Raw genomic sequence first — 288,358 nt, 5'->3', positions numbered from 1 at the left:
GAGATTCCCAGCACAGACAAAGGTACCATAATAACACTCTACTACTTATCATGAATGCTACACATGCCATTTTTAATAAAAACCAATTGCTGGGTCTGCTCACATTTACCGCAACACGGGGATAAGGGGTTAGGTTGGTATATTCATCCCTTACTGTTGACAACTGCCTGCTATGTTCTTTGGCCGATGGAATGATAGCGTCTCAGGGAACTTTGATGGCACCAATTTGAATAGTTTTGAGAAACGTGTTTTGACTCCCCTGGGATGCTTGCTTTTTGAAAATAGGAGTAAACCGAATGTTGCTTCTATTAGGCCTTCTGATAAACTGTATCGTCCTTTCCAATCTTCCTTTAAAATGGCTCCGATAGGCAATAAGGATGCCATGCCTCCTTCTTACACTGTTAACCATAGCCCCGATTCAGTTTCCTTTTGCATACAGAGGAATGGAACTCAGTCAATGGGAAAATGTTTAGGTTGTGCCAACGTTGCAAATTTGACTGGAGAAAACAGACCTTTGTATGTAGGCGAACCTGTCTACTTTGCGGTAATGTAGCATTCCCATGGTTGCCCAGGGATTGGCAGGGAACCTGTTATTTAGGGATCCTGTTACCTGGGTTGTTTATAGCTAGTACAAAAGATGTTTCGAAGGCTCGTCCACGGCGGGATGAGAATGGTGATACCCCGGCACAAGCATTGGGAGACATAGCAAAATCAGTTGTGCCATTTTGGGGGCAGATAGCGAATTCAGAAGATATTAGAAAACTAGCGAGAGTACTGGAGAGAACCATCAACCGGACCACGGACATACTCTACAATATGACATTAGAACAAAAGGCGATAAGATTAGTAGCACTTCAAAATCGAATGGCATTAGATGTCATTCTAGCTGAGCGTGGTGGAGTATGCAAATTAGTGGGGTCCACTTGCTGTGTTTTCGTACCAGATTCCTCCCCAACTATCTTCAAGGCAATACAAAATCTGCACGTCCTTAGTTCCGAAGTGCATGTTCCCGAGGGAAACTGGGATCGAAGCGCTTGGTTCTGGGACTTCTTGCGGTCTTGGGGTTGGAAAGTGCTTTCGGTCTTATTGATTATTTTGGAAATGCTGTTGTTTCTTTGTTGTTGTATTCAGTGTCTGCCTCGTATGTGTTCGATACTAGGGGGATGTTGCGCACAAGCGATAGGTTCGATAGGACATAAAGTATATGCCGCAGATAAGACTTCCAAAGAATATGTATTGAAGGATATTTTGGCAAAAGACCTAATGGCAATAGATATTTCTGATAGTGATTCAGGGTGCATGGACAATGATGCATGGAGTTATTTGCAAGGAGATCTAAAGTAGTTTTTAGCACTTGGCATAGGCCAAAAGGAGGGTTTGTCGAAATAGAAAGTATATTATGCTTCCTATTGTAATAAATATATTTAATATTGGCCTACGCCAAGCTGCTCGAAAGTCGCTTGCGAAAGAAATCTGGGTTGCAAGGTCCTGACCTTAAATCTATGTAGGCCGCCATTTTAGGTAAAACCGCCATTTTAGGATTTGTTGTGTAAAAGTCACCCTGTGAGCTAAAATGGTGGACGATGTCATTGCAAAATACAATATGGCCGTCTTGACCTCTGTACATAGCTAATATGTAATTTGCCTGCAGGCCACTTGTTGAGGTCATGACCTGAGACCTCGTCCTTCGTTGACCTATGTGTAATAGGATTACTCATGCAATGAAAACTAATCCACGAACATATGTCGAGACAATATATTCGAATACTGAACAAAGAACATCTGTCTTATTACATTGTATTAATGCTTAAGAAGGCCTGCATGGAAAACTTTAGAATACACAGCTATTGCATACGCTTGTTGATACATGTATTAAAAGCAAACCAGTAATATGCGGTTATTTGAGACTTGGCACGAACCCTAGAATGGTGATATATTAAAAGGAATATTAACCCGAAGTGGGGCTGGGCATCGCGCCCACAAAATGTATAAAAAGCGAATGCATTCTAATGTACAGCGTCTCTCACTGAACACACTGAACCACGCTGGAGTTCGTTGTGTTGTACTGAGGACCGATAGCTATCTGACTTTGCACTGTTTTTGTAATTGAATTCAGTATAGAACAAAGTACTTTGTATGTTCCTTTGTAACCCGTGTTCGGTGTATTTCCGTTTTGGGTACTTAGCCTTGATATTCTTTTTCTGTTTTCACAGGTGGGCGCACAATTTTCTGTGAATTTTCAACATGCTGAAAATGTAGTACGTTGACAGGCATTGACACTATATACTCGACACATCTTACACCATAGGTGTACATAGAATCAGATGATTTTATTGACATCCTTTCAAATAAAATCAGATTGAGGCAACAGAACGGCCACCTACATGCGGCATTTGTTTTTTTGACATATGACGACGGTGTGCTCGCGAGGACACACAAGATATCATATATTTAGGCAGCCATCTTGAAAATAGAATGTTCCTGCTCGTTCATTGCAATGTTTGTGACTGGTAAGTCAATAAAAAACTATTGGACAGAAATGTGGATGCAAATTAGGCCTCCATAAACTATATCTATTTATTGTTTTAGATCTGTTATCTGGAACACTGCTCCAAACATTTGTACTACGCGCATCCTTAGCAAGTCTGAGGTAAGATGGCGCTTCTATGACCTAGACGCTTATAAGCCTTTGACTCTATCAGATTTACCCATTTTTTATCTATGTTTCATATATTTTAATAGATGAAAGAAATAATTTCACTACAAGGCTCTGCCAACCAGTGGCGTAACACAAAATGTGGGGGGCCCTCTGCCAGCCATGCTGAGGGAGGCCCCACCCAACTCAGCAACAATTCACAGGTCATGCCACACTGTGGGCTGGCCTAGATTATCACGCTTGTGCAATACGCACTAACGTGCTGCTGAAGGGGTATGCCGCACACTTCACTAGGAGAAAGATATAAATATGTGTTTAATGCAATATACAGCACATTTTCTGAGAAAAATTGGCTATAAAGCCAGAGTGTTTGCAATTGTTTTGTAGGGTAACACCAATCCAAAACATGCAAGTCAACAACAGTGCAGAGGAACATTAATGCTTTGCTATTAAAAAACCCATGCCACAATGAAAACATGTCCAACTTGCTGCACAATGTAGACCAGTGTAGAAACGTAATAACATTACGGTAAAGCATGCCAGGCCACATTTGGACATACCTAGACTGTTTGCACCAAAATGCCAGTCGAAGCAATAACACTCATCTAGAAGAGAGCACACATTAAAGCCTGCATCTCTGCAGCCTCTAACAATACGGCCAAACTCTTTAAAATCTGCAACGAACTGGTCAATCCTGTTGTGGTCTCTACCTCTCTTGTACCCTCCTCTGTACGGCTCTGGCCTCTCACTTCTCCGCTAAATCTCAGGACATCCTGTCCTCTATATCCTCTTCCTCTCCCTCTTCCTCTCTCGGCCTCCTTTGGCCATCTCTACCTCGCCACCTCCTTTTTCCTCTTTCTCCCTAACAACACCTGACAAGGTTTCTAGACAAGTCCAATCTATGAAAGTGTTGTCCAAACAGGTGCTCCCCTGCTCTTCCAGAACCATCAAGAACCATATTGAACCCCTCACTCCAGCCTTGGTTGATTTCTGTAATCACTCTTTCACCACTGGAACGTTCCCCTCTCCCCTTAAGCACTCCCTTGTGCACCCACTCCTCAAGAAGCCATCTGCCAATCCTACCTTCCTGGCAAACTATCACTCAATCTCCATCACCCCTTTTCTGGGCAAACTCTTGGAAAAGCTTGCCATCTCCCAGCTTACTCACCACACTAAATCTGCTGGTTGTCTCCATGACCATCAGTCTGGCTTCAGAGCTGCCAGAGGCACGGAAACTGCTCTCCAGAACACCTGTGAAGATCTGCTCTATAACCTTCATTCCAGCATTCCTTCTGTCCTCATTCTCCTTCTTTCCTCTGCTTTTGACATGTCAATCACGCCATCCTGATCAATCGATTCCGTGAAAACCTGGGCCTCATGGATCAGGCCCTGGAGTGGCTGACCTCCTTCCTCTTTGACTGCCCCTCCCAGGACCAAATTGGTCCCTTTCTCTCCGCCACCACTCTCTACCTGTGGCATTCCCCAGGGCTCTATCCTCTCACTCTGGTTTTTCAACCTCTACTTGGCCCCTTTGGCCCACCTGATCTCCCCCTTCTCCTCTAACTTTCAGTGTTATGTGGATGACTCAGCTTTCCTTCAGGCTCCTCTCAGGATCCTCTCCTCTCTCACTAATTCCTGACTGTCTATCCGCGATTCAGGATTGGTGTGCCTCCAACGATCTCTGCCTTTATGCCAGTAAGACGAGATCCTTCTCATTGGGACCCCTGTCCCTGCTTTCCCTTTCTCACTCTGGCCACCTGCCTTGGACACTCTTCCTTCACCGTCCTGCGAGTCAAAAAACCTTGGTGTCATCTTCAACTCCACTCTCTCTTTCTCTCCTCAAATCTCGGACATCCCACTACCAGCTGCTCCTCCTCAAAGGGACTTTTCCCTTTCACACTCTCCACCAGAAGCTCATTGTCTCCAGAGCCCTGGCTCTCTCTAGGCTGGACTACTGAAACAGCCTCTTTCTCAATCTGCCTTCCTCTACTCTCCGCCATCTGCAACTAATCCAGAATAGGACCACAAGATTTATTCTTGGCCTGAAGCCCAGAGATCGTATCTCTCTAGCTCTGAACTTTCTGGGGCTGGGGCCCGCACTACATCCAATGCTCCCTTCCAAAATACCTTCCTTCTCGAGCCCTTTGCTCAGCTACCTCCAACTCTCCAGGCAGGGAGTGGGGGTTAGATCTCTCTCCTCTGCAGGTACTTCCCTCTGGAATAGCCTCCCTGCCCCTCTTAAACTTAAGCCGGACCACCTGAAGTTTTGCAAGCAGCTCAAAACTTTCCTCTTCGCCTCTGCTTTCTCTTTCTCCCTCTCCTGCTGACCTACCTGTCTGTTGTACCGACTGGTTGCTTGGCTACCCTCAGAGTCTCACTGAGTCTAGGCTCTTTCTTGATCAGTCACCCTTGCACTGCCTCCAGGCCTACCACGCACTTAGGGCTGTAACTGAAACCCTGCAGTCCGTTGTTCTCCTTGCACTACCCAGATCAACGCTGCTCCAGCTGCACTTAGAGCATTGCTGCCCTGTTTTCCCCTCCCCTCTCCCTTGAACTTTCCCCCTCCCTTTTTCTTTGCACTTCTCGTTCTCGCACTTGCACAATCTAAATGACACAAGGCCTAGTAAGATTGTTTGTCTTGTCCTCCCTCTATCTTCCCTCCCTTGTCTTGTTGCGCCTAGAAACACTTTTGTACAGGCGCGTTATAAATGACTTGTATCATATCATATCATGTCATTTTATCACAGATGCCCAGAAAAATATACAATGCCGCAGTAAGAAATGGCTAGACGGGCAGCACACAAATGCAAATCTCGCCAGGTAATTAAACTTAGCAGGACTGCTTTATCAGAAATGCCCAGTTAAAAGAAAGTCATACCAAACTGAGGAATGACTAGACTGGCTGCACCAAAATGAATCTCTAGCCACTAATACCACATATCATGCCTGCTTAGACTGGACATGGACAACCATTATGATTTTTTGCACAATCCTGCCCCTCCACACATCCCCTCTCCCCCTCACCCCATACCCCAACCTCCATAATCAGCTCCTTGGCCCAGAATTACCTCCAAATCCCTCTTCCTTGTCCCAGAGTTTACATATGAGGCTCCTTGCCTCATAGATAAGTACTGAGATGAGGAAGAGTGGGACTAGGAGTATTGAATATTACAGGTAGCTAGGTCAGGCATTACTGCCATGTACCTCTACCTCATCCCAGTACTTGTGTCTGAGGCAGAGTGCATCATACACAAGTATTATCTCATACACAAGTACTGGGAAGAGGAAGAGTGGGACTAGGAGTAATGAAGATTACAGGTAGCTAAGTCAGGCATTACTGCCATGTACCTCTACCTCATCCCAGTACTTGTGTCTGAGGCAGAGTGCATCATACACAAGTACTGTCTCATACACAAGGACTGGGAAGCGGAAGAATAGGGCTAGGAGTAATGAAGATTACCAATAAGTAATCAAGGCATTAAACACAAGTAGTGGCACAACACTATTGAGTTGACTGGGCTTCAGCACCCCCGTCCCCTGAAATTTTGGGCTATGTCGACTTGACCTGGCTGACCTTTAGAGCAGTTGCCAGACAGAACAGGACACAGATGTTACACAACACCAGGGTTTCGCTGTTAACAGGGGCCCATCAATTACCAACGTAAAAGCATTTTACTGTTAGTAACTGCATTCAAATGCCACATTTTTTAGGCAATTTAAATCTTAATGTGGGTATAGTACTTGCATGCCAAGGGAGTGATTGGAAGGGTAGAGAGGGAACATGAGAAAGCTCATTCTCACAGCAGTCCATAAGTGGTTGCTTTCAGACTTAAAGGAGAGAGTTAACTGCTTGTAACATTGAAGCGGCACTAGAATAGGCTCATTAAAATGCATAAAGAAGATAGATGTCCCCACACGAATAAGTGTGCCCCCAACCTCCTGTGAAGTTAGTGCCTCTCCCAACATTTGAAAGGTTAGCCCCCCAAAATGTATGTTTTGTTGTGCCTCTGAATATAAGCACACACACCATTCACCATATACACACACTCACCAGCCATCCATACATTTAAGGCTTCACTATTTCACCATACAGGCACACACGGGCAGCCATCCAAACATTTAAGTGTGCACCCTTTCAACATACAGGCACACTCAGGCAGCCACCCGTACATTTAAGTGTGCACCCTTTCATCACATACTCACACAGGCACCAATCTATACTTTAAGTATGCACCCTTTCACCATATAGACACACCTAGTCAGTCACCCATACATTTAAGTGTACACCCTTTCACTGTACACGCACACACGCACACCCAGCCACCCATTCATTTGTGTACACCCTTTCACCATACACTCACACACGCACATGTCATGGGGTTGAGGGGAGCCATATTACTTCAAAAAGAAATTGTTTCTTTTTGAAGTCACTCTGACTTCATTAAGAAATTATTTCTGTGAAGGACCGAACCATTACGGAAATAATTTCTTTATGAAGGCAGAGTGAGTTCAAAAAGAAACAATTTATTTTTCAAGTCATAGGGCTCCCCCACCCCATGACATGGAGGCTTGCAGCCTAAGGTCTCCCATGTCATGGGGTGGGGGGAGCCCTCAGACTTCAAAAAGAAAGTTTCTTTTTTTAGTCACTCTGCCTTCATAAAGAAATGATTTCTAGTACAGAAAGTATTTCTTTATGAATGCAGAGTGAATTAAAAAAGAAATGTTTGTTTTTATTTTATTTTTTTGAAGAAAATAAATGTTGCATTTTTTTTCTCCAAGTGGGGCCCCCTTCCAGGACATGTGGAGGCAGGCCCCCTGTTAGGCCAGTGCTGCCAAAAGTGGATACCCCAACCACCAGAATTAACTCCTGCACATCAGATTAGTGCACTTACAGGATAATTGAGGTAGGCTCCTCGATTTTTAGCATCATGACTCTATAATGACTAGTATGAGTGGAACAATCACAAGCTATCTCATCTGATGTATCCTATAGAACTAAAGACGAGCAGCCACAGCTACATTCAGAGAACAGGTCGAGAGGATCTTTGTGATATCCAACATACAGATGCATAATCCCAAATAATCAAGCAAGGTGACATCCACATATAGTGTCTATATTGATTATTTTCATACACATGATTGATCAGATTCAAACCTGACATGAGTATTTAATTAAATTTTTAGATGAAATTGAAGCTTGAAGACTGAACAAACCTTGTAATTGTAATATTTTTTGCTCCTGATGAAGAGTTAGTAATTCCCAAAATCCATTGAGCTCTTTCAGCATATGTGTATTTTGACTTTTTGTTTGAACTATTTCTGTACAAACTTAAGAATAAATGTATATAATATACAAAATCTACTGAATGAATTTATATATACAACTAATGTAGAGACTCTGTTGTCTATATGACAGTAATTTTAATAGAAATCTATAACTCTTTGTAGAATTTTGAATGGCTATATTACCAGTTTCTGAGGTGTGCTGGGTACAGGAGTGTCCCCCAATTGAGGACACTTTATTTTTTTGTGATTGCAATTGTGGCAGAGCCGCATTTTCTTCCCCGCATCTGTGAATTTGTCAGAAGACTCTCTAATTCTTAGTACTAATTGATTAATGTTGTGCGTTCCATATGTCGTTCTATACTAGTAAAGAAAAAAGAAGACAATTAATGGGCATTTAAGTACTGGGCATTGACATAAAAGCAAAGTATAACTTACCTTTTCATTGCAGGTTGCCCACGTGGGGGTATCTCCACACAGAATTGCATTTTAGCCTCAAAGGTATTCTACCGGTGTTCTAAAGTAATTTGCCTCAATTTCTACACTTAGAGAAAAGCAGACAATTAATGGATATTTAAGGACTGGGCATTAACATAAAAGCAAAGTATAACTTACCTTGTTATTGCAGGTTGCCCAGGTGGGCGGATCTCCACACAGAATTGCATTTTACCCTGAAAAGCATTGTGCCAGTGTTCTAAAGTAATTTTCCCTCATTGGTACACTTGTGGTTTGAAGTTAAAACAGTGCTTAGTAATTTTAGTGCATTTTATGACATATACCGATTGGTGCATTATTAGTGAAGCTAAGAATAACTGTGGTGCCACATAGTACTGTACATACTGTGTTAACTGTTGAAGTAGAGCTTCCTGAGTACAAAGCATTTCTTATTTATGTGTATGTTCATCTAAACCTAATTTTATCTAATAAAAGAACTGTGTTAGCACATAACATAGTGGGCCTCATTACAAGTTTGCCGGTATTCCAGCGGTAAATCCGCCGGAATACTGGCTAATGGAATTGCTGTTACTGGCACTTGGTCTGCCAAAATTACTTGCGGATTATAAGTGTCAGTAAGAGTGTTAAATCCCCACTCCATGGAGTCCCATAAAGGCTGATTTATGCAAGTAGGGGTCCAGCTCTTAGCTGGAGGTAAATCCATTTACCCCTACCGACAAAGTTGCAGTTGGCGGGTCCAGTAAAAGTGCTGGAAAACCTTAATAGGACAAAACACCTGTTTGGGCTTGCTGTTGGTGCTCTTGTTCAGAAGAGAATTGACAGGCATTTCAGACTGCCATTGGGCAGGACAAAGACTGATATGTAGTGGAAAATTCTCTTCTGGCGAACTCGGAATGAGGCCCTGACAGTGTGTGGACATTCCATTGTGGGGGGCTTTGGGATTCACTGTACCTAAGAACCAGCCTGCATCACCTCCTTTGAGCCTCAGCCTTGATTGCTCCTCCATTGCTAACCTTTGAGACCCTTGGATGGCGTGCCTCTGTGCCTACACCCCAACCATATAATGGGTAGTACCACAGACACTCCCCTACGGTCTTTCCACTTATCCTCCCTTAGAAGTTGTCCTCCCCATAAAGGGTGCTTCCATCTAATATGTATTACTTGAAAATAGAATAATGTGTGCAGGGTTGAGCTATAAATGTTAAGTTAAGCGGGTAAGATAACTGTCTCAGTGTTTCGATCATATACGATACCGCATTGAATTGCACTGTATCAGCAAATAAACCTACATTTTTATACTCAGATTTACATTAACAAATTAATACAAAAAACCATGATTTATCCTGAAAACATGTATGCAAATGTATCATTTCAAATTGTGGCCACTTAACCATCCACGCATGTCCTGTTCTTTTTTACAGCAGAGATAGTATCGTGTAATGTTTAGAGGGGCGCAAGAGGCTACTTATCTGAAGCCCTGAAGTAGACCTTTTCTAAGGTCAAAACTTGTGTTGGCTATGGGCCTCATTACGACCCAGGCGGTAAGGGGTTAACGGCAGCGTTAACAGCGCCGACCCTTACCGCCTGAGTACGAGGTCCCTTAGCGCCATGGCGCTTTTAACACCTGCTTTTAGCAGGTGGTAAAATCCATGGCGCTAAGGGACCATGGAGTTAATTACGTCACCGTAATTTACGGTGGCGTAATTAACGCCTTCCCCACTCCCATTATACCCTATGGGGCAAAAATGGGAATGGGGAAGGGTAAATGGGGATTGGGGACTTACCGCCCCGCCAAGGTCGGAATGGGGCGGTAAGTCCGCCAACCACCATGGCGTAAACGTAGTTTACTCCATGGTGGTAAAGTCACGGCCCAGGCGGTAACTTACCGTCTGGGTCGTAATGAGGCCCTATATGTTTTAAATTCAGATTAAAGTTCAAATTACAGAATGATGTTTTGTGATGATTGGGCATTAGTTTGTTGAGAAGATTCTAGTCATATGATAAGCCTAACTGGGTTTGAAGATAAATACAATAGAACTAAGAACAATAGGGAGTTCAGGAATGCGTGGAGCATTGCTAAACCTTTGTAACAGCATATATAGGAAGTTTCCTTATAATACAGCATGGTGGTCATTTTAAACTGGGTGGAGCAGTAAAAAAGGCCTCAATGCAAGACAAATGCGTTTACGCCTGGCTTTACCACTCCTGTCCAATTCTGTCCTCTTCCAAGGCCGAGAAGGTGCAGAAGCAGAGGTTCCACCTGCGCCTTGCGTCACTCCTCCGTCACGAGGGAGAGCAGCATTTTACGCCTGCAGGAAATGTTCATGCAGCTGTGAATCAAATTGATTTCTTTGATATTCGGTAATGAACGGGGAGCTCCCATTCCATGAGAATCCATTACTAAACATCACCTGCAAAAAGGAATTCGCAGGCAGCATTTTGTTGGTATGGCAACTGGGAGAGCAATAGTAAACAGTAACAGCGATGTAGCCTTGTCTTACTCTTTACCTTTGCTCTCAAAAGCTGAAAAGGGCATGCCGGGACCCAAATAGCACAAGTACAAGCATTGGGGACCACCTGCGTGCAATTTGCATTTATTTTAAAATGACCCCCTATGTGTGATTTGAACCTGGAGATCATGTCTATGCTGGCATAGTGCACATACCTACTGGATACCGTGTCGCCAATCGATCGTTTTAAAGATTCTGCGTCCAGGGGTAAAAGATGCACTCTCTTACTTAGAGGAATCACATCTTTTGTCTAGACAGAATAAAGGACACCACTGCACTCTGTAGAATCTGTGCCTGAAAGTCTGCTTTTGTGTGCATCTTTTAAAGGAAGATGGGAACGATGCATATGATTTCAACCTCATTTGATTGAAAATGGGAACTGATCAACTGAGATCTCTATAATTAAAACAAGGTTTACAATTGCCACCAAGCCATACCCCATAATTCATAATTCTGTGAGCCTCCGAAGGACGTAGCTGTCTATGCCACAAAATGTGTCTTTCTCTTCTCCCTAGAGCGTATATATGACCCTTGTGTAAAACAGTTTTAGCCTTGGCACTCAGGACTCCAGGGAGATGGGCACTCAAAGGTTTCATTATATTATTTCAGTGGTTTCATTATATTATTTAAGTGTCCTGGTTGGCATGGAAACACTGGGGGCACTTCAGCTAAACTATTCAGACGTGTGCTCGCTAAGAGCCTACATGCATGACCATACAATGTGGAATTATGAAGGTAATTCTGTCTCCAAAAAGGGCTAATCTGCCAAGCAGATTCCTCTTTTCCATTGACTCCATACCAAAAGCATTGTGCACTTGTGCCCTGCCGCAACAGTAGCCTGATCCACCTCACCTGCTCTTCTCGTGGCACACAGCAGGGTCAAAAGTCACGAGATGCCCACTTGACAGCCACAGAGACAGCCAAGTCACTGCAACACAGAGGCAGCATTTAAGATACGCCCCCCTGTTCCCAAAACGATGATGATCATAAGTTGCTCATACTCTAAATAAAAGCTATGCCTATGTTTAGGCATAGTGCATGCTGCTACTCCACATTACAATTTATATCGCACATGTGTCAACCCCTGTGAGCTCCACTGTGGGAGGTGATGTGCATTCTGCGCACCTAAACAGCACCTTTAAACCTGGTGTGACACTGTTATATTTTTATAGAACCTTAATTGGACATTATTTTGGAACTGTTTTACTATTGCTGTTTGGGTTACTACTGGCTCGCATTCACACCCTTTCTGAGAGCATAGCCTTCCCTCGGCCCACGCTACCAAATTAAAGCAAAGGAGGTATGTATCTGAATTACGTTTATGATTGGAATCTCTGTTTTAACTTTATGATTGGAATCACTGTTACTTTGTAGAAGTGCATGACTGAGTAGGTGGTTTATCCACTATATTTTGCCACACTGGTGGTAGCCTTTGGGATTTGATACAGACTGTGCTCACAGCTTTGTTTTCAAAAATAAAAGTTTGTGCTGTTAACATTACAAATACTATAAGGGATTTTTGCTACCGTGGGCCTCGGCATGAACGCTGTGGAAACCTTCAAAGAAAGTGTTGTGCTAAAACTCTGTCAAGGGAGGGGACTCCCCAATAGCCGTAAAGTCAGTAAATCTAAACTGTTTATGAGCCTCCAGGATTTCGTGGATGCTATGGGGATGGAGAAGTTTTAGGGGGTCAGCAGCAGCCTGGAGCCCCCAGTGCAGGTGCTCCTTTTTCAGTGGGGTGTAGAAGTGGCAGAGAGCAGCGATGAAAAAAGTAATTCTCACTACAGCTTCAGGAGGGCAGTGAATGATGTCAGGGTTCTGTAAAGGTTTGCGATTTCTTCTAATACTCATGTCTCAGCCAGGTCCCATGGAAGTCTCTCTGGGGCAAGAAGATAGGAGGGTGGCCTAAGAAGAAGAGAAACCAAGGGATGAGAGACAGAAGTAGCTGGTCTGTGTAATGCTATACAAGCTTGCACTGGAGGAACAGAAGGAGGCCCACAAACAGACTTCCAGTGGAGAGGGAAGCGCTTCTAGTGGTGGCTCGCAAAGGAAAGCATAGGTGCCATATCCCCGAAAATGAGTCCAGCCATATGAGATGAGGAAGGATATTTCTGACTGGTTTGAAACACTGGAACTAGCTTTCCACCTGCAGAAAGTGGAAGAGGAGTTGTAGGGAGCAGCCCACAAGGCTGCTGTCATCGGGAAGTTCTACAAAACTAGTGTCTGAAGAGCTTTAGAGAGAAGTGGAGGGAAACAATTGAGGCATTTGCACATCAGTCCTTGAAGTATCTGAGTGGATGGATAACGGGTAACAAAGTTGACACTTCTGTGGGCAGGTATAATTTGGTTGCATGTGAAAATATCCTTAAAGATATTGAGACAGAGTTACAATAGAATCTAGTGGACAAGTGTATTGCAGACCGTAGGGAGCATGCAAAGGTGGCCGACAGGTAAGTGAGCACTCAAGTCCAGAAAGAGGCTCAGTCAACTACATCCAAACCAAGATGACAAGGCAACAGTAAAAAGCAACCAAAGGAGGATAAGGATCAAGGTCCATACCTTCCTGCTATGAAAGTTCCCCTAAAATGTAAGAGACAATTCCAGCCACATGTTTCATTTGCTCCAACAGAAAGGAGAAGTATGGGCACCCCTAGCAGTGGGGCACCCACATTTTCAGTCCCAAAGGGCTGCCGCGCATGTAGAGACTGGACACATGAGAAGGGAGATTGTGCCTTCAAAGGTAGACCTAAGCTGGCAGTAGTTATTGCTCCCCTCGTGGTGCAGGAAAGGATAGTCATTGTGGGAGTCATAGTTGATTAATGCACACTAGGCCATGGGCTGGTCAAGTGTTCTCTTGTATCTCTGAGTAGGAACGATTCTGGGTTTCCAACTGAGGTCCTGGTCCCCACTAATACTGAGATTGTTTTGGATCATGCATTCATAATTGGGAACAAAGTCCCATCACTATGTGACACTGCTGCAAGTATCCCTGCTGCTTTACAATGGTGGGTGCAGGAGAACCAGATCACTACTGGCCTGACAAGTTAGTTTTGGTGTTAGATGGCTTTGCTTGATGCCTACTGGCAAATTAGTAGTTTTGTCAGGGCGAGGAAACCTCTCAGCATTGCGTCGCTGTCAAGAATGCAATTCCAGTGGACTGTCCATTAGGGAATGACCTGTCTAACAAAGATATCATTGCAGCAGCCCTAGATCCAGGGCCAAGGAAGCAGAAGGGGAAGCAGCACTTCATGCTCCCAGGGGCTCCTCCAGCTAGAGATGGTGAGAGACTGGCACTGCCGGTACTGCACAGCACAGATTCAGAGTCCACAGAGGCACCTCCTCCTGCCTGAAGGTGCCCAGTAGCCATTGTGATACCTACTGATTTAATTGATTGATTTAAAACCTTGATTTTTCTTCTTTAATTTTGGAATTGTTGTACTATTGCTGTTTGAATTGCTGCTGGCTCCCATTCACAACACGTCTGGGAGTATAGCCTAGCTTTGGCCCACATTACCATACAATGGGAAGGAGGTAAATCTCTTAGCTGTGCTTGTTTTACCTTTGTGATTGGGATCACTATTGCTTTGTAGAAATGTGGGAGCTGCCACTACTCCTAGTCATTACTCCTCCTTGTTGTCCTGTGGGGTAGTAATAATTCGTCCCAGCGTCTTATGAAACAACCCTTGATTCACAAAAGAAGATTTAAAATAGCATCTACCAAAATATTTTCATGCAAAAATGCAACAGTAGGATTCTAGGAAAAAGGGTGTATGAGATTCACGGCATACTCAAGAATTCCATGAATGAGTGCACTTGCTTATCTATTTGAAAGTTGTATATAGAACACTATTGATGCATTTTGGTGTGCCCATTGCAAATGATGGCATCAGCTGTACATGTTTGGTTATAATTTACCATATAGTGACTATGGGCCTCATTACGAGTTCGGCGGTTACCCGCCGGTGCTACCAGCGGGTTGCTGCCAAACTCGTAACACTGTTCCGCCGCCTGATATCCTGGTGCCAGCGGGACATACAAGTCCGGGCAGCCCGGGTTGTCAGGAAGCAGAACGTGAAAGTCCTCATTGTCATGGAGTACTCCACGGGCATGGGGACACTGAAGCACCGGCTCTGTTCCTAACAGTGCCGGTGCTTCTGTGAAAAGCATGGCTGCAGAGGTCAGACCTGCTGGGAGCAACATGGCCTGCAGGCATACTTGTAGTCTGGCGATCCGGAAAGGGTGTCGGTACGCCGCTACCGGCACCCTTATTTCCGGAACCCGGGCTTGTAATGAGGCCCTATGTCATTCTAATCCCTTTGGATTTACCCATGCTTGTTCAAATTAAGTGAATTTTAAAAGCTCATTGAAGCATATTCCTCTGGGGAAGTTGGTGTGTGGCGTGTTGTTAGCCCTTTAAAGAAGTGGGCGCTAGCAGAAAACCCTCTTCTCTGGAGTCCACAGTTCGTGGATCTGAAATTATTGAAATAATGTTGTTAAAAGTGTTGGTGAGGGAAAATAGGGTTGTAGCTTACTGCCAGAAATGGTGACACCTGGAAGTAACATGTTGGATCTAATAGCATCAAGCAAGTACCGCCTCAAGGCTCTGGGCACCAAAATGGCACATTAGGCGGCAGAAGCCTTTCCAAACGAACGTTAGTTCGGGACACGTAGAAATTACTCGTAGGCTTAGAGACATCCTTTGATAGGAACTTTTGGCCCTGTGTACCACTTAAAATAGCAGCGACCCCTTAATAAACCACAATGCCCTCAAAGATGAATGATACGATGTTAAGTCAATAAGCACGTAATGTGCATTACACAGTATTATAATACTGTTAATATAAACATGTTGCAATGTGTACTACATGAGGCGATCAGTAGCTGCAAACGCTGGCAATGGCATTGCAAACAACATTAATTTCCAACACGTACAACGTGCTTTGTGTTCTTGGTTCATTTTAATGCTACCCAGAAAACACGTTTAAAATTTGCGTTGTTCAGTTTTTCTGTTTTTTTAAAGTGTTCAGGATGCTACCAAGTGGGTGGGTCTTCTTTAGCTTGTGGGCCTCGCTTGGGGCCAGCCGCGCTTAACATTTTGTCTCAAGGAAAGAACCATTGAAGGGGAAACAGACGCACAATAAAAACATCAATAAATAAATGAGTGAATTTCAATAAAGTGAGAAAAGTAAAACCATGTGGACAATACCCGTTTACAGAATAAGATTAGCCACACCCAATTACGTCACAGTTCAATACCCTTAGGTTTTTTTTTTCCTTTCAGTGCATATTTAGATACCTCCAATTCAATTGTCTTTGTTTCCACCTGTTCTCCCATGGATCTAATTGTGCATGCGCTCTGTGATGGACTAAAAAGTGCTGTTTAGCAAGAAACCAATCCCCTGTAGGTACAATCATTTCTAGCTAATCAGCTTTCACTGTTGTGACAACTGTCAGACAAACAAACAAAATAGTTACTTTCAACATACAATTGGCTGTTGGCGTAATAATGTGATGCTGCACATAGCCTGTGCCATTTAATTACTTGGGATGGTGTGTTAGAATGCGGCCTGTTGCAGACGTATGCAATTCCCAATCTGCCGTTCCTAGGGTAGAGGGGTAGTCAGGCTTAATTTGCTGTCGCGCTTTAGTTCTTGGCTAACAGTTCACCTTTAATCTCTATTTGCAGCAATGCTGGATAAGATCAACCGTTTAGGTGCTGCGATGCCAACAGTCTATTAATAGATGAGTTAAACATTAAAGGCATGCTATTTCACAATGATGGGTTTCACAATTTAAACAGACACGCCATTTTTCCAAGAACCTTTGATAACTGCGCATATATTCAAGCCAGATGGCTAAGAACCCAGTTTGAGTCGGTCTGTTATTCAGTGCACATGCGATGCTGCATACCACGATGCCTCACAATCACACTGCTCTTTAGATAGTTTTGCATGGGATTAAAAGCACATTTCTGGAATTTCCGGATGGAAATTCTCAAGGAATTTACTGAACATAAAGTGCAATATTTGGAAGCCAAATGATATGTGAATCTTCCTTTGTAGGAGATTGTAGGCTACCCTATCAAGAACTGCATGATGGAACATCCTCCAGTTGTGTTTTTATGGATATAATTTGGATATAATGTCCCAATGCCTAAAATGACCTTGTCTAAACAGAATAAAAACGATACATAAATCAGCATACGTACGTAAATTCAAATTCTCCTGTGTTCTCTAGGCTGACTTCTTGTATAGCCATTTTGACTTGTTTGGTTATTCTGTTTTCAAGGTCAATGATAGCCCACTCTCCCCTGTTCGGCTTGGAATGGAGGGGAGCAAGAGTACCGTTAAGTTCTGAGTGAATTCAGGCAGTATAGCGGGACACCTTTTGCCCATCATATTAAAGTCAAAAGTGTGCCCTCCTCAGAAGTGATGCCAACTGTAACCCCAAAGGTCCCACCATGGGTTATAGAGTGTTTGATGGTACGATACCTTAACCATAATGTGACTGGCTACATGCCCCGGAACTGTATGAGGCAGATATAACATGAGCTGTGTGCCCACTAACCATAGCATGCCCAAACACCTTTGGCACATAGGTAGTGATGCTTCTGGAGAGATGTGCAAGAAAATGAGCCCAAGTGCCAACCACCTGACCTCTGAGCCAAGTGATTCATGGTGAAGGGTAAGGTATATCCCTATTCTAATGATTTTCATAATCATTAACTACTTAGAGTTTTGCATGATGGAAGAATGGGTACCTCCACGTCCCCCTTCCCCATCCCAGTACTTACCTATGAGAATGGTGCGCCATCCCAGGAATCTTTTCCAAGCCTTTTTTCCTTACTGGTTCCAACCCTCCTAGGGAGAAATAACTTCCCTCTACCCATGATACCCCAGTTCTTTTGTTCCTGCCAGCTTTCAAACCTCTTCGTGTTGCGCGGCACACTTGAAGAAACTGCTGGCGACAGTCATCCTGGCATCCTCCTGCAGGCCTTGAGTGCTGTTGGGACTCGGGGATGCCTGCTGGGCTGTGGGGTCTGGTGGGGGTGAGCCAGAATCTGCTGGTTGCATGAATGGGAATCCGGAGGTTTTCCAGCTCCCATATGGCGTTCCCCCTGCCAAGGCTTCTGGGGTTTTCAGCTGTCCCGTGGTGAGTTCTGAGCCCGTTTCTGGGATAGATAAGTGTTGAGGTCATGATGAGCTGTCGCCCCAGGTTGCAGGGCTCTTCTGGGTCCGCCTTTACGTGGCTGCACAGGCCGGCCAATTGCAGTATGTACTCAATGTATTATTTTGCAGGGGTGGGCATGTTCTTGGGGGCAGCACTGTTGGGTACTTGCGTGCCCTTTCTTGGGCAGATGCAGCTGCTGCCCCCGTCCCTGGTCTCAGGGGCTCACGTCTGGTTGCTGTGATGCTGCTATTCCCTGTTGCTAGCGGGTTGGGTGTACATCTTATGTAGTGGTGCTGCCCCTCCCCCTTCCCTCTTGGCTCACACGCTTTGGCAGCGTTTGCCCACCCTGGGGGTGGCTCTGTTGCCTGCCGGGCTCCTTGTCCACCCATGGTGGGATTTGCAAGCTGCGGCCAGAATCAATTTTTGGCCCACCAATTCCATGCATTTGTTTGCAGGCGCGGGCGTGTTCATGGGGGCGGCACTGTTGGGTAGTCAGGGGGTCGCAGCTGGTTGCTGCAAAGGGGGTTGGGTGCGAGTCTTGGGGAGTGATGCTGCCGCTCCCCTTTCCCTCTCAGCTCACACGCTTTGGTGGTGATCGTTCACCCTAGCGGCAGCTCCGTTGGCCACTGTGCTCCCTGTCTGCCCGTGTGATGGCCTTTGCCCGCCGGGACCAGAATCAAGTTTTGCCCACCCAGGGGATGCCTGCCATTGGGGTTTGGCCCTCCCCATTTTCAGCACTGGTGCAGGCCTCTGGCCTTTATGAGCACCTGAACTTTGCGGTTGGTGTCTGCCTATTGTAGAACCTCCTTTGGGGTGAAGTGCAGTAATGTGGAGGATTGCCTTGGCGGCCTCTGGTTTGTGGATCAGGGCTAATTGGGGAAGTGCTCAGGTTGATGACTGTATGCTGGGCTAGGGTCTTCTGCCACCTCAGCGTGGCTCGACACAATGATGGGTTGTTGCAGCACCTGCTTTTGATCTGGGTCCTTGAGGGTCATGGAGGTTATTTCTGGAAGTTTTTATGGAGATCTTCTAATGAGAGGGGGCCTCATTACGACCCAGGCGGTAAGGGGTTTACGGCAGCGTAAACAGCGCCGACCCTTACCGCCTGAGTACGAGGTCCCTTAGCGCCATGGAGCTTTTAACACCTTAGGTGTTAAAATCCATGGCGCTAAGGGACCATGGAGTTAATTACGCCACCGTAATTTACGGTGGCGTAATTAACGCCTTCCCCACTCCCATTATGCCCTATGGGGCAAAAATGGGAATGGGGAAGGGTAAATGGGGATTGGGGACTTACCGCCCCGCCAAGGTCGGAATGGGGCGGTAAGTCCGCCAACCACCATGGCGTAAACGTAGTTTACGCCATGGTGGTAAAGTCACGGCCCAGGCGGTAACTTACCGCCTGGGTCGTAATGAGGCCCAGGGTGTTTTTGCTTCTCTCACTTTCACAGTGGATTCCTCAGTGTCTGATAGCTCGCCTCTCTCCTCTCTAGCGGGAGGCATAAAGCTGCTCCATTACATTCTAGGACGGGGTGAGAGATCACACACAAAGTCCTTTGATATGCTCCTACACAAAAACAGAATGCAACTTTTAATGTTAGGTCAACAAAGTCTTTGACCCTGGGTTATTTATTAAACATTCCAATTTTTTGTAGGTAAAAACCAATACCAAACAGGACACTGTGTAGCTTTCAAATTTGTAGTACAGATGTGTACCATCCAATCAAATAACAAGGATAAAACAAATACAAGACATGTTTCTTTCATATTCTATGACATATTTACAACAAAACATGTGTCCTCCAGAACGTTGTGCATTACTAGAGTACAGAAAAACAGTGTGACACTGAACACTGAAAATTAAAAAAGGAAGTTGCCTCTTTTTGTTCTAAACAAAAAGTAACACTTTAGTATCATATCCCATCCATAATTAACTACACTGGCTACATATGAAGTTGCAGCCCCAGTCTTCAATATAGTATGTGCAACATAACCCCCCACCTCTTAGCATGCTGGGACCTTTCCTGACCACCCCAATATTTCCTGCTTTTGGTAATATGAGCTTAAGGCCCTTTAGGAACGTGCATATGTAATGGATGGGATCACACAGAATAACTCCAAATCCAAATAACCAAACCAACTCAGGAAGATAGCAAAGTACTGTTTTATTAACAATTATCTAAAATAGGGAGTTTACACCAAACATCAACTGACGTATGCTCAGGTTCTCTCAGCGATCTTCACACAAATCAATGTTTTTATTTCAAAAATACGTCAGAGGTGACTTCATACTATGTGGCAATAATGAAAAACATACCAAGGGTCGGGATTGGCTTAAGAGGAACATCTAAACTACTTTCTATAGGAAATAGGATTGTGATTGGCTGCCCACTATCAGGTAGACAACATATGCCTACCTCTAAAATATGTCATCTACAAAAACATTTCTCATTGATTTTTAAACTATAAGATCCTTCATTATATAGACCACTACAATTGGTTGGCATGCATGCGCCAGGTATGGAACATTCGGTTTACTAAGCAGCATGTAAGCCCAGACCCAGGTGCAAGGAGATGGGGCATGGAACTACCTCCCCAACCAACTAGCCCAGCATCTCTCATCGCCCAAGCCTTCTGCCATGAAGATTGTCTTTGAACTTGGCCTTGCAAAGTACCCTTGTCTTTCAGAATACATGGGAGTGAGAGAACTCCTATCATGTTCTGGGACTCCAAGTTCGAACTTTATTTTCATCCTTGGCTCACATGACAGCAGACCATGATTAGGTTCATTTTGCAGGTTTTAAATGCTCTAAATTAATTAAACTTGACACTCTTTGGATTCTTTCTTTGTACCTTAACAAGGGATGACTCATTGTTCGCATGTTGTCTCCTTTCCAGAATAGATAGCTGACCTTGGCTGCTTCAGTCTTGTCTCCAGGCCAGACAACCTTGCCATGCAGCTCCATGATTCAGAGTATTCTTGCTGCAACACAGTCTCCCTTCCTGCTTCATGGGTCTTGGCTTACGAAATTCATGATACCAATGTCCAGCTTCTATACAATGGCGGCTTCGCCAGCACTCTATTTATTACGTATAGCCAGCTTCTATGATAACTTAGTCTACCTTGCGTTTCAGCATCTCTACAATTATTGAATGGATGATTTTCTTCAGTACTCAGTGCATATGTAATCTCCTTTTTCTTATTTAAAAGTTCACTTGATTCTTTTCTTCATCATCAGTCTCTTCAGGATCTATGCATCTTCTTTAGCCAGTATCACGGAACGTTGTACTTACTCTTTTGTGATGTCACTGGCTTCTTTTCTCTGCTCATTCTCATATTCCTTCAGGGAGTTCCTCCCTCAAGTTGTCATCCCTTTGGGGATACATTCGGTAGGGTTGTCTTAATGGGTATCTTTTCTCAAACACACGCTGCGGTATTGGCACAACTGCAGATGTCAAACATGGCATGATCTCAGGTCTCCATTATGTGGGAGGAAAGTGGGCAGGGTATCCTGCAGAGACATGCAGCAGCTCCTCTACAAATACCTTAACTAACAAATCATAATCATCTTCTTGGGGAACAACTTGACAGCCATCTCTCACACTAATGCCTATATGGGCATACTCCTCTGCTGAACAACCCCATCTCGTCCCCCCACCATGTGCGCAATGTACCCACTGCTCCACCCAATCACTCCAACTTGGTGGAGGACGCAAAACAGCTTCAGTCTGCTTTCCAATATGGGATGAAATGCTAGTTATTGTGGCCTTGGACAGTCATCATGGCAGAGCAACATCATAATAGCAATTGACAGGAACAGAAAAGAAAAAGAAAAAAGACAAAAATAGGCAGCACAAATTTTACAGCAAGGCTCATCCAAGATGGTATCCAAGAAAACAAAGACTCAAACTACAAATCATTGGTAATTCTTGCCTCATTCTCCATGATTCTAAGCTTGTGCAAGGCAGAGATAGTCTGTGTTAATGTACCATTCTCTGTGTTGTTTGGAGGCACAAATGTGCAGCAGGACCAAGTTTTCTGCACACACTCCATCCTCCATTGCTGTTAGGAGGTGGAGTATGTACTGGTTCTGCAAAGTCATTAGCCTCAGTGCCTGCAACTCTTCTCTAATGGCACCAAATGCTTACTCAAATGTGTTGACAAATAACAAACGTTTGTACCTGGTCACCTGGAACCATTTGGCATTTGCCGCTGATTGGACGCCAGGTGCCAGAATGAATGCAAATAAACTCTTGTATGGTTAGACAATCAGAATTAATTGGGAATGTCCAGTAAAGCTTTGGATGAGGCCACTGAGAGGTCATTAGATCACCTACTACTTAGCAATTGTTCTGGATTTTAGTTGAAACAAAGTCTTTGGTTTGACCATATAAATTGAGGAAAGGGACGCAAGGGGCACAGGGGACAGAGGGGGCACAGATGTAACTTTGGGCATTGGACAGGCCAAAACTATATGTTCCTCAGGCATGACGAGAACTGGCATGTAAAGGGTAGAGAAATTGCATACAACTCCCTAGGCTGAAAGCAACTGTATGCATTCATTCCACAGGTGCAGACGTTATCTAGAAGGGCAGCAGTACCTCCAGCAAGATCAGCAACGTGAAGCATGTGGCTGCAGTTCCCATTGTGTCTGTATAACATGTTATTCTGGCTCCTTGAGCCACGTCAGATGTTGAAAGTACCTTCTACAAACATTGCTGCATTCTTTGTTTATTCGTGCCACCCCTTCTTCTGAGAATCCCCTCATTCCTCCAGATCTGTAACTCTTCACCCTGTGCTCCCATCGATTTTTAGAATAATGGCCCTTCCAGAGTCAATTGGGCTCTTTGAACACACCGTATGTTTTTCTGCTCTGCACGATAGGCAACTGGACAGTCTTCAGTGGTACAATCATTGGTACAATTGATGCTGTAATTGACTGCCCTTTGAACTGCCCTTGAACCCTGTACAAGGCTAGTTGCACTAGACATAGTGCATCTGCTACCTCTAACTGACTCTGGATAAACAACCTAGGGATGGCAGAAGCATGTGCGGTGGGAGAGCAGTTATAGCAATATTTTACAGGTCTCTCTCTCCCCATCTTCCTCATATGGCTATGCCATATGTTATCTGCTGCAAAACCATGTGCATTTGTTGTGGGATCTAGTTACTCATCCCCATTATCCAGAAATTCACTATTAACATTTATTTTTTCGCTTGACATTTTCTCTTCGAATTCCAGAAAAATAGACAAATTTAAACGTTCTGTATTTACATGATGACACAAGGACCATAACAACCATAAAGAACATTCATTTTCACACAATTTACAAGTTTAGACATTTCTATTCTAAACAAAAATATTTTCTGGATATTCGTTTGCACCCCCTTTGCACTGGAATGAATGGTGAGTGCTTAGGGTGTACTTGACTTTATGCGTACTCCTGCTCCTGTGCCAGTAGCGGGTGTCGGTATCTCTTCGGGTACCACTGAGATGATCCCAATTCTTGTTGCCATCCACCTTCACAGCAGTCAGACATGAGTAGATAACTTGGTGAGGCCCATGAAAATGCTGTTCATTCCAGCGTCGCACAAATGTGCAGACAAAGATAAAATCTCCCGGGAGCAGCTGTGGCTTGCATTGATCATCAGTAGCCTTTTCTGTTTTCTCCTGTTGTCTGTTGGTGAGACTACACAACCTGTGAGATATAATCTTAACACTTTTTGTTAAAGCCCTAAGGAACTCCCTAAACCCCTCTCCTAGGACCTCTGCAGTCTTGTGTGCATCTGATGCCTTGCATGCAGGTGAGAGAGGTTTGTGTAACCTACGCCCCATCACCATTTCATGAGGCCTTACGTGATGCTCTTTTCCTGGTTGAGTTCTCAAATAAAACAAGGCAATTGGAGGGCAGTGGTGCCAAGAATGTTTCAATTCATTACATAATTTGGCTAAAAAGGCCTTAAGGACCCCATTGAGCCTGTCTACAATTCCATTGAGCTGCAGCTGGTAAACTGAGCACAACCTTTGCTTGATTCCTAAAAGCGAAGTAATTTCTGCGAACAAGGCATTAAAGAAGTGGGTTCCATTATCGGATTTTAGGACTGCACAAATTCCCCACTGCGGAAACACCTCTCTCACCAGAAATCTCACTGCTTATTTAGCATCAGGATGTATGCAGGGACAACAAAACACTGGGGGAATGGACAAGCCACCACGTTCAAATATCTGAAGTTACTTCACCTCATAATCATGTCCACAAAGTCAATGTGAAGCGCCTTGAATGAGCCAGAAGGCCTCGTCAAGACCCCCTTTACTGACCTCATGGTATTTACAGGTTTGAATTTCTTACACATTACACAATTCTCTATGAATCTAATTACATTTTCTTGGAGGTTAGGGATAAACCATTCCTCATGGAGTTCTGCTTCGATTTGTCAATGAGAAGTACTCGACGGGTAGTGTAGTTGTTCTAGAGTCAAAAGAAGCTGCTCTACAGGCATTACTAGCTTCCCTGTCACCTCCTATCACCAGAGCAAATCTGTGGGTGAGTGAGCACACACTCTCTTCTTCCAGAACTCCTTTTCTTCTCTAGGGGCTTTCCCTTGCATTTCTATGATATGACTCACTGGAACTGCAATGTATGTTGCTGGTAACTGTACCTGCTGGGACATGGTTTGCATTTTCCTGAGGAATGTATAAATAGTAAACATGCTGCTTCCTTCGCCGACTTCATTCCGGGGAGCTGTTGGATTAGTACCTTAAGTATGCAATTTAACTTACCTTATTTTTGTGTACAAAGTTAATGCTTCATTAGTCAGGAACGCAATGCAGCATACTGAGCAGGGGACCCATCGGACCTCCTAAACCCTCTTCTCTTCCATCTTGAAAACCAGGAATGTAGAGTGTTGGTGACATACTCGGAGCCAGAATCAACATTTACTGTCTTCCTCTTACTCATTTCTAGCACCTCTATAAGTGCCACTAGTTCTGCCCCTTGCACGGAGTAATGCAAAGGCAATCATCTCTTCAGTCCGACCCGGTATTCCCCATCCACAAGGCCCATAACAGCTGCACCTGTATGTCTTTCACCAGTGTCCTCATTTATGGTTGAAGTCCCATCAACAAGAAGCACCTCACCCCCTCCAGGGCATCCTCTTTAACATTCATTCTTTCTTGCTCTTCTCCTTCATAAGTGGCACAATCATGAACAGTGTCCTCAGGTTACACATTGATTCAGCTACAAAGGTCACGGGATTGACTAGGTGAGAGCACACAAGATGTATCGATGCATTTGATAAAATTACCTCATATCCTGAAACTCATTGGGTTGTCAATGTTGACTTGGATTTCTTCAAAATCGTAAAGACCACATGCTCTCTCTACATACGTTGTCACAGGGCAATCAGAAGTAATGGTTGAAGTATTTTGGATTTCAAAAGCTGCTGCTGATAGGGTTTGCTCACAATCGAACTCTCGCTGCATTACTGAGCCTAATAGTCTGATGTAGTACGCTAAACGTTATGGCCCAGCCATGTTTGTGCTGTCAGGACTGCTGTCATCACCTGCCCATTTGAATGTGAAAACAAATAAAATGGTTTCTCATATTTCTGGGTCACCATGACCAGAGCATTGCTGATCGCAGCCTTGAGTTCCCGGAAGAAAGTCCCCATTTTCTCAGACCACTTTATCAGAACCTTTCACTTTCTGTACTTCCTTACGCCCATGCAGTAAGGGCCTCATGTAATCAGCGTCATAACAAATCCATGATCTACAGTAGTTACAGAGCCCCAAAAAATTGCTGCATCTGTTTTACTGTGAATGATTGAGGCTTATGCTGAACTGTGGTGGCGTTACCTTCAATCCCGCAGGTGATGTTATTTGCCCAAAATATACAACCTCTATCTGACAGTACTGCAATTTTTCTTTGTCCACTTTGTAGCCCTTCTCCATGAGCAGGGTGATGTGTGTAATTGAGTGTCCTCGACACTGCTCCTCTGAAATGCTATCGACTATTAAATCATTCACGTATTGAACTATGGAACTGGACACATGTAGATTCCCAAAATCTGCTTGAACCACCCTGTTAAAGACACTCTGGAATTCGCAGTACCCATTGGGCAACCTTGTGTGATTGAATCTCTGACCACAATAAGTAAACACTGTAGGCTACTGAGAATAGGTGTGTAAGGGAACAGAGAAAAATCTTTTTTTCAAATCATTCACTGTGAAGTGGGTTAACCCAGTAGGGATATTACAGAGAATGGTGACAGGATTCAGTACTACTAGAAATACTGCCTCACCAATATTATTGAGGGGGTGCAAATCCTTGACCATCCTCCAACTGGACCCCTTTGCTTTCTTCACACGGCAGTTGGCTGTGTTATGAGGGTACACAGAAAGTTGTATTATGCCCTGCTTCAACAATGCCATAATGGTTGCGTAAACCCCTTTGTCTGCCTTCCTAGATATGGAGTACTGCTTAGCCTGTGGTAATATCGCACCAGGTTTCAATTCTTTTTGTACTTGCCCAACACTCGTTAGCCACCCCATATCATGAGGATTGCAGGTCCACAAATGTATTTTTAATGATGAGCATGGTCTGTGGTACTTCCCTTTGCTCTATCACTATCTAGCAAGCCACCCCAATCTCAAAGACCATCTCTAGTGTGACTTCTGTGTCTTCGAACGATTGCTCGTCGGACACATATCTTAGCCATAAGGTTGGATCGATACACATAACAGTGTGCCACTTTCCGCCTCCCTCATCTGTGCATGAGAGAACCACCCTGTTCTTCTTGATCACTACCGCCTCTAAAAGTATTGTAACTATAATGCCTGGTGTTACTTCCGGATGCTCATCAGACCAGAATAAATACTCTGTCAATACCCGCCATGTCTGATTGTTGATCCCAGGGACCGAACTTAACAAAACCATCACCCGATAAAGAAGCAATGCTGAATGTATAGGAACCCCCCTATTCACACCATTGCTACACTGTCACTACAGTATGCATTCAAATGCACTGCCTCTCTTACAAGATATAAACCTGGAGTCGAGAATACTATACCTTCCCCAGTGAAAGCAATCGACATCTGTAGCTTACTCAGGAGGTCAGTTCCCAAAAGATGTTCTGAGGTATCTGTACAATACAACAAAGGGGCAGATACATTTTGAGTACCTACCTTAATACAAAGATCTTAGTCTAAGAAACCGACAGAATAGCCCCAGAGAAACCCTGTGTATCCATTGGTTTGCCTGACAAGGGGAACTCACCTTCCTCAATGCAAGATTTCGTAGCCCCTCTGTTGATCATAAATGAGAACATTCGGTCACCTACCTGCACACCTCTGCAGGTTTCCTTTTACAGATCCATGACAATGGACAGGACTAGACACATTAGAGACCCCTGTAGGATGTCCTACTCCTGGTACATATTAGCTCCGGAGAGCAAAAAAGGACTCCCTCCAAAACCACTCGCTCCAGTGTAGTGCGTGACTGTTCCTTGGGATAAAGTATTCTTCTCCATTGTCTGCACTGATGCTTGTGTTTGCATGATCAGTGGCATCCAAAGGGTCTGTGCAGTCCCAGTTGCTAGGTTCTGCACAACCCGTGCCTGTTACGACTGCACAGAGCCTGGTGCATATGACAGGGTTGAGGATTGCATATGCTGAGCTCCTGTGTTCAAATATTGTGGCCTGTCATGACAGTTTCCATGACACGTCTCCCAACCTTCAACACGACCAACACTGAATCCCATAGAATCCTCCATAATTATTTCCCATTGGTCCATTAAACCGGGGACCTAAATACATAAACCAGTGTATCTAATCCCTGGTAGTATGCCTCATAGATATACTGGTTTATGTATTTAGGTTGTCATTGACCAATATTTCTTCCTCCTGTATATACTACATTAATGTGTCAATAGGAGTTGCGTACCTAGTCCACTGAATGACTAGAGACGAATTGTTACAATTTGATTGTGATTATTGTGTCACTTGCACTTTATTTTTACTAGGTTTTAACATCTGTATGTTTTTTATGATGTTTTTTAACAATTATTAATAAAAGTTGTATTTTGTGATAATCCTTGGTTGCTGCTGATTTACTGATTTACTTTTTCTCTACCTAGTGTTGTTGTATTTTGGGGACATTATTATACCTCGTTAATATATTGGGATTATGGGTGTTTATAGGTGCCTACAGCGACCTGGCAAAGGACGCTGAATGTATCTGGTGGGTACATTGATGTACTTCTTTAAATACAGGTGTCTACAGGGCCCTGGTACAGGACCCTGCATGTATCTGGTGGGTACATTGATATACCTCATTAATTTATATGGGGTTATGGGTGTTTATAGCTGCCTACAGGGACCTGGCACATTACCCTGCTTGTATCTGGTGGGGACATTGATATATGTTTTCAATGTATGGGGGATTATGTGTGTTTCTAGGTACCTGCAGGTACCTGACACAGGAACCTGCATGTATCTGCTGGGGACATTGATGTACCACTTTAATGTATGGGGGAGTATGGGTGTTTAATGGTGCCTACAGCGACCTGGCATGTGACCCTGCATGTATCTGGTGGGTACATTGATGTACCTCTTCAATATATGGGGGTAAAAGGGGTTTATATCTGACTTCAGGGACCAGGCACAGGAACATGCCTGTATCTGCTGTGGACATTGATATACCTATTTCTTGTATGGGGGATTATGGGTCTTTATAGGTGCCTACAAGGACCTGGCACAGGACCCTGCATTTATCTTGTCTGGAAATTGATACACCGCTTTAATGTATGGGGATTATGGGTGTTTATAGGTGCCTACAGGGGCCTGCCGCAGGACCCTGCATGTATCTGGTGGGTACATTGTCCCCCATATATGGGGGATCATGGGTCAAACCCCTGCACCCTTACTTCAATTGATTCTTTGTTACTTACTTTGATTGTTACATCTTCCTTATCCAGGCATTTCAGCAAACTTGCACTCTTTGCCCACTCTTTGAGACATTTTCTTCCTGGACCTTGTTCACTGCAGCCTTTGTTAATGTTAATGGCTTGCTTCCCACCACTCCATCTACCCTTTCTCCTTCGTGTATACTTTCCCAAACACCAACATCTGGGGGCATTCCCAGCAACCGGGTTCTTCACCTGTTTCCTTGGCGTTCCATTTGCATGGCCTTTGTTTCTCCTTCCTCTGGTCCATCAATTATATATCGTAATGCGTTAGTGTATTGCCAATAGTTGTCGAACATAGGCAATGTCCTAATGAAGCTATACTCGTACGTGTATGTTGCTTTTGATCTCCACCGTTGTGTTGCTATCTTCCCTTGGAATCTTCCACGCATTTGGAACAGTGCGAGATATAGGAGGCATTGCACCGTTGTTCCTGGTACTTCTATTGCTACGAAGGATCTGGAAGCGCTCATGCCATATGGGGATCAGTGAGTAGACATAGCAGCTGTCCCGTGTTGTGTCCATACTAATTTTTAACATGTGTTTGTACCGCATGTTGTTTGTTATGTGTGCCGTACCAGTGAGATATGTGTCAACCCCATTAACATCAGTACCGACACTACGCTTACCATTCCTTACCTTTCCGTCCATACTTGTCATACTGCCTAACAGTGCTCCTTGAGGCTTGGGTAGGGGGAATGTTAGTATTGGGGGTTGCAGAGACAAGCAGTGCTGAATAAAGCTGCCAAATGACAGCGGCTAGCAATCCAGTGGATGATATGAGCCACAAAGTTGTCAGAACCAGTTTTATTAACCTATCCATGAGTAAGTATATCTATACACTCCTTACCACCCTTGTCCACTTGTTTGATGAGTTGATAAAGTTGCCTGCATGAAAATCGCAATAAAAAGTGTTATTTAGGTTAGTATTTGTAAGTACTTAAGACCGATTTACTAAATAATCATTCAAGGCCCATGCAAATAATTCTTCCCAGATTTTTCTTATTGATCTATTTCTAAGTATGGGTAGGGAGTCGTGGGTATGTTTGTGCTACGTATTCTATAAATTCTATATAGTACACACGTGTTGGCCTTGGTTAGGAGTGTACGGGCCTTCGTATCTCATGAATATATTGGTGAGACAGTGCGTCAGGATGTTCGATGGAGGTAACATCTAAATCATCTAAATCAATTTTCCAACCTACTTCTAACATTTATTCATACACATTTACTTAGACGCAGAACCCTGCAAGTGCGGAAAAAAAGCGAATATGCTAAAACAGTGTTAACACAGTGGGCCTCATTACACGGTAGGTGGTAGCCATACCGCTGTTAGCGCCATGGCTACCCCCTTACCACATTCCGGGTCTGTGTTCCCGGAATAGGGACTTACCGGGTCATTACGACCTGGAGGACCCAGTAAATCCCCATTCCGGGAACCATTCCCCATTCCCAATGGGGAATGGGGAAGGAGCTAATAACGGTACCGAAATTTGCGGTACCGTTATTAGCTCTGAAGTCCCTTAGCGGGTCCCTTCCATAAGGGGAGGGACCCGCTAAGGGACCTCGTAGTAAGGCAGTAAGGGATTACCGGCACTCGTGCCCTTACCGGTGCCGGTAATCCCTTACCACCTACCGTGCAATGAGGCCCAGTGTATTCCTAATGGGTGTGTGCATGCTATATTGGCATGTTTACATCAAAGCATCATACATTTTCCGGTGGGTAGTTCTTATGCAATTCTGTATTGTTTAATAAATGATATTCAAGATATTCAAGTTATTAATTCAATTAAAGGGATCAAGTGCTTGTGAGGGTCTAGTCAGTGGGTGGTGGGCATGCTCTTGCTCTGTGCTCATGGAATTTTCTACCTTTGATGTAATCGCTAGTGGGGCACTGTTACTATCTTGTGTGTTGATCGTTGCTGTAGCTTTGTCCCTGTCGCCGGTGATCTGGAGTGAGGTTGATGCGTGATAGTTTTATGTCTTGGAGGTGATTCCAGACTGTCTTGCCTTCTAGTTTGATGGCCTTATCTACAACTGCCTCAACTACATAAGGTCCTATAAACATGGGTGAATTCCATTTGCGTAGGAAATTTCGGAGCAGCACTTGATCTCCCTTTTTAATTGGCCACTCTGTAGTGGGCCCTTGGGTGTAGTCTGTGTCTTGTATCTCGTTCTCCGACCTCCCTTGTGTCCATTGGATCTGTCGAGAAATAAAAGAAGCGCTAGACACAAGTGAATTAACATATCAGTACATTTCATTGCCGAAAACTTCAACAGTCCTCTCTCAATCCTGAATGGCCCTTGTGGGTTGGGCTAATGGAAGGTGCATTTGGCATCCAGTCACCACCTTGTGGGTTGTGAGGTGGTGATCTGACCCAGGTGCATTCCGCAGCTCAAACCAAGCCAGGGGTAGGCAGTGAAGCCAGTTTTTCTTAGTACTTTGCTGTGTTTTGGCTATGCACTTCTTAGGCGTTTGCAGACACCGTTGGCCTGCAGGTGATATGCACATGAGAATTTTTGCTTACTCCTTAGCAATGTAGTATTGTGTTGGAAGAGTTAATTTGCAAAATGGGGACCGTTGTCAGACCGAAGAACTCTGCAGACACCCCATCTTGGGAACACCTCTCTAACCAGGAACTTGGCCACCTTTAGGGCGTTCCCGTGCAAACACGGCCCTACTTCTATCCACTTTGAAAAGGGGCATACCACCACAATCATGTAGCGGTAGCCTTAGCATACGTTTATCATATCGACATAGTCGATGTGGCGTTGCTGAAATGGGCCTTCGGGCCGGGGTAAAACTCCTTTGATCACCTTAAGTGTGTGGCCTGCAGTAAACTGTTGGCAGGTGAGACAATTACTGATAAAATCTGAAACATGGGCATTTAATTCAGGGCAGAACCATGATTCCCTAATGCGTGCCGCAATTACCTCTTTTCCTGTGTGTGCAGGATGGTATAGGCGTGTTAAGGCTATTTCTAATAATGCAAGAGGCATAACTACTTTCCCTGCATTGTTTTGTCACCACAGGGCATCTGCAGGGGACATTGAGCACCCTCTTTTTAGCCAAAGTTTCTTTTCAGTCATTGGGGCGGCTGCCTGCAGCTCCATTACCTGTGCCTGTGGTAGGTGGTGTAACCTTCTTTCATTAGCATCTGTCTTGCCCCTCCCCTCTCTTTTTGGTTTTCTTGGAAGTGCTGTACTTCCCCAAAATAGGAGGCGTGCTGTGCATCGAAGTCTGCTACTTAATTTCCTTTTGAAATTGGGTCTTCCCCATTAGTATGTGCTTGGCACTTCGCTAATGCGAACTCTGTTGGGTATGTTACATCCTCTATTAGTTCCCGTAGGAGGAGAGCGTGCTGTACTGGTGTGCCATCTGCCCGTCTGAACCCTCTTCTCAACCATCGTGCTAAACCAGAATGTGCTGTTGAGGTCACGTAGGCACTATCTGAATAGATAGTGACCCGTTTCCCTTCACTCTCTCTAAGGGCTAATATCAGGGCCACTAGTTCTGCTGCTTGGGCCGAATATTGGGGAGGCAGTTTAACGCATTTTACTGATTCGCTTGTCCAGTCCTGTTATTCTTACCACTTCCGCCCCTGTTCTTCTCACCCCATCACCTGGGTCAATTGTTGATGACCCGTCAATGTACAGTACATCTCCCCCCTCAAGTGCATCTTCCTCTACTTTGGGTGTTTCTGAGTAGTATTCGATATCTTTTGTACAATCATGGACATATTTATCTTCTTCAACATCTTCTGCCAAGAAGTGGCTGGGTTGCCATTCTTGCACCTCACTATTTTTAGTTCTGGTCGTGAGTGGATAATTTCGTACCCTGTTGCTCTCTGCGTTGTCAGTGTGCTTTTTGGCTTGTGCAGAATTGAGAAGAGCGCGTGCTCTACATAAAGCATTATGAAACATCCCATAATTATTGATGGCTGCTGCAGCTTTCACTGTAGAAAAAGCATCAAGTGTTGTTTGCAAGGAAAATGCCCTGTCATTACTGGGTCTAACTGCCCGCTGTAGAATGCAATTGGTTTGTGGCCCATGCTTGTTTTTTGTGTGAGTACTGCTTTCATTACCACCCCATCAGAGTGTGAGAATAGAAAAATCTCCTTCTTATAGTCAGGGGTACCCAGGACTGGTGCTGTTGAATTGGCTTCCTTTAATTCATTGTATGCATCCGTCATTTCCTGTGTCCACCCCAGCGTGTTCTCTCCCCTTTGGGCTTCCCTGCGGCTGTGGGCAGCGGTCCTGTCTATGTGCTGTAGTCAAACACCCATGCTCTACAACAGTTGTAAAGACTGAGGAATTGTTGTAATTCTCATACTGTCTGTGGATGTGCTGTGTTTAGTATTGTCTGTGCCCTATGTGGCGCTATGAGTCTGCCCTTTTGAGATATCATATTGGCCTATGTACAGAACCTCCTCCTGACAGTATTGCAATTTTGCCTTGTCTACCTTGTATCCTTTCTCTGCTAGTACAGTGAGCATTTTAACTGAGTCCTTCCTGCACTCAGCTTCCGTGCTGCTGCAGATGAGGATGTAATCCACATATTGTAGGATCGTACTCTCTGTCTTGATGTTCCCTAGATCCATCTGGATCACCCTGTTGAAAATGGACGGTGACTCGCAGTACCCTTGTGGCAGTCTTGTGTATTTCCATTTTGTATATACATGAAGCTAGTTAAGTCTTGGGAATCTGGGTGCAGTGGTATTGAGAAAAAGGCGTTTTTGAGGTCAATCACGGTGAACCATGTAGCCTCGGCTGGAATGCCGCAGAGAATTGTGGCCAGGTTATCCGCTACTGGGTACTCTGCTTCCACAATGTGGTTGAGGGGTCTCAAATCTTGTATAAAATGCCTTAAACCCCTGTTTGCCTTGTGGACGGGGTACACCGCTGTATTGCAAGGGGATTCTGATGGGACCAGGATGCCTCTTTCAATGAGGTTGCTTATTGTCTCATAAATGCACTCATCTGCTTCCTTCGACAGTGGGTATTGTCTAACCCTGGGCAGGATTGCTCCTTTCTTTAGTTTTATCTTCACCCCCCCTATGCCTTTAATGCACCCTACATCATAGGGACTTGTTGTCCATAGTGAAGTTAATACTTTTGCTAAGTCCTCCTCGCAGAATGGGGGTGATGCTGGGAGGGGTGCTGCAATGTCATTGCCATTTTCTGGGCCACCTCTCTGAATGTTAACCGTAGCTAAACGTACACACCCATACCCAACATCACCTCACTTGTTCCCTTTTCTTGTGAGAAAAGTTCCTTATCGGATACTTGAGTTAATCTACACCCTTCTGCTAGTGCTATTACTGCCCTCCATGCCTTTCCTTCATCATCCAGAGCCTGTAATGCAATCCAATCTTCCCGTGCCCCTATGCCTTCAATATCTATCGATACAAACGTTCCTTCTTTCTCATCTGTGGGCGTCTCTGGCCTGAAAAGGTACTCACCTGGTCTTCTCCACATTTTCCCTGCTATTCCTGGTAGCCATGCCAATGCCATGTCTATCTCGTACTGAAATACTTCTGGGTCTACAGGCTCCCCCCTATGAAAGCTTTTTCCACAGTATGCCTGGAGTATTTGCCTTGCCGTGAGCATGTGTATGCCTGGTGTGGAGCACACTATACCCTTGTCAGTGAAGGATATGGTCATGTTCAGTCTACTCATTATGTCGTGGCCCAAGATGTTTTCAGGCGTGTGTTTTGAGTAAAGTAAGGGTAGTGATAAGTCATGATCTCCTATAGATAAGGGGCTGTTATCAGTAAATGGAACCACTTCTCGAGCCACAGAAAATCCTTGCATGTTCATGGCATCCCCTGACAATGTGTATCTCCCCTCCCGCATGCATGACCTGGTTGCCCCTGTGTCGACCAGGAAGGAAAAAGTTTTGTCACCTATCGCCACCTTTATGCAAGGTTCCTCCGCAGGGTTAGATGTTACCGACAGGATGGGACACAACAAGGCAGTCTGTGGGTTGTCTTATTGCGGGTATAGGGAGTGTCTGTTGCCAGTGTAAGGGTAGTGTCTCATTGTTGTTACCCCTACCACTTTTGTCACTGGCACAACTGCTGTTGTGTCCATTGTCTTTTGTAGGTCATCTTGTAATTGTGTCAGTTGTTGTGCCGTCTGTGTGCTTTGTTGTTGTTGCTGCTCTAGTGCTTGCTGTTGTGGTTGTAATATCCCTGATGCTGTTTGGTGTTGTGCCGGTGGCTGGGGTATGCCTTGCTGTTGCACTGTGGGTGGTTGTCCTGCCTGTTGATAATACCCATTCTGGCCCCTTTGGTAGCCTTGTTGCCCTTGTTCACCCCACCCTTGTTGTGCTGCTCTGTAACTGCACGTGCAGGAAATGTGACCTACTAGTCCGCACGTCCAGCATTGGGGCGTTTCTCATGCCTGCCATGGAAATCCTCCTCCTCTCTCCCCTTGTCCTTGCAATCCCTGTTCTGGGTAGCCCCGAAACCCTCCTCTGGGGTGGTGTGTTTGTGGGCCAAAGCCCCACCCCCTTATATACCCTCCCCTTCCTCTAAAATGTTGCTGGTAACCACCCATACCCATGTATTCGCCACTCCCCATTGGTGGTTGGTACTGCTGGGACGTGTTATATTGTGGCAGCTGCTATGGCAGTTGTTGTTGGAGTTGTGGTTGGTGTTGGGACACTGCTATCTGAGTTGGTGGTGCAGAGCTGGTTATTACTGCTCGCTCTAAGGCATATTTTGAAAACTTCTTCTGCACTAATTTAACTTTGTCCGCTTTTCTATCCTCCACCTTCTGTTTCATCTTTTTCTGCCATAATCTACAATGGTGTACTATTGTTAGTAGTATTTCTGACCATGCCTTGGCCTCCATTCCCACTAATTTATCCAGTTGTCTCTGGACAGTTTCTGGCAACCCTTGTATTAGGATGTGGTAGAAGATAGCTATTGTTTTGTCCCATGGCTCTCGAGTTTCAAGGCACCAAAGCTCTTGAATGTAGTTGACCGGATCTTCATCGTCACGCATCTTGTGTGACATAATTTCCCCTATGTCTGAAGTGTCGGGTTCTGTGTCCTTAGTGCTTGCCATACCACATGCCTGCAATTCTCAAATGGGGACCCATCATGTGCTGTGGTTCGTATTGCTACCCCTGGGAACCCTGCCCTCTTCCAGATGTCATATACTGCGTCACTCACTATTGATACTAGCAGCCCTTTCACGTCCCCTACTGCCAGCCTGTGCCCCGCTGTCTGCTTTTCCATTTCATATATCCATTTCCCTGCCCCTCCACTGAGTGATGGCAACTTATTCTTAACATTCTCCCTGTCTGCGTGCTTCCACGGTATATATTGAGGCCTGGTTCCCCCTCTCTCTAATAATGGCATCTGTGAATAGTCAGCCCTTTCTTCCGGTAACCGTCTATACTGCTGCATCTGGCTAGGTACTCTCATCTTCCATGTCTGCTCCAATGCCTGTGATGTCTATATTGGGTGATCCATGTGGGGCATCCCGTGGTCCCGTGTGGCTGCCCTGCTGACATGTGTGTCCCGTGTTGTGTGCTACCATTGCCGCACCTCTTCTTCCCCCGGGGAGATCTCAGAGCCTATTCATGTAGGGTGTGTGCAGTGCTACTGCTACTGCTGTGCCCTCAGTAGTTTGTCAATGTGCTGTCCTCCACTGTTTTCATCTTGAGTTCTATATTCCCATGACATTCCTGTGCCTGTCTGTGTAATGTAAAGCTTGCTTAGCCCTTCCTTCCCTATATCCTTGCTATCTTCGTATTCCTCACTACAGAATCCGTCTGAGAATGTCAATTTACGTGGGAGTGGGTAACGCACCGTTACTCTTTCGAGATCAATATTTGTAAAATTGGCAGCGTTTGTTTCTACGCTTCCTGTTCCGATCTGTGGTACGGATTCTATCTGGTGCACCCTGGCCGTTCCCATGCTACTCCCTGTGTGTCCCTTTGGTACCTGCCGGAGCTGTTGCTCTTCCCTTTCTGCCTCGTCTGCCCTTACCCAATCTAGTTCTTCCATTATTTCTTTGTGTACCTTTCGTAGCGCTTCTTCATCTTCGTCTCTCTGATTCTGTGCTCCCCCTGCCATGGCTAACCTTAGCTCCTTCAGCCTGCTTTCCTCATACATTCCAAAAATAACTTCTGTCTCCAGAATGTCACTTCTCATTCAGCCTCAACCCTTTCCTTTTCTGGTACTCTACACGCCTTTGCTTCCGTACTCACCTTGCTCCTTCCTCCCATCGTTGCCCTCTCTATCATCTCTCTCCGCTCCTTCTCCATTAATTCCTCACATTCCGCCTTCTTCTGTCCTTCTAGTTCTAGCTGTACTTCCCGTTCCTTCTGTTATAGTTGTTTCACTAACGCGTTCCTCTTCTCCTTCAACTCTGCGATCCTTGCATCTAGCTTTGCCTTCTCCTCCCGTAACTGCTCCTCTTTCATGTTGTTCATCGGCTTGCCTCTGCATCCTTTCCCCAACTCCAATTCCTCTATTGCTTTTGTTGCCCCTTCTGTTTCTCCCGTGGTGGTCTCTTGTAATTTCAATAGTACTTGTGCCACTATCCATTCATCTGGGCCTATCCCTGTGAATTCGCTCTTTGCCTGCCTCAGCCCTCCATCATCCGCATTTGGGCTACCTACCTCTGCCCGTGGGAGGTGTGCGTTCAGGGCGTACAAGGGTGGTTTGTATGTGGGGTTGGAGTAGCCCTCGGCTGCAGTTAATTCTCGTGGCTCTGTAGCTTCCTTTTAGCTCTACAATTGGGTATAATCCCTGTTCCTCCTCCTCATCCGCATCATCCGAGACAATGCTGGGAGGTGCAGGTGGTGGAGCACATGAGTCCCCTACCTCTTCCTTTACCTCCTGTATGCTCAACATCCCAGGCTAATAGCCCTGGAACATTTGCCACAGCTCAAATATTTCCATGCGGTTTGCTAATTTCTTCCCCTTGTATGTATTATGTAGGTAAGTGAGTAGTGACTGCAGTACATCCTTCGAGAAACTGCTGTTAGGCAGCCATGATACCGTTACTTTCCCATCCGTAACCTTAGTCCATTCTATGCTGTGTTTTACAATTTGGTCTCTATAAGTAGGTAGTGTCTTACAAATGTGTTGGATTGGGGTCAGTACCGTCCTGTGTGCCCAGTATGGTGTTCCTCCCCCGCCGCACGGTACATCATTATTTGTTACTTGTAGTTTTTACCTGACCTCAAATTGAGGGGTTTGACTTTCTGCTGTCAGGACAATGGTAGAAAATGTGTTGGTTATGCAGTTCAACGTTCAATTAGTGATATGGTATTAGTGATACGTGCAGTCCTTAACAGCCACATACTTCCAGCGAGGTATCCCGTCTTTAAGGAGCTGCTGTGAATTTGGCACCCTCCCCCAAAGTCTATGGCCCCCTGCAGCCTTATACCTTGCGCGGAATATCCCGCCTCCACGGGTGTTACCGCCTCCTGGCATGTCCCTTCAATGTGTCCGGCCCTCTGTGACCGTTCACCAGTGTGGCATACTCTGGTACCGCCCCACATTTACTAGGCTGTCGCCGCTCAGTGCGCTCTTTGATCACGTGCCAGTGCTGTTCGTGCATAGCTGCTAACTCACCTATTCTGTAGTTCAGCGCCGAGTTGCGAGCCCCGCGCCCGCTGATCACATATGCAATGGCCAATGGGTGACGTCACCAAGCTAACTCTTCACAATCAACAATTTGTGCATGGATTATACGCAGACCCCCTGCCGTTATAATTCCTCAAATGAAAATCCACAATCCCCACAATTGTCTTCCCACCTCCCCTGGAGTGGAGTATACGTCCTCAATCAACTGTAACTTGTAATTGAACTGCACCTGTCGTGTCGCCTGACATGTGATATGCTTCCTACCATGGAAACTTAGCCAGTCAATTACCTTCTGCAATCTTAAAATAGCCACAGCTACCTTGTACAGGAATCCGACATCTATTCGCTGTGCTAAAGCGCCAAATTAAATAGTTACCAACCTACAACGTCGATTCATAGGAAAACCACGCCCCTACACATGTGTTCACTGTCCAGATCTATCGGCGCAACAATCCTTCTGTGCCATGGGGGCCCACTGTCCTTCCCCTAAAACGCTCACCAGCACAAGGAACCTCCACTCCATTCCCTGTATTCATACATGCGCCAACCACTGCCTCGGTACCGAACGTTGTGACAATGTTATACCACCCTAGTTACGCATCCTCCCCCCACCCGCACAATAGATTGTTGCTAGTTGTGTGGATGGACTAAACTTACTTTTAGGCGCACGTTTGTCGGCGTTGCTCGGCTGCTGGCTCCCCTCCCACTTGGCTCATCCCGCCTATTCTGGACCGTGTGTGGAAACTCGCCAACCGCGGCGGGATGATTTTGAAGTCGGCTCCAGATGGCCAATCTCCAGTTGCGCTGTCTGGTAGTGTCGCAATTTCGAGAGGTTTCTGCAGTCCTACAAGGTCCAACGGTGGAGGGGGCCGCACCTTGCCAAGCTGACGTCACAAATGATCTCGGTGGGGTCTCAGGAGCTCATCTCAGCAGTGCCTCCAACTTGTTAGGGTAATTTCTGGGGTCGGTAGAGCTATACCTAGTGTCCCCAGACCTCCAGCTAGCAGAAGGCCCTAACTCCTTCCAATGTCCCAAAGAAGTCGAGGTCCACACAAGGAGCAAAGGGTTACTGCTTTTTTATTATAGCAAACGAGCAGGGATAACATACATGGAACAAAATCCAGTCCAAGCACATCTCATTGATTTTTGGGCTCGCAGGCCCGTTTTGCATCATTGTGACATCACATTTAGCATCACTTACCAATATCCATCCCTGAACCTAACACCACTCTGGGTTGCCTCCCAGAGTGTTAGGTCAAGTATAGGGACATATAGGGTGCATGGTTATTGGTGGCCACGGTGTCGGGTTGTGTGCTTGGATCGTCCCTAAAAATTGTTACCTAAGGAATGTTACATTAGAACCCCTGATGATTGGCTGGAGATTCCGGCTGCCAGCCCCTATCCCCCAGCATCCTCATTGGTCAGGCCGTGGGCCCCCAAACCTGGGACCGCCGTTGATCCCAGCCCGCAAGACACCTGCTCTCATACAATGTGTATCAACAAGGTGTGACTATGTGACAGTGTGTAACAATGGGGTTTTTGCTAATGCCTTGAGAGCGGGCCAGTCCCAGCGCATGTAGATGGATTGTTGCAAATATTTCGCAAGGCTTAGTCCCAGACGTGAGACGGCTGCATCTTCCCAGCTTCCAGGCCTTGGCATCAGGTCAGGTTGGCCGGATCACGTGTGAGGAGACCGCTGGTGAGGCAGAATTACTTCGATTTGATTTGTATTTTAGCTTGTGGTATTCTCTTCTGTAACTGGGCTCATCGTGGCACAGTGGGTGAGGAATGTCACTTGCACCATCGTGGCCTTGACGGTGGCAGTCCCTGCCAGGGCTATTCTGCTTGTTCAACAGCTTGCAGCGTCGGGATCTCTGCGAGATGAGTTTAGTGTGCTGGATTGGTCTGAGGCCTACTTCATCTCCAGTTATACTTTCTGCATAATTGTTCGTAGGTTAAATGCATGTAATGGGTAGTTGGGCCCCTTGAGTGCTACTGTTCATCCATACGGTTAATAGCGGGTAGCATTTTCAAGCCTATAAACAAGCTTTTCTGGCGTCTTGCATTTCTGTGGTGCGGTAACAAGCCAATATGGAAAACAACAAACGTGCAGACAGTATGTGTGTTGCTGTCCTCTAGCTCATAGAACTGTACGCGTATGCTCTTTTTGTGGGTTGGTGTGTGAGTGTCCGGATTGTGCAGACTGCACATGTGCTTCCTGTTTAACGCAGCTATGTCGTCATGAAGTCTCTAGCGACCTGCACCATGGTTTGCAGGAAGGTCAATCGATTTTGTCCAAATAATCGTCTCCAGGTCGGTCTTGGTTATCGTTGCTTGAGTTGGATAGAGCTCGTACCATTGTGGGATTATATGGTCGGATTGCTAGAAGCCGTTCGTGATGTGATCTTAGGCTGGGAGCGGTACAGTCTTGTATGGTCGATAGTTATTCTGTCTGGAGTGCTTCTTTCGGGCGGAAGCTCCATCAGGAGGGAAGGGACATTCAGATTTTTCCTCTTCATAACATTTGCATACTAATCCAAGTTTAATTCAAACAGGCCCACATGAGGATTGGCTGCAGAGTCTAACAAAGGAGACGGGAAACCCACAAAACTCTTTCATATGCACCGTGTCAACCTGATGCCAACTCCCGCCTTCAGTATCGATTGACAAGAAAATGCCATGTCTGGGACTGCGTGTTTACATTAGTCATCCCGGCAGGGAAACCCCATTCAGAACATAGGAGTATGTGGTTTGACGGAGACGGAAGTTCTGGTCTCTCTGCAGCTTCAAGGGAGACCTTCCACTTTAATCAGAAACCCTAGAAAGATCCATTAACCAGAGAGACCCGTTGATCCACAACAGGCAGGAAGATGGGTGGGGCTTAGTATTACATGTGTTCACCCCTTCACCTTTTCTGTTGCAAAGCACTCTAGTTATGACCTCACGCATACAGGAGACTGTTGGTGGGGACCCAGGATTGGTTCATTAAGGTAGGCTTAGCATACACCAATCACTGTGGCACATTTGGCTTTAAAAGAGGGCTGAGTCCCTCTTTTGGGAGATCATCTGAAGACTTTGCAAGGAGTAGCAAGAAGAACTCCTCATTGGACCCTGGCCGAAGGTACAGCCTGCCTTACATCTTCCGCCAGTGAAGGAAGCAAGATGCCTCCCCTAAACATCTCCCAGGTAACAGAGGGAGCTACAGAATCCAGGGGACCCTCTGCAGCTCCAGAACCGGTACCCAGCCAGAACACAGTGCGCCCTGCTAGGATCTGCAGCAAGCTTCAGTGCCGGAGAGTCCCTGAACCAAACCAAAGACAAGGCAGCCGACTGCAACACTCTCCTCGGCTTTGGGCCGTCCGCCTTGAACATGACACAAAGCCCAGTGAAGAAGCAAGGAGTGCATCGACAAGCATCCACAAGCCCCTCGAGCTACAAACGGCTACACCACTGACAGTTGTTAGGACGCAGTCGCTAAAGCCATCCAAGTTGCCTTGAACAGTGCTTCAGAAACGCAGGCCAGCACTGAGACGTTTTCTGACCCCAAGCTGCCCTGTAGGCCAGCCTGCAGCCATCCGTCCAGCTTCGCTCACTGAACTGCTTGCCGCCTGATACCCGCTGCTGTCTCCCGTCTTGAACTCTGTCGAAGAAGCTGCAAAGCGCCCTGAAACCGACTTGACCCTGTTGAGCACCAGGAACTCCTACAGCACAAGATACATTGTGGTTCTGTCCCCCTGGTCCTTTTCATCGAAGGACCTTAGTGACATTTTATGACCCTTTGCTCCCTTTGTGTTGAAACCAAGCATCCTTGAACTACTGTGATTCATTACTATACCGACTACCGTCCTGTCAGTATACAGAGTGCATTCCTTTTCCTTCTTTGAAACTGTCTGTCCTCTACATTCCTATACAGAGTGAGTTGTATTCTGTAGTGTGCTAGAACTGTCGTGTTGTGATAATAATAAATTAGATATTTGTATACAACCTTGACTGGAGAGTACCTTTTATAATAATTGTATTTACTCTGTGTTGCAACTAACCAACGATCCACAACCTTGCAGAGCTAAACCTGCCATCCGTCCATGTTACCAAAATTGGACAAGGAGGTTTATAATTTGCTTGTGTTTACAATCTGTTCGACTCCCTTCTAGTGTACTAGAGATGTGGGGCTGATTGATGGTTTAGAAACCGATATTCATCCCTGCACCACTGATGCCCCGGAAGTTGATTTGTCACACATAATCGCTGTGGTAATATTGAAATTAGAAAGTCTGCCTAAATAGCGTAACTGTTGTATGGTTGTTCTCAGAAGGTGTGCCCAATCAGCCCCACTGCGGTATAGTTGAATTAAGAAAGTGTGCCCAATAGCGTAACTGTAGTTTAGTTGCTTTTAGAAGTGTGCCTAATATTATTGCTGTGGTATAGTTGAACTAAGAGTGCGCCTAATTAGCCTCACTGCATCAAATTTGAATTTAGAACGTCTGCCTAAAAGCGTAACTGTAGCTTAGTTGCATTTAGAAGTGTGCCTAATAGCATCATTGTATTATAGTTGAATTAGAAAATGTACCTAATATCATCGCTGTAGTATAATTGGATTTAGAAGTGTGCCTAATATCATCGCTGTGGTAAAATTGAAATTAAAAAGTCTGCCTAAATAGCGTAACTGTCGTATAGTTGTTCTTAGGTGTGCCTAATCAGCCCCACTGTGGTATAGTTGAAATTAGAAAGTCTGCCTAAATAGCGTAACTCTGGTATAGTGGTTCTTAGAAGGTGTGCCTAATCACCCCCACTGAGGTATTGTCGAATTTAAAAATTCTGCCTAATAGCGTAACCGTGGTATAGTTGAATTTAGATAGTGTGCCTAATAGCATCACTGTGCTAAAGTTTAAATTTAGAAAGAATTTAGAAGTGTGCCTAATTAGCCTCACTGTACCAAGATTGAATTTAAAAAGTGTACCTAATAACATCACTATGGTATAACTGAATTATATAGTGTGCCTAATAGCTTCTCTGTGCCAAAGTTTGAATCCTGACATTACAACCAAGCCCCAACTCCGCACCAGCCCACCATGAGTCCATCCCACCCAGCGAAGTCCAGAGAAAGAGGCTCACTCTGGCATGCTACCTTCTCCCCCACTCCCCTCCCCCCACTTCCCTTCCCCTCCCACCCCAAATCATCCCACCCTCCATCACACTCTCAGCCCACTCCCTATCCAACTCGCCAGCCAAAGGAAGCCTCCCATCCCAAACCAGCCCACCCTCCACCACGCTCTCACCCAACCCCCTATACAAACATCAAGCCAGAGGAGCCCGATGGCGAGCCAACCATCCTAAGACCCCTGCTCCTCCCTTCCCCTCCACCCACCCGCCCGCACTCCCGGCCCCTCCTACGTACCGCCACCCACCCTTTCAGACGCACCTAGCCCCGTCACCATCCCCCTCCCCTCTCCCTGCAGCAACTCCCTCCAACACCCTCCACCGACCCCACACCTTCCCCTCCCTAAAAACTGTGCGTCTAACCCTGGCAAGAACAGTGGCGGCATCTCCATCACCCTACGACCCCCCCCACCCTCTCACACACACCAACTGCAAAAAAACCTGAACAAAATTAAACGGTCCTGGTCTCCTTCAATCTCTCACCACTCCTTGCCCCTCCTGTCTTGACCCGCCACCTCAAACTCTCATTCTCGAACATCACCACCCTCCTCCCCTTCCTCACCCTGGTTCAAACCCCTCTCCCTTGATTTTTCTCCAACCACAACTAGAACCCCTAACCCAAATCTGTCCTCCGGGGGGGGCGCTGTTGCGCACATCTAAGATGGCCGCCTAGGTTCAGAGCTCTGGCTTCTATAAATCCTTCAAGATACGCATCCTCTCTCAGGGCCACCCGCGGAACCAATGAAACGCGACGATCTGTGGCTTAAGGCTGTGGGCACATACTGGGAAAAATTGGGGCCGCTACACCGGACCGCGTTGAAGATACGCCGTCCTGAAGATCCTGCGGACGGAGGCTGGGACGTTGGCCGCCCGCGAGTTCTGGGCGATTTTCCCCTGGAGCCGCGGGGGGAGGGGCCGGATCGAGTCGTAGAAGCCGCGCTTTGGCTAATCTCCTGGATGTGATCGGAACATCGCTGCTGGCGGGTTGCCGCGACGCGGAGACCCAGGAGGGTACGGCTGATGTGAGGGTGCCACGTCGGTGGTGTATAGCGCCGCCGCGTACTGGGCGCGGCAAATGCGGTGGTCCCAGCCAACGGCCGCGGGGTGTGTAGACGGCCTCCATGCTACGCGGGCCACTGTGGGTCCGACTCCCGTGTCTGCGGGGCGGCTGCCCTTGGCTCCCCTGATATATCCTGCTGGTGGAGTGCCCCTTCACATGCGGACGGACGTAAAAACAAGTAAGAACAGGTGGGGCAATGCATGAGGAGGGTGGACACCCCGAGCAGGGTCTGCCGAGGAGAGGACTCTTTTTCCAGCTGCGGCCCTCCCTGGGCGATAACTCTTATTAGTGGAGGGGCATTCTTCTTGATCACACCTGTCCAGCACTCCAGAACCGACCTTTATACGTCTCTGCTGCACGATAACTGGGTCTAAGCACACTACCAATCCTATATAGAGACCGTACAATACATTGTGGCGGAGCGGACTGGAGGCGCTGGAAGACACAGACCACTTGAATCTACACATGGGCCGTTACAAGCAGAAGGGAGCACGCCCCAAGAAAACAGGCCCAATGGACTCCTTCGCCAGTTCCCAGCCCAGCGGGTCCGTGGCACCCCCGTCGCAGCAGGTGGACAGTCAGCCCGAGTTACCAATAGAGGAGAGGGTGGACCGAGTGATGGCTATGGTTCAGAACGGCTTCCTGGCGGTGAACACTAAATTGGATGACATAGGGGCAACAATCAGCTCCTTGAAGGCGAGGGTGGACAAGGAAAGCACACGTATTACTGAGGCCGAAGGCAGGATCGCTATCAATGAAGACTCGATACTACAACATGGGCGCGATATTGCCCAGTTGAAGGGGGACCTCTGGAAAACCCTTGACAAATGCGAGGATTTGGAATCCCGTTCTAGGAGGAACAATATCCGTCTGGTTGGGGTGGCTGAAACCTTTGGCAAAGGGTCTATGGAACGCCAGGTAGAGGCCCTTCTGAAGGAACTCCTGGGTCCCGACTCCTTCTTGGACCATTTCCTTGTGGAGCGAGCACACCGTACATCGGCGCCTCCGCCCAGGCCTGGAGCTCCACCTCGTACAATAATTGCCCGCCTTCTCAATTATAGGGACAGGGACGCTATCCTGCGGATATCCAGGGAAAAGGGTACTCTATTCCATGAAAACAACAGGATCCACATATACCCGGACTTTTCCACTAATGTGTAATCACTTAGAAGATCTTATGAGCCCGTCAAGAGACAACTGAGACTCCGCCAGGTCCCGTACTCCCTTGTCTTTCCAGCGAAAATGAGAATTCAACATGGAGACAGGGCTCATTTTTTTGAAAATCCAACCGAAACCATGCTGTACGTTGAAGCCTCCATCCCTCTACCGGCCCGGGAGCGGGCCGGGAACCAGAATCTGCTGCCCCGGGGCGCGGTTGAGCCCGATGACCCCGCGGGGTGATGTGTTTTTTTTTATGCCACACTGCTATAATGTTTTAAATTGAAGGCGGCAGGGTGTCCCTGACTGTTAATGTTTGTTGAAATGGAGCCGTGCTGACTTCCTGGGTCGGCGGCCATGTGAGTGCAGCTCACACCCCCAGGAGTGTTGCTAGGTTATGGCTTATGGGGTACATCGTCCAGTTGGGGTTGATGATGCGGCTGGGGGTTGGGGGTGGAATAGGGATACGGTGTTGCTGTGCGAAATGCCGGGCCTGTTGGAGGAGCCCATGTTCCGGGTGGTTATAACGGTTAAAATAGAGAGCGGTTTTGCAGCAGGATACTCATTCTCCCTGCGACAGGGGCGGGATTATGGACGTATGTCTAGTCGTAGGTACGACCATGACACAGGTTAATAAGGGCTTGAATGTTAAGCTCCTTTCCTGGAATATCCGCGGGTTAAATAACCCGATTAAGGCAAGGAAGATCACAGCATACATCACACGCCACAACCCTTATATTCTTTTTATGCAAGAGACACACGCGCTTGGGCAGGTCAATGCTAAACTTTTACAGAGGTGGGGGTCACACAGGTACTACACAGAATATTCGGCACAATCCAGAGGAGTGTTGACTCTCATACACCCCAAATTATGTTTTAAATATCAGTCCAGCAAAATAGACCCACAGGGTAGATACGTACTGGTGTGGGGGGAATTGGCGGGGCACCAAGTGATTCTGATTAATACTTATGGTCCCAATTTAGACGACCCACAGTTTTATTGCACAATAATGGATATGCTATCTTCATCTGGGGAGGCACAAATACTCTGGGGTGGCGATTTCAACAAGATATTGGACCAATTCCTGGATCGCTCATCGACTGTCCCCAGAACCCCCTCCAAGGCCGCACTGGTAGTAAAACAATTAATGGAACATATGGGTATGTTAGACGCATGGCGTGCATTACACCCAAGTGAGAAGAAATACACTTTTTACTCGTCGGTGCACGATTCTCATTCGCGCATTGACTATTGGATCATTAGCTAGTCCCTAGCTGGGGCAGTCTCCCGATGTGATATACATCCCTGCACCCTTTTGGATCACTCGCCGGTGTCGCTTGACATCAACTTTAGTGATGTCTCCCCCCCCCGGCGAGAAGATGGAGGATGCCCCCTGTAATCCTAAGAGACCGCAACATTTGTGAATCATTACATACAGAGATTGCAGAGTTTCTGGAACTAAACGAGGCGTTGGTTGCCACCTATGCTACTCTATGGGATGCATTTAAGGCCTGGGTCCGGGGAGCCATCCTGGGCAGGTCGACTGGTATGCTGAAGTCGGTACAAGAGGAGTTGGGGGTGGCTGAGACAAAAATTGACCTGTTACAGACTGAGTACAGCATCACACAGGATAAGGGAACCCTGTTGCAAATTCATACTACGCTAAAAGAATTCCACAAGTTGGCCCATAGAGAAGTTCTCTATATGGCTGCACCAGCCAAAGCCCGACGATATGGGGAAAGCAATAAGGCTTGGAAATTCCTGGCCAACATGCTTAGAACTGATAGGCACCATTACCCGATCCCGAGTATACAGACACCGACTGGAGTGACGGTAAACAGTGACCGAGACATTAATTCCGCATTCACTGAGTTCTACTCCTCTCTCTATTCCAACCACGATAAAAAAAACAAAGAGGACACGTTTCAATATTTAGATAATCCCGACCTTCCCACATTAACGGCCGAGACCCGGAATCGATGCAGGAAGCAATCATCACTGTCCTTTTGAAACCCCGCAGACCGACACAAGACATGGCGTCCTATAGAGCCCTGTCTTTAATCAACACTGACGCAAACATTTTCGCAAAAGTGCTGGCCGCCAGACTCCTGCCATATATGCCGATCCTGGTTCATCCTGACCAGGCCGGCTTTATACCAGCCCGATCCACGGCTCTCAACCTGAGACGCCTATTTAATGTTATGGCACAGATAGATCCAGATGCCAAGGCGGCCGTGGTCGCATTAGACGCCAAGAAGGCTTTTGAGGCCCGGGCATACCTCTTTCTGGTGCTGGAGCAGTTTGGTCTCGGCCAGTACTATATTAACTGTGTCCGACTACTATACACACAGCCGACAGCTAAGGTCCTGACTAACACCACTCTCTCTCCGTCATTCCACCTACACAGGGGGACTAGGCAGGGATGTCCCTTCTCGCCAATACTTTTCGCTCTGACCATTGAACCAATGGCAGAATTCATACGTCAGAACCACTCACACAGAGGTCTTAGGATGACCGGCCCCCCTCAGATAATATCGCTTTATGCGGACGACACTTTACTATATGTCCGTGATCCCAAAGAAAATGTGCAACCCATCATGTCGGACATACATGAATTCTCAGAATACTCGGGATATAGAATTAATGTACCAAAGTCCGAAATATTTCCCCTCACTGACGGCACGAGAGACCTAGTTGAAATAGAGGGATTTAGATCTGCCCCCACCAAGGTACGCTACCTAGGGATAATGGTTGCCAGAGATAAAAACCTGCTATATACGCATAATCATGGGGAACTGTTGTCAACCCTTTCGACCAAATTTCGGATGTGTGCTAGCCTTCCACTATCCCTGTATGGCAGAGTTGCGCTACTCAAAATGGTGGTCCTTCCCAAGCTCCTATATTACTTCAATAACACCCCAGTTTGGCCTGGTAAACCCTTCTTCTCGAAACTTAAATCACTCGCCTCCTCGTTTATCTGGAATGGGAAGACTGCCAGGATGGGTTGGGATAAGATGGTTGAGCCTTTTGTGCAGGGAGGCATCACGGCACCAGACTTCGAGCTCTATTACTTATGTGCTCAAGCTCAATTTGCAAAGAATTGGTTTGACCCTGAGGACAATATGTGGGGTTTGACCCCCCACATATTGATTGAAAAGCACTCTGTTCGCCCAAACGACATACGCTCAGTCCTTCTTAACCCAAGCTATGGGGACATATGCCCGTTCGATCCGGTATACACGACCAGTCATGCTTGGGCCAGAATTTACAAGAGAATAGGTCTGGAATCCCCCTGTGACCCGGAAGGCCCCCTATGGGACTTCTCCAGTATTTCCCTCACATTTGATTGTGCCCTCCAGCAATCCTGGAACCCTAACAAGCTTTTCACGCTGCACGACATGTTCCCAGATGGTGAGTTCTGTGACCTCACAGGCTTTATTGAGGTGGTGGGGAGGGGCCAGCTTAAACGCCTTCAATACTACAGGATGAGGGGTGCATTTTCGGCGAAGTGGCCAACATTTCCGCAAGAACCCCAGTCCCATGCATGCATCAGGTCAATAGTGTCTGTAGACAGCCATGGCAAGGGGGTTTCTATTCTATATTCATTGGTGCAGACCCATTCCCCATTGCGCAACACTATGAGAGAAGTCTAGGAGCGAGATTGGGCACTCAGATAGATGAGGTCCGCTGGGCCCGGTATTGTCAACTTACTCGATCAGTGTCCATGAATGCTGGGCTCCGGCTAATTCAGTTCAAAGTTTTAAACCAACTACACTATTCCCCTGCCAGATTGGCTACATTTGTGGAAAATTGCACAGGTGCCTGCCCCAAATATGACGCCCCTGATGCGGGGCCTTATCATATGTACTGGTCATGTCCGCTAATTGTGGAGTTCTGGAAGGAAGTCGCGAAGCTCCTTGAAGACATCACAGTGATTCCGGCGACTCTCTCCTCCCTGAAATACCTATTGGGCGATATAGGCAAGGTAAAGGAAACTACGAGGCGATTATTTAATATCTCCTGCATTATTGCCAAACGCTGTATTCTTAAATGTTGGAAGTCCTCCACCTCCCCAACTGGAGCCACTTTCTTAAAAGACCTTTGTATGGTAAATGACGATGAGGAACTATTTGTACTGTCGGTTCCGTCACCATGTCGCCCCAAAGATATTTGGTCATTGTTACGCTTTTACCTGTGCGACCTGGTCTCAGACTCTGATGCAACACACAGGTCCTCACCTTGATTTGTAATGTTTACTACTCTTGTACTGGTTGCTCTCATGCCCGAAACTATGGTATCTTCCTCTTCCCTTCCTCCTTTATTTTGAAAACTGTAAGATAGTTAAGCTATGCTTTGATATGTCTATGTTTTGTCGTGCTGCTGACATACTCTCTCAATAAAAATATGTTTAAAAAAAATCTGTCCTCCCATCCGAACAACCTCACAAACCAGGACAACCCCACCCTCCCCACACCCACCTCCACCACCGCCCACCTACTCTTCCCAACCACCTTCGATCAACCGCCTCTCTCACCCCCCAGACTCCACTCACTCGCCAGAACCCCCGTTCCCCGCCACCCCTCCTAGCAACTCACCCACTCCAAACCACCACCCCTACAACCTCTACAACATCCCCTCTACAGAAGTAAGATGCATCCTCTTTAATGCCCGATCTGAAGCAAAAAACAGACACAGCATCTTTGACCTCCTCGCCTCAGACAAACCAGACCTAGTATTTATCACCAAAACCTGGTTCTCCGATGACTTCGCCCCTATCGCCCACAAAGCCTTCCCCCCCAGACTACACCCTCATCCCACACAACCGACCCTCTAGAGGAGGATGAGTAGCTATTCTTTTCAAATCACACTTCACCTCAATCATCGACGGCCAGACAATCATCCCTTCCTGCGAATCGCTTCTCATCAAACTATCCCACCCCACAACATTTTCCCACAGCTTTCTAATCATCTACAGACCTCCTGGCTATGAGAGACAATTCTCAAGCAACCTCTGTGATTTGATAGCCACCATCCAATTAAACCATCCCACCCTCTCACTTCTAGGAGACTTCCATATCTGGCTAGACATCCCCACCAACCCTATGACCCACTCACTGGTCGACTGTCTAGATGCTCTTTATCTCCGCCTCCACATAAACAGCCCAACTCACTCTAAAGGACACACTCTTGATGCCATCTTTAGCTCCCATGACCAGATACATCTAAGCCCCCCACTCCTATCATCTGGTCTGATCGCTTCATTGTGCCTTTCAGTATTCGCTTGTCCACCTCCCTCCCCATACTCCAACCAGAACTCCCAAATCAATGCAAATGCTGGAAGAAGCTAAAAATCCTCCCGGACCTAGCCAACGCGCTCCTTCAATCTCCTCCCCATCAGCCCCACGCAATGATCGCTTAACCACCGACGCCTTTGACTCATGACTCAATATCTGTTTAATCCCACTCACCCCCACTTGCCAATCTTCTGCTCGCTGTGGCCCTTTTCCCAGATGGTTAACACCAGAACTGAAGACTACAAAACAACTGTATAAATCCCTCAAATGCAAATGGCGGAAAGATAAAACCAACCTAGTAGATCCACCCTGGCCCAGCACCTTTGCCACTGCAAAGCCGAAATCTGGAAAGCAAAACAAGTCCACTACAACTCTCGAATTCTCAACTGTGAAAACCCCAGCAAGGAATTCCACAAAATCAACTCTGAATTCACCAAACCAACCTGTACCAACACCCAATCGACCCCATCTCAGTCACTCTGCGACTCACTCTCTCTCCACTTCTACACCACTGCTCTCGAAAAAACAAATTCTCTAAACAACAAACTGGCCCTCATGTCCACAACACGTAATCCACCAACCTTACCTGTAACCCCGCCACCTGCCCCAGCAACTGCAACCCAACCCACCTTCGACTCATTCACACCAATATCGACAGACCAATTTCTCAAACTTCTCTCTGCCCGGAAACCATCCGGCTCCCCCCTAGACACCTGCCCCGCCGCAACCCTCAAAGAAATATTTGCATCTACCTGTGCAGGAGAACAGGCAAGAACCATCATAAATAACTCCCTCTCCTTCGGGAATTTTCCCCGACGCCTTCCAAACTGCTCATGTCAAGCCTCTTCTAAAAAAACATTCACTCGACCCTCTCGACCCTTAAAACTACCGTCCCATCTCAAACACCAGGTTCCTTTCCTAAACTCATCGATCGAACCACATACTCCCAGCTAAATGCCTTTGTCGAACCCAACAATCTCCTAGACCCTGCACAATCAGGCTTCAGACCTCGACATGGAACCAAAACCACTCTGACCTCGATCTGGGACGACCTCAAGATGACTGCAGACTCTGTGGGATGCGCTGAACTAATCCTTCAAGACCTATCCACCGTCTTTGATACAATCAACCACTCAGTCCTCCTCGACTGCCTCCACTACCTAAGAATCTGTGGAAACACAGTCAAGTGGATGGCATCCTTCCTCAACAATAGGAAACAAATAACCCTCCTCTCCTCCTACTATGCCGATGACACCCAATTAATCCTAAAACGCCTGAACTCAAACCCCAACTCTCAGCCCGACCTCGCTGCCTCCCTCCTTGACATCGATTGCTGCATGACCTCAAACCATCTCCTCTTAAACCCTACCAAAACTGAAATCATGGTGTGCTGCAATACAAGCTCCTCCCCCACCCTCTTCCTTGGCCATCATCCATGGGCATTCCACCCAACACCTCAACCACAGTAAAAAACCTTGGATGCACACTTGACTCCTTCTTCCGTCAAATCAACGTCCAAATCCTGCCATTATCACCTCAAAATTCGTACACGTATTTTTCTGTACCTCTCCTTCCCCAATAGACTCGCCGCTGTCCAATCTATTGCAATGTCAAGACTGGACTATGCCAACTCCCTCTACCTCGGGGTCCAAGCATACCACCTCATTAAACTACAGAGAGCACAAAACGCTGAGCCAAATTGCTTCTAGCACTTGGCCCAAGAGATCACACCTCTCCAGCTCTCAGAACTCTCCACTGGCTCCCAGTTGGACGAAGGGCGACTTTCAAAATGTTATGCATTTCCCACCGAGCAATGCATAAAACCTGACCCCTATACCTACAGGACAAGTAAAAACCCTACCACCCACCGCACACTCTAAGATCAAGCTCTGCCATCCTCCTAGTGATACCAAACACCAACTCAGTCAGGTTAGGAGGATCATCATTCTCAGCCTTGGCCCCCACTCTGTGGAACTCGCTTCCACCCCAGATTTGACTAACCAAAGACTACATGTCTTTCCGCAAACTACTAAAAATGTGGCTCTTCCCTTAACGAATCGACGCTTAGAACAAACGGAATAAATAGCCACAATAAACTGAAACACAAGTTTCCTGAACAAAGAAAACAAAGGGAGTCGATCAAACAGATAGAAAGACTAAAACAGATATTGTAACTAAAACGGATAGACTGAGTGGAATGAATAAAGTGGATCGAATGAAAGAAATGGATGGAACAGATGAAGCAGATGAAGCGGATGGAACAGATGAAGCGGATGGAACAGATGAAGCGGGTGGAACGGATGGAACGGATGGAACGGATGGAGTAGGTGGAACCGGATGGAACGGATGGAACCGGATGGAGTAGGTGGAACCGGATGGAGTAGGTGGAACCGGATGGAACGGATGGAGTAGGTGGAACCGGATGGAGTAGGTGGAACCGGATGGAACGGATGGAGTAGGTGGAACCAGATGGAGTAGGTGGAACTTGATGGAACGGATGGAGTAGGTGGAACCGGATGGAGTAGACGGAACCAGCTAGAACGGATGGTGAAGGTGGAACCGGATGGAGTAGGTGGAACCGGATGAAACGGATGGAACGGATGGAGTAGGTGGAACCGAATGGAGTAGGTGGAACCGGATGGAACGGATGGAACGGATGGAGTAGGTGGAACCGGATGGAATGAATGGAACGGATGGAGTAGGTGGAACCGGATGGAACAGATGGAACGGATGTAAGTGAATGGAACGGATGAAGCAGATGGAACAACTGCTTTGTAACTGTATCTCCTTGTATCCCCATGTTACCCTATCTATCCTGTCGATTTATATACATATGTACGCCCCTTGTCCTGCTATCGTGCCTGGCTGCAAGCGCTTCACTGATAAACCACCATATCACACTGCTACGCCTACTCTCTCCTACACACCATCATTCAACTAGAACACAGCTATGCTATGACACATTGGGCCTAGCTGTTCTCATACTAACATGACCCCATGAAACCCTCATCATCCTAATAAAACACAGCTATCTGAGCACATTCCGGATAGCTTAGGCGTCTCCTCAGGCCTAACACAGCCAGAACTCAGTCTAAGTGTCCACCCTCGAGACTGAACACATCCAACTGATTCCTCAGCATCACACCTATCGCTAAGAAGCAGCTATCATGCAACAACCACACCAGCTGCACACATATCCGGTGCACCCACGCACCATATGCCACTCTCTCTCTCTCCTGACTTGATCTCTGGTTCCCGAGGGCGTTCAACCTACCAGCGCTTTGAGGTCATACCAATGATACATAAGGCACTATATAAATGCCAAGTAACATAACATAACATTATGAGTGATGGAAACATGTTCTGTCAATTTACAGAAATCATATTTAATGTTATTACCAGTGAAAATTGTAAAATGTTGCACATTTTATATTAAAGGTTGGGAAATTGAGAGCATTTCTTCATTTGATTACCACGGCACAAGTTTTGCCTATAACATACTTTAGAATGCTCATCTACAAACCCTATGATCCACTCACTGGTCGACTGTCTAGATGCTCTTAATCTCGGACTCCACATAAACGGCCCAACTCACTCTAAAGGACACACTCTTGATGCCATCTGTAGCTCCCAAATATAAGCAGAACATAATGAAATGAAGGAACATGATTTATATATCATCATCAACAAAGTTTATTTCAGAGGCGTGGCCAGCGGCGTTGCAATGCAGACGTGAGCTCATTCGACTCCCATGACCGCCGCTCACATCCTGCTCATCCTTCCTGAATATTGACTCCTGCGGACGTAAAACAAGAAAAAATTGGCAGGGAATATCCTGAGGCACTAACGGGCGAAAAACAAAGAAGAAATTTGCCCGCTGGCAAAGCTTAAGGCATTTGAAAGTTGGAGAATTTTTCACGAGGGAGAATCAAGATGACTGCACGCAGTGGGTTTTAACAACAACAGCTCTGACATGTGAAGGTGACTCGCCGGTGAGACGAGGAGGAAGGCGAGACCTTCAAACATCTGGACTCCGGTCGTACAACACCTGGTGAACCAAGTGCTCCTGCCTGGAAGAACTAGTCGGGGCGACTGGGTCTCAGGCGATGTTTTCCTGATACGGATTGGGCAGCTGCAACAACATCACTGAGGACGCCATTACCGGTCCATGGGCTACGGCACAGGCTGAGAAATCAAAGCCACACACAGTCAAGGAGTCTCCCAATGACAAAAGTGACACAATCATTGGTACCGCTCTCTGATTCCGCGCCCGCTGAACGAAGCTTAAGGCTTAGGAAAATTGGCAAATTTCCCAAGAGGGAGAGTCAAGATGGCTGTGCGTAGTGGCTGTTAACAACAACAGCCATGATATCTGGCACGGCCCGCGTGACAGTGATCTGACCACCGGAGGGATGTCAAAGAAAGGGAGAGCCTTAAACATCCGGACTCCCGACGTGCAACACCCGGTGAGTGCTCCTGCCCGGGAAAACCATTCGGGGCGACCGGGTCTCAGGCAACTGCAACAACACCAGCGCGGCGTACCTGAGAACACCGATACTGGTCCAGGAGCTGTGGCGCAAGCTCAGGAATCCAAGCCATACACAGCTGGGGAATGTCCTGGTGTGAAAGCGACACAACCATTTGAACCGCTCTCTGATCGGGCGTCGGGAAAGACAACGGTGCGATTCACACCCAACCAACAAAATAACTGGACTGAAAGCTGCATGATCGGAGATCACTGGGGTAAGGAGCAAGAACAGGGGTGGGGAGAGAACAAAGCCTGTGGTACCCAGCACCAAAATAAACACTGTCTACCATAGCGAACCCTAAGAGCCCAACCGAGCGCAACTAAAACCCTGCGCCCACGGACATTACGAGAGGCACACACACGGTGGCTGACCGGGTGATACCTACAGACGACCCACCTGGTAAGGCATGTCGAGCAAAGTCCCATGTCATCTGTGCAGCGAGTAACAGTGTTGTCGTGGTGCTCTGAGCATTTGGTGCAATCTCGAGACCATCAGCTGACAATTAATTATCAGAGCTGTTGCATAAAGGTGTGGAACACAACAACGAAACGGGCAGCGAAGGATTGTGTGCCAACAAACACTATTGACCAACCTCACTCAGGAAAAGAATTCCCTGGAAATTAAAGATGCCGGAGATATTAAAAAGAGGCATTACCACAAAACAACATATATGCTCAGGATGCTAAAATGAGATCTGCAAGCGACTCATAAAACATGCACCCATGGATCAGAGGTCAGTGAGGAACACAGCATAGAACACAATGAAATTAAACGGTTTTCCTTGAGAGCACCTACGCTTGTTACGCCGTGAACCGCTCCAGAGAAGCTGAACATGCTTCCCCACTGGAAACCGATGGGCTCCGCAGAAAGTGCACAACCGTGAGCAAAGAGCTCTGACAAGCTTGATAGAACAAAACTAACATGGTACAAGCAATCGCAAACAGTACTAATAGAGAAGCAACCATCGCTACCAGGCCTAAGCTGGACTGATCCAGAGACTGAGGAGAGCTGGTTGCGGACATGGGTAAAGATAAGGCAAAAAGACAACCCATGAAAAACAAGATCGATCAATACACTACATCAATAATGCAAACACACGATAATCAAAAGCTCAGTAAACGCAACGTCGGAAGCAGAGTGCTCATTGTCCCTGAAAGATGTCATGGCTGCCATAGCAAATTCTCGTGCCTCCACGGAGCAAAAAATGGACGGCATAAGTATGGATGTGTCCCTCCTATGCCACGACTTACAAAAGCTGACCTCACGTACTAGAGAGGCAGAACATCGTATCTCGGGCGCCGAAGATGTAATACGTGAATTACAACGGCAGCTAACCAGTGTCACAGCCAAGCTGAAAACGATGGAAGAGAGACTGGACGAGGGGGAGGAAAGATCGAGGCGCAATAACATTAGAATACTCGGTCTACCAGAAAAGGCGGAGGGTCCGAGCATGGAACCTTTCCTCGAGCAATGGCTAACAGATCTTTTCGAACCAGAATCCTTCTCCAAATTCTTTTCAATAGAAAGAGCACATCGTATGCCAACCGGCAAGCCGGTGCCTGGTGCCCCCCCACGTACCATAATAGCCAAGCTCCTCAATCATAGGGACTGCGATGCACTGCTGCAAAGAGCACGCGCCAAAAGCACAATAACATTTAATGGCTCCAGAATAGCCTTCTTCCCGGATTACACGAGAGAGGTGCGGAAGGCCAGACAATCATTCAACCACCTCAAAAGGCAACTGCAAACCTTGAATGTTAAATATGGCCTGCTCTTCCCTGCCCAGCTCAAGATATATCACAAGGGCACCACTGTTCACTTCAAGGACCCCAAAGAGGCGTGGCGATGGGTCGAGCAACACATAGAAGGGAACTGGTCAGAGCTTCGCAACAATGCGACCGGGAATCCCCGACTTCCTCTGGAGAGGAGACCACCACTCCCACAACCTCCAGCACAGGAACTGCCTAGTAACAAGGGGGAAACACCCAGCATGAGCAAGCCGCTTCCCTCCTCCCTCACCGTAAGGAAGAAATTGAAAGAGGATCTACAGACCCGTTTGGGCAGCCAGGTATTTAGCTAACACTCGCAATATCCCAGCGTTGACAGCCAGGGACGCTGCCGGCCACCCTCAGCTAGGACTACGACATCCCAGACTACCCATTTGGGAAACATTAGGTTCTTAGGACACATCGAACTAGTTAAGGTTTAGTTGAACGGAAACTGTTCCTTCTTGACAGATTTCCTGTTGTTGTTTAGAGATAATTAATGGTAAGGTTGACGGTTGTCTGTTCTTAAAAACTGTCTTGATTTTTCGGGCGATTGATGCTTCAAGTTGTGTGGAGAATAGGGTGGGGGGAGCTGAGTTTTTATTTGTTGGCTAACACCGGGCCGAATAACTTTGGTAAACAAACCTTCCTAACGACAAGACATACCACGACGATGAACGCACAAAGTAGCCCCACGGGTCCCACTGCAAATGGATATAACAGGGCCTCCTTCATATGTTGAAACACACCATGGTACCAGGCATCCGACACATTGAGACACAATTTGCTTCTGCTCTAGATGGCATATAGTAGAAATGATACCAAGTCCATTAAGACCATGACCTGGAATGTAAATGGACTTGGCAGTGGCCTTAAGAGGCACCTGGTCCTTCAGTTGTTAAACTAACACACGCCGGATGCTGTATTTCTGACCGAAGCACACTTAGCAGGCACAAATTGTACTTTCTTTAAACGCACTAATTACCGTATAGCGATACATGCAGGATTCACCAAGGGCTCCTGTGGACTGCTTATTTTGATACATAAGAGACTTCCCTTCACCCTCTCGACCGTCACACAAGATACAGGAGGTAGATATGTATACATAACGGGAATGCTCTGGGAACACACCATCGCCGTGCTGGCTGCTTATGCACCACCAACCTTACTGACCTCTCTAACTAATGATATTACGCCCATAACCACTGGAGACTCCTCGGATCACATGATAATAGGAGGGGACTTTAATGAGGTTATGAACGCTGAACGTGATCGAACACACCTGCACACGAGGAACCCCGCCACGCACACCAAACTAGCTACTTTCACTGATGCGCTTGGACTGCATGATGTATGGAGAAACTTACATCCTGATAAAAGGGAATTCTCGTACGCCTCTGGAGCACATGCCTTGCTGCCGAGACTAGACTACTTCTTTCTCCCATCAGTGGACCTGCACCTAGCATGTGAAGCACACATGCTTCCTAGGGGTATCTCGGACCCCTCCCCTCTTATAATAGGGATTAAAACCAATAGACCTGTCCCCCTGCCCCTCTGGCAATTGAATAACAATTATTTGGGGTTCCCAGACCTCGTAGAACAAATCCAGAAGGCTACTAAAACCTATTTTGAATTAACCATGGGCTCAGTGGATAACAGCGTAGTATTTGGGAGGCTTATAAAACAGTGCTTAGAGGCGAAATTATCTCTTGGACCACGGTCCATAAAAAGGAGCACCTAAAAGCGATACACGAGGCCGAAGCACAAGTGCAAAGCACTGAAACAGCCCATCTAACCCTTGATCAACCAAATACGCACCAAGCACTGCAGCTAGTGCAAAAACAGTTGCAAAATATAGCTTCAGATAACGCCAAGCAGGCGTACAGAGAAATGCGCGCCAGAGTCTATGAGACCGGAGACAAAGCGGGAAAGATGTTGGCATGGCTGGAACGAAGGGATGAGGGTCTCAGACAAGTCAGGATGCTTAATAAAGAGGGTTCACAGCCACTGGTGGTGGATCGGGACATAGCGGAGGGTTTCGCAGCCTATTATGCTGATTTATATCAAACACCAACCTCCTCCATTGACATATCAATATTGGCGGAGATCAGCCTCCCTAGTCTCAAGACCAACCAACTAAACCAGTTAGAAAAAGATATCACAGAGGATGAGATAAGTGCAGCCATATCGGAACTCCAATCTGGCAAGACACCGGGACCAACTGGCTTCCCGGTCGAAGTGTGGAAGAAAATAGGCCGGAATGACATAACCCCACACCTGCTGAAATTGTACCAAGACTCACACACTCAAGGTTGCCTACCCTCACACCTTAGTAGTACCAAAACCGGACAAACCGCCAGATAAGTGCAGGTCGTACAGGCCCATCTCCCTCATAAATAGTGAGACCAAAATACTAGCAAAGGTACTGGCCAACCGACTAGAACAGGTCATATCTTCATTGATCCTTCCGGACCAATATGGCTTCATGCCGCAGAGATCCACTTGTATGAATCTCTATAGATTACACTCAGCACTAGAGAGAGCACCCATGATTCAAGGCCCCCTAGCCTTGCTTGCAATAGACTTTGAAAAAGCCTTTGTCTATTGGGAGGCAATCTGGGAAATAATGCACAGAATGGGCTTCGGTCCACAATTCATGAGCTGGGTTAAATTACTATATAAATCCCCGGAGGCAATGACGAGGGTGAACGTATCGAAGCCCTTTCAACTAGGGAATGTGACGAGACAGGGGTGCCCCCTATCAGCCATGATCTTTGTGACAGCGATCGAACCCCTTGCTGAACTACTCAGAGGCACAGGAACATGTAATGGCTTTCTCTGGTCGGACGGCTGGGAGGACAAAGTGTCCTTATATGCGGACGATCTGCTGATATACCTACAAGACCCAATAAGATCCTGCACCATCATGACACAGCTGCTGGAAAGATACGGGGCCTTCAGTGGTCTGTGTGTCAACTGGTCCAATGCCATACTATTTCCAGTAGGTCAGGCAGAGGGCGTTGTGCCAACTGACTGTCCCTACCGAGTGGAAAACAAACAATTTAAATACTTGGGCATAAAGATTACGAATAACCTCAGCGAATATATGTGCCAAAAAACCTACATCCCGTGTTGTTATGATTCACAGAAGACGTCCGACACTGGTGGTCCCTACCACTAACACAACTGGGTAGAGCAGCGCTCTTTAAAATGATGGCCCGGCCCCGATTCCTCTACATATTACAGAATGCTCCACTACACATTCCGCAAACTGAATTTCATAAAATTGAATGCACACTCAGGAAACTGTTGTGGTACGGGGGTCACCCACGCTCAGGTCTTACTACTCTTCAGAGGTCCATATGGTAAGGCGGAATTGGACTTTCCCGCCTACAGACGTATTATTGGGCTAGCCAGATGGCAGTTGTAAATGACAAACTACATGGGGATACGTCACTACCGCATAACAGGCCGATTGATTCTGGCATACTGGAGAAACCTATTATGAAATACCTTTACCGTGAGAAAACCCGGACCGATGCCCCAACCATGCAATCGCACATAACACGCATATGGGCTGAAGCACATAAATATGTAGTTTGGGAGAACACACCGACCCAGGCACAACCACTGTGGAACAATAAGAATCTTCCATGAGTGAATAGACTCCCCAATTGGCCCATGTGGCCTCGGCAAGGGATACTAAAAATAGGAGATGTGGTAAAGGAAGGAGACACACTCCCTTTTGCAGATCTAGCTTCTCGTTTCAATCTCCCCCCAACCAAACAGTACCATTACACGCAGTTGAAACACGCACTGCAGGCCCAACTCCCTGACCTGATTAACATGCCAGATATACCCCAATGGAACGTAACCTATTCCCAGAACACATCAAACACAAGATAACCTCGGTCCTGTACAGTGCCATAATCTCTTTTGCTACAACTGAGTTATTGGGTCTGAAGGCCAAATGGGAGAGGGATGCGGGGGTAATATTGCCAGAGGAATGGGTCTCCTCACTGATGTTTCCCCGAGAGATAGCCATCTCATCCAGACTCAGGCTGAAGATACTACATCGGATATATCACCCAAGAGTTGCGCTCTTTAGATGGGGCAAGATCTCTGACCCAGCCTGTATGCGATGCAAGAATGAGGAAGGCACCTTCTTCCACATCTTGTAGGAGTGCACTCACATCCAACAATATTGGCAGGCATGCTGCAACAAACTGTCGAGAGTTATGGGCAGAACGATCCCCAGAGATCCGAAGCTGCTACTCTTAGGAGGGGAGGATGAGGGTGAATCTACCGCCACTGCGCTGTTAAAAAGAAACATAGCGCAACTCTGGGGGTTAGAGGTGACACCGAGCTATGAACAATGGACCACAGACATGAATGTTTGTGCTGCAATGGAGCACAGAGTATATACCGCTCGAGGTTGTCCGGAGAAACCGCCAAGGGTATGGGGAAAATGGGAGGAGGCTCACTGATTTATTAACAGACTTGCTTAACCTGTGTGACCTGCGGTAAGGTACCGTGGAATCTATGTGTGATATGTCATTGTTCAAGGATGTAACTCACTGTTTCCAAAGACCCTTATTTTGTTAATGTATGATTTCGATAGTTAGTAGAGACAGATTGTGATTGACAACCTCTACATGTTGTTTGTCTATAATTTCGTCATAAAACAATAAAAAAATGTTTTATAAAAAAAGTTTGTTTCGGAACGATTTCCATAAAAACATACAATCATAAAACTGCAATCAATTACAATGCAAATACATACAAAAGCAACAATCGTTTATGAGATAAGGATATACTTGTAAATTTATGAGAGAAATGCCTCTGGATAATTAACTTCTCCAAGAATACAATTAATGTTCAAACCCTCAGAAATTTCAGACATATACACATCTAGTTAAGAAAGTGAAAATATATAATATAAGAATGAGTTTTAGAGCTGTTACCATTTTATCCCTTTCCACTAACGATGAATCATATTTGTCATCTGTTACTGATTTGAAAGACAGAGTGCTGGCCATCAAAGCAAGATTGTATTAATTGCCCCTGAAATGCAATACAGCCATTTATGCTCCCGACTCCCCTGTTCACTGTGGATGCAATGACATTTCTGTGGAATCAAATATGCATTTTCTATGCTATTTCGCTCTAGTATCGCAAACTAGAGAAACATTATCTGTTGCCACTTAGTCTTCTTCTATACTTTAGACAGCATAACACCGTTTATATTTTGATTTCACCCTTGGATGCCCGGTGTGGTGGTCCCTGGAGAGAATCTTGTTTGCTGCAATATACATTATAGATTATGAACAGGAATTGTGAGATGGGGCGAGTTGTACTGGTGTCAAAATGACATGATGTATTTTGTGTAATATATGTCATGTATGGGTTTTAGGATGATATATGTATTTTTCATGGTGTATTTTGTTTTGTGTTGCATTTTTGTCATTTCTGTGACACATTATCTTGTGTATTAGTTTGATGATGATATACGTATTTGACTGTTTTATCTTTCTGCTTGATGGCCTGTCAAGTAAACATACATTTACTGAATCTGCATGATCAATGCCCTGTAATATGTTTTTGAACACTACTTAGACATTATATATAGTTTTCCTTTGGAATACAAGCAATCAGTTTGTAGAAAAACTTAACACATTCATTTTCTGATCCTGCATACCCTAAGCAATCTATCCGTGTCTACTGGAACTTGTAGATCCTGATTGGTCAGCTAGAAGACCACACTGAACCTATAGTTCCCGTATTTGTTAATGGAAATTCCACAGAGTTGATTTGGTTCAAACCTTATATTTGATAAACTATTACATTTTATAGATGTAAAACAATATGATCACTAGATGCCTGTGATTTAAAGCAACAAACATCACCTTGACTCCAATATGTCCTATCTAATACATTTCACATGATTAACAGATTCAAATGTTTAGGATGGTTCTCTCTACCAATTTATGTTTTATAAGATGACTTTGGAGTGTACAATGCTAGAACAATCAATTGTTTTCAGCCAATTACCAAGATGATTTATTTTTCAAAAAGATGCATGCGCTTTAACGTTAACATTTATTACATCGAACATTTGTGTTGCAAATCAATGTTTATATTTCCAACAAAATTGTATTAAACATCAATGCGTGTTCTCAATATTTTAGATGTAGTCCAATGCGTGAGCAGTAGGGGTCCAAAATATTAGAGTGTCATGGATTTCAGGGTTGCAGCGTATTTATGAGCTGCCAGGGACTGTAGGAGAGCGAACATGCCAAGAACTTATTTCCTTTCGATTATTTCATGAACATAACCAGGGGCCATGGTACTACCCTGCAAGTTGGAATTGGTCCAACAGGATAATCGCTATTTTAAATGGTTAGCAGCAGCCAACACAACCATTGAAACAGGCCGTATCATCTCTGTGGCAACACATTTTCAATGATTCCAAGAAGAATTGCAGACAACTAAAAACCAAGGACATGATTAACACATTTATTCTGTGAACCTGTATGTATGCTTTGCATATGTTCTTTTAACGAAACCCTGAACTGTGAATCATTCAGGGAGCATGACAGATATGACAGGTGTGGAGGACCAACAGTGTGTGTTTTGCACCAGTAGGCAGACCGGTGTCCGGTCAAAGGATCGAATACAAAGGGTTGAATGGTCAAAGGATCGAAAACCAAAGGATCACATTTTTTTTTATTATATTTTTTTGGGGGGGGCTTTGTTTAGTGAAAAAAAGTGTTTTTTACCACAAAAACGGGGGTTGGGGTGGGGACCCCCCACCCCCAAAAAATAAAAAAATGTAAAAAAAATAAAATAGATCCTTTGGTTTTCGGTCCTTTGGTTGTCGATCCTTTGACCTACAACCGGCAGCCCCTTCTGCAAGTCCCATTTGTGCATTTGAAAACCTATAGATACAATGCATAGCACACTTACAATTCATTTAAGATAATTAGTATGACAGCATCATCTTACATACTTCCACTTCAGTGCCCTATATGTATATTATCAACCTTATTATGAAGTTGTTTTCAGTTTGCACTGTGCACAAATGTAATTTATTGGTGGCCTTCGTTTCCTTTCTCCACACATCTGGTAGTACCTATTGCGACAGGTGACCCGCATAATCTCTTTGTCTACCTGATGAGGGTCTTTGGAACAATGACTTGAGGAGCATAATATCTAGTCTTGCAAGTTGCAGTAATAGGATAGCAAGCTACTCATGTCTTCCTCAGTGTTGTGCTGTGTGAGTTCCACCAAAGTTGGACTGTATTGCTTCATATATCTGGCTATTTGTTTCTGTTTTGCATTCTCTTTTCTTCCAGTGTGAAGATAATCCAACTCATTAATCTTGCCATCAAGCCATTGCCTGGTCTTCCTGTTGTCAAATATTTTCACAAATGGGAGGCCATTACATATAGTAATGGAATTTAAGGTTACGCAGACTCTACCATCATAATAATTATTTTGCTTAGGACATTCTGCACTTACAATCCGAGACCATTCTGCATTGTGAAACTATACAGAAGGACAGAGTGTGTGGATAATATAATAATTTTCTGGTGAACAGTGCAGTAGATGCTATATTGGTCAGTTTGAGAATCCAGTAGTGTAACAGTTTTTTGTTTAACATTTGCCACAGCTAGAAACCAATCCAATCCTTGACCATATAAGGTCAAGTCTGTGTTAACTCTAAATGGCAATACATCATAATTTAAGAGTGATGCAGAATCTGTAAATTTCAAAACTGATGTGTGTCCTCCATTGGGCACAGTATGAACATAATTTGGTGGAACCACAAAACCACAAAACAAGACCTGGATATAACAGAATCCTTTACAATTTTTCATCAAGACACTTTCTATTACATTTTCTCCCAGCCAGACATTTGGCTTAATGTAAGATGTCCGCATTTCTTGTGTGCCTGTTTCTTTGGCCCGGGATTTTTCATCATAGAGCTGTTTATTGGGTTATCTATCTTTCTTTGTGTGCTTTGGTGCTTTGCAGATTGAATGGCATTCTGATTTTCTGTTTGCTGCAACGTAGCACTGTCAAAAGACATTGGAAGAAACGTTTGATCATCATTCTGCAGTGGTGATTTAGTAGGTGCTGCTGTGAGTCAGGTGCTGGCTCTATTTCATAGTCATAGTCTTGTTTTCTTGCCTTTTTCCAACCTGATTTCTCTTCCCATTGCTGATGGCGAAGTTGTTGTCTTAGTGCTGAGAGGTTGTAGCTGATCTTGTTTGGAATACAAAGTCCTGCTGCTTTTTGAATTGCAATTAAATAATAGCAAAACCCAGTACCTTTGCAGAAACAATGTGGCTTTGGAGACAACTCAACAAAATATACCTACATTTTAAATGGACTTTTCACAAGGAACACCTGCAACTGTGCATTAAGATAACCTACATTTTTTTCAATACAAAGGTTTGCTATTGAGGTCCGCATCATCATGTTTGTTGATTCTGCCTTAATGTGTAAAATAAGACTTGATCTTTCTGACTTAATTTTTCTAACAATTCCCTCTATTGGTATGTATGGTGGCAATTATGTGCATTTGTTGGCTGAGGTCTGCAACACTTTAAACATCTCCTACAAGGAAAACATCCCAAGGCCTGATTGAGTCCTCTGGAACTCGTACACATAGAAAGACTGCAAATGATAGAATGAAAGTAAAAGGCTGTACAATGATAGTTCTTTCCACTGGTGGTATATTTAAGTATTTTATTCATACTTTCACTAGCATTATTAGTTGAAGATTTCTCTTGGAATGCTGAAAACCTTTTTGTGTAAAACCTACTTGCATACTGGATTATTTCCTCATGCAAGTATTTTTCAAAATATTCCCTAAAAGGCTGCAAGCACATCATTTACAAATGTTCATATTGGTCATTGAATTCTTCTACACATACTGAATCGTCTAATTATTCTGCATGATCCTTTAAAACGGTTATGTTGTCTTTCCTTCCTCAAGCTGAATTCACCCACTGTTCAACATCTTTTCAAATGTGATTTCTACACAACACAAGTGAAATACTTGGTGCAGTGCTTTTAAAAGCATTAATTATTCCCTTCACGTGATCAATCACTATTGAAATATGTTGTTTATTTTTTAGGTTGAAGTAATTTACACATTCTCCAATGAAATGCTCATAGCCTTTTTAAAATTGTATTTCATGAATCAAAAGTGACACTGGAAAGATTGGGTTTCCTTCCAAAACCGTGTTTCTCATCACAAATGTGGATACATAGAAATTACCAAGATTAAAGGTCGTGTCATAAGAAATCATCTGTTCAGTTTTGTTGTCTTGTGTGGCCATATTTATTAATTCTTTTGCCAAGTTCATTGATTCCAATGACCATGCAAGCACCACAAGATCCGGATAAATTGTAAAATGTCTGACAAAATCAATTTGTTCTGCCAGTTGCATTCTGCTAAATATCTCATCCTTACTAATGTTCTGTGGGATATCTTTAGAATGCTTAATATTTTGTACCTGTTTCAAATTTCTTGGCTGATTTACTGCAGCTCTTGTGTCATCTCCTTTTGCAGAAGCCTTACTGTGAATTATAGAATATATTTTCCTTGGTGCTTGGGTGCACATTTGCCTGCATTCTCTTATCAGTGAGGGCACTGATGGTATGAAGGGTTGCCTTGATTTGGAATGTCCATGTCTGGTTGGATGATGGACAGTATGATCACCAAGATAATGTATGATTTTTATATGGTTCTTTGGTCAAGACAATTAGTGCCACACCTATAGAGATTTATGGTACCTTGAATTCACACAGTAGAATACAATGTAATGATATGCTATAGGTTTTAAACATACCCACATTAAGTAGTGATTAGTGTGCTCTTGCACTACAAGCAACCAAGTCCACTGACATCAGTTTCACACTATAATAACTCCATTATGAAAATAAGGCAAATCCGTTCCAGTTAGTGTATTACGTTTCCTATATGAAAGAATGCATGAGTACATTCACCTCAAGGTTAAGGTATCTACCAGATGACAGACTCCTTACAATGCCAATTGTGCTGTTTTATTTCAATGGCTTTACTTTCAGATTTATGTAATAACTGCACAACTGATAATACTATTTAAAAACATGTATTCAGCCACACCTGCTTTCTAACTGAAGAAACCCATTCTTTTCCTTTGCCATTTGGACCCTTCAATGCAAAATATCTGTGGATGAACATTCAAATAAATATTTCAGTCTTTTAAAAACAAAAGTACTAGAAAATCATAAGACTAATTCAAGAATTAGTAAAGGAAGTAACTGGTGATCATTTCATTGTTTCATCTACTCATGCATTGTCAAATATGATACTTTCTCACATTTCAGGAATTAGGAGTTAGCAATACCACCGATGTTCTGAAGATAATAGCTGAACATTGGCACATTTTCTCACTAACAAGTTGGTTATGTGTACATTGAACACTATTGAGAATCTCTACTTACACACTACTCATTTGTCACTTGGTACTAGCTTTCTATAGATTGCCATGTTTTAGTATCAAATAACTAACCATGACCTAATTAGGGTGATAGATCATTCACAACCTGTCCAAAACTGTATGAACAGTATGTCACTCTCCGTGTGACCCCTGCTCTGTGGGTGATATCCCGAACTAAGCAATTGTTAAATGCCAACGTTGGTGCAGAGCGCTTACAGGAGCGGGAGAGGTACTGTGGACCTCGATCAGAAATAATCTTATTGGGGAGTCCATCAAGGCATTTGAATGGTGTTAGGTATCTTGGCAGAGAGAAATATTTAGCATTTTCTTGAAGCTGTTAATCACCACCATGATACAAGTGAACCCACTGGAGCGAGGTAAGTCCATGATAAAATCTGTTGAAAATGTGTGCCAGGGGTACACAGGCAGAGCTGGTGGACATACTAATTAAAGGCTTTCTATGAGGCATCTTCGTCTGAGCGCACACAGGACATGATGTTACATGTAGTGAGGATGCATGTTCAGCGTGGTAAAGGGGTACGCTGCGGGAATGAGGAGTGGGCTATATGTGGGGTAAAGTTGCGTGCACGGCATTAGGAAATTTTGATAGAATAGAGCAGTAGGGTACGAGAGAATGTGTGCAGCAGGTAATGGTTTTTAGGAAATTGATGCGATATTAAAAGAAATTAGGTAACATGTAGCATACGCTGGCAGCAAGTATTTAACATAGTGCCCTGAAGTGGGTAGCACACAAATGAATTTTCAAAAGCCTTTTTCTGAAGGCCATAAGTTCATGGCAAGTTGGGGGTTTTGCAATTGCATAAGCACAGTCCCTAGAATTGCACAGCTGTTGAAGCTGGAGGGGGAAGTAGTATAAACCAGCTGTTCCCAGGAGAGCGTGCTGGAGCGAAGATGGCCTGCCGATACATTAAATGTCAGGAGGCTGAGTTGTGGGTGCCTGGGGAGAAATACTGTCTGTTTAATTAACTGAAATCTGGTGAAGTTTTCTGAGGGTGGCGGGGGACCAGCGGTTTCAAAATGCCCCTCAGCAAGTAGAACCTGGGAAGCCGGGAGGGAACCAATCAACAATCAGGCCTGAGGAGTTTTCAGTCGGCAACATAGATATGTATCGTTGCAGATGATAATTCAAAGTCCTGTGCTTACTAAGAAGCCATGAGAAAGTTTTGTTCTCACCGTCGTGATGATCAGGTATTTGGTGTGAACTGTTAGAAGCCGAAACAGTGACAGATTAATAAAGTAAATTGCACTGTCTGCCAACATTGTCTATAATTTGGCACAAGTTGGAGCGGGCGGCTTGGGGGAATTGGAGACATCACTGGGAAAGTTGTGGGTGGTGGAGCTAGAAGAGTAGGAACCAGACTGTGCATGTTATATGTTTATATAAGGGGTTGACACAGCCCCACCAATTAGCAGAGTGAGAAAAGTTTAGGAGTGATAACTTTCATATGCTAATGAAATTGATGTCTTCACTCATTTCATTTCCACAGGGCTCTGTGAAGTTTGCTTTCCCAGCTGCATCTGAGCCCATAATAAATTGCTTTATTTCTTGCAAGGTGTACGCTCCTTTTTTATTCATTTTGGATTCCTTTTGATATATCTGCCCTGGAGGACCCTTGATACATTTTTGGAGGCCTCGGTGAGATTACTCAGTCTCTCAGCTGATCTGGGGTATTCCATTTGCACTCCCGGAGGAGCGTGCAGCGGCGAGCGCAGACCAGTTCAAAGTACATACAACACAGAAGAGGGCCAGCAGACGCCGAGTTCGCAAGGGTCTTTCCTTCCTGGTCTCAGGTGCCTCCCGTGCTTGGAAGCGGTGGTGTAGGCCCAGAAGGAACTCAGAGAGGAGAGAACTTGAGGATCTGTAGGATACGTGAGTGTAGCTCTGCACGAACGTGCGCAGCAGTGGTGGATTGCCCACAACAGGAGGGAGAGATTTTAAACAGTGTTTAGAATGCACCCTTGGAGATGGGAGAGGACGATCGGCTGTAGTAGCAGTAGTCATCAGGCCACCCAGCCGATAGGGTGTGGGTGTGTGGCAGGCACACCTGGATAACAGCAGAAGAGTGCATAAAAGTTGGTGGACCTTGTTAGATGAAAGTTGCATGGAGTACAGGTGATTGGAGGGTTGTGTCACATATTTATGTATATAAAGGGAAAAGGGCTGGTGGGAAAATAGATGTGACGAGCACTCATATGGTTTGATGTCATTTTTGTGAGAAACTGTTCGGATTATAGTTATGTGGTTCGGGGAAAGCGGATGATCCTGGGAAGTTTTAACATGTAAATAGCTGCTGGTATTTAGGAACGGGTGAAGAGCAACTAGGCTTGAATTGAACTAGCATACAGCATAGTGACTAGGTTCTGCGCCTGTGGAGAGGGCCAGTAATATACTAACAGTGAGCAAGTGGTAGGGCTGCTGAGAAGGCGAGAGGGTGTGATAAGAGTGGTATGAGTTGGTGGGCCTGTGGAGAAGGACAGGGAAAGTGAAGGTGTTGGAAAGAACTCCCAGGTATGCCAGAGTCATACTGGAAGTCTGCAGACTTGGAGGGGCCAGCTCCCTCCCCAGAATACAAAGAGGACTCAGTCAATGGCAGTTTTAAACTGCACTTTATTACAGCCAAAACCAACAGGGGTCAATACAAGAACACAGAGAAATTCCAGCATGTCTCACAGTAAATAGCACGCAGGCCACTTTTGTCTGAAAAACACATCACTGCTCCATCCTTACTTGGGCCTCTCTCCAGAAACCTATCGCTGCGTGGGATTGGCCGTCTGGGGCATAATAACCTATATGGGTACATATATATGTTAATCTATTGGTTCTTCCATGTCAGGTGGCTGGCCTGTTCCTTCTCCAATTCACTAACTATAACATTGTTGCAGAGTTATCGACTTACTATTGGATCTTGCATGTTGCTACCCACAACTAGGGAACTAAACTGTGATTGGCTAGAGCTGACGTCCCCAGGCCTGGACTCAAAATGGTTCTCAGCTCACTGTGTACCTTTTCAAGGTGATGAGAATGACTATTTGGCTGTATTTTATCTTGAGTGCACCACCTTTGCCTTATTAGAATATTAAGCTGCTCGACGCAACACTTATTGCATACTTATTGCAGTCCATGTCTGGGATCGGCTCTCCATTCTCCCCACTTATCACTGTCCATTACCTCCTTCAGCTGCACCATGTGTTTGGAGACCACAAAGTTGAGCTCTGCAGTTCTGAATTATGAGATTTCTTCCCTTTTCTGCAGCTGGTCCCTTTGTGGTCTGAGGATTGAAATGTCATCCGTATCTATTGACCTTGACTGCCCACACGTCGTGCTCTCTGTCTAGCCTGAATCAGCTCATCCCTTGCTCAGAGGCCTGAAGCCTATTGTAATTTTCCTACACCTTATAATACGCTTTCTACATTGTCCACGCTATACTATATTCTCCATAGGTTAGTCACACTTGGCTCTTCCAGGTCCCACAGGTGCCCCTGCAGTTCCATAGGGTTAGTTTGCGTTAAGCTTTGCTCAGGATCTCTTGCGCCTTGGGGTTTCTGTGTTTCTGCCTTAGGTTAATAGCAAAAATAATAAAAGAATTGACAGAATGTATATGTATCTGTCCTCTAATTATAGAGCTGTATGCTCATGTTCTTCATGTATTCGAGTGTGTGTTTGTGTCCCGAAGTGCGGATGACATGTGTGCTTCATGTCGTGGTGTCTTTAACTACATCAGCAACATGGCTTCTTGGTGCTTTAGTCCAGGCTGTCCATATAGGTGTCTCTAAGCATGTCCTGTGGCTCTACATTCACACATAGATACATCTGTACCGCACATGGTCTGTATGGTTAGCTGAGAGGATACCTCTCAATGTATTTATCAATCATTGGTGCACTTCTTGGAATTCATCCGAAATAGAATGGGTGATTGCAGTGTTTTCTGGCCTTCCGTCTTGTCATGAACTTGATGGTAAGGGGGTGGCAGGATCCCGACTCCCTCTTCATTCCCCCATTTGGTCGACCTGTCAACCACATCCTTATATGACATTTCTTTTGCTCTTGGCTGCCATATCTTCGTTATTCCTCTGAGGTGTCCATAGTAGTTTGTATGATCATCGAACGGCCAGTTCATGTAACAGCTCACTCCTTCGGGGTTACACCACACCGACTTTTCTTCATAGTGTTTGCATAGTAATTTGCATCAAATGGGTTGTCCAACATCACATTGCGCAATTCTCTCCCTTATCTTGTTCCTTTCTGCCACAATCTCATCCTTTGCTCCTCCTATATTTACATCCATCAGGACCTGCATTCCAATGTCCTCCTCCGTCGTTTTCTTGCATCGAGCCATACAGATTTTTTCGCACACATTGAAATTGATGCTAGTATTGATGCGCCCATTATCACCTTTAGTCCCTCTGACAGCCATGACAGCATCCATGACCATATGCATGCTATCCAGCTCTGGTCCTTTCCTGTCCCCTTTGCTTATTCCTCCATTTTGGCATGCATCTGGGACAGTTGAAGCACCACTTCTGACAGGGTAGGTATTCACGTGCAACAGGAACTCCCAATGTTTGTGTAAACTCCTTCTTCCGTTGCTGTAAGCAGATCCAGAACGTATCTATTCTGGAGTGCCACCAACCTTACTGTTCGAAGCTCTTCTTTTAATGCATTGAACCCATTCACTGTGGAGTTTATTGTCACCATCAGCTTCCAGCTGGTAATCTGTAGCCATTTTGATTTTGTGTATACTTGTACTAATGGCATAAATGATGTGAAGAACATATATGTCCTGCAGAACATTCTGTGTTCTGCTGGGACTTCATCTAGCGCTGCCTCTGATGCTTCAGAGAAGTAATTTCCTCCACTTCTTACTCTGCTCAGTTCAGCTTGCTTCTTTGTCTTGGCTGTTGGTGCCCCTTCCACGAATCTCTTCTTCCTTTTGTTATTGTACATCTTTCGGAAACTCATCAAGCTTCACATCCTTGCGAGGCACAAGCAATGAAGGCATATTGAGGTGTACTAAGGAGAATACAACTCCCCAGTCGGGTGGCAGCTTCTTGTGTGCCTTAGATCCGCACGCCCAGCAATGGTTCATCAGTACTGCTGGACCTGCCTTCTTAGCTGTGTGTTTTTCAATGCTGCTACATCTGACATTCTCTCCAACTTCAATTTCACCATTGTTCTGATAACACAGTGCTGGTGTCTTCAGAGCTATTATCGGCATTGGAGCAGCTTCATTATCTACCCATGTCAGTAACCTTGCACTCGCCTCTCATTCTTTCATGCACTTGTCGTTTTCTTCTTTTACCTTGCTCATTGGTGATTGTGCTAGTGTCAGTGCTTTGCTCCCCACCGCTCCATCCTTCCATCCATCTTCAGTGTATACTTGACCATACACAAGTATCTGCGGTCTCTCCCAGCAGCCAGGTTCTCCTCCGGTCTCCTTCACTCTCGTCCAGGGACATAGCCATTCCTTCAGCGTGATAGTCTTTGTTTCTCCTTTGTAAGGCCCATCAGTCATGTACTGTATAGCTTCATCTAGCTGCCAATAATTGTTCATCATGTCTAATGTTTTTATGTAATTATCTAAATACACGAATGTTGCTCAGGACATCCACCTTAATGTTGCTGTCTTCCCTTGAAACCTTCCTCTAGTTGTCACCATCGAGAGATACATTAAGCATTGTGCTCTTGCTGCTGGTTTTTCATTTGCTATGAACGTTCTGGAGGCACTCATGGCATAGGAGTTTAATGATCAGACATAAAAGCTCTCCTTGGTGGTTTCCTTACCTACTTTTATCATGTGTTTGTACCACATGTTATTAGACACTTGAGTATTGTCGGTGATATACATGTCTATCCCGTTCATGTCTGTGTCAACATTGTGCTTACCTCTCCTTACCATGACTGCAGTGCTCTCCTGTCTGCCTGACATAGTCATTCAACCTGCTTGGGTTGGGGGAATGTTAGTGGAGGGCACAGCGGTAGCACTAGCAAGGCAGGTCATTTTCCAAAATACAAACACAATAACACCACTAGGAATAAGTAAGACCAACAGAACCATTACATTTTTTAATATGTCGTTCATTTTTACCTGTGCTGCCGATCCTCCTGCAGCCTGGAGATATAGTTGCCCACCTGAAATGCGCGAAGAAATGCGTTAGTGTTTTAGTATTGTAAGTAACTCTTAAGTCGCGCGGACCAAATGCGAAAACTTCTTCCCACACTTTTCTTACAGATGGGTCTCTCAGTGTGGCAAAGATAGGGGGATTGCTGTGCTCAAGTTGAGGGTATGTTTGGGCAAGTATTCTATAAAGGCAAGTTATTATACTCCAGGGTATCATGCTTGAAATGTACTGGGTCTTCTCACAGTATGGACAAATTGGTTTGAGAAAGTATCTAGGTGATGGGCATAGAGGGCAACATGAACAATCATCAACAATTACATTGGCTTACTCGTAGAAGGTAAGTAGAGAACAGAAGAACAAACAGGCAATGGGCCTCATTATAACTCTGGCGGTAGCCGTGCCTGTAAAAACGGCAGGCTGCCACCAGAGTTATTCTTTTTTTCCAGCCCCTGGAAATGGGGAATCACTGGGGCATCACAGCCCCGGCGGTCTCTGAAGACAGGTGCCAGAAAATGTTCCTCCGCATTCCCATTGAGTCCCATAGGAATCAATGGAATGGGGAGGACGGATGCACCTGCACTGTGTGCAATTGTGCCGGTGCATCCATCAAAGACTGCGGGCGGGTGCCGTACCGCCCACCAGGTCAGACATACGGGTGGGACAACACCCGCCTGCAGAACTCGGAATGTGCCAGTCCGGTAACAACGGTGCCGGTAGCTTACCGGCACTGTTGTTACAGTGACGGGCACACTCCTGAGGCCCAATGTATCCTCAATCCAAGTCAACGAGCAGTCTGGTTTCTACTTCTGCTACCCGCGAGTGAGTAACCATTGGGCATCCTCCACTCAGCTGCGTATGCCCAAAGTTTGTTTGTATTTCCTCCAGCTGCTGAACGTTGGCCATTTCAATCACATTGCCAGGTGAGGATGTTGCTTTGTAAGGCTTGATGTATGCCAGGCGGTTCCAAACTGACTTCCCCTCTAGTTTGACGGCACGGTTTGCCACCCGCTCAACGGTCTGTGGTCTGGTAAATCGGGGCTCATTCCAGTGCCATACAAAGTTCCTCAGAAGATCAATATCTCCTACATTCACAGGTTTTTTAAACCCAGAGTCTTATGGTGCGCTGTTGCAATTGCTCTCTGCGCTGGCTTCTGGTCCTCCCTGTGTCGCTGTATCTGGCGAGAGATAAAAGAGGCGCTAGCAATCAAAGAAGTAATGTCAAATAATCACAGTGTTGATGTGCTCTTGTGGGAGGAGACAGTGAGAGATGCATGCGCCGTCCTGTCACCATCTCATGGGGCGTTAAATGGTGGTCGGACCTGGGCTTATTGCACAATTCAAGCAAAGCGAGAGGCAACCAGTGAAGACAATTCTTTTTTGTGCTCTGCTGTGTTTTGGCTATGGAATCCTTCAGGCAGCCGTTCAGGCGTCCACACACTCCATTTGCTTGTGGCTGGTACACACAGGCACAGTTGTGTTGAATGATCAGCAGCGTGGTTATATGCTGGACGATCTCCTTTGCGAAGTGAGGGCCATTGTCAGACCGTAGGAATTCACACACGCCACATCTTTGGAACACTTCCCTGGATTTGGCAGCTCATAGAACATCAGAATGTGAACAGGGGCCTGCCTCAATCCACCGGGAGAATGGGCAAACAACCACTGTCATGTAGAGGTATCCTTGACACACTTGGATCATGTCCACATAATCTACATGTAAATGGTGGAACGGGCCCACTGGCCAAGGTATGGCTCCTCTCACAACTCTCATGGTATGCCCTGCTGTAAACTGTATGCACGTCAAGCAATTACTGACAAATTCAGCCATGTGTTCCGCCAAATTAGGACAATACCATGTTTCTCCAATGTGGGCAGCAATTACCTCTTTCCCTGTGTGTGTGGGATGGTGCAATTGTGTCAGTACAGTGTTCAGTAATACTAGTGGCGTAACCACTTTCCCTGTGGTATTCTGTTGCCATAGGACATCTGCTGGAGACATTGTACATCCCCTTTAAGCCCACAATTTCTTTTCCTCCCGGGGTGCAGCTCCCTGCAATTCCATAACCTGTGCCTCTGGCAATACATTGTACCCTTCCTTTAGCATTATATTTCTGGTGCACTCTCGAGCATGTGGAGCTGCTTCCATTTCAAACAGCTCCCCGAAATATGCTATGCATTTTGGATCTTCCCCTTTTTTGGGTGTGTTGACACTTCACTATTGCTATCCAAGCTTGTTAATTAATCACTTCAATCAGTCTGCCCAATAGAAGTGCACGTTGTACTGGTGTCCCATTTGCCCTCCATAATCCTCTTCTGAGCCATCGTGACAGTCCCGAGTGCACAGTGGACATCACATAGGCGGAGTCTGAATACACCTTCACCTCCTTGTCTCTTCTGTTCTCCAGTGCTAGTACTAGGGCCACTAGTTCTGCTGCTTGTGCTGAATAATAGGATGGTAATTGCGTATTGGCTAGTACCTCACACATCCCACCTTCCTTTAGTCTTATAACTGCACTTCCTGTATGCCTGACCCCATCTGTCTGGTCAATTGTTGAAGGTCCATCAATGTACAGCACGTTTCCCCCGTCAAGTTCATCCTCATCTACCTGGCGAGTGTCACTGAACGTCTTTATATTTTCTGTGCAGTCATGTGTATAGTCTCCTTCCTGTAGGACATCTGGTAGGAATATTTCTGGGTCCACAAGTCTGCACTTCACTACCTTCAGTGCTGCATTCAATCATATAACCTCATACCCTGATGCTCTTTGTGTTGCCAGTGTGCACTTTTGCTTTTGCAGTATCGAAAATAGGGTGTGCTCCATGAATAGAGTGGTAGTGCACCCCATGGTTATTGCTTCTGACTTCTCCACTGCAAATGTGTCAGCTGCCAAAGCTTGTTCACTCTGATAATGTCCTCTCATTACTGGGTCAAGTTTTCCACCATAGTAAGCTATTGGCTTGTGTCTCATGCTTGGCTTCTGTGTCAATATTGCCTTCATCACCAAACTGTCAGTGTGTGAGAACAAGAAGAATTCCTTTTTGTAATCCGGGATCCCTAACACTGGTGCTGTGCATATTTCCTCCTTCAACATGTCACATGCATCATACATCTCTGTTGTCCATGTCAGTGTCATGTGTCCCTTCTGTGCTTCTTTCAGAGCGCTCAGTAGGGGCCTTGTGTATGTTCTGTAGTCAAAGACCCATGCTTAGGGTAGTTACATAACCCTAAGAATTGCTGCATTTCCCTCACTATCATGGGCTTAGGTGTTTTGCATATTGCCTCTACTCTCTCTGGGTAATCTTTCAGCCTTCCTTCTGGCAGTACTGTAACTTGGCCTTGTCCACCTTATACCCCTCGTCAGCTACTGCAATCAGCATGTGAACTGAGTCCTGTCTACACTGATCTTCTGTCTGGCTGCAAATCAGAATGTCATCTACGTATTGTAAAACTGTGCTTTCCATCGGTATGTTATTCAAGTCCATCTGTATCACTCTTTTAAAGATAGATGGTTAATTGCAATAGCCCTGAGGAAGTCTTGTATGTTTGCACTTCTGGTTTCTATACATAAAGCTTGTCAGGTCTTGTGAGTCTGGGTGTAATGGTACTGAGAAGAATGCATTTTTCAAATCAATGACATTGAAACAGGCAGCTTTCGCCGGAATGCTGCACAAAATTGTCACTGGGTTTGCAACTAAGGGATATTCTGCTTCTACAATGTGGTTAAAAAGCCTTAAATCCTGTATGAAACGCCATGACCCCCCATTTTCCTTCCTCACTGGATACACCGCAGTGTTGCATGGGGACTCGGATGGTTCAAGGATGCCTCTCTCTATTAGTGCTGTGATTGCCTCATAAAATCACTCGTCCGTCTCCTTGGTTAGAGGGTACTGTTTCACTCTTGGTAAAATTGCTCCTGGCTTCCGCTTGATCTTCACTCCCCCTATGCTCTTTATGCGACCCACATCATAGGGACTTGTTGTCCATAGGGTGCTGGGTACCTTGGCCATGTCCTCCTCCCAGAATGGGTATGGTACCTCCAGCGCCATTGACATCTTCTGTGGTACCACCATGTAGTGTACCCTCAACCAGTAAGTCACCCTCATCTCAAACACCATCTCGATTTATAATCTTTCTTCCCTGATTAGCTCTTTGTCTGTCACTGCGGTCAACCTGCACCCTTCTGTCACTACGATCACTGCTCTACATGCTTATCCTGTGTCATCCATTCCATGTACCGCTATCCAGTCCTCTCTCGCAACCACTGCCTCTATTTCTATTGGCACTATGGTTCCCTCTTCCTAGTCCAGTGGTAGCTCAGGCCTGAATAGGTATTCATTTGGAATCTGCCACACCTTCCCTGCAATGCCTGGAAGCCATACAATAGCAATGTCAGTTCCATACTGCAACATCTCTGCGTCCACTGACACCCCCACCCCTATGTACCTATTGCCCACAATAAGCTTGAACAATCTATCTCACATTGAGCATGTGTAATCCTAGTGTGGAGCACACTATTCCCTTGTTGGTGAACGAAATGGTCATGTTCAGTCTGCTTGTGATGTCACGTCCGATTACAGGTGTTTGTTGAGAGTAAACTAAAGGTAGTGATAGATTGTGATCTCCTATAGAAAGTGAAATGTTGAAAGTGAGTGTTCATGGCATTGCCTGACAACTTAAATGCTTCTTCCCTAATGCAGGACCTAGTTGCCCCTGTATCAACAAGAAAGGAACAGGTTTTGTCACCTATAGCCACTCCTATGCAAGGTTCTTCCGCAGGGTTCGGTGTGAATGACAGGATGGGACTGATCAAGTTCATCTGTGGGCTGTCCTATTGAGGGTATAAGGACATCCCATTCCCTGTAACAGGGTTGTCCCCCGCCATGGTTATTCTCCCAGTTGTCTAACAGGAACCATTGCCATGGAGTCCACATGTGCTGTTCTGTCATTGCTCTGTATCTGTGCCAATTGTTGTGTGTTTCTGCAAGCCTGTGGTGCTTGCAAGTATTGTGGTACTGGTGGTACTGATACTGGTGCTGGCATCTGTGGTATCTGTGGCATCTGTGTTTGCATCTGTGTTGCTTTTACTTGTGCTTGTGGCATCTGCTGGTCTGTGCGCTGCATCTGTCCTTGTTGTTGCTGGTCCTATGTATAGTAGTTGTCCTATTCCCCTTGATCGAACTGCTGGCCCTTTGCTCCCCAATTCTGCTGTATCCCCCTGCTCCTACACACTCTTGAAAGGTGTCCTAATTGCCCACATGTCCAACACTCTGGGGGCCTCTCCCTTGCCCTTGGAAACCCCCCAAGAAATACCTGGGGCCCTGCTGCACCTGTTGTCCATATCCTCGAAACCCTCCTGGACAGCCCCCTTGGTTATGATGCATCTGCGGTCAAAACCCGCATCCTCTCAGCTGTACTCCCCTTTCTCGGAACCCTTGTGGTGCCTAACCCAACCCCATGAACCCACCCCCATTAAGCGGTGCAAGCAGCTGGGGCTGTTGCTGCTGCTGCTGCCCCTGCAAGGTAGGGCTGGTTAGTACTGCCCTTTCCAGTGCATACTTCGAAAAAGATCTCTGCACCAGCTTTGCTTCATCTATCTTCCTGTCCTCTGCCTTTTTGTTAAGCTTCTCCTGCCATAGCCTACAATGGTGAGCTATTGTGAGTTATATTTCTAGCCATTCTCTTGCTCCCATGCCTACCAACTTCTTTCGATTTTTCTGTACAGGCTCTGGCAGGCCCTGTACTAGTATGTGATCGAATATTGCTACTGTTTTGTATCGAGGCTCTCGAGTTTCAAGCCGCCAAAGCTCTTCAATCTCCTGAATGTACTGTAAAGGGTCTTTGTCATCCCTCATTTTCCCTGACATAAACGCCTCAATCTCTGAGGTGTCTGGACATTGTGTCCTTAACGCTTGCCATACAGCAGCTCTACAGTTTGCAAACGGCAGATCATTGTGTGCTGTGTTCTGTGTTGTCACTCCAGGGAACCCTGCCCTCTTCCATACATCATCTGCAGCGTCTCTGAGGATCACCACCAGTAGTCCCTTTACGTCTCCCACTGCTAGCCTGTTTCTCCACTGTCATCCTTTCCATCTCATAAATCCATTTCCCATTCCCTGCACTTAATGAGGGTAGTCTGCACTTCACATTCTCCTTGTCAGCATGTTTCCATTGGAAATACTGAAGTCGTACCCCTCCTCTCTCCAGTAAGGGCATTTTTGTGAATCTCTCCTCCCCATGCGTGCCTCTAGTCAGTCTGACCTGCCTGTCCCCTCTCTCGCTCTCTATGCCTTTGCATACATCTATTGGTTCTAGTATGGTTCCTTACTACTGACATCATATCTCTTTGTTAAGCTTCGATCGAAACTGCTCCCCCTCTGATCCCCACAGCTCCTAGATGTCAAGTCCATGTTAGGTTTCATGCTGAGGTTTAGTTTAGTTTAGTTAAGTTTATTTCTATTTTTGTATATATAGCGCAGCCTGTCCGTAGGCCAATGACTCTCAAGTAATATCAGCTCCCCCCCGCCAGGCTCCTTGGCCTGCTCCGTCTCTTTCTGCTATCCTCCTGCCCCGTGAGCTTGTGCTTTCTGGTTCTGCTCACCTGTCTTCCTCAAGTCCCCTGTCCATTGCTCCTTGTGTCTTTACTGCCATTATTGCTCGCTTGTCTGCCTCCTTGCCTGCTTGTTCCCTTGCCAGCCTGTCCAAGTGTAACTTCCTCTGTTCCCTCTCAGCTAACTTGCGCTTTTCCCTCTCTGCTACTTCCCTTCGCCTCTCGTTCTCTCCGACTTCCCTCATCTTTCTGTCCCGCTACTCTCGCTCTCCTATTTTCCTTTCCTTGAGGTCCCTTTTGATCCTCTCCTCTCTTTCCCTTTCCCTTTCCCTTTCCATGCACTCCTTCTCGTTCCTTTGTTCCCTAACCTCCATCTCCAACTTCTCTTCTCTTTTCCCAGTCTTCTTGTTCTAATCCCTCCTCCAGCTCCTTCTCCCTCATATCTGCCTCTTCTATTATCGCTGCCCAGTTTGATGCTTCGCTGCTTCCCTTTAGACCCTCTATTTCCTTAGTTGCTCTCTCTGTCTCTCCACCATTTTCCCTTGCAGTGTCAGGAGTATCTGCCCTCCTACCCATTCCTTGGTGGCAATACTCACTTGGCCGTCCTTTGCGGCCTTCTGCGCCTCACTGCTCATCTCTCGTTCAGTAGCTGGCTGCCCTGTATCCTTCAGCCCGCCTCCTACGTATATGGTGGTGGGTTATATGTCGGATTTGAAAACCCCTCTGCTGTCCTTAATTCCCATATTGGGTACATCCCTTGCTCATCGCCTGTGTCATCAGATACTACACTCAGAGGGACATGGGGAGGAGCAAAGGGCTGTGTCTCCGGCTCGATTGCCTGGTGCTGTCTCAACATCCACTGATGCCTTGCTGCATCCTCCTTAACCTCCTGGTAACTGTGCCACAAATCGAATATGGCCATGTGTTTTGTTAACTTCTTCCCCTTATAGGCTCCGAGTATGTGTGTCATTAGTGATTGTTGCACGTCCTTGGAGAAACGGCCGCAAGGTGGCCACGGTTTAGTTAGCTTTCCCTCATCATTCTATGCTGCTTCTCCCAATAGGGCGGGAGTGTCTTACACAAGGGATGAAGGGGCATGTCCCCCACATTTCCCTTGATACATGCTTTGTGCCTTTACCTGACCTCAAGTCGATGGTTTGGACAATCTGCTGTTAAGGGAGAAAGGTACAATATAATGACAATACTTTTCAGTTTCTACGAGCCTCTCTGGCTCCACAACTTATCAGGCGAGACACAAGCGCACTGCCCCTCCTTAACGACCACTGCCTCTTCAGGCACACCCACAATCTTGAGCATGCACCATCCGAGCACCGCCACTAGTTCACATCATCTGCCAAACCCAATTTTCCAATGCGAGCTCATCACCGTCTCATGCTCTCCGTGTCCTATGTACAAACCTATGGGTGGCGTTACCAGCCTACTAGTCAAGGTAGTGCTATGAAAAATCAAATACCACGTGCACACTGTAATAGCCCCTTACTCCCGACCACATGAAAATTCTCACTACAGGAGACTTAATCAGTCGATTCACCTTCACCAATCTAGGCCGGCTGCCTTGCTAACCCTTACAGGGATACTATCATCTATGACCTGAACTAAAACGCCCAACCCAAAGGAAAACCACAATTTACATAACTTTTGCCATCCCTGTCCTCAAGTCAATAGTCTAGATTATTCATCAGAACCGTTTACTTCTAAAACCGAATGTGTCCTAAACATAGAAAAAGGACATCTACCTCTGCTCCTGTCTGTGCTTGACAATGCTAGTCAATACTTTGACAATATTCAACGATACAAATCAGTACTCCACAATACTCAATACCCTCCCTCATACCCATAGTTGCTGTTCGACTGGGTCAATATTTACACTCCGTGGTCTGCTGGAGCTGCTCAAATGCCGACTCCTCCAGAAAGTGCCCACTTTCCCGTCCCGATCTGCCTGGACCCATCCCTGACTTCAAGCAGGATAATTTCCATATGGGCTCCTGATGGCCTTTCCACGGGCATGCACTTCCCGTCTTCTCAAAATATGCAAGAGTCCTGCAGCCTTTTCAGGGTCATGCGGCGGAGGAGACAACCTTGTGCCAACCTGGAGCAGCCAACCATTAACTCTGCTACCAACTTGTTGGGGAGAACTCCTAGGTATGCCAGAGTGATACTGGTATTCCGCAGACTTGAAGGGCCCAGCTCCCTCCCCCAGAATACACCAATGACTCAGTCAACGGCAAGTTCAAATTGCGGTTTATCACAGCCAAAACCAACAAAGATTGATACAAGAACTCCAGCATGTCACACATGGCGTGCAGTTCACTTTTGTCTATAAAATATGTCATTGCTCTGTCATTACTTGGGACTCTCTCCAGAAACCTATTGTGGTATGTGATTGGCCGTCAGGAGCATAATAACCTATATGGGTACATATATATGTTATTCTACTGGTTCTTCCATGTCAGGTGGCTGGCCTGTTCCTTCCCCAATTCCCTAACTATAACATTGTTGCAGAGTTATGGACTTACCATTGGTTCTGCCCATTGCTACCCACCCCCAGGGTACTAAACTGTGATTGGCTAGAGCTGACCTCCCCAGGCCTGGGACTCAAAATGGTTCTCAGCTCACTGTGTACCTTTCAAATATGATGAGAACAATTATGTGTCTGTATTGTATCTTATGTCCACCGCCTTTGCCTTATAAGAATATTCTCCTGCTCGGTGCAACACTTGTTGCATACTTGTTGCAGTCTGTGTCTGTGTTCCTGGGATCGGCTCTACTTTCTCACCACTGATCACTGTCCAATGTCTGCTTCAGCTGCACCACGTGTTTGGAGACCACGACATTGATCTCCGCAGCTCTGAATTATGAGGATGTATTCCTTTTCTCTGCAGCTGGTCTCTTCGTCGTCTGGGGATTGGAATGTCATCCATATTTCTTGACCTTGGATGCAGGTCTTGTCTCACACGTCTTGCTGTCTGTCCAGCGTGATACAGCTCAGCTTGTCCCTTCCTCAGAGGCCTGAGGCTTGCTGTAATTTTCCTAAATCTTATAAAGCTGTTTCCACATTATCCATGCTTCACTATATTCTCCATAGGTTAGTAACACTTAGCTCTAGGGTCCCATAGGTGCCCCTGCAGTTCGATAGGGTTAGTTCACGTTAAGCACCTTCAAGCTTTACTCAGGATCTCCTGTGCCTTGCAGTTTCTGCTTTTGACTAATGGCAAATATATTAAAAGAAAGGACAGTATGTATACGTATCTGTCCTCTAATTTAGTGCTTTACGCTTGTGTTTTTCATGTATTCGAGTGTGTGTTTGTGTCCAGAAGTGCGGATGGCACATGTGCTTCATGTCTAATGCTGCTATGTCGTGGTGTCTCTAACGACGTCAGCAACATGGCTTCTTGGTGCTTTAGTCTCGGCTGTCCATATAGGTGTCGCTGACCATGGTCTGCGGCTCTTCATCCACACATGGATATATATTTACTGCACCTGGTCTGTATGTCTGGCTGAGGGGATACCTCTCAACATATTTATCAATCATTGGTGCACTTGGAATTCATCCAAAATAGAAGGGGTGATTGCACTGTTTTCTAACCTTCCGTTTTGTCATGAACTTGATGGGAGGGGCGGGTGGCTGAAAATCCCTGACTCCCTCTTCAAAGGTGAGAGCGTGAGTGAGTGGGAGAGTGTATGTGTGAAGGGTGAGTGTTATAAGTGCATGTAAGGGTGGGGTGAAATAAGAAAAAGGGTTAGTGATGGGGAGAAAAAGGTTGTATATGAGAGATGCACCCCTTGATCACATGTGCACAAAATTGTCCCAATTTCGGGACAAAATTATGAAGTACAACTTTCAGTGGGCAAAGACACTGTGGGACAGTGGTTTTGTGAATGGCCGGGAGAAGGTACATTTGATGGTGGTAGAAAGGTAACATGGGTTCATATCTATCTTCCACATACAAAGGGTGAAAGCTAAAAAAGAGACAGGATATTTGAGGGCTTTGGAAACTGTATGAGGACAAGAAAAGGGAACCAGAAAAGAAGGAGGGAGAGAAGAAGGGCACCAAAGTATAAACAAGTGACCCCGTCCTCCGTCCCATGGCAGGCAATGGATTGGGATAATGTGTTATATAGCCTGCCCTTACTCATGGAGGGGGCCAGTAAATGGAGTAAAGACAGCAGGGATTCTACTGGTGATAGGGATTTTAAAAGCTTATTTGCAGGGATAGTGGCAGAGAGGATGACAAAATCTGAAAGCTGGCTGGATACGGTGGAGTAAAATTGAGCAACAAGCACATGACCGAGCACCCTTTAACAATTGTCGCGCCCGCGTGTGGAAGGTGTTACAGGGGTTGTTCCTGGACACGTCTGATATGGGATTGATTCTGGCCAGCAAAATGAATGCAGATGAGGATCCCGCAGAATGTATAAGAATGTATAAGCTTCCCTAGAGAAAATACTAGGGATAGAAGCAAAGGCTTGTCCCGAGATACATGCAACTATTTTTCACTATTGTAAGAGTAAACAGAGGAAACAGAGAAAGACAAAGTTAAAGCAGACAATACAGTCAAAGCAGAGAACAAGCTGGTGCAAAAGAAGCTAGCAAAGAATTTGAGGAGGGAGGGAGAGGTATTGACAAGTCCAGTAGAGGTTCTGCCCACCCAACAGGCGGGGTTCCCTGTGGGGGAAGTACAACAACAGGGAGGCACACACAGATGCAATATGGACCACGGTGGGGCATGTAGTATTCACACCCAGGCTTACAACATCAACAGGGATATTATTCATGGGGAAGAGAATACTATCCAAGAGGGAGGGGGTCAGGAAACAGAGGGATTGGACCCAGATTAGGACGACAATGTTTTATTGAGTGGAATTTGGGCCATTATGCCCAAGGGTGCCTCTTTGCCCAGCAAGCACGACTTCAATGGCTGATGCAGCAACAGCAGTTCCATAGGCAAGCAACACACATGCAGGCATAAGCACAACCTCAGCAGATGGAGGTAAAACCGCAGCAGTCCCCAATGCAGCAGGGACAAATACCCACAAAGGGGGCAACAAAAGGAATGCAGGGGGCGCAACAGGTGGATTTCAAGCACAAGCACAGACACAACCACAGCAGGAGGTTACAGTATTGGGACAGAATGTCATGTCCCACTACACAGGAGCATCTGTGGTCGGGGGAACCGATTTGAGAGGACATCAAACTCCTTCCCTCAATAGGTTTTCCCACAGAAGGTGCTGATGTATCCAGTTCTAGTAGTAACTGAGGAACCCGAGTTTGTGGTGAAAATAGGACACCAAGGTTTCTCCTTTCTAACAGATACAGAGGCTACTAAGTCATGTATAAAGGAGGGAAGGTTCCTGTTATCGAACATGGTCATGGATACACACAGCTTTTCTGGGGAAGTAATAACGGTTCCACTTACTAAGGAGATGGCATTAGCAATAGGTACACAACACATTGGAGCACCTTTGTTATATTCCAAAGACACACCCATCAACATTCTGGGGAGATACTCGTTCTCAGAAAAGGGGATGTGTGCTCCATGCCCGACATATATGCCGCTAGGATGGCAGCACTAGTACAGGCCTATCATGCAGTCAGCACACTACGAGGACAACCAACATACCCCACAATGTTTCTCTATTGAGTTCAAGTATTGCTGGGGTGGGTACCAGGACTGAAGGGGAGGACATTTCAGTTACCAAATTAGATTTTATTGCGACCCTAAGGCCTAGTAGACATTGTTCTGGGTACACGGACAGTGTTGTACCTAGAGGAGGTATTGAAGCAACAGGACATGGTGATTCTATGTGCTGCAAATGCAGACAACATGGAGTGGTGCAAACAATACTATGTTTCGATCCCACCTTGACACTGACAGATGTCAAGGACGCACAGCTTTTTGCCGCTGCGGAAGAGGAGGGAGAAGTGGTGTTCCAGTTGGATATACCATGCCACATTATAATAATAGAAAGGCTTATTCCACTAATGACACAGCGAGTGAGACACAAGGCCACATACAATGAGGAGGATTGCCAGACAGCTTATGGACAAAAGAGCTCCATGATATAGTGATACTGAAAGGGCAAGGGCTGTTCATATCAAAATGAAAGAAGGGGCCCTATTTCCACAGGCAAAACAATACCCACTTTAACAAGAAGATGTTGAAGGCAGTTATGAGACACTTCATTCACTCCCTATGAAAGCAAGGAATAATACAGGAATCCACATCCTCCTGTAATAAAATGATATATCCGATTAAGAAATCGAAAGGGGGGGGCATGGAGATTTATTCAGGATCTCTGTGCCTTGAACCACATTGTCGAAGCAGAATTTCCACTCGTTCCAAACACTGTCGCAATATTGAGCAGCATACCAGTGGAGTCACAATATTTTACTGTGGTGGATTTGAAGAATGTATTATTTTCCATTGCCCTGCATCCAGACCCAAGGTGTCTTACTGTGTTTACATATCACAGGACCAGATTTCAACACACAAGACTGCCCCAGTGGTACTGTGAAGGGTCTTACATATTCAATAGGGTCATACAGATGGATTTGAGTAACAGGCAGCTATCCAGCATGGTGATACAGTACGTGGATGATTTGCTTGTGTGAAGCATGACAGAGGATGAGTGTAGAAGAGACTCCATCACACTCTTGACTCTACTGGCCAAAAAAGGCTACAAAGTGGACAAGGAGAAATTGCAGTACTGGCAAGAAGAAGTTGTGTACTGGGGCATATAATATCAGTAGAGGACAAAAGGTAATACCAGAAAGGGTGGAAGCAATACACAAGACGCCACTCCCTCGCACAAAGAAAGGCAGCAGTTTCTGAGTCTGTGCAACTATTGCAGGGCATGGGTGTTTGATTATTCAACATACACCCGACCACTTCTTCAGGCTCCCAAGGAGTTGCACAAGAACAAGACACACATAAAATGGATGTCAGAAATGATTGAGTGCTTTGCCGACCTCAAAAATGAATTGGCTCATGCTCCAGTATTAGCTACACCAAATTAGAAGGAGCAATTTCATTTGTTTTATCACTCAGATGGAAGGTCATGACAGCAGTGTTGACACAAAAAAGCCACATGGACACAAACCCTGGGCATATTACAGCATGTGCCTAGACCCAGTAATGCAGGGGCATTTCCCCTGTGAACAAGCACTTACAGCTGCAGAATTTGCAATCAAAAAAGCTGCAGAAATAACAGTGGGGTGGCCTTCGTGCTGGACGCTAAACACTCCCTATTTGCTATCCTGGAAAAATCAAAATGACTCAAAGGGCATCAGGATATGAGGTCATACTGACAAACTTGGCAATTGATGTTGTAAGGTGCTGCCTGGTCGACACGGCTGGGTCCTTCACAGAGGAGGCAGAAGCAGTAGATTACATGAATGATTATGCTGCTTGCATTGATAAACACAGGAAACCCCCAAGTACAGGAAGAGATAATTGTAGGGGGAGACATCATTTTCATTGACGGTTCATCATCAATTGATTCCAATACGGGCCAAAGACACATGGGTGCATCTGTGGTAATGTATATAAAATGAGAATGTGTAATGTTTTCCCAGATGAGACTACCCATGCATTATTCCACGCAGGCGGCAAAATCGATTGTACTGAGGAAAGAGATGGGCCACCAGTTCACTGTTTAGTGAAGCGCTAGATACATAGAGAGCTAGTGCCGGAGGAGCATAAAGATCTGGAGGGAGAGTATATAATGAGTGCATGTTGTAGATAACGTTCCCCACCAGCCTTATGGATGAAGCAGAGGGATTTGAATTTGATCCTCGCAGCAACAGGGAGCCAGTGGAGACTTTTTGAAGCTGTAAAAATGCGGTTCCTGGGCTTGAGGCCAAGAATAGGACTTGCGGCCCTATTCTGGATTAGCTGTAGGGGTCACGGAGAAGAAGAGGGTAGATTAAGCAAAAGGCTATTGCAGTAGTCTAGCCTAGAGAGAACCAGGACTCTGGGGGAAAGTGAGGAAAGGAAAAATTCCTTTGAGGAGGTGGAGCTGAAAGTGGGCCTTCTTGGCAAGGTCCTGAATATAAGGGAGGAAGGAAAGAGATGACTTCAAGGTTTCTGGCTTCAGATGAAGGAGTTGGGGGAGAGCCCATAGAAGATAGCCAGAGTGAGGGCCAGAAAGAGGGAGCAGGAGTCCCAATAGGTAGGATCCCAGTCTTGTTGGAGTTGAGACAGAGATAATTGGAAGTACACCAGATTGGATGGCTAATAGGCAGTCAGGAATGATGGAGGAAGTAAGGAGAGGATCAGAGAGACGTTTTGAAGAAGAGTTGTGTATCATCTGCATAACACTGGAAGTTTGAGGAGAAGGTGGAAATGAGGTGTGCAAACAGAGCAAGGTAGGTGTTAAAGAGTCAGCGAGAAAGGTTAGAGCCATGGGGGACACCACAGGTGGAAAAAGAGCCCAGAATAACCTAGGATGGATGGCTACTAAGCCAGTTCAGTGCCTGCCCCGAGATACCTAGGATATCTTGGTGCTGTTTTATGGGGATGGAGTGGTTGACCATATCAAATGCAGAGAGATCAAGTAGAATGAGAACAGCTGGAGAGTTGGAATTCAGAGATGCAAGCAGTTTCTCACTGGGGTTCAGAAGAGCAGTTTCCATGCCTCTGGATGCTCAGAATCCAGATTGATGGTCATGGAGGTAACCAACAGGTTCAGTGTGCTGGGCCAGTTGGGGGAAGACCAGCTTCTTCAGGAGTTTCCCAAGGAAGGGGCTGATAGCTATGGGACAGTAGTTGGCACAAGACAGGTCTGCAGAAGCTTTTTTCAGGAAGGGCGCACAAGGGAGTGCTTGAGGGAGGAGGGGAAAGATCCAGTAACAAATGAGTGGTTGCAGAAATCAGTGAGTGCAGGGGCAAAAGTGCCAATATTGTCCTTAATGGTTCTGGAGGAGCAGGGGAAACCTGTTTGGAGGAGACCTTTATGGAGCAGACAACTCTGGTGACCTTATCAGGTGTGATAGGAGAGAAGGAAGAGAGAAAGGCAGAGGGAGGATGGGAGGCTAAAGGTGGCAGAGCAGTGGGGTAGGGAGGGCAAAGGGATGCAAGGGTGCTAAGGATGTCCTGAGTGTTTGCAGTGAAGTGCGTGGCCTGTGTGTTGCAGAAAGCCTGATAGGAAGAGGTGAGGAGGAGACTGCAGAAGGGTTGGCTAGTTCCTTGCAGATTTTAAAGAGTTCATCTGTGCTGTTGGATACACCAGATACACACACCTGGATGTGAGCCCTTTTCTTGGTGTGGATTGCCTCTGGAGCAGGTGACATTTCGGAGGGTGAGCCTGAGGTCTGCCACCTGCATTCATCAGCTCTGCACTTGCGTTTCAGGGCTGCAAGTTCGGAGTCATAATGGTGTTACATTGAAGGCGTGTTTCAGGTGGATCCTCATGAATGAGGCAAGACTGTCAAGGGTATTAGTAATGGCAAGATGGAGGAAGCTAAGAGCAGAGTCAGAGATAGAGTCTTTAGTGGGGGGCCAGGGGATGACGGTAGTTGCGAAGGCAGCAGCTGATATTTGTTTCATCAAAGGGATGTTCGTGAATGAGGTTGGCAGGGCTGGGGAGGTGCAGTCAGAGGTCAGAGAGGACCCAGGTGAGAGGAGAGAAGAGAGTGGTCTGACCAGGAGAGTGGGGTGATCAGTGGGGAGGAGAGTGAAAGATCAGTGTTGATGAAGGCATCAAGATTGTGTCCAGCTGAGTAGGTAGGACCAGAAGGGAGAATGGAGAGGGAGAGCGAGGTGCAGAGGCCATGGAAGAGAGTGGATGCCGTGATTGATGAGTCAAGTTGGATGTTGAAATCACCCACAAGAAGGAGGTTAGAAGTGGTTGTGAGGAGAGAGGATGATAAATCAGCCCATTCAGAGAGGAACAAGGTGGTAGAGCCACGTGGCCTGTAGATGGTGACAATGGTCAGAGAGGAGGTGGGAGAGATGACCAGCTTGCAAACCAGGCTCTCAAAGGAAGAGTAAGGCTAGGTGGTATGAAGGAAGAAGGGACCCAGGCAGGGAACATAAGAGCAACCATGCCATCTGCACAGTTAGGGCGAGGCTTTGAGATGATCATATACCCATCTGGGAGAAGGGAGTCAAAAGCAGTAACTGAGCTTGCATTGAACCATGTCTCGGTGAGAGCAAGGTTATCAATGTCAAGATCTTCAAGAAGGAGACAGATGTCGGCAGAGTGTTTGATGTCAGAAAGAGCATTAAGCGTGGCTAGATGCATGAGGTCTCCACCTTTGAAGGTTTTCCGAGGAGGGGTACAGTGGCGTGGCACACCAGTCGGAGGGGGGGTGGTACAGAGAGAGTGGAAGAAAGAGTAGCAGGAGTTGGGAGGAAGTTAATGAGGGAGGCAGGTGCCGGTCAAAGAGGAGGAGGTTGAGCTGAGGACCCTGAACTGAGATAGTGCAAGTGTGATAGACATTAATGATACACCTGGATGATGCAAAGCCCACCAAGAGGAGTTCACATTTAGTGTCACCATTAATGAGTGAGGATGTGAGAGGAGAAGGAGGAGAGATGAGACAAGGAGTCCATAGTTCTGGTGAGGAGATAGAAAAGAGGATATCAGTAAAGATCTGCTTGGAAGTTGCGCTGACATTAGGTGTCTGCGATAGGTAGGCCAAGGTTTGTTGTCAGGATATCTTTTTAAGCTTTTTTCTTCCACACTTGGTGAGAGAGGGAGGATTGATGATAGTGTAGCAGTTGGAGAAGATAGGTGAGATGGTGAGTGCCATAGGGGCGACAGGGGATAGTAGGAAGAAAGAGGAGGGGATGCATAGCACAGTTCGAGCACAATCTCAGTAAGCAAACTAGTAGCCTAGGAAAACAAGAAAACAAAATGCTAATCAAAATGCGGTGCAAAGATGTTAGGAACACACACCATACTGCGAATTCGCCAAAAGAGAACCACAATGCAATGCAAAATGGGGTGCAAGGATGTTAAAAACATGCACCAGGTTTTGAATTTGCCAAAAGAGACACAAAATGCAATGCAAAATGGGGTGCAAAGATCTTAAAAACAAACGCCAGTCTTCGATTTTGCCAAGAGAGACACAAAATGCAATGCAAAATTGGGTGCAAAGATGTTACAAACACACCAGTTTTCGAATTTTCAAAAAGAGACACAAAATGTGATGAAAGAAGGAATAAGTGAGATTAAGTAAGGCAATGAGGCAGAAGGGTGTAGGCACACTTTGGTTCAACAGTTGTTAGGGTTAGTAGAGAGCCAATGACAATGTGCAGCCATCACTCCTTGGTATTCAGCAAGGTGCATAAAGTTGCAAAGGCCCAAATTTCATAGGGTAGCAGGTTGCCTACCTGGGGACTGCACACTGATTTTCTGGGAGATTTAGGGGGGTGAAAGGAGGACAGGCACAGACAGGAGACTTGCTGAGAGGGGCAGGCTTTCACCTGCCGGCACTCGGATTGGTGCCTTTAGGCGAGATGCTGCCCAATCAATAAGTTGGCCTGCAGGGGCATGATTCCAACCCTCTGCATGAGGAGGAGGCTGCCATCTTTGAGCAATTTTCAGTGAATGGAGTCTCTAGCTATAAAGACAGCGAAACACAGAGCAATGCCCAGCACATGCATTTATGCTGATAGTCAAAAAGAAGCACTTCTCATTAAATATAGATGGTGCAGAGCACGCATTACAGGATTCTGTATACTGCAGAAATTGCATTCATAAAGCCCTTTAGGGCTTACCTTGATTTATTCAGTAGAAGAGCTGCTCCTGCAGCGTAGGGGTGATGGTCAGGGGTGGGCACGGTCCCACAGGGATTCCTACATGGCTGTCTTTGACAATGTAATGCTTTGACAAGTAATGTAATGAAAAAGAAACTGTTGAATATAGCTTTGGAGCAATTACATTTTCCTGCCTATGTCTCTAAAGAGAGCAAAGAGGCAGCGATAAGATAGAGTTGGTGTGTGTCAAATTTATATGAATTTGTGGCACAGTTTGTGGGGGGGTGTATGGTGTGTCAGCAGTATTTGGCTGGACACACACTGAAAATGATACGAGCAACGCTACCACGACTGGAAGGGCCCTTCCGACACTTGCATATCGACTTTGTCGACATGCAAGATAGATGTGCCTCTTGTAGAAACATGCTTGTAGTGGTTTGTCCATTGTCATGTTGTCTTGAGGCTGGTCCCTGTACCCATAATGATACCAAAAGTGTGGCTCGATTTTTGGTGATGGAGCTGTTTCCACAGTGGGGCATTTGTGATGAATTGCGGTTTGACAGAGGCCAGCACTTCGCTAATGTTTTGTTTAAGGAGATTACAAATCTCCTGGATTACCAGTCACAAGCCAACGGAATGGTGGAGATAATGAATGGCTTACTAAAACAACGCTTGGAAAATCTAACATCCACACTTGACAAGAGCTGGTTGTGTTGCTTGCCATTCACTTTATACGCTGTGTGAAATTCACCAGGTGCTGAGCACCACCTGACTCCACACACAATTGTTACTGGCAGGAGAATGCATGCACCTACCTCTACTGCACATACAATTTTGTATGCTGATACTCTGCTAAAGTTCTGGGCGCTGAATTTCACATATACCTAACAGACCTCACCAAGGCTATTGCATATACTCCGCCAGGTGTACCCCAGTTCAAAGTTACAGAGATGGGTAACTTGGTTAACAAAGAAAAGTACTCCTTCCTGTCACCAGTACCACTTTGCTGCAGTGACAGGGTGCACATCTACAATTTTTTGTGGAAGTGGAAAGAGATGTCACAGGGGCACCCACACTCTTTCTGCCGCAGGAAGTATCCTATGAAGACAGAGGGTGCCTGATGCACCTGTTCCTCTGTAGAACACGGGGAATGTTTTATGGACAAAAAGTGGCAGTGTACTGGGTAGGTGTACGAGGACAACTACATGCAACTTACATGCATGGCCAAAAACAAAGAGAAAAAACTTTGAGGTAACTTTTGCCTTTTCATCCCAGTGAACCTCTGTTTTAGTACTCAGGAGGGGTGAGAGTGATTGGAAGTTCACAATGAGCACACACAGTAACGGACCACAAAAGTACTCGTAGACAAGTGTATATAAAAAATATCTATACATTTTATTGTTGGCCGGACCAATAGACACAAGCTAACTTTCGTTATGCAAAAAAACACAAAATACTCTACTATATGACATATATACAATACGTTTCCTAACATGACAAATGAAGAAAACATATCCTCAACCTGTAAAGAGAAGGATGGGTTAACACACTAGGAGTATTAGACAATTATTAAGAGTCATTTTATAACTTTCGAGTCCAGCCCTAAGAAGTGTGGATCCTTGTGCTCAACAATACAGTTGTGAGCAAAAAAGCACGATCACACAGGTAAAGCAAAAAGCAGGTCTTCTTGGAAGGGCTGTAGCAAGTCATAAAGGAGCTTGAGGCGATGAAGAATTGGTTCCCACTATTCGAGTAGTATCTGCCCTTGGTGGCAGAACAGTTTTCAATCGGTGAGAATAGCTAGGGAGCGAGGGCTAACCCAGCCAAAAGCTAATACCTTTAGGGGATATTCATGTGCAAAAGGGATCGGTTGTGCCAGCGGGCCACCGGTACGTGATGCAAATACTCACTGACCCTCGGCACGGTCTGGACCAACCTTTGCCAGTTTAGTCGAGGTCACTAGTAGGTTTCAGTCCGGCAGTTTCGAGGCACTCCGGCTCTCAGCAGCTGCATGGGAGAACACGTCTTCTCAGCTTCTGAAGGAGGTATGAAAAAACGTCTGGATCAACAGGCTTAAGGGCACAGAAGAGCAGGTCAGCAAGACTCCTACAGCAACCATCACCAACAGGTATTGATGCGGGAATCATGGGTGTGTGCACCGTTATGCACCCTCCTGATTCAGGATCCAGAAGAGATAGGCCTGCGAAATTTGGTGGGAGAGGGCAGGGGATCACAAGCAAGCAATAGCCCAATTGTCGGGTTCCAACTTGAGATGGTGGCAGTTCTGCAGGCTACCCTGAGGTAGAGCTGGGAAGTTCACTAGATGGCCCAGGAACACTTTTGAAGCAGCTTGTTTGGCAGGTAAGCAGAGGGCGCCGAGAGTAGTTGTTCACACTACTTCAAAGGGGCAATGAACCTTGGTAGGACTTCATGATTGATGAAACGAGTCTCACGGGACAGCAGAGGGTGAAGGGTGCCAAACCTTCCAAAGTGCCTCTGGTGGGTTCACAAGTCCATTTCTTCGGTGCAGGATACTTGGGTCCTTCTGTAGTTTGGGAGAACTCAGGTGATCGACCTGGAATGCATATGATATCCAAGATGCTTTGTGCCAAAGTCAAGGACTTCCAATTGAAGATCTGCTCTCATGCAGGCATCACAGTCATGGACAAATCACGGTCCACGTTGGTCCCAGTCATTCAGATACTCCAGACATCCTGGCATCAGTAGTGTAGATTGGGTCCAGACAGTCCCAACCCGCTTCCTGGGCAAACACACGTGACAGGCAGAAGCCTGAGAAAGAGGTTTTCGCAGGAGGCTGCATGACCAAATAAAGAAAACCTGGGTTACTCGACCTGGGTGAAGTCAAGGGACAAAATGGCCATGGGACAGAACAAAAGACTTTGTGGCTTGGCTATTTTTGGACCTGGCCACAGTCTTGAACCAAACGCGGTAAACGCAAAGTGATTCAGTAAAAAGAAGTAAAACATTACAAAAAGTAACCTTTGCCACCAGTTTGTCCCAGGCACACTCATACAATCACCAAAAAATCCTTAGAGGGTGTCTAGGGCCATAAAACAAAAGGACCTCAGTGCACAGTACTGGACGGTACATTGCGCACTGTTAAAAAGTTACCAACAAATGGCAACATAGTCAAAGACTAAGGGAAACATAGTTTCCCAGTATTGACAGTCTGAAGGACATGTCAGTTTCCCCATATCAAGTGAGCAAAAGCCCAGGGGAGCAAAGCTGAAGGTTGGGCTCCACTGGTAAAAGTCAGGATAGGATAGCAAAACAAAAGCAAAATGTTTGGGGGTCCACAAATGGAGGGAAAATTACACATAAATGAAATCTTTCCTAACAGTAGCGCTACTAAGGAGACACAGGAAGCTTCCCTTACAAGCCCCCAGTCGATAATCGAGACCTAGACTTGTGCTGGAGCCAGGGCCACAGGCCTGAGACACACACATAGATATAAGCGTATGCATGCGAGAGGAGTTTGCAGCCTGGGCAACGGTAAGAAAGGCCAGAGCTGTGCAGATTCATAGACCCTCCATTGTGTTATGTTGCCAGTATTCGTATCCCAGAAGGAATGTGCCCTGCAAGGCCACAAGGGGGGTAGGATCTCTCTGTGAAAAACAATCCCATGGGAAAGAGGACATGTGCCTCCAAACTTCTCCTGTCCCAGTTCTAAGTAATAGCGCCCAGATGCCCACGCCCCAAGACCCCTAGAATTCCAAGGTAGTAGCCAATCCCAGGTCACCCATCATAAAACTGTTAAATCCCCAATCGATTAGAAAAGATCAGAAAGCAGGGACCACTCGACTTCATCATGTGTCAAGTGGTTTGTGCTTTAAGGTGCCGGAAGAGGCAAAATAACAAATCTAAAACAAGGGTGGGAAGCTTTGGATGGGCGCCAACATGTCTGGAATTGAGCTGTATTCTGTTAGATGCAATGGCCTCAAAGTATCTTCTTAGCCCTTGTCTCTAGTACCAGATGCACAGTAGGTTGGAGATAGAGCATGAATTGTTTTTCTCCCCATGATCACCAATTACATTGTAGCTTGATGCCTGATAATGCATAAGGAGGCACCCATATAGAAGAAGGTGGGCAGACAGACCTGGTACCAACGGCCTGGCATCCCTTATGGAGCAGGTAGCCTATGTATAGGTCTCGTCAACAAGCCATTTGTATTTGTACAGTATGTAATTTATGTCACTGATGATGCTGTATGCCTTTATGAAATGCTGTTTGTACTGATTTTGGCAGAACATTCCGTGGCATCAGAGTACTTTGCTGGCCCATTTCTATTTTTGGGGAAATTAAAGCTTGTTCTCCTTACAAGAGGTGTGCTGGGCCTTTTCCCCTAGTGGGTTGTATTTTTCCTGCTTTGAGCGTTGAGGGGTTTCTCTATAGTCTTTCAAACAATGTTGACATTTGAGTAATTATCAAAATGGATTCAGAAACAGCAACTTTACCATTACATAAATCATATGATTAGTAATATATGTGGAAGAAGCATTTAGTAAACAGGAGATGGTGGCAGCATTATTTATAAAAATAGAAAAGGCCAATGATATGGTATTATATGGAGAAATGATTATTGCACAACATAAATTACATGAATATTAAAGGAAACATGTTCTGGTGAGTTAGGACCTTTATCCACCGTTACCATGAAATTTAAGGTTAAAATACAGGGCACATTTTCCTGAGAATGCCAAATGTTATGTTATGTTAAGTTGATTTATATCACGCACTGCTGCTATTTTCGTGGTCTCCAGACGCTCACATGGCTCTGCAAGGAAAAGTTGGTAGGATTGGTTAGTGACAGAGCGAGGGATAGGATAGAGGTTGTACTCACCTGGCGTGTGAGATTTCTGGATGTGCTTTGTTTTGTGCACTGGGCTTGTGTCTGGAAGGGCGCCATACAGTGTTTGACTTGTTTGCTGTATGAGGTGGTTTGGTTTATAGCTTGGTTTAGAGAGATGCGCGGTTTGTGTGTTTTGGTGAATTCATTCACTAGCCCTCTTGACGTGTGTTGTTTGGGGGAGAAGAAGTGGTTAGTGGGTTTTGGGTGGTAACTTGTTATTTGTAGTTATCGTAATATTTTCCCTCCTTGCTTCATCCCTTGTTTTCTTTGTTTTCAGTTTATGGTTTGTAGAAGCAGGGATTGTGTGGATTGGGAGGTCTGTTCATGAAGTGGTTATTAAATGGTTGATCAGTGTTCATCTTGGCGAATTCAAAAACTAGGCTTTTAGACTTTTCCTGACTTTCCATGAAGTGAGGTGCTTTTCCATCATTCTTATATCCTTAGGGTTCGCGTACCATAGTTTGGCTATCAGATAGGAAAAGGAGAATGTTCTTTTCTTATAATATCATGTTTCGATTTGGAAGTTGGTGCTGTAACTTAAGTCTCTCCTCGGCTGATATCGGGTGATTTTTGTTTGGACGAATTTGGCTCCTTGTCCATGTAGTGACTAATGGGCAATGCAGAGGGCTTTGAATTTGATGCATTTGTTTTACTGGTAGCCAGTGAAGAGTTCCTAGGTCAGGTGTTATGTGGTCTCTTCTATTCAATCTCAGGATTAGTCTTGCTGCAGTATTTTGGATGCGTTGGAGTTTTCTGGTGAGGCGTTGGGCATAAAGGTATAGGCTATTTGCATAGTCTATCCTTGAAAATACCAAGGAGATGATTGCAAGTGTTCTGTGTGCGAAGTTGAGGTAAGGGAGGATCCCTCTCATTAACCAGAGGAGGTAGAAGCTTTTATTTAGCTATTTCCTTGACTTGTGGTTCCAAGGTGAGGGCTGTTGTCCATAAGGATTCCCATATTGTTATCGCTGTTGACATTTCCGGTTGGCTTCCCACGGTTTTCTTTTGGGTGGACGATTCATATTTCTGTTTTGGTTGGGTTTAGGTTGAGGTAGCTGTTTTCCAATTGATACAACAAAGAGGTGTGAGGGAAATTACGCATTATCCTATTCACTGATCCACGACCCTCATTAACCTTTAGCACACTACACAAGGGCTCATAAACAGCGCTCAAAGCGAAAAAATATGTCCGATGAAAAAACATTCATCAGACCTTGGGTCGCCAATGGTGTAGTGAAGACTACTGCGAAATTCGATTCTGTTCATTCACTGCTGAAAAATAGTCCGTAGGATTCAATGTTCTGACTAAATAAATAGACTAACAAAGTCTTTAATAATTCTATTAATAATTTGAATGTCAGAAGTTCATTTTAGAGTAAGGAGGCAGAATTCAAGCAAATTTCCAATGCATTTAGGGCCAGACTTTCGGTCCTTCTTCAGGGCGAATTCTATTTTGTAAAAAACAAACAAAAGTGCCTATTTTAGTCATTAGAGTATACCAAATAGGGCTATTACATACATTGTTCTTGAGCGTCAGAGTCGCATACATTTTTGGTTATAAAAGTGTTAAGTCTCATGTATTAAACCTTGGTACAAGCATCATAACTGAACCACACTTTGATATCCAACCATACAATCTTTACACTTAATTATAGCACAAGTACCTGCATTTAGATGAACCTTTGCCGCATATCTTGATGTGGTCACCTAAAATAACTTATCCTTCTTAAAAGAGTCCAAGGTACGATCACATTAATTACATCCAATCCACACGTGAATTTTCTTTAACTTGCATTCTCTGCAAAAATATGGATAAACACCTTCTTGCTATTGTGCAAATGCTTACAGTGTGTCAATTAGCTACAATAAGATTATATGTCGTAAGTACGTGAGTATTAATAGTTAACGTTCATACCTTGTCAGAGAAGTAGTCCATCTTAACACATAAGACTGTGTAGCGCGGCGATAAATGGAGCGCTGCGATAAATGCAATGTGATCGTAGTTAGAAGTGTGTCTCTGGCGCACCTGCTCTGGTGTGAGTAGGGCCTGCATTGTAAGAAAATGTTTATAAGCAGTTGGATTTAAAAATAGTGGTTGAGAAACAGGAAAAGCTGACTGTGCTGCAATCGCTCACCTGGATGTTGCTCCTACAACGAACAGCGGGTCCCAGCGTGGTCTGTTGCTGAGGTTTCGGCGGTTCAAAAAAGACGGTTACTAAGGTAACGCTAATATATGCAACGTAACGTGCGTGCACGTCATAACGCGACGTTGCCTGACTCTCCTGGTCGCCTAAGCAACCTGGATTCTGTTGCTAGCGCTGAAGCTAATCATTCTAAAGTTACAACAACACTAAAGAATAGCGCTGTAAAAACGCATTTGATACCAATGTGTGGTTGGTCAAAAGGATGATTAATGTAACTTACCATGATGGGATTATTAGTAGCCTTGTACTAGGTTTGAATGCACATCATTTTCAAGTTAGACTGTACTCTTTGTGTGTGGCCAGAAGTCTATACCCAATTTATTAGGACTTTTTTTTATTTAAAAAATTAGATTTACAAGATGTTAATAACTGCCTGAAATAAACGGAACTGCCCCCAGTATTCAATAAATTGCGTGCAGTCATGCTTACCTCAAGGTTACATAAACAGCGCTCTAATTCGGGGAAGATCACCAAATCTTCAAAAACTGAAAAAGGCATGAGCCTCAAGAAACAAATCGCTAATAGACTGTAGGAAAATTCAACCTGCTGTCAGTCTGAACGATTATTCAAAATACTCAGTTTTATTGATACATAGATAAATATAAAAACACATTCGGTTGTGAGAGACAAATACAATCAATAATTTGTCAAACAATCCATATATAATGACAAGCAAAAAACGGGTACATAAAAAAAATAAACATGGAAGTAACCTTCCAGTTTCTTCCTCTTTCCACAAGGTTCAAAATGGATGAATACTGTAACCTTGTTGTTGAAAAACAGATTTCATTTTACCATACACTTCTACACCTTGCAGTTAATCCACTCACAGTCAAATGCACATCCACTCATCCCAACATGTTTCATTCCTCACACAGTACACATACCATAAAATCAAGGGAAAATCATCGGGGGAACCTTTTGTCTGAAGAACATATATAATACACAAAATAAACCACGCCACAACAACTTGTGGTTTTGTTAAAAGCTTGACTGACAAAATCTGCAGCTTGGGAATATGTTGCAAAATACGTCCAAACTCTACTGTAGTGCCAAAGTTTTACTGCCTTGACAGAGAAGGTAATGGTTGTTCCTGCCTGAAAAAGAGAGATACAACATCGGTATAACACCTTCTGTCCCAAAAATTAAATTAATCTTCACAAATGGTCAATCAATAGTGAAGAATGGTGGTTTTAAAATTTGAAACCACACCTCCACTGTCACACCTACTAGATCTGGGTTGTCATCTAAGCACAGAGAGATAAGATGGAATTGAAATCTTTCTGTGAGTACACACTTAACTTGTCACAATTTACATTTAAGTCCAAACACTTGTGCCAAACTGGTCTCCACTCAGAGTGCGACTACATGTCCCACAATTTAATGCATTCAAACTTAATGCTGTGTTAGAGATTCTGTTCTAAACCCGAGGGCCAAGCAAACTTATCTTATCTAAGAACACTCACCCACAGAAAGACAAGTCCAGCAGTGGACAACAAAATCGTTGTCGTTGCTCTCAAAAAATGAAGGCAGCTCGGCACACTGCTCAGTTCTGATGGAATTATTTTTTGCTGTCAGCAAATAATGCAAACAGCTGTCCCAAGTTTTCTACATTAATTGCAAGAAAGGAAGAGAGAAAAATTGTTAAGCTGAATAATAAAGAGCAACTCTCTGGATATGCTTCTGAGATCGATAATCGATTCTATAATCACCTAAGACGTCCACAAGCTGGAGTAAATGCACAGAAAAATTACTCCTGTATTCTGAACGGTAACTGTTCATGGTCCGTAACCTAAGGCTGTCTGCCGATCAACCACAATCAAAGAAGCAAGCAGACAGGGTAAGTACACAATTTGGTTAATTCGAGAGGTCTCCACAGATGTACACAACCAAATCGCGTAAAACTCCTAAAGGGTTTTAGACTGCTAATGACCAATCAGTCAAGATCACACTCGCTTCTGTTAAGGCGACAGTAAACCGGTGTCTTAACTTTGATTTACTGCACCCGGCAACACGTAATAGTGTTGACACTGTATCACCTTTGGCTAGTTGTCAACCATGCAGATTCAAGAAAATGAATGGGTAGAGACGGTGTGGGATTCAATAATTTAACAGAATCTAAACAGACATGCATATATAAAGCGTAAATCACCTCATGGATATTGAACACTGGTAACCGAATTGGGGTGTTGTTACATCTGTAACAGACTGTTGTCTAATCCATGGTATGCTGCACCCAAAGTCGGCAGAGGAAGAACCGTATATCTGTGTCGTTCAAAACACGACAAATGCCTATTGAGAAAGATATGCAGACAGGGCATTATTTTAATGTGACCCCAAATGATCGCACAAACCCTCAACCAAGCATTCAAAAACTGCTTACCGTAAAGACGTTCTCGCGAGACCTGAATTGAGTGTCCTGCAATCTAAGCTGTATGAATCAGCAAGGGGAACATCAAGCAACCTCTTCCTTCCCGTGGTCAACAAAGTGGCTAATGGGGGAATGAAAGCAATCAGCTTTTAACGCGCCAAGCCGCGTTTACAACGCCACATGACACGCCCCCATGAAAGTGGGAGTTGTCCTATTAAGCTCAAGCTGTAACCCATCGCAATTAGGTACCACCTGCAATTCCAACACTGCCCAGCCGCATGCCGCCACAGACCGGGTGTCCCAGCAACAGCGCCAATGTCAAACAGAGCACCCATCACTCGGTAAGTCACAGGTAGTGCTGCGTTACTTTTTCGTCACACTTAACAAGGGTAAAGATCAGGGACAGCGGCTGATGAAGGCCATAGATTTATAATCAAAACATCTCATAATCCTATTTTTCCAACATTAATGACACGGGTAAATCTTAACTGTGTCATAAAAAGATGTTATTGGTTACTAACATAGACTGTAATGCAAATGAAGGTTTACAAATGGAACTACAACGCCTAGCCAGAGCTAGTATTCTGAAACTGAAAAAACATCCCTTATTGGGAATTGCTGTGGTCAAACCTTCCAATCCAGTTTATCATTTAGCCCATTGATCATTGTTTTTGCAAGATTTATTAATCTTTGCTCTTTGTTAAGCAGCCGTTGTTTGTCTCTATTCGCATCGGGACTAGATTTGAGCTTCAACATGACCGTCCAGCGCATATTGTCAAGTTTATGTAAATGCCCAACCCAATGGTCGACCAAAGGAGCATTGTTATTCCAGTTACGGATATAGTTCCTATGTTCCCCAATACGGATTTTGATCTTCCTCTCTGTTTTGCCAATATGTAATTTGTTACAAGGGTACAAATACCATAGATGACCATAGTGGAAATGCAATTGGTCAAACTATTTTGTTGCCAAGGTGTCGCAATTCCCAAATCGATTTAATTGCTTTTATAAGTCGAGCTGCAGCTCACGCAACTGCCACACGAGAAACGACCGGTCACTTTTGGCATGCCCCATTTTTCTGGGAGCATAGTTTGCTTGACTGTAGTCCTGCTGATGTTGTTTCTGGTTATACAGTCTTTTACACTGGCACTCCTCTTGAATGCTACAATTGGTCTTTCTAGTGGTTTTGCACCTAGGGACAGAATGTTCCAATTCTTAGTCACAATCTACTTGATTGAGTTGGAGAGGTAACTATAAGTATTTACAAAAACCAATTTGTCATCTTTGTCTTCTTTAGGTCTTACTTGGTATTCCAGTAGAACGTCTCGATAATATTGCTCGCCCTCTTGAGGACTCTCTCAGTCAGTTTCTTAGGGAAACCTTTCAATTGTAACCGTTCACTCAATATGGCTGCTTCTGATTTAAAGTCCTTTCTATGAGTGCTGTTACGTTTCAGCTGTAGGAACTGTCCAAGAGGGAGATTATCCCTGACGTGTGGCGGATGGAAACTTATTGTTCTGAAATTCTGTTGTAATAGTAATATTGAGAAAATGAAGCTTGCTAGTACTACTAGTCTTAGTGAATTTAAGATATCTGTCCTTTATACTAAGCCATTTGCAGAATTGGTCCAATTCAATCACATTGCCCTTCCAGATGATGAAAATATTGTCAATATATTGTCTCCATATTCTGATGTTACTGAAAAACGGATTCTGGTTGGTAAGAATATTGTTAATTTCAAATTGCTCCAAATACAGGTTGTCAATACTGGGTGCTAAAGTAGCATCAATGGCTGTACCCTGAATTTGCTTAAAAAGTCTCTGTCAAAATGGAAATAACTCTCTGTAAATGCCATCTCTGCACACCACAATACAAAAGACATGGGGGGATTGTAGTAGGGTATTCCTGAAGCAGTCTCTCCTCGAACATGGCCAGACAAGCTATTTGCGGGATACTCATATAGAGTGCCACCACATCGAGTCCTACCAGGATCTCGGTTTCAGGATCGTAGTTAAGTCTTTCTACTTCTTTAATAATCTGAATTGTATCCTGAACGTACAGACTAATTTTGGGCACCAGTGGTTGCAGTAAGAAATCAACAAAGCATTATAGCGGCTCCAAGACAAAATTCACTCCGGAAACTATAGGTCTACCGGGCGGGCTCACAAGGAACTTGTGTATTTTTGGTAATGTATAGAACTGCAGAATCTGAGGTTTCTCAGCACACAGGCAATCAGCTTCTTTGGAAGAGATCCAGCTGCGATGTTGGGCTTTGGTGAATTTTAGCTTAATCAGTTGTTGTAATCTAATCAAGCAATTGTCTATTACATTCCAAAACATAAGCCGTTCGATCTTGTAAGACTATTGCCCCACATTTATCTGCCTTGTGTATAACAATGGATTCATTCGCAAGGAGATTAGACATTGCCATTTTATTGATGTTACAAAAGATGGATCTGTCTCTTGCTGATTTTTCAAGGAATGCTAAATTCCGCAATACCCTGTTCTCAAAGACTTGTGCTTCCGCAGTCCTTTTATTTACTGGTACACAAAATAAAGGTATGTTATGTAAACCTGAGTCAGTATCTTGGACATCAAGTTCCTTGTCTTCAAAGAATTTTTTATGGTTTACCTATGTCATAAATGAAAGAAATGTGTGTCTGAATTTGAACTCGTTGTGTTGATTTGAGACCACAACACCCAATCCTTTTTCAAGAATTTTTATTTCACCTTTAGCTGGTGTGTACTCGGAAAGATTCACCATAAGGCTTGCATGCTCCTGGTAATCCATGCCTCCGGTTCCCAGGCCTCTGGGCCCTGTTCTAAAAAAGACTGCTGGGTATTGTTGCCTCTCTTGCCATGGTTGCCCTGGTTCGCATTATTCCTTCCGTGAAAGTTGTTTCTCTTGCCCTGTCTTCCGCGATTGTACCCACCTCGATTAGAGCCTGGATCACTATAGTTGCTCCCATCACTTGAGCTAAACGAGGTGTTTCGGAATGTTACTCGTTTCTTATTTTTGTGTCGGGCACTCCATTTTGTGGGTCATCTGGTTTATAGTCCTTTTGAGTATAGCGAAATGCTTTCACATGGGTGGAATTCTGTAAATATTTGTTTATTCTCATAACCCGATCTCTTAGTGTGTCTTCTTTGAATGTATTAATTTCTAGAAGTAATGCATCAACATGTTTCTTATACAAATCCAATGGAATGGCTTTCTTTATTTCTTGTTCCAGAATTTTTAAATCTATCAATATTTTCTCAGTCATCTCATTGGCTTTGTCAATGATCAAGATCATCCAGTCCCTCCCATAGTTCGTGGCCACATAGCTCCATTGAGCACAAAGTTCTTATTGTCTAAGAAAAGTCTGGGCTTGTTACGTACTACTTAGCCCTGCAGTAGTGTCCCTTTTCTTAGGTACTCTAACATTATTGAGCCATGTAGTTCGGTCCGGATACGTCTTCATCATCTGTGTTAGTTTGTCCCAATTGGTAATATTTGTTATCATCTCAATAGGCCCACCTAAAATGGAGGCCTTTTGGAGTAGTTCGGTACGTACTTATCGTTGTAACTTCTACATCTTTCAATCACCATACTGGTATCAACGGTGGAAATTTAGACGTGTTCAGTGATTACTTACCAAGGACTTCAAAGCGCAAGATACACAATGAAAACTGTGTGTGCATATACTTATCGACCCAGAATCTATAGCCAGCTTACTACCCTCAAAGGGTAGAATACCTCACGGTCACAAGAACCGTACTAGAGTCAATTGATACAACAAAGAAGTGTGAGGGAAATTACATATTATCCTGTTCACTGAGCCAAAACCCTAAAAAATAGGTAATTAACCTTCAGCACAATACATAAGGGCTCATAAATAGCATTCTAATTCAGGGAAGAACACCAAACCTTTAAAAACTCAAAAAGGCAAGAGTCTCAAGAAACAAATCGCAATAGACTGCTGTCAGTCTGTTGTTTTACATCCAGGTGTGTATGTCATTGTTGTTAGTTATCTTGAAAATGTGTTGGATGACGACTGTGTAGTTGTAGGATGTCCGACCATGGGTTTGAATCAGTTTCATTAGCGGGGTCATATAGATGTTGAAGAGTAGTGAGGAGAGGTTTGATTCTTGTGGTACACCACATGTATTATTTTTTTATGTTCGATGTATATAGTGGAATGTGGGTTCTTTCTATTTGGTCAGTGAGGAAAGATTTCAGCCATTGTAGTGCAGAGCTTTGTTTGCTAGGTTCCTCCAGTCTCTTGATCAGGATTGTGTGCCTGATCATATTGAATACAGCTGATATGTCCAATAGAACAAGGGCAGACTGGAGAGGAGTGCTAATTCTGTTCCACTCACAGGTCTGAAACTGACCTGAGATTGGTCAAGTATTCTGTTGCTTTCTACGTGATTGAGTAGTTCTTTGTACACATGGTTCTCCAGGATTTTCGCTGGGAACGGTAGGTTTGGTATGGACCTGTAATTAGTAGAGTCCTCTGTATTTCCTGCCTCATCTTTTAGGAAAGGTTTGATGTAGGCTGATTTGAATGTCTTTGGTTCTATTCCAATGTTTAGTGATAGGTTGATTAGTAGTCGAATGTAGAGTGCTGGTGTTTGTGGGAGATTAGATTTTTGCAGATATCTGACTCTCATGGGTCACTGGGAGATTTGGTTATGTCGGTATCTTTCAATAATTTGTCAAATACTTCTTCTTGTTTAGGTTCAAATCGATTGAGTGTTGTGTTGGCTGTTGGGGTGCTGGTTTCTGGGAGGATACTATTTGCATTCCTGCGGGATGTGTCGATGGTCTGTTGTATTGCTTTTATTTTTGCTCTAAGTTGGGCCATGATGCTGTTGCATAGGGAAAACAGAATACAACAGGGAAGCATGGTAAGTGAAACTATGTGTAACATCATGACTAATGATGATGGAATAGAAGAAAATGTAAGGATCCAATGCAAAGTTGTTTTTGTTATTGGTGAAGATGGAGTGATTTAGTTTCGAAGTACAAAAAAGTATTTACACACAAGAGGCCCTTACAGATGCTAAACATTAAAAGAAAAACTGTACCTGCCATTGGGGATTTAAAGTCTCTGTGGAAAAAACAGAAGTAATGCTATTCACACGGAAAAAGAAAATAGACCAGAACAGCAGTGGATCAGGAAAGTGCATTCATTCATATATATATTTAGGTGGAATGATTGACTCTAGACTGTCATGGAATACGTTTGCAGAAAACATTGGAGGCAATTGTAAAATCAGGTTGAATTTAATGAGCACACTGGAGTGGGGGCAGATAGGAGTTCACTAATGTTGATCTACAGAAGATTGATCACAAGGATCTTTGATTACAAAGGGCAGTTATCAATGTGCTTTAGTATGATACAAAGGAAATGGATTGGGGTTATTCAAGCAAGGCTCTAGGAATGTGGATAGGGGCAATGATTACAGTATCTATAAAAGCAATGCATATCTTAACAGGTGAAATGCCATTAGAAATGGGGCAATGGATGGTAAGTCACATATATTGGAGTAAGGCATTGTTCTTAAGCAACAGGCACACTGTAAAAGCATGCCTGCGGAACAATTGAGTGAATACATATAAAGAAAATCTGTGGACGAAAAGAGGCTGTACATATGGGTATCATATGAAAAGGGGGACTCAGGAAATTGCATTAAATAAGATACAGGGAATTGAAAAAAGTGACTTCATGCAACTACCATTATAAAAATATAAGTTACCTGAAGGGTGTAATTTAATGGCAGAGGACATAATAACGAAGCACAATAACAAAGGGGAAATAGAAGTTTAAGATACAAAATATGTATGGGTAAAACAGTAAGAATACATGTGTAGAGAGATCGGTCCAATGATTAAGTGATCAAACAGGTGGGCGTGGCATATGCTGTTCTAAGTAAAGGAATGATCAAGAATGAAGTAACTATCTGGATTGCAGAAGTACTGGTGATCCTGATGGCAAGGAGAAAGTAATTATGAAGTTAAAGAGCCATTGGTAGTCATCTTCTCTGATTCATTAAGTACTTTAACAGCCATAAAGGAAGGTTAGGGGCGAAAGTCAGGATATAACACTAGACGTAATACAATGGTATAATGTAGGGCAAGAAAGGGGCATAGAGCTTTCCTGTGTACCATGCCTGCCCGGTATATAGGGAAATAATAGGGCAGATACAGCAGCAAAAGAAGGAACGGAGCGTGAAAAGGAGTATATTAATAGGGAACTAAAGGCAGTCATGCCAGAATGCCAAGAGAAATGGTAGAGGAGCAACAAAGGGAGACACTACTATGAACTCCAGGAAGTGCTCCGGATTGGTAAAGATGGAGGGAAAAATGTGCCGCCTATGAAACGCGACCCAATCCTGGGTATTACTAGACAATACCATCAGCAGTATAAGATAGGCAGACATGACTCCGGAGAATGTGCACATTTTGGGAAGGCAGCAATGTCTACTAAAATTTACGAAGTATCAAAACCAAAGGCAAAGGATGTTGGAAGAGTTAAGAAAGCTTGGAATAGAGTTTGGTTCAATTTGAGATGTTTTGAGAGAACGCAAAATAGGAAGGGTCTGGTCATACTTTGTTACATTGCTGAATCTGAGAAATGGGGCAAAAGTTATACCAGAAGGTCAAATCAGAGGATAGGGGGTGCAAGATTTCACACTCTTGGACGAACGTCACCAAGATGAGATAAGCAGGCAATCACAAGTCACTTTTTTTAACTTCATGGTATTGTAGGTAGACAGTGGCACTTTCGTTGGAGCTTAGAACCCAGCCATTATACGAATGAAGAACATCCATTTTCCATTCATTCTGATTGGCTAGAACAGTTGCCACAGGTGTTAATTAAAGGAAACACCTGCAGTACTGCCAACCTTTTCCGCATTCTTTTTCTCCACTCATGCTTCCTCAGCTTGTTGCTCCTCAATCTGAAGAAGAGAGGCGAGGAAGCAGCGCAGTTCTTCCACAAAGTAAAAATAAAAAGGCCTCTGCTTCTCACAAGTATTGGTTGGAAGAGAACAGCGAGCGACAGCGACAAATATTGCAGCTGTCGACTTCCATGCAGATGCCTGTCCTCTGGTCTATTTTGATCTATTGGGGAGAGGCAGAGGTGGCAATGGGGTGTTGTATGCACACACACTCCACTCCACAGCCTACCTGAGACTGGGTGATTTGTTCCCCAATGTTTCCTCCCATGATGGCTTGTAGATCCCTTGCTAATAAACTAACCACCCACTTTTTAGCTCCCTTCTAACTTGTTTCTCTTGTTTCCTCACCATGTTCTTCCCCCTATGATTGTACAGTGCTCGGTTGCTTCCTGAGGCTAGGTCTGTGCTCAGTAAACATAATAATAATAATAATAATAATAATAATAATAATAATAATAATAATAATAATAATAATAATAATAATAATAGCAATCATCAGTGTTAATTCATAATCCACCACAGTGTGTCCACAGTGGCACAGTTGCGAATAGTATCCTGTGAATTTCTTCACAGCGGAAGCCGGTCTGTTCACTGGTACTGCTGTTTGCATTTGACTGTTGGATCACACTGAACAAGGAAGCAGCCTGACGTTATTGCCTTCTCATCTGTTGGAAGCAGGGACAGCATTGCACTGCAGTGACCCATCATTAGGATTGCATAATATCTTTCCAAACACATATGGCGACTTTAAAGCTAGTGGATATTTTTCAGAACAGTAGGACTGCTTATATTCATGAAGAGAGAGAATGCCAACAGCGAATAGGGTCCACGGCCATGTTGCCACTGTCCACATCGCCAATGATCCCTCGCTTGAAATGTTTTAAGTACAGCCCCCATCATCGCCAGAAGGGACAGGGCGAATTGAAAGCAATCCAAGGAAAGTCAATGAAAATGGGGCATAGTTTAATCAACATCTCATTTTGGGGGAGGCTTTAAAAGCTCGATGTACGCACAGAAGTTAAAGAGCAGGAGGCCGATAGGCTAGAGACTGTGGCATTCCTAAATTAATTACGACTAGAGGGCATACTAGGAAAGGATCTCTCCAAGGACAGTGGGCCTCATTACAAGTTCACTACCGGCCGCGGCACCCGCGAATGGGCCATTATCGGCCCATCACGAGTTGAATGGGCCAGTAATTGGCCATTCGCGGGTGCCGGTATGGCCGGCCTCCCGATCACCATTCTGCCCCATAGGGCAGAATGGGGGTCGGGAGCATGGTATTCATGGTTAATAACGGTGCTGGTGCAATCAAGAGTTCTGCTCGTAGGTTCTGGTCTCTACGCCTGGTCAGACCACGCGTGCAGTCCGGCACCAGCAAGCAGAACTTGTAATGTGGCGGAGAGGTAACAACGGCGCCGGTAGCACTGCCGGTGCCGTTGTTGCTTTTCCGCCACATTCGTAATGAGGCCCAGTGTGCATGAAAAGAGAGAGGATGGACATCCTTGTAGTTGCCCCAATGTGTGCACAGACAGGGTATTAAATGCTCTGGAAAATGTGAGCAGAAGTGAGAAAGTGAACATACACGTGGGAAACAACTACAATAGAGTTTGTTGTATCAGGAGCGGGTCCAAGTGCTGGCTCCTTGATATGATAGGTTATTTATAAGGTGCTTAATACCCAGAGGTTTCTAAGCACAGACCGTGGGATCGAACCTGTGTTGCTCCATGTCATCTTGTTTCCAAGTTGAGCACGTTACCCCTGAGCTATCCTCCCGAGACGGGGAATCCGCCTTGATTCCTGCCACACCCCAGACCCCTTTCGAGATATTTTCTCACAGTCCTTAATGGGGGAACACCTCTTTACCAACCTCCTTTTTCCGATCACCCCTTAATTATTTTAATGTCCCCTACTTACCCCATTACTCACTAAGCCCATACCCCATGGCTGCAACCACCTCGCCTCTCTCATACCTTCCACATGACTCACCTTTTACACAGTGCCTAGCCCCTAAGTCCTGCTGCATTTACTTTTGTTTCATCAGTTATTATACTGCTGCAAAAGCCTTGCTACCCTTGCTGTTCTTCTATCTCCGAACTTTAAAGAGTTAACCCCATGCTCATGGCCATTATGCTCTGCTGTACATGGTCAATGCTTTCATGTGTTTTCAAATTCAAGAGTTTTTATCACATTGTTGTGCAGAGAAATGGCTGATGCTGTTTTAGTCCAGTTTTCAAATCAAACCAAATCTAAGTTGTGATACCTTTTATTGGACTAACTAAAATATTGTGAATATTATGCTTAGATGGTAGATTACATAAACTGTCCAAGTACCATAGAATTTCTTTATCAGATGCTGGTTACACGATCAAATGAGCAACGAAAGAAAACACACACAGAGGTGGACTTATCTTTTAAATCGAAAAATAAAGAATCTCTCGCTTTAAACTCACTCCATTGGTTGCAGGAAGAGAAGTGCACAGAATGTAGGCCTGTAAGGCCCCTTTATCTACAGGACAATACATTTGGGAAGAGGCAGGCACATAGTATCATTGCAAAACAGTTCTCAAATCCATAGACAGGTATATATTTTAAGAAAGGACACATTATTCACCCAGTGTTTTGCATGTAATGTGTAATGTGTCCAAACACTTAACACTAGTCTTGCAAGTGTGACGCAGTATGAAAGCCAACAATGACATAGACAAAAGTTGTGGCTATTGTATAGGCATTTGCCAGGCACTGTCATAATATTCCAAAGTGCTAACACCATTTGCCAGCTGTTGTTATCTTATGGCCAGAAAGTGCCATTATAAAAGTGCCTGGAAAATGCCTGTCCCGTGCCTACATAATTGCCAAAATTGGGCTTTGCGAGTCCTTGTTTAGGTCAGTACATATCTCTTTTAAATGATAATTTAGATATAGTGTTAGTCTAATTATTCAGGATAGGGCACGTGCCTTCCTGTGGCTGATAGTGTGACTGCCTATAATCCAGGCCTACACTGCTCCAGCTGGTTTTGACATCAATTAGATGAACTTGTTTACATGGCAACAACTGCATATTTCCAAAAGTGGTGGTGTCAAGGTTCAGAACAAATGATACTGGCGCATAGGCATGATGTGTGTTACAAAGTCATAGCAGACACACAGCATGTCCCTACATTTATTTTCCCAGTAAATGGCAACGCCTGTTGAGGCGAGCTGCTGTTGCAGTTTTGGAGATGAAAGTCGAGAAGTTGCGAGAAGTGTCATAGATGACGCTGAGATTTCTAGCTGAAGAATAGTAGGGGAGAGTGTCAGGTGGGAACTGGACAGGCAGAGGAAGAGATGAGACAGAGCCCCTGGCAGGGAAGAAGAGACCCTGTGTTTTGGTAGAGTTTAACATCAGAGAGTGCAAATCCATCCAATATTTAATGGCAGAGAGAGTTCAGGAAAAGAGAAGAAGATGTGGGTGTCATCCGTGAAGAATTAGTATGAGACCCCAAAGGAGGAGTTTAGCGCCCCAAGAGCAGAGGTGTAGGGTGTAAAGAGGTAAAGAGGAGTGACCCCAAGACAGAGCCTTTTGGAACACCAGTAGTTATGGGAGTGAGTTGGGAGTTGTTGTTCCAGGAGAAAGAGAATTGGTGAGGTGCAAGGTAGGAGTCAATCCAGGCAAGGGCTTGATCACGAATCTCAAGAAGAAAGAGAGTATTAAAGGTGATCAGTATGATCGACCTTGTCAAAGGCAGCAAACAGGTCAAGGAGAATTAGAATAGGCTGCAGTGCTTAGAACAGGCGATGAAGATGGGCGCATTCATGAAAGCAGTTTCCGTGGATTGGCAGGATCGGAAACCTGCTCGTAGGCGGTGTCGAAGGTTGTGGATGTCTAAGAAATAACCCTTTCACACACTTTAGAGTAGTGTGGAAGGAGAGACAGAGGGAAGGAGTGTGGAAGGAGAGACACAGGGCAAAAGTTAGTCGGTAGGTTTGGGTCACCAACTTGCTTTTTTAGGAGAGCAATGACCGTGGCTGTAATGAAAACATAGGGAAAGCAAGCAGAGTCAAAGAACAGATTGAAGAAGTCATTGAGGTGAGAGGGCACTAAATGGGACATAGCCTTGACTAGCTGAGGAGCAAGAGGGTCTAGTGGGGCACAAGAGGGGTTAGCCTTCATCAGTAGAGGTATCACTTAGTCAGTATTAGTGTGACTAAACTGGGAATAGAGGCAGAGGTTGATTGTCGAGTAGGCAGAGTAGGAGGAGGGAATGTGAGGATGGTCAGGAGAGAGTCTCTAATTTTTGCATTTTTTGCTGTATTCAGCTAGGTCATTAGTTGTAAGAGTGGATATGATAGTCATATACTTAAGAGGAGTGAGGATTGAGTTTATGGTGCCCTGTAGTTGGCGAGGATGGTTGTATTGAGAGTCAATGAGAACTAGGTAGAATTCCCTTTTCTCTCTATCATGAGTGGACTTGCAGGTCCTCATGCGAGTGGGTACGCCTCCGTTTGGGCATCAGCCAACAGGTGCCTGTGCGGAGAGAGAGTATGAATGGGGTGACCCATGGATGAGAATGCTGAGACTTAGGGGTACAAATAAACAGTGGGAAGTGAGAAGAGAATGAGTCATAAAGTAGGGATCGGAAGCTAGAGACAGCAGCATTGGTGGAAGAGTCATCAGGTGTGAAGGCGGAGAGTGAGAACTGTAGGTCGGAGAGAAAGGGGGAATTGCAGAAGGTTTCAATTTAATTTTAGTAATAGGTGAAGCAAGTGGTGAGGAAAGGTCAGAGGGTGGAAACAATTGCGTGATCAGATATGGATGGTGTGACAGTAGTATTAGTGGCTGAGAGAGAGGTGGAGATGAATAGGAGATCCAAAGAGTTACCCCCTGTGTGGGTAGGTATGTTATAGATAGAGTGGAAAGCGTGGTCACTAAGCAAAGACTGAAGTTCAAATTTTGGAGAAGTGGTTGGAGAGGGAAGGTTAAAGTCTAAGAGAATGTGGTGATGTTTAGTGGAAAGAGAACCAAGGAGTTGCCCAAGATCATCAAAGAATTGTCCATTGGACCACGAGGGTGATAGATGGAGATGATGTGAACCAAGTGAGGCAGAGCAATAGTAGAGATGGTGAATTTAAAAGAGGTAGGAGCAGACATGGCACTGGAGATTTGTGAGGCATTGAGGTGGGAAGAGAGTGGGTGCGCAACACTCACACTCTGCCAGTCAGTTGAGGACAGTGAATGAAGGATAGTTTGAAGTCGTGTAGGGCAGCCAGAGTGGCAGTGTCAGATGGAGAATCCAGGTTTCAGTGATAGCAAGAAGGTCTAAGGGAGGAGAGCTGCAGTGAAAGTAGTCAGTGATTAAGGAATACGTTGTTGCATACAGACTGAGCATTCCAGAGTGCAAGGTTCAGTTGATGAGGTAAGGAAAAGGTGAGAAGTTGAGTCTCAGAACAAGAAAGGCAAGGTGGATAGGTTTTAGAGGAGGTATGGTTAGCTCGTCGGCTTTGTTTGTTGGAAAAATATGGAAGAGAGATGAAGTAGTGGTAGTTTCAACTTGCATTGTATTTTCAAGTAAGCCAGCTTTTTTTCTGAATAGACATGCTGGCATATGGATTCTGTCATCACCTGTTATTTTTATAGTCGGTATCAGCAGAAAGAATCGATCTTAATTGATTCCCCCTAAACCCAGAGTTCTGTAATCATATTTGAAAATGTAAAATAATTCCCTGAGATTTCCCCGACAGTCATCCTAGGATATGCATACATGGATTAGATACATATCAGGGCGTGCTCTTCCTAGTTCTTGTTAGAGACAAAGGGATGCATTTGGCTTTTATTTGGTGTCAGTAATTAATGACGATTGGAAAAACAAATCGATTCTATGCAAACACGAGCGAGCTTGGTAAACCCTTCTTTTCTTAAAAGCACATACTTTACCAAAAGTAAAACAATCCGAAAACATAACCAGCGTCTGTCAACATTGTTATAGAACGTGCAAACATTACACAGAAACTCAAAGTATTTTTTTAAATGTCTGTGCGCACACACAAGCCAACGACAGGACCAGCACCACTCTGCCCCGTGCTGCCATCCTTCAGCCCCTGGTACCACCTATCCCCTAGTATCGTTTTGATTCTTTCAGTTGGAAATGTCCTGGTTATCACGCATAATAAAGCGTTTGCTGATTGTTAAGGACATGTGTTTGCAAGTCGTTAAGAGGTGCTGGCCGCAGCCCGGGGTCTGCCACGTGGCTTGATAGTGTTGGTAGCTCTAGGCTTGGAAAATGTAAAGCATATGCTGCATAGAGTAGCGCTGAATCGAAATGTGTGTCGCTTTTTTTAACCTTAAGCCCTTAAAAATGAGAATGAACTAGTGTTTCATTGACAATGCCTTGTGTTGCACTTCCACCTCTACACATAGGACATAAACAAACATTTAATTGTAAAAGCACTGCCATTAAAAGTAGCCCAAATTAGCCCAACAATCTACAACCTGCACACTCCCGTATTTTCCCGCTCAAATGGAGTTTGAGTAGCCCAATTGTGCAGGGGAAATTGCTAAATCTGACAACCCTGCCTGCATGTACTGATCCCAAAACCTGCAAATGAGCTGACAGCTCAAGACGCTTACAGGAAGTGTACTTGTATACAAACATTAGTGGAAAGAGAACATGAACTAGCTTTTGAGAGGGAACAAACCCACCTCTCCTTCAGGAAACTATCAATGTCGTGTGTACTTTTGTCTTGACCTGTGCAGTGTTCCAAGTTCAACACAACAGAGTCAAAATCAAGACATTTAAAATAAGATCATTCTACTTTATATTGAAAATAATGCTGTAGGACAACCACATATTTGAAGTCTTTTTTACAACTTCAATTGAGATGTTCTCGATATTCCAGCGGTGTGTTTTCTTCTTTTTTGCTGCTTTATCTAGGATTAGGATTTTTGTTTTTTCTATGTTTATTTCAAGGTTGTTTTTTGAGGTATAGCTGGCAAGGTTATTTAGTTGACGTTGCAGGCCAATAGGGGTTTGGTCAAGGAGCATGATGTCGTCTGCGTAGAGCAGCCTTGGTATTATTGTGTCTCCCAGTTTCGGGGCAAAAGTTCTAAGCTCTTTCCCAGAGTACTTATAGTCACCAAGAAACACAGTGAAAAGCGCTGGTGCCAGCGGGCATCCCTGCTTCACCCCTCGATTGATTAGAATTTCTTCCAATAGTGCTCCCTTTACTCTTAGTTTTAGTTTTACTCTTATTGATGTTTCCCAGTGCAGGGCTTTAATTAGCTCCAAGATTTGATTTGGGCATTTCCATGCTTCCAATTTGGACCATAGCATGGTACGATCGATCTTGTTGAAGGCCTGTGTTAGATCGACAAATGCAACAAAGACCTTGGATCATTGTGTCCTCGTTTTGTTCTTTATGATGTTCACAATCATGATGTTTGCCGATGCCCCGATTTTCTTTGTGAAGCCTGCTTAGAATTGATCCCAACTAGGGGAGATTTTTGCCCATTTTAGGAATCCTTTTTTTAAGAGTGAGCCATAGAGTTTTCCGATTGTATCCAACAATGCTATCGGCCGATAGTTACTCGGGTCGGATCGATCTCCCTTTTTAAAGATTGGCACCACCGTCGCTGTTGTCCAGGATCGAGCTATTGTCTTTGTGTTTGTTATTGCTTTGAAGACTAGACTAATGAACGGGGCCCATTCGCTGGGGTCGTTTTTCAAGTCTATATTTGTTATTCCGTCTGGGCCGGGTCTCTACTTGATTTTAATTTGCAGATACTTTCTTCTATATCTTCGATGTTGTGAGGTCTTCCCAGGGGGAGATGTAGCTGGGCTTATATGATGAGCTTGAGCCTTGAGGAGTTTGAAAAAGTACAGAAAAATGGCTCTCCCATCTATCTTCGCTCACAGTGTTTGCTAGTGTAAGCTCCTTTTTTTTGTCCACTGATTTTATGAGAGACCAAAATTCCCTCGAGTTTTTTCCATGACCTTTTTAAGCATCTCCTCCGAGTCATTTTGGTAAAGTGTCAGGCGGTAAGATTTTATCCAAGACCTGTATTTTTTTGCTTCTTCTTGAAATTTGTTTTTGATGTCGATCGATCTGGATTTTGATGCCTGACGTTTTAGTTTTCTTATCTCTCGACGTTTGTCCACCAGTACCTTGTCATAGTGATGGGGTCCCTGTCCGCCTTTTTTTGATGTTTTAAGGGTTTCATCTGATATTGAATCAGTAGTGGTTGGTAGTCAATTTCGGCCCTGTTCTTGTCAAGTGGTTTTTCAAGTTTTCTTTTTTAATTAGAAGTAAAATCGGATATTCTTTCTGCTGTTAATTTTAGACGATTACCTTGATTTGATACTTCCACCTTTTCCTTCATTATGGGCTTTATATGATAATTCGTTGCCCATGTTATTTGGAGTATGTTATGATCACTTGCTTCCGTTCGCAGCATGTTGAATGAGGTGACGAGATTTAACATTTCTTCCGAGACAAATATATAATCTATGGTTGCTGTTTGATTGATTCTTTCCCAAGTTGGGATTCGAGATGGTGTTGCTTGATGCTGGGCTGCATTATGAATGTTTCTTGAATTTATAAGTTTTAGCCATTGTTGTCCTCTTGAGTCGCCTCGGAGATACAACCGAGTTGTTGGCAGGTCGTTGTTTGTATTTGGGCATTTTGCGTTTAAGTCGCCACAGATTACTATCTGGTTGATTTCTGAGTTGAGCTGAATCTCATCGATTTCAGATTCGATTGTTTGAAGCAGTTTATTGTCCGCGACTGGACTGGGGTTCCAGTAAATATTTATAATTATGATTTGGGATTCCCAAGTTCGATTGGTCTTTTGATCTTGTTGTACCCGTTTCACCAGTACCGATAAATGGCTTTGCGAGGCGGATAATTGCTTTTCAATTTATAGGCCGCTTCCTGAGCGCACTGCGACCAGTAGGCCAGCAGAAGGGCGGCCTTTTTGTCCTTTTGTGGCTGGCGAAGCAGTTATTTCGTATCCGTCCATTGCAGGGGTGCAGTAAGCCAGGTCTCTTGTAGCGCTATGACATCGTAGTCTCCCAGATTTGTTTTTCCTATTCTCATCAAATGTTTAAACCCTGTGTGTTCCATGAGGCCAGTTTTAGTGTTGTTGGGGTCGAGAGCGGTTTTGTCAGTGTTTCTCCCGATGTTTCCATTTCCGCCCTCGTTTATCGTTACTATTTATTAAGTGAGTCTGAAGTTACTTTGGGTAACAAGGCCCAAAGTTGTTTTATTGGAGGAAAAGCAAGGCCAGATTGTTTTGTTTTTCCTTTAGTTTCAGGTGGTCCTTTTCTTGTTTGATCCACTTCCCGTGTTTTTTCTTTATCCGTATTCTCTTTTTCCTGTTCTTTGCCACCCCTATTTGCGGTTAAATCCTTATTTTGCTTATCTAGCATCCCAGCTCTGGAAGAAAGACAATGTTGTCAACGTGGGCTATTTTCCAGGCTATGGGTTGCTGCTGGTCTCTCCCTGTGATCAGTTGAGTGGGTTCTTGCTGAGGAGCAAGCAATGTGCTTGTCACTGATCTGGATGTTCGCCTGAAGCTCTGTCAGGAGATAGCCTTTTTGTCGTAGGGCCTCATTTGTCTCTTTAGACTGTTTTATTTATGTAGTTTCTTTTATGTGTATATAGGCTTTTGCCTTTCTGTCATTGTGATATGGTTCTACGAGAGTAATGTCTTCTGGGTTTAGATGTTTGAGAGCTCTGATGCTTCTAAAAATCTTCATTAGCGTCCCGCGATTTAGGATTACTGCTTCAGAATTTTGCGTGGTTTGTTCCATCTTGAAGGTCTTCGTTCGCTGCCAATTTTCTTTTGGACTTGCGAAATCCACGTTTTTCTTGGTCTAATCGGAAGGTCTTGGCCTCTTGACAGTGAACAACTTGGGGCACTGTGTAGAGTTGCTCTTTCCCTGGATCGTTTAGTGTTGGTTCTGTCTGGTGGATTATTTTCCTTTTTTTTCTCGTCTCGTTTATTGTCTCAATACGTTATTTGCCTTTGTTTGTGCACTGGCGTTCCTATTTCAGATTTGTTCGAAGTTATCGGCCCTTTGGGATATCTCAAGCTTTCTCTCTCATTCTGAGACGGACTGGTTGAGCTCCTGCGCCTTCGTTTTTTTGGCGACAAATTCTTATTTGGTTTTTTATTCAGAGTTTCTAAATTGAGTACTGTGTCCTCTTTGCCTATTGGTTCTGGCTTTAAATGTGTAGTGAGGTTCATGGCAGTTTTGTCTGCCATCAAATCTTCAATAGATCTTGGGGATTTTTGTAATTCGTGTTGTTGCGCCGTTTGGATTGTTGGTGGAATTTTTCTTTGATGGGCAAAAGAGAACACATTGTTTTGTCTGGTCTTTTCTTTGCCTGCTTTCTTGCCGCTTGACCGTTCTGTCTCTTTGGTTAATTGTTTTTTTTTCTTCTCTTTTTTTGTTCTTCGATAGTATTATTTGTTCCGGCTGCGGCCTATGATGCAGGCCTGACTTTCTATTGTAATGCAATCTTCGTTGTCCGTGTTTTATGTCTTCTGAGTCTCTTTTTCTCTAGGATCTAAGTTTCCCTTTATTTTTTGTCCATCTTGTACTTTTCTGGTGAATCTAAAAAGTGCTGGGCTTGGCCATAGCTCTGTTTGTGTTTCTTTTGTTAATTGCTTTTTTTGTTCTTCTCCTCATTTGACTCTAGGAATCTGCCCTCTTGCTTTGTCCTCTTGAGTTTTTCCTGTGATGAAACCTTCAAGAAAAATGAGTTTTGTATGCATTACAGCAGTTAGAGTCCTGTGATCCTTTAATGTATCATTAAGAGTCTCATAAAGTTTTCCGAAGGGTGCTAGCGCTATTGTGATGGCCGACATTATGGTCATCATATCAGTTTTTTTGTAGGGGTTTCTGTTGATGGCGGGTAACTTGTGCGATGATGTTGGACTGGCGTTCTTTGGGATGACTTGTGTCTTGGTCTTTCTGAGGACTGATTGTGAGGTAACTGGATTTCTTTTTGGGCCCTCGTTGAGGAGCCTATCCTCGAGGGCATTGGCATTCTTGGAATCTGCCAGTCTTCTTCAGTTTCGGTCACCAGGTTCAGGTGGGGTTGTTCTTTGTCATTCCAGAACTCTTCGTTAAGGACGGGAACCAACGAAGGTAAGGGCTGCGAAATGGCGCTTGGCTCATTCTCCCTTTCGCTATCCTCCGCTTGGCCAGAAGGGGCCTCTTCCATGGGGATCTCAGACTCACCCTGGGGAGGTAGGGCTGAGATGAGCGGTGTTAGACCTTCAACAATTGCGTCTGGGTCTTTTGTTGCATCCTTCTGGGCTTTATTGGTTGTCGTTGGTGTTTCAGAGGAAAGTTCGTTAGACTTTTGCTCAGGGCGGTTTTCTCGCCCTGAGGTTTTGATTGGATTTTTTAACGATTCACTGCTTTTCTCTCTTATTGTACGGGCTTTAGGAGCTGGCAGAGGGTCCATTAGCGCCTCTAAAATCTCCTTGTCTGTTAACTCAGTGAGGACTTCATGTTTCCTTTTGCCTTGTCTTACAAAAAAGTCTTTGAGGGAATTACAAAATGTTGTTTTTAGATGCGCTTCTTTTGTTGGGTCCTGTTTATCTGTTTTGTTTTTGCGCTGTTTTCGATTTTATTGTGGTTTTCTGTTTTCCAAGCATAGGGTTTATCGTTGTCTTTTTATAGCTTTTTAGACCTGGGGGCCCCAGGGTCGTTTTTGGTTGGACAATGTCCACTTCATTTGGCAGTGCTTTGGTTGTTTTTCCCACTTTGTCCATCTTTAGAGGAGACTCTAAATCACTGGTTGGATGTGTATCCTCGCCCTCCACTAGGGGCGCTCTTGCTGCCGGTGAGTACGTCAGAACTGGGAGCGAGTGAGGGTTAAATTTCTCCACCCTACACTCACGGGGCTCCACTTCCTCCCCGACTGCCGCCGCATGGACCTGGGCAACGATCCTCAGCGCGGCTCCTCCATCAGTCCACTCCTCCGTGCCCAGGAAGCCGACTGGCTCGCAAGCGGGGCCCGGGACTGCCGCTCCCGCTCTTGGATGTAAAGATCGGGCATCTGTCCCAACGAGTCCTCCAAACGATCGGCCTCTGCCGTGGCTCGGGGGGGCGCCTCCTCCCATTGCGACCTGGCGCTCTCCTCAAATAAGTTTCCCTGACCTTCTCCGATGTCATCTTGGGATGTATTGACCGGCTCGCTTGTACTCGCCCCTCCCGTTAGAGCAAGGTCTTTCGCAGCCTGACCTTCGACAGGCTGCATTGGACTGCTGCCAACGGGTGGTATTTGCCGCGAGGCCGAGTCTGCCGACGATTCCTTTTGCACCGGGTCGATGTCCTTTTGGGATTTGCCCATGTGTACTGGGTCTTGAGGGAGCAGTTGTTTCTTTTTGAAATCCTCAGTAACTGAGGTTTTATCCTTTATTTGGCTGTTGTTTATCCCCGGCAAGTTTCCTGTAGGTGCAATGAATTTTGAATGTGGGGGCATAGACGGGCCATTAGACTTGTTTTTGATAGGCCAGGCAGACGTAACCTGGGGGTTTGTCTTGGTGGAAAGTGGCCCGTTGCTTGGGTCTTCGGGGGCGAACTTCTCAGGTGCATTTTTTCAGTGTCTTCATTTTCCATTGCTGATTTCACCAGTGGACTTTGTTGACTCATTTCTAGTAACTTGCAGTCCTGCAGTCCTGACCACAACCACATATTAATTTGTATTATAAACAAAATGCTTACAACTGTGAAACTTTAAATATGTAATGTGGAAAACAGTGCAAATGCAGTTGTTATTCTGAAAAGGATGAAAACAATAGAGCTTCTCTTGATATCTATAAGTAAGTGTACATTCAAATATGGCGGCCAACATTTTGGAAGGAACAATGGCTACCAAATTCAGCCCACAATATAACTGCAAAGAAAGAGTGCAAAAGGGGTGTGGTTTTGGGTGGGAATGGGTGGAAATTGACATAAGTTTGTCCTATAGATGAGTGTTTCATGGGTGAACATATAGCCAAATAACATCTTCAGGATATGTGTCCATCCTCATTTGTCATCTCATTTTGGAAGCCTTGGAAGCACTCATTCTCATCTCGAATCTGAAGCTCTAATTCCCATAAAAATAGTTTTGGCTTAAATTTAGCGCTTTCAGGTCAACTAAAACTAAAAAGGCAATGCTATTGTACAGAAATCCCAAAATGTAAGACTCAAGAGCAATTTGAAAAAAAGGATGTGTTGTTTCATACCTTCCCCACTCACTCTGCAGTTGTTCATATATATAGTGGGATTGAGGGTCCAATGTTACAACCTACCTCCTCTTTTTCCAAATACGATGTGCACTAGCATCTTCATTGGAAATGCACACAAAGTAATTGCCTGCAATGATTGTAATGTCTAAACCAGCCTAAATATAGCACCCTAAACCAGTGTGTTGAAACTAAAACATTATCAGAGGAAAGTGCATGTTTCTGCAGCCTCCATGCTGTGCTTAGATTATACAATAGGTTATCCAGAGTTACTTATATTTACTTGTCTGCATATGATGGAACCAATAAAAAAATGTTCCCAAAATCCTTCTTCTTCTTCTTAATTATCAGATGCGTGGGCGGACCCACGCATGCGCTTCCCCATCCTAAAGGATGATGTGCACCAGACCCACCAATCAGAATTTAGCTCACATAAACTCACAACTCCTCCCACCTCCCAGTCTGCCTCACAAAATCCAACATCACACTGTTCCTTCTCCTGTCTCTCACCACGTCACCTCCCAGCAAAGCCTTCCCACTCAGCTCAGCCACACCCAGCGCAGACAACCGAACCCTCATCAATTCTCTCTCCTCAACATGTCTCTCACACCTAAGCAGAAAATGTCCCACACACCACACAATCCCACGACGCACGCTTCCCTACTCGAAACAGACAGTCATTCAGCCCCACATGTCCTATCCTCAACCGATTCAGCATCACCTCCTTCCCCCTCCTCCATTCCAGGCTCCCCGCATCCACCTTCACCGACACTTTCCCACGAACACCGGACATCCACCTGCCCTTCACCCCACTCTCCCACCTCTCCTGCCACTCTTTCATGACCCGTCTCACCACCACAGCATTCACCTCACCCACACTCAAAGGCAGCCTCACATAAATCGCTTCCCTTCTCATACCCTCACCCGCCGCCCGATCCACCAACTCATTACCCAAAATGCCACTGTGACTGGGAACCCACACCAACTGCAAATCCATTCCCCCATGCAGACACCGATCAATCTTCCTCCTGATGTCCATAATCACATCCTTCCTATCACCATCCCCTGCCACAATCGCCTGCAACCCACTCAATGAATTTGAAAACATCACCACCTTCTCTAACCCCAACTCGCACACCCTATCAATCGCCAATGCAATAGCCACCAACTCAGCCGTACAAATCGACACATCATTCGTCAATCGTCCCACTTTATACTCCCCAGTGCTTTGCAGATAATACGCCATACCCACTCTCCCAGACACAGGATCCTTCAAACCATCCGTGAACACCTTGCTTCCTTTCTTTTCTTGCCACATACGCCTGACCCAAAGCTTTGATCTCAAACCGCAATCCTCTATTCTTCGACACCACATTCGCCAACTCCAAACACATCTTTGGAGACCCCATCATCCACCTCGGCCATCTCTCCAATTCCCAAAATCCTAAATCGGCTAATGTCCAATTTTCTGCTAGTGTGTCTCATGTTGGACATTGCTTTCTGGACATGCATACAATGTGGCAAATACAAAATCATGTTACTACTGTTACCCCTGTCTTACCTTTGTTGTATATATTTGTTCATTAAAGATGTTTTTAAATTGCAAAACTTGAATTAATCAACAATGATTTTGTTATGGTATTGGTACAGTTGGCATTCATCAAAAAATCATCATGAAAATGTTCATATTCATTGTACATGTATTTTTGAAAATTTCTTAGAAATACTGTTATAACCACAGCATTATTTTCAAGAACAGGCAACGTAGCATGCAATATATTGCTTTAAACAGTGTTGTGACAACTTATTGATAAATGTAAGAAAGGCTTTCTAGAAACTCTGGAAACTCCTCCCCATCAACATCAGACTTGCCTCCCTGTTTCTGCAATACAGGAATTAACTCAATACCTTCCCCTTTAAGGACTTGCTCCTCCTTAACATCTAGCAATTCACCTCTGGTTTCCCTGCGGCCTGGACCATTGGGGCTGTTCTGTGTCCCCAGCCCTCATATCACCCCACCTCTTGCCACTCCCTGCACCCAGTGCAAGAGTTCGCCCCCTCCTGCATAGGCCCCTGGTGTGTTCCCCCACTCCTTTCCGCCCACCACTTCTGTATCTTCTCCTATGATAACCCCTTCCACAGTTGTTTCTACTTTTACCTGGCTCTAGCCCACAGTTGCCTGCATCTCTGGATTGTCACCACTCCCCCACCATCATTGATTGGTCCCTGCTCCTATGCTATACCCATTGTTACTAATACCACTCTGTATGTAGTTTCCCCTATCGCTCTGCAAAGAACTCCACTGCAGAGAGTGATTACATTTGAACTCCCTAGTTAATAAACACATTACTACCATTCTCGCAGTGATGCAAGCAGTACATCTGTTTTATTTGAAAAAACCTTCAAAATCAATATTCTAGATATAATCTGATCTACTGTATACATAAATTATAATCTACCTTTGTTTGTGGTTGAAGTTGATTGGGAAAGACTCACTCTACTTTTATTTTAAGATCTACAGTTCCTATACTTAAAAAAAAAGATATTGTAATAAGTAGGTGAGTCTGGTAAGATTTCATTTACATATTTATTGAGGACTAAGGGGATTGTAGAGCTCTGCATACTTCTTCTGCCACTACCACACGACTCTGTTTTCTCAAACTCCTCTCCTGTTCTTTATGCTACCTAGGATGCAACTCACCATCCTTCCATCAGCCAGTTATGTCAACCCTCGGCTCTTCACTGAACATTCCAGGAGGATAGCTCTGGGGCAACGCGTGTGTCTTGAAAGCAAGACAACACAGATCTGAATCCCGGTCTTGTGCTTAGAAACAGGTCTCTGCTCTTAAGCATGTTATAAAAAAACAATTATAACATAGTCTGGCAGATAATTTGGTCATCTCAACTGCCTCCCTGACCACATTGTGATATTTTATCCCTGTCCCATTATTTCTTCAGACCACCTCCTCTTTGCATTATTTGGCTCTATGCTTCCTCGTTCATGTATGACCTCTTTTGCATTTCTTCTACATGTGATTATCTTCACCAAGGAAGACTGTGCTTCTTCGTTGTTCCTCCTATCATTCCCAATACCTCCCCTATTACACATCATCACTCTTTCCATATTCGATAATTTCCCTTCCGACATGCCTCTGCAATGATGTCTTACTTTTGTTACTTGTATTAGTTTTGGCCATTTCAATATTACCTTTCTAAGCACCCTCAGTTTAATTTGTGCCCACTCGCCTACTTGTGAGTAATTAGGTTCTAAAACATCTAACCAGTCAAGTCTTCCTTTGTTCCTCAATTGTGTCTCCCCTAGCTTGTATGCTATCTTTCCCATGTCTCTCTCTACCAGGCCTGCCCTTTGCAACTACAGTGGTGTTAATTTAGTGTTGTGGTTCCTTTCCCAGCATAATTCAAAGTGAGAAATCCCAGTTGTTGTGTGTGGTGTACATCTATGTACTACTACCAACTCTTGCACTGATCTTCTCCAAACATTTTTTTCTTTAGCTACTGCCCATCTAATGACCTCCTTTATGATCCTATTAAATCTCTCTACCACCTGGTTTGTAAGTGGTATATTGCGCTGGCACGGTGTTCAATAGCATTCATTTTTCAAAGCTCCTCCATTTCCTTTGATCTAAACTGTACGCCATTGTCTGATAATATTGTACTTGGACTGCTTTCCCTCTGAAAAACGTCAGTTAAAAATCCTTTGACACTTCCCGTACTGCTATCTGCTGTAGTTTATACTTCTCCCCACCTTGTCATCAGGTCTATGACTACTATATAATGCATGGCACAGCCTTCGCTTTGTATCAGGCCAAATATATCTGTTCCTGTTTTCTTCCATGGAGCACCTGGGATACTCATCACTATCATCAGGCATTTGTGCCCCACGTATGCTTTCTCAGCCACTTCAAAAAGGATATATTTTAGGACTTTCTGCTTGTTCTGTATGTTGCAGCCTGGCAGCCAATAAACACATTTTATGTGTTGCTTCGTTTTGGTTGTATTGTTATAGCCTTCAGGCTGAACTTTTCCAGGAAAGGGTTCATCGACGGCAAGCACAGGTACGTCTGCGGAAGCATAACTATGCTCAATACACTATGCAGATTCACAGAGAAGGAGACAAGGTGGGACACCCCCTGGCCTGGCTTCTCAGAAGGGATCAACCACCGGGGTTCATGACTCAGATTGAAGTTCGGGGAATACTGTAGACGTGGATGATGTGCTCGAACAAGCTAAGCCGTCCAAATTTTGTGAGGAGGCCACAATGCCGCCAGAGAAATCAATGACAAAGGAGGAAATTAAACTGGCAGTAGAGTCTCTCAGGAGTGAGAAAACACTGGGGGGATGGCCTCCTGCTGGAATTTTATAAAACATCCTCTGATTTATTGTTTTCCAAGCTGAAGCAACTTCATGAACCAGCTTCCCAACCTATATGAGGGAAGCTACTATCATAGTGCTGCTAAAACCAGGGAAGGATTCATGACGATGTGAGTCATATCGTCCAATCTCACCATTAAACATAGACACCAAAATACTGGGTAAAGTGTTGGTAAACAGACTACTAAAGGAGGCTCCCAGCCTGATCCACCGGGACCTGTGTGGCTTCATATGGGGTAGAAACACAACCATGAATCTCAGGAGACTACAACACATCATAGAGGGGGTGTATGATAGGGAGAAAGAATTGGTGTTTATTTCCCTGGACATGGTCAAAGCCTTCAATTCAGTGGCATGGGATGGGCTTTTCTGCATCTTAGGGAAGAATGGGCTAGGTTCCAACATATTAAAATGGATTAGATTATTGTACCGGTAAGGGTGAAGACGGGCAGGGATGTTTCTTGCAGATGGAATTGGAGAAGGTTACTCACCAGGGCTGCCCCTTATCCCCTATCCTATTTGCACTAGCTCTGGAACCCCTTACAAACATCTTCAGGACACAATTCCGCGATGCAGGGCTAGTGGTAGACAACCGACCACACAGGATCTCCCTGTACGCAGACAATGCCCTTCTCTATGTACACAATCCCAAACTACACATTCCTTTTATGTTGGAAATGTTGGAACACTGGGGGATTCACAGGCTTTCAGATTAACATGGAGAAATCACTGATATTCCAGCTGGACTCGCTAAGAGAGCGGGTGATAAAGGATCTCTCGTAGGTAGGAATTAGGTGGGAAACAGACTCTTTATGATACTTGGGCATCCAGATCCACTGCTCTGTGGCCAACATGTTTCATTGCAACATGGGCAGGGCACTCAGTGGCATAGATGACAGGATACATTTCTGGGAAAAAACTACCTCTGTCTCTAATGAGCAAGATAGCAATCTACAAAATGATAATATTTCCCAGACAGTTGTATCTGTTTGCAAATATCCTGCATATGATCAGGGTCCCCTTCAGGATACTGGACAGTAAGATAGCAGACTAATTGTCAACCAGGGGATGACACAGGACAGCACTTAGCACACTGCATACACCATATCAAGAGGTGGGACTAACGCTCCCTGACTTTGAGTTATACTTCTTAGCATCACAATTGCAACATGCGACCAGATGGGAGGTCAGGTATGAGGAAGCAGATCGAATATTAATGGGGAATCCTAGCAGCCCTCATACTGGGATGGAACTACTTTGGAGAGAGACTGCTGGGTCAGGGGTATCCTGTTTAAGCAGGGTGGTCAGAAAGGCATGGAACAGGATGCGCACTAAGCTGCAGATGGGGGAGGGTTACAGCCCCGATAGACCCCTGATAACCGACACTAGGGTGGCAGCGATCATAACAGATGTAGGAGATGCCAAATGGTCGGAGATTTATTTGACGGAAAAACCTACTGCAATTCAAGGAATAGGCAGAGAAATTCTAGATGCCGTGGGGACAATTCCTAAATTATGTTAGGCTAACAAAGGCCTTTGCATCCAAATGGAACGCTATACCAGAAGGACCCCAACCACACTGATCCTTCACGCTATACTGACCTTAGGCAATGAGAGGCATGCCATATCAAGGTTATACTTGGCAATACTGGACAACAGAGCCAAGACCCAACTAATGGTAAAAGGAGAATGGGGACAGGATATGGAAACAGAATTTGAAGGGAAGGAATGGGAACAAATATGCCTACAGATTAGTAAAGTGTCCCGAAATACCTGGTTCAAATAAATCCAATTTAACATCCTGCACTGTGTCATATGACTCCGCAGAAATTACACATGATACATCCCGATAACTCAAACCAATGACCCAGGTGCAGACAAGATTCAGCAGGTTCTCTGGCACATGGTATGGGGATGCCCAATCATATAACTCCTCTGGCACAATCTGACCACTGGGATAGATACTCTATTGGAAGGCTACCTGGACTGTTCTCCCAAAGTTTGTTTACTGTGGATCCTGCCAGGAGAGAAAGAAAGAGGGGACACAGGAGGAGGATGGCAGCATTTCTATTACTGTTAGCGCAGGGGCGAATGGCAATTTCTTGGAAATGCCCAAAAGGCCCCCTGTTGGCACAATGGCTGTCCAAATGTACAAAGGTGGGTGGCAACGGAGAAACACATTGCACAAGACCTGGGGAGAAGTGAAGGAAAGGATGACATGGTGATGGCCTGGATCACTCTCCTTAACAATCTGCAAACATCTCCGGATGATCTGTCATGCTGATTGCACATAACGACAGCGGTCACTGAGCTGCGCGGCAGAGACTACTAAAGACGGACATTGCAGGATGAAATGGCATCATACGTCACATTGCCATTTACGTAGAACTGTTGGTGAGAGGGACATATATTATATGGGTTCTGTTTAAACCAAACTGGAATGGGAGAAGGAGGTTTCATGTTAATATGAGGCTCACTGTTATTTGACCTATTCTTTGGTTTTTGAAAACGTTAATAAACAGCTTTATTAAAAAAAGACATTCCTTGATGGCCTAAACAAATCAGGCCCATTATCTTCCCTCTCAATTTCCCTGGAGAGATTGTTCTTTCACCCCTCTTCAACAGAATTCCATATACGTATAGTTCATCTTCGACTTGGCTTAGGGCTTCCATGACGTTTCCTTTAATACTGTTCCTAATTGACCACTCCTTATTCCCTTCATGACTCTTCATGTTGTCGTCTTCCTCCAATGCCTCTTTGCATTCTTAATTTGGTAAGGCTTGGTCCACAATTAACATTATCTGCTCGACCATCTACTATTTTTCTTGCTCCTCTTTGTCTTTTAGCTATGATAAGCAATATGCTGTCTAATTCCTTACTCCAGGGACACAAACCACTTGCATTGCATACTCTTGTAGATCAATCACCCATTTCCTTAGTCTGCTGGACACTTTATACAGACCCTTGTACATAAAGCAGCTTATGGTCTGTTTGTACTTCGAATGGGATACCCCATATAATTGATTGACATTTTGTCTATGGCCAACATTCCATTTTCACTTGTACTGTAATCCTTCTCTGCACCCTCTAGTTATCTTCCTGTTTTTCAGTGTTTATGTCAATTACATTGGTGTTTTTCCAGTGTTTTCACAAAATGTAAACATCTGTGTATATCAGTGTTTATAAAAATGTGTGGAAAATAATGGTGCACAACAGTGTTTTTCCAGTGTAAATGAAAAACATGTGTTTATTAACATACAAATCCACTGCCAGATATTTTAATTTAGTTCATATTTTTACAAAGAAAACAATGGGCCTCATTACGAGTTGGGCGGTAGGGGATACCGGGCAGTGGTAAGGAGACCGGTGCCGGTAATCCCCAACCGCCCTATTCCGAGGTCCCTTGGCAGGGACCATAAGGAACGTGTGGTCGGACCACATGTCCCTTACGGGTCCCGCTAAGGGACCAGGGCGCAACACAGTTTCTCTTTTGGTTTAATCTGACAAGGCACATTTTTCTCCCGGTGGTGTTTTTCTGGGGTTTATCGGATTCAATTGTAAACCGGAAAAGCATATGTATAAGCAATGCTCTCAAACCTGCATTGCTTCGGTCCACAGTCATTATTGTCCTTCTCCCTTGCTTGATGTTACCTTAAAGCTGAAGCGCTCTTTAGATCTTTCTTAAGTTCTCAGAATTCCTTGTCACATTCCTTAGTCAATAAACATCTGTTATTAGCGCCAAGATGCCCTTTCAGGGGTGAATGTGTGCTTTACAAGCACACCTGTTATGTTATGTTATGTTATGTTATGTTATGTTATGTTATGTTATGTTATGTTATGTCATGTTATGTTATTCTCTCATTCGTATGCTGGGCCCCTTCATTTACTCGACTAAAGCTAGTTTTTGATCCACAAAATTAGGCACAAATTTGGAATATACCCTAGGAATGTCATCAATTTCTCTTTGCAATCAGGTTCAGGTGTGTTCTCAATAGTATTTAGTGTTTATCATTTCCTTCCTTGGCTCCATTCCCCTTTCTGATATTACATGGCACAAGTATTCTACAGCTCATCTATTCAATTTGCATCTGTCTTTACTCAATTTAAGGCCAGACTTTTCAAATTTTTCTAGTGATCCCTTGAGTCTGCAGTTGTGTTGCTCCTCATAGTTCTCATACACCAAGATGTGTACCTGAAAAAATGTATTCCATTGTCTTCATTGAACATCCTGTACATTACATTTTGAAACATTGCAGATGCCAACACTAGAACAAACAGTAGTCTCTCAAATTGGAATAGCCCTTAATGAATACTGTGCTGTGTCTTGAAGATGTGTGTAGCCTTCTTTGGTCATACGCAGCCATGAGATCTAGTGTTGAAAACACTTTTTCTGGTCCTTTAGTAGAGAATAGTTAATGAGTATTCAGCAAGGGATGGCAATCTGGAATAATGCACATATCCTTAACTTCCCAGTGGTTTTCTTACAACCGCCAGAGGTGAGACCCATTCAGATGCCTGAATCCTCCATATTATTCCTTGTCTTTCTAACTTTCCTAATTCTTGCTTCACTTCTTCGTTCGTCATGATGGGGACGTTGTGTAACTTGTGTACTAGTGGAACCAATCCCAGACAAATATCTGGTGTATGTACCCTTTGAGGCACCCTAGTTTTTCTTTAAATACTTCCTTGGGTTGCAATGTGATGTCACTGCAGGTGCATGTCGCCTTTTGGAAGTTGGCAACCAATTTCACATCCAGCTGTTTTTGATGAGCCCAACTTAAACGTGCCATATTGCCTCTCTCCGACACATACACCTTCCCTTGAGCTACTCGGTTCATGAATCGCTGCTCATCTGGAAACCATTCCACCAAGTTGATCCGTTCTCCCCCATATGCCAACAGGTTGATATCTACTTTATGTAAGGCTCTCTTTTTAAAATCCTTAAACTTCTCCTTCGGTAGCAAGGAATATTTTACACTGGATTTCCCATCATGGTAAGTTGGTTTCCCATCTGCTACTATTGTTGTTGTAGGATCATCAAGCATTTTCATCTTCATAGGTAATGACATGTATGCTTTCTTCCACCTCTTTCTCCTCCCCAATCGGGCTTTCAATACTGTGTATGTATTCCATGGACTTGCAGTATTTGACTAAATGACCCTCTCTGTTACATCTCCTACATATTATTTGTCTGGCTGTACAACTTGGGTCATTTGCCCATTACATGCCACTATTGCATCTATAATGCTGCTGTCTTTCGATGAAGGAAGGCCGCCAGTCATTTGCTTTACCTCAGTTTGTACCCCTCACCGGGTAGTGCATCCTCTTTTCAGTCTTCTGATCCACACGCAGTATGGCATTTTCTCAGTTTTGTCAGATTCAGTACTACACCTACCTCCCTCATGGTGCGGCTTCTTTCTTTATGCACTTTTACGAGTGCCTTTGTATGATTACATCATTAGCTGTGTGTAGTACTTCTTCCAGGGATGTGTCATTCTTGGATCACAACCTATCCCACACCTTGCTGTGCGACATTCCAGCATGAACTGCTCCCTTAGTCTTTCTTTTGTTTTCCAAAATTGGAAATATTCTTGCTAGCCCTCCCAGGGCAGTAATGTATTGTTCCACACTCTCTCCTTCTTCTTGCACTCTTTTGCCAAACTGGTATCTTTCTAGAATTATACTTGCCTTTTTTTTATAGTGCTTGTCCATTTTCTTCATACATCTGTCATACTCATTCAGTTCTTCGGCTTCACAAACAATTCAACAACAATGAGTTCTTCCTTTCAATAGCACAACTTATTCCACACACTACTGACGCATAATGTTCGATGGCTTTCTTCCATCAGTCTCATGGGATTGGCAGTTTGCCATACCAAAAACACCATATGGGGAAATGTGTGCAGCATTCTCCCCTTTGTTGTTGTTTATAATTTGTTTGGTTGCCCACTGAATATTCTTCTTTATCTCTAAAACTAAGCCTGAGACAGTTATGTACTTTCCATTGTTCACCTCTTTTTTTAAACCACTTTAATACCTTTCCTTAGTTTGGTACTCTATTTGCTTTACAGGGATGTACTGCATGGTGGGCCGATGCTGGCTCTGAGCGTGTGGCCATTGGTCGCTGCTTGGGGTGCGCCCGGACCCTCTGCCCTTATTAGTACGTAGCGTTATATGTTTATACGCATGCGCGGGCCTGAACGAGGCTTGCACATGTGCTGTTTAATAAACGAGGACCGAGATGGCAGTTGCCGCCGGGACCCCATACCGAGCTGACGTGTATGTACTCTCTCCTGTAGTATGCGTGCGTGCTGTGTGGGGCAGCCTGGTGCATAACTGTAACCACAACATTGGCGATGAGGAAGTGCTGTGGATGTATGTGTGTGAGCCTCTACATGATACATTTGTTGGATGAGGACCTCCGACAGACAACGCAGCTCTGTATCTTACCCGGCAAGTTGGCGGCCATTTAAAATTACACACGTTACAGTTGCGGTCCGCGAGGTTGCTTGTGCGCTGTCCGTGTGTGTATTTTACACAATGTTTGGAACTTTTATGACTGCGGTTACCGGCTGGCCGTGAATTGAACCCTGTGAAGGTGTTTTGGTGTGTTACACCTTGACACACAAACCTTGTTAAAGGATGGGGAGGATTCTGCAGAAGGAGGACGTTTTGGTTCTGATGTCAACTGAAATCCATGGCGCAGGAACCATCCCCGTGTATTTGACACCATAAAGGTCAGTGTGACCCTCAAGCAGATGAGATTTCACAGACCCACGAGCAGGACATGGCAGTCTATGGGTGCTGATTCAATCATCATTCCAAGTGTGTGGGGTGCCATACAAGACCCCAGAGGAGTCATACTTGCAGCCTCACACCACTACGTGAGGTGCTTGTGCAGTCTGCAGAGATGGGTGAACAAGATGAAGCCATCGCCCCGGTGCACGTACCATGCCGACAGTAGGGCACTCTGGCACCCATGCCAGAATTCGACACGTCAGGCCCTCCATCCAACCTTGGGGTTAAATGGCTGCTGTGGGTTAAGAAACTCGAAATGTTTTTTAGAGCCACCAGCGAGACGGAGGACGATGCGAAGGTGGCAACGTTGTTGACTCTGGAACAGAAGTACACTGCAAATATGAGTCATTAAACCTGGAGGTTACAACGTATGCAGCTGTCAAACTAGCTCTGCAGAATCACTTCCTACCCATGGCAAACATGGACTATGAGAGATTCGTTATGTGTGCGGAAAAGCAGCTGAGTGACGAATCCCTAGACCAATTCTGCGCAAGACTAAGACAGTTAGCCAGCACCTGCCGATGGGAGAATGAGGAGGGAATGGTACAAAACTAGCTCATCCAAGGGTCCAGCTCTGGAAAATTGAGGAGACAAGTGCTTTGGGAGCCTGCCCTAATGCTACCGCAGATCTTGGACACTGGGCGGGCCTATGAGCTTGCGGAGAGCAGAGGTGAAAAGATGGATGCTGCTGTCCACCCAGGAAGGAGTGAGGAGGCTTTTGCAGTGTGTAAGGCAACCCCTCCCAAGTCACGGTGGGGCCAGAAAAGAACTGACGGCACTTCAAACAACAGTATTCCGCAATCCTGCCAATACTGTGGATACGATCTTCCTCATGTTGGCGAATGCCCGGTGAAAGCGAGAGTGTGCGGCAGATGCAGTACACCTGGACATTATGCGAGGGTGTGCAGAGCTGCAGCCCCCGTAGCCACTTCCAGAGGACCTGCAAGTGTGGGCGGTGGAAATCACAGGAGATCCAGGAATGTTGCGGCCATCAAACAGGGCATTCAAGAGCTCAACCTAGCAGAAGAAGAAGAGGATGAGGAGGAGGTATTCTTTATCTCCAACATCGCCACAGGTGCTAAGAAAAGGAGGCAGTCCACGTGCGTGGTCAGCATTGGGGACACCCCGACACCAGTCTTGATTGACGGTATCCAGTCAAAATGTCAAAAACATTTTTTCGCAAAACCAAAATGTAAAAACAAAAGTGCCGAATTTCTTTCTTCTTCGAATTTATAATTTTTTATTTTATAGGGTTTAGTTTTGTTTAGTTAGCAAAAAAAAGATGTTTTTTTTAAAAAAAATTGAGGGTTGGGGGGATCCCCCCCCAAAAAAAGGCATTCGAAATTTTTTTTTCTGCCACTTTTGGTTCGACATTTTGGTATTTCGAAATAGTGACTGTCGGAAAAGTCACTATAAACCTTGATTGACACCAGTGCGTCAGTGTGTGTTCTAGCGACAGATCATTACGAGGCCCTTGCTGGACCGCCCGAGCTCGAGACGTCCAGGAAAAAGATTTACACCTTCAGGGGGAGCACGCCATTACCCATCCAAGGAGTATTCATCGCACCAGTCACCCATGATCAAAACACGATCAAAGCTAGGTTCTTCGTGACAGATGTTAGTCCTCACTCCCTATTGAGCTGTGCAGCTTCAGACATTGGGCCTCATTACAACCCAGGCGTTAAGAGTTTAACGGCGCCGTTGGCGCCGTTAACCCTTAACGCCTGATTACCATTTTAACGCCTGCTTTTAGCAGCCGTTAAAATGCAAGGCGCTAACCTGCCTTGGTGCTAATTACGGCACCGTAATTTACGGTGCCGTAATTAGCGCCTTCCCCACTCCCATTATGCCCTGTGGGGCGAAAATGGGAATAGGGAAGGGTAAATGGGGAATGAGGATTTACCGCCCCACTCACCTTGTAATGGGGCGGTAAATCTGCCATCCACCATGGTGTAAACAGAGTTTACACCATGGTGGTAAAGTAGGGAATTTACCGCCTGGGTTGTAATGAGGCCCATTGACATTGTCCACTTCACTATGTCGGTGTACCAATCCGACGTTGAGCGCCTCCTAGAACGGTATGAGAACCTCTTCAAAGGGGTGTGCAAACTGAAAGGGGACCCAATCAGATTACAAATCGACGAGACAGTGAGGCCAACAGCCCTGAAGCATCGAAGAATACCATTTCATCTGAGGGCCCAAGTAGAAAAAGAACTACAAGTACTAATTGACATTGGGCCTCATTACGACCCAGGCGGAGGACCATGGTGCTATTAGCACCATGGTCCATGCCGGTGTCCGCCATGGCGAAATGGGGAATTACCACCCCATTCCGAGGTTGGTGGGGCGGTAATTCCCCATGCCGCCATGGCCCTTCCCCATTCCCATTTTTGTCCCATAGGGCTCAATGGGAATGAGGAAGGCGCTAATAACCGTACCGCAAATTGCGGTACCGTTATTAGCACCAAAGTCCCTTTGCGGGTCCCTACTTTAACGGCTGGAAAAACCAGCCGTTAAGGTTGGGTCCCGCAAAGGGACCTCGTAATCAGGCGTTAAGGGTTAAACGGCGCTGACACCTTTTACAGAGCCGTTAAACCCTTAACGCCAGGGTCGTAATGAGGCCCATAGACATAATAGAAAGAGTGGAGGGCCCTACCCCATGGGTGTCCCCGATCGTGGTTGCACCCAAACCCAAACAACCGGGTGCAGTACGCATTTGCGTCGACATGTGTCTTCCCAACGCCACCATAAAGAAAGAACGACACATCACACCAACGTTGGATGACATCATAGGGGAGTTACAAGGGGCTAAAGTGTTCTCCAAATTGGACCTAAAGTTGGGATACCATCAGTTAGAGTTGCATGCAAAGTCACGCTAAATTAAGACCTTTACCACCCATGAAGGGCTATACCAGTTCAAGCGGGTGAGCTTTGGCGTGTCGTCGTCGGCGGAGGTCTTCCAAAATGTCATCAGGGGAGCCCTAGTCGGACTGAAGGGGGTAATCAACATGAGTGACGACATCCTTGTCTTTGCATCCTCAGAATCGGACGATATGAAGAGGCTGGAACATTCACTAGACAGACTAAAGAACCTGGGCCTCACCCTGCACAAAAAGAAGTGTGAATTCTTCAAGGACCGCATTGAGTTCTTCGGCTTTGTCTTTCATGCTGGAGGCATATATCCGGATCCTGAAAAGGTGCACAACATTCGGGAAGCTGCTGCCCCGGAGTCACCTGCGGAAATTAACAGCTTTCTAGGCATGGTGAACTATTGTGGGAGATTCGTTAGACACCTGGCTTCACTATCAGAGCCGCTGAGGGCATTGACTAAAAGTAACGTGGTATGGTCATGGACTGCAAGAGAGCAAAAGGCGTTCACAGACATCAAAGCAGCACTGTCGGGTCAAGAAACTATGGCATACTTCAACCCAGATACGGAGTCTGAAATTGTGGTGGATGCCAGTCCTGTTGGCCTGGGCGCAGTGCTAATGCAGGCGGATGCCCAAGGACAAATGCGCCCCATAGCCTACGCCAGTAAGGCCCTCTCCGACACAGAGAGGAGATATTCTCAGATCGAACGGGAAGCGCTGGCAATATTGTGGGGATGTAAACATTTCAGATTGTACATACTGCGCAAGCCGGTGGTGGTCATCACAGACCACAAACCTCTAATACCCATTATGGCAGGAGCCTCATCGAAACCGCTCCTGCAAATTGAACGTTGGATACTGTCCCTGATCAAGTATGGGGTGAAACTGCAATACCGGCCAACAACCCCGCAGACTATTTGTCTCGACACCCAGGCACGGGCCACAATCGGGACAAGGTGGAAGTGGTAGAGAGCATTGAAATAGTCTGCAGCATTCTGGAAGCTGCCGTGTCCGTAGCCCTGGCACAGCAGGAAATAGTAATGGCATCTGACAACAATGAGGTTTTTTAGGTCATCTGATCAGCCATAAGCAGTGGAGAATGGAAAGATGTCCTAGTCAACGATTCCAGATGCGAAGCAGGGGCCCAGAGAGACATGCAAGCCTTGTGGAAAGCCAGTAATGAGCTCTCAGTGTCCGAGGACGGACTCATCCTACATGGCCGGCAGATAGTAATCCCAATATCTCTCGTGACAAGGGTGCTAGAAATGGCTCACACAGGTCACCAAGGAGCAGCAAATATGAAAGCATGCTTAAGGCCCAAAGTATGGTTTGCAGATCTGGAGAGCCGAGTGGACAAGTTTGTAAGGGTATGCATCCCGTGTCAAGCGGTGAGCCCAGCCGAAAGAGGTCCCCCAATAAGATCTATGGATAGGAGCGAGCAGCCATGCGGCACCGTTCATGCAGACTTTGGGTCTACAGGAAGAGGGATGTACTTTTTAGCCATAGTGGACCAATGGTCCAGGTAATCCGAGGTAGAATTGGTGGAATCAATGGCCTGTGACCACACCATCCTGGCACTGGGTAAAGGTCTTTGCTACACATGGGTTCCCACTGGAACTTTGCTCGACAATGGCCCGCCGTTTCAAGGACGCCAATTTGCTAAATACCTCGAAGACAGATGTATCAAACAACAGAAAGTAACACCACTCTGGCCGAGAGCAAATGGAGAAGCGGAAAGGTTCATGCAAACCCTGAATAAAATATTCCAGATCTCTTTGAATGGGGGAGGGGAGTAACAGCAGAACCTGTTTGAATTTCTGAGGGAGTACAGAAATACCCCACACCAATCCACAGGTGTTGCACCAGCAGAGGTCTTAATCAAACGATGCCCGAGAGGACTGATACCGGAGGTGGAAGGAAGGGCACCCGGGGTCATTGACGATGAACTCATCCAGCAAGAGAGACACGCCAGGAATGACAAAGAAAGTGAGCGAACAAACCTCCAGAATAGGACATCGTAGTAGGAGACACAGTGTTGATCAGGAACAAACATTCACAAGGGAAGATGTCCCTCACCTATAAACCCCAACCCCTTGGGGTAACACATGTAAAAGGGTCCATGGTCACAGCAGCCAATGAACGAGGGACGGTGACCAGAAACATATCATATTTTAAGAAACTCAAAGTCAATCAGCCTACTGACCCACCAGAAATGCCAGAGCAGTCAATACCGGCAGAAATCCTGCCAATGGAGGCACCAGACAGTGGAAGGGGCCTGACCGCAAGAGAAACACTACTGCCGACCCCAGGGAGTAGCAGGAGGTACCCGGTCCGAGAAGGGCATCCTCGGCCGGCTCGATTTCAAGACTATGGGCCTCATTACACGGGCGGCGGTAAGGGTTAACGGTCACCGTTAATGGCAACGGTGACCGTTAACCCTTACCGCCGTACTACGAGGTCCCTTTGCGGGTTGGAGGATTTAACGCCTGCTTCTTGCAGGCGTTAAAATCCAACCCGCTAAGGGACCTCGGAGCTAATTACGGCACCGCAAAATTGCGGTGGCGTAATTAGCGCCTTCCCCATTTCCATAGAGCCCTATGGGGCAGAAATGGGATTGGGGAAGGGGAATGGCGGAAAGGGGATTTACCGCCCCTCCAACCTTGGAATGGGGCGGTAAATCCCCTTTCCGCCAAGGCGGTGCCGGTATTTTACCGGCATGAGCCATGGCGCTAGTAGCGCCATGGCTCACCGCCTTCCGTGTAATGAGGCCCTATGTCATGGACCCTGAATCCTAGAGTGGCCCAGAGCAGCACAAGTTAACTCACGCTGAGTTGTTACACTGTTAATATGTTATTGTTTTCTTGCTTAAAGAAAAGGAGGGATGTTACGTAGCATTATGTGTTTACACACATGCGCGGGCCTGAACGAGTCTCGCGCATGCGCTGTTTAATAAACGAGGACCGACATGGCAGTTGCCGCCGGGACCCTATACCGAGCTGTACTCTCTCCTGTAGTATGCGTGCGTGTTGTGTTGGGCGGCCTGGGGCATAACTGTAACCACAATACTTATCTGCCATGCACCAGTGGTGCATTTCCCTGGTATTTGCCACTATCCCCCACTGTGGAGGCTAACCCCTCATTTGCCTCACCGGTCCTGCCGCTTTTAGCTCTCCAGACCTGTGCTGCCCTGCCAAAAGTGGTGTAGCATGTACGCGGAGCTCCTCTTTCACTCATCCACAGCCCACTGCTGTCTGACCCGCTGGTCACCACTTGAAATAAGAAGGCAAGTTGGGTGAGATTTCTACTTTATATTTATTTAGGATTAAGGCAATTCATAGAGCTATGCATACTTTTCCCGTCACCACCATCCAATGACTCTCCGTTCTCCCCACCATCTTTGTTCTCGAACAGTGCTCCTGTTCTCTCTGCTACCAAGGATAGCACGGATTATGTTCCTCAACAGTGTATTTTTAAAATACAATGATTGGAAGTAGGAACATAAACTTACTTCAGTAGCCTCAGCTGATGTGCACAGGTCTGCTGCCTATGGCATGCCTGTGCATTGTGCAGTGGCACAGTACGTGCCCTCCCAATGCACAGGTTGGCTGCAGGCCCTGCGCGAGATGGCGATGAAGGCAGCAGAGCTCATAGGACTGTGGACAGGCAAAGTCACACACTCAGGAACGCTACCATTTGTGAGGGATGGGTGGAAGTCAATTAGTGAGGAAAAACAGCTGTGCAGGATAGTGAATAAATAAATTCCATCCCCCACAATAGAAATTGTTTCCACTCTAATGAAGAGCAACAAGCATGTTTGATTATTCAGACTATGGCATGTTTACTCCTATTCCATTAGATCATTTGTTGAGTCACCTGAATTAATCTCTAGTAAAATATAAAGGTGTTCGGACCACTTAGAATGAATTACAATATATTAAGAGAACATAAGTAGACCACACATTCCTTGCCTCAGGGGTTGTCCAGGTGAAAGATCTTCTAAACTCAAGGGCAGTCCCCTCTTCTGGCCTGGACTGGGTAGGTATAATCCAACATCAAAAAGAGAGTGTTCTGTCAGGGAATAATTTCTAGATGGAAACACATTCCTAATAACTCCTAGATATAGGCGTTACTGGATGCTTGGTGGATTTTGTTAGTGAGTGGCAGTCTCAATCAAAGCCTTGGCCATTGCAACCTTGCAAGAATCAAGTAGGCTACGTGCTCTGCAAGGTGAACTCTTTTTATGCAGAGGCTGATTTCTGTGTGCCTGGCACTGCGAGCAACATTGGGCTCTTGCCGGCGTCGCAACATCGCGCTTCCTGGAGGAGGCGGGGCGAGAGGGACACGTGACCCGGTCACGTGACTACGGGCTGCTTCAAAGGAGGAAGGCTGCCGCCCGCACTGTGTGCTACGTGCTCTGCAAGGTGAACTCTTTTTGTGCAGAGGCTGATTTCTGTGTGCCTGGCACTGCGAGCAACATTGGGCTCTTGCCGGCGTCGCAACATCGCGCTTCCTGGAGGAGGCGGGGCGAGAGGGACACGTGACCCGGTCACGTGACTACGGGCCGCTTCAAAGGAGGAAGGCTACCACCCTTGTGGCGTTAAGCCCGGTAGGAGTAAAGCCCAGGGACTGTTAAGCGACTGTTTGGCGCACTGGGGCCGCACCAAAAAGGTAAACAAATCCAAAAGCTACTCCATTAATTGTTATAAGCATCTGTTCTTGTTCGAGGGCCATAATGAGATTACGGAGTTCACCTCTTGAGGAAGAGATGGCTGGACAGGATGGGTCATATCTGGAGGCAAGGAGCGAGGCTGGGCAGGGGGCATCTACCACTCTTGACCCCGCTATAGCTCAGCCGGTATGTGCTATCAACGACGCTCTCAGTAATATAGAGAGTCAGCAAACCCCTGAGGGGTCGTTCCCAAACCTCCATATCCAGAAAGGTTGGAAACGAGGGCTGGAGTATACCCTGACGACACGAAAGATTCAGAGAAGAATCAATAACCACTTCTGCAGAAAAAGAAACAAGAGTGCCAACGACCTGGTTGACATTATTGATTCTATCTGGCAGCCACCCTCCCACGATCATACGAATTTGGAAAATACTCCGTCAACAGAGAGTGAAGAAAATAATCAAACGCCCGTAAATACCATTCAAGATAATAGGGCGAGTTCGCCAATCCACCAAGACCAATTGGAAGATCCAACAGCAATTTTTTCTGAAAGATCCCCCCCACCAGGAGAAAGTATCTTGGCAGCTTTGAGCTTTGTTTTAAATTCTTTGGTCTCGGTATTTGACCTTCTTAAAACTGAGGTACAGACACAAGCGGGTCTCCTCTTGGAGATGTCACATGAAATCTCGAAGAATGAATCAGCACTGGTCGCCACAAACAACATCATGAATGCAATTTTGATCCCAATTCTGAAAGAAACCCAAATTGAGGGTGTCAAACAAGGGTTAGATATTGCCCAAATCCATAATCTACTGAAAGAGGGAGCAAAAAGCAGTGTTACAACTCAAGAACTTTTAAAGAAGCTCCCTTTGGAAATACAAAACTCCCAAAACCAGAATGAGATTCCAACAGGGGAGGGTGAAAAAGATTGCTTTGACAACACTCTGCTTTCAGACTCTATTCTGGAAGAATTTCGAAGACTGGCAAATGTCGACATTGACATCATTGAAGACACTGGCGATAGCGCCCAAAAAACTGACAGAGATAATACACAAGACCAACTGACCGGCAGTGGGAGCCAGAGCCCAGAAGAACCTTTAAAAACCAAAAGCAAAAAGTGGCAAAAAAGGAAAAAAGGGGGCAGGTCCAAAGAAATCATTCCCTATACTTTACATGACAAAAATACGAAGAAATCAAAGAACCAGAGAAATAATGTTCCTAAAAAAACAGGAAAGAACACATTTCTGAAAAATCTGACCACTCCGTCTGGTGAAAAGACAGCGGAAACCAGCACAGCTGCTCTGCCTCTTTCCAATCCCTCTCAGACCACAAATTCGCTTACTTCACAAGCCAATAAGTGTGTACCGGGAGGAAAAGGGAAGAAAAAGGCAGGCCCAAATTGCAAGGAAGGTCCCAGTGTCATCAAAATTCAAACGTTAAACTTTGGTATGCAAACGGACCCTATAACATCTCCATCTGCAGCCCTTAATAACAAAAATCAAAAATCATCCCATACAAACATCAAAATTGCCCCAATATTTCTGAAACAAAAATTGAATAGGGGAAAAGCAAATGTGGGTAAACTGGAGGAAAAACAAGTTGCTATAAAATTAGCGCCAATTTTTCCACCAAGAGCCACAATTATTGAAGTTTATTGTCGGAATGGATTAGGGAAATTCATAAATCTTGCAATTCCTCCGCAGGATGATAACAGAGAGAAATTGGAAAGAAAACAGTACTGCTCCCCCATAAGAAAAGAAGAAACTGTGAAGCCTAATTTTACCATTCCAAAAGTGTGGCTGAGATTAGAAAAACAAAATAAGGAATAATCACTTAGCAGATCAGTTCTACTTTCAGAGATTAAAAAGAACTACAATTTGTTTCTCTTTGCCTCAGAAGACATTGAATACCTTTCATTTCCGATCAGAGAAGATAAATTCTTTGTGGAAATAGCCCTCACTTCTAGAAAGGCGCAACAGGCCCTCATCACTAACAAACACGATCTAGCTAAAGAAGGGCTTTGGGTATTTGAATCAGAGGAGGAAGGAAGGTATGGCAATCGCTCAGGTCCTAAACAGACAGGAGTGGAGGACGCATCCTCCTCTATGGGCACCACCAGAGCGACAAGAGAGCCCCAAAGCAAAGTTTCACCCGGGCCCAAATTAAATGAGAACCTGTTAGCAAAAATCCCAGAAATTGTCACACAAATCTTTCTGAAACTAGGCGAGGAGCAGAACAGTCTTTAGACAAAGGGGTCTCGGATTAATTTCCTAGAACACCAGAGGGCCGAGTTTCTTGAGGAAAAAACAGCTGAAAAATAATCTTTTACAACAGAATGACATCATGCTGCTTCAGGAAACATGGCTGGTTAATCCCATCGAAATAGAAGGCTTTACAATACAAAATCTTAAGGCCGCACAAAAACTTAAAGGGAGACCAGCAGGAGGCCTCTTAATAGCAACCAAAAACTCTACTGTCAAAGAAATCGTTCCAATATGCAACAACATGGTGGGCATTCAAGCCTGCAAAGCAGAGATAGGACCGAATGATTCTCGGCTTACCCTAATCCTGGTTAACGTCTACTGGAACCCTGCTAGGTCAAAACTCCAAGACTTCATAGAATCCCTACACTTCCTACTGTCAACGGCTAAGAGCAAATATGAGGGAGCACAGATCATCATTGCAGGGGACCTGAATATTGACTGTATTAATCCAGGGAATGTGAGGTCTGGCCAAACTAAACAAAGTACTATACGGAAAGGCAAGCAATGGTGGGATTTTCTCCAGTCATGGGACCTGGACATGATGAATGAAAAAAGTAGGTCTGTGGAAGTGGCTGGACCAACCTGGCGTCAAGGGGCTCTGCAATCAACCTTAGACTACATCTTCATTTCATCATCTCTTACCCTACTTTGTCCCAGACTTACTCTGGACTGGGAAGGGGGGAGTGATCACGCCAGGCTGGAACTCCTCTTCCCCAAAATTCAGAGAGCCCCCAACCCATATATCACACAGGAATTGGAGGGTCACAAAGGTAAATTGAAAGTGGTCAAATACAGAAATGGGGGAAATAAGTTAAACAAACTTCTGGAGGCAGTTCCTCCTGTTATATGGGCAAATGAAATGCACCCAGAAAAATTTGGGAAATTTGTGTGGTCCACCTGCCAGCCAAGTGAAGGAAAGACTGCAGGGAAAGAGATGCACCTTCACAATTTCGATGAGGAAACATTCAACAAGAAGAGAATCCTGCGCCGACCTTACGCCACATAAGACAAAATGAAGCAGAAGACCAGCCCAGCTGTATACAAAAGCTCAAAAAGGCTAAACAAATATATCGGAATTGGTCAAAGAACCATAAGCATCAAAAACGTCAAGAAGACGGGGAGAGAATGCTTTTCCTCAATGCAAATAATAGCAGGAACTTTTGGCTGGCATTAAACCAACTGGAAACCGGCCAAAATAGCTCACTCTGCAATTTAGTCCCTGAGCACAAGTGGGTGGAATATTTGTCCAAAAACTTTGAAGCAACTGAACTCAGAGATCATCCTCACCCAAACGTAACCTGGTCGCTGACATTCTCTGAGGAAGAAATTGAGGACCTTATTACATCCTCCTCTGTCTCTAAGGCAGCAGGTCCGAATGGCCTCACTTATCAGGTGCTTAAAAACCAACCAAAGTTATGGGCAAAATTACTCTTCCATTTATTTCAAGAAATTCTAAAGAATAAAGTCTTCCCACCATCATGGAAGAGCGCACTTATTATCCTATTTTTTAAGGGGGGTGACAGGCGAAACCCAGCGTGTTATCGACCCATCGCCCTTTTGGACATAGACAGCAAAATCTTTATGAGATTAATATTGAAAGAACGTACTCTATGGGTAGACTCTAGACACATCCTTCCCCCTCAGCAGACAGGTTTCAGGAAAGGCCTTTCTACCAGTCTTAATGGACTCATCCTGAACCTGTTGAGCGAAAGCTCAAATGAGAAAGAAGGTTCTCCACTATACGGGGCGTGGGTCGATTTATCAAAAGCGTTCGACCTTGTAGACAGATCCCTCCTCTGGCAGAAACTAAATAATTGGGGGATTCCGGCACCCCTTCTTGCAATGCTCATAGAACTCCACAAGAACATTACCATCAGAGTGAGATTGGACGAACCAGGCAATCTATCTGAAACAATCCAAGTCTTGAAGGGAGTACGACAAGGTTGCTTGGGTGCACCATTATTCTTTAATTTGTTTCTTTCAGACATTGGAGACTTCCTAGCATCTGCATCATTAATCTGCCCGAGAATTATTGGAAGAAAACTCCATTGGTTAGCCTACGCAGATGACTTGGTGCTACTGGATGGCTCAGCGATAGGGCTGCAACAACTCCTATCCAAACTTAACGAGTATGCCAAACTGAACGGCCTCATAATTAACCCATCTAAATCTAAGGTCCTCATTTTCAAACATACAAAAAAAAAGGATGACCTCAAGAAACTGGGTTTTGGACAGCAAAGCAATCCCACGGGTGGACGAGTTAACATACCTGGCATATGAAATTCTTGCCCACCCTACCTCAAACAAGGTGATACACTCCATTCTGGGGAAGAAATCCAAAATTATTGCACAAATGAAAAATCTGAACGGAAGATTCTGCAAATTTTCTATAATTCCGCTCAAGAAGTTCTACATAGGCAAAGTTGTCCCGGTCCTTCTCTACGGCCTTGAGGCAAACCCTCTTTTGTGGAACTATGACTGGAGCAAAATTGAGGGCTCTTTGTGGAAATCTTCTCTTCATCTCCCATCGTGCACTCATCTCGCTAGTCTGAGATTTGAGTTGGGTCTGACCTCTTTGAGTTGCCGCGCAGAGTGGAAGCTACTGTCCCTCTATCGTAACATAATTACAGCCAATGTATCCACCCTTCTCTTCGATGTAAATCAACATCTAAAAAAGTCAAAATCAAAAAAACTCCTCGGCTTGGAAGAAAAGATTGGCTGCATTTTTTTTAATTTTTTTTTTTATTATTGATATCGTTGAAATAAATCAACTTTTCAATACAAAATATTACATACAATTGATCTTAAAAAGTACATAAGATTAAGAAATAAGAAAGGATGCATTAAAATTGATTAGGGCATTATATACAAATCACCTGAACAAAAAACTGTGAGAAAGAGATTATTCAATTCAGTTCATATAAAACACATTTAACTAAAAATACTGAGAATGAGAAGATTCAACAAGCCATTCCTGAATAAAGGACCGGGAACTCAAGTAAACAGCAACAATTGTTTAACAGGTTAATTTCACTCCGTAAAGAAATTTGACAATGGCAATTTGAAGAGAAACGTTGGTCGTCAGCAATAATGTGGACCATCTTTCTACTGAATCTAAGTTCCCTAGGTAGCTACAATGCCGTGCGAAAAATGTTAAGCGTTTTTGAATTAGCGCGGGGCAAAGTGAAAGTATATGCTCTAAGGTTTCTACGACTTTAGTATCACCACAAAATCTACAAAAGGAGGCCACCTCTTCACTGCCCTTCCGTTTAGCCAAAAGTTCACGAGTATGCCATAAGTTCAGGCGCATTCTATGAATGGCTGAACGCGTTCTCTTACAAGGAAATTTTAAGAGATAAGGTTCAATACATCCCAATCTCTTATGTCGAAATTTTTCAGGAATTGCAGACTTATATTGCAAGCATTGGTTTCGAGTGTTAATCCAATCATTGCGGTAAATTAATTTGTTTTACTTTGCTTGTATTGGTCAAAAGCAATTCAAGTGATGCATCTGCCTCTACCAATGTGCGATAAATTGCCCGCAACCACTGTTTGACAAAAGAGTGATCAGTATGAAAAATGTAATTTGATAAAAATTGTAAAAGATTGTGCTCATGGTGAGGTAGAAGAGTTTTCTGGAGTAAGGCACATGTTCTCCACTGATACTGAGCATAGAGAGAGGAGAGACCCAATTCATATTGTATCCAGACGATCGGAATACATTGAGGCAGCTGAAGAATGGCTTTCCAGAATTTACCTTCGAGCTTGTCAAAGACTTTTGGTAGCCATGGTGATTGAGACTCTAAGCCATATAGGATACATGGGGTGGCTTTTTGTTTCCAAAAGAGGACAGCTGGTTGCATAGAAAAGGCACCATACCGATGCATTATAATTTTGGTTTGGGAGATGGCAGAGTTAAGCTTACACTTAATTGCATCGAGGTGAGCATTAGTAGTGATACTGACATCAAAGACCATACCAAGGTAAACATAGCTTGCTACTATCGCCAGATTTATGTGGTTAATGGACCAAGATGAAAGAGATCTTATTGTATTATGTGGTCTGTAGACGACAACCTGGGTTTTGGTTGTATTCACATGTAAATCATTGGCCAGTATATAGCTATTAAAGCCATCAAGAAGTTTTTGTAATCCAACTGGAGTTTTAGAGACTAGCACCAAGTCGTCGGCATACATTAAAGTTTGAATCTGGCAATTGTTTAACCTGGGGGAGTCCAATGTTATTTCCCCGAACACCTTGCGCACGTCATACATATAGTAGTTGAAGATTGCTGACGCAAGAAGGCAGCCTTGTTTAAGGCCACGAGCAGTTGGAATTGCTCTAGATAGAAGGCCTTCTAGGTTCAGTCTAATGCGCACTGAGGTATCCCCATGCAACAACTGAATAATTTGTTGTAGAGTGAGCGGACACTTATCTCTAGTAAGTTTTGCAAAGAGAATCGGACGAGAGATGGCATCAAATGCCATGTGGAGATCCACAAAAGCAAAATAAAGTGCTTGTTTGGTATTTTGCGCTTGAGATTTGAGGGCGTTAAGACAGAACAAATTAATGTTTGTGCCTAGCCCTGCAAGGAAACCTGTTTGAAACGGGTCTCTTGCATGGGCTTTGGTCCAGATGTTAAAATCCCTCAAAATAAGTTTTGAAAAAAGCTTTTCGGGGGCATCAAGAAGGGCAATGGGTCTATAATTGTACGGTAAAGTGCGGTCGCCCTTTTTGTGAATAGGAACTATAATAGATGTTTTCCAAGAGTTGGGAATCTCGCGAGTCCTGATGATAGATTGAAAGAGATTATTTAGTATTTTAGCCCACTTTGTAGGGTTCAATTTAAACATATGGTTACTAAGGCCATCAGGGCCTTTAGCCCGAGAGGAGCTAATATGTCTGATGTAGTCTTCAAGTATAAGTGGGGAACAAGCAAGAGACCAACGCTCGGAGTCGCTAGGTAGTTTGACCAAAGGCACAAAAGACGAGTCTGCATATAGGCTAGAATAGTGTTTAATCCATTGGGTCTCAGTAACACTAGAGACCTGTAAAATACCTTGAGATGTATTAGCACATTGGTTGAAGATTGCCCAAGTTTCGGCTGTATTCTTATTCGCTATTAATTTGAGCATATGTTCACCATCTAATTGTAAAATGTGTGCACAATGTTGTTTCATCCAATTATGGAATTTGCTCTTCACAATTCGCAACTGTTGAATGGAGTTAGGCAAGTTCATTTTGAGAATCATTCTTTTTCACAATGATATTCAGTCTTTTTAGCCTTGATTAATGGATTGAAGGTATGTTTGTGTGGAAGAAGCACATGACTTTTCATACAAGAATCAAAAGTAAGGAGAAGGTTAGTATACTGTTTTGGACAAGTAGAGCTATCATTTAAGATGATTAGACGAGCCAGAGAGGACAGGTTACTATTTGACCAACGAAGGCGCGTTTTAGCATTGTTAACTATTAGGTCATTCGTATAGTATGACCTTTTGATAGGTAAATAGTTCCACTTGATTGTAAGCACTAGTAGATGGTGATCACTATGTATTTGTGGAAATATTTTAAAAGTGCTTATTTGTCCAGATAAGTTGGAATGTGTATAGATATAGTCTATTGTAGTAGATAAGGAACCTCTATGCCATGTGGGCTGAGCCGGAATATCGCCTTGAATTACACCATTGGTCATGTGAAAATGGCGATTTGACATGAAGGAGGTCCAACGCTTAACCTTCTCCATTGTGATCTTTCCTTTAGGATTAATACAGTCCAAATTAAGATCACCTACGATAAGGGTATCCGTGATATCTTGGGAAAGGAAAACCAAATCCAAAAGTCTGGACAGACCTGTATAAAAAGCAGTATCAGTCAACCCTAAAGGATTGCAATATATATTAATCAATGCAATGGTGTGTACTGGACCTGTAATCTTGACAAGTTGGATAAAGGCAGAAACAGAATCCCAGGCTTCAATAGCGAAACCACTGGATATGTTTACTCCTGTCAATAAACCTGATGATGGTCCACCTCTTTGACTCCCAATGGCTGGAAGCAGAACAATTTCGTAATTGTTCCATACAGGTGTTTGCAGGAGCCAAGTTTCCTGTAATGCTATTATGTCCATAACTGCTGGAAAGTTAGCAATAGAGGTTTGTAGATGAGAATAACCTCTAGTGTTCCAGCTAGCAACATTAATTAGATGGTCTTTAGGTGTTTCTAATGGTTATGACATATATACGACTCGGCACGAGCACTGATCTGCATCGAAGGGAAACTTGCGCTAGATTGATTAGATGGATGCGGGGTCTTGTGCTAATAAGAAACCCATTGAAAATAATTGCATTTTTGATTTCCAGATGGTATTTAGAACGATACCCGAAGGTATCCAAAAACGCACCACCGAACAAGTATTCTCAGAGATGAATTCAATCTGCTCAATGTCGCTCGAGCTTATGTCTTCGAGCTCTACCACTTCAGAAAAGATGTTGAGCACACTACGGCGATTTAAGTCATAGGTGCCAAAGTTTCCTCCTCGACACTTCAAAATTAAAGAATGGCATTTGCGCCGTGCCAAGGGATGAGAAGTGGGTACCACAGGGATGCTATTTCGGGAATTGTGGGTTACAGAATAAAAAGGAGTCTTTAGATTAGGTTTAGGTGGATCTGAGGCGTGAGCTGGAGTAGCGTGAGGGTGATTATCAGTACGCAGAGAAGATTGTTGAGTTACTATGGATGTTGGCATGGAACTCGGTAAGAGCCATTGGCTCAGCGACAAATTTGGACCACTTGGTTTTTGGGGAAGCTTAGAAGGAATAGACTGAGAGCATGAGGCCAAATATGCAGCTACAGCCTCACGTATTTGTTCCGCCGAGACTGTGATCGGGGGGTCGATGCTCTTTTTGGTGGCTGAAGACACAATTTTGTCACTAACAACTAGGTTTGTTTGGCCTTTGCATTTGTTTGGAGGTTGGCAGGTGGAGGCTAACTCAAGCTCACGAATCAAAGCATCTAAGGGAGGATGGCTAGAGGCCATGGTAGTAATCGACACTGGAAGCAGCACTGGGATAGTGGACTCAATATTGGACTGAAAAGGGTTCTGTCACGGAAGTGGGGCAATTAAAGTCAGGTTTGGGGAAGACACTACAATATTAGCCAAAGGAACAGTGGGAAGTCCTAAAATGGGTTTAGGATTCTGCAGACCAGGGATAGGGAGCACTAAGGAGGAGGATATTGCTATCGATTGTGTAGAATCAAGAGTTTGAACTGTCTTGCTTGCCAAAGAAGCAGTTATCGCTTGGGTCAGGGAACAAGAATTTGCACTACTAATAGTAGGAACTGAATCGGGAACAAGCGTAGGTGAGAGTTGTTTAGACACTAGCGCTTGTATTGAATCTTGAGGAGCTTGTGGTGCTGCCAAAGACTCAGGTACCGGGATTAAATTTTGAAAAAAAGTTTTCATAGTTTGCTTCTGTAATGTTAAGGTAACCAGATTAGAATTTTTCTTGTTTTTTTTTTTCTCGGTATTGTGAGAAATTTTAGAGGGCTTTTTTCTGTTTCTTCTTGCTGGTAAGAACAGAATATAATTTTCTTTCTCAACAGTAATTGCAGAAGATACAGGGGCTGGGGAGGGTGAGAGCACTAAAATAGAAGAATCAGTTGGGAGAATGGTATGTGGATCATTTACCAGTTCATAAATGGTGGGAGGATTCCGCCGTCCTTCGGAAGTAATAATATCCGCAATTGCCGGTATAATCTGTGGAGGTGGAAACTTAGAGGACATGGGACTTGTAGATCCGATGGTCATAATTGAAATATCGTCATCATGAGCATTATTAGTTGGACAAGAATGGCGAGAATTTGATGACAGATTATCAGCTAAAGTCTTGAGTAATACTAAGGTTTCGTGTGCTTCTGCTGAATGAGCAGTAACTTTAGCATCTAGACATTCAAATAGCTTAAACAGACTTTGTAAATTTAGCTGCATAGCGGCCAAAGTAATGTTGGATGTTGATGGAGCAACCCTGGCTTCTATAGGGAGGGTAGCCAATGGGAGATGAGAATCAACTGGTAGTATAGCCCACACTGGTGATGCTGTTGTAGCAGGAGATGGGCTCTTAGATGGTATGTTTGTTTTGTCCACCAAATTATCTAATGAAGTGTTAAATGGATTCTGAGAAGTGGGTTTTACCACAGCACTTTGAAAAGAAAGTTCCTGTGGGACTTGTATTTGGACTCTGCGAGGAGTCGGATAGACAAAGGAAATTGAAGGGGAATTTGGTGAACACTCCAAACATGAACTAGCTGAAATAAGATTGATTACGCTCTGAGAATCCTGCAATATCGAATTATTCGAATCAGAGTATCTAGCATGTAGTGAGAGTTCAGGCTCGAAACATGGAGAGGACGTTAAAGGTCTATCTAAATGCTTAGCGCCTCTTCTTTTCGTAGTCGTACATGGCAAGGGTGTATGCAACATTGTGTTGTCTGAGAGTGGAAGAGCCGCTCTCATGGCGTCACTTTTAGTGTGCTCCTTCATTAAAGGCTGATAGGGAGACAGAATGCCAAGAACTGGAAGAACTTCACTAGTGTGATCAAGGATTGATGGAATCTTTGTGCAGTGGGAGCTACCTAGCATGGTAGCAGAGGGAAGTTGGACAATCCTACGAGAGAGACAAGGGAGTCGTGCCGCAGGTATTGTCAATCCCTTCTGGCGCAAATTTTGAGGCATACCCGAAGTTAATAAATAGGCCATGTGAATCAAATTTAAAAATGCCCAACAATTCAAGATTGAAAATTAAAAGAAATACAAAATTGAGTTTTTCTTAATGGTATCACAACAATCGAGACACAGTGATTGGATTGGGTGCTTTCAAAGTTCGAGTACAACACTTAAAAATAGCATATAATAGACACTTAGATCTCTAGATTCAAGTAAAGGTTCACAGTTTATCCAGCCACAGGGTAAGGAACGCCGGACTGCTTAAGGAGCTGCCAGAGTCCGTCTCTCCCCACTTACCCTTGTGGCAATTGAGGGCTTATGTAGCTAACGGAACAGAACAAAGTACCTCTGAACTGGAGTACACGCTGCACACGAACACAGCCAAACAGCAAAACAGCGTCTCCAGCCCTTACTGCCTCCAGGGCTTAACGCTGCATGGGTGGTTGTGCCGGCGATTTCACTGCTGGATGAAGTCACGTGATCAGACACGTGTCGGAGTTCAGCTCCGCCCCCTCCAGGAAGCGGTTACTACAGCAAGAGCAACGCTCGCAGTGCTGCCAACGGGGTTCGCAGGGTAAAAGTAATTAGGAGACACAGCACTCCTTTAGAGTATAAATGAAGCCGCCTCGCGGGCGGTTGTGCCGGCGATTTCACTGCTGGATGAAGTCACGTGATCAGACACGTGTCGGAGTTCAGCTCTGCCCACTCCAGGAAGCGGTTACTGCAGCAAGAGCAACGCTCGCAGTGCTGCCAACGGGGTTCGAAGGGTAAAAGTAATTAGGAGACACAGCACTCCTTTAGAGTATAAATGAAGCCGCCTCGCGGGCGGTTGTGCCGGCGATTTCACTGCTGGATGAAGTCACGTGATCAGACACGTGTCGGAGTTCAGCTCCGCCCACTCCAGGAAGCGGTTACTGCAGCAAGAGCAACGCTCGCAGTGCTGCCAACGGGGTTCGCAGGGTAAAAGTAATTAGGAGACACAGCACTCCTTTAGAGTATAAATGAAGCCGCCTCGCGGGCGGTTGTGCCGGCGATTTCACTGCTGGATGAAGTCACGTGATCAGACACGTGTCGGAGTTCAGCTCCGCCCCCTCCAGGAAGCGGTTACTGCAGCAAGAGCAACGCTCGCAGTGCTGCCAACGGGGTTCGCAGGGTAAAAGTAATTAGGAGACACAGCACTCCTTTAGAGTATAAATGAAGCCCTGGCTGCATTTTACATAGGCTGGAATTAACAACAGAAACTCTCATACAAAATCCTAAGAAAGTAAAAAAAATATTAGAAACGGAGGACTGGATTAAAACGATCGAGGGAATCAGAAGGCTTAACCGCCCAAACCTATTCCTGACAGCGGACAGAAAGCTCGGCACCATCCCGCACTACCTGGAAAAATTCCCGGACCAAAGAATCAGAAACAATTTTCTCAGGCTTAGACTGAATATAGCCCACACGGGTGAAATACTGGACCAAAGAAAACAGGGTGATAAGGCAATAAGCTTTTGCAAGATCTGTGCCTCTCCGAATTTACAATCCCTCAAACACCTGTTGCTGCAGTGCGAAGGCACATGGGCGATCAGGGTATCATCACTGGGGAGATTTGTAACTAGAGAGGAGAGCCTAGTTCAGGACGCATTTTGGGACAGACTGATCTCTGGCCAAGAAGTCATGCTAACTGCTGAGATAGTAAACATTTTGGAGAAGCTTACTATCTTAAGGAACTATCAACAGACTAGCCATGTTCTTGAACTCTCCAGTCAAGGGGATCAGTCTATCTAGTTAAATCCCTGGTTTCTGAGCCTATATTTTACCTTGTTATTTTATCTTGTTGCTTTACTCTTTCACTTTCTGTACTCTTAAATATGCAGGAAATAACTGCTTTTTGTATGAAATTGGAACTTTTAATATTCTTTCTTTGTAAAGGTTTTCTCATAAACCAAAAACAAATAAAAAAAAAATAAAAGAAAAAGTAGGCAAAAGATAATTCTCTGTCTTGGACATGGAAAGTTATTTATTTCACACTTATTTTGAAGGCATATCAAATAAATACATCAGTTCTCTAAGAAATTCGAAAAGAAAAACCTATATCCGTTTTAGTATCTGACACAAAGAAAATGCTAAGCATGAAATGTAAACATAACTATAATACAAATACTTTCTACATAGAGTCGAGATATATCCGTCAGATAGCGCAGAGGAAGAACCCAAAAAGTTGTCCAAATAATACGAACTCTATAGTTGGACCAATTGCCTCCCTATCTGACTAAACATATAATTGAAGAGATAAAACAGGCAACACCAACGTAATCATGCAAAATATCTAACTTGGGCTCAGTGTTTAAATCAATGAAATGTAATGTGATGGCTGAATTTAATCTCTTACCATTTTACCAGAGCCAGGGAAAGAAATTCATGAACGTTGATGCCCAAACTGCCCAGTAACGATGGAAACTGTAATGCACTTTGCGTTGTTTTAACCATTATAGAACTCAAGTGGAGGAAGGTTTGAGTCGGCCTGGCCAAGTTATACATTCGGCTTCATCTCAGGCTCAAAGCCAGCACAATGTGCTTGAGCTATACACCTGGGAAGTCTCTTAAGGGGTCAAACGAGAGAGTGTCTTTAGTAGCTGAAGTAAATTCCACCTTAGGGCGATGGATGAGGGATTTAATTCGAGAGATGAAGAAGAAAGTGTATTGGTGGTTGACAAGAGATTGCCTAAGGGAATGGAAGTGAGGTTGTCTTAGGGCATTGGGGCGAGCATCTCTTAGAGCATGCAGGAGAGAGAGCATTTGGAGGATGAGGGCAAAAGTGTAAGGAGGTCTGTGTGGTAGGAGGGCATCTTGGATCTGTACTATGAGACTGACTGGGGAAGGGGCACAATTGTTTGATAGACAACAGATGGTTTGTTGAAAGCACTGACAGTGATACATAGGGGGCTCGTTCCATAATGAAGATGTTCTGTGAATGAGAGGAAGTGTCCCAAGTGTCCCATGTCCATGAATGTGTGGGGTAACACAGTCTGTCATGAAAGTGGCCTCTTGTCATTTTCATACACAACAAGCACTCACATGTCTTTCTTCCCGGATATAGTGGGGTTGCATGCTCTCAGCCAAGCACTGTGTGGAGTGCATTACGCACGAGGACTTCCCTTTGAGGCCCAAAATGTGCGGTGCTGTGAGTACTCCAGGGTGTCTGGAATGAGACAAAGAATGCAAGCATTGTATATGATGTGTAGTGAGGAGAACCCTGCAAGGCAATGGATGCGGGGTGCAAGCAGCAAGCATACCATGCCGCCCCGGTGAGGCACCGTAAATGTGAGGAACTGGGAAGACTCCAATCTCCTCCATAGGTGGCACCTCCATTTTAGAGCGCACTCATAAACTTTTGCACAGAGCAGCAATCTTTCCTTTTATCCTGCTAGTTTCTAATTGGTAAGATTGCTTCCTAACATGCGAGGCACCTCATGGGAAACCCTGGTGGTAGGGCTGCTCAAGCCCCTCCCGCACCGAAAAGACACCAGGAAAGAGCCAGCACCCTAAAAAATAAGGAACTTACTGGGCGTCTCCTCTTTTTGTCGATGAAAAGCTCAAGATGAGGTCCAGGAACACGTTGAAAGACGTTCTCCCACTGAAGAAGACGGCGCTGGAGTGCCGGACAGAGAAGGAATCGCATTAGAAGCACGAATCCCAGCGGTGGTCCAGCCCGAGACACTCCAAGCAGAGAGAATGGGGATCCAACAAGCAAAGCAATGTTTGCATGGAGAACAGGACACAAATCCCAGATGCTCCGGCATAGACGGAGGGCTAAGCAACCGCAGAACCAGAGCAGGAGAGGTGGACAGCGGGAACAAAAAATCTTTCCCGATGATGCAAGTGCGTCCAGCCCCGACCGTGCAGAGAAAAGAACTGAAGGGCAATGCGCGGGGCAGAGCTCAGGAGGGCGGGGTTATGGCCACGTGCTGTACCCCAGGTAAAAAGAGAAGAAGGACAACCATTTTCATTTTGATGCTTTTTAACAAAAGTGCTCCGGTCCCACCCCGAAGGACGGAATGTCCCACAAGTATGGAGGAAAGGGGACGGGACCTAGGAGTAAAAAAGATCGTGGGGCCCGCACGGTGAGAAACTAGTCACATTCCTCCTACATTTTGTAAGAATACGCAATTTAATGCCACTGCTAGGTTTAATAAGCTGCAAATCAGAGCTATTGATCTCACTAAAGTAGATCACTGTGCGAACATTCCAGTACCTGATCAAGAGATGTCTCCATGCAACTGGACCCTTTTTCAACAAAGTCCAGAGATCTACTAGTTCTTTTTTGCACCATGCTCACTGACCTTTGCATTCTCAGCTACTATCAAATTTGCAATTTTTCCTGATGAAATAGAGGGGCCTGAAACCTGCGGCTCTCCATATGTTTTTGACCACAGCTCCCATGATCCCTACACATTGACTGTACTGGCTAGGGCTGATGTGGTTTGTAGTCCTAAACATCAACAGAGCAAATGGTTGCAGACCCTTTGTATTTTCAATTGTCGACCTGACAATTTCATGAAAAAATAAATAAACAACTCCATGTGAGTGGTAAACCATGGTAAACTGAAGGTCGCCTTTCAACACATGTGTCAAATCCTAATGTGTGTACTCCTTCCTTACAGCCTTAAATGGCCAACTCAAACATGACTGACAGTGGCCGCTTTAGCTTATGATCAATTGAATTTGGCAGTAGTGACAGATGCTCGTGTCAATTTCTAGTTTTGTAGCTCAGTTGTAAAAATGTGTGGAGCTAGTTTTTATTAGGGACATGAGAAAAAAGTGATCTAAATAAAAAAAAAACTTTACTCAGAGAATCCATATGTTTCAATGATGCCCACAAAGGAACACTACTAGCAAAACCTCATCCTAAGAGTGGCTTTGAACCAGAATAGAAGGAAAATGCTGAGATCAGTCGCAATGTCAGATGATAGGAAGAGAAGTCAGAGGTGGAGCCAGCATCGCCCACTTGTTTTGCAGACTCAGACAGCAGGGCCAACAGCAATACACAATCCATGTAAAAGTTGTAAGGAAGACACTGTGGTAAGCACATCTGGGTGTGAGTCAGGCGTGCAGAGGACTGACTGCTCGCCAGCTATGTTTCTCAAACAAATGCACAAAACAGGACGGGCCAGATGAACAAGCCAACAGTATCCTCATTCCTTCCAAGAGACTTGCTGCGCGAGTGGGCACATCTGTCGTGCACCAGTGGGCAACTTAGTTGATGAGGAGGGTGCTCCTGCTAATGTGACACTGATGCAGGCTGCTGGCAGCTATCAAAGGACACAACTGTGAATTAATATGGATGCAATTTACATTCTGTCCCAGGCATATTCTTGGAATGTCCTTGGCACACGTTTCTCCAGCTACAAGTCAGAACTTTCAAACATCTTTTTGTTTTGCAGATGAGGAAATGTTAGAAAAAACAAACCTCTACAGATGTAACCACAATCCCTATTATCTGCTTTCTGACAGCTCTGAGAATTCTTATTCAATAAAATGTGAATCAGGGGAGCTTGGGTCAATAGTGATTTTGGAAATCCAACCAATGCAGACTTTATGCTATCAGGTAATAATGTCCCCCGGGGAAAGCCATTGGCAACATTATATATGGTGACATTATGTATGGGGACGGGTTGCAGGGATGACCCCTGCTCCCATTGTAAACAAAAAAATAATCAGGGGTTTCGGGGGTGTCCCCCGCATGTTTTGTCAGGGTAAATGTTTGCAGGGACATTATTACATGGAAAAGACTTTATGTTTTGGGTCCTGTTAATTTTGTTGTACGAAATGAGAAACTCCTAAAATAAATTGTGCTATTCTTAAAGGTGCTGTACAACATATTTCTAACATAGTGATGGATATACACAAAAAGCTATTGCCGAAGAAAGCAAGTGACAACATGCTCCTCGCCTTCTGCCCAACTCCTTCTACATAAGACCCCTGAGTTTCAGCATAGACTTGCAGAAGGAAGCACTCGCTGCCCATTGGCAGTCCACGGTGAATATTGTATCGGGTGGGTCCTGGCACTGATATGAGCATTAAAGATCAGACTGGGACAAGCCCCCACCACCACCTCCACGCATGTGGATGTCATGAGCACTTTGTGCAATGGCAGGCAGTGGTACATTCATGTTATTTACGTTTCTCATGCTATATTAGTTTTGGAAATGTAAAGAAAGAGCTGGTCATCAAAAAGGTTGAAGAGACAGTCATCACGTAGCTATTATGAGGTGAGATGTCAGATTCTGCTGATTCTGATTAAAATTCTGATTAAAATTGTAAATCGTCAGCAGTGGCAAAAAGTCTGCTATGAAGGCCCTTAAAATTCTTTTGATCTCTGTACCATCCCTCATGGAATCATCAGTGTTCTAACCAATGCCCATAATGGTGGCATCCTTAACAATAAGTTTACTAGAAGACCACATTGTAGGGCTGTACCACCGTGAAATAGAATACACACATGGATGATATATTGAGGAACTCTCTCCTTAGATTGATAACATGTGACTCCATTTTGGAACTTAATTCCAACCATAGCAATCATATTGAAACAATCTGTAATGATGTTGCTCAGCCTTCAGAGACATTATTTCCATGTTTGCTCTGATCTTGGAACATTGAGTTTACAAGGGAAAGCTTGATAAACCCCAATGTCGTTACTATTTTGCATACATGTGACATCATTCTGCTCCAAGAGACCAGAACGACCCAAGCATTCAACTTAGATGATTTTTGTTCCTTTCAAATCATGGCCACTGAGAAGCAACCAGCCAGACACCTTGGGGTTTTAGCAATTCTTTTTAGGGCATCAGTAGCCATGAATATTGTTGTTGTTGCCACTAATTCATTAATTTACAATTTGAATTATTATCAAACGACAAGTTAGATTCTCCTGCTTACCTTGGCAATGTGTAGCCTGCAGCAAGGAACTGTTAACACACATTTCATGATTATCTTTGTGATGATTCTATCATAAAAGTTGTCAATTGGCCTGCTCCAAATTGTAGATGATGAAAGACAATATTTTATCTCTGGATATGTTAGATCCTCAGATATGTTCGAAATGGTTTAAAATTATAAACCTGGTTATTGGGCTAGGGATTAGGGACGGTCAATGGTAGTCATCCCAGTTATAGGACAGGAAAGTTTAACTTTAAAAAACATCTCAGTAAATCATTGATAGATTGTATTTGTGCTTCTGTTTCTAAAAGGATTTCCATTTTGAATGTTGAAGTCTTGCCTCATTTCTTTAGTAAACGCCAGGCCATAGTGCTGAAAATGGATTGGTACATGCACTTATTGAATACTGCTAGTGTCTCGCTATCTGCCTCTAGAAGAATGATTTAGTGGGATCCAAAGTGTAGTTCGGTTGCTCAAGATCAGATACCTAGATCTAACCAGTCACTGGTTTATGTAATTCTGGAGATCACAGTCATACCCAAGGTGGCCATACGGACTTTGATTTAATGACTAATGTTTCTGCTAACTTTTTTAGAGTGGTAGTAAATAGGAAAGTTCCTCCTAAGGTAGGCTCCTTGATGATCCTTGTATATCTGCTAAAGCCAACATAGTCTCTTTACTGAAATCACCCTCAACATACAGGGTTAACATTCTGACCGCTCAGGCTGAGTACATTGGTGCCAGGAAAACTGCATTGAACATGGAGGTGTGGTAAGATTTGCTATTGGCAGTTGGTTTAAATAACTCGAGAACATTTTGGGAGCTGAGCATTCATGACTTCAAACAGAAGTTAAATCAAAACCAAATTAAAACAAATGTACAAGACTCTGCTGGGGTGCTCTGTTTTTCAATACTATTTAAAATAGGATTGCCTGTCAGCAGCTTTCGTGATCTCTTAAACATACATTAAATTGAGCTTTGTTTTATTGTATCAGAAATCTTGATAGCCCTATATAACCATCCTCCCAGAGACATCCAGGACCAGATACAATATGAGCTGATTTATTCAGAAGTCTCAAGGATTTTCGGGCCTCTTTCTTAGCTAATATTTATAATATCTTTATTGAGCAGAGGCTTCTTGCAAAGTCCTGGAAATGTGTAATTATTTATCCAGTATTCGAAAAGTGACAGAGGGATTTACCAGCTGCTTGCCTGCCTATATCCTTACTTGATTTCCAATGTATCATATTTCATGGGGCAATTCATACAAGATTTCAGTCGTGGGTAAATGACAGTTATTTACTGTCCAATATCCATCTAGGATCTGTGAAGGCTTGGAGAATTAAAGTTATATTTAATTATTGGCAATTCATTATATTGAACAGATTGAAAGATCTAGCTTCCATGAAAGTGCGCACTGCCTTTGGATTGAAGTGTGGGTCCAGTGGTGGTTGAGCACTCTAAGGTATTGTGATTTCCTAACTTTACGAGTGAAGCACAGAAACAGACACAGTCACTCCAGAGGCTGCAACAAGAGTTAAGAGGAAGGGAGCTGAGATATATGCTCCTCTTCCCAGCCAAGTTGAAAGTGCTCTTCAAAGAATCCCAAAGAGATATAGGACTGTCTGGATAGGACAGAGCAGAAAGATGGTGGCACAATATTGAGAGATGAAGGTGACAGTTTTAGGGGAGGAATTATTTTTTTCTTTTTTTTTTATTGTATATGGTTTGAAACAGAAAGAAAACCTTTGAACCTTTACAATTTTTTGACAGTCCAGCTTCCATAATCGAAGAAAGAGAAAAGAAAAAAGGAAAATGAACAACATTAATAACATCTTTCCACATAAAACCATCAGATAAAACAGTACACTAAGGGGCCGATTCATGGAACAAACGTGCGCCGAAAATCTTCGCGCAAGCATGCGCAAGCATGCGCAAGCGGAAAAAAACAGGCGCACGCGCACGCGTGCGATTCATGGAAGTCCCTGCGCGTGTTCACCGCGGGATGTGCGCCAAACCCATGCATGGCGCACAAGTCACTGCAACATCGCGAAAGGCGTGCGCGACGCGCACAGTGAAAGCGCACAACCTCAGCGCACACACCAGAAAGTGGGCGGGACATGGGGCGTAACGCGCGGAATGGGGAACAACACGGGAAAATAAGGGCGTAACTGGGGATGTACTGCAGGGAAGCAGACCGAACGCCCACACGCACTCGAACCACACGTATTCATGGAATCGAATAGGGCAAAGCCACGCACAGGCAAAGACACGCACAAGCTGAAACACGGCCGCCACACGAAGGCAGGCGGTAGAGTCCTAGCGCATCAAAAAAGTGGCGCGCGGGAAGTCAAATATGCGATTGAGCGGGGTACGTGGATTTCAGGGGTGCGCGAGAATTTCTACACGCGATTGGCCTGGGTACGTGTATTACAGGGGTGCGCGAGAAAATCTACACGCGATTGGTCTGGGTACGTGGATTTCAGGGGTGCGCGAGAAATGCTACACGCGATTGGCCTGGGTACGTCTATTACAGGGGTGCGCGAGAAAATCTACACGCGATTGGGCTGGGTACGTGGATTTCAGGGGTGCGCGAGGAATGCTACACGCGATTGGGCTGGGTACGTGTATTACAGGGGTGCGCGAGAAAATCTACACGCGAATGGGCTGGGTACGTGGATTTCAGGGGTGCGCGAGAAATGCTACACGCGATTGGCCTGGGTACGTGTATTACAGGGGTGCGCGAGAAATCCTACACGCGATTGGGCCTGTGCGAGTGGGGCAGTGTATTACGTGGGTGTGCGGGAAGTTGAAGAGGTGAATTGCCAGTGTGGGTCCACCCAGGTCTCCCCTCTACCCCCTCCACGACCTCTGCAGGCAGCCCACACCACAGGGGACTAGCCTGCACCCCTGGTCATGTCCCGCAGGCAGCCCATCCACCATGGGCATGCCCCCCAGCCAAGCCACATGTCCCCCTGCACCCCCACCCCCCAGCACTGTGGGGCACCTGCCAGCAGGCCCCCAACCATGTCCCACTCATGTCCCCCTGCACCCCCAGCCCCCAGCACTGTGGGGCACCTGCCAGCAGGCCCCCAACCATGTCCCCTTGCACCCCCACCCCCCAGCACTGTGGGGCACCTGCCAGCAGGCCCCCAACCATGTCCCACTCATGTCCCCCTGCACCCCCACCCCCCAGCACTGTGGGGCACCTGCCAGCAGGCCCCCAACCATGTCCCACTCATGTCCCCCTGCACCCCCACCCCCCAGCAGGCCCCCACTCATGTCCCCTTGCACCCCCACCCCCCAGCAGGCCCCCACTCATGTCCCCTTGCACCCCCACCCCCCAGCACTGTGGGGCACCTGCCAGCAGGCCCCCAACCATGTCCCACTCATGTCCCCCTGCACCCCCACCCCCCAGCACTGTGGGGCACCTGCCAGCAGGCCCCCAACCATGTCCCACTCATGTCCCCCTGCACCCCCACCCCCCAGCAGGCCCCCACTCATGTCCCCTTGCACCCCCACCCCCCAGCACTGTGGGGCACCTGCCAGCAGGCCCCCAACCATGTCCCACTCATGTCCCCCTGCACCCCCACCCCCCAGCACTGTGGGGCACCTGCCAGCAGGCCCCCAACCATGTCCCACTCATGTCCCCCTGCACCCCCACCCCCCAGCAGGCCCCCACTCATGTCCCCCTGCACCCCCACCCCCCAGCAGGCCCCCACTCATGTCCCCTTGCACCCCCACCCCCCAGCACTGTGGGGCACCTGCCAGCAGGCCCCCAACCATGTCCCACTCATGTCCCCCTGCACCCCCACCCCCCAGCAGGCCCCCACTCATGTCCCCTTGCACCCCCACCCCCCAGCACTGTGGGGCACCTGCCAGCAGGCCCCCAACCATGTCCCACTCATGTCCCCCTGCACCCCCACCCCCCAGCACTGTGGGGCACCTGCCAGCAGGCCCCCAACCATGTCCCACTCATGTCCCCCTGCACCCCCACCCCCCAGCAGGCCCCCACTCATGTCCCCTTGCACCCCCACCCCCCAGCAGGCCCCCACTCATGTCCCCTTGCACCCCCACCCCCCAGCACTGTGGGGCACCTGCCAGCAGGCCCCCAACCATGTCCCACTCATGTCCCCCTGCACCCCCACCCCCCAGCACTGTGGGGCACCTGCCAGCAGGCCCCCAACCATGTCCCACTCATGTCCCCCTGCACCCCCACCCCCCAGCAGGCCCCCACTCATGTCCCCTTGCACCCCCACCCCCCAGCACTGTGGGGCACCTGCCAGCAGGCCCCCAACCATGTCCCACTCATGTCCCCCTGCACCCCCACCCCCCAGCACTGTGGGGCACCTGCCAGCAGGCCCCCAACCATGTCCCACTCATGTCCCCCTGCACCCCCACCCCCCAGCAGGCCCCCACTCATGTCCCCCTGCACCCCCACCCCCCAGCAGGCCCCCACTCATGTCCCCTTGCACCCCCACCCCCCAGCACTGTGGGGCACCTGCCAGCAGGCCCCCAACCATGTCCCACTCATGTCCCCCTGCACCCCCACCCCCCAGCAGGCCCCCACTCATGTCCCCTTGCACCCCCACCCCCCAGCACTGTGGGGCACCTGCCAGCAGGCCCCCAACCATGTCCCACTCATGTCCCCCTGCACCCCCACCCCCCAGCACTGTGGGGCACCTGCCAGCAGGCCCCCAACCATGTCCCACTCATGTCCCCCTGCACCCCCACCCCCCAGCACTGTGGGGCACCTGCCAGCAGGCCCCCACTCATGTCCCCCTTCACCCCCACCCCCCAGCAGGCCCCCACTCATGTCCCCCTGCACCCCCACCCCCCAGCAGGCCCCCACTCATGTCCCCTTGCACCCCCACCCCCCAGCACTGTGGGGCACCTGCCAGCAGGCCCCCAACCATGTCCCACTCATGTCCGCCTGCACCCCTACCCCCCAGCACTGTGGGGCACCTGCCAGCAGGCCCCCACTCATGTCCCCCTGCACCCCCACCCCCCAGCAGGCCCCCACTCATGTCCCCTTGCACCCCCACCCCCCAGCACTGTGGGGCACCTGCCAGCAGGCCCCCAACCATATCCCCTTGCACCCCCACCCCCCAGCAGGCCCCCACTCATGTCCCCCTGCACCCCCACCCCCCAGCAGGCCCCCACTCATGTCCCCTTGCACCCCCACCCCCCAGCACTGTGGGGCACCTGCCAGCAGGCCCCCAACCATGTCCCCTTGCACCCCCACCCCCCAGCAGGCCCCCACCCCCCAGCAGGCCCCCACTCATGTCCCCCTGCCCCCAGGTCCTGACGAAACGCAATCATGGCAGTAATGGGCAGCATACCCAGCACAAACACCCAGCCAAGGATTGCATCCACCCACATAGTAGATGCAATTACATGATACAACCCCAATGGCAAGTATGTAAATGAACACATGTCCGTCACACACACATACACAATGGGTGCAAGTGAATGTCAAAACCCATATCATGACATGCATGAAACCAATGAGAAAATACCACAAATGTAAGTAATAAATATATGTATTAAAAAGGAAAATGAAGTAAAGAAAAAAAACACACAACAATGGGGATGACAAAACTAATGGTCCATGTCCGAGAACTAATAGAAAAAATCAAAAAACAAAGGAATCCAAAAACTAATGTAGTCCAAAGCAAAATAATGGGGGGAAAAAATAAGGAAAAACCATTGCCTCATGGTGAACGGAAATATAAATCCAACAAATGTTTTCCAAACATCAAACTATGTACAAGAAGATCCCAGGGTCCATGAGCCCAACACCATAAATAAAACCTACTACTACTAACTAATGAAAAAAATATATACAGAAAAGTGGCCATTGTCCGAGCGGTCCAAAAAAAACTTAAAAAATAAAGGAAACCTAACACTAACTAACTAAAGAACTATATACAATGGCAGCGGGCAAGTCCCGCGGCTCACTCTGTGATGTTGCCGGCCAGGGCATCATCGAACTCCATGTCGATGTCCCGGAGGCGGGACTCTGTCCTGGCCCCGAGGTCTCCCAGGGACAACCCCGTGTCCACCTCAAACTCCCTGCGAGCTTCCTCGAGGCACTCAGCCCGCCTCAACGCCCGACGCATGGAGAACTCCGCCCTGACCATGGTGAGCCGCTCCTCTTCCGCCCGCTGCCGCTCCGCACCTATCCGCTGGACCAACTGCTCCCACACGGAAGACACTGCCATCCCAGGGTTCACCTGCCCTCCGGCCGATGCCTGCCCCTCTGATCTTGATGGCCCCGAGCCATGATGCCTCCCACGTCGAGCCTGCTGCTGCCTCCGACGCCACTGCCTCTGCCAGCACGACGGCATCCAGGCTGATGGAATCCACCGATGCCGTCGTGCACGTGCCCTGCCAGATGATGCCGGCACATCCTCCATCTGCAGGGGGACAGTTGCTGGTGTGTCCACCCCTGCTGGACCTTCGACTCCCGACTGTGGCAGGGATGGGGTCCCCACCGAGCTGGCTGCGTTGGTCGGGGCAGGTCCACAGGGGGCCCTGGTGGCATCTGGGCCGGAAGACGGCATGGAGCACGACTGGCGCATAGCCCCCACAGAGGAGGAGAGGGTCGCCAGAAGGCCACACACATGTAGGAAACCCCCGACCATGGCGGCTCCCAAATGGTTCACGTACGCACGGTGCTCTTCGTGATGATGTGCATGCTCCTCCCGGGAAGCATGCACCTCATCACGAATGCCAGCCATGTGCAACGCGACACCAATCAGGACCCTCTCCACACGGCCAGGGGTCCCCTCATCCGCAGGTAGAGGAGTGTCAGATGACATGGACATCTCCCCTACCTGCGGACGGGCCTGGGATGGGGCATCCCTGCTGGTGCATAGTGGTGCAGTCACAGTGTCAGGGACAGTGACATGCACAGGCACCTCCACGGCGACCTGTGCTGCCTCCTGCCCCTGGCCCTGGACTGCACCACTTGCACCAGCGGGGATGCCCCCACCAGGCCCTATGTGTGGCTCAGTAGCGGCCTCCTCCCCCTCTGTGGAAACCACCAACCTGGATGTCTCCACGCCGTCTTCTGCCGGTGCAAGCCCCTGTGGGGGCTCACCCACCCCTTCCGCTGCAGCCGTGGCGGCATCCCCGCCGCTCTGCTCCACAGCGCCTTCTCCGCCCTCTTCTTCACTTGCCACTGTGTAGAGGGAGACATAGAACACAAGCATCAGGGTACTGTACAATGGTCCCCTAGACAGGAAGCAACAGCAGATGAGTGGCACTGTCATACATCACTTCCATCATGTCCCTCCACAACATATGGGTCAGTGCAGGCAAAACACATACAGTAACAGGCATGGGGCAGGCCATGGACATTGGCATACATGACCAAGGGACTCATGATTCATACAATGTTGGTTTCAAACTCACATGCATCATGGGTCTTTCCATCACATGCACACACCTCACCGTAGTTCCATCCATCTGGCCTCGTGCACCACAGACGCAGTGGATACAAGGATGACTAGGCTGCATCAGTGAATCTGAACATTGTCACAGACATGTGTCATGCATCCATGGCGGTGACAAGTCACAGACACGCAGGTCAGACACAAACACATGGACACCATACGTGTACATGGGACCAGCACCCATCCCTCACCCCCACCCATGTCCAGGAACAGAGACTGCCATGCTTCCATGTGTCCATTCCGCACAGAGCCCCCCATGTTGCAATAGAACACATCACTGTACTCACATGCCTGACCATGATGTCCCTGCACACACACATACGTACATGGCCCATGTCACACATACAGGCAGGTATCAGACAACCAGCACACTGCAACATGCCCTGTCTCACACAGCAATGCTTGGCCACTTACCGGCCAACTTCAGATGGGTCTGCCTCCGAAGGATCTGGGCGTGGAGCGCTGGGTCTACGCGTTCCAGGACCCTCATCTGGATGTCACTCAGGCGTGCCCGGCCCCCCTCCGCGAGGCGCCGGGCCTTATTGAGGGTCCTGGACCTCAAGTCCTCCCAGCGCTTCTTGATGTGCTTGATGTCGCGGGTTGCCACCCCCTCTGCGTTGATGGAAACCACTACTTCGTCCCAGATCCTCTCCCGTCCTTCCTTGTTGGCGCGTGGTCTTTCGAAGAGGGCATCATAATGCCCCAGGACATGCTCCACCAGGACACCAACTTCCTTCTCACTGAAGCTGGTGGCCCTCTGCCTCTCTGGCTGGGGGTCGCCACTGGTCTCAGATGGTGCTTGCCCCGACATGGCGACCCCCGAGGCAGGCGTGGGTGGGCAACTGGGTCCTGGGGCTGGGCTGTGGAGCGATGGTATCCCAGTCGGGAGTCTACTGTTCCAGCAGGGGTGGACACAGCAACTGGACCCCTGCAGATGGCTGATGTGCAGGCACCAAATGGCAGGGCACGGTGGCAGCAGGCAGGCAGGCAGGCAGGCAGCAGCAGATGGCACGTGGGAGGCTGCTTGGGGCACTGGGGGGGCAGTGATTCGGCCTTCTGGGCAGGAGCGTGGTCTTCCGTGTGTATTCGCATGGCCAGCTTGATACGGAGTGATTTGGCACGTGAAAAATCTGCACGTCAGCGTGTAATTCGAGGAAAGGCCCTTAGCGCGTAAGCGCGTCTGCACGCATACGCATTTTCATTGGACCAAAGGCCCTCAGCGCGTGAGCGCATCTGTGACGTGACGTGCGAGGGTGTATCCCTCATTGCACGTGATGACAGAACACACGTGGATTTCAACCAATCGCGTGTGAAAGTTCACGGCACCCCGGAACACACGTACCCAGGCTAATCGCGTGTAGAATTTCTCGCGCACCCCTGTAGTACACGTACCCAGCCCAATCGCGTGTAGAATTTCTCGCGCACCCCTGTAATACACGTACCCAGCCCAATCGCGTGTAGAATTTCTCGCGCACCCCTGAAATACACGTACCCTGCTGAAATCGCGTGTGGAACTTCACGCGCACCCCTGAAATACACGCGCCCAGGCTATTCGCGTGTGGAACTTCACGCGCACCCCTGAAATACACGTGCCCAGCCCAATCGCGTGTGGAACTACCCGCGCACCCGGAAACACACGTACCCAGGCTAATCGCGTGTGGAAAACTGCACGTCCGCGTGTAATGCGTGTAATCGCGTGAAAAACTGCACGTCCGCATGTGACGTGACGCGCGCGTGCGTTTCCCTCAGCACGGGTTAAAGGTGAGCGGGCCCAGCAGTTCGCTGTACGTGCCTTCCGTGGAGACCGACGTGTGTTGCTGCTTCCAGTTGTTTCGCGCGCCATCTACTTCACAGCTCTCAAGGACGTATCTCTTCTTTTGGCGGGGGTATTGGCTACGCGTATTTTTCTGCATCGCGCTAGTCAGACGGTGAGTCGCAAACGCTCCTTTTCCCACTGCGGGTGCCCCTGTGTATTGCACCCATTTTCGATGTCATCGCAGCCTGCGTGTCCCACGCGTACGCGTTATTCGTGTTACTGGGTGCCACCGCGTACTGCGGGAGGTTAAATCCACGCACGTAGGCTGCAGGGTTGCGTGCACGGTTTTACTGCAGTTTTGGGGTGCCTGAGCGTTGCGTGACCCGTCACCACATCACCGGGGTCACATACAGCCTTGCAGGTGCAGGGGGGCTGTTAACATCTTGCTTCCCACCCCCTTCACCCCAATTGCCCAGGTCAATTGTGCTGTACACCTCCCATTGGCACCACTCCATCTGTGCCAGCACTATTACATCTGTGCCATGGTTGGGAGGCCACCAAAGGTGAGGGGCGCCTCAGCTGGGCGTACTCCTCGTGGCGGGCGTGGTCGGGGACGTGGCTGTGGTGACCAGGGAGTAGGGGGACTCCAGGGTGTCCAGGGCAGCCACAGAGGGGGAAGAGGCAGGGGTGCGCCACTTGAGCACAATGTTGTGCCATGTGTTGGTGCAGCCATGCCACCACCCCCTGTGGTTCCGGGGGATGCAGCTCCTGCATCTGGCACTGGCACCCGTATGACCCGGCAGTCCGTTCCATCGACTGCCACGGACCCAAGGGCAGCGGTAGCTGCAGGTGCAGCTGTGGACACCGCCACCCAGGCTCAGGGTCTGCCAGCGCAGGCTGCGTTGGCACTTGAAGAGCCCTTGGTAGATCTCCAACAGGCCAGGGGGGAAACCATAGGGGCACGCCGGGCTGCTCAGACCAAGACACGTGTCCCTGGGGCAGTCATGTCATCTGCTGCCCCGAACAGCCGGGTGTTGGCAAGTGCCGGGGCAGATGCACCCAACAGCACCCCGGTTGTGAGTCTGCCAACCAGGACCGTTGCGGTCAATGACCCTGCCACAGCTGATGTTGCTGCGCAGGGTCCATTAGTGGGCACCCAGCTGCCACTGACACAAGTCAGGCCTTTGGTCATCCCTCCACCTGCCACTCCCTCGGCTCAATCCACCGAACCCACTGGCCATACTGGTCAGGGCGGCATTAGCCAGCCAGGGTCTGCGCCACTGTCCAAGAGGAGGAAGGTTGCACCTGCAGCACAGGCTGGGACCCCACACACAGCCACGACCTCCTGCACGTCGAGGAAGAAGCCTTTCTGTAAGCAGGAACTGGACTTCCTCGTGGACTACGTGCGGGGACACAGCCGTGACATGCTAGTGGGTGCCAATAGTCAGACTACGGCTGCCCAACGTGACACCCACTGGAAGCATGTTGCGGAACATGTCAGTTCATTCGGCCATGAGGTGCGCACGGCGCAGGAGTGCAAAAAGCGCTGGAATGACATCAAGCGCAGCACTAAGGCTAAGCGTGCCTCAAATTACAACTTGACTCTGGTGACTGGCGGTGGGCCTGCACCAGAGGAGGAAGAACTCACTCCGCATGAGGCTCTCGTTGCGGAGTTCATACCACCAGAATTGGTCGAAGGTGTGGGAGAGATGCTGGACTTTGATGCCCAGTCCAGTGAGTGTTGATGCGTAGTTGTTGAGGACGTGTGTGTTTCACTTGTGGGATGTGTTGTGCATGATTGCTGCTACATGTGACGTGTACATGGTTCTGATGTGTAAGTAATGCAATGCTACCGTCATGCATGTCTCCTCTGCCTGCATGCGGGACTCCATGTGGGCATGCTCCCTTGCCCCTCCTCCGCCACTCTGCACCCCAGTTCCACCTTTGCACTGGTCTGCTACATTCTTGCCAATGTGTAGTTTCTTGTTCATGTGTCCTGTGTAGATGCTAACTTGCAGCTCAGAAACTGCCAGACATATGCCGTGTGGTACAGCCTTAGTACTCGATGCAGGGTATCCCACTTGTACTGTGCATGGGTCAGATGTCCCGCAGGGACATGAGTGCCCATTCATGCTCCATGTGCATTGCACGCATGCCCCTATGTATCCTTGACTGGATGATCACTGTAATATGAGTCCTTGGTTACATACATTGCCTGCCATATTATCGGCCTCCCCATGTCAACTGTGGCTCAGTCCTGCGTTGCACACATGTTTAGTCTCTGACAATCTGTGTGGCTCACAGGCCTCAGCCTGTTCAATGGCCAATGACTCAGTCCAACTCTTGTCGTGTCTTCTTCACACGTGGCCGGCCTCCGGATCTTCCATCATGTGTCCTGCCCACTGTCCCAGCATCATTTGCAGTGTTGTAATTTGAATCACATTAAGCTGTTGATGCCAGTCAACACTGCTTGTCAATACACAGGTGTATGGGCAGCCTTTTGATACCATGCTAGGCATCCCTGCTTTGGTACTGGGGTGGAGGGGTGCTTGGCTGCTAGACATGGTACACATTGAATACACAATGCACGTGATGTCTGAATTTGACATTGCACTGCCTTCACATTTCCTGGCACACACCATGGAGTGCTTGTACATGTAGGTAGTGAGTGGCGTACACATTTTCAGCATTGCATAGACCCACTTCGATGCAAACTGCCACCTTTCAACAGGTCTGATCACAGTAGCTAATCAAAGTAGACCCAGCATGCATGCCAGGTCATATGTTGTGTGTCACATGTCTGCCGGATGCCTTTGCTGTCGGTGTGTGTGTGTGTGTTGTGTGCTTCTGACATGTGTAGTGACCTTTTCCTCTCTATTTTTCAGGTGATGACGCAATGGATGCAGAGGATGGTGTTGTCATGCCAGACACAGGGTTGGTAAGACCACATCAACCCGGCACTAGTGGGGGTCGTGGGGTGGTAGGCCACGAAAACCCCCAAGTGCTGCAGTCCATCCTGTCTCTGGCTGCCTATGAGTCCAGCCTTGATGACGACTCTGACGTCCATGTTGAGTTGGATGAGCATCAAGTCCATGTGTCAGGGGTGAGTGATTCTGATGTGGACACTCCTCTGTCTGCGACACCTGCACTGAGGGATCAGACAGTCTTGGTTCCTCCGCCCGTGGTGGATCGGGACGCAGGGTCACCCTCCACACCAGTCACTGATGTGCCTGGGACATCACGTCGACGGGGGCATGTAGTCGTGCAGCCGCAGGCGGTGCCAACACAGCGAGGACCCCCGGTCCTTGGGTCCCGCAGGGGTCAAGCCCGGCAACGCGGTCGCCGCGCGCAACCACTGTATACTGAGTGGGAGCAAGACATGACTGCCAATTCCGAACGGCAGGGGGCAGCAATGGAGAACATCGCTGACAGCATGGAGCGTGTGGCCCGATCTGTGCTCTCCCCTGCTAAGCAGGTGCTTCTCCAGCAGCAGGCGGCACGGTCCACGGCCCGCTCGCTCAGGCTGGGCATGGCGGCCTCAGACAGGGCACGCCAGGCTGAAATGTCGTCTCTGCGTCAAGCAATTGCTGCTCACGCAGAGGCGCACATGGATGCCCTGAGGGAGGAGTATGCCTCCCTCAGATCCACTTTGGGTGTCCTTATGATGTCCCAGAGGCAGCAGGCAGAGGAGAGGTTTGCACAGCTTGAGCGCACCATCTCGGCTGAGCTACAGGCTTGCCGGGAGGTGCAGCGGTTGTCCAGCCAGGCCTTGCAGGAGGAACTCCGTGTTACACGTGCTACCTTGCAAGAGGAAGCACGTGTATCACGTGAGGTCCTGCATGCAGACCTATGTAACATCGCCACACAGAACCAGGCTCACCTGTCCGGCAGACTTGCTGCCGACGAGGGGCAAGCTGCGGCTAGGCGTGGCCAGGCTACTGTGCCACGTCCTCCTTTCCAGGATGAGCCAGACTCGGACGACCAACTATCTCCCACATAGGTCGTGCTGTGCAGGCGTTGAGCCCATGGAGGTATTTTTTTTTGGCTCAGCATCATCGCATGTGGATGTTGAGCAGCACCCTGTACCTCCCCCCTCCTGGGTGCCTCCCCTCCCCCCCGGGTCGTATGTGGCCATTTTTGATTTTTCTTTTAGTTTAGTTAGTTAAGTTTCTGTTTGATAGTTAGTTTAAATAGGTAATGTAGGTTTTCCATAGTCAGTGTAATTAGTTAATAGTTGAGTTAGTTTAAAATTTGTAGTCTATTGTGCTTTCATGTGACAGTGTGGTGCCTTGTGGTTTTTGAAGGCATCCACTGTCTGTTCCAGCTGGGCCCTTCATGGTTGTCTTGTGTATGTGTTTGCTGCTTGGGTTCCTTGACTCACATATGCCACTCCTGCCTCCCTTATCCATGGGCTCGCAAGGATGGTTCGGTGTTACAGAATTTTACACAAGGGCTTTGGACTGTCATATCTGTGGCATGTCTGGTGCTTTGTGACTTGTGTTGACACCCCTAGTGGGGATGATTTGGGTGTAATTGTCCACTGTTCAGCTTTTGCTAGATGGGGTGTGTCATGATTAATGTGGACATTGATTGCTATGCATTGTGTATTATGTCTCATATCTTTCCTGTACACGTGCCTGTTGCAATTCATGCTGTAGATAGTGTTCCACACTTTGGAAGTCAAAGACGGGCTGATGGTGTGATTTGTGATGTGACTCTCTGACATGGTCAAGTAATGAGATGCCTGATGAGACACACACAGATCACTTTGATGCATTAATCATTTGTTTCATGCACTTTCTGCAGGGGGATGAGGCACCAGAGCACCTTTGGCAGCAGACATGGCCCATTGGACGACGGAATTCCTGACCCGTTTCTTGGTGCCCACATGCACATGTGTGCACGAGCAGAGCCACAGTGATTGCAGACCCACATCCTAGAACTGCTGACATGTTCCAAGGAACTCCTGGCAAGGTGAGCAGCACAGGGGGGCCACGACACAGCAAAGCTTGCACCAGGCCACTTGCACATGGGGGCTTAGTCACAGCACTGAGGGTGAGCTTAGACGAATATTGGTGTTGAAGCACACAATGCAGCTCAGATGTGTTTGTGGACTGATGGCTGTTGATAGTAGGGTTGTCTGGGACACATGCAGGGGCAGTGGCACATACCCGGCGGTACAACAAGGTTCATTGAGGCACTTGTATCAACCATGTAGCCTTCCGAGACATGGAAAGGGGCAGCTCACAGGGACATACAGCAAGGGACATACTTGGGTGCAGTGCATGTCTATTCCACGTACTTCATGATAAATGCACTGCCAACTTTGTTTTGGTCATGGTGGTACGCAACTTGCTCTGTAGTCATGGCTTGCCATATGGGTCTGTCTGCTTACCCAGGGAACATTGCATGTTGTGTGAATTGTGACACATTGGTGTTCCATTTGCCACGCACCCACCAGCGCCTGACTTACTGCATTGACTGTGCATGACCCGTCACAGGGGTGATGTTATATATGGTTACGAAGCATCGAGCACTGATTGTCTGTTTGTAGAGTAGTTTGTTGCTATGGGGCATGTTTTGTGTTGTGTTTTAGTGTAATTGGCACATACAGGTTGTTGACTGTGTCTCTCTTTGCAGCATTGCAGTGCTCCTGTAACCGGCCCTGAGAGTGCGCAGGCAGGAGGCCAGCACTCAAAACCAGAGCTGAGTGTCTTGTTGTTTTCCTTACAAACTGCCCTGCATAGGCTTGCTGTGGAGTGTACTGATGCATGGATGTATGTGTGGTCCGATTTGGTATGTTTTTTTCCCTAATCACCCGTGATCCTATGCAATTATGAAACCTGTGCCCTCTACCCGGTGTTCCTGCTTCCCGTGCCTATCCAAGCAACGTTCCCTGACCCTCTTTCCCCACTGGGGTTGCGGATGCCTGTGTAAGCCCCGAACTTGCAGGCGCCAAAACCCTAGAGGGGGTGGTTGGTTCGTACCACTCCTGAGCCTGGACTACAGAAGGCCATGACAATGATGTCCAAGTTTGTTTGGATTGTGTATGTGTTCATGCAGGTTGTACATATTCGTGCATTCCCTAGTTTCATGTGTCATTCCTCCTCCCCTCACCTGCCACTCATTCCAGTCATCCAGTGTGTCTACACCTGTCCCGACTGCATATCCCTGAACCTCATTCCCCACCATGATCTCAGGGGCCTGTGTGAGTTTGACCTTGCAGGCACCCGGCACATGGTGTGGGTGGTTGTTTCATGAGACTCCCGCGCCTGTACAGGGGACCTGTAACAGTACACATCCATTCATGGTGCATCATCCTATGTCATGTACCACACATGTCTCACATCCTGTCGTGACATTCTTCTGCTGTGCTACCTTGGTTGTTGCATCATTGTGGTAGTACTTGGCGTTTGTGAGGTACTGCTATGTCAAGTCATCTACTGGAGGGTGTTTGGGTTCGTTTTCATGCCTTGGATTTTGTGATTTTGGAAATGGCTGTGGATTCTGAGGGTTCAGGCATCTTTTTACACACAAGGTGGGAGATGGACACGAAGGGTAAAGGTGATCCTGTGGCCGGGTGGAAATGAGGGTTGGAGGCTCCATGACCCAGGTGTAGTTGTTCAGTGGGCCATGGTCATTTGCGCGGGAGGGGGGGGTTGTTGTTGATAGTTGCATTGCCCTGCAGTGTGATGGGAACTCTGACATAGTAATGTTGTTGTCCTATGTACATGTTGTGTTCTGCTGATCAATGCCTGTTCATGTGTTGTGTTTTGCTTTCAGGTGCGAGGGGATAGTTGTGGTTTGACATGCTGGGGTGTACACATGGTGGATGTTCACATGTGATGTGTAGGGAACACTGATGGTCACTTGAGTGCACATGCATATGTGGAGTGTATGTCCCTGCAGAACCACACACTTGCACTCGGATGCACTCCATGTACTCCCACCCTTGTATATCCACGTGTACACTGTTTGCCTTCTGGTGCCCACTGTGTCCCGGCAGCACATGTTCTGTGACCGATTATGGTTCCAGTACATGCCTAATTTGATGTTTGATGTAGTCTGTCACTTAGATGTGATGCTCAGGGTGTGCATCACACGCAATGGCTGTTCACTGTGCTGTGCGCTGAGCAGTGTGATGCAGGAGTGGGACACTGCACACATGAGCTGCAGTGTTGATTTTGCAATGCATAATGTGCATATAGACAGGCATTCATTGTGATGTTACGTCTACGACTGTTGCAATGCATTTGGAAACAACTTATTTTGGGTGGGACATTTTGTTGGTCTGTCATTTCATCTGATTCCGGGTCAGGCATCATTGTCCGATGCCACTGTACATTTAGGACATGGCAATGTGTACCTTATCGTTACTGCGTCGGTGTATGGGTATTGCTTGCCATGTCATGTTGATGTTTGGGAGGGTTTGACTGACATGACAGTGATGGCCATGGCCTGTTTTGCAGGTGTGTGTGATGCACACCTTGCATGTCCAGGTCATCCGCTTCTCAGAGCAACTAGCTGGGGGTAGGTTTCTCTCCGCAGCAGGGCCCTCCCCCTGGAACAGACTTCCTGCCTGACTTGAACTTGAGGGGAACCATCTCAAGTTCTGGAAGCACCTCAAGACCTTCCTCTTTGCTTCTGCTTACTCTCTGCCTCTCCCTTGCAGAATTCTTCACTGGAACTGCACAGGAGCTGCTACTGGGACACTCTCACCAACCTCGGTCCCTGGCCCAGCCACTGTCCACTTGCACTGCCACCCTGGCAACCCCTGCACTGCAGTACTGTCTCTCTATCCCTACAGCCTTCCCTTCCCAGCACTTGTCTGCACTTACCTTTGCAGTTGCCACCAGGTGACCTATGTATTATTTTTTTGGCCTACTTCCCCTGTACTGGACTCCCCCCCACCCTTCCCCTTGCACTTTTCCCTTCCCCCTACCCCTGCACTTGCACAATCTCAATGACACCTGGCCTAGTAGTACCGTTCTCTGTGTTCCCTTGTCCCCCCCCCTGCCTCATTGCGCCTTGGAATACTTGTGTATGGCCCATGTCATCTCACATGTCATATGTGTGCATTTTGGTTGCACAGGATAGCTTGTGTTTAAGTAGCTAGGGATGCAGACGATGTGGCACTTCCATGGCAACTATCTCAGGGTGGTAGGGTTGTGACAGTTGACTGTCACTTTGTCATCATCGATTGTCACCTGGTATGTGGCAGGCCTGTGTGCACTCCGCAGGGGTGGGAGTTTAGGTGAAAAATGTGGCCACAAGCTGGGTCCGGGCTTCCCCGCCACGTGCCCTGTCCCCTCCCATGGGCAGCGCCTGTGCCTGTGGTTGGGGATGTGGGGGCACCACCATGTCCACCGGGACGCCCTGCCGTGTTGCAACATTGTGCAGGACTCATGCTGCCACAATGATCCTGCACACTACTGGTGGTGCATAGAGTAGTTGCCCACCAGAGCGGTCAAGGGAGCGGAAACGTGACTTGAGCACTCCGAATGTGCGCTCCACTATGCCCCTGGTTGCAATATGGGCGGCGTTGTATCTTACCTGGGGTGGTGTGGTGGGGTTCCGGATTGGCGTCATCATGTGGTTGCTCAGAGGGTTGGCACTGTCCCCTGGGGAGATGATAATAGTTGAGATAATTAGGGTTTGGATATTTGTCTGTGTGTGACTTGCATGCATGTGCAAGGGCATTTGTACTGACCTAGGAGCCATGTGTCGCCATGCTGCCCAGCTTCCAGGGCCCGGCTCAGGGCGGACATTCTGTATATGAAACTGTCATGGGTGGAGCCAGGGTAGTTTGCATAGACAGAGGTGATGATTCCCTTTGCATCGCATACCACCTGTACATTGATGGAATGCCAGTGCTTGCGGTTTCGGTAGATGTGCTCAGTGGCCCTAGTTGGACGTAGGGCCACATGGGTGCAATCTATGGCACCGAGCACTTTGGGGAAGTGTGCCACCCTGTAAAAATCCAGGACAACGGCCTGCCTTTCTGCGGGTGTTCTGGGCATGTTTATGTGCCTGCGGACTGAGGGGTGCGCTGTCATGATTGCCAGTGCCTGGTGTAGGCAGCGTGACTGCGTGGCCTGTGAGACCCCCCCCACTATGGCAGTGGTCCGCTGAAACGACCCAGTGGCCAAAAAATGCAAGACATTGAGCACCTTCTCCAAGGGGCTCAATGCTTGTGAGCAAAGGGTGGGGGATGTGAGGTCATCTTCCCACTCCCTGACCAGGTCTAGGATGATATGGGGTGGAAACCTATACCTGCCGTAGACCTGGTCGTCAGGCATCCCAAAAAGGCTTGTCCGTGGTGCAAAAATGCGTTCCCTGGCTATTCTCCTCCTCCTGCGGTGTCCCACGATCAGTGCAGCAACAAATGGGGCATTCATCGTCGCTGTATATAAGCGTTTGTTGTTTGCGCGCACTTTTATGCTGTCCACGGGACGCCTCCTTGTGGGCGGACTCGTTGACGCCTGTGCACGTCTTTTGCCGTGCACGTGTTTCCCGTATTCGGGTGTCATCGCGTGTGATTGGAGGGGAGCGAGCGTACACGCGATTGGGCTGAGTACGTGTATTACAGGGGTGCGCGAGAAAATCTACACGCGATTGGGCTGGGTACGTGTGTTTCCGGGTGCGCGGGTAGTTCCACACGCGATTGGGCTGGGTACGTGTATTACAGGGGTGCGCGAGAAATTGTACACGCGATTGGCCTGGGTACGTGTATTACAGGGGTGCGCGAGAAAATCTACACGCGAATGGGCTGGGTACGTGTATTCCGGGGGTGCGCGAGAAATTCTACACTCGATTGGCCTGGGTACGTGTATTACAGGGGTGCGCGAGAAATCCTACACGCGATTAGCCTGGGTACGTGTGTTCCGGGGTGCCGTGAACTTTCACACGCGATTGGTTGAAATCCACGTGTGTTCTGTCATCACGTGCAATGAGGGATACACCCTCGCACGTCACGTCACAGACGCGCTCACGCGCTGAGGGCCTTTGGTCCAATGAAAATGCGTATGCGTGCAGACGCGCTTACGCGCTAAGGGCCTTTCCTCGAATTACACGCTGACGTGCAGATTTTTCACGTGCCAAATCACTCCGTATCAAACTGGCCACGCGAATACACACGGAAGACCACGCTCCTGCCCAGAAGGCCGAATCACTGCCCCCCCAGTGCCCCGAGCAGCCTCCCACGTGCCATCTGCTGCTGCCTGCCTGCCTGCCTGCCTGCCTGCCTGCTGCCACCGTGCCCTGCCATTTGGTGCCTGCACATTAGCCATCTGCAGGGGTCCAGTTGCTGTGTCCACCCCTGCTGGAACAGTAGACTCCCGACTGGGATACCATCGCTCCACAGCCCAGCCCCAGGACCCAGTTGCCCACCCACGCCTGCCTCGGGGGTCGCCATGTCGGGGCAAGCACCATCTGAGACCAGTGGCGACCCCCAGCCAGAGAGGCAGAGGGCCACCAGCTTCAGTGAGAAGGAAGTTGGTGTCCTGGTGGAGCATGTCCTGGGGCATTATGATGCCCTCTTCGGAAGACCACGCGCCAACAAGGAAGGACGGGAGAGGATCTGGGACGATGTAGTGGTTTCCATCAACGCAGAGGGGGTGGCAACCCGCGACATCAAGCACATCAAGAAGCGCTGGGAGGACTTGAGGTCCAGGACCCTCAATAAGGCCCGGCGCCTCGCGGAGGGGGGCCGGGCACGCCTGAGTGACATCCAGATGAGGGTCCTGGAACGCGTAGACCCAGCGCTCCACGCCCAGATCCTTCGGAGGCAGACCCATCTGGAGTTGGCCGGTAAGTGGCCAAGCATTGCTGTGTGAGACAGGGCATGTTGCAGTGTGCTGGTTGTCTGATACCTGCCTGTATGTGTGACATGGGCCATGTACGTATGTGTGTGTGCAGGGACATCATGGTCAGGCATGTGAGTACAGTGATGTGTTCTATTGCAACATGGGGGGCTCTGTGCGGAATGGACACATGGAAGCATGGCAGTCTCTGTTCCTGGACATGGGTGGGGGTGAGGGATGGGTGCTGGTCCCATGTACACGTATGGTGTCCATGTGTGTGTGTCTGACCTGCGTGTCTGTGACTTGTCACCGCCATGGATGCATGACACATGTCTGTGACAATGTTCAGATTCACTGATGCAGCCTAGTCATCCTTGTATCCACTGCGTCTGTGGTGCACGAGGCCAGATGGATGGAACTACGGTGAGGTGTGTGCATGTGATGGCAAGACCCATGATGCATGTGAGTTTAAAACCAACATTGTATGAATCATGAGTCCCTTGGTCATGTATCCCAATGTCCATGGCCTGCCCCATGCCTGTTACTGTATGTGTTTTGCCTGCACTGACCCATGTGTTGTGGAGGGACATGATGGAAGTGATGTATGACAGTGCCACTCATCTGCTGTTGCTTCCTGTCTAGGGGACCATTGTACAGTACCCTGATGCTTGTGTTCTATGTCTCCCTCTACACAGTGGCAAGTGAAGAAGAGGGCGGAGAAGGCGCTGTGGAGCAGAGCGGCGGGGATGCCGCCACGGCTGCAGCGGAAGGGGTGGGTGAGCCCCCACAGGGGCTTGCACCGGCGGAAGACGGCGTGGAGACATCCAGGTTGGTGGTTTCCACAGAGGGGGAGGAGGCCGCTACTGAGCCACACATGGGGCCTGGTGGGGGCATCCCCGCTGGTGCAAGTGGTGCAGTCCAGGGCCAGGGGCAGGAGGCAGCACAGGTCGCCGTGGAGGTGCCTGTGCATGTCACTGTCCCTGACACTGTGACTGCACCACCATGCACCAGCAGGGATGCCCCATCCCAGGCCCGTCCCCAGGTAGGGGAGATGTCCATGTCATCTGACACTCCTCTACCTGCGGACGAGGGGACCCCTGGCCGTGTGGAGAGGGTCCTGATTGGTGTCGCGTTGCGCACGGCTGGCATTCGTGATGAGGTGCATGCTTCCCGGGAGGAGCATGCACATCATCACGAAGAGCACCGTGCGTACGTGAACCATTTGGGAGCCGCCATGGTCGGGGGTTTCCTACATGTGTGTGGCCTTCTGGCGACCCTCTCCTCCTCTGTGGGGGCTATGCGCCAGTCGTGCTCCATGCCGTCTTCCGGCCCAGATGCCACCAGGGCCCCCTGTGGACCTGCCCCGACCAACGCAGCCAGCTCGGTGGGGACCCCATCCCTGCCACAGTCGGGAGTCGAAGGTCCAGCAGGGGTGGACACACCAGCAACTGTCCCCCTGCAGATGGAGGATGTGCCGGCATCATCTGGCAGGGCACGTGCATGACGGCATCGGTGGATTGCATCAGCCTGGATGCCGTCGTGCTGGCAGAGGCAGTGGCGTCGGAGGCAGCAGCAGGCTCGACGTGGGAGGCATCATGGCTCGGGGCCATCAAGATCAGAGGGGCAGGCATCGGCCGGAGGGCAGGTGAACCCTGGGACGGCAGTGTCTTCCGTGTGGGAGCAGTTGGTCCAGCGGATAGGTGCGGAGCGGCAGCGGGCGGAAGAGGAGCGGCTCACCATGGTCAGGGCGGAGTTCTCCATGCGTCGGGCGTTGAGGCGGGCTGAGTGCCTCGAGGAAGCTCGCAGGGAGTTTGAGGTGGACACGGGGTTGTCCCTGCGAGACCTCGGGGCCAGGACAGAGTCCCGCCTCCGGGACATCGACATGGAGTTCGATGATGCCCTGGCCGGCAACATCACAGAGTGAGCCGCAGGACTTGCCCGCTGCCATTGTATATAGTTCTTTAGTTAGTTAGTGTTAGGTTTCCTTTATTTTTTAAGTTTTTTTTGGACCGCTCGGACAATGGCCACTTTTCTGTATATATTTTTTTCATTAGTTAGTAGTAGTAGGTTTTATTTATGGTGTTGGGCTCATGGACCCTGGGATCTTCTTGTACATAGTTTGATGTTTGGAAAACATTTGTTGGATTTATATTTCCGTTCACCATGAGGCAATGGTTTTTCCTTATTTTTTCCCCTCATTATTTTGCTTTGGACTACATTAGTTTTTGGATTCCTTTGTTTTTTGATTTTTTCTATTAGTTCTCGGACATGGACCATTAGTTTTGTCATCCCCATTGTTGTGTGTTTTTTTTATTTACTTCATTTTCCTTTTTAATACATATATTTATTACTTACATTTGTGGTATTTTCTCATTGGTTTCATGCATGTCATGATATGGGTTTTGACATTCACTTGCACCCATTGTGTATGTGTGTGTGACGGACATGTGTTCATTTACATACTTGCCATTGGGGTTGTATCATGTAATTGCATCTACTATGTGGGTGGATGCAATCCTTGGCTGGGTGTTTGTGCTGGGTATGCTGCCCATTACTGCCATGATTGCGTTTCGTCAGGACCTGGGGGCAGGGGGACATGAGTGTGGGCCTGCTGGGGGGTGGGGGTGCAAGGGGACATGGTTGGGGGCCTGCTGGCAGGTGCCCCACAGTGCTGGGGGGTGGGGGTGCAAGGGGACATGAGTGGGGGCCTGCTGGGGGGTGGGGGTGCAGGGGGACATGAGTGGGGGCCTGCTGGGGGGTGGCGGTGCAAGGGGATATGGTTGGGGGCCTGCTGGCAGGTGCCCCACAGTGCTGGGGGTGGGGGTGCAAGGGGACATGAGTGGGGGCCTGCTGGGGGGTGGGGGTGCAGGGGGACATGAGTGGGGGCCTGCTGGGGGGTGGGGGTGCAGGGGGACATGAGTGGGGGCCTGCTGGCAGGTGCCCCACAGTGCTGGGGGGTGGGGGTGCAGGGGGACATGAGTGGGACATGGTTGGGGGCCTGCTGGCAGGTGCCCCACAGTGCTGGGGGGTGGGGGTGCAGGGGGGCATGAGTGGGACATGGTTGGGGGCCTGCTGGCAGGTGCCCCACAGTGCTGGGGGGTGGGGGTGCAAGGGGGCATGAGTGGGGGCCTGCTGGGGGGTGGGGGTGCAGGGGGACATGAGTGGGACATGGTTGGGGGCCTGCTGGCAGGTGCCCCACAGTGCTGGGGGTGCAAGGGGTCATGAGTGGGGGCCTGCTGGGGGGTGGGGGTGCAGGGGGACATGAGTGGGGGCCTGCTGGGGGGTGGGGGTGCAGGGGGACATGAGTGGGGGCCTGCTGGCAGGTGCCCCACAGTGCTGGGGGGTGGGGGTGCAGGGGGACATGAGTGGGACATGGTTGGGGGCCTGCTGGCAGGTGCCCCACAGTGCTGGGGGGTGGGGGTGCAGGGGGACATGAGTGGGACATGGTTGGGGGCCTGCTGGCAGGTGCCCCACAGTGCCGGGGGGTGGGGGTGCAAGGGGACATGAGTGGGGGCCTGCTGGGGGGTGGGGGTGCAGGGGGACATGAGTGGGACATAGTTGGGGGCCTGCTGGCAGGTGCCCCACAGTGCTGGGGGGTGGGGGTGCAAGGGGACATGAGTGGGGGCCTGCTGGGGGGTGGGGGTGCAGGGGGACATGAGTGGGGGCCTGCTGGGGGGTGGGGTGCAGGGGGACATGAGTGGGACATGGTTGGGGGCCTGCTGGCAGGTGCCCCACAGTGCTGGGGGGTGGGGGTGCAGGGGGACATGAGTGGGACATGGTTGGGGGCCTGCTGGCAGGTGCCCCACAGTGCTGGGGGGTGGGGGTGCAAGGGGACATGAGTGGGGGCCTGCTGGGGGGTGGGGGTGCAGGGGGACATGAGTGGGACATGGTTGGGGGCCTGCTGGCAGGTGCCCCACAGTGCTGGGGGGTGGGGGTGCAGGGGGGCATGAGTGGGACATGGTTGGGGGCCTGCTGGCAGGTGCCCCACAGTGCTGGGGGGTGGGGGCGCAGGGGGACATGAGTGGGACATGGTTGGGGGCCTGCTGGCAGGTGCCCCACAGTGCTGGGGGGTGGGGGTGCAGGGGGACATGAGTGGGACATGGTTGGGGGCCTGCTGGCAGGTGCCCCACAGTGCTGGGGGGTGGGGGTGCAAGGGGACATGAGTGGGGGCCTGCTGGGGGGTGGAGGTGCAGGGGGAAATGAGTGGGGGCCTGCTGGCAGGTGCCCCACAGTGCTGGGGGGTGGGGGTGCAGGGGGATATGAGTGGGACATGGTTGGGGGCCTGCTGGCAGGTGCCCCACAGTGCTGGGGGGTGGGGGTGCAAGGGGATATGGTTGGGGGCCTGCTGGCAGGTGCCCCACAGTGCTGGGGGGTGGGGGTGCAAGGGGATATGGTTGGGGGCCTGCTGGCAGGTGCCCCACAGTGCTGGGGGGTGGGGGTGCAGGGGGACATGAGTGGGGGCCTGCTGGGGGGTGGGGGTGCAAGGGGACATGAGTGGGACATGGTTGGGGGCCTGCTGGCAGGTGCCCCACAGTGCTGGGGGGTGGGGGTGCAAGGGGACATGAGTGGGGGCCTGCTGGGGGGTGGGGGTGCAAGGGGACATGGTTGGGGGCCTGCTGGCAGGTGCCCCACAGTGCTGGGGGGTGGGGGTGCAAGGGGATATGGTTGGGGGCCTGCTGGCAGGTGCCCCACAGTGCTGGGGGGTGGGGGTGCAAGGGGACATGAGTGGGGGCCTGCTGGGGGGTGGGGGTGCAAGGGGACATGGTTGGGGGCCTGCTGGCAGGTGCCCCACAGTGCTGGGGGGTGGGGGTGCAGGGGGACATGAGTGGGGGCCTGCTGGGGGGTGGGGGTGCAAGGGGACATGAGTGGGGGCCTGCTGGGGGGTGGGGGTGCAAGGGGACATGTGGCTTGGCTGGGGGGCATGCCCATGGTGGATGTGCTGCCTGCGGGACATGACCAGGGGTGCAGGGTAGTCCTCTGTGGTGTGGGCTGCCTGCAGAGGTCGTGGAGGGGGTAGAGGGGAGACCTGGGAGGACCCACACTGGCAATTCACCTCTTCAACTTCCCGCACACCCACGTAATACACTGCCCCACTCGCACAGGCCCAATCGCGTGTAGAATTTCTCGCGCACCCCTGAAATCCACGTACCCAGGCCAATCGCGTGTAGAATTTCTCGCGCACCCCTGAAATACACGTACCCTGCTGAAATCGCGTGTAGAATTTCTCGCACACCCCTGAAATACACGCGCCCAGGCTATTCGCATGTAGAATTTCTCGCGCACCCCTGAAATCCACGTACCCAGGCCAATCGCGTGTAGAATTTCTCGCGCACCCCTGAAATACACGTACCCTGCTGAAATCGCGTGTAGAATTTCTCGCGCACCCCTGAAATACACGCGCCCAGGCTATTCGCGTGTAGAATTTCTCGCGCACCCCTGAAATACACGTACCCTGCTGAAATCGCGTGTGGAACTTCACGCGCACCCCTGAAATACACGCGCCCAGGCTATTCGCGTGTGGAACTTCACTCGAACCCCTGAAATACACGTAGCACGCTCCCCCAGGCCCGATCGCGTGAATCAGTTCACGCGAACCCCTGAAATACACGTAGCCCGCTCCCCCAGGCCCGATCGCGTGAATCAGTTCACGCGAACCCCTGAAATACACGTAGCCCGCTCCCCCAGGCCCGATCGCGTGAAAAAGTTCAGGCGAACCCCTGAAATACACGTAGCACGCTCCCCCATGCCCGATCGCGTGAAAAAGTTCAGGCGAACCCCTGAAATACACGTAGCCCGCTCCCCCAGGCCCGATCGCGTGAGTGACTTCACGTGAACCCCTGGAATACACGTAGCCCGCTTGCCGTGCTGGTACAGGGTTAGCGCAGCCCTTTGTGCTGGATTGGGGATTTTGATGGCTTTTCCCTGCGCGGAAGGCGTTCTTGGGGGCGTAACTGGCGCTGCTGCAAGGTCGCTGCGCCACTATGCGCCACGGCTGGTTTTGGTGGCTGGAATCCATGAATACGCTGTGCGCGGAAATGGGTTTTGGCGTACGCGGCTGGTGCAGGGATTCGCACGCGCACACTGTGCGCCAGCCGCGTGCGCCACTTGTGCGCCGAATTCTATGAATTGGCCCCTTAGTTCATAAGCACTAAAAAGAAAATTGTATCCACGACCAGCCTAGAGCAGTACTGACTTTTCAGTTCCCGCTAGGTGCTGGGAGGTAACGTCCCTGTTTGCCTCATTTGATGTCTTCATACAGGAATCGTACCAAACTCCCCTGATTTCCTGGGGATATGACATTCCTTCAGTTTTCCAGCACGGGATTACCCATCCAGTAACCTCTTTCTGTCAACTCTAAGTGAGGAGGTTCAGCTTCTTGAGGATTTCTAAACCAGCCTCAAGGCCCAAGTCCCTTTGCACTCCATTAGGAGGTGGCGGAGTGACTGTAGTCTTGGGTTAGCACAGATTTTACATAATTTGACTGCTTTCTCCCCCTGCTTGCGTATAGCCAGGATCTCGCCAGTGGGGAGGAGGTTCAGTCTTGTCCTCATAAAGTTGTTCCTTATTCTTGAATCAGGATATTTTTCTAAGTAGCGAGGGAGAGAACATAGATTTTTTTCCACCGTCAAAAATGCATTATATGGGGTGGAGCTTCTCAGTTCAGCTATGGTTTCAATCTAGTCCATGCGTTCAAGGTCACGTTTTACTTTAAGAGGGTTGGTGATTAGAGTCTCTGAGTCTAGTACTGTCCTATCCAGGATAGATCTTAATCTATCTTCTAGCCCTGCCAAGATGCGTGATTTTGAGCTTCTTAAATGCGCTCTAATATCCTCATACAGGGATCCTGGGTTTATTATCTCTCTGTAGAGTGAAACTAATTTCCACTCCACTCGACACCTTAATGATTTAAGGCCTAGTTCAAATCGTAGGTTCCAGCCCAGGGTGCTCAATTTAGGGAATCTTTCCATATTCTGCCTAATATTTTAGCCCAGTTTATATTCCAAAGATGTACTTGGCCTCTAGGCCGTACAGAATGAACGGCACTATTTTGGCTGTATAATATTTTATCATCGGCAGAATGGTAAATTTGCAATACCTCATCTTAATCTTTTTCCTGTGTGATATCAATGTCTGCGCTTTGGTAAGAATGTCGAGCTCCAGATTAGTCAGGCTAGCATAAATCTTGTAGCCTAGCTATAGCAAATCATCTACTCCCGGTATTATCTGACCATTCAAGGACCAATTTTCAAACCTGATTTTCTTCCTTGGATGTTTGAAGGCTAATATCTTCGATTTTGTAGGGTTTATAACCAACCCATTTATGGCAGTGTATTCACCCAGTTTGGTCAGGAGTCTTTGCAGGCCAATGGCTAGCTAATAGGACAATATCATCAGCATAAGCCAGCCAGAAGATCTTTTTGCCATTTAGAATTGGGCTGGCCAATGCAGACGGTTCTAACTCTTGCCCCAAATCTGTCAGGAAGAGATTGAAGAAAAGTGGGGCTCCCAGGCACCCCTGCCTTACTCCTCTCTGTACTTCCACTGTGTCCAACAGGTATCCCTTGTCGTCCAAACGAACCCTCACGGTCATATCCCTGTGCAACTCAATCAGTATGACCAACAGGACCTTTGGAACACCCTTTTGCCTAACTTTGGACCACAATTTGGATCTGTCAATCTGATTAAAGGCTTTAGATAAATCAAGCCAAGCCCCGTATAATGGCAGATCCCCCTTCCCGTGGTTGGCTTGCTAACTAAATTCAAGATCACCCCGTTTAGCGCTGTAGACAACCCCCGCCTAAACCCTGTTTGAAAGCGGGCCAGCGCCCCCACCCGGTCCACCCAGAGTGTGAGCTCATTGACTACCAGTCTCATAAAGATCTTGCTTTCTAGGGGAGTAATTTATATTCAGCTGTGTTTCATGCTAGGTTCACAAAGGGATGGAGGAGGTAATGATTACGGTTAAGAAGACAGTCCCTCTGGAGCTGTGGCATGATAAGAGAGAGAGATACATACGTGTCTCAGGAAGAATTGGCCAGGGGCAGGTTACAATTGTCTGTCTATATCAACCCCCATGTCAGGGAGGAGCTGATGGGCGAGATAAGGGTGGTGATCCTTGAGCCAAGGTCTAGGATTGCCCATGAAAGTTTGAAGCAAAATACTAACAAACCTGAGGCGCAACCTGTTATCTCAACAATACCCTACCTGAACCCCGGCTCCTCCGACCACCAACTTTCTCCTCACCCCAATTCCTTGCCTCCTAGACCACCCTGATCCCAAACGCGACGTGGTCCTCTAAGCTTTGCACTTAGTACGCCAACCCAGCATGACCCTATTACACTTTGCTAACGCCTCTACAAACTCGATCGTGTATGCCACACCTTCACTCTTGTCATGAACAAAGGACAGCGCGGGTGGCATGTGCATTAGCTACAACCCCCTTATCCCGATTGTACCAACCTACTGCTCTGTTACATGCATTTTGACACACTACAACTTATTTGTCTGTTACTACCTATTGCATCATACTTGTGTGAGCCTACCCACTGCTACTTACTGATTGTAGTAGCCCATTGACCCATTGCTAACTATTGATTGTAATAGCCTGCCACACATGCATTTGCTACTTATTGATTGTATCGGCCTATTATCCTATTGCTAACTATTGACTGTATTCACCTGCCAAACATGCATTCGCTACCTATTGATTGTATCAGCCTATTATCCTATTGCTAACTATTGACTTTATTCGCTTGCCACACATGCAATCACTGACCTGTCGGCTGCATCATATTTGAGGTATTTGAGGTATTGAGGAGCCCTACCCATGTCTACCTATTGTTTGCTTAGCTGACCACATAAGTAACTTTTATGCAACCGTACTCGACCGCGCCTACCTTGCTACCCACTGCCTACCGATTTCTCCCAGCTTGTCTCATCTCAGTTCATCGGCCATCCTGACTGCATTTGCTCACTTAAGTCATGCACTCCAAGAACCAGTCACTGGACTATGGTTTACCGCAGTCTAATCATGGCCACTGCCCTCTCTCTCCTCAAAACAACACCGTCACCTGACAACCCTCCCCCACGACACTCAATGTCACCGGTACCTTCATCCTAGACACTCACAGAGCCCTCCACCAGCCGCAACCATAACACCCACCTCTCTCCGGGTACCCTTAGCCCCTCCGAATGGATCAACTGCTTCGCAGCCCCTCCCAATCCCTGGGCCCCATGCACAGTAGAGATTAGAAACGCTAGACTCAGCTCCCGGTTCTCGCCACAGAGAACCCACCCTGGAGAACCAGCTAGCCTGGCCTTCCACAGCATCCGCCCGCCAGCACACCTCCTCCCCCTCTCCCCATACCCAATACCCCTGAAACTCTTAGATCGGACAAGCACCCCATCATTAGAGGTGCACTCATCAATGCCTGATTCATGATCGTCCACGCCCTAGACATTGCAGACCTAATTCTAAGCAATGGCCTTCATTTCCTGGCAATCACCGAAACATGGCTGCATCAGGCGGCTGGCCCAGCACTATCACTAGCTATCCCAGATTCCTATTCAATAATAAGGAAGGATAGAGAGCACAGCAAAGGAGGCAGAGTTGCCTTTGTCACTAAAACCCCCCTCGGCCTAAAGCTCCTCTCAGTCAAGCTCCCCATCTCAGCAACCCAAACCATCCTCATCCACCTCATCTACCACCCCCCAGGTCACATCTCCTCCTTCAAGGAAGACATTGCTGACTTACTGACCACCAACACTAAACCTAGCTCACAAATAATACTTCTTGGTGACTTCAACCTAGGTCCATCCGCCCCAAACAACACCAATGCTGCATCCCTGGAAAACACCATCTCCCAACTTGGATTTAACCATTGTATCACTGCCACAACCCATAATAAAGGCAGAACCCGGGACTGGTTGGCAGACCTCAACTGCTCTACAACCATCCTCCAAAACACCCCTACCGCATGGTCGGACCATCATTTAATCTCCTTTATCATCCAAGAGAACGCCCCGATTAGCCCCACCTCTAACAGTGCCCCTCAAGTCCTCACCAGGAATAACCGCAACCTAACTCTTCAAAACTTGCAACCCCCTATCCAGAACATCCTTGACCCATCCTCCTTTAAGGACCTAGATACCTAGATACAACCAAACTAGTGGATCACTACAACAATACCATTGAAGCAGCTGTAAACAGAATCACCCCCATCAAATTAGCTAAAGCCAAACCAACGCCCACCTCAACAAATGGTTTACACCTGACATAAAAACCATGAGGAATGCCAAAAGAGCAGCCGAAACCAGCTGGAAAAAATCCACCAGCCCAAACAATAAAGATCTTTTCTCTGCAGGCGCCTCAGCTTATAAAACTGCCATCCTCAATGCAAAAAAGGAAACCTATGACAACCGCATCCACAACACCAAATCCAAAACTAAAGAGCTCTTCAGCATTCTCAGAGAGCTAGAGTCACCTGCACCCCCCTCGGAAACCTGCACTAAAGACGCAAGCTGGTGTGCAAACATCCAGAAAGCTCTTGTAGATAAAACCGCTCTACTCCAAGCTAAAATTGAACAAAGAAAAGAGCAACCTGATTAAAAACACCTCCCCCAACACCATCCCCCCGCTTAACATACCAGACTGCCCACTTTTCTCCTTCTTGCCAGTCTCGGCTAAAGAAGTTGAGAAAATCATCAAAAGTCTCAAACCCTCTAAATGACATGGTGACCTCTGCCCAGCTACAGTCATCCAGGAAGGCCCTAAGGAACTAGCCCCATTTATTTCAGTGCTAGTCAACTCCTCTTTTAAAACAAACACAGTACCCAACAACCTCAAGGAAACTTGGGTCATGCCCCTCCTAAAAAAAACAAATCTTGATCCTAACACTCCAACTAACTACAGGCCCATCACCACCGTTCCCTACTTACTAAAGATTCTAGATAGAGTAGCCTACCTCCAGATCTAGAAACACCTGGAGGATCACAACCTACTAGGACTCAGGCAATCTGGTTTCAGGCCCAGACAAAGAACAGAAACACCCATCCTGAATCTCAAAATCCAAATGGATGAGACTAAGGACAACAGTAAGCTTGCCATGCACCTGCTGTTAGACCTGTCTACAGCATTTGACCTGGTCGACCACAAAATCCTTACTGATCACCTGTCTTCAGCAGCTGCCTGCTCCAGCAACACCTCTACCTGGATACAATTCTTCCTGTCCAACCGCACCCTCATCCTCTGCGGATCCGATTCCCATCCACTGTGGCATTCCACAAGGCTCATACATTTCCCCAACACTCTACAACATCTTCACTAAGCTCCTCTTTGACCACCATGACAACCGGGGTGTCACATATAGCAACTATGCTGATGACATTCAGGTTCTCATCACCCTTACGGGAGCTATGAAGATGATTGTGAAAGAATCAACGAGATCTACCTGGAAATCCAGGTGTGGATGGCAGAACACTGCCTATGCCTCAACGACAATAAAACTGAGCTTTTGATCGTCGGATCCCAAAACCGCCTAAACAAACTAGACCCCCACTACACCTCCATCAACATCATTGGAAACCAGATCAAAGTGGCCAAAGAGATCAAAACCCTGGGAGTCTACCTAGACCCCACACTGTCCCTTAAGAAGCAGGTGAACGCAACTGCGTCCTCTACGGTTTACACTAACAAATTAATTAATGCCTGCAAACCATTCCTCTCACCTAGTAGTTGCATAACACTAGCCAGACCCCTAGTGTTACCCAAGATTGACTACTGCAACACTCTCACCTAGGCACCTCTGAAGGGAACCTCAACAAACTCCAGGTCCTTCAAAATAATTAAGTATACCAAGATCCATGCATATCTCCAGCTTCAGACAGGACGCCCACTGGCTCCCAGTTCGGCACGGAATCGATTTTTGCTCAATGGTAATCACCCACAAGTGCCTATCAAACACTGCTCCCAAATACCTAGCGGTTAAATTCTATCTACACCTCTCCACCAGACCTACCCGTACCATCTACTCGCACTACCTAACCGTGCCAAAATTTCACCTGAAAATACCTGGAGGGGCAAGCTTCCCAGTGCTAGCTGCCAAACAATGGAATGCCCTCCCCCTCAGCCTCAGGACGGAATCTGCATTCTGGACCTTCAGAGCGAAAGTCAAAGGTTGGCTCTTCGAGAACCTCCCTTTTTGCTCAGCACCGGGCACCGCCATGGGGCCCTCCTGTATTTAATCCCTATCTGACTCTGCCCCCCATGGCTCCTCTCCCCGACCATAATCTGTAATCCCTGGTCACATTGCATTTATCTCCCCGTTTGTACTCTCCCTTTGTATAATCCCTGTGCCTTACTGTAAATTGTTATCATACTCTCTCCTTGCATAATCACTGTGTTTCACTGTTAAATGTAACTCTTGTAATAATCAGCTTTATTTCTCTGTAACTCTTGTAAAACCACCTACTGTTTTCTCTGAAAATACATGTCTCCATAACGCTGTAACTTCTGTATAAGCTTAAAGCACTCAGTTACCCGAGGGTCGGGTGCGCGGTACAAATAAATAAACTAAACTAAACTAATATGGTCTGGGAGAGTGTCAGGAAGGGCAGTTAAGGCAGAAGTTTCTGAGAAATATGAAACTAAGTCACTGGGTGGGATCTATGGGGCTTATAGATGTGTGGTGAGGATCTGAATGAAAAGACCGAATGGAAAAGACTGATTCCCAAAAGTCCCATTTTATTTTTGTATTTCCCATTTGTTTGCATATATATATATAGACCCCCACAGCCCCCCCACCTTACCCCTATACATTTTTATTAACTTTACCCCCCACATTACATGGCCACGGCAGTGGCCATGTAGTTATGGTTAAGTTGCTGTTTCCATTGGAAGAGCATTTTTTGGGCGGCTTATAACTCCGCTCCCCCTGGACGAATCCTCACCAAACCTTGCAAAAAAAAGTATATGCGCCACTTAGAATGTATGTGTAAAGTTTGGCGAGAATTCATCCAGGAGGAGCGGAGTTATAGGGGGGGGTCCCAAAACGTCTTTTTTTCCCATAGACTGAATGAGGGAAAAACTTTGCGCATGGCTACAGGTGAAACCACTGGACGGATTTTGACGAAATATGCGGCTGGTACAGGGGCTTGGTCCAGAAAGCATGCTTTTGTAAATTTTGTCACCATATGTGCAGTACGTTTATTTATAATTATGAAAAAGTAGGTCTCAAAATATTAGTGATATCTATGTTCACTCCGCGGTCACACTTCCCTGTTCGGTCGACGAACAAGAAACCGATTGGCTAAGGGGCTGCCGTCATGACCGCATACACGCGACGTCTCTACCCATTGGCTGCTTCGAGACGTGTTCTGCGTCAGATGGTTGGATGTGCCCGACATCTTGGATCCGCAGAAAGCGGAGCAACCAGCAGCATACACATGTTTTTTATTACCCTATTTTGCTGTGTCACAGAGCATTGGGAAAGGTTCACACAGTAAGAAATGGTTGATCTATGCATTTGTTCTTCGGCCGTCATGATGTAATTTCTATGGACACCTTGTACATACAGGAAATGTGAGGGATAATAACGATAGCAATTCAGTGCATGTAGTGGGCAGGAAATTTGGCACATGCTACGGTGGTAGTGGCCAGGGGCTACAATCTTAACATATGGGTAATTAATGCACTTGTTCTGGGGGTCGGTCGTCATGATGTAATGTGTATGGACATCTTATACGCACAGTACTCTTATACCTACTTAATGATGTATGTTCTATGGCCTCCTTGTACGAACAGAAAAGGAGGGGTCCAATAAGGCCAGTATTTGAGCCTGTGCACTGCATGGGGGAGTTCCCATGATTGGCACATGCTACGGTGGTTGTGGCCAGGGCCTAGAGTCTTGGATGCATAGCCGTTGGCCGAAGGCCAAAGGCCTTACTTCCAAGACTCTAGGCCCTGGCCACAACCACCGCTGCATGTGGCACCCATGCATACAACCCTTGTATTGCATTTTCATTGGCAAGTTGTGGGGAGTGCGTGCAGTGTTGGGTGCATGGCCAAAGGCCATGCACCCAATAACAAAGAGATGGTTGTGGGGAGATCCTGCACTCTTGGGTGCAGGGCTGAAGGCCATGCACCCAATAATACACTTATACCTACTTTATGACGTATGTTCTGAGGCCTCCTTGTACGCACAGAAAACGAGGGGTCCAATAAGGCCAGTATTTCAGCCCGTGCAGTGCACGGGGGAGTTGTTAGATTTGTAAGGACACGTACATTACTGTTTCCAATGGCTATTATTATATTCATTAGTACTCTGCCATGGTTGACACATCCTACGATGGTTGTTGCCAGGGTCTAGAGTCTTGGATGCATGGCCGTCGGCCAAAGGCGAAGGCCTTACTTCCAAGACTGTAGGCCCTGGCCACAACCACCGCCACATGTGCCACCCATGCACACACCCGTCGTGTTGCGTTTTGATTGGCATGTTGTGGGGAGTGCGTGCAGTCTTGGTTGCATGTCCGAAGGCCATGCAACCAACAACAAAGTGGTAAGTACTAGATTTGGAAGACATTGCACACCCATCCCATGTAAGATATACAGACATACACCTAGGAGGGAAGCCTCTGGGCAGAGGTACTTAATGATAACACACCTATAGAATAACCCCCACTACCACACATCACTGAGGTAGTTGTGGGGAGACCGAACAGAAAAGGAGGGATCCAATAAGGCCAGTATTTGAGCCCGTGCACTGCATGGGGGAGTTGTTACATTTGTAAGGACATGTGTGGTGTTAGGGAACATTGAAATTGCCTACATGCTGTGAATACATTACTGTTTGCAATGGCTATTATTATATTCATTAGCACGCTCCCATGGTTGGCACATGCTACGGTGGTTGTGGCCAGGGCCTACAGTCTTGGAAGCATGGCCATCGGCACCCATGCATACACCCCTTGTGTTGCATTTTCATTGGCAAGTTGTGGGGAGAGCGTGCAGTGTTGGGTGCATGGCCTTTGGCCATGCACCCAAAAACAAAGAGGTGGTTGTGGGGAGATCCTGCACTCTCTGGTGCGGGGCCGAAGGCCATGCACCCAATAATACACTTATACCTACTTTATGACGTATGTTCTGTGGCCTCCTTGTACACACAGAAAATGAGGGATCCAATAAGGCCAGTATTTCATCCCCTGCAGTGCACGGGGGAGTTGTTAGATTTGTAAGGACACGTACATTACTGTTTCCAATGGCTATTATTATATTCATTAGTACGCTTCCATGGTTGGCGCATCCTATGGTGGTTGTGGCCAGGGTCTAGAGTCTTGGATGCATGGCTGTCGGCCGAAGGCCGAAGGCCTTACTTCCAAGAATGTAGGCCCTGGCCACAACCACCACCACATGTGCAACCCATGCACATACCCATAGTGTTGCATTTTGATTGGCAAGTTGTGAGGGAGTGCATGCAGTCTTGGCTGCATGGCCAAAGGCCATGCAACCAAGAACAAAGTGGTAAGTACTAGAGTTGGAAGACACTGCACACCCATCCCATGTAAGATCTACAGACATACACCTAGGAGGGAAGCCTCTGGGCAGAGGTATTTAATGATAACACACCTATAGAATAACCCCCACTACCAAACATCACCGAGGTAGTTGTGGGGAGACCCTGCAGTCTTGGGTGCATGGTTAAAGCCCATGCACGCAAGACTGAAGTCATAAACCGTGGAGTTACAAGTTAATATGGGTGTGGTGGATTTTGGTCATTGTGTTGATGCCCTAGTTTCTTCACTTCATGGCTGCAGACGATGGTCCGCAAAGTAAATTTATAAGCAGCTAATTTTACAAGGACCATGTTTTACATATGCAGCGATGGTTGTGGATAGGACCTGTACTCCTTGAAACTTGGTTGTAAGGCGTAGGTGGTAGGTTACTTACCGCAGACAAAAGGCCAGCCTACAGGCACTGCAGCATATTACTACCATAGATTAGATGAGTTGATTCCCATGTGTAGAAAATGCCTGCCAATAAGCTTACTCCTTACTTTGTTCAGAATCCATACATTTTTGTAAAATTGGTTATCCTAAATAAGTATACATTTTGCCATTTCTGGGTTGAAAGAAAATGTGTGTTAATGTTTGCAGTTTTTCCTCATTTGCCACATTGCATAATAGACAGTGAACATTTTTTTTTAGACCCTCATATTTAGTTTACAAACCAGTGTACTGTGCATTGCGCTCAGTTTCTGTGTTTGCTTTTCTAATCCTTGGGTCTGGGGAAAAAAATCCTTTTCGGATTAAAAAAAAACTTCATTTCTTATGCAACTAAGTACTTCATTTTTTCCTTTCAGTGTTTTCTTCATTTTTCTAAGCAATGTTATGTTTGTTGCCTTCCTGCCCATTTTTAACAACAGTTAGATACCTGTAGGCGTATTCTAACTGAGCATTTGTTCCTACAGATTTTTGATACTCATTCATCTGTGTCATTGTTACATCCTGTTTCCTTCATCTTTCCCATTAATGTTTTCTTTGTTGCCTTCCTGCCTATTTTTACCAACACTTAGATACCTATAGGCATATTCTACCTGTGCATTTGTTTCGAACGATCTGTGATTATCATTTATTCGTGTAATTCTTCCATCCTGTTGGGTCGTTAGATACCTGTGGCCGTATTCTAACTGTTTGTAGTCTTTCACATACTTTGTTGACAATTTTGAAGTACACCTTATTATGTAAATTTTGGCTTCAAGAACATTAAATACGCATTTGTTAGGTTAGCTGGCAACCTCTGCTTTAGAGTAATGGTGCTATCATTACATTCTAACCATCCAGAATTCTTTTCAATATATGCAGTGTAGTGACCTGCATTGGTTGTAGCTCCTGCATGGTAGATTATTCCTACTATTGTAAAGGTTTTCTTTCCAAGTGACACTTGACCGTGTGTAAATCCAGTTAGTTTGCAGTTGTTTTTGGTGCCATCTGCATTATAACGTAGAAGCATAACTATTATGTAGGCACTATGTGATTGTATCAGTAAGGTAGAGCGATTGAATTGTAAATACTACATAATCTGCCATGGTTTGCATTTTGTACAAGTTGCTGAAATGGAATGCTCTCACAATTTGGTATGGAAGTATACACAAATCGCTCATTTGGGATTTCTTCCTGTATCACTTTGTTACAGAGAGTGCATGTATGTTTCCACATGTACGAAATTTGGAAGATTTCATTTACAGGTATGCTTTTGTTTTCCAATACTAATAGTATGTACATTAGAAATTCTTGCGGATCTTCTTGTGAGTTCATAGTGAATCTCACCATTCCAGCACAGTCGTCCAATTGTTGCCTTACTCCATGAACACTGTATGTGTTGTCAGGATTGCTTGTTGCATTTCTATGCAGCACTAATATTTGCAAACACAATAGGTCTGTGCTGTGCAGGTAAATATTGTTAACAATTGGTGGCAATTGAAATAGAATATTAATTGCTACATTTGCATAGCAACTTACCCACTTTCATTTGTAAGTTTGAATGGGCCAGCAAGTTCTGTATCTGAGTGCATTTTTTGGTTTTTCTGTTGCTTCTTTGCCGATGTGCCTGGTTTACATTCCCTAATAGGTTCTTCTATGTTTGCGGCAATTGATGAAACTTTAGCTTCTTTTCTTTGCTTTGCGGAATTTGCTGTTGAATTCTGCTGCATTTCTGTTTCATTTACTTTTCTTTTACCACGTTTCACTTTATCTGGAACAGGGTATTGTTTCAGATGAGGAGTGTACAGTGAACGCAATCTATTGTATTCTAGAATGCAAGTAATATCAGCTTTGACTTTACTTGAATCAAAGTTTATTAGCAATAGACGTCAAGTGTACATAAGTGTGATAATGCTACATAGCTCATGCCTTCCTTAAACACTGTCTTTCCTATATCTATCAATGCTTTCTCTAGGGTAAGACCTTGGGATTTATGAGTGGTAACTGCATATGCAAGAGTTAAGAGAAAATTGCTCTCTACGCACATACATGTCTTTGAAGAGAAGGAATCGAGCCATTGAGCGCCCTATATTTTCTACTTCTGAAACTTTATCAAAGTGAATATTGACAAACTGAATGCTGCTATCACGTGGGTATGATTGAAAACCAACAACTGTGCCTAGTGCTCCATTAACTAGCCCTTGCTCTACGTCAAGGTTAGGTTTATGCATTACTCCACAATTTAATGATAATTTCAAAACTTTTTCCAACCCAGCTGTGTTGGAGATTGAATTTTCTAAACTATTTAGTCTTGTTGTGGCTTGCTCACACATGGGTACTGTCAAACCATGTACATCTAGTTTGTCTGTGGCGCTAATTTCTATTATTGCTTGCATTTCTTTCTTTAACATTGTTTCATTAAATTTGAAACAGCTTGCAAGAGTTGGCATTAAGGCCATACAATTGACATTTTTGTGCACTATTTGTTCCATAACATCAGTTGCACATACATTATCGCCATAAAGTGTATGTATATGCCGCTTTTTTAATACAGCTTGTGCTTCTTGCAATAATACACCAACTCTAATACTTTTCAAGATGTTGGCATAAGTGAGATCTGCAGATTGCTGCATGTTCTTAGTTAGTTCTCTGTATTGGAAATGTTGCCAAACGTTAACATTACCTATGCTACCAACAGTTTTTCGGCAGAGTTTGTGGCCTAAGGTTTTAAAAATCGGTTCACCTTTTACTGGTGTCAATTGTAGAAGATCTCCGAAAACGATAATGTGTTTCCCTGCAAAGAGTTCTTCGTTATTACTTTTAAGTACTTCTTCCAATCTAAGATGAATCAAAGCCAACATTAGATTGGAGACCATGCTCACCTCATCTATTAGTAGCATTTTATTTGTTTCAATACTCTACGTAATTCCATTGCAGCTTCTGCAGAAAGGTTGTAGTAGTCTAATTTATTTTGATGCTCTACTCGAAGCAGTAGTAATCGGTGTAAAGTCACACCGCCTATGTTGTAGGCAGCTACACCTGTGTTGGCTGTTACTACAGCTGACAGTTTGTTGTTTGTCAATTGTTGAAGGAAATTGCTGATAATTTTGATTAAGAATGTTTTCCCTGATCCAGCTTCACCACTGACGTACAGCAGTATAGGTTTGTAATTTTGACAGGTACATTCTTTATTTTCGTGTTGTACGCCATGCACAATTTGTTTTGTTACTTCTTCAAAAATGGTGCGCTGATCGTTGTTAAGTTTTGCTTGCTGTACAGTTAAGTCCTCTGTATCTTCTTGATACTGATACATGGTGTTTTCTACTTCTGCCATAGCAACTTCAACCTCATTTGCTATTAGTGGTTATCCTAATGGTCCTTGACTTCCTGTTACAGAAGGTTGACTACTGTCGGAAGAGTCTTTATCTAGTTGAGCCTGAATTTCTTCTTTCTGTTGCTGCTCATTGTGTAACATTGTTTTGTACTGCGTAAAGTTAACATCGGTGATAGTGTTTTCATTTGCTTTGAAAGCATCTTCATAGCACTCATAATTATCTAGTATGTCTTCCTCTTTTCTCCATGGTTTGAAAAGTTGTAACAGAGACATGTAATATAGTTCTTTCTGTTGAGGAGTTATTAATGACAATTTCACATGATTAATTAAGCTTTGTTTGTTAAGTTTCACTAAGCTCCCTTCATAATCGGTCACTCTATATCTATGTTTGCTTACATCGGGTTTAACATTATTTTTGTATGCAAAGTTTTGAGCTATGTGGTATAGACACATGCTTTCCAGAGTGGTACTCCTGTTCAGATAGTATGTGTCCAGTAAATTGTATTTAGAATGTCTTGGCTGTTGGGATCATTTCTGGCAATTGTTTCTATGTCCTCATATGATTTTAGCACTCTTTTTCTAGATTTTGCAGGACCAAGACTGAGCCATACTATGTTGTCTGATTTTCCATACAAAGCAGTGCCGGTTAAACGATCTGCTGCTTCATAGGCCCCACATTCTCTATGAGAGAGCATTTTTATGCCTAGGCTGTACAATTTCTGTGATAATGTTTTGTCTGATGCTAGGTCATCCCAGAGGTCTTGAAGCTCTGCTTTTTCTGCTTTTGTTAAGTAGGCTGTAACATATCGTGCAACAGCAGTTGAATTGTCTGCAATCTACTGCACATCCACGTTTGCATTCCATAATAGGGCAATGATTGCATTGTAATCATTGATATATTTTGATTCTTCCCTTCTTTTTATGTAATATATGTTTGTAGGTGATTTACCTTTAACACTATGTCGAACTGAAGACATTTGTTTACTTCACCTGTTTCTGTAACTGGTCTAAGGAAGCCAAAGCGGCATTTGGTGTGGTATTTATCTTTGTTTTTGTATTTACAGCGACAATATTTGCCACATTTGTGTCTTTGAAATTGTAAAATCTGCCCATGCAGCTCACTATGTGTCTGTTGTGAAGGGATTTCACATGTGACATATTTTTGGATAAACTGCAAAACAGTGCTATCACTGTTGTGCCCAAATTTAGGTGCACCTTTGATCCATAACAGCATGTGAATATGTGGTGCTCCTCTCGCTTGATATTCTTTTCTCCAAAAGAAGTGTTGCACTTCTCCAAGGGGAAGAACAGTTTCATTGCAAATAAAGTGTAGCATTGCAATAAAACGATGATGGAAATATATTGAGACATTAACTGGATCTAGAGAGCAAAGTTCTACAGGTGTTAATATATCTATGTTGTTTTTGTTGCTGTTTGCTATGCGTAGGAACTCATGTTAATCTTCACATGCATATTCTGCACAACTTAGCGTAACAAACCAAGTTTTTGGTCCAAGGTTTCTGATCATGCAACGCACGTCTCTGTGCCGTCTAAACCAGTATTCCTTTGTACCACGCATGTTTGCAAACAAATTTCTTATACTTGATTGTAAAACCTCATCTTTTTCTTGTACTTTTTGTATTAACTGCGTAGCTGACATATTTTGAAAGTGGATTCCAGATTTAAGAATGCGTGCAACTCGATAACATAGTGTTGCTAATTTACTTTCATAGAGTAGGTGGAATATGTATTCCACATTTTGCCTAAATCTGGGACCTTGCGAATACATTCGTAAAGAGCGGTATTCTGATGCCCCAATCTGAGTGGGTCTATCATCGTTCTTCCACCTTTGCCAGTAGGAAATAGCAGTGGAAAAGCACATGCTTCTATACTTTTTTCTCAAATGCTCATTGGTGACCCTTTGATTTGTTTCTAGTGCATCATCTATACTTTCATTGGAATGCAAAGGATGAATTGTGTAGTGGTCCAAAAGAGTGGATACTGTAGCTGGATCCAGAAGTTCGAATTTCCCAGTTTCTGATGGCTCTTGAATTATTTTAGTTGTTTGCCTTAAGCTTTCATCAATATTTATTTCCTTGTAGTACTCATTGTTGTGTTTTAGATATTGCAATGCTTGTGTAACATTGTGTAAGTCTACTAATTGTTGCCAAATTTGTTTATCCATTGTTGGTACTCCATTCACCAAGATTATTAAAGAATGCTCTATTGAACGTTCCACTCCTAGAATGTGCACATTTTCCGTTAGATCTAATGGCAAGTAAACTACTTTGCCATGAATTCCTTTCACCAATTCAGAGGAAGGTAAATTTGCTGTTTTTAGATGAAGGCATATAATTGCTTGAAATGGGTGAACTGTTTGAATTATTATGCTCTCATACAAATTGAGCTGTTGCAGGATTTTTGGTAATGGAAACAATTCCAAAGTATTTGTAATTGCTTGTGAAGGAGTGTGGTTGTTGTCTAATTTTGCAGTAAAGTAACTGCAACATTTTAGGCGTTCAGTTATTTCATATTTGCTTTCAGCTAAAAGGTACAAAGCTAATTCAAACCATTTAGAGTCTTCATTGTTTTCTATGATGTATGCTATGTCCACATTTTTTGTGTTCCTTTTGTAAAGCGTTCGGCGGCAACATACACACACATGGTTTGGTACTTCAGCCAATGACCTTTTAAATTTTAGTATTTCTTTTCTGTATGTGTGTAATAGAAGGTTGCTATGTGCAGAATTGTCGCTACTATGCTCTAAAACTGGTGCATTTTCTACGTGGCTTTCACTTCCAAAATACTTTTTCTGAATACGGTCCATTCCTTCTTGTAAGTATTTGGGTGTACCATGCAGAAGAGTGGTATTTAAATTGCCTAATTCTGAAGCTGGACTTTTTGCACAGTATATTTTATACACTAAATTTCTTACTTTGGAATGATGTACTGCTATTCTTTTGATATCATGGAAGGTACTTTTGCAAATAGGCCCAGAAATGCAGGCTAATGAATGTCCTTTTGGTCCTGTGTGTTTCCGCACTACCCAAATATCCATATTTTGCAGCACTTTCATTTTACTTTTGTCTTTACCTTTTACATATTGATTGAGGAACAGACGTAAAGATTGAAAGCTTTATTTGGAATGGCACACATTGATGTGCACAGCCATTTGTATACTGGACGGTGTGGTTCTGCTGAATCAAGAGGTAATTCTGAGTTTTCAGAAGACAGTTTTGTAAGCAGTGTTTCTTGTTCCATGATGGTAGTATTGATTTTCTCATACCCTCGTCCACTGCTATGGATGGCAATTGTGGCAATTGTGTTTGTTTGATTTTGTTTGTATGCTTCTTGTTTAAAATATGGCTCTGTGGTTGTTGTGTGACTCCATTCACCACCACAAACATGCAAAAAATTATTTTTGTTCACATTCCGTTTATTGCTGAGTTGCATTTGTAGTTTGGTACTTAGTTTTGCTAGTGCTTTCATCCTTTTTAACACTTAACATGAACAACTTCCTTTTGAGAAGGATTGCACTGTCCACGAGTGCTTGTAGAATTAACATTCTATGGTGTGTTTTAAGGGGCGAGGATTATTTTGGTCCTCTTCTTAGTAGATTCTGAAGGACTCTGTGACGAAACATTTTTGCTAAAATACTTTTTTTACTATGGGTTCTTCTTACACTATCAGGATTATTAGGAACATTGTTAGCTGTACTGGCAGCAGTTTCTTTGACATTTCTGTGTTTTGTGAAACTTTTTGATGGAGGAGGTACAGTTACCCAACTGCATTAGGTGGTTTGTACCAAGATTCTCCACTAACTCTACAACAGGTGGATGCTTACATTGGGCACTTTATTTTTATTTGCTCTAATTCTGCGTTCCTTTCTATGGAGCTGCTTTTTGGTAGGCATTCTTTGGTGTCTGTTGAGAAAAAAAAGTATACTTTGGTCTGTTGTCCAATGTATGTGTGCTGTGTGCATGTGTGCATAAGTGTGATGAGGAAGCTCTTTGGCATGTTGTGTCAACGCACAGTGACCTCTGACTATCATTTGGTAAGGCTACTTTACTGTTTGTATACTAGTACAATGTGCTTTAGATGAGCGTACAAAGTGCCCTACTTGTGACGAGAACCATTATTAATAACCGAAATGCCAAAAACCTTGCCATTCCACCTGGTATTCTTTGTTTAATAAATGGATATTTATAGGTAGAATGGTTTAAAATTAATGCTTGCTTTGGTGCCCAAAATAAACAAATAACCCACGCAGCCTCTTTAAGGAGCAGTTACAATATGAAGGTTGTACTGTACTTACTTTTTTGTACAAGATGACCAGGTTTCTTCGGATACGTCGTCTGCAGTGTAGATGCTGTTGATTCTCAGGAGAGTAGGCTTCACTAGATATAAAATTCTCTTTAAAAAACAATATCAATTACTTTGTGTGTTTGCAGCGGTCATGATACTGCAGACTTTACTTGTACTTCTTTCATCAGAGGATTTAACTTTCATATTTCAACCCAGTCCACGTGCACATTTCACTTCTCTCTGTGCAGTCTTTCCATACTACTTTCAATATTGTAAAACTAGTATGCCGAGGCATGCAAAAAGATCCAGGACAAAAGAGCCTTGTTAGTGGTGATTGCAAAATGAATTTTAATTTCAACTGTAGTGAGATAAATGCCCTCTAATTACACGTGTTTCAGCCCCTAACAGCTTTTTTCAAATTAGGGCTGGTGTAATCAAAACTGGTGCAAAATTAAATAAACGCACACATGTATTCCGTCATACACATTCAAGGCAGAGATATAAAAACAAAACAGTAAACACATTTTTCAATATCATGGTATAAATACAACAATACGATTGTGTAATTATCAGATCACAAAAGTTCATTGGTCAGTTGTAAAAAGAAAACAACACACAAAAAAAGATATAATAATAATGGTTAAATGGGGAGAGGTAAAGAGGAGAGACATACAAACAAAACAAGAGACAAAAGAAAATGAATGCATTAGTCTCGGTTGTCCTATGCAAATAGTGTACCGTTAGAAACCACGGCTAATTCTTGTCAAAAACGTACCCACACCGGGGGTCATTGACTTCTCATTCAGGAATAGTATATTGGGTCAAATCACATTCATATCTATATAATTCCCGAGAGAAAGATATAACATTCTCTTTAGGCTCCTAATTGTTAAACTTCAAGAGATTGGACTCAATATTGTTGCGCTCAAAAAATTGCGTTTCATTGTGCATGTTATATTATGATAGTAATGCAAACGCTGCATTGCTCCTCCATTTTGTAAGGTGCAATGTTGCATTCTGGTTAGTTTCCATATAAAAAGTAGTACGTTAAAAAGTATGTTTAACTACATGTGTTTTATGTTTGACAAAATGTGCTCTCAATATTGGTATTCTTTAATTTGCATTTCAATGCGCCAGTTCATTATATAAGATCTAATGCTGCGCTCTTATTAGTCTCCATAATCCATGCTGTAAACAGTCATAGATTAAACTAAGCGTCTCAGTGTGTTCTAAATAATACCAACGCGGTATTCTACCTCCAATACATGATGTTTTTAGTTCAATTCAATCGCAATAATGCGTCTCATCCGAAACGAAACTATCATTATCTATCATCTGCCTATTACATGTCCCCACATCTTTAAACACCCTATTGTGAGAACACTGGTATGCCTTGACAGCAAAAGCCACTTACTTAGAAGGAACAGAAATCTCTTGCGTCGGCTGCACTCGTCCAGTCGAGCGCCATCTTGGAACCTAATTTAAAGGTTCCTATGGCTACCCGACGCCAATGCTGTCGCTTCGCCCTGTTGCTTGGCAACAGGTGCGTGAGCAGTCTAAACTGCATGCTCTGATTGCGGTTGCCTAAATTAACTCATTTGGCCACTCGTTTGATTGTTACCATGTACCGCTTAGTCCCATTATTTAGCGTATATCTATAAGTTAAATATACTGTTTATCTTGGTTTGAATTAACTCATTTAATCATTATAAAAGTGAAATTACTGAATGTGTCAATAATTACATTCTTCAAACTGTTGATGGACATCTAAATACAGGTGCTATTTCATAGTTGCTGTGTAATTACCTTAATCGTGTAGGCATACTGGTTAGTGCGTGCTAACACGGACATTGTGTTTCTGGTTAATGTAAAACGGATCTAGTTTGAGATTATGCAATTAAAGAACTGTAATGAAAACGTGTTTTAGGAAAAAGAGAACATATTAGTGCATACTGTTGTTATTAATGAGTACTGTTGCAATAGTTGAGACAGTAAGTTCCATTCCAGCTATACCAAAATTTATACCTGCCAATGCCTATACCACCACAAATCTGAAATCACATATCCAACTAGTTTCAACCACATGAGTGAGGTTAAATGCATTCAAGTCTTTATAAAAATGATACCATTTCTGTATCAAGATTTAACCCGAGTACCGTTGCATTAAAGAAACAAATAATTTTAGCTTCTGCTTGGCGTAATGTGCATACACGATCGCCTCCCCTCTTATTCATAGTAACATGCTTTAAGCCAATAAACTGTATGTCAGCCTTATTGTCCAACTGGTGATTCTGTTGCCAATGCACTGCCAGGGGTAGGGTCGGGTCTTGACTGCCCATTTTAGCAAGATGTTCCCGAATTCTCGAATTCTAATTCTAAGCTCTCTTTTGGTGCTACCTATATACAGTTTTTTACACGTACATTTAACAGCATAGACAACATACTTTGTTCTGCAATTGATCATTTGTTTAATCAAAAATGTTTTTCCATTATGGCCCTCCAGGCTTTTGATTTTGTCTCCTGCAAATTTGCACATTGTGCTGAAGCCACATTTCCTGAAGCCTGGTTCCATTTTGGTCAGCCAAGTTGTTTCTTTATTTTTCGTTGTATCTGGTAACATGGATGGGCAGATAATAGATTGAAGGGTCTTTGCTTTCTTGAAAATAATGCTCGGACTCCCATCAATACATTTGGTCAAATGTTCGTCTGATTGTAGTAAGTACCAGTGTTTTTTTAGGGTTTTTCTAATTAGTTGGTGATCTTTATTATGTTGCGTTACAAACATGAGTTTCGTTTGTTTGTCTTCTGTAGATTTTCAGGTGATCAGTGTATTATATCTTTTTTTGTGTGTTATTTTCTTTTTACACCTGACCAATGAACTTTTGTGATCTGACAATTACACAATCGTATTGTTGTATTTATACCATGATATTGAAAAATGTGTTTACTGTTTTGTTTTTATATCTCTGCCTTGAATGTGTATGACGGAATACATTTGTGCTGTTTATTTAATTTTGCACCAGTTTTGATTACACCAGCCCTAATTTGAAAAAGGCCGTTAGGGGGCGAAACACGTGTAATTAGAGGGTATTTATCTCACTACAGTTGAAATTAAAATTCATTTTGCAATCGCCACTGACAAGGCGCTTTTGTCCTGGATCTTCTTGCATGCCTCGGCATACTAGTTTTACTATTTCTGATGGGTTTTCCTGTGGCTCACCGTCGGTCCAGTGACTAGCGACAAATCGTTACCTACAAGAAACAGAGGGGTTATTCCTGTCCCCACCCAAGATTTGGTTACAACCATATTTCACTTTCAATTAATGCTGAATGAGTCGCCCAACGGACCAGCTGTCACTGTAAGCCCAGTATATTTTTCTTTACTTTCAATATTGTACTTGAAAGGCCTTCAAAATAACTGTTTTAAGGGTTTGGAAATACCTTGTTCATTACAAAGTGTAGTATGCATAGGAGAGAGGTTTGTAAGCGATAGGGCAAAGTACTAGATGGGCAAACATTTGGTACTTGTTAATGAAAAGCACGATGTCAAAAATCGGGAGACCCTCTGAAGGACATGTGAGCACCACAATCAGGAGCGATTACTATTCTCATACAATCACATTGTAAGTAGCATTACTGTAGGCAGTACAGAGTACAGAACTCCGACATTTTCACATACAAAATTGAGGTCTGCCCTGAATTCTACTTCTCAACTCACACGCTTTTGGCGGTTGTTACCCGCCTTGTAAAGGGCAGACTCACCTGCCAAGCCTCCTGCACGGCCATTCAATCCAATGGCCGTCTCACCCGCCAAAAACAAAATCGGCTGATTTCACCTGCCTTTAAGACAAAAATGGTTGAGCCCTATGCCTAAATAGGCATGCTTGCAACGTATGTACAGCTTATGCAGAAGATAGTAAGCGGTTGTGCGATTTGTTAATGAAAATCGACATTGTTGCACTTTAAAAGGGGGAGGGTTGTTATGTGTTCCCTATGGAAATTTACTGCCATTATTTTGTCTATTTCAAATCATAAGGCTTCCACCTGTACTCTGCTTAAAATGTACATACCTGTACTCTATACTGATGCATGTGCACATGCATGGAGCTGTACGTAGAAATTCGCAATCCTTGCACAGTCGCTTGTGAAGTAGGTTCTTTGCAATGGTATGCGATTTTCATTAAGAATCATCGACAGTAATTTTGAAGTGCGCAATGTTGATGACGGAGTTAAAATCAGCGATGTTCTATGTGATTGGTGGATGATTGTGCGCCCGCTTAGTTGTGTCCAATAAGGGACTCGCTTTGGTACCGCTGTAGAAAGGGTGGAAGGACTGGGTAAGAGTTACGTGCCGCACGTAGGCAACGCTTGTCCGCTGGTAGGGCGTGTCACATACGGGTTTCTACAGCAAATCCTGCATGGAAAGACGACTGTAGGCATCTGCCAATCAGATGTTCACATTAGTCTTTTGTGTCGAAAGACGGTGCGCACACTGAAATGGCAGAGGTGCAGAGGGTCAGGGTTTTGCTGCTTGGAGACATTTACTATGCCGAGAGTAGGCATGTGGCACACCATTTTGATGTGCAAGGAGTGGAGGTGGTGTGGAGCGCTGACACTCATGCCAGTGCTGCGGCAATTCTGCAAGTTTGCAGAGACATGCGTCGAATGACCACTCCTCATGTGGTAATTTTGCACTATGGTGCTTGCCACTTGGGATACCTGACTACGCGTACTTTGTTGGCAGATTTGGCACAGTTGGTTGAAGCAATCATGATCATCTTCCCAACATCGAAAGTTATTTTTTCTGCTTTAGTCCCGAGAGTGCAATGGAACAACACTTCTGTTTTCTGTCCAGATCAAAGCATCGGGAGGTGCATCATCAATCGCGGCATGCGCGCATTCATGCTACGAGTTGGTATGTTTTTTTGTAGCCACGATAACATTGCTCCAAGCAATGCACATTACTTTGAAGGAGATGGTTTTGCGCTATCCTCTATAGGAAATGTGATGTTTTTTTGGAACATAAGACTTGCTTTAGAGAAGGTTCTGTAATGTTTGCAAGAGTAAAGCAAGGACAAAAAATACAAAAAAATACATAAAATACCACATGTCTGTACGATATGTGGCCAAAATGTTTTAAAAAACGGCTCTTTTCAGAGCCTACCTTAAAGGGGAAAAAGGTGAATAGTACTTTTATGTACCGTCGTCACGCTCTGATCCGGTACATGTCCGCGAACATGGCGGTAGTTAGCAGCCAGCACATATCACCAACGGGGATTGAAGGGTGGAGCTGCATGTAAATGAGAATGAGCGGAGCTAGGGATTTGTCCATAAAGTTCAGTAGGTGTGTTCTGACCGACGTACTTTAGTAAGACCGTCTTCTCCCTCACAGGACACCACACAGCCATGGCTTTCCATGCTCGAAAACAGATTATCTGGATTATGGGAGACTCATGGATACATTGTTTGAAGGTGCATGCAGAAAGCTGCAGTTTATCTACAAATATCAGATTTCCACATGCGGAAGTGCACTGGCATGGCGTGCGTGACTTGAGATGGGTGGACTTGGTACCTCTTTGTGTTACTTTACAGACAAACCGTCCTCCAGATATACTCATCATTCATTGTGGAGGAAACAGTTTAGGCCATTTATCTGGCATTTCTTTACAATTTGCCATGAAGGAAGGACTCGCGAAGCTCATGGACATGTTTCCAAATTGTCAAATACTTTTTTCCCGTATTGCCCAAAGACAAAAATGGTTGCGTTCTTCTGCATTTGGTCCACAAATGGAGAAAGCGAGACGCAATGTGAATAAGGCTGTGTGTGCCTTTTTAAGAGATGTTGGCATGTCCTCTTTCCACAATGACAACATTTTGTTTCGTAGCAGTTTCATTTTCCGCAGAGATGGCGTCCACCTCACATATGCTGGTAATCAGATGTTTCTTCACAATTTGCAAAATGCATTGCGCCCTCTTTTGCAATCACACTAACCTATCTGACAGTCCATTTTCCCCAATCCACTGTTTTTGACCCACACAACACACCACCAAAAGGCTCTTTTCAGAGCCGCCACTTACTCCCAACGTACACTTTATTGCGTTTGCGCTGCTTGCACCCCCCCTTTTTCCCCTCTACGACTGTCCGCAAACTTTTGCTGAACTCTGCAGGGGTCTACGGCCTTCACTTCATAGTTCTATTGTTACACTGAGAAAGGCGGTTCTGAAAAGAGCCTTTTCTGTAATTTTTGTTGTTTTTACGTTCATTAATTAACAGCACTCGACACACTAGGAGAAGAGGCGAAAGGAGGGTAAGGAAGGGACACCAGCCACGGGGATAAGAAAGGGTAACTCAACAGAAAAATATTACAGGTGAACTTTATTTAGGTAAGGAGCAAATCTTCTGGTGCTCAGTGACTGCAGCCTCAAAAGCACTTCAAAAAAATTCTCCCCCCTGCAGAGTACTGCATCACAATACGTGCACACTACTGTCACCTTTGAAAGGTGAGGGTCCACAGCATTGCAAATGGCTTGTGAAGCAGCTGGAGGGAGGTGCTCCCCCACAGGAGTGTCTCTTGTGGTGGGAGGAGCGGATTCTGAGGATGCTGTGGAGGAACTCAAACGACTACGCTCTTCACATGGCACCACCTTGTAAATGTCTGCAGTGTGGAATGAAGTGAGGTGCAGCTTCATGGTTGTCGTACCAAAACTGTACGCTCCAAATCTCCCGCGACTCAACACCACATCGCACTGGTTACACTTCACCAGGTTCGCACATGCTTTTGGTACGTTCCCATAAACGGAAAAAACCGCCACACCCACGACTCCCGCCGAGTGCTCCTAGTGCGGAGTTCCTCCACTTCATTCTCTTCCTCCTCTTCTTCCTCAATCTCTACATCCTCACCCATATATCTCTCTGCAGGCCCTTGGTGAGGTGGTGATGGTGGCAGGTTTGGGGGTGGTGCAGAGGCTAATAACCCAACAGCCATACTGATTAGTTTCCTTTTCGTCACTACAGCACTACAGCAGTAAAGGCAACGCACCTCTATCTGCTATAGCTAGAAGGACAATGAAGATGCGCTCGGGGGTGTGGCCTTTTGAAGGGGTGCAGGGGTGTGCCTCATGACCGTCTTCATCCCTACAAAGCAGTACACACATTTTACACAGCAACTCCTGAGATGGCCTATTGTTTGGGATGTGTGAAATTACATTTTTACAATACTTTGCCTTGTGTCTACAAGTTCATTTTTAGTGTTGCAGAGGCACACAAACCGCGGAAACTAGTCCCCACGCTCAGCGTAGGTGCGGTCACAAGATGACGTCCTCAACACATCCGCCCCCTTAAAGAAAGTCCACTGGATAGCAAATGCAAAGAATCAAACATGCGCATGCGCACAAGTGTCCTACGGACAGTGTTCGGGTTCTCAAACTACTTCAAAGTGCGACACAAGTGAGACAGATGTGCACGCATGCTATGTTCACTGTACAGACAGTTCCAGTGTCCTTAGGACAACTCCATTTTGTTTGCCTATGAACTTGCCGGCCACCATGCCTGTTCTACAGACAGCACAATTTTGACTGCGCCCAATAGGGATCGCTATAGTGTCCTTCACACACTCCCTTTTTACTCATTTACACCCATTCCGGACATCTTGTGTGTTCTACGACCATGTATTATCTTGTTTCCAAGCGGTACACCGAGGTAGTATATCCTTTGGACACCCCTTTCTTTTTATGTACGCACATTTTTAAAAGATGGTGCAGTCACACATCACATCCGTCTTACTTGGCATTAGACAGCACCAACATTCCATTGCTTGCAGATAGGTCAAACAGGCACGCTGTTCGCGAACATTTTACATCTTTTTAAAAAAGAAATTTGACCACTAACTCTTTCTCTACAACTACTGTACAAAACCATTTACTACACACTCACACACACACATCACTCTAAAGAAACAGCGGGGGAAGCGGTCACTGAAACAAATATGGGGAAATTTGGATTTAAAACGGGCTGGTTATGAGGGGAAGATTTGTGAGGGGAAGAAGGGATGGATACTTCGTCGAAACGTCTATTTTCCTCTTGCAGGTTTTGGGATGGGTCGCTAGGGAATGGAGAAGCAGGGCAGGTCCAGGTGGGGCAATGGTACCGAACTTTTCCTCTCACAACATCCTCTACAAACTCCCGTAAACTTTGAAAATTGTCTTTCAAAATGGCCATTTTCTGCTCTTTCCTTTTTATCCTGTCTTCTTCTATCTCGTTTGTTGCACTTTCCTCTTTTTTTCCTGGTCTGTTGAAAAAAACCCACCATAAGTTAAATGCCTATAAAATACTGGTCACTATTTTCCATATGCAGACCAATATGTACCATTGTTGTCGCTGTCTTCAGACATATCCCCGTGCAGAAAATACTCCTCCAGCCACTCCAAAGTACTAGCCATTTCTGAGTCAAAACAGCAGAAAGAAATTATTATTTCTGCACCACATACCAAAAAAACCACACCCACATAAAAAAATGCCCTGCACTAACTCTTTTGATGTAATCTCCCTTTGTCCTACTGTGTCCGTCCACTAGCGTTCCAGGCTGCTGAGTTTCTGTGAAGTGATTACAGTGGAGGCATCCTTTCTTTTTTTTTTGGTTCCATCCACTTCATTCTACATGGTTATTAAATGTGTTGTTTTCTTTTCCCACCTTCAGGTTTCCATATTTACTTATTACTACTTACAATATCTTTATGCCCTTCTTCAATGTTTCACACTTTTTATGTAAGACAATAGTACATTTACAAATGCCCCCCGCCTCTTTGGGTAATGTTGATCCTGTCTGCCCCCGTCCGCAAACAGGCGCTCAGTCCGTCCCTTTCTAAAATCAATAGGGAGGGGGTTCTGTATGTTCTATGTTAGATGTATGTGAAGTACATAGATTATACTACATATCTCTCAAAATCACATGATTACAGTGTACATTCTGCTCAACAACTTCATTGCCAGAATTTCATGCTTTAGTTCCACCTTCCAAAAACCTGTACAATTCCCTACACAAAAAACGTTGTTAAGGGGACGTTATGGTTAAGTTGCCCTCCCAAAAACCAGTGAAATTCACTACGAAAATAACTTTGTTGAGGGGACGTTATGGTTAAGTTGCCCTAACAAAAACATGTACTCTTCACTAAAAAAAAAACTTTCCTCCTCCCCTTTAAGCTTCAAATTAAAACCGAAAAACCCCTGAAATTCGACAGTTATGGTCAACTAAGCCCCCAACCCTGCCACCACCCCTGTGCACTGCTAACACTGACACCCAGACCATGAAAGATGTCATCTCACATGTCAATGATGACATCACTGACAACATCACTTGTTTAGCCCCTTTCTTTTCCTTCCCACCCATACATATATATGTACATTCAGTAAAAAGATTTCACTAAAGGAATGTTACACTTCAAAGTGCAACCAAACACCACTGCAAATTCCCCCATTATAGTAAGCTAAGCAACCATAACTCGCCCCATCTACGTGCATTGCTTAGACTAACACCCAGGACATCAAAGATGACATCACAAATAACATTGATGACCAATGTAACCAATGTAACCAATAGGACGTCGTAGTTGTAGTGACGTCTATCATGCATGATGTAGAGGGATGGGCGTAGACGCCCACCCGATAAGAGGTATCCAATCCGCATGACCTATTATCATATGCAGATATAACACCTATACTTAAGATACCTTTCCTAACCATTTATATTACATGATGATTTTTTATAGAAATTAGACGTCAGTGATGACGATTTTTGCCTATAAGAATTGCTGTTCGACTGAGGTTCGAGGAAGTCGGAGCGAGACAGGTGATCACAATGCTGCTGATTTCCATTTGTTTCTCTGTTTGTTTCTCTGTTTGATGTACTTGTCATTAAACAGACTTCCCTTTGCCAACTTACTGAGTTCTCATTATTGAGTCGTGTTGGAGTAAGTGAATCCTGCACCCCCTGTCCTCACATGGTGCAGCTATCCTGTCTTACAAGTTCTACAGGGTGAGCGCTGACCTATGGGCCCGTCAGCGATTTCCTCTCCCCTAGAACAGTTTAAATAATCCTGCACCAAGAATCCAGAGATGGTCTACGGGTTCTCTTGAGTCGAGCCAAGTTCTACAAGATAAAAGAAACCTATGCGTCCTCTCTCCAGCAGGAATGCTGGTGGTGAACACCTGGCAAATAGTAAGAGATAGGACAGGGTGGAAAAAACTTATGAAGAGGATGGAACTTTACGTTAACAGATTATTGAAAGAATTGAGAATTTCTCAGGGGGTAATGGGCTGCGTGCAAGAATGGTATTACATGTTAAGGAGATCTTCTGGAAAAGGACGGAACACTGCTGTTTTCTGATTTTCAGGAGACGGATGGTTTTGACAGAGGGACATTTTATCAGTATTTACAAATATGGTACTTTTTTGTGCAGGCAGGAGGATGGACATTTTGATCTTCCCCAAGTGGACCCTTTAGAGCAAATGGTGATGACAAAGAAATTTAGCAAAAACAAATATCAAAGACATATAGATACACAACATCGGTTCTACCCAAATCATTGGATGAACTCAGGGGGGATTGAGAGAAGGACCTTGGTCCATTAGAAAAAGGGGATTGTAGTGAAGTAGTAGATAGCCATTAACATATAATAACACGTGATTCAATTTAAGGTCCAACGCATATTATATTACATTCTAAGATCGCTGTGTAAGATGGGGAAGAGAGAGTATGATGTTTGCCAAAGTATAGGTAGGTGGTGGAGACATATCTGCACATGGTGAGGACTTGTTCTTAATACAAGCCTACAGGGAGGGAATACTGATATCTACCAATATTATAATATGTGGAGAGCTGAAATTGGAATTCAATTCTGCTTGTTAAGTATTTTGGGAGAAGCCTACTTTAGCTCTTATGTGAAGCCATTCATGGGTTCAGCATAGTTTTGGTTAAGAGGGGCATTGTGAGGTTGTGGGGGCTCTGATGGTATACAGTCCCTCATGAATTAGGAATCAAGTATGCATGGGAGCAGGAAGATCAGGAAATCAGTCTATAAGTAAAGGAGCTGCCCAGACAAGCATGAGAAGATATAGGGGAAAGGTATTTAAATAAAGGCAAAACCTCAATTTCATTGATGTACCAGGGGATTGGTGGGGCAGTGGTCCGTAAGGAGGTACGCTTTGCTGGCTCCGGAACGGGATGGACTCTGAACCCTTGTATTACCTTTGAGCCACTGGGGAGGGTAGTGGGTGAGCTGAAGAGTAAGATTTAGGGCTATGAAATGGACTGGTGGGAACAGGGGATTGGATGCTATATGGTTGTTTGATTGATTGTTGTTTCTATGTGCATTACTGTTGAAAATGTAATAAGGCATGATATGAAAAAGAAGGATTGTGATGAAGAAGATGAAATATGTCAAAGGACTGTGTTGAAGGAGAAGATATGTGATGAAGGACTGTGAGGAAGGGAACGGACTAAAATAAAGGACTGTGTCAAGTGAGAAAGATCATTCCAAAAGAGCAGTACTGTGATAAAAGGCTGCGATGGAGGAGAAGAACTGTGATAAAGGACTGTGTTAAAGGAGAAGAAATGTGATGAAGAAAAATGACTGTGATGAAGAAGAAGGACTGATGAAGGACTGTGAGTGAGTTGAAGGACTGTGATAAAGGGGAATTACAGTGATGAATGACTGTGACAAAGAGGAACTGTGACAAAAGTGAAGCACTGTGAAGAAGAAGGGCGGTGATGAAGGAGCACATTTGTAACATAGGAATGGGATACTGACAAAGGAGAAGGGCTGTGATGAAGGAGAAGGAATGTGATGTAGTGATACAAAGAAGAAGGACTGTGATGAAGCAAAAAGATTGTGATTAGGGAAGGGTATGAAACAGATGGACTATGATTTGTGATAGAGGGGATGGACTGACATTAAGGACTGTGATGAAAGAAAAGGACTGTGGTGAAAGGTAAGAATTGTGACCAAGAAACACTGTGATGAACTAGACAGACTGCCATGAAGGACTGTGACAAATGGTGTGACAGCATAACAAGGACTATAATGATGGTAATGGAATGGGATAAAGGTATAGGACTGGGATAAAGGACAGTTAAGATGGACAATGATGAAAGAAAAGAACTGCCATGAAAGAGAAGGAATGTGATGAGGAACATTGACAAAAGAGGAGGGACCATAACAATGATAACAAATTAGGATGAGGGAGAAGAATTGTGAAAATGGGGAAGGACTATGAAGGAGGACTGTGATAAAGGGCTAACAGATTGTGACAAAGGACTATGATGAAACAGAAAGAATATGGTGAAGGACTGTGAAGAAGAAGGATTGTGATGAAGGACTGTGACAAAGGTGAAAGACTGATGACAGAGAGAATGTGATGAAGGAGAACGATTGCAGTGATGTAGAAGGACTGGGATGAAGGACTATGACAACGAAGAAGAACTGTGATGAAGTAGAATGACTGTGATGAAGAGAGGAATGGTGAAGAAAATATTTTTTTAATATATTTTATTGTTCATTTATAATGTGTTTAATATCAGTGAGTGGCTTCTAAGTGTGGGATCATGATTCAAACTTGTGTTGCGCCGCTTTGTCTTGCTTCCAAGACAAATGCGTTTGTCCTGAGCTATCCTTACTCCCCTATAGAATGACTATAACAAAGAAAGATAGCCATAAAAGGGAAGGACTATGAAAAAGGACTGTGACAAAGGACTGTGATACAGGAGAAGGACTGTGATGAAGAATTACTGTGCTACAAGTCAATGACTGTGCTGAAGAAATATGCAAAAATAGAAGGTCTATGGTAAAGGAAGAGGACTGTCATGAAGACGATGAACTGTAATGAAAAGGAAAAAGGTTGTAATTGTTACGCTCACCTGGTCTCCACAGGGGCGCCGAACCGAGCTGGACGGTCCGGTGTTGAGTGGTTCCTTGCGTCCCCATCTGATTCCCCTTTTCATCACAAAGCAGGTTGCCTAAAAGGTTAAACCAAATGTTACCCAACCATAAAGACGAGGACAACTCCCGCCTCCCGTGACCTCTTCTTGCACCCCTTAGCTATGTCTCACCTGTATGTTATGAATGGCGGACTCTCCATCCTGCGACTGTGTGCAGGGGTGCGTATTAGTTCAAGGATCTAGTTACTTCAGTGATCCTACAGAGTTCCAGACAACTGTGGCTCAATGGGTAAGTCTTTATTCCAAGGTATGGATTGCTTAAGAGTTCAAGTTGCCAAAAGTTCACTCCTGTGCCTCTTCCTTACAGGTTTCCCCTCGGTGCTTAATATGGAGCGGGGTCCCTTCCGGAAATGGTGGCTGGCTTCCAAGGTACGTCTAGCGGCAGCGTTATGCAATAATCTTTCCTCACGGTATTGGTTCTCTGCGCACCTAACCTGCTGTTCTTGTATTCTGCAGGTGCGGTATATCCAAGGCAGAGAGTGCGTGGTCATGTCTTGCGGGGCTGCGAGGAAGGGCTGCCTTCAGGTGAGTAGCGGCGCTGCGCAAGATTTTAAAGTCTGAATGAGGCCTTTCCCCCACTGCGCGGCTAACCTGATGTCTTCTTTTATTTTCTACAGATGCGGCAGCTCCGGAGCAGCGATCGGATGATGGAGCGGTGAACAAGTGATGGTGCTTCTATGGATCGCTGGAATGAGCAGCCTTCTGGTAAGTATTAGCGTTGCGCTGCTAACCTGGTGTCTTTTCTTTTGCAGCTCGGCAGAATCGGTGACTCAGAGCGACCAAGATGGAGCATCAGGTAAGAGTCTTTTTCTGTTCTCTTCTCTCTCTTTCTTCCTTGCAGATAACTCGAGAGGACGGGATGGGCGTGGCTGAAGAGAGGCCTGGACTTTGCAGACACGGTGAGCGTTACTCTGCAGCAGTGCAGAATAACGCAAAGCGTGTTCTGTACTGAAGGCGTGGTTTATATAGCCTTCAAGAAGTAGTTCCCAGGTAAAGTAGTCCCTCCAACCACACCCTAGCAAGTAGTCCCTTGGTAAAGTAGTCCCTTCAGCCTGCTTCAGACAGGTCTGCACATGGTTCTCTCCCTTTGAAACCTGCCTTACTTGAGATGGCAGCATGAGCCTGGCGCCAACGGCGCCAGGACCGAGTCCAGGAATCCCTTAGGGAATCCTTTGGAACCTTGAAGGTCCCCAGGGGTGCCAATACCCTGGGCTGGTTGGTCTGTTCCTGGTGTCTGGGGGCAGGTACTGTGACAGTAATGAAGGTAAAAGACTGAGATGAATGAGAAGTACTGTGAAGGCCTGGCATGGGGAAAGTACTGTGATGGAGAAGGACTGCAACAAAGGAAAATGATGAAAGAGCATGACTGTGGCAAAGGAATGTGATAAAAGGACTGTGATACAGAAGGAATGTGGCAAGGAAGGGCTGTGATGGATTATTGAGGAAGGAATGTGACAAAGGAGAAGGACTGTGATAAAGGAGGAGGATTGTGACGAAGAAGGAAGGCAGTGACATCAAAGGATACGGACTGTGATTAAGTACTCTGATGAAGCAGAAAGACTGTGTTGAAGAAGGACTGATGAAGAAGTGTAAAAAAGGAGTAGACCTGTAATGAAGGTGGGCTGTGAAGAAAGAGAAGGAATGTAAAGAAGGGCTGTGACCAAGAATGACTGCGATGAAGATTGTGATGCACGATTGTGATTAAGAAGGAATATGATGAAGAAGAAGGACTGTGATGAAGGATTGAGGAATGAATGTGGCAAAAGAGAAGAATGTGACAAAGAAGGAGGCCTGTGTCAAAGAGGAAAGGCAGTGATGGTAAAGAAATACGACTATAATCAAGGATTCTGATGAATGCAAAACACCTGTGTTTAAGAAGACTTGATAATGGGGTGCAACAAAGGAGAAGGACTGTGGTGAAGGTGGACTGTGAGGGAAGAGAAGGAATGTGAAGAAGGGAGTTGACAAAGCTCTATGATGAAGAAGGATTGTCATGCAGAAGGAATATGATGAAGGGGGACTGTGATGAAGGAGAATGCCTGTGATGAGAGAATGACTGTGTTCAGGAAAAAAGACTAAGAATAAGGAGTACTATGACTAAGGAGAAGGGCTGAAGAAGAAGGTCTGCAGTGAAGGAGAATGATTTGATGAAGGGGAATTACTGTGGTGAAGAAGGAGGAAGGAGGAAGATGGAGGTGGAATATGAAAAAGAAGGACTGCAATGTAGGAGTATTGTGACAAAATTGATTGTGACAGAGGAGAAGGACTATGAAGAAAGATTAGGATACAGAAGGACCGCAACGAAAGATTAGTATTATGACAAAAAAGGAATAGGACAATGGAGGCCTAGGGTGATGGAGGACTGTGATGAAGGACAGTAACAAAGGAGAAGGGCTATGATGAAGGATAGAAACTAGGAGAAAGGCGAAGGACAATGTCAATTGTGAATGACTATGATAAGGGCCTATGAAGAAGTAAAAGGACTCAATGAATGAAATGCACTGTGGCAAAGCACTATGACAATTCAGAAGGGCTAGGAATAGGGAATAGAAGAAAAAAGTGAATGGAAGGAAACTGAAATAAACAATTCACGATACAGCCAAAGCCTGCCAATAGCATCACCAGTTGCCACTCCAGCCAAATATTCTGCTTTTCAATGGATGGTTTCTTAATTGAGAGAAAATTCAGGAAGTGTCAGCACTAACCTGTTTGGGGTTTTGTCTAAATGACAGTGTGGCCGATGCTCAAAGAGAACAAGTACTAAGGATCAAGATAAAGAACTGAGCTGCTCAAGCTATCATTATTAAGAACAGATACTGTAAATTCTCTCTATTCCCAGTGATCCAGTTTTGTTCGGTTAAAGGTCTCTCCAATTTTTACCTACGGTGCTGAAACATTGTTTTCACTTTCAGCATCAATCTGGGGGAAATTGGAGGGTATTATGCCTGCCAAATTGTGTTCCAGTACAGGTGATAAGGGCAGAACTGGGGCTGATTTCCCTCTATTCAATTACGATCTGGAAGAACTTCTCACTCTTAAGGAAATGTGGTGCAGAGGGAGTGAACGAGGGTTGGTGCCTATTCATAAGGCCCTGTCTCGTCCTTCTGAAACCCTAGTGATTGCATGGAGCTCATTTTGTACTGACATTTTAACTGATCTAGGTGAGACAGTAGAATCACTTCAGCAGAGACTAGCACGAGTAAAAGAAAAGCGTATGAGCTGGACTGGATTCAGACAATTGAGGCTAGAGTTAAAGAAAAAATGTATGGTAAGTACTTCAAGGATTTAAGAGCAAGGGGTTCGCTGCCCCAGTATTTATCCAAATATCTGTGCAAATTTAGGCGACATGATTTATTACGGATTAGGAAGGATCGTAACCCAACAGAAGCAGTTCTGGAAGCTAGGAAGCCTCCGGAGATACAGGATTGTAAGTGTTGTTTGTGTGCCCATGACCGTGAAACTTTATTCCATCTTATCCTGCACTGTCCGTGTTATAACAATATCAGATCGAAATGGCTGGCTAAATTTTCCAATTAATTTTTAACTTCGGCAGCGGAGGAGTGGTGGGGTAGAATGATGTCTAGCACATAAACATTTCTGACCCTGGCTTTGTTGGCTTTTGTCAAAGAACTTTTTGAAGTAATAGAAGTGAATCAAACTTGACTTTTAGGTGGCTTGAAATTATGGGAGCACCTGTTGCACTAATAGGAGTAATGGGTCTCACAGGACTTTATCTGTAGTTGTACAGGATGGGTGTTCCTGGTGATGGGGGTTTTAAATTAAGTGTTGTCAGAGATTTGATTATGAATTGTATTTTTTTTATTGTTTTATTGTATTTTATTACTATGGCAAAGGTTTAAGCTAAAAATCAAATGCTAATAAAAGTAGAATTTCCCTTATTCTTCTCGGTAGAATCGGTTTGGCAATAACCTATCAATAAAGCACCCCTATATGTACCAGAAACAGCAAATTCAATGCATACACCACCAAAAGGATGGAAAAAGAGTTAAAAATGTATTTGAAAGCCACAAAGACTGGAATACTCTGGCAAATTTGACTTCTCCAAGTCAGGCATAACTGAATATGAGTTTTTGCTTAAAATATATTTCCCTGTAGAATTAATTGTAGTGAAAGCATTTTGCAAAATGGGTGAGTTTGTTCTATTAAATGTCTTTAGTTTTGGCTGAAAGTTGGCAAAGGCAATTTTGCCAAAGTATTTCTGTATTTATGGTGTTTCTTATTGGTCAAGGGACACTTCGTAATTGTGCTTTTCCTTACTGGTGTGCATCTATGAAAGCTCAGTGTATCCAGCCTATTTTGCTTCTTCGGGGGTTTGGCATATATAAGTGCAACCTTGTGGTCAAATGCTGCTACAGAGAAGAGATGAAGGAGAGGGGATTTGGGGGAGCAGTTCATCACAGGCTTCATCAGTCTTTCTATGTTGTCATTGCTTCATCACTTTTCTTGTCCTACATCACAGCCCTTAATTATCATTTGTTACAGTAATTCTCCCTCACCATTCTTCTCCTTCATGGGACTTTTGTCCTTCATCACAGTTGTTATCCTTCATCGGAGTCCTCCTTCATCACAACTCTTCTCCAGTCCTTCTTTATTGGTACAGTCCTTTATCACAGCCCTTGCCCTTTGCCAAGTCCATCATAAGAGTCTTTCTCCTTTGTCGCAGTACTTCATCACAGTCCTAGTTCATGACTGACATTTTCCTTCATCACATTCCTCCTTTACGGTCCTATATCACAGTCCTTTTTTTCCCCTTTTTTCCCCTTTGTTACAGTCCTCGTTCATCATAGACCTTCTCAATCATCTCAATCATTCTCCTTCATCACAGACATTGTCCTTCCTCATCGACATTTGTCATAGACCTTCTTCTTCATCACAGTCCTTCGTCATAGTCCTTCTGCTTTGTCAGTCCTTGGCCTTTGTCACAGTCCTTGTCCTTCATCAGTCCTACATGACAGCCCACCATCATTTTTTGTCACAGTCCTTCCCCTTCATCACAGTCCTTCTTTGTCACAGTCCTCCTTTGTCAGGCCTTCATCACACTACTTCTCCTTCATCAATCCATTATCACAGTACTTCTCTTTTGTCACATTTCTCTTAGTCCTTCTACTTCCTCATAGCCATAAACCTTGATCATAGTCCTTCTCCATTGTCACAGCCCTCCTCCTTCATCACAGGCCTCCACCTCCATCGCAGTTATTCTCCTTCATCACAGTCTTCTTTTTCATTACCATCCTTCATCACAGTCTGCCCCATCATAAATCCTTCTAATTTGTCATAGTCCTTCTTGTCCTTCACAGTGCTTCTCCTTCACAGACCTAAAGCATAATCTTTCATCATAGTATTATAGTACAGTCATTTTCCTTTGTATTCGTCGTCCCCCTCTGTCACAATCATTCCCTTTTGTCATAGACCTTCACCTTTATCATTGTCTGCCTCTTTCATCAGCACTTCATCACAGTCCTTGGTCACAGTCCTCCTTCATTACAGTCCTTCTCCTTTGTCACACAGTCCTTTTCTTTCACAAGAGTAATTCTCTTTTGTCATAGTCCTGCTCCTGCATCACAGTCCTTTTCTTTCATCATAGTGCTTTCCCTTCGCCACAGTCCTTCTCCTTCATCACAATCCTTCTCCTTCATCAGTTCTTTTTTCACTGTCCTCCTCCTTCATCATAGTAATTCTCTTTTGTCATAGTCCTTCTCCTCCTTCAGTCTTTTTCATAAACCTTATTTGCCACAGGCATTCTCCTTCATCGCAGTCCTCCTTCATCACATCCCTGGTTCATCCCAGTCCTTCTTCTCAGTCCTTCTCTTTCATTACAGTACTTCTACTTTGTCACAGTAATTCTCATTCATCACAGTCCATCACCTTTCCAGTAATTGGAATTAGGATTAGATAAGGAGAAGCTAAAAGAAGCTCCTGAGTATCCAGCATTATCCAGTGACCAGGAACTGTCACTGGCAATGGAGAGCTAGTATATAGCGTTCAGCAGATGTCCCCGCAAAATTTTGCCATACAAAAATGTCTCTGTTTTTTTGCAGAGGCTTTATCATAGGGAACCTGCGGGGGACACCCCGGCAAACCCTGCTCCCATATACGCCATATATTGTCCCCATATATAATTTTGCCTATGCCCTTTCCCGGCGACTATATGTATGGCGACAGTTTGTCTCCTTTGCCACAGTGCTTCTACTTCTTCATAGTTCTTCATCATAGCTTTCTTCATAGTACTTTATCACATTTCTCCTCCTTCATTGCAGATTTACTTCTTTGCAATAGTCATGTTTCTTTGTTAAAATCCTTTTCCTTTGTCACAGTCCTTATCCTTTGTCACAGTATTTCTCCTTTGTAACAGTCCTTCTTCATAGTCCTTATCCTTCATCACAGTCCTTTGGTGAAGTCATTCACTTTGGTCATAGACTTCTACAGAGGTTTTTTTACACAGTCCTTCTCCTTTGTCACTGCCTTTATCTTTTGTCAAAGTTTTTCATCACAGTCCTTCATCATACTCCTTGTCCTATGTCATAACAGCCCTTCTTCTTCATTACTGTCCTTCATCACAGTCCTTCTCTTTAGTCACAGTCCTTCATCGTTCTTCTCTTTTGTCAGAATCATTCTTCTTTGTCACTACTTCATCATAGTCCTTCTTCATCAGTCCTTTCGTTATCATATACCTCTTTCATTACAGTCCTTGTAATCTGTCATAGTCCTTTTTGTTCATCACAGTCATTATCTTCTGGTATATGCGGGCTCCTTCATCGCAATATTTCTCCATTGTCTCGGTCGTTCTTTGTTATCGCAGTCCTTATCTATCATTATAGTCCTTTGTCGTGAATCCCGTTTCATCCCAGACATTCTTCATCACAGTCCTTAATCATAGACATTCTCCTTGATCATAGGCCTTTGTCAGAGTCCTTCTCTTTTATCACAATCCTTTGACATAGTCCTTGTCTTTGGTCACAGTCGTTGATCACAGTTCTGTCCTTCAATAGTTCTTTGTCACATACATTTTCCTTCACCACATTGCCAAAAATTGTATAGACCTCCCTTATCACAGTCCTCCTCCTTCATCATGTCTTTGTCACAGTCCTACTTCTTCCTCATATCATGTCATTACCTTTCTTCTTAGTCACGGTCCTTCTCTTTTGACACACATGGAATACCTATACCGAAGTACTGGTGCTGCATCAAAACCTGGTGAGTTGCGGCTGTGGGGGAGGAGGAGGTCCATTTTCATTTTTGGCTGTCTGAGAAAAGTCTGAGTCTTCTGGGAGAGAAATGGGTAGACATTTGGGAGCAATGAGCAGCGATTCTGGCCCCTGCCCCAACCAATGCCTGGCAAGTGGCTAGCAAATGCCTTACCCTGCCCTCACCAAGCAAGGATCCCAGCAGGCCACTGAGCACAACACCTGAGCATGTTAGAGTGAGGTTTTAGGCATCTGTCTGCCAGCCAGCCAACCAACGTACTAAGAAAGGTGAAATGGGTGACTGCTGCCCTCAAATTACATGCAGCCCTTCTTCTGAACTAAAAGTGCCTGCTTCCCATAACCCTTAGAAGGTAGCTCATGGTAATGTCTGGAGTTTCCAGACTGCCCCTTTCCCTCATCTGCCAATGTGCAGATGCTTGTGTTTGTTCCTCATGGGACACAATGCATTTATTTGAGACAGCGGGTGCAATAGTTTGAAGGGAGATTGACAGGAGGCATTGGGAGCTAGAGAAAGTATACTTTTATAGAAATGGACAGTTATAGAAGTGCAGGTTTTCAGGTTGTTTTCCCTTGTAAGGCCTACTTGCACCTCCTCCCGACTAAACAGCTCACCTCTAAGATCTTCTAGCACCTTACACTACACACACAAATCCTCCACAGATGGCTGCCACAGGCCTAGCAATGCCGACATCAACACTAAGAGAGCACAACTAAGCTTTTTTATTTATCATGATGAAATGCTCCCACATCAGCAGCTAACTAGACCCAAAGCGATGGGCTCTACCCAATGGATAACATACTCCGAAATATCCCCGACCGAACCCATAGAAAGCAGATTGGCACACTGGAACGAGGTACTTCTGACCTGCACCAATCACCACCACTGATTTAGCTTCTCCCTATCCCACTGTCCCACTAATGACCCTCTACGCCCACTTTTTTTATTCAGAGCCACATGCAGGCATGTCACCTATAATGGCAGATCAGCACTATATGATACGAATTAAAATCGCTTTTCACTAAAGTCCTCCTTCATCCCATTCTTTATTTTATTTATTTTATTTTATTGTTAATTTATAACTCTCTTAATACAGGGATTGGGATTCAAACCTGTGTTGTGCCGCGTTGTCTTGCTTACAAGACAAGCGTGTTGCCCCTGAGCTATCCTTTGTCATACTACTTCTCCTTCATTATACTCCTTCTCCCTCATCACATAACTTCTCCCTACTCACAGTCCTTCTTCCTTATAGATCATGACCTTTAGCACAGTCCTTAGCCACAAATTAAAGCAGACATTTGTCATAGCACTTCTCATGTTCAAAGTAAATCTTTTTTTAGAGTCCTTCATCATAGTACTACTCTGTGGCCTCTGCATTTCTTCATTGTTGCAATCTTTGGTCTTGGCCACTCTGGGCCTCATCATGACCTGGGCGGTAACGCCGGCGCTAATAGCGCTGGCGTTATCTGCCCTACCGCCAAACCCACCGGCGCTATTAGCGCCAGATCATGGGTTTGGCGGAACGGGAAATCCCCATTCCCCATTGAGCCCATTCGGGAATGCCCCATTCCCCATTGGGCTCAATGGGGAAATTTTGCGCTCTTACCGCCGGCGGATTTCCCGCCGGCGGTATGAGCACGAAATTTCAGCAGATCTCCCCCCAGCTAAGAGCTGGGGGGAAATCAGATGAAGCCGTGATTTGACAGACACTTAAATGTGGCAGTAATAGCGCTACCGCCGCATTTAAGGGTTACCGCCAAACTCGTGATGAGGCCCTCTGTCTTCACAGTCCTTCTCCTTTATTAGTATTTGTCACAGTGTTTCTCCTTCATCACAGTCACTCCAGAGGACTTATTGGACATGGGCATTGACATTTATTTGACATTTATTTGGACAGTAGAGCTAGACACTACCACCTACATGAACAATGGTATCTCCTCAAAGCAGCCCAGAGTTTAAAGAAGGGGAGCCCTGATAACTCTATCAAATCCACCTTATGCCATTTATTGGGATTAAAACCCATGAACATTTGTGAGGGCATCTCAGCTAGAGACCCTTTTCAAAATACTTTTTTTTTTTTTATTTTTATTTTACTTGTAACAATTAGTTATTTACACAACTTTAATTACAAAGATTAAGACAATAACTTCATCGTCTTTCCTTATCATCAGTCAGCTATCGTGTAGGTTCATCATTCCCCTACTGCTCTTTCAAATGAGAGGTTTGTTTTTAACATAGGGCTTTCTCCAAGATGTTATCAAGAAAGTCTACCAAGGCACAGATTGATTTAACATTATTTCCGGCTACCAGCATACACCACAGATGGTCGGTTTGTTGAAAAGTTGATGTTAAATGTGTAAAGAAAAATGCGCGCTGGGTCACCACATGATCACATTCAGAGACTAGATGTTTAAGTGATTCTGTTTCCTTTTTACAGAGCCTACATTTATTATCATCTATCTCTTTGTAGTGTCTCAGGTACATCATCTCTTTGGTTTTATATATATTTAGCCGAAATCTTAAGAATTTGTTACGATGGTATCTTGATGGAAATCTTGTTAAGTATTTGGGTAACTTGTCTAGAGTATTACAGGTCAGGCCTAAATTAAGTGAAGATGGCATTGCTTCACGAAGTTCTTCATTTTTTATCCAATACCAAGATCTCAGTTTTCTTTTGGCAATCTGTGGTGTGTTACATACAGTCTCCCAAGCGATGTCCATAGTCGCTAGTGATTTTCTGATTTTCGTAGCCCAAATATGTATCATTCCTGAATATTGTGTGTCTTCTATTTGTTTTAAGATCTCATAGGCTGGAGCGACTATATTTAGGTTCATTTTTCGTAACAAGACAATGGATTTCCATAGAATCAGGACATCTAGTGGATCAAGGCCTAATTCGTATCTTATTGCGATAATGGACACAAAACTTGGCAGGGCTAAAACTCCTCTCCAAAATTGGCCTTCCAAAACTGCCCAAATACGATTATCGATATTTAATCCTGCCTCCGCCCCATATGTCAAGGCAGGGATGACTTTTTGTCGATAGAAGGTCAAGACCGGAATCAAGGTAAATTTGCCAAATTCATTGTGCAGGCGTTTTCCTTGAAGGGTGAAAGCAGTCATACGTTGTTTCAGCTCTAAAATCCACTCTTGTTCTCTGATTGATTTGTTTATTTGTATCCCTAGATATCGTATAGTTTGTACAGCCTCAATCTTTTCTCCAGCTGCGTACCAACTGAAATTCTCAGCCAATCTTTTCTCTGATGATCCGAAGGACATGATCTTTGATTTCCCAGCATTTATTTCCAAACCATTTGTTTGCAAATACAAAACCAATGCTTGTATTAGACGTTGTAGTCCGATTTTAGTTTGATCAAATACTACAATGTCTTCGCATATGTCGCATAACTAATAGGTTGGTTATTTACTTTAGGAGGAAAACAGCGAATGTTCACAAATGCCTCTGGTAAGTCAGCAATATATAACTTAAACAATAGGGCTGCCAAAGGGCAGCCCTGTTTCACTCCTTTGGTGGTTGGAATTTCTTTTGTCACGGTACCTTTGTTGTCAATGCGGACTTTTATTGAGGTTCCTGTATGTAGGGCCATAAGTGGATGAAGAATATTTGGAGGGCATGCCCATGATGTTAATTTTTTCCATAGATTTGAGCGATTGATTTGGTCAAAGGCCTGCCGCATATCTATGAAAGCTACAAAAATGTTCCCCTTATTTTTCATTGATTCGAATTTAAGTATGTTTACTATGAAGAGATTAATTTCAGTTCCAACATCTTTTGTGAAGCCTGTTTGTCGCTTATCCAATAGATTGTTAAGAGAAGCCCATTTGGAGAGTTTTTGTTGTAAACATGTAGCAAAGATTTTCCCTATTATATCCAAGAGGGCAATTGGGCGGTAGTTGGCCGGGTTCTCCCTATTTCCCTTCTTGAATATTGGCACAATAATTGCAGTCCTCCATGAGCTCGGTATCATCTTTGCTTCTGAAATTACTTCAAACAGGTCTACGATAAAGTCGGCCCAAAGTTCCTTTTTCTCTTTTAAGAGAACATTTGTTAACCCATCAGGCCCTGCTGCACGGGAATTCTTCAATTGTGTTATTTGAGTAATGATTTTTGCTCTAGATTCACATACATCCCATGTGACCGGTATAGTCAGGTGTTCTGGGATGCTCAGAGCTGTGGTATTTTCAAAAACTTTCCTAAAATGTTGTTCCCAGGTTAGCTTTGATATTCCATTGGTTAAACCAGATTCTTGAGTGTAATTGTTATTTAAAATTTTCCAGATATCTCGTGAGTTTCGCTGAATAATTAGGCCTAACATTGTTTCAGCCCGTTCTTGGTCTCTGCCAGATACCACTTTAATTAAAGGCTTATATCTTCCTAACTTTTATGGTTGGATTTGTTCTATAGTTTCCTGGAAAATTGCTGGATTGAACAGACAGCTATGGTGCCCAGAATATGATTCCCATTTTCTAGGGTTTGATGTTATTCTATTCCAGGAGACCTGGTCACTTTTTCCAATTTCTGCGAACAACTTCTTCTCTCCTGTGAAGAAAGGTCACAGTAGAAGAAACAAGGGGGGTTTCTCCATTTTTGTGGCAAATTGCCTCTTAAAAAAAGGCAATTTGTTATGTTCTACCTGTACACCTATGGTAGACCCTTTAAATTTAGCAAGAGGTGGTAGCCTGTTAATTGTTAACTTTTATAATGCTTATGGTTTGGGCCTTGATGTATTTCTAGACATTGTCGCCAGCCATTTGGTTCACTAGAAGACTGAAGATTTTAAATACTGATCAGCCCATTGCTAACATTCACAGGAAACTGAGCAAAACAGCCATGGTTGGGGAGAATCCTGAGATTGGGCAGTGGGTCATCGCAAAATGATGCTGGTAATCTCATCTATGAAGAGGTCATCTGCTAATCAGATTCCCCTTTCATAAACTCCATGCCAAAATTATAGTGTACACCTGTGCCCTGCTGCATTAGTAGCCTGATCTGCAGTGCCTGCTCCCCAGTGACACAGAACTGGTTAAAAGGTCACAGTGCCCATCCGATAACCAAGTCTATGCGGTGCAGCAGTTGCATTTAAGATATGCACCCAAGTTCCAAAAACTTCATAACTATGAACTATCAGAATACCATCATGGTGGCATGTAAAACTATTAATATAAGCCGTACCTGTGTTTAAGATATGGTGGCTAGCATCTCTCATATTTATCCGACACACAGCAATTTGATATCACACAGTTATCAGCACTGTGAGCCCAGCTCAGCTGTGAAACGATTATGTGTATACCCTAGCCAGTCTGTCCTCGCTGCTGCCACCAAGACTGCAGCCCTGTGGGTTGCCTCTCTTTGTTTCTTAGTGAGGGCAGGAACACTTATCCCAGGGAGACAGCCACTTCACAGGAAGCTGCCCTGGAACCAGGAATAAAATGACATTCCCATTCACAAAAAGAGTAACCTCACGGATGGGCGCTGCATACAAAAGAGACCCTGGATTCTATAGAGATGGGAATGGGTGGGATTAATATAGTAAAAGGGAGCTCCTTAAAGCTTGAGGACATTTCCACCATATTGTTTCTTTCTGTCCCTATCTTTCCTTCCTGTCCCCTCCACTTCCTGAAGCACAAAGCACTTTGGGTTCGATGTCAGAAGGCAAAGCCCACTTGTCCTAAGAACAGGGTTTGGACCCCAAAAGCAGACTAGCGTATGCCAATCATCTTTGTTCTTTTGCCTTTAAAATACTGAGTATCTCACTCCTTCTGTGATTCACTTATGGAAAAACACTTAAGGAAGTATTATTTGGACGTCTGCTGTGAGAGTTGATCTTTCCAAAGTCCTCTGTCAGTGAAGTGAAGACAGAGCACCCAAGGCAGATACAAACTCTGCTCACTAACCATCCCCAGGGCACATTAGGCATGACTGCTGCTGGAGCCTCTTTGCTGGCTACAATGGTACCCAGGGCGTACCCTGCTGAAGGACTCCTGCAGTTGTGTGTCAGCCTTCCCAGTTTTTGGGAGACCGGGAGCCAGTGGCAGATTTAAGACAAAGGGCCCTGTGGGCAGCACCTGACAAAGGGCCCATGGTGGGCGGGTCATGGAGGCAGAGTTTAGGGTGGGCGGAGTTAATTTTGGTCACGAGTGCACAATACAAACTTTAGGGACAAAAGCTAAGTTTTATAAAGTTGTCTTTATTACAGTTACCTAGGGGTCGGACTCACCTGAAACAGGAGTCTTAAAATGAAAGGGAGACCCCGCCCTAGTGCTGCTAAAATGTCAAAGGATTTATGGGAATTGTCAAAAAAGAAGAATGAGGACTTGTGCTTGGAAGCGAAGGTGGTGTGGTCTGGTGTGAGAAAGGGCATTGAATAAAACTCTTGCTGCACAAATTGCCAAGCCTCTAACTCTTTCTGCAATCATTCACAAGGAAACTCAATGGCACACACCCCCTCCTACGCCTGCATGCACACTGTCTGGCGGCATAGATACATGCACACAATCACAAGTGTATTTATCTCCTGGCTCCTGCAGTGCTGTGCTGTTATCTTAGGCAAACAGTTCATACACCATGAGCTCTTTTGTCAGCCAAGGGAATAACTGAAGCCCTCATCACTGGAAAATAAATATATTGATGCAAAGAAGCCTTGTAATCTTGGCTAATATACAGTATTCTGAAAGTGTTTGTTAGATTGTAAAACTTGATGCACAACAGTGAATAGGGGCTTTTCCTGTGTGTGGGTTCCTCCTCAACCTCACACACCATTGCAAATAGACCATCTTGCAAATGGGGACAGGTAGCTGCGGTCATCCCCTGAGAGAGTTATTGACGAGGCAGACTCAAGACATGTGGGATTGTCCACTTATATGAGGCAATTTGCTATCACTTACTATATCTGGCCTTACCATCTGCTCGGTCTTTAACTTAAAACAGGCTACAGCACCATCTGGCCATACCTGTAAACTCACAGAAGCAGGCTTTGAACGTACAGATAGCTATTTGCCACCAGCACATTCTAGGCTAGTGTGTCATCTCAATAGCAGGTATGTTTTTTCGAACATAGACCACAAGTACTCTCAGCTAACTCACATTTGGTAATATGTTCATTATATGTATCTAGATCATTTAGGGGCTAATTCATAGAAGCGTTTTATAATGGCAAAACCCCATTGGAAAAGGTTCTGTGAATCTGGGTCTTAATATTGTTCTCTGAAAATGTTACATGTTTTATCGCATTTGCCATTAAAAAAAAATATATTTCCGGAATTGATTACCAGTGAGCCGTTCACCACTTTTATTTAACCAGTTTATAACATTTTCTGTCAATATACTATGGTGTCCTAAAGTAGAAAAAAATGGTGTGAGTCTGGCACTATTTTTGAAAAATGACATGACAGTTTGGTTGACAATGTTTATTCTTCCAACACTGACAACCACCTCAACTCGCACCATGGAATACATCTTTTGTGACATTATAGACATGATTTAGAGAAAGAAAGCGGCAATATCGAAACCAAACAACTGGGATTAATCCGTATTCAAATGAGACCTGTTTAATTTCTAGAGTTTGCATGATAGGTGCTGGTTAAATAAATGAAAATACAAACAAGGCTGCATAGCAAACATACACTGTTGCCAAGTGGCAGACATCATGAAGTGAAAACATTAGCAATGTTTGCTTTTCTACGAAAACAAGCAGTAGTAAAGCCAAAAGGACTGACTTTACAAATGCAGAGAGAGAGAGAGAGAGAGAGTACGCTTTTTTGGGATTGCAGGACCATAAAAAATCATTTTAACCGTTACATTTACAAACCCATATGGATTGGCGTTGCAAATACTTCTTTAATTTTGAGGCTTGCACATTTTTTTAAACGATTGCTTTTCGAAATGCGAGTAGGAAACTGTACAGAGGAACACAGTAACATAATTGCCATACTCTTGGGAGGGCAAGACATATAAACACATTTAGCTCCTGTTTGTGTCTCTTCTCCTGACAACTAGATAATAATAATTTAGCGCTACGAACCCTCAGGCATCTGAGCGCTGCTTATTATTACCCACGGTGTGTGGTGCTCATGTATCAACCTCAGAAGGATGAGTTTGGCCCTGCCAGGATTCAAACCTGCCCCGGCAGGCTCTGCACAGATATCAAAGCAAGCCCTCTACTCACTGTGCTATCAGAACGGACAAGATAAGAAGACGAATGTGTAGTTTCTCCTAATTAGCCCCCCCTAATTAAAACCACCAGATGTATTGTGAACATAATGAACTCTCGGGAGAGGACCGTCACTTCCTTTTTTGTGGTGTCATGTTTGTAAAATGAGGTGTGTTTAAACGGATACGTTGACTACTGGTGTCAATGCGGTTGTTCCAGCAGATCACAGCGCTTGTTATCCGGGCTAGATGAATGCCCATCTTCTAGTGCTTAGAAGGGTGTTCGGGCAGCTGTGGCCTATAGCACCCTAGTGTGGATCCGATTTGCTATGTCGGCTCTCTTCGTGCACTGAGATTTTGACATTGTGGTTGTCCACTTAAAGCGAAGGGATGTCCAGTGCTAACTTCCGTCCAGTTGGAACATCCCTTGGCCTTTGCATTGATGATGATACAGCCAATTGTCCTTCTTTCTTAAAAGAAGTAGATAAAGAGACAGGGAAGAGGAGAAAAACGATTGGGTAAGGCAGAGTCTGTGATATATGAAGTGTGACAGAAGCTACAGTATGGAAGGAGGAGGAGGAGTGTGAGAGGGAACGAGAGGGTGATAGATCTGAAAACAGAGAACAAATGAGAAAGAGAGGGGAGAGATGCGAGAAAGCGAGAAAGACAGAGATAGTAAGAGAAAACAGATTGAAAAGGAGTAGATACAGAAAATGAGAGAACAATAGTGATGGAAAAGGAGATGTCAGAAGCAGAGAGAGAAATAGGACTGGGCAGAAAGGGAGAGCGAGAGTGTGTTGTACAGAAAGGCTGATGAAGTGGAAAGAACAATAGAGGCATTGCAAAAGGAGAAATAGAGCATTGGTGTGAAGGTAGCAAAGACCGGAGAGAGTGCATACATGAAAGAGAATGGGGGAGTGTTACAAAAAAGGGGAGCGGTGGGGGTTAGAGGTTGGCAGAGAGAAAGAGACAAAGGGGGTGGAACAACAAACAATGGTCGAGGAGGAAGAAAGCAAAAGAGAAGAGCGAGAGAATGTGGTAGAGATGTGATAACTGCCGTATCAACACAACTTGCTGCACACAGACCTGGCTGGAACCACTCACACGACAGCTTGAAGCCTGGTTTGATGCTGATGAAACTGTCAAGAACCCCAATAAGGTATTATTGACTGCTAAATGCCACTGTTGTCCATTTTTGGGCCCTGGAGACTGGTGAAGGCACTTTGATCACAGTTGCACTCAAGAGCATTTCCTTTTAAATAAAACAATTTGGTTTTTACTTGCTTTTCACCCATGATTCAGTACCCACAATGCAGCATTTTGTTATTTTTGCTTATTCTATGTTCTTTCCTCAGGGCTGGGTTCACACCCTCTTGAGAGTATAGTCTTCACATGGCCCATTACCTTTATGATTAGGTTGGCTCTTTATTTGTAGAGGTGTGAGGGCTGAGCAAGCCCTTTAAACTCTGCTAATCCCTGTACTCCTGCAGGGCAGAAGTCAAATTGTCACAGAATGTTAAATTATTATGACCATATTTAGTTGAGTTATGTTTCTGCATGTTGAATGGGAGGTTTCCATCAGACCAACCTGGTCAATTTAAAGGAATGGTTCGGTCAGAAATATTTTTGGCCAAAAGATGGCCAATAATAAAACAAACACCTAAAATATATATTTTTTTAAGTCCCTATGCAAAGTTTCGAGCAAATGAAGCTCAAACATTAAAATTTCAAGCACTAGGGGGCATCCATTTTGTGAAATGGATGCCGCCTGTGCTTGCGTTTGCGGCACTAATGAAGCAAAAGCCAGCCAGCTGTAGTAAACAAAAGCTACTACTGGGTGGCTTTTGCTTAATTGGTGCCAGACTAGGAGGACGGGGACCAGAGACTACAGGCAGGAAAGCTGCAGCTGCATCTCGTTAAGTACTATTTTTTAAGAAAAAATAAGCACTAGCTGCGTTTTTTTTTTTAAGTTTTCCGGGCTGGAGTAGCCCGGAAAAATTAGAAATAAAACTGCAGCTATTAAAACGTTTTTATGTTTAAATACATAAATACAACGTTGTTGTGTTGTGTTTCTGCCTGCCATGGCTATCACTTTGGGTCTCCGGTGCTCCCCCGGCACCGGAGACCCTAAGTGAAAGCCAAGGCAGGCAGAAACACAACGCAGTTATGTTTCCATGCCGCGGTGTTTCTGCCTACAGCAGCTTTCACTTTGGAGCTCTCGGGCTCCCCAGAGCTCCAAAGTGAAAGCTGCTGTAGGCAGAAACACAACGCGGGTGTTTAGAAATGCCGCAGTGTCACAACGCGGTTGTGTTTCCGTGCTGCAGTATTTAGATATACAACGTTTTTGTATTTGTAAATGCTGCAGTATTTACAAATCCAAAAACGTTGTTATTCTGGATGCTGCAGCTTTCGCTGAGTCTCCTGGACTCCCTCAGGGTTGGGGGAGTCCAGGAGACTCCCAGCGAAAGCTGCCGCTGTCAGAATAACAACATTGTTGTATTTGTTATTGCTGTGGTTTTCCAACCTTTTTGCCTTCATTTTACATTTCCTGTGCTTCCCTGGGCTTGGGGAGTACAGAAAACGTAACATTTAAGTGAATGCAGCCTCCTCACCTCTGCTTAGGCTGCAGTAAGCAAAAGCTCCCAGTCGGGGGATTTTGCTGCTTGTTTAGTGCCGCAAAGGCAAAGCCGAGCAGGCTGCCTGAAATCACAAAATGGATGCCCCCTAGTGCTTGAAATTTTAAAGTTTGAGCTTCATTTGCTCGAAACTTTGCATAGGGACTTAAAAAAATATATATATTTTAGTTATTTGTTTTATTATTGGCCATCTTTTTGGCCAATAATATTTCTGACTGAACCATTCCTTTAATATTTTTGAAATAGTAGATGTGCCTCCATAATTCATTACTTTCTAGCATGCATTTGTGGCTGGCATCTTGCGCTTCACTTTCTTTATTGACATGGCCCGGAAAGTCACCATGCTTCATTTATTTTGATTTATGAAACTTTGTGCGAGTGGAATTAAAGAATAGAAGGAAGCATAATCATTCAGTTATCACACTTACTGGGCATTGTAATGGGACGGTCTAGATAAAGTAAATTAGTTTGAAATGGATATGTCCATGCTGTGTTGCCAATTATTGAAGCATGTCTTTCTAACCCTGCTCAAAGATTTCACAGTTTTAAGCTTTATGATAGACTGACTTCAAGAAATATTTTGTCCTCAATGGATCGTTGTGCTTAATTTGTAAAACAATAGGTGCCCGGGCCAAATTTTTTTTCCAGCACTCCTTTGATACTGTGGGTGGGCGGTTTCCCACCACTACTGCTACCATGCATAGGTGCTTCCCACAGTGTCGACATATTTGCGGTCACACTACAGCTCACACCTGCTCACAGTGTTTGATGGATGCACTATCACCATTTCATAATTAAAGTGAGTCTGAGACAATAAGTGCTGGGGCTACAAACACCCCCACAAATGAAGCACTGATGAGTCATGATATTATATGAATATGGCGGGCAATCGTTTAGACTGGTATACCAAAGAATTCAGGAATCTCAAGAGATGCCTTCTGAAAGCCTTAAAGGATATATAGCCTTGCAAAATTATAGAAGATCAATATTAATGGCAACAAATAACTACCAGCGTTGGGCATGGTTCCGGCCTAGAATGGGCAGAACCAAAGTAAGAATGTATGTTAATTTTTAGAAGGTTGTTTCGCGTGGTCTTGAGGTGCAGCAGTTGAGTAATTCTAATAATGTATCTGGGAGAAATTGGGTAAAGCATTTTTGCTGCCATATAATTCCATAGGCCAATCTGCTGTTAATGATTCTTTGAATCAAGTAGCATATTCAAAGGAATTGGCTATGCTTGATAATGATACTATTATTAATTTTACTTGTGTCGAAGTTCATTTAGCCTTATCACAGTCATCAAGAATCAAAGCCACAGGTAAAGACTTGGTAGCTCTGAACATCTTTAAGTATAATTCTGAAGTCTGTACACAGCCCTTTTCATGTAATTGTTAAATATCACTCATTGTCACCTAATTGGCGGCAAACTATTATCACTCAATTTTTTAAGAAATACGTTGGATCCCTTTTGTTATCAACCAATTTCATTGATTAATTCACTAGCTAAATGTTTCACAAGATTGGTTTTGGATTTTAATAGAATTTCTGATTACGGAAAATATTCTAGCAGATGAACAGTATAGTTTTCGTAAAGGAGTGGGGGTGATTCTTCATAAATATGTATAGGGTATAGGTGTAAAATGTATCTTAGCTTTACAGACTTAGGTTTAGCTTTAGATCATGTAAATCAACAATAATTATGGGAAATGTTTTCCCTTCCCGGGTTGGTGGCTCTTCATGAGAATCTCAATGCCTTTGTCTGAGTCGAGGGGTCAGATAGGGCTGTGTGTTAGCTCCACTGCTTTTTAATTTATATAGCAACTCATTATTTGGTAAGCTTTGCGATTTCACATCTGGTATGCCAGAATCATGAGGAGCATCTGTGCATTGGCATATGCAGATGATGAGTTTTAATATACCATACTGGAAAAGCATAACAACTTCTGGTAAGTTGATTGTTTAACTGTATGGCTGCATGGGAATTCTCTCCTAATATAAAAAAAATGCATTTAATGTGCGCTGGCGCCTATAGAGGTAGAATCCCCTTAATTGTAGTTTTGGGTAATAATCTAGTATTAGGACAAATTTGGAAATATCATTGTGCCGCAACACGGCTCAAGTAAATGGAGTAATCCTGCAATTTAGTAGGAGCATAGGAGGGAGCACTCCGAAATCAATCCTTCCTATTTATCTATAAAAATCTGTCTGATTTGCAAGCTACTCTGGGGTTATAATTCGGGTCCCACAATTCAACATAGGGAAAATAATTTCCGGCAATGTTTACTTGGGGTGTCAGTATGTTCACCTAGTTATGTATTGCATCTGTATACTGGTAATGGATTTCTTGCAGATTTGATTAAACCTTAAACTGCTGAAACGTTTGGAATGACTCTGGAATAGTAATGACCAACACCTGACTCTTTGGAGTATTCATGATCTGCCTGCTTCTGATGTTGGACATTGTAGTCCTTGACTGCAATATCTGATACATAAATCTGCTGCTTTGGCTGTTATTTACTCCATCATTGGCAACTGTGAGAAACCTGAGGGTATTGGCACTCCTACTTCCCTGGCATCTTCTGTGCAGGTGGCCAGGGAAAGGCCATTGCACTTGGATCCTGACCCCGGGGGTGGACAAGGAAGAGGCGAGTAGGAGTAATGACCACTAACAACTCCCATGTCCACTTTAACTCTGGGTGAGGAAGATGTCTGTTAAAAGCTAAGGGGGTCATATAGGTCCTCTTAATCAAAGACAGGTAGAATTGGATAATGCTACACACTTGTAGCCTATTGAAGGACTACAGGGGTATTATAAAATGAGAAACCAAGAAGCGAGCGGAGAAAGAGACATAGGGGAAGCAGGAAAACCCAAAAGACTGGAAGCAGCTGTGTGAGGACCCAGGGTGGAGCTGGGATGCCGGCTGACAGTCCTAAGCCGTGGGAAGCCTCTAATGTGAATTGGGAGGAAACAGGGCTGCGGGGAATCCAAAGTGAAGAGGACGCTGTATATGTTTTCACAGAAGCCGAGGAGCCACTTGCGCCAGCCGAGCTTCAGTCCACAGCCGAGCGGGGCTCACGGAAACAGAACCAGCAACCGAAGTAGAGGAGAAAAGCAGCGAGAGCCACCGGAGGAGGAAACAGATGACCAGTGAGTGCTGGAATAGACACTCAGAGACCGGGGCACTCCGGGCATGCTGCAAAAGCATAGAGCAGCATTAAAGGAATGAATGCTTCAGTTACAGATGAATTTGTGATACTAAGTGAATCCAAGAAAGGCAACACATGCCTGAGGCACAGTAATGGCCAATATTGATTAACGAACTGAAAGAAAGTAGCAAATCAAGTCGAATTAAGGACTCTGACTACAGAGTTGAAGTGAAGTCTGAGAAACTATTTGTTTGTTGAATAGCAAACTGATTGAACCCTAAAATCATGCTTAATGGGCAGTAACCTACCTACCTGAAAAAAGCTAAGCACGAAGGGGAGAAAGGGTGACCAACAGTGGTGGCTGGTGAAAATTTAAACTGGAACCACGTAAATATTTGTCCCTGATATGGCTGAGCAACAGACCGTAGCGAGGAAGCCCACACCACTCAATGGGAGTTTGGGGTGGTTCTCCCCCCAAGAATTGTTTGGAAATAATCGGTGAAAGCACACTTTTTAGAAAAATTGGGTAAAAAGCCAAACAGTTTGCAATTTGGTTTTGTAGGGTAACTCATGAAAAAACTCCAATAGATGCAAGTGAACAACAGTGCACAGGAGCATTTCTCCAACACATTTAATGATGCTGTTTCCCACAATATATGCCAGTATAAAACATTTTCGTACTGGCTGTGCCCATACATTTGCATGCTGACTGCAACATTATACCCTATTATTCCCATATAAGAACATACTCATCTGTGCTTTGTGCATAGTGCCAGTAATGATACTATAGGAAAACAAGTCCATGATTGTTCTGCCAATATATGGCAGTATCCCCACATAAGAACATACTCCAGGTGGCTTTACCATTAAAAATGCATGCCAAAGTATGAAAACATGTCCAAACTGGCTGTACTAAAATGACAGTCGAGCTACATAACAACACTTATCATGCTTGCTTTAACAAAGATGTCCAATACAAAATGCTATACCACAATACAAAATGACTGAACTGGCTGCATTGAAATGCTAGTCTAGCTACATAATAACTCTTATGCAATAATGATGAATGTGATTATGTGTGATTGCGAGGTGCTTGGGGGCACTGTAGTAAGGCATGCTTTTTTTACTGGCCATCTATCATAGATGGCCAGTAAGAAAATGACAAGCTTGTCCCATGGGTCCCGATCTCCTCATACATGCACACAATCAATGTGGTTATGTGTGTATGCCAGGCACTGGGGGAAAAAAAGAGGGGCGTGGCCTGGGCGCATGGAGTGAGGAGGTCTAAAGACGGAGCACCCGTCTTGATCCTGAAATAATCCTGAATTTAAGTGGAGAAACGGTGCCAGAAAGGTGCTGAAACGTTCTGGGGTTGTGGGAAAGGATTCCCCACACCCCTGCAGAAAATCCGACTGAAACCGTTGCTTCTCTGAGGCTGGAGGGGCCGTGGCAATTAAGGTCCCCCAGGCGAGCAAAGATGGCGGCTGGCACCGCGAGGTGAAGAGGGCCGAAAGGAGGAGCAAAGGTCGCCTCAATGACCACCGGCGCCTGGACCCTGGCAGAGCCCAGCGGGGAGAAAGACAAGTGAGCAACACACCAGTGAGTGCGACAGCTCGTGGCACGCCGCTTGGCTGTCCAGGGTGGAAGATCTGCAGCGGGGCTGGCGTGATCTGCTGCAAAGTAGGGGTGAGCGATGGAGGGCTGCGGCCGCGCCCTGGGACTCCATTGATGTTGTGACTGCTACCATCAGCAGTGCTCAGCGAAGAACACTGGAGGCCGGCTGGGCTCCCGGACTTTAGAAAGTCGAAGCAGCGGGCCCAGGCATGTCAGGAAGTACTGTCAGCTCACAGTCACTGCAGCAGAATGGCGTCATAGAAGTTAGCGTTCAGAAATGTGCAAGTCTGCCTGCCTGTGAACGTCAGAACCGACACGGATGCCTGGAGAACAACGGCCTAAGAGAGTGGGATTACAATAACCCAGTTGGTTCTCACCCTAAGTTACCAGGGGAATCCAGACGTGGACCCCTTGCTCACTGCTCTTAGAGAGGCACAGCTTCACCTCACTGATGATGCCCAACTAGGCTGAAACACGTGTATGGGGTTGCTGTGGTACTCTTGTTCAGAGAAGAATTGCCTAGCATTTCGGTGCTGGACTGCCCCTGGGCAGGACAAAGACTGATATGGATGGAAATCTCTTCCCTGTGAAAAGAACAGTGAGCTAAAGACTTGGTTGAGACTCTCCCAGGGGCCATCCACCCAAGAACAAGTCAATGGGCTATGTTTGTGCTGGTAGAGAGTTTCCCAGACCCCCCTCTGTTTTGCATACCAAGTACCTTTGGGTCTCACCCTAAGTTACCAGGGGAATCCAGACGTGGATCCCTTGCTCACTGCTCTTAGAGAGGCACAGCTTCACCTCATTGATGATGCCCAACTAGGCTGAAACATGTGTATGGGGTTCTGTAGTACTCTTGTTCAGAGGAGAATTGCCTAGCATTTCGGTGCTGGACTGCCCCTGGGCAGGACAAAGACTGATATGCGGGGACATTTCTTCTCTGTGAAAAGAACAGTGAGCTAAAGACTTGGTTGAGACGCTCCTAGGGGCCATCCACCCAAGAACAAGTCAATGGGCTGTGTTTGTACTGGTAGAGAGTTTCTCAGACCCCCCCTGTTTTGCATACCAAGTAACTTTGGGTCTCACCCTAAGTTACCAGGGGAATCCAGACGAGGACCCCTTGCTCACTGCTCTTAGAGAGGCACAGCTTCACCTCACTGATGATGCCCAACTAGGCTGAAACACGTGTATGGGGTTGCTGTGGTGCTCTTGTTCAGAGGAGAATTGCCTAGCATTTCGGTGCTGGACTGCCCCTGGGCAGGACAAAGACTGATATGCGCGGACATTTCTTCTCTGTGAAAAGAACAGTTAGCTAAAGACTTTGTTGGGACTCTCCCAGGGGCCATCCACCCAAGAACAAGTCAATGGGCTGTGTTTGTGCTGGTAGAGAGTTTCCCAGACCCCCCTCAGTTTTGCATACCAAGTAACTTTGGGTCTCACCCTAAGTTACCAGGGGAATCCAGACGTGGACCCCTTGCTCACCTCACTGATGATGCCCAACTATGCTGAAACACGTGTATGGGGTTCTGTGGTACTCTTGGTCAGGGGAGAATTGCCTAGCATTTCGGTGCTGGACTGCCCTTGGGCAGGACAAAGACTGATATGCGGGGAATTTCTTCTCTGTGAAAAGAACAGTGAGCTAAAGACTTGGTTGAGACTCTCCCAGGGGCCATCCACCCAAGAACAAGTCAATGGCCTGTGTCTGTGCTGGTAGAGAGTTTCTCAGACCCCCCTCTGTTTTGCTTACAATAACCCAGGACTGCAGGGCTCTGTTTGGAACTAAGGTATGCCCAAGACTGCGGTGTGCGTGCCCATGGGGTGCAGAGAAAGGAAATAAAAGTAAAAATACAGGAGCAGGAGCTAGTGAATATACTCAGCGGAGCAGCGCAGCCCCGTTGTATCACAGGCACCGCTAGGCAGCGAACACAGGCCAAGGATAGAAGGCCAACTGGATAGGGAGAATCGGTTTGCCTGGGACTGCACTGTTGGTTTGGTAGTACCCTCAGGGTGTTCCTGAGTGTGTATGACTGATAAAACTCTGGCTATAGCAGAGAGCACACCCAGCAGACAAAGCGCTAGGTGCGACTCATTGCCCTACCAGGGCCACAGCAGCGCATCACCAAATAGGTTGGAACTGAGGGGTAGGGGACAGGTGCCAGTGGTCCCAGGGACGAAGGAGGGGAGCTGGGCCCAATATGTGAGGGACCAGATAACACGGGCCAAGCAAGAAGAACTTGAACCCCTATGTGCTCGGACCACCCTGCCACATGACGATTAGGAGCACCTTGACCCTGAGTCCCCCCTCCCTGTACTGGTGACACCGGGGGAACTAACTAGAGGCTGGCGGAGGGGGTGACTGATTGAGGAGTGTGAGAAGGGTGGTGTGAACTATTGTGGGGCAACCAGATCTAGTAGAGGAGCACTGTACCAGACACGGGCACCAGGTGACTTGCGGACACCGCCTGGTGGCGCAGAGACAGCGTTGCTAAAAATAAAGTAAATAGACAAAGAGTGACGAAACTAGGCCCACCAGCAAAGTTTGCACCCTGTGCTCTAAAAGTGTACAATACCCATCACACTGCAAGTAGCCATAAGTGTTGCACAGACAAGCTGATAAGTGACGGCTGAAACCGGGGGCGGGGGAGGTGAAGTGGTGCGCCAGCGGACACAGGGGTATGCCCCATCTAAAGGAAAGAGAAAGGCCACAATCATGGACTCCTTTAATAATGCAACCAGACCTCGGGAACCAACACAGGGCAATGCTGAATCACAGAACGCAACGGGGGCATGGGATTCTGGCAATGAAGATGATCAAGTGCTGGCGGCAATTGCGGCGCTCTGGTCTTCTATAGAGTTACTCAGGGGCTGGCGGGTCCAAACCCCACAGGATTTGTGGAGACCTTGCTACTACAAGAGATTGGTGCTGGAAACCTCATGCAGGGATTCGCAGTGGAGAGGGCCCTAGATACTTGCAGATACGACCTACGCTGGTGTTGCACACCCGTCCGATGATCGAAAGATCCTAAACTTTCAGGACAGGGAAGTTTTACTAAAATACTCATGGGGAGGAGGACAGATACGACGAGACAATTCTACAATAGCCATATATCCTCATTACATGCCTGCAGTCCAAAGGGCCAGAAATTCTTGTGTGCCGATTAAAGCCAGGCTTCAACAATTGAACATCAAATATATGCTCATATACCTGTTTAGGCTCAAAGTGATCTACAAAGGCTGCTCTACTTTTCTTGAAACTCCAGCGGTAGCCACTATTGGGCTGGAGATTATCAACCTGAACGGGGAGAAGAAACTGTCGCATGAGCAGTAACCTGCTTTGAGGGGATGGTGGAAGCGAAGGAATTATGTACTGAACTGGTCATTACGGTATGCTGGAATGGAACTGGCATAAACTGTACCCACGTTAATGAAACTTAAGTTAGACGGGGCGGCGACTGACCACCTGCCTTGGGCTCATAGGTCTAACCCACGCAAGGGTTGGAGTCGGCAGTTTAACTCGCACATGAAGGCCTGGATGGGTCATGGCTGTACGGGGGCACCCGAGTGCTGCGCAAAGGGTGCAGCAGCTAGGCGCAAATGTTTCCTTTTGTTTGTTGTTTGGACTGTTGTGTATTCTTCACGTAAAATGGTCAACGAGCGAGAAAGGTTATTTTGGATGGCTGATGGATGGGGGTGGTCGGGGTTATTAAAGCAGGAAAAAAGGGCAGATGTAATGGCAATGTCAGCTGGGGTGGAAGGTGTGGGGGAGCAAATGACAGCAGCTACATAGGACTATGGCGGCTGACATCAAGGTATTAACATGGAATGTACGGGAGATGTGTACATACCTGCCCAGAAACCGTGTGCAATCCTTCCTTACTAGGAAAAAGATGTCCATTGCATTGTTGAAAGAAACCCACCTCATGGAGGGCGAACTGGCAAAGGTCAAAGAGAGCTGGGCGGGGGGTCAGGGGTATGGGGTGGCATATTCCAAATATGCTCACAGGGTTTTTACATGGATACATGCTGCTGTGCCCTTCCGATTGCAGGGGAATGGAAGCTGGTGCAGATGGGACGAATGTGATACTACGAGGTCATGTAGAACAAGTCATAGTCAACTCCTTCTTCCCCGACCATGGTATCCCATCTCACCTTAACATGCTATGCGCTAAAATAACACCATTCCGGGAATATTTTTTTGTTTAGGGGGGGACTTCAATTGTGCTAGGGATCATGACTTGGACAGGTCGCTTCCACCTGTGAACAGATCAGGGTTGGCTCCAGTGGCGCTGAACGCATTGCTATGAAAGTTGGATCTAGTAGATGTGTGGAAGGAGCTACACCCTAGAGATAGATGCTACTGCTATTTTTCTTCACCCCATTGCCTATACACTAGAATAGACTACCTGTTTGTATGTAGGACCCAACTGGCAGAAATGCAATTGGTGCAATACCTGGGAAGGTCAATCTCGGACCACTCACCGCTCCTTAGTGGAAGATGCAAGGTCCCAGACCCCCATACCACTGTGGCATATGCCCACTGATGCCTTGACAGACCAAATCTTCAGAGACAGGCTCAAAACCAAACTGGAAGAATACTTGGAACAGAACGTAGGTAGCGTGAAAGACTGGAGCACGGTATGGGAGGCAATGAAAGCAGTGGTGAGGGGGGAGGCCAATGCTAGTGCGGGAGGTATTCGAAAAACACTAAGGGTGAAACTGGAGCAAAAGTAGGTGGATATTGGGTGGATGGAAGCAAATACAAGGGGTGACCGAGATGAGGAGTTAAACCTGGCCAAAGCCAGGAAAAATTGCCAAGATACCTGGGAAAGGCTATTGAAATTTGATTACAAGGTAAAAACTGCTAGGGTGCACATGGAAGGGGATAAGCCGAGTAGAATGTTGTCGTGGCTATGCAATTGGGAACACCCGAGGCATCTAACCACAGAACTTTTAGATGACAAAGGCACAACACACACGACACAACAGGCAATGAATGATACCTTTACTGAATTCTGTTCACATCTATATAGGCATGATGTAGTTGTCCCCCGAGAGGACATATTAGGCACACTAGAGGAAATAGGGTTGCCTAGGCTGGGTGAAGCACAATGTGATGTGTTGGAACAAGACATATCGGCCAAAGAAATAGACGAGGCAATTAAATCGCTGGCCACTAGCAAGACTCCAGGCAGCGATGGACTCCCCCCGGAGTTCTACAAAGTATATGCATTGGTTTTGACCCCGGTGCTGCATGAAGTGTTCAAAGAAGCCTACGAAACCTATCCGTAATCTAAAAGCTCTACACAAACATTCCTTATCATCACACAAACCTGAAGTTTCTATCTGCAAGAATGTATCATCTTCTGGTCATGACGCTACCCACGCGAGTGGTTCGCGTCTTGGATTTCCTTGGATTTGATCTCGCTTTTCTAAAACACACTCTGCGAGGTTGCCATGGCGACTATGGCATCTGCTCCATGCTCATCACATGACTCACTCTCGGAGAGGCGGAGTTCGGCGAGTATGCGCTCACCCGATATAACGCTTCCAGGTTGCCGTACTCGCCGCTTCTGATTATGCTTTTAAAACTTGGCTAAGTTCTTGTGTACTCGTAGAGTACATTTTGTCCTTGATCAATCCGTACCTTGCCCCTTTCCATTCCTTTCCTGAAGTCCTCCCAAATCTACTACGGCCTGTGTCACGACCTGCCTTTGCCTGCCGTATTCAATCCTTATCGCTTGCACGCTGCCAAACTCGGAACGTTTTGTGACCTTCTTCTGCTTTACAAATTCAACACCATGCTGTCTGCACCCTAACAACTTGGAACGTTTTGTTTGACCACGCTCTGTTCTTTGATTCTACACTACACCACCAGCAAGTTACCGAACCCAGAACGTCCTGACCTTCTCTCCATCATTTCTCATTGCCATCTCGTTTGCGTGTTTCACCTGCGTGTTACCTTTTTCACACTACACCTTTGAATCCAACAACTGCAGGAGGATCTTCCTTGCATTGACTTTACCACACCACTCCTTAGATAATTCAACTGGGAAACTCAACTTCATACACCAGAAAGAAACTGCATTACCCAAAATACAGCGCATGGACTAGAGACTGTTACTACTGGCGCTAGAGTCGACAGGCGTCCTCGTTCCATCGGGACAGGCGCTGGACTTGTACACTTGCACTCGTCTAGGCGTCCTCGTGCCGTCGGGGTTTAGGGATTGATTGGGTTGTGCAGCTTTTCTCTTTGGCAAATCATTTTCCCCTCACAGCTTGGTAAGTTATTGTTTGTTCATTGTATTGAGATACGTTATTGCTATGCTGTTTTCTCTCTCTCATCTGCCTGTCAGTCTGTGGAAGATATTGTCTTTAAATTAGTGGTGATCATAGTCTTTTCCTCCTCTGCAGTCAATGGTGTTCCCACCTCTTCAGAAGTCCGGTTTGGTGTTCCCCATCTTTCGACTGATTGGTTTCTTTGTATTTATTTTGGAAGTACAAAGGGGCACATTGGTAGGGAGAACTCTACAACTAAACTACGAGTTCAACTACCATGTTATTGATCAGATTGGGTCTCTTGACAGCCACACCTCAACGTACCGGTAATAAAGGAGTTGCTTGACAACTACGCAAAGGTATCTGGTATCAGCAGAGTGAAGTCCTGCATATTTCGGATAGCTGGTCTCAGAGGGAAGACCATGGTCGAACTACTGAATGTGGGGCTCAAGTGGCAGCTGGAATTATTTGGATACCTGGGGGTGAACATAGGGCAGACACCAGTGAAAATGCATGAGAGTAACATGTAAGCTGTGGTGAAGGGCTTAAGAAAGTCCAAGTTACCGTTGTCTCTGTTGGGTAGGGTTGCCATCACCAAAATGAACACATTGAATGTTTACAGAACAAGGATGCCACGATTTTTGTACTACTTTAATAACATCCATTACTACATCAAGGCCCCCTTCTTCCGTTTATTAGAAGCCCTCCTATGTGAATTTCTATGGGGTGCAGCCCGACTTAAGCTAGCACTCACCACACTTTGCTTACCTTATAAAGAGGGGGGAGACAATTGCCTGATTTCGAGAGATATTACTTGGCAGCGCAACTTAGCTTTGTAGCTAGCTGGCTTTCAAACAAGACTTCTTCGGAAACAGTGCTGCTGCAACGTTTGGTGGCGCGGGCATGCCTGAAGGATATACTATGGCTACCACTGAAGTGCTTGAGTGACACGCCCATGATTGTGACACTGGGGGTGCAAGTGTGGCACAGGGCCCTAACACTGTTGAAGCTCGGGCATCCCATCTCACTTGAGATTCCAATTGCAGGAGATGTTTTTGAAGATAGAATGGATCTGGCAGTGGTGAGACATTGGGAAAGATGGAGTATCTACACCTAAGGCGATATGTATGGGAAAGGTGTTTTTAGGGAATTTGGATCTCTACTTGAAAAGGAGGGGCTGCCTGAGTGGCAATTTTTGTGGCATCAGAAGGTTAGGAGAATGGCAAGAGGGAGGTGGATGGAGTGGCCTGGGGAACCAGTAACCAACCCCTTAATGACCCTAATGCATGGCCTGAGTGATGGCTGGAAACCGGTGTACAGATTATATAATCTGTACACCATATGGCCTATCTATTAGTAGACCATATGGTCTCCTAATAGATAGACCCAACCCCAAGAGTGTAGGGCTAAAAAAGCGCTGGGAGTTGGACTTGGGAGTAGACATAACAGAAAGGTATTGGGATAGTATATTACTGTACCCCCGGGATGTTTCCAGGAACTCCTGCTTTAGATTAATTCAGCTTAATGTATTATACCGAACCTATATGACCACACACAAGATAGCCAAATTTAACAGCAACAAACAATCATTGTGTCCCTGGTGCGGCAATGTGGAAGCAGGGCTAATGCACATGTTCTGGGGATGCAGGCATGTACGACGGTTTTGGTCGCGAATAGAGCAGGTCTGCAGAAGGGCGAGGATTATACGCTACGACTGGACCCCAAAAGTATGTCTGTTGGGCGCATACCCTAGAGATAGCAAGTTCAAGCATGTGGTAAAATTCATGGACATGGTATGCATACTGGCCAAAAAATCCATAGCAATGGCTTGAAAATCAGCCAGGGGCCCGCAATATGCACAATGGTATAAGGAATTTGAACGCTGGGCAGAAGCAGAGACCAGAGTGTGGGGTGGGGTGGCTGCTAGGACTGGGTTGGATGCAAATTGGAGGACGCTGGTTTGGGACATGTTCCATCCCTCAGATGACAAGCCTCCATGAGTATCCATATGTTTTTGCTACAACAGCTGACATCCGATGTAAACAAAGGACAATATGCTAATGATGTTGCTATAACAGGAGAACTCTAATAGGCAACAGCATGTGATGTACATGACGCTCCTGATCATCTGCATAGAGAAAACAATGCTCGATATTATACGTTGCCTGAGGAGTGAAGAAAGATTGTATTTGTTATTATGTTAACTTGTTATTAAAAACATGACAATGCAGATATATGTGAACTATGTTGCTAAAAAATGAAGCGTTTGATACATGTGTAATATGTTTATATACAAATGGCAATTCAACATTTTAAAATAAATGCCAGGCACTGGGAGACTCGGGGTGGGGTTGGTATTTTTTACTGGACATCTATTATAGATGTCCAGTAAAAAAAAGACCATGCCTGTCCCCCAGCCTAACAGTGACACACACACAATCAAAGTGAGTATGTGTGTATGCAAAGCGCTGTTGGACCAAGGGGGAAGATATGGTATTTTTTTACTCGACATCTATCATAGATGTCCAGTGGAAATATACCATGCCTGTCCCCTGGGCCTCACAGCCCCAAACACACATACACAATCAAAGTGATTATGAGTGTATGCAAGGCGCTGGCGTGCCAGGGGGGCAGGTATGTACTTTTTTACTACACATCTGTCATAGATGTCCAGTAAAAAAATACCATGCTGTCTCCTGGGCTTCACAGCTCCAAACACACACACACACAATCACCAAAAGTGATGTGTGAATAAGATCCTGAAATAAAATGAGACATTGAATGTTTACAGAACAAGGATGCCAAGGACTGTATTACAGCACCATTACAAGCACCTATCCATCTTCCCCTGATCACAACAAAGATGAATACAGAAGGACAGAACATTCAAGTCTCTAGGCGAACAGGAAAAGGGCAGAGGGTATCCCCCAGTAATAAACCCACTTCTCAGCCCCTACAAGAAGTGTACTTCCAGTAGGGGGCATGGGCATGTGGCAAGACATTGAGCCTCATTACAACTTTGGAGGCAGCCATGCCCTTAATAAGGGCATGGCTGCCGCCAAACTCGTGTCCGGGTCTGGGTTCCCTGAATGGGGAAATACCGGGCCATTCCGAGTATGGAGGGCTCAGTATTTCCTCCTTCAGGGAACCCGGGCCCGGAATGGGAATGGGGAGGGAGCTAACAACAGGCCCATTACGAACGGGCCCGTTGTTAGCTCCCTGGTCCCCTCGCGGGATCCGCTATGGATGTCTGGAAAAACCAGACGTCCAGAGCGGGTCCCACGAGGGGACCTCGTAATTGTGCAGAATGGGTTTAATGGCGCCGGCACCATTACCGGCACCGTTAAACCCATTCCGCACAAGTTATAATGAGGCCTATTGTCCATTAAATGAAATTGGCCTTTCGAATTCACTGTCAGTTAGACCATTCAACCAAATTCAAAGCGATAAAGGAATTGAACCATCAGATGATAAATTATACACTCAATCTAGTAAAATGGAAACTAACCCAAAATAATAATAATAATAATTTAGCATTTATATAGCGCTACGAGCCCCCAGGTATCTGAGCGCTGCTTATTATTACCCCACAGTGTGTGGGGCTCAGTGATCGACCTCGGAAGGATGAAAGGCTGAGTTTGGCTCTGCCAGTATTCGAACCTGCGACAGCAGGCTCTGCACAGATGTCAAAGTGAGCGCTCTACTTGCTGTGCTATAAGACCGGCTAAAAGAAGGTTATCATAAAAATAAGGGAAATAAGAAACCACCTGATACATTCCTATATACCGGAAATAAAACCTTCTATCGAGTTCCTGCCATCTTGGAAGGGAAAGCACTTTGGGCCCAACTAGATAGTGGGAGTAGGGAATGTGCCTTACAAACAGAACTACTTCCCTTTAAATGGAGAATAAAGGGTAAAAAAAGGTGGGCTGTGTACATGGCAATATGGAAACCTACCCACAAGTTCAAATACCCATTGCCATATTGGGTAGAGAAGTACATCTGATAGTGGGTGTAATTCACAACTTGCCAACCCAATCAGTTCTAAAAACAGAGTTACCCCAGTTTCATCAATGGGTTTCTCAGGTAGTACAAATAAAATTAAAAGCTATTAGAACTACATTTTTTACTTCAAAGAAACTACAGTCCCCCAGGATTGAGAAACGAACTAGTGGTGAAGAGAATATTCATTTTTTAGAAAAAAATCCAACACCTCAGCTAAGAGAAAACAGCCTAAGAAATATGCAGGGTGTTTTGGAACATTCCCTACACTGCTCCACAGTGGAAACCTGAAGAGGCCAAGGATCAGGTAACATAAACTTCCTCTCCGGGTTTCCCTGTGAAACACCTCAGTCCAACCCGCATAGGGGAAGGATATGAGAGAAACCTGAAGGTATTCTCACTCCTACTCCCCTGAGATTCTCTGTGTAGGTGGCCAGGAAAAGGCCATCATGCTTGGATCCTGACCCTTGGGGTGGACAACCGAGGGAGGATTGCCTGGGTAGAGGGTCCTTGGGGATTGAGGGTGAGGTACCAGCAGGCGAAACATGGTGTCCCCCTTTCACTTTAGATAGTCAACTCAACCTCCTCCACGCCTTTATGGGCCATTATAAATCATCTCCCTTCATTTCACCCACCTTTGTCCTTTAATAATACTGTGGCGAGAAAGAGGCGACTAGGAGTAATGACCACTAACAACTTCCATGTTCACTTTAACACTGGGATGAGAAAGATACCTTTTAAAAGTTATGTGGGTCAAGCATGTCCTCTTAATCAAAGTCAGGCAGAATTGGACAATGGTACACACCTGCAGTCTATTAAAGGACTACAGGTGTATAAAATGAGAAACCAAGAAGTGAACGTAGAGAGAGACCTGAGTAACTGTCGAGGCTGAGAGCAGAAGAAAACCCCGGAAGACTGGAGGCAGCCATGGTGCGACCCGAGGTGGAGCCGGGACACCGTCTGACATCCCCAAAGCCAAGGGGAACCTCCGATGTGAAGTGGGAGCCAACGGAGCTGTGGTGAAGCCAGATCGAAGAGGATGCCGTGTCCGTCCTCGCAGGAGCAGAGGAGCCACCTGCACCAGCCGAGCTCTAGTCCACAGGCGAGCGAGGCTCACGGAAACAGAAGCAGCAACTGGAGCAGAGTAGAAAAGCAACAAGAGCCCCGGGAAGAGGAAGCGGAAGACCGGTGAGTGCTGGGAAAGACACTCAGAGAGCAGGGTGCTCCAGGCAGACTTCAAAAGCATAGAGCAGCGTCGAAGGAATGAATACTTCAGTTACAGATGATTTTGTGATACTAAGTGAAGGCAAGAAAGGCACGTACTGGCTAATATTGAATAGCAAACTGATGAACCCTACAACCGTGCATAAAGGACAGTAACCTACATACTTGGAAAAGGCTAAGCACGGAGGAGGGGAAAGGGTCACCAAAAGTGAAGTGTGAATGAGACCCTGAAATACAATGAGACGTTGAATTTGTACAGAACAAGGATGCCAAGGACTGGCTTAAAATATATGTGGTTCTCCATGGAAAATGTAAAAGGCTGACACAAGGAAGCCAAATTAAGGAAACTCAAACACAGAGGCAAGATACTGAGGAACCTATGTGTGAGCAGAAGTACTAAGGAGAAAGCAGAAGCAAAGAGGAGGGTTTTCAGGTGCTTCCGGAACCGCAGGTGATTCTCCTCAAGTTTCAGGGAGGCAGGGAGGCTGTTCCAGAGGGAGGCCCCAGCCGAAGAGAGAGATCTGACCCCAACTCATTGCTTGGAGAAGCGACTGACCTTGAGTGAGTTGGAGGCGGATAAGCGAAGAGCTCGAAAAGAAAGATATCTAGGAAGAGAGAGTTGAAGGTACTGAGGCCGCAGACCCCAGAAGGCCTTGTGAACGATGCAGAGGGTTTTGAACTTAATCCTCGCAGCCACTGGGAGCCAGTGCAGATATTTCAGTCCTGGAGAGATACGATCCCTGGGCTTGAGGCCAAGGACAAGTCTTGCAGTCCTGTTCTGGATGAGCTGCAGAGGGCGTAGAGTGGAAGCAGGCAGATTTAGAAAAAGGGTTTTGCAATAGTCCAGCTTAGAGAGAACCAAAGCTCTAGAGACAGTGACCTTCTGGGGGAAGGAGAGGAAAGGAAGAATGCCTCTAAGGAGATGCAGCTGGTAGTGTGACTTCTTAGAGACGTCAGAGATGTGAGGCGAGAAAGAGAGTGTGGAGTCGAAGATGACCCCAAGGTTTTTAGCCTTGCAGGTGGGAGCGGGGATTGGGCCAAGAGAGGCCGACCAGAGAGCTACAGGGATGGAGGGAGTGGGTGTGCCGATGAGGAGAATCTCAGTCTTACTGGCATTAAGGCAGAGGTCATTGGCGGCGCACCACTCCTGGATAGAAGACAGACAGAGTGTCATCCACATAGCACTGAAAGTTGGGGCAGAGAGCGGCAATGCGGTGGGCAAGGAGTGCCAGGTATTTGTTGAACAGCCAGGGAGAGAGGTTAGACCCCTGGGGGACACCACAGGTAGAGAAAAAGATAACGGAGAGGAAGGATCCAAGTTGGACCTGGGAGGGTCAGTCAGAGAGGAAGGAAGTCAGCCACTACAGGGCCTGACCGGTGATCCCTAGGTTAACACGGAGATAGTTAAGCAGGATGGCATGGTTGACGGTGTCAAAGGCAGAAGAGAGATCAAGCAAGATGAGGACACAGGGGGTGTTAGAGTCAAGATTGGAGAGCAGGTCTTCACAGATGTTCAGGAGAGCATTTTCCGTGCTTCTGGCAGCTCTGAAGCCAGATTGATGGTCATGAAGACAACCAACAGATTCAGTGTGGAGATTTAGCTGGGAGATGGCCAGTTTCTCCAGGAGCTTGCCCAGGAAGGGAGTGATGGAGATTGGGCGATAGTTGGCCAGGCAAGAAGGACCGGCAGAGGGTTTCTTAAGAAGAGGGTGCACCAGGGAGTGCTTCAGGGGGGAAGGGAAGACTCCAGTGGTGAAGGAGTGGTTGCAGAATTCAGCCAGGGCAGGGGCAAGGGTGTCAATGTGGTCCTTGATGGTTTTGGAGGAACAGGGGTGAACCTGTTTTGATGAGACTTTCATAGATCGGACTTGTCTAGAAACCTTGTCAGCAGAGAACAGGGAAAGGCGGAGAAGGAGGGAGGAGAGGTGGCTGCAGAAGGGCCAGAGGAAGAACAGGGAGTATAGGGAGGGGGGAGAGGAGGCAAGTGAGGACAGGATGTCCTGAGTTTTAGAGATGAAGTGAGACGCCAGTGCCGTGCAGAGGGCCTGGGAAGGGACAGGAGAGGTAGAGACTGCGGCAGGATTGGCCAGTTCCTTGCAGATTTTAAAGAGTTCAGCCGCGGAGATGCAGGCTTGGATATGAGCTCTCTTCTTGGTGAGGACAGAGAGCCGATATTGCCTTTGGAGCAGGTGACAGGCCAGTTATTCAGAGGATGAACAAGAAGCACACCATGTCCTCTCAGCCACCCTGCCCTTGCGTTTAAGGGCGACAAGGTCTGAGTCATACCAAAGTTGCACTTGGCCTTGGGCTTCAGACGGATCCTCATGACAGGGGCAAGGATAGCAAGAGTATCAGAGATAGCAGAGTGGAGCATGGAGAGGGCTGTGTCAGGGTGAGAGTCAGCCAAAGGGGATGGGGGTGAGAAAGTGGCAGCAAAAGCCTCAGCTGATATGCGCTTCATGGGTCGGATGACCGAGAAGGTGGGTGGCAGTGATGGAAGTGGCTTGGCCTGAGAGGTAGAGAGGGTGAGATGGGAGGAAAGGAGAAAGTGATCACTCCAGGAGAGGAGAGTTGTGAGGGGGACAGAAAGGGGAAGGTCTGAGGAGATCAGACATCCAGAGTGTTCCCTGCAGAGTGAATCGGGCCAGAGGGGAGAATAGTGAGTGCGAGAGAGTCACAGAGGTCACGAAAGAGGCCAGAGGAAGGACAGGAAACATCCAGGTGGATGTTGAAGTCTCCAAGAAGGAGGAGTTGAGTGTTCGAGGCCAGGAGTGAGGAGGAGAGGTCCGCCCACTCAGAGAGGAAGGAGGAGATTTGACCAGGTGGCCGATAGATAGTGGCCACAGTAAGGGAATGGCCAGGGAAGAGAGAGAGCCTGCAGACGAGGCATTCAAAAGAGAAGTAGGCCTGCGTAGGAATGACAGAGGCAGGAATCCACTCGGGGAAGATCAGGGCTACACCCCCTCCGGAGCGGATGGACCTGGGCGCGGAGAGGATCTTGTAGCCGTCAGGGAGGAGTGTGTCAAAGCTGGTGACAGAGCTGGCCGTGAACCATGTCTCAGTGAGACCAAGGATATCGAGGTCAAGTTCTTCCAGAAGGCGGCAGATGTCGGAGGAGTGTTTGACAGCAGAACAAGAGTTGAGAGTGGCAATGTGGAGTAGGTTGCCATCCTTGAAGGACTTCCGGGGAGGGGTACAGATCAGGGGTACGTCCTGCAAAGGTGTAGAAGGAGCCCGGGAGGGGGAAGGCAAGGTAGCTGAGAAAAGGGGACGGGGGACAGCAAGAGAAGAAAGGAACTTGATGAGGCGTGGGAAGTATCTATCAAAGAGGTGAAGGTTGGCCTGAGGGCCTTGGACCAAAACGGTCCCATTAGAATAAACATTAATGATGACCTTAGAGGAGTGGAATGAGGCCAAGAGGACATCCTAACGATTGCCACCATTAATGGGAGAAGAGGAGAAAGGAGCGAGCACAGAGACCATATGAAGTGTCCATAGGTCAGGTGAAGGCACGACAAAGAGGATGTCGGTGAGAGTTTCCTTGGAGGAGGCACTGGTGTAGGTGTCAGCAATAGGGAGGCCTGGATTGGAGACCAGGATGTCCTTTTTAAACTTTTTCCTACCAGATTTAGTGAGGAGCGTAGGATAGTCAATAGAGAAGCAATTAGAGAAGATAGGAGAGATAGAGAGCACCATAGAGTAGGTAGGGAGAGGAGAGGCAGGGGGGGGGAGAGGGGAAGACAGGTGAGAGCAGGCGGACAAGAAAGTGAATGGCAGTCAGGTAGCACAGTAGGACAAAAACTCTGGGTTAAAGAGCTCCAATGCTCCAAAATAACCGGGGAGGAGCCGCCTAAGTATGAGAATCCTAAAATAGGGAAAAAGGCCTAGTTTACACAGCGCAACATTTTAAATACTGGTACAGCGTGTATTAAACAGCATGGGGAATGGCACAGCCGTGTTTATGAGTCAGAGGAGGGGTAGGCAAGGACGCAAGTGGGACAATTTAAATGGATGCTAGCTGGCAACTGGTGTCCCCTGCGGACACCTGCAGACACACACAGGAGCCGCCCTTTGCCTGAGGGACCCTTAGCCGTGGGGGCTGCCGGGCAGGGGGCTGCCCAGGAGGGTCAGTTAAGACAAGATGAGATGTGCACCCAAGGGTGGGTTGGAGGGGGGGTGGTGGGCGGGCAGGGAGGCGGGAGGGAAGAGGGGACCAGGAAGTGGCTGCAAGGGGTGGGGGAGGGTGAAAAAGAATGCGCTTGGAGCGCAGACACAAAATTAAACAATTTAAAACAAAATAGCACCGACAGGACCCCGAGGACCGGCTGGGGTCAAATCTGCAGATGGACTGCCAGCGAGCTGCTCTCACCTGCTACGTTCTGAGAAAGAGGCGAGCAGGGAGAGCAGCCATCGTGCAGTAAAAAGGGACAACCAGCGGCCCAGTCAGGGGGGGGATGGGCAGGCAGGGAGGCGGGAGGGAGGAGGAGACCAGGAAGTGGCTGCAAGGGTGGGTGGAGGAAGAAAAACAACGCGCTCAGAGCGCAGACCCAAAATTAAACAATTGAAATCAAAATAGTACTCACAGGACCCCGAGGACCGGCTGGGGTCAAATCTGCAGCTGGGCTGTCGGCGAGCTGCTCTCACCCGCTACTTTCTGAGAACGAGGCGAACGGGGAGAGCAGCCATCAGGCAGTCAAGAGGGACAACCAGCGGCACCAATCAGAGGGGGGATGGGCGGGCAGGGAGGTGGGAACGAGAAGGGTACCAGGAAGTGGCTGCAAGGGGTGGGGGGAGGGTGAAAAACAACGTGCTAGGAGCGCAGACACAAAATTAAACAATTTAAAACAAAATAGCACTCACAGGACACCGAGGACCGGTTGGGGTCAAATCTGCAGCTGGACTGCCGGCGAGCTGCTCTCACCTGCTACATTCTGAGAAAGAGGCAAGCGGGGAGAGCGGCCGTCGGGCAGTCAAGAGGGACAAACAGCGGCACCAATCAGGAAGTTGCTGCAGAGGGTGAGGGGAGGGTGAAAAACAACTCCCTCAGAGCGCAGACACAAAAAGAGGGGTTTAGTGTAGGTGTTGTAGAGGGTCAGGGAAAGACAAGAGCCTGGGGGGACACCAAGAGGGACAGGGATGGGGTCAGCTGAGTGGTTGTCAATGAAGACTCGGGTACAGTCACATAGCATGGATTTGATCAATCAGACTGCCACAGGTGAGAAGTGGAAAATCCCGGAAAGGTTTGGCAGAGTAGGTCTTATGCTGTCAAGTTGCATTTTTAGATCGATAAGGGCCGTTTCAGTACTGTGTTTCGTTCAGAAACCAGACCGTCGGACGCCAATGAAAGAATGTGGTTCTAGGAATTGCTGGCATTGTAAGTAAGCAATACGGTCTAGGATTTTGAGCAGGAAGGGTACTGTGGTAATGGGCCTGTAGTTGGTAGGTACTGTCGGGTCCAGGGAGGGCCTTTTTACTAAAGGGGTGGCCCAGGCTGTTTTAATAGTGGTTGGCATTTTGCATGAATTGAATGAGGAGTTAACACAATCTGTGATGATCGGGTTAAGGCCGGGGGCACAGAGCTTTATGATGTTGGCAGGGCAGGTATTTCCTTTTCAGTTGGAGGGTTTGAGGGCCTAGATGGTATTCAGAACAGATGCTTGGGATACAGGTTGAAGGGAGAAGCTAGGGACTAGCTCCAGAAGGGAACTGGGCGGGCTAGAATTGGGTGGTATTATGATGGACCGGTGCGTAGGTTTGCCAGTAACTAGGGCTTTCTCAGTCATTATTTTGTTACAGAGTAGACTGATTTTGGTAGTTAGAGCAGTTTGTACAGTGGTGCAACATGCTTTGTGCACAAGGGTTTTCTAATTTGTGCAAGATAGCCAAGAGTTCCTAGGTGTTGGAGCTTGCTGTGCTAATTCTGTTGTCATAGGAGGCAGCTTTAGTTGCAAAAATAGCAGCCTTGCAGGTCTTGGAAGTGGTGGCGAGTAGGGAGGCATTCTTGGGGGTGGGGTGTTTCTTGTGTAGATGCTCAATGGCTCTTTTCTGTCTGGGAAGCAGAACTAGTTCCTCTGTGAACCAAATGTTAGTGGGTTTGAAAGGTTTCAGAAATTTGTTTTTGAAGAGAGCATGTTGAACTAGCATGGTAGTGGTTAGCGAGAGATGCGGTGCTCTTGCAGTTGGGACGCCGTGTTTCAATGAGAGTGACACAGGTGGATTTAAGAGTTTCATGAGTGAGCTTCTGAGTGCTTCTCGATAAGGATTTGGATGGGTGGTCGGGTGTTTTTGGTCGGGTGGCTCAAGTGATGTAGTTTAAAGTCAATCAGATGTTGATCGGACCATGGGACTGGGCTGATGAGAGATATGTCGATGGTCGAGTTTGTTGTAAGTATCCAGTCGAGGGTGCATCCTTTCATTTGGGTAGGGGCAGAGACAAGTTGTGAGAAGTTCATGTCATGGAGGGCTTAGACCACAGTGGTAGCTTTATGATCAGTTGGATCATTGAATACCAGATTGAAGTCACCTACAATTATAGAATTATGCATTTGGTGGCTGGGTTGAGGAAGGGTGTTATGAGGAGGGGGATTTCAGAGTCAGGTGAGCTGGAGGCATTAGTTTGACGGTAGAGCAGGAGACTGGTGAAAGATGTCTTGGGATTAGTCTTAAGTTTAAGTAATAGTGTGTCATACCCCTCAATAGGAGGCAGAGGATCGGAGTGGATATGGAGGTCAGATTTGTAGATGATGGCGACTCTGCCCCCAATGGTGTTGGCACAGTCGGTTCTGTGGATCGAGTAGTTGGGGGAATAGCAATGCTAAGTGTAGGGCCCGAGGCACTTTGTAGCCAAGATTCTGTGATGGCTTGTAAGTCAATTTGGTTGTCTATGATGAGGTCATGAGCTTCTATAGCGTGGGCGCACAGGGAAGTGATGTTGATAAGTGCGCAATTAAGCAGTTTATTCTGGCCAGTAGGAGTAGATGGGTTGGCATGTGGACTCATGGTGTGGGAAGGTGTTTGGATGGTGGTGGTTGCAAGGTCTGGCTGGATAGCCTAAACAGTCTGAGGTTGGCTGTGATAGGGTAGGAGTGCTGGTGGAGATGAACAGGGTGCCGGGCGTTCTTGAGCTCAAAGTGTAAACTTAGGGCATCTGAAGGGATAGAATTAGTGATCATGTGTTTCATTCTGGGGGGTGCAAGTCTTTCGAAGTACAGAGCAGTTGGCAGTGCACTCACAGACTTGGGTAGCATGGGTGCAGGGTACTCAAGGGCTTAAGTAGTGCAAGAGGCAGGGCACTCGTGGGCTTCGGTAGCATGAGGGGCAGGACATAAATGAGTTTAGGTAGTGATGTGGTAGGATTATGATCAGGATATGTTATGTACGATTATCATTATGCTACGTTATTTAAGATTCTTATTATGCTATGTTATTAAATAGTATGCTACGGTATGCTTCATTAGGCTCTCCCATATAGTTAGGCCTCAGACCCTCCATGCCACCTCCCTCTGCCTCCCTCTGTGTCCCTCTGCATGAAGCACCCAGGACAGGCCCATACCCCTCCTGGGACAGAGGACACATCAGACCTTCCCTTCTGTTTATTCTCTACAAGTATAGCATTAGCCCCATATATAACACTAGGGTTTCTGTGAATGTCACTTATTCATAATACAACACAATGTCCCAGCAGGGCTGCTTCACAAGGTCACAAATGAAATCTCAACAGTTCTTGCCAAATGTCTGCAATTCCGTGCCAAATAACAAACCCATTGTTTGTTTGTTTGTTTGTTTGTTTGTTTATTTATTTATTTATATGGCGCACCTTACCCAGGGGCAACAGGGCGCAGGCAGAAGATAATTCGAAGCTTACAATGTTGCAGAAATATACACATTGAGGTAGTGATAGCGATAACCAAAATTACAGAATAAGAAATCTACAAATATTCATACATACAAGGTCAATATCTATGCAGGGGTAAATATACAAATATACAAATATGTACAGGGCTGTGAGAAAAAATATTCAGGATTACAGAATTACAGGAATAGGAGGTATGGAAATGTATACAAATCTTCATACATAAAAGGTCAATATCTATACAGGAGGAAAGTGTACAGGTGTGTGCTGTAAGGGCTGTTAGAGGCGAGGGCGCAGTCGCGAGCAAGGTATCACTAACTATACCTAGGAATAGAAAGTGCAACTACAAACAAGGGTTATTGGAGTTAAGGTGACTGATGAGGTGTTTTCTAAAGTTTAAGTATGGTTGGTCAGCTCTTAGGTTGTGTGGCAGCGAATTCCAGAGCATGGCAGCTTTCACCGGGAAACTGTTCCCACCAATGGTGGAGAGTTTGAATCTGGGAATTATCAGGCGGTTGGAATTGATAGTTCTTGTTTGTCGGATGGAGGACTTTCTCTTTACCTTGTCCATCAGGTAGCTGGGGGCGGCATTGTTGAGGGCTTTATGGGTTAGGGAGGCCAACTTTAGTTTGATTTTGTTGTCTGTGGAGAGCCATTTCTGTTGGCGTCAGGTGGTAGAGATATGATCTCTCTTATTAATGCCGAGGGCAGCTCTCAAGGCATTATTTTGAAGGATTTGAAGCCTGTGGATAATGGCTTTGTTAGCGCCACTATAGAGGGCATTACAATAATCGAGCCTAGATAGTATGAGTGCTCTTGCCAGGATCAAGCAACTGTCATTGGATAGGAATGGTCTGCCTGCCCTTATTAATTTGCAGGTGTATGCAGTGGTAGATGCTAGTGAGTTGACCTGTTTAGTGAATGACATAGTGGCATCTAGATAAAAGCCGAGGGTTTTTACTTCCCTGGATACTCTAATGAGATTGCCATCTATGTTGAATTCGGCATATTCAAGGCCTAGTTTGTTGATATTAGCGGGGGAACCTAGGATGATGAGCTCTGTCTTGTCATCATTCAGGCATAGACCATGCGATGCCATCCATGCCTGAATGATGAGATATACCCTATTCACCAACTCTCTGTCCTTACTGTGATCCCCTGAAAGTGGGAGGAGAATCTGAGTGTCATCAGCATAGTTAGTGTAGGTGACACCCAGATGGTCCAGATCGTCGAACAGGGGTTTGGTGAAGATGTTATATAGAGTGGGGGAGACGCATGAGCCCTGCGGGACTCCACAAGTAATAGGAGAGGGGTCTGCTGCTGCTGAAGGGGAGAAGACTCTCATGGTTCTCTCGCTCAGAAAGGACTCAATCCATTTGATAGCTTCTGGGGAGAAGTGAGAAGCTGAGTCAAGGTGTTTGCAGAGGACCTTGTGGTCGACGAGGTCGAAGGCCGCGGAGAGGTCGAGTAAGAGGAGGAGTGCTGTCTTGCCCTTGTCCCTAAGATCATCAATTTGGGTTTTCAGATCGATAAGGGCTGTTTCCGTGCCGTGAAGTGGGCGGAAACCTGATTGTCTGGAGCCTAGTAGCTTGTGTAGTTCTAGGTATTTTTGAATCTGGACGTAGGCAACTTTGTCCAAGATTTTCAGTAGGAAGGGTACCGTGGTGATGGGTCGGTAGTTAGTGGGGATGAGGGGATCAAGCGTCTGTTTTTTAAGGAGGGGGAGCACCCAAGATTGTTTTAAGTTGGCGGGGATGCTGCCTGAGGAGAAAGAGGCATTCATGAGTTTAGAGATAAAGGGCGACAGGTCTCTGGCTGCGTCCTTTATTATGTGCGCGGGGCAGATATCGCCTTTACAGTTTGATGGTTTAAGGGAAAGGATGATTTTCTCAACCTCCAGGGTGGTGGTTTTAGAAAAGGTGAATGAGTTGATGTGTGTACTTGGTGAGGCAATGGGCGGAGATATGGGAGGGTTAGTGAGGTTTAGTGAGTCTTTTTTTAGTTGAATTTTGTTTTGTAGGGTGTTTATTTTATTTGCTAGTGCTTGTTGGATGTCAGTGCACCAGGTCTGGTTCTTAGTGCAGGTGTCGGGTGTAGCAATGGGTGACTCAAGTTCCTTCAGTATGGAAAAGAGCTCCTTCATACTTGAATTGGAGTTGGCAATGCGGATGTTATAGGAATTCCGTTTGGCTAAACAGATTTCAGCTATGTAATGACGAGAAATCGTGTCAAGGATGGCTTTCCTTTCACTGGAGGGGCATAGTTTCCAATCAGCCTCACATTTTCGCTTTTTTAGGCGGAGGGCTTTGAGTTCGGGTGTATACCATTTGTTTAAATGGGTTTTTGGCTTGCTGGTGCGAAGTTTGAGTGGGGCAATTTTGTCCATGGTAGATAGCATGATTTTATTATATTCGTGAACTAGTGTATTGGGATCTAGATTGTCTGGTAATGCGTTTAAGGTTGGAAGGATAGCTGGGATGATTTTTTCTATTGAGATATTTTTCTTGTTTCTTGTGAGGCAGGGTGGTGCCAGTGACACGGTTGTGGTAGTTGATCTAGAGGTCAGTAGGTTGAAGGAGACCAACGAGTGGTCGGTCCAGGGAAGTGGTGTGGTGGCGGTGATGACCGCTGAGCAATTAGCATCAGCAACCCAGTCTAGGGTTCTACCCTTCAGGTGGGTGGGTAGGTTGACTTTTTGAGAGAGTCCGAGTGAAGATATCGTATTGGCTATGGTAGATGCATGTGAATCTGCTGGGTCGTTGAACCCAAGGTTGAGGTCCCCTAGTAGCAGTAGTTGTGAGGTGGTTTTCGCATTGTTAGAGATTAGGTTGTGTAAATCTTCCTCGAATGTTCCAAGTGGACCTCGTGGTCTGTAAATCAGGTGGATAGTGAGGGAATGGGTGTGATTGTGAAAGTACTGAAACATATTAGTGTTTTCTACGATATGCAATATACTGGCACTCTACGGGGGCCCCTGGAGAACTCCTTGTGTCGACTGCCTGAACCCTTGCATGCTGTGTTCACTGCTGATCACTCTGTATGCAGTGTCTTTGCTACATAATACACAAAGCTCGATTTACCAGCAATCTGTCTGATCTCCTTATTTGATGCAAACTGAGGCTGGCCGAGGGGGGGCTTTAACTTGGCCACAACAGAAATGGTGCTGTGATCTCTGGTCAGGACGGCACAGGAGTCTTTCTGTGGGCTGCTATCTACCACGACCACAGGCCGACTACATAAGGTCCTCATCATACGAGAGGGTGTTATTAAAAGCGTGGCACACCTGTTATATGCAAAGTTGCCAAACTCAGCAGTAAGATTGAGAAGTGGCCATCTGGGAAATCTCCACCGCAGCGCACAGCCGCGATCCTGTTTGATTATCCTCAGACTGTGCGGTAAATACAACCTTCCGCTTATGGCACTGTGTTTTTCTCGGCACTGCACATTATTTTCACTTAAGTTGATTTGTAATATTATATATGCTCTCTCTCTCTCCCTACACGCCCTGGTGTTTTGTATTTCGAGGTAACTAATAAGATAGCTGCATGGCAAAGAGTTTCAGCTCTGCCGAGCGCATTCATCGTGTTTGTCTATGGTCTGTCTGTTTTGGGCTTCTAGGTGCTAATTGCTGGCTTCGGTGTAGAGCTCAAATTAAATCCCCACAAATTAGTGCAGTGAGCTATCTTGAGCATAACGATTTATTATTAATTTTTTTGGCCATCTACTAGGAGGTCAATAGGAGTACAAGTCGGTGTATAGTTTGTGCCATAACAATAGGCAATCAAGATAGGTGTCCCATAGTACAGCAGAACAGGCCCCTGCAGGATCTTGGTCTGCCATCCCATAACCCCGTTTCCCTGTATCAGTGCACCATGATCCAGACACGGAAAGCACAGGCAGGCTGCACAGCTCAACATCAAAGTCAATGTGTAATGTTTAATGTTTGATGTTTAATTTTTTCGCAAATGTTCTTGATGAACATAAAACAACGAAAAAGTCCAGCTCTGAACTACAGAATGCAGGAGAGGTGGCATTCTGTGTGAAAGTGCCTTTCTGGCAAACAACTGATCTATTGTGTAATATCATGGCTGTCTATTTGTCATGTTCTGATTAAGAAAAACTGATTTTGTCTCTACTACTGCGAACATATCACGTTGAATTGGATGTTTTGAATTCTCATTTGGTAAGGTAAGGTTTAACAGTTTGGCATTAATGTTAGTTTTTCTTCTTGCACTGGTTAAAGAGGAGGCTTAGATTCTCATTGCATTTTCTTGCGATTTAGGCATAGGGCCACCCTGTGATGCCACGATTTCTGGTTTTGAGCTAGTGAGACATGATACTGTCTCCAGGTTGAGTGAGTTCAGAGTCGCTGCACCCGTGGTTTATGTGTGCCGCCACATAGACACAGTTTGTGACTAGGGGGTCCAGGTGTGTTGTCGCAAAGCTCCCAGGTTTGGACACTAGTTCTGAGACATTTGCCACTGGGTGTCTATTAAGGGTGCTTTTTCAGAGGAACGTCGCTGGTAGATTGTTATGCATTACTGAGGACAGGCGTTTCTATGATTGCAGCTGACAGGGTTGTCTTGTGGTTTTTGTTTCTGCCGCTGTGTTATTCAGAAGTGGCTTGCCTTGCCACAAAATCAGAGGATTGCTGTGGTAGTCCACTACCACACATATCCTTGGCCTACGCAGACGTCTTTAAAATTACTGTCTGCAGGCCTGCCGTGTTTAGGGAATTGCCCTATTCTCTTGGGGTTTCTTGTCATTTAAATTTTTTTAGTTGATGAACTGACTGTGTGTTTATTTTCTTGATTGATTGTGTGCACTGCTAAACTTGATTTTGCTATTTTTCAATGACGCCGTGTTCATGCTACAGACATCTTAGTGCCACAGAAATACCTACATGCTTTTATTCCATGCACAGAGAGGCCTTGATTGACACAAAATACTTCCTGCATAACTATGTTTGCGTGATTTGCCTCCCACCTTCATTTCTTTACCTACCACAACATTCAGAGCCTTGTGGTCTATATCTGTGTAGTGATTTCTGCTAAAAAGACAATGCGGGTGGACTTTGGCCATTTGATAGTGAAGTGTCAAATGTAACTGCTGAGGCACCCCCAAGCGGTTCCTTTGATTCATCTTGTCTTACTGTATCTTTACATTCAGCAAACGCTATCAATACTTGCTTGCTCCCATCTTCCCTTTTGTCCCACCTCTGCGGTTTGTCTTTAAGCTGTCACCACCAGTAAATCCCAATTGCCGGGAGGTTGTTTGCACCACCCCGCTTGATCTATAGTACCTGCGGGCCTACCTCCCTTTGTGTCTCCCCGCTATTTTGATTTCTAGACTTAGTCATGGGCACTGGGCTTTCCACAACAACACTTACTCCTGCAGTAGGGACTAATGCCTTCTTCATGTTTCCAACGTATAGGACATTCACCTGTAAATATTTGAAATAGTGGAATGTTTTGATTCAGGGTCAAAAGGAGTTTTAGTGGCCACTTGAGGGGTTGTTTCACGTGGATCACCTTGTTTGTCTTTAAGCTTTCAAACAAAGAAAGTGTAGGTAATCTGATGGTCATTGGTCAGCTTATTTCACGTGGTACAAAGTGCCTGCAGACAGATTGCGTGACAGTCAGACTAGATCCATTAAGAACTCTCAGGCTACGTTAGAAAAAGAATTGAGGCAGTACAAGGATCCCTCAAAGGCCGGTCAGACAAACAGGAAACTCAAGTGTTTCTGCAGACACCATTAGAGATTCCAGTTCAGAAGCACCTACAGCACCACCTGTAGACCTTTTAGATGAACTAGCAACATACTCGCCTCATCTGAGAGCCCACACACCTCATTTTCTGCCCCCGCCACCACGTGCCATGCCACCAGCAACTGCCAAATTCTCCCACCGCCCACCCCTGCCTCTAACACCCCCACCTACTTCCCTGACCGTTACATCCACTCCTCGAGAAGACTTAACAACTTCTCCTCCGCATGCCCTGCCTCCACTTCCGCCGCCATCAACCTCTACTTACACGTCACCCTGGACCCGCTCCCAGCCAAGTAGGTTCCCACCTCAATCTACAACCACTTCCCTGCCTACCCCCCAATCCTACATGCGCATATCTGACTCAATCTGCCAGAAATACATGGATGACTTGCAGGCACTGTCCGACTCCTACGAATTTAACTCCAGGCCAGAATACTTACCCGGCAAGATATCCAGTTATCACATTCATCCATGTCTGAGCCACCCTTGCTACAAACTGTGAACACCTCCACATCCTCTGCTGTATGCCACCGCCCTTATGCCAATGCGCACTTTCCCTCAGGCAAATACCAATGTGGAACCTTTGAGAATTCACACTACCTGGAGCTCTACTGACATATACCATATGGCACAGCAATTCCCCACATTGCCAGAAATACATGGATGACTTGCAGGCACTGTCCGACTCCTACGATTTTAACTCCAGGCCAGGACAATTTACCAGGCAAGATATTCAGTTATCATATTCACCCATGTCTGAGTCACCCTCGCTACACACTGTGGACACCTCCCCATCGTCCTCTGCATCTCACTACCCTTATTCCTATGCGCACCTTCCCTCAGGCTAATATCGATGCGGAACTTATGAGAATCCACACTACCTGGAGCGCCACTGACTTATACCATATGGCACAGTAATTCCCCATGTTGGCTGACAACCCTACTGCTTTCGTGGAACATTTGAGCACAGTGATTTCCTGTTATAATCCCACAATTGGGGACCATAACCAACTTCTACGGGCTGTGCTCAAAGACACTCTATACAAACAAATTATGGATAAACTGCAATGGCCTGACACGCTGACAGAAGGTGAGGCGATTCCTGCTAATATTACCACACTTTCCCCCCTCTTGAAAGAAAAATATCCTGTCAAAGCTGACTGGTTTAAGATCACCACGTGCAAGCAAAACCAGTCGGAATCTCCCTCTGACTACCTGTTTAGATTAATTGACTGTTTCACTAAATACTCTGGTATTACGAATACTGGGGAACAAGCTAAACCTGCATTTGTTTCTTATTTTGTGAATGGTATCCTTCCTGAAATTTTAAACAATATACAGAATGTGCAAATTGGGTGGCATGCTGAATCTATTGAAAAAGCACTGCAAGCAGTGCAACATTTCTATGACTAGCTCAAGGGCCAGGAGCAAGATGGGGCTACCTGCCTCATGGCTTTGTAGATACAACATGCTCAACAAAAGACTCCTCTGAGGGACGGGGACCCCTGGGTACCTCACGCGAGACATATGCCCAACAGATTGATTTGCCATCTTTTAACCAGGGCCGCCTACCACACCAGACTTTTGCATGCCCATTTTTGCCTGCCCAGAACCCCTGCCAGGGCAACCTTTCTGCAGACATTGTAAGCAGGTGGGCCATCTCATCCAGCAACATCCTACGAAACCTTCCACACTGCTGCAATATGGTCCTACTACTCCAGCCAATGATTTCATTCCTCCTAACAGTTCTAGTTGCTACCCTAAACCGGACCACCTCCCCCTCTGCTCCCTCCTTCTCCTAACAGGGGCTACCAGGATGTTCGGATCTCCTATGGTCCTCAATGACATTGCCAGAGGGACTCTGCCGTGCTGTCTGCTGCTTTGCTATCACTGGACCATGTGGCATCCATGGGAGTAGAGTGAACTGTTTGATTGACACTGGTGCCAGGCGCTCTACGCTCCGAGCAGCTGAATTTCCAAATGTGGATGTCTCAAAGGAAATTGTCAGTGCTTTTGGCATATCGGGCACCACTATCCCACACCTGGTATCTGATGACTAGTCTGTTTCTATTGGTCCCATTATTGAACACTGTGCCTTTCTGTTAAGCCCTTGCTCACCTGCAAAACTGTTAGGTATTAATCTGTTATGCAAGATGCATTGTACCATCTAATGTTCTCCCGATTGTATTAATATGGAGGTTCCACAAACCAGGCAAGCTGAATGTTTGTTTGTCCTCCAACAAAGCACTCGCCCGCAGCCTACTACAGAGACTCCTTCACTACTTACATCTGCCCAAGCCACACAGTCACAACACCTTATTGACTCAGTGCCAGTGACCCTCTGGGCAGCACATGTCAATGAGACAGGCTTCATTCTCTCTGATAAACCTGTTTGCATCACTCTCATGCCAGAGGTGCCTCTTCCACGTGTGCTCAAGTACAGAATATCCCTTTGGGCAGAGGAAGGTATCAGGTCTGTCATCTCTCCCCTCATTGGTCAGGGAATCCTCTACTACACCAAGAGCCCTTGCAGTACTTGGGTGCTCCCAATTGAGAATAAGGGCACAGGCAAATTCAGTTTTGCTCATGATTTACAAGCACTTAATAAGGTGGTAATACCTACAAATATGGTGGTCCCGGACCCAATGAGCATTCTCTCCTGTATCCCGCCCCAAGTCCACTTTTTTGCTTGCATTGATCTTGCCTCTGCCTTCTTGTCTGTCCCCATCACCAGAAATCTCAGTATCTCTTTGCATTAATTACAAGGATCATCAGCTCACTCACATGTCCCCCCTTTCAATGGGCTTTATTGACCCACCCCCATCTCTCTTCTCTCAGATTCTGCAGGAAGACCTCCAGGATGCCACCTTTCCCGGGGGCTCCACTATGATCCAATACATGGATGACCTACTGTTAGCATCATCTTCGTTTCAGGTCTCCCTCACCAACTCTGAAGTGTTCCTCACTACCCTGGCAGCAAAAGGTCACAAAGTGAACAAAGCAAAATTGCAGCTTTGCCTTCCTACAGTCCGCTACCAAGCACACAAAATTTCCTACGGTGCTAGGCGCCTTGCCCCCTCTCGAATATCCTGCATCTTGCAATGTCCCATGCCTGCCATTAAAAGGACGCTGTGCTCCTTTTTAGGAATTAGCCATATTTGTCACCCCTGGATCCTTGATTATGCCTGGACTTGCACCTATGCAGAGGATGTTACATGACTCCCAGCCTGACAAGCTCACGTGGTACCCTGATGCTTCCACAGCCTTTGCCAAGATCAAGACAGCCCTCTCCCTTGCTCCAGCCCTCGCCCTTCCTGACTACTCTAAATTATTGACCTGTTATGTGATGAGAAAGAGGTTTATGCCTTTGGTGTACTCACACAGAAGCAGGGGGACCTACAATGCCCTGTAGCCTATTTTAGCTCACAGTTAGACCCGGTAACCTCTGCCTTTCCCAAATGTCTCAGAGCAGTATCTTCAACTGCCCTTCTCCTTACAAAAGATGACAGCATCGCCCTAGCGCATGACATAAACGTAGCAATACCACTGAACTGGGTAGCCCAGCCCTTTAAAATGAGTAGCAATTACCCTGGAGATGGATGGGGATGCAGATTTGTATTCATACATCAATAATTTGAACGATTCAGATAGTTGGCAAAAGGAAGACTGTTTTAATATCAATTATCTAAAACAGGGAGCATAACGAACATCAAGAAAATTGCTTGATCCTCTTACTCAAACATTCTTAGTAAAAACTGAGATTTTATACACAAAACTCGTCATCAATGACGTTAGCCTAAGTATGTACTAACGTCATCCTACATGGTAAACTACAAAAACCTATGAGTATGGGTGATTGGCTTTAAGTGAACATCTAAGTATACAATCCATACTAGTCTAAAAAAGTGAAAGAAAGTGATTGGTTACTTAACATCAGGTGGGACAATTAAGCCCTCCCCTAAAAATGCCCTCTATGAACGTCACTAAATACACAACGTCCCATTGGTTTACACAACTATAGGACCCCTAAATACGCAGTCCTCTATAATTGGTTGCCACTCTAACCTCCGTCAGTACTTTTCCATCTACGTCTAGCCGCATGCAAGCTGGCCACCCAGGTACTGGTGAGCTCGCCTTAACTATTGCTTCCCACCAATTAGCATATCAATCCATCATCACCTCAGTGGGCTACTGTCAATTAGGCTTTGAAGCTTGGCCTTGACAGTTTTCTTAGCTCTGAGAAATTCAGGGAGTGAAAGCACAGTCTGCCCTCGTGCATAGGTGTGACCATCTCGTTCGTCCAACCTCATGCTTCCATGTGACTAGAGACCATGGAAATAAAGCCTTTTGGTGCATTTAATACTATTTTTTAATAGACCTCTGACGTCTTGCTTGTTATGTTCATGCCTTCTGAACAGGAGTTCTGTTCTTTCACACGATTTGTATCCAATGTCAGCTTACTCCAGTTTGATAAAACCTTGGCTTCTTGGCTCATCCAGCCTTGTCTGCTGAGATTCACTTTGTAATTCAATTTGCTTTTTAACTGCAACACACTAGAAATGAGGCCTTCTTGCTACTGCCCAGCACTGCTATAATGCGTAGTGGAAACAGCCACCCTTTACTTGTTCATAGGTATATATCTATATATTGTTGCTTGCCGCAATCTTTTCACTATAAAGCTAGCCTCAAGATTACTTTGTCTTCTTGCGTTTCTTTTGCATCTGTACACGTGTAAAATGACTTAATGTCTTCATCTGTGTCTGTGTCATAAGCTTCTTCACCTTGATCTCAAGATGTCACTTATCCTTGATACTTTCTTGATGCCTTATAGAATATCTGCATTCTCTGGTCTCTGCATCTCTTCTAGGTATCTCAGCTCAGCTCTGTGTGACGTTTACTTGCTGATGGTTGGTGATGTCATCATTCGTCATGACCATTTATTTGCGCTGCTTCTTCAGGAATCTTGTTTAAACAACCATCATATCTCCTTGTATGTAGATATGGTTTCCTCAATGGGAACCTTGCCTCAATGGTTCCCTTTGGCCTTTGCCGTTGCAACTGCTCTGTGTATGACACATACTCTGGTTTCCAATATGCGGGTAAAAGGGCCAGAATGGTTAAGGTGGGGGTACTTGGCTCCTCCTCTATACCACACCCTGTATTAGCACTGCTCCTTGGGGGTAAAACTCAACACCTATCTGCTGCACGTCTGAGCAAATATGAAAAACTGCTCCTCTCTGCCACCAACATCACACTCATTAGATGCGCCCCACTCAACCCTCCCTCCTGCCTACGCCTGATGACGGTCACCCGCACAACTGTTTTGCAGTGGTTTACGCATCATCACCAAGAACCGATTTCAAGGATATCCCCCTCTCCAATGCAGACCTCATTTTCTTTGTTGATGTGTCCTGTCTTAGAGATTCAACAGGGAACACGGGCAGGTTTTTCCTTTTGCACCTCCTTTGAAGTATTAGTAGTTTTTCAGCTCCCATCAGTCCGATCAACACAATTGCTGAACTCATTGACCTAACACGGGCTTGCACGATAGCCACACAATGCACAGCCACTATATACACTGATTCTGTTCCCCTTTTGGTATCTAACATGACTATGGGACCCTCTGGAAACATCAAGGTTACCTCACTGCACAAGGTACTTCCATTCTTAATGGACCTTATGTTGAAGCCCTTCTGAATGCGATTCTGCTACCTACGGAGTTGGCTATTGTGAAGTGCAAAGCCCACACTTGACTTTCTGACAGCACCTCGCAGGATATTGCGCTGGCTGACGGCCATACGAAAAAGGCAGCCATCCATGGCCCTCAGGCCCCAGATTATGTGCTGCTGTTTCTCCTATCATTGGAGGACCCCCTATCATCTATTTCCATCCTGGCGGACCGCCAAGGTGCAGCCCCCCAGGCTGGGAAACAGGGCTGTGAAAAGCATTAATCTGTTTGTTGCTCTGATCACCTATGGTTTGATATCAAGGGCCAGTTGATGGCCCCACTAGCACTTCTGCCATATGTCGCACATGTTCCTCACTCTGTGTCTCACTTAAGCAAAGAAATATTACCTTAGAGGTCCAGAGATATTAGTTTGCCCCCAAGTTTCCCTGGATCAGAAATACTGTGCTCACTGTCCAACCTGTCTTAAGTTTAACCCTGGAAAGGCTGTGAAAACCACTCTGAAGTCCCTTATGGCACCTTCCCAAATATCCAGATAGATTTCATTACCCAACCCGAGTGTGCCTCCTTTCAGTACGTCCAAGAGTTATAATTGGTACATTTTCTGGATGGACTGAGGCCTACCCCTTTAAATATGCTGATTCCATGACAGTGGCCAAGAAACTGCTGAAGAATTTCATCCCACGTTTTGGCCTGCCAGTATCCTTAAACTGTGACAGAGGCACCCATTTCACTGAGCAGATAGTACAGAACATTTGTGGTGCCTTTGGGATCCTCCAGCACCTTCATTGTAGTCTGTGCTCCCAGCAGTTAAGACCCCGGTGACTCCACATCCAGCACTCCTCAATGACAAAGTTCTGCTACCTGTCCAAAGGTACAATTTCCGGAGCAGCCACCATCTCACCTGACATCAGCAGGTGAACAATTGCTACCCTTGTCTCATATGGGGGGCCCATCATTCTCGCATGTTTTTGCTACCCTTGTGTCCTGCATGTGGCCCATCGCTCTCAAACGTTTTTGTCACCAAGCAGCCACCATAACGCTGCACACCTGGAGTGTAGGTGCATAATTCCTCCGGCCAAAGGGATTTTGGAGGCCAACTGTGTGTGCCCAGTGCTGCAGCTGATTTCTTCCTCCGCTACGCATCTTTCATCGACATCCTGGCAGGGATCCTGAAATTGTGCATCATCGCCTCTCCTGTCTACCAGGTCCTGGAACGACTGACACTTTTTGGAACTTTTGGGCATGAGGCCCCAATCTGCGTAGGGTTGGACTGCTAAAAATAGGAATAGTGCTGCTATTACAGTAGTAAATGTGAAGTATTTGCAACATGTTGCTGTTCATTACCATGGTATTTGTTCTGCCTCATCCCACATCAACCATCCTACACCCAGACACCAACAGCTTTCTCAACTTCTCTTGGGCCAATGTGGACCTAATGAATACCTCTGATTTCTACGTGTGCTCCCACAATCCTATGTACGCCAGTCGGGGGATTCCCTTCATCCATGTCCCGTTCAATCTTGCTGAAGGGTGTTATGACCTCCTTGTTAAAGACTCGTCGTGTCCCAATATGACCCATCCTTTTCCATGGGGATGCTTCTCCCTCAGGTTTGTCAGTACTTTAACAACCAAGATACAGACTGCATTTGTTCAACATGCTCTGATCTCTTTCATTGCGATAGGTACGCTGCCTTCAAGGGGTATCAAACCACTAACACACTCCTATGTATGCCAGTGGGGGGGATATCCTTCATTCCGTTCAATCTTGCTGAATGGTGTTATGACCTCCTTATTAATGACTATTCTTGTCCCAATATGACCCATCCCTTTCCGTGGGGATTCTTGTCCCTCAGCTTCGTCAATACATTACCACCCAAGATACTGACCGCATTTGTTATACACGCTCTGATCTCTTTCACTGCGATAGGCACTCTGCCTTCAATGGGTATCACACCAGCTACCTATGACATTAACATAAGTGCTCCTACCCCCGCCTATAATGATACAGCTGTCAGTAGGAGTTCATAGTAATAGCATCAACATGGCACTCTACACCCACCGAGGGTTATATTTCCTTTGTGGGTCTAGCACCTACCAATGGCTACCAGCTAACTGGTCTGGTCAGTTCACCCCTGGGTTCATTCGCCCCGCAATTCGCCATGTCTCCTTTTTTCAGGAGCTCACTACACACTCCGTCGGTACAAACGCGAAGCCTGGACATGGTTCAAAGACCTCGTAGGCTTCAGGATCCTGAGTATTGGCACTACAACTAACAGGGCCAATCTGCATGCCCTTTCACTGCTGCTTGAACAGGTAGCAAATAGCACCGCTAAAGGATTACAGATACTTGAAATCAAACAAGTTGCACTCAGAAGTATGGTCCTCCAGAATAGAATGGCTCTCGATTATTTACTAGCAGCCCAAGAGGGTACCTGTAAAATTATAGGACAAGAATGCTGCACATGGGTACACGATAACTCCTCCCAGGTTGAGAACATCATGAAACACCTCCAAGTGGTTGGTAACACCTTACACGGTATAAACAAAAATGATGCCGGCTCACTGTTAACTTGGATTCAGAACACTTTTGGTTCACTGGGCTCTTCCATTCTACATGGTATTTTAATGATTATTGTTATAATTGCTGTCTTTGTGATAATAGTGTTTTTTATGTGTTGCTTTCTGTCATGCTGCGCGAAACAAATATCCTGCTTGCTCCCAGAGGCCAGGCTCGTGCTGATCATTATAGAGGCACCTCTGCTTAAGGAGGAGGCCTCAAAATACACCTCCAATGACCAGGAAATGTTTGATGTGTTAGGACATTTGTCCGACGCCGAGTTATATGACTTTTTAAATTAGGATCGTAAAAACTGATGCTCTAGATCTCTGAAACAGCATCCTTTCTGTAACAATTCCCTAGGCCTGTCCACCCTACCCCTAAGTTAACAGTGTATCTGTGCCTCCCACAATTGATGCTATACCCCAATCTTGCTCCCTGTGGTCTACACCCAGTCTCAGGGATGACCAAACGGGGTGTTGATGTGGCAGGATTATTTTTAGGCTATGTTGAGTAGTATTATTATTACACTATGTAATGTAGGATTCTCATTATGCTATGTTATGCAATGCTATGCTTTGGTATGCTCTCCCATATCGTTATGCCTCAGACCCTCCATGTCACCTCCCTCTGCCTGCCTCTGTGTCCCTCTGCACGCAGCACCCCGGACCGGCCCAAACCCCTCATAGGGCAGATGAGACATCAGACCTTGCCTTCAGTTCATTCTCTACAAGTCTTGCATTAGCCCCATATATAGGAGATAACAGCAGGGTTTCTGCAAATGCTGCTTATTCATAATACAACACAATGGGCCTCATTACGGGTCTGGCGGTAACTCTGCTGGTTCTACAGGTGGGTTGCCGCCAGACCCGTAAACAATTACTGGCGCCTGACTTCCCGGTGCCATCGGGCTATCCCAAGTCCGGTGGCCGGGAAGTCAGGTGCCAGCAATTTCATTAGTCCCCATTCCCATAGAGTCCGATGGGAATGGGGACACGGGAGCACCGGCCCCGTTGATAACAGTGCTGGTGCTCCCTTGAAAACTCTGGGGCGGGTGCCATCCCACCTTGCAGGTCTGACCTGCCGGGCGGTATGGCACCCACCCAGCAGAGTTGTAGTGTGCCGGTCCAGAAACAACGGTGGCGGTAAGCTTATTGGCACCGTTGTTTCCGGACCGGGACACTTATAATGAGGCCCAATGTCCCTGCAGTGCTGCTTCACAAGGTCACAAGTGAGATGTCGACAGTTCTTGCCAAATGTCTACAATATCATGCCAAGTAACACCCCCATTGTGAAAAAGCTGAAACATATTAGTGTTTGCCTATGAAATGGTGTATAACTGGCACTCCAGTGGGGCCCCTGGCAAACTCCTTGTGCCGACTGCCTGAACACTTGCAGGATGTGTTCCCTGCTGATCACTCTGTGTGCATTGTATTTGCTATATAATACAAGAAGCTTGATTTACCACCAGTTTGTCTGATCTCCTTATTTGCTGCAAACTGAGATTGGCCAAGGGGGGGGGGGGCTTATCTTGGCCACAACAGTAGCATGGGTGACAGGGCACTCATGGGCTTAGGTAGCACAGGAGGCAATGTACTCATGGGCTTACCTAACGCAGGAGGCAGTGCGCTCATCGATTTAGGTAGCGCAGGTAGCAGGGCACTTCTCGGCCTGGATTGTGCAGGAGGCAGGGTACTCGTGGGCTTGGGTTGCATGGGTGGCAGGACACTGATGGGATTAGGAAACATGACTGGCAGGGCACTCATGGCCTTAGGTAACACAGGAGGCAGGTTACTCATGGGCTTAGGTATCACAGGAGGCAGGGCACTTGTGGACTTGGGTAGCACAGGTGGCAGGGCACTCATGGGCTTATGTACCACGGGAGGCAGGGCACTCGTAGGTTTAGAGCAGGTAGGTGACAGGGCGCCAGTGCAGTTTAGTGAGCTTGACTTGCTTTAGGCTTGGACAGGAAGTAGCTTGGGTAGGATGAGATTGTTTAAAAGTGTGTGAGGAAGTGATGGAAGGGTTTAGCATAGGGAAGGAAGGAGGAGGGCCTGATATGTGAGTCTGTGGGCATATCTCCTGCACCAGTAAAGGCAATCAGGGCTGTAGGGGGTACAGAGATAGAGTCCACAGAGGAGATGAGCAGAGCAGATGGGCCACAAGCAGAGGTTATATGGTTGCCGGGGCGCATATTGTTATTGGGTGAAACACCCATTGCATAATAATGGGGTGAGGCACACAGAACATTGTAATCAGAAGGGGCATACAAGGCAGTGCCATCAGGCAAAACACATAATACTTTATAGTCAGGTAGGGCACATTTCAAGCTGGCATATGCAGTGGCATACATAGCAGTGTCGAGCAGTGAGGCATATATGGCAGTGGTACCCAGCGAGGAAGTGGAGCAGGTAATAAGATAACAATTGGAGGGGCACGCATGGCGATCTCATGTAGTGAGGTGCCCATAGCAGTAACATCAGGTGAGGGTTGAAGGTATATATTGATGGTTTCAACCCTTGATCAGCTGATGATGATTTGGGGGGATGCCGGAGTTATGGAATGCAGGCAATAGGGACATGGGATATGACAGGTATTGTTGAGGGTAGAGAAGGTTACTTCTGAGCAAGATTGTGTTTGCTGGCCAGGGTGGTGGCTTGATGTGCACTACTGGGAGTAAACTTTGCTGAAAAGCGCAACGCTGTGAGGGCAGGTTGGGTAATGGACGGGACTGATTGAAACAGTGTGTGCAGCTAAGAGAGAGGGTTAGAACAGTGTGTGGTAGCAGGCAGACACATCATGCGTAGTGGAGGGGGCAGGTTAAGTGGTAGGTGTGAATCAAGGAAGCTGGATGCAGGGAGTGAAGCTGAGATACAGCAGACAGATAGAGGCTTGTGTAAATCCGCATGGGACTTGCCTATGTCAGAGACCACCGAGGGGCAGCTGCATGGTAGGCATTTTCTGGTGGGCAGCGTGGCAGAGAGGGAGCATTGAACAGAGTTTTGTGCCCAGGCCTTCAGGCCCAAACGGGTCACGACAGGAATTGGCCTTGCTTCTTGGCCTTCCTGAGCTGGGCCTGCCAGCTCGTGTTACTGGCAGCAGATTGGCTGATACTGGGCCAATCACAGTGCAGCTGAGGCAGGAGCTGTACAGAATCACTTGGGGAGGGTTCCCCAGAGAACATGGCGGCAGCCATTTTGGACAGAGTTCCTTCTCCTTCATGTTCAATGGATTCAGCACAAGTAAGAGCTTTGTTTTGTGCTGTAAATGGTTGCATCTTTAAACGAGCACATTTAGGCATAGTGCTTTTCTCAGAACAGTGTAAAATTGAATTTAGAAGATTTTTTTAAGAAGATTCTCTGGGGTATCCAATTAAGGTGCTGGCATCATGGTGGTGTGGGGAAGATGGTTCCTTCCTGCAGATGGATGTAAACAGGGGTGCTAGGGGTGCTGTGACCTGATTATCACGTACATATCTGGATCACAGAACATAACGGCCACTGCTCTGTCCTGATGAAATGAGAGGTCGCTCACAGACTCCATTTTGCCAGACAGGATCTTGCAGGGCAAAAGATTTAGTTCTGTTGTGTCTATCTTCTTACAGCAGACTTATTTTCAAACCACCCATTTGTCTGCAGAACACTAGAACTTGGTCAATGAAGGTATCCTATGCAGAAGACATGACAATTTATTGTTTAAGGGCAAGCAATGTTTTGTTCCCACTAGAACCGTGGGGCAAAGTGTTTTATCCTTGGGGCATGACAGCCTACCAGCTGGTCATTGGGGCAAGGCTGCTACCTACGATCTGCTGTACTGACATTTCGGGTGGCCAACCCAGCGAAAAGAAGTTCAGTCACATGTTGCCTCTTGTACCATTTGTACCCAAGCTAAATACCCCATGACTCAACCCTTCGGGAAGCTTCTGCAACCAGCTTCACCATCGTCCCCATGTCTGGGCATTTCCACCGACTTTGTTGTTGATTTACCACCCACTAAAGGATATACAGTCATAATGGTCACTCTTGACACCCTAACTGAGATGGCTTACTTTTCTCCTTTGTGCAAAATACCCACCTCTCTAAAAATGGCCCTATATTTCTATGTGACATCTTCCATCTGCACGGTTTTCCTACCACAGTGATATCTGATTGAGGTTCTCAGTATGCACCTGGGTTTGGTCCACCCTATACCACGTCCTGAGCATTGATCGAGGTATGTCATCCGGTTTTCATCCCCAGACCAGTGGTCAGACCGAACGTCTGAATCAAACTATGGAGTGACACCTGCAATGTTTTTCATTGTAAACTCCTCATGAGTGGTCCACTTATATAGGTATTGCCAAATTTACATATAATAATGTCTTGCTTTCTTCTATTGTGTAATTGTTCTGCACTTATGAAATGTATCCTCATGCCTTTCCCACTGTTACTATTCCTGCTACCCCAGCACCAAGAGTGGATCCTTTGGTTATGATGGTTCAGCAAGTGCACAAGAAAGTCTTACACAGACTACAAGATGCTTGTGACAGAAACAAGGCTTATGCAAATTGTCTTCCGGCAACTGACCCCTGACTTTAAACTTGGGGACTTTGTGTGTGGTATCTTCCCTGTCACTTTGCTCATACTAAGTTGGGACCCTTTTGTATACTCAAGAAAATAATTCCTGTGGACTATAAGCTTGACTTGCCTTCTGGTTGGAATCGCATCTATCCCATGTTTCATGTTTCCCTGCTCAAACCACATGTGGACACTCCCATTGCTCATCGCTGGATCCCCGAATACGAAGTTAGCTACATCTGGGACTCCCATTATCATTGTGGGGTGTTGCAATACTTAGTAAACTGGAAAGGTTATAGCATTAGTGAAGGCTCCTGGGAACCCTGTACCAACCTACATGCTCTTCCTCTGGTTGCTTTTTCTTTTGTCTGGAGGCATACTGTCAGGGATCACTCCCTTTGGCAGCGCTGGAGGTTTTTCCCGTTGTTGCAAAAAGGCCTGTGACGTTGCTATTACGTTCACTGGAACGTAAGGTTGTGGTCAAGTGCTTCAGATGCTGCTGCTCTCCCAGTAATATCTGGCTGCTCAGCACTCCCGAAAGCTGCATCCCAATGCTGATGTGTTACTTTCCGGGTCCAGGTCCTTCCATCCTCACTTCTTCCTTGCTGATTGCCCCATCCTTGCTTCTCTCTGCTTCCCCTTCTGCTGCCTTTTGTTCTTGGTCCTTGGTCTCGAGTCCTTCCACCAGCTGCCCTTGATTCAGTTCTGCTACATGCAGTTCTGACTGTCAAGTCCTTCCTGGAGTGTTCCCTTCATTCGGTGCTGCTTTCTGGACCCTTCCTGCATCGGCCAGATCTAAGATTATCTCCCTGCTTACTGCTGTCTTCAGGGTTTTTCCACCCTCCTTCTAGGGTTTTTCTCTGCCTTGGGATGACACCCAAGTGGTGACCAGGTTTCCCCTTGTGTATTGTATCCAGGTGGTAGCTAGGTGGCTACAGAGGGAGGTCGGCCTCAGCTCTTTACCGCACAACGGATTCAGAGGAGTCAGAGGAGTCAGGTAAGGGCATCCCCTGACACACAGCACTTCTGTTTCATCAGTTCTTTGTCACAGCCAATACAAAGTCGTTACACATAGTCACATTACAGTCATTTCCTTTCACCACAGTCCTTCTTTTTTGTCATAGTCCTGCTACTTCATCACTGTACATCTCCTCATCACTGTCATTCTCCTTTGTCACATACCTTTTTTGTCATCAATCCTCTTTAATCCCACTCATTCTTTATGCGATTCCTTCATCATAGCCGTTTGTCAGAGTCCATCTATTGCATCACACTCCTTTGTAATAGTCTTTCTCTTGGTCACAGTCATTCATCACAGGTATGTTATTGCTCACTGTTTACTTTTAAAAGTTAGGTGTTAATGTGTATTATGCTGTATGCTCATGTGGGGGTGTTGGACATATTTCTTTGTAAGGCTGGCTTTGGTACAATCCAAATTTTGGACGATGCATTAGTCAATAGAATGCTGAGAAACCCGAGTTCTACTAGAGACCTGAACAAGGGAATGCTGAAAATCCTAGGTTTAGAACAGACCTAAGTTGTGAATTCTGGAGAACCTGATGTCTGAGAGTGGATTATGCGGAATACAAAAAGTAAGAGCAAACAAAAAAAGGGGGTACTGATTGGACTTCTAATGCTCCAAAGATTTAGAAATATTTAGAAAAGGATTTATTGAAAACATCTTGAAACAACGCACAAGGCTGTAGTCTGCATCACATAATAGAACAACACTTTGTTAAATGCAAACAAGGTCAAATAACATTTTTAAAATAAATATTCAAGGCATAAAGGACAAAACATATAATACACAACATCATTAAATATCAAACTGTGACAATCTTCATATAGACAAACCACTACATGTGCTACCACTAACAACAGAAATAATGCATAATGCCACAAAAGTAATCAAAGACACAAGTTATTGACCAGCCCTGCTTGCCAAGTACACCTCGAGCTCCATATGTCAGCCCAGCACCTGTTATTTGTACAGGTGCCGCATTCATAGAACGGGTAGATACCACAAAGAGATGTGTTAATATCCTCTAGCTTGGATTCATAAGGGTCAACCAACTGGAAGTCAGGTTGCCTACTCGTGTTTCAACTGGAGGAGACCCTTCAATTCCTGTGGCCCAGCCTTCTTTAGGACATACAGAATTTCATAAGAGATGGCCAGACATCTACACATACGGTCTGTCGATTCAAGATAGAACAATTACTCCCAATGGCCCATTAAAACTACAACATGAAACAATACCAACAATTAAAATAACTATTCATGTATACACAAACAGACGGGTTGGGCAGAGCGGTAAAAATGTGGTGGAAATGTTATTACCCCTGCTTTACCACTTGGAGATTTCCACCCATTTTCAGTGCAATTACTGCCAGCGCTATTACCACCAGCGGTAATAGCACAGAAAAACCCCAGCGAAGTTCTATGCACTCTTAAAAAATGAGGAATTATGGTGAATTGCTCTGGACCGAGTTGCGGTAACACTAATTGAGTCGGACGGTATCCCGGCACATTTACCGTCAGGATACCGGCCAACTCCTGATGAGGCCCTTAGTCTCCTACGGATATCCCTTCAAGCACTGATGGCCAACAATGAACTGTGTGAGAGTCTGCAAAAAAGGACCCAAATAATGGTCTGCATTAAATACTAAAGCAAATAACGTGCCAGCAATCTAGAAAATCCAAACATTAAAGAGCAATGAAGTCCGAACATCCCCAGAGTGCACAGCTACAAAAGCTGTCAAAAAGCAATGCAGAACTATAGCTGCCGTGTCTCAGAGTAACATTTTACTGGCCCCCAGAGGGACAGAGCGTAGACCCGAAGGTCTGAGTTCTATAAACATTGGTGGCGCAAAGCACTCTTGAAGGCCAAGACTAAAGTCACATGACTGGGCCAAACACATGATGGCACCACACTTGTGGGGAGCGTGATGACATTTTACGTGTGAACTGGCGGCCATGAATGAATATATGAATATGGAAATATTGAGTTCGGAAGGACCAATACAAATGGAGGAGCCAACCACTGTATGCTTAAAGGAAGGGACTCCTGAACCAGATACGGTCATTCATTGAGGAGACAGTTACAGTGGCGAAAACAACCTATATGGTTCAACAAGTATGATGCTTCAAACCGGTCAAAGGTGATGTAACAAAGTCAAAACACTTGGCACACTGAACAATGCAGAACCTCACAATAAAACCGGCCATTGAATGTCCTTATTGAAGCCTGATTAATGAGTTCTAAGGTGAAGAATCCATTGCTGCTCAAGTCTCAGGAAGATATTAATTATGTCAAAATTGTTTGGATCTGGATAAATGTGGTCAATGATCATCCATCGGAGATTACGATCAGAGTGGTAGTGAGTCATGTAATGTTGAACCAATGGAGTAGGAGTACGGTTATGTATCCTAAATCGATGCTCTCCTATTTTAGTAGTCACTATCATGGTGGTCATGCCAATATACAATTTCTAGCACTGAATCGTATAAATAACATTTTTGGTGTTGCAATTAGTATGTGTTCCTAATGTCTAATGTACATGCTCATGAGTAAATATAGCTCTAGTGATGCAGAATTTGCAGGCATTACAATTACTGCACTGGACAGTGTTGCAGGTTCCAAAATTCCAAGAGATTATAACTTCTCAGTGTCTGTGCTGGAAGACATGAGTGAACCATGTTATCCTGGATGTTCTTGCCTCTCTTGAGAGTGAACAATAGGGACTGCAAGACACAACCTGTACTATACACAAAATTCCAGTATTTCTTCGCCAGTTGTTTGACCCGAGAGGTATTTTGTGAGAATGCGGTAACACAAACCAATCTGTTTTCTGATACAGGGTTGTCTGGTGGAGATATCGTGTTCTAGTCTGTCACCTCCCTGAACAAATTGGTGAATATCTTACCACGCTGTACCTAATCAAAAGGTCCAGAATAGGCACCTCATCTCTGTCCCAATGTTGGGTAAATTGCAGATTAATGTATGGCGCTAAGCCACTCCAGAAAAAGAAAATATTGTCTATGTACATCTTCCAACATTGAATACATGCCATTTGAGAATTATTAGAAATAATGTGGTTATCCTCAAAGTCCCCCATAAAAATGTTGGTGAAGCTCGGAGTGAAGGCTGCTCCCATTACTGTCCCTTTCTTTTGCAAGAAAAGTGTTTTACGGAAGGTGAAAAAGTTCTAACCTAACACAATTTGAAGCAATTCAATCAAAAAAGTCAAGAACGAGATGCTTATCTAATTAACCATCAATGACACAGATGTCATTCTTCTGGGGGATATTAGTATACCAGGATGTTATGTTGCAAGTGACCAGTAGTTCCCTTTCATTGCCTTATAGATACCTGATCGTGGAAGTAGTTTCTTTCAAATAGGATCTGGATTCCCTTACCAACGGCTGCAGAAAATTATCACTGTAAATCCCACTACGCTCAAGGACAGTGCCACAGAGGGAGACAATGGATTGCCATTGAGGGTCATGTAGACTCATATGTGCATAAATCACTGAGTTATGTACATCTTTGAGAGTAAGGAACATTACTTCTTTCTGGGTCAAAAAAACACTTTCTAAACCCTCAGTCTTGAGCTCTTGTAGACATATCACTATAGATTCTGTGGGATGAATCCTTACAGGTAAGTGGTGATCCGAGTTTTCAATTAAGGTTTTGACCTTTCGTTCATAATGAGTGGTGTTCATTATCAGAGGTTAGCTGAAGGTAGCTGGTGGTCTGAAACTACCGACCGATTAGTAATGTGTAATTTCTTTTAAAGATCTTAGACTGTGTAGATGCAAGTACATTTGGAATTGCACAATCTTCTAGGCTCAAGAGAGTCAGCCTTCCAAGACAATTACAGTACTGATTTGACCCTCCTTGATCTAAAAGCTAATGTTAGGTAGAATTTGATGCTTTCCTCCAACATTTAATGCATATGCAATTTATTATTGCAGCACACTGCACTTTCTGTGCATTGCTGCTGGGTGCTCCTTGAGCTGCCCTTTTTATTTACCTTGTAATAACAAGTGTTAGGATATGGGGATATTTCTGATCCTACATATGCTGTTCTTTTGTTAGATCAGCACACCCCACTTTATTTGAGGTACTGAGTGGCTAGTGGCAGTGGATACTTTCTACTGACTCTTGTGAATTTGATATGCAGGCTGCTATCGCAGCTACAGTAAGGACAGAAGGGTCCTCATTGAGCTGAAATGGTGCCTGTCCTCTTTTTTACCAACTCACAATGGATTGGCTTTTCTTGAGCCTTCCTCTGCTAACCTGTGCGGGGGAAGTCCTGCTCGCTCCTTTGTCTTCGATGGGCTCCCATTGATAAGCCCGCCTGGAGGCACCAGTGTGCCTGGGAGGAAAGAAAGCTGGGAGGACACCAAAACTCCCCAGGTCTATGTCCTGCAGTATGTCTGCTTAGATCTAGTTCTGACTGGGTGCCTGGACGTCCCCTTTGGACAGCCACCACAGAAACTTTGAATATTGCATGCATGCTGATTGGTTTGCTTCCTGAATAAAAGGTGAGGGTCTTGATGCTGAATTGAGAGTCGATCACTAGAAGATACATTCCAAAGAAGAAAAAGTAAAAGGATAGTTGCAGCTACCTACAGCTGCCACCAAAGTCGATTGAATGACTGCTACTGCTCCAGCCCTCACTTCTGTGTGACAGGTAAGATCCATAGTGGATGACTTCCTCCACTATGCTGTGCCGAACCAGGCTCCAGACCAGCTACAGTTTGAGCTATTTCTGTTACGCTCACCTGGTATCCACGGGGGCGCCACACGATACTGGATGGAGGTCTAAGCGCTATCCCTGACCCCTCTCTGCTTGGTTATGTGCCAGATGTTGGGTAGCGCCTATAACAGGAGAACGGAGGGTTAAGATACTGGTTTTGTCATGGGTGGACTCAGACCTCCCTCTGGTCCAAATCCCCTCCCTTAGGGTTATTGCTCACCTTAGGTTTTTATGCGTTGGACTCTCCGTCCTGCGTCTCTGTGCAGGGGCGCGTGGTTGGTGCAGGGGTTCCATGGACCTTGTTGCTTCACTGGTCCGTGTGCCCTTATGTCGGGTCCAGACCAGCATTGACTCCGACTCTGCTTGCTGTCTTCCAGGTGAGTTACAATGTCTTTTCCGTCTTTATTCCGTCTCTTTCTTTCCCTCCGTTTTCTCTGTCTTCTCGGTGCCTTGCTCCTCTATGCTGTTCCCTAACAATTGGCCTCATTACAAGTACATCGGTCTGGAGTTAACGCCGCCGGTAAAACCATACCGGCACCGTTACTGCGTCCACTCAATCATGACCTGCAGCCTGGGAAATAGCACCACCCCCAACCTCCACCGCGGAGTTAAGGGTCCCGTAAAGTCCGCCTGCACGGAAACATCTCCGTTTCCGGCTATACGAAACACCGCAAGCATCACAACTAGCCGGACATGGAATCACTGCCTGAAAAATGGTGTTAAAACCGTGATCACGGTGGCGGTACCGCCGCCACTGTGAACATGACGTTAAACAGTGCCTGCTGAACTGAATCAGGACACAGGTGCACCAAATCAGCCCAGCTAGACCCAGCAGCCCACTGGGAGCCTACAAAAGGGCCACACCCAGCCCAACACAACACAGAACCATGCAGGCAGCAGCTCTAGTAGCACTGGGACTGGGCCTACTCAACCAACAGGCAGCACTGCACATGATGGCAGTAATGGTGCAGAGTAGGAGGCGAAGGAGGTGCAGGCGGCAACCAGCCAACCCTGCACCTATGGCAAACCCCATTGTCCAGCCGGCACAACCCCGCAGGCAGCCTGCAATACCATGCATCAGGGCCTCACCCTGGAACCTTACCCCAGGACAGACCTACACACTATACCGGCTGGACCGTCCAACAATCCTGTACATCACCACCATGATTGAGGACAACATCAGCAGCCACATAGAGACCCCCACCGCCACCCACCCTCCTGAAGGTTGTGTCTGTACTGCATTTCCTTGGCACTGGCACCTATCAACACACTTTTGGTGAGCTGCACGGCATATCACAACCCTGTTTCTCAAAAATCCTGGTACAGGTACTGGATGCCCTGTTGCGCCATGTGTTGGAACAGATAGCCCTGCCCCATTACCTCCCCGAGGTCATTCCCACCAAGTTGGCCTTCCATGGCATAGCAGGCATGCCAAATTGCATAGGTGCAGTTGACTTCACCCACATTGAGCTGACAGTACCACGTGCAATTGAGATGGTGTTCCGCAATAGGAAACGGTATCATTCGCTGAATGTACAGATGGTATGTGATGCCATGCAACTGATAACACACTGCTGTGCACGTTTCCCAGGCTCAACCCATGACTCAATGGTACTGCGGAATTCAACATTGCCACGGTACATGGAACGTTATGCCGGACAAAGCACATTGCTATTGGGTGAGTACAGCTGCCAATGCACCGACCCTGTTCAAGTGGTGTGTGTGTGTCCAGGCCAATGAGCAATGTGAGTGTGCTGCTGTGACTGCACATGCATCACACCCCTGCCATCAACTGAATAGACAGCGGATCCTAAACATCACAAAGCAACACATGACAGGTCACCACAGTGTGCCCGTACACACCCTGCCACATGACACACACAGCCGATACTATCATTGTCCCACACACCTTGTGCCACTGCAATCACCCACCCACAAATGGAACACTGCCCTCCCAATGCACATAATGCCTGTACATGAGACGACCTGCATCGACAACTTCATCACAGTGGAGTGACTCTGCCATGTGTGCACATCACTGCACAATGCCATACTCACAATCAAATTTCACCCACAGGGCAGAGTACACATGCACGTCAATGCGTAGGTCAATGTCCAGTTGGCAACGTCCTCTGTGATGGCCAAAAACACTACCAACCACTGCATGGCACATATGCATGAATGAACAATGACACAAGATAGCACAGCATCAGATGAAGACATGATACCACTAACACTGACATGTCCCCCCATCTACATCTCATGTAGGTGATGCTGGATATGCACTGACGCCATGGATCATGACACCTGTATGGAGGCCAAGGAACAGGCATGAAGAGGCGTACAACAGGGCACATGTCCGCACACGTGGCATGATTGAGAGGACATTCGGACTGCTGAAGGCACGGTTCTGCTGTTTGAGCAGATCTGCAGATCACTGCTGTACAGCCCAGTGAAGACGGGTAAAATCACGCTTGTATGTGTCATGCTGCACAATCTCTGCCTGCGCAGGAACATCCCAATGCCCCCAGACGCAGATGAAGAAGATGGGGATGAAGATGGGGATGGAGATGGGGATGGGGATGGGATGGCACCACCTCCTCCTGGGGGTCCACTAGATGGCCAAAGAGCATGGGATGAACGGATTCGCATTTACTTTTAAGACACAGCACATTCACAGCAATGCATGGATATGGTGATGCCAATAAATGAATTGTTGTACTGCAAATGAAATGATCGATGGCCACTCATGTATGTTTTGTTTTTAAATGATGATATATTGATGAATTAACAACAGGGAAGGAGGTGCAATGGTTAGGGATGCTGTACACCGTTCCCACCCACCACCCAAATGCACACACCCCCAACCAGGCCCCAATGTTCTAAGCCCCCAAACAACCTCCCCCACCACCCAAACGTACCCACCCCCAACCAGGCCCCAATGTTCTAACATCCCAAACAACCTCCCCCACCACCCAAACGTACCCACCCCTCACACCCTTCAAGTCCACATGTGTACTGCAGTGCCCCACACATATGCCATCACTTCCGGTTGCGCTTCTATGCCTGTGCATCCTTGCCCGAGAGCCCTATTAGCCGACTCGAGCGCCTCCTTGGACTGGCAGTAGTGGAGCTGGATGGGGTGGTGGTATTGGATGGCACAGAATCAGGAATAGATGGCATATGTGCAATATTTGCCTGTTGGCCAATCAACATGGACTCTATGAGCCTGGAGGTGTTGTCATTGCCCTCCCGCACATGGCGTGCCAGGGTGACTATAGTGCTGGCAAAGTGTCCAATGGACCTTGAGAGGCAACGTACTGATGTGCTGTAGCACTCCCTCTGCAGCCTAGATTCCTCGAGCTGCCTCTTCACCAGCTGGGTGAGGTAGCCTGCTGCTCCTCCATCCGCTGCATGCGGGAATTTAGCTCTGCCATTGATGGGGTGGGTGACCTCATGGGACTTCGGAGTGATGTGGAGCTGAACTCCAGCTGATGGAAGGATTCCAGGTCATCCAATGTGGGCTTTCCCCCCCAGTGGGCCAGTATCAGACTGCTCAGCCGGGGCACTGTTGTCACTACAGGCCACCTCCTCTGTAGTGCAGCTGCCTTCTGTGGTGGTTTGGGTGGGCATGATGGGTCCCCGTGGCACCTGTGTTGCGTTAGGCAGCGTGGAGACAGTGGGGATGTCGGTGATGGTGGCCGGCACATGTGTTGCAGTTGCTACTGGGGGCAGGGATGCCGAACTGCTGGCAGCATCCTCCTGTGCAGGGGCAGTGGCTTGGACACGTGCCGGTGCTGATTGACTGGGCTGTTGTGCAGTATCACTGTCACTTGATACGGCTGTGGGGACACAGACGACATGTAATTAGTTATGTGGTGGTGCCTGATGGGTGCATCACATGCATCATACAGGTTGACCATTTAATAGTGGTCATGCATCTGCTTGTTGGGGGTATGCATTGTAATGATATTGGTTGCCAAATGGATCATGATGGGTCCTTTGGCCCAGTCATGCACTGCCTGGGGGGGGTGTTGTTAATGGGTCCTTTGGCCCAGTCATGCCCTGCCTGGGGGGGATTTTAATGGGTCCTTTGGCCCAGTCATGCCATCAACATATACTCATATGGCATTCATGTTTTTCCACTTACCAGCATCTGCAGGTGGGCTCACTCCTGCCTCAGCCTCCCCGATCCCATGGATGCCCTCAAGGTGGAGAACACTGCTGTAACGCTCCTCCCATGCTTGCAGCCTCAGTGGGGAAAGGGGTCCTCCACTTGTCCCACTGCTGCGTTGGCTGTGTGTGGAGATCAGGTTCCGAACCCTCAGCCTGAGGTCGTCCCACTGCTTGTGGTAGTCCTTTACACTCCTCAAGTCATGCCCACAGCAGTGCACTTGCGTGCTGCTTCCACCCACACTTCCTTCCTCCGCTGCTGCGTGGTGCGCCGTTGATCGGCACTGAACAACATCTCTGCATGCTCCACTATGTGCTCCACCAGAACAGTTAGCTCCGCCTCACTAAAGCGCTGTTTGCACTGGCTCTGGGATGGAATCCTGGCAGACATGCTGGTGGTACCTTTTGCCTTCTCACAGTGTGGATTCTGCTTGTGCTGACTCTGGATGGCAATGGATTGTGCTTTATATGATGGCCGCCTCTCTGTTTCTTGTTTTGGCAATCACGGTATTTCCGGTTCCGTGTCCGTGGCGACGGTGGCGGACACGGGTTTTGAACTACTTGTGGCAGCGCTGTGTCCATTTCTGTGGCTTTTTCCGTGATGGCTGTAACAACATTTCCGCCTCCGTGTGGTGCGTGCGACCGACAGCATGTAATCGGACGGTCTTTACGCAACCTTGCGGACGTGGAAACTTTGTTACCGCCGTCACGGAATCACTGCGGTCCAGACCTGACAGGTTGTAATGAGGCCCAATGTCTCTTTTTGTTTTCACAGATATGGTTGCGATCTCGGAGTTGCCGCGCCAATGTTGAAGACCACAGTGAGTCATTGATGCACGGAGCGCTGCACAGTTTATTGGTGTTAATTGCTAACCTGTGTTCCCTTCTCTTCTTTGTACAGGTTGCAGTGATGTTCCGGAGTGATGAGTGATCGAAGCGCTGCTTGCCCAGGTAAGTGCGTTGTTAATGCTTACCTTGTTCCTTCTCCCTTGCAGGTTGTGGTGAAACCCGGAGATGGGCGAGGTAAGAGAAGTGCAGGGTGCTGCCAGGACAAGCAGCTTCCCAGGTAAGAATTCTTATTAATGCTGTCCTTGTTTCTTTACCTTTGCAGGCTGCTGCGAACTCCGGAGATGGGCGAGGTAAGCGAAACGCAGGATGGATTCAAGGCCGGTTACTTCACAGGTAAGTGTTCTTGCTTGCTAATGCTGTTCTTGTTCTTCCGGGTTATTAATGGAATCCGGATCTAGGGCTACAGGATCGGGCCGCCGGAGAAGCAGATGAGCAGGAGCTGGACACGGTGACCGTTATGCTGCAGGAGTGCAGAATAACTCGAAGCATGTTCTGCTGTTTGGGTGTGGTTTAAATAGCCCGGGTAAAGTAGTTCCATGCCAAGTAGTTCCAGGCCCAGCCACACCCAAAACACTAGACCGCATGGCTTGATTCTAAAGAACTGAGCTGTGTAATAGGCCTTCATGTTAGATTAAGGTCCAAAACTGGTATTGCTTTACTCCAGATAATGAGCCTGGCGCCTAAGGCACCAGGACTGACTCCATGTATGTTTCTGATGGAGTTCGAAGGCCCTTGGGGCCAGTGTGAAGGGCTTTAGCCCCACTGCTGCCAGGGGGCTGTTATACCTGAGGGGGTCAGGGGCATGGATCGTGACAATCCCATGATGAGCTGTGACCTTCCAGGCCTCCAATATCCGAATACACTGGGCCCTCCAGCACTGCTGCAGTGCATCATCCCGTCAACCACGGTTCTGGCTGCAAACTTGAGGGCCTATGGAGAATCCATCCCGATCACAGATGTCCCTCAGATGAGTCAAAAATGGAGAGAAGGAAGAAAGTCTGCCGGGTGACAGTCTTCACTGCTACAAAGCCTATGTAGAGCCTTCATAACCAAGTGCCACGAAGATGGTCTGCTGGGCATCCCTGTGGCCTAGTCTGACCATAAGATCATCTGCTTCCACCAAATGCTCCTCTTCCAGTCACCAAGGCCAGAGACCCAAACCGTAGCTGCTGTCGTCTTCCCATGGGGACCTGATGGTTGCATCATTTTTCATCATAGGACTGTCTGACTCCTGGGTACTTACCTGGGCAGTTGTTCTGGTGCGGTTCACTCCTCCTGAGCTTCCTTAGTCTAGTTGGAATGGACGACCCAAACTTGTTCTCCCGGACCTAAGGACATCCGTCCTGGAGGCTGAAAGTCTTCAGGTACCCAATCTAACACTCCTGAACCCTTTGAATCAAATTCCATTACTTACTTGATACCAAAATGCTTCGTCTGATATTTAACAA

Source organism: Ambystoma mexicanum, chromosome 6p (genome assembly GCF_040938575.1).
Source record: "Ambystoma mexicanum isolate Mex_15411 chromosome 6p, UKY_AmexF1_1, whole genome shotgun sequence".
Classification (NCBI taxonomy): Eukaryota; Metazoa; Chordata; class Amphibia; order Caudata; family Ambystomatidae; genus Ambystoma; species Ambystoma mexicanum.
This window is presented reverse-complemented; position numbering follows the sequence as displayed.